Source organism: Molossus molossus, unplaced genomic scaffold (assembly GCF_014108415.1).
Source record: "Molossus molossus isolate mMolMol1 unplaced genomic scaffold, mMolMol1.p scaffold_m16_p_20, whole genome shotgun sequence".
Taxonomy (NCBI): Eukaryota; Metazoa; Chordata; class Mammalia; order Chiroptera; family Molossidae; genus Molossus; species Molossus molossus.
This window is the reverse complement of record NW_023425356.1, coordinates 52,996,386-53,277,206: the sequence shown is the minus strand read 5'-3', so window position 1 is coordinate 53,277,206 and position 280,821 is coordinate 52,996,386. Positions and strand designations below refer to the sequence as shown.

Here is a 280,821-nt window from a genome sequence, read left to right as displayed (position 1 = left end):
GACCACACGGCTACGACACACCACCACGTGACAACACAGCACGACGACACGGCTGCGACACACCACCACATGACAACACAGCACGACGACACAGCTACGACACACCACCACGTGACAACACAGCACGACGACACGGCTACGACACACCACCACGTGACAACACAGCACGACGACACGGCTGCGACACACCACCACGTGACGACACAGCACGACCACACGGCTACGACACACCACCACGTGACAACACAGCACGACGACACAGCTACGACACACCACCACGTGACAACACAGCACGACGACACGGCTGCGACACACCACCACGTGACGACACAGCACGACCACACGGCTACGACACACCACCACGTGACAACACAGCACGACGACACGGCTGCGACACACCACCACGTGACAACACAGCACGACGACACGGCTACGACACACCACCACATGACAACACAGCATGACGACACGGCTGCGACACACCACCACGTGACGACACAGCACGACGACACAGCAGACACACCACCACGTGACGATACAACATGACGACACAGCAGACACACCACCACATGACGACACAACATGACGACACAGCAGACACACCACCACGTGACGACACAACATGACGACACAGCAGACACACCACCACGTGACGACACAGCACGACGACACGGCTACAACACACCACCACATGACGACACAACATGACGACACAGCAGACACACCACCACGTGACGAGACAGCACGACGACACGGCTACAACACACCACCACATGACGACACAACATGACGACACAGCAGACACACCACCACGTGACGACACAGCACGACGACACAGCAGACACACCACCACGTGACGACACAACACAACGACACAGCAGACACACCACCACATGACGACACAACACGACGACACAGCAGACACACCACCACATGACGACACAACATGACGACACAGCAGACACACCACCACATGACGACACAACATGACGACACAGCAGACACACCACCACGTGACGACACAGCACGACGACACAGCAGACACACCACCACGTGACGAGACAGCACGACGACACGGCTACGACACACCACCACGTGACGACACAATAATGAAAACACAGTGATGCCAAAGACAACGTAACCACAACGTGACAACAACACGACACAATGGTGACAACACCATGGGAACTGGTGTCACCTCCAGCCACACCCATGACCAGTGCAGGTGCCACGGTGCGGCCGGGTGTCCCTGGCACAGGCAGGAGCCAGGCGCCCGCGGGGAACAGGCGGGGGCGGCACATGACCGAGAGCAGCTCTCCCTTTTGCAGAACACGCCCCTGGTCAGCGGGACCACCTCGCGGGGCTGACGTGGGAAGCCCGGCCGCTCCCCAACCTGCTCTCTCCCGTCCCCACCAGGCTGCACTGAGAGGTCACTCAGCTTTGCTCCTGACCCACCTCAGTCCCAGCTTTCTTTCCACGTCCCAGGAGGTGAGCCCCGGCACCTTCACCCCTTCGGGGCTCTTGCACACGTACATCCGGGTGTGCGCGACCATCCACTGCCAGACCCCACACACCCCTCACAGGACACCCGAGCCTGTTTGGTTCGCCACACGCAGAGCCGCCCAGCCGGCCACGCAGTGGTGCGCAGCAAAGCCACGCCGGCGGACGACAGGTCACCTGACACGCACCTCAGTGTCCTGCTCGGCACGGAGGCCTCCTTACTTCTGGTACAATTCACGGTTCCGGGAAAGCCTGAGGGGCCACTACCCAACAAACACGAGGTGCTCGTCCCCGTGTTCCTGTGTGACCTGTGCTGCACATTTTCCAGGTCACCGCGGAGACAGGAAGGCTCCCCATTTAAAACAATGGGCTTAACGGATTAAAAAGACAGACACTCGAATTGTACTGGAAAGAGCTGGAGACTGAGGAGAGCACTCGAGAGAGGAAGCTAGAGAGACAGACAGACAGGGACAGACAGATATCCTGGGATCTGCTTAAGTTCACCGGGTCTCCAGCTGAGCAGCAAGGTGTTCACGTCCAGGGAAAAACCCCACAACACGAGGAGGACCAGGCCACCAGACAGCGGCACGTTGGAAGTCTCGTGGCTCAGCGAGCCTGGGGGAGGGTCCCGTCTCGGAGGACCAGCAGACAGACTTCCCCGAGCGCCTGAAATCCTCAGAAGGGGTTCACGGGGGACCGAGCCCTGCTTTTCGGTCTAGATTCATTCTACGTACAGCCTGCTTCCCTGACCTACCTGGCGGAGGGCAAAAAAGCCTCCAACAGATAGGTCTGAGCGACAGGTAACTGAACTACCTGCAGCACAAAGTTAATGCTGTTTAAATGAAAACATCAAGCCCTAACCCTAACAATTACAATAGAAGAACAGCCAGAGTCCAATTTTTAAAAATTACTCAGTTGGCTAGAGCACCATCCCAGTGCACCAAGGTTGTGGGTTGGCTCTCCAGCCAGGGCAGGAATCAGCCAATGAATGCAAATAAGGGGAAAACGAATCAGTGTTTTTCTCTCTCCTCCCCCCACACCCACCTGCTTCCTCTCTTTCTAAAATCATTCAATAAATTAAAAATAAATAAAAGCCATTTAAAAAAAATTCTAGGCACACAAAGGAGCAGAAAATGTTCTATATGGAAGATTTATATCTTTTTAAAAATGTTTTTAATTGGTTTTTTAGAGAGAGGAAGGGAGAGAGAGAAAGAAACAGTGATGTGAGAGAGAAACAGCAACCGGCTGCTTCCTGCCCACGCCCCCTACTAGGGATGGAGCCCACAACCCAGGCATGTGCCCTGACTGGGAAGGGAACCCCGACCTCTCAGTCCTGGGACAACACTCAGTCCACTGAGCCACACCAGCCAGGCCCGGTCCTCCGGGGTCTGGTCCTCTGGGGGCCCGTCCTCCGGGGGCTGCGGCTCGCACACTGGCGGCGGCTGAGGGGTTCACCTTTGCTCCAGCATCATCACCTCCTTTCCAGCGAACGTGTCCTGAGCTGAGGAGGAACGGGGCCCTCATGCTGATGGCCCCATAAAAACTGAATTTCCCATGAAAATATCCCAGGGAGTGTGGAAATCAAGGCAGAATTGAGACTCGGGTGCGGCTGCACTCGGTGGTGTAAGGAGGAAGCAGAGCAAAGTCCAGACGACAGACAGAGGGCGCAGGGCCTGCCCTGGGCTCTGGCGCAGGCTGGCAGGTTCCGGACGCGCTGGGAGGTGCAGAAGGGGAAGGCTCCCTACTGAGACCCCCTCGGCCCCTCAGGCGCCGTCTGTCATTACGCTGTCTCTCTGAGTGCACCGGTGATTATTTCTTAATTATAATTCAGATCCATTTGGGGCATCTGGGCACCAGAATCAAGCACTGGAGAGTGTAATCCAACCTACTCCCTAATTTTAAAAACAAGCAGAGTTTCGAAGAAGATGAAGTTTTTACTAAACGGTGGAGGATCCCAGTTTTATTGGGGGAATGAAAAAGTCTCTTAAGGAAATCTTTCAGCCACGGGCTCGAATTACACACAGCCAGCTCTGTGCCTCGAGAAATCCCCGACTCAACATTTCTCCCTGCGAAAAAACAAAACAAAACACAACAAAGCAACTGAGCTGGAAATCTGAGGCCCGAGACGGCAGCCCTACAAGCTGTGGGCCCCGGACAGGGGTGCAGGGAGCTCCCTCCCTCCGCCTCCACCCCACCTGGCAGGTGCCCACCTGGCAGGTGCCCTGGGCGTCTCGGGCTCTTCCCAGGAGCGTGAGGTTCTCCGCCCACACTTCCGGGGCTGCGGACATCCACCAAACAGTGTGTGGTTCTGAGCGCCTGTAGCTCCTCTTGTTCCCATGTACCTACACATGAACCCCTCTGTCTCTCAGAATTCGGCCTTAAATTCACACTAAAAACCTCCCTCCCATTCTGCCTTGCTGGCTACAGTTCCCAGCCATCTCGGATTTGCATTTCAAGGGACAATGCTCCCACTCTTCTCTCCACCTCGCAGCTCATCCCCATCCCGCCCCCCAGTCTCTCTGCCCCCGGAAGTTTCCCTGGAGAGTCTGGGGCGTGTCCTCCACCTTCTCGGAAAAAAACTGCTTCCTGAGCACCTTCCCTTCCTCCGCTCCTGACCGGCTCCTCGACCGGGTGCTCAGATTATTGAGGTTGATGAGTATCTGACAGTCCAAGAGCAAAACAATTAAAAAATTAAAATATTAAACACGCTCTTTCGACCCTGTCTTGCTCTTCACGCCTCCAAACGCCAGGGCTTCGCGCAGCGAGCCGGCCTCCGCTCTCGGACCCTCGTGGCCGGCTGAGGCCGGGTCTCACCGGCGGGGCGTGGGCCCACCTCCCGTTCCCTGCCGCGGCTGGCGTGGGGACAGTCGCTTTGGAACGAGACTCAGAAGGTCCTGTCACGCTCACCCAACCAGCCCGGCCAATTAAAAAGCTAATATTATCGCCTCTACTTGGCTTCTCGTCTGTTCTTAATTGCTTAGAAGCCAAAACAGAGACTGGTGAGTGATTACCGTCCCCCAAACACCAACATTTCCTCTTGTTTCTCTATCTCTTTGCCTGTTGATCTTAATTAATTCTGCGCCGCGCAATATGTCCGGGCCTTTGTCTGCACGAAGCTGCTCAGAGCTAAATCACGGACATAATGAAGATTCGGAATAGCCCGTAATAACGGTGTTCTGACCATTTTTCTGTTAGCACGTGAGATAAATAGTGAGCATGGGGGTCTCGCGTGGCACCCAGCACACAGCGTGAACAAAATAATTACCTGTTGAAAGAACACCAGCTCCAGCAATATTTCGTAACAACACAGCCCGGGATGCAGAGGGCTCATGAGGTTACACACACATTTTCCACCCGACCGTGCCATGTTTCCTGTTTTAAAAAATAATGTTTAGATATTTTTAAGTATTGACCCTATGAGTTTTACTGTTGAATTTTTTAAATCTGTATTTTAACTGTTTGACCAGGGTCTTCTTGGTAATCAGCCCATCATGAACGTCACTGGACGCCAGATTGCGAATGTGGCATTGAGGGAGGGAGCGTGAATGCAAAGCTCCCTCCCCGTAGGCTCCCACAGGCCCCGGGGCGGTCAGACAAGCAAATGAACCCCTATAATATCACGCGACTATAATATCATGCGACAAATGTTATCGTGGAAGCTGGTAAAAGTCGCTACAGGTACAGAAAGAAACCCGTTCATTCTGCCGGAGGCTTTAGAAATGGACCACGTGATGGTTTCATGCTCTTGCCCCACAGATTTACGTTTTGTTTGGGTTCCTGTTCCAATGACATCTTCGCTTTCTGAGCAAGGAGCGACGGTCCTTCGACAGGTAGGTCGGGTACGGGAATTAGGCCATCAGACTTGCAAAGCAAGTCACAGACCGTTCGCCGGGGAGGACCCCCATACGCCGGCAACTCGGAGACGGGTGCACCCCGCCCGACAGTCCAGCTGAAGGCGCCCTCACGCAGACGGTCCCCGTGTCCCCTTCCAGGTGCACAGCCAGCGCACCACCTCCATGTGAAGAAGCAGGACACTGGGGAACGCGCTGTGTCCGGAGCCTGTCACCGCAGCACGCTCTCGCTGACCACGGGAAGGGCATGGCCCCCCTCGAGACATGTTTCATGGGGCCTGTCGGCAGTTTCTGAAGGACAAGGGGAAGGTCTCCCTCTTTTGTCCGGTCAGGTGCACAGAGAGACGCCAGCAATCAAGTTAAAGCTTTGGCGACGGCAGGGCCCTGTGCCTCATTGACCGAGAGGCCTACAGCGTGGCTCCGCAGTGAGTCTGGTCACCAGCACGCCCCTGCTCAGGCGTCCGCCACCGCGTCCGCGGGTCTGTGTGTGCCCACAGCCCCAGGCCTTCGCCTCCGTGCTTTCCCGCGTCACAACCTCTCGCGCACGTTCTGAACATCTGCATCGCATTAATACAAAGCACATACATGTAACGGAAGTTCTGCTTCCTTTGACAGTGTGAACAGAGTCGTAAATCAGGGGGCGGTGGGGATCGTTTTCGAAACAAGCTTTTATGTAATTCCAACTCGGCGTGTCTGGAACCACGGCTCATTTTCTCAGTAACGCTGTCGGTGACTCGAACGGGCCCCGCGGAATCGGAACGCACGACACAGCGCGGCTGTATCGACGCTCCACCCACACGCGTGGCAGGTCCATCACCGGCCTCCTGGTCTCCAGCCGGAGACACGGCCTTCGTGAGATGCCACTGGACCGCTCGAGTGCATGTGCTTCGGCCCATTATGTCCACCGTCGGATTTCCGATTACACTGAGCTGTGGTACGTCCGTTAAGACTCATCACATACCCGGCCGGTGTGGCTCAGCAGTTGAGCGTCAACCCATGCACCAAGAAGTCACCGGTTCGATTCCCGGGCACAGCACGTGCCCAGGTGGGGGGCATGCAGGAGGCAGCCAATCGATGTTCTCTCTCATCGACATTTCTCTCTCTCTCCCTCTCCCTTCCTCTCTCTCTAATATCAATAAAGCAAAAAAAAAAATTTTTAAAGACTCATCATGAATGTCACCTCCTACACGAGGCCAGTCACAACCCCTATTCACACAGACTCTCCTCCAACAACACCCTCGGTTATTTACCTCTACTTTGACATTTTAAACCACACCACCATGTCTTGGAGTGAAATACTGCCGACAGCCTCATGTGTGGGTTTCTTCTCTCCCCGGAAGAGGCCCGCGCCCCGAGCCCACGGCCATCGCCTCCTGTCCACCTGCCCTGGGCACCGCCCCCGCCGCCCATCACGCGGTCATTCCCGGGCATCCCGCGAGCAGCGAGCAGCCGGCAGACGCCAGAAGCTGTGCTGGGCACCGGATGACAGGTTCCGGTCCCCACCCTCAGCTGGACTGTGGGGGGCGTCCAGGGAGGGAAGGCAGGGGCCTCGTCAGGGGGGAGGAGGATCATGAACAGAAGCCAGGAGGAGGTTAGACAGCCCAGCCTCAGGGAGGCAGAGGCATCTGAAAATCATCTGTTACTCGAAACGAGACGAACAGACACGGGACTGGGGGGAGGGGGACACGAGGAAAAATAGAAACAAAAGAAATTTCAGGTTTTCCTATTTCCAACACAAAATATTAAGAAGTGTGTGCGATGTGAGTTCTTTTTTTTGGAAGCCTTCCGAGGAACAGGGCTCTATAAACAACACAAATAAACTAATTACCACATATTGGATTCACTTTTAAGAAGAGTGAACAGAAGTCTTATTGGAAAAAAAGACGTGTACTACCTGGGGCCACGTGCCTTCTCCGGGGAGCGGAGTGTCTGTTTCCGAGGACGAGTGTATTTTACTCATTAAGGTCCGACGTGATCGCGGCCTCCCTTTCTGGGCTCCCCGAGGCTGGCTGGTTCTGCGACGGTGGCATTCTGCTTGAGCTAAATCGCCTCGCGCGGAGTGGGGGGGACAGAACAGGTCCAGTAAGATTGCACGACTCTACCTAATTAAATCATTGCACTTATTGTGTTGGGCCAGAGATTCTCAGCAGGATTTGCTAAAATAAGAAGCCCACTGAATACATAGGAAACGATATTCCCTGGCTATAACTCAAATGTGTGAGGAGACAAGATCGACTAGTTATTCGAATTTGTTTTGTACCTGAAAATGTGCTCAAGACTGTATCTATTCCTTTATCCTAAAAGTTAGGCATTATCATTTGTATTAGAAAGTGCTCGGTAAATATTGGCTAAATGAGTGAATAAAAGCGCCCCCTAGCAAGTTACTCCAGAAGCAATCCAATTCACGCACCCAGCCATCAAAGTTGCGGCACGCCGTGTGTGGGTACCTCGCAAATCTCCGGTTTCCTGGGACTCTGAACCCCGCCATGCACACATAGTCACCCCTGGCACTTGGCACATTCCGGTATTTACTAATGAGTGCATTTACTAATGAGTGCATGGATGAATGAATGAGTGAGTGAGTGAATGAATATGTATAAGAAAGACAACAGTGACCCAATGCCAGTGTATTTTTTTTCCTTTATTGATTTTAGAGAGAGGAAGGGAGAGATAGAAACATCGATGAGAGAGAACATCGATCGGCTGCCTCCTGCATGGCCCCCACTTCAGACTGGGCCCACAACCGGGCATGTGCCCTGACCAGGAATTGAACTGGGGACCTCTTGGTGCAGGGGGCGACATTCAACCACTAAGCCACGTCGGCCGGGCCAAAGCCAGTGCATTGGGGAAGCTCTTAAAAGACCAAAGAGCTGGTTTGGCTCAGCAGTCAGAGTGCTGGCCCGAGGACCAAAGAATCATGGGTTCTATTCCGGTCAAGGGCACGTACTTGGGTTGCGATTCAATCCCCAGCCCTGGTCAGGGGTGTGCGGGAGGCAGCCAGTCGATGTGTCTCTCTCACATCAATGTTTCTCTCTCTCTCTCTGACCCTCCTCTTCTTCCTCCCGCTCTATCTGAAAAATCAATGGAAAAACATCCTCAGGTGAGGATTAAAAAAGAAAGAAGGACCAAAGAGAGAACCCACGTCGCTTTGTTCTGAAACGGAGCCGACAGAAACCTTCCGCCCTCCCACGCCCGCCCCCACACAGCTGCGCCCTGTCCTGGAGCCAAGCGGAGGAAGCAGGGGGCCCAGAGAGACTCCACGCCGCCCACCCTCGCCTTCGCGGTACCAGGGTTGGGACAAACCCGAAGGATTTGATCCATGGATCTAACAAAATAATCTGAGACTTTATGGCTTATTGATCAAGGCCCTGTGCCTGAGAGGTGCCCATCCATCACCTCTGAGGCCCGAGAACTCCCAGAGACCACTGTGCTCCCGCCGCAGATCACGGCCAGCCTCTGCGTCGGAGGCTCCGGCTCCGTCCCCCAGAAAGTCCTCACCGAAGCCCACCAAGCGCCACTCCCTCTGCAGGACAGGGCCTGACCGGTGAGCGCACAGCCCACCAGAACGGGGACACCGCCTGCAGTCCGAGGCCTGGAACCCTCTTCCACAGACGGAAAGTGAGGGTCGAAGCAGGTACGCAGCCCCGCAGAAAAACGCTAAGTGCTTTTGCACCGAATTTCTCGGGCTGTACCCCACCTTCTCTGGCCACGCCCTGCAGGGACCCGTTTCCTAGGGGACTTCTGAGTCACAGCGGCTCCACACCCGGGAATTAAAATGTCCAGATAAAAACAGTTTCGTTCAACCCTTAAAGACTACGTTCTTCAAGGAAAGAGATTGCTGAGCAGCTCCAAGGTACAACGGTCTCCTACACCCCGGGCTGGGACGGTGGACAGAGGTGGACAAGGACCGTGACCTCGTGGAGTCTACCTTCCGTGCAATGTGAGGCTGCAGGTTGGAACGGGTGCTTCAAGGTCACAGAAGTAGGGACACAGTGGAGTGGAGTTAACAAGCCTTCAGTCCACTCAAGGGGGAACCCCAAAGAAAGAGTATTCGGACTGTGGCTGAACTGTAAATCCTAACAAACACAGTAGCTTAAAAAACACCCTTTTGTCTGGCTGGTGCGACTCAGTGGCTGAGCATTGATCCTGCACCAAGAGGTCACCAGTTCAATTCCCGGTCAGGACACATGCCCAGGCTGTGGGCCCGATCCCCAGTGGGGGGCGTGCAGGAGGCGGCCAGTCGATGTTCTCTCTCACCGATGTTTCTCTCTCTCTCTCCCTCTCACTTCCTCTTTCTCTCAAAAAAAATGAATAAGGGAAAAAAAATTAAAAAGACAACACCCTTTTATAATATCTAGTGGTTTCTGTGGGTCCAGAACGCAGGAAGGGTGCGGCTGGGGGTTTGGGCTGCGGGCCCCGCAGTGGCCGCGGAGGGGGAGCTGGCAGGTGTAGCTCTGCGCCCGGGACTCTGCGGGACCCTCCGTGCGGTTGCTCAGCCCGGGGGTTGGGTTCCCTCAGAGCTGGCGGCCTCGGCAATGGGATCGCCGACACCAAGGCTGGGACTCCAGCCAGGCTGACCCGCCTCTCTGCTCCGTCACCGCGAGTCACGTCCCCCCGCATCCCCAGGGAAGGGACCCGGAGCCCCATCACCCAGAGGGAAGGGCCACGGTCACAAGGCAAGAGAGCGTTGAAATCAGAGGCGTCACTGCAGCCGACCTTGGGAAACACACCTGCCCGGGACGTGGGCTGGAAGGGGCACTTCAGGAGGGTTAGAGTGTCTGCGAAAGCGCAGAGATGAGGTGGAGAAAAAAATTAAAAAAACATTTTTTTTATCCTCACCAGAGAACATTTTTCCATTTTTTGTTCAGACAGAGTGGGACGGAGAGAGAGGAAGAGAGAGAGAGAAACATCGACGTGAAAGGGACACATTGAGTGGCTGCCACCTGCACGACCAACCAGGGCCGGGGACAAACTGCAACTGAGGCACGTGCCCTTAGCGGGAACCGAACCCGGGTCTCTCCGGACCACAGGCCGACGCTCTAACCGCTGAGCCAAACTGGCCAGGGTGAGAAAATTGTTTTTGACAGTCAGAAATATTTGTTGGTGAATCAAAACACTTAGGATCAAAAACTTATTTTGTGTAATGCTGGGGACAAAGGTCATATCTGCCCATATTAGATGCCTGCACACACACTCACACACACACACACTCACTCACATGCACACAAGTCACACTCACACTCACACACTCACATGCACTCACACCCCACACACACTCGCTCACACTCAGACACTCACTCACATGCACACTCACACATGCACACAAGTCACACTCATATGAACACACTCACACATGCACACAAGTCATACACACACTCACTCTCACACCCACACACCCCACACACACTCACACACACTCGCACACTCACACGCACACTCACACCCCACATACACTCACACACTCTCACTCACATGCACACACTCACACTCACACACACAACCACAGCCCCAGGACCCTAACCCCAAGCAGTGACGACTTCCACTCCGGTCAGGGCTTCTTATCCACAGCAGCTGGGGTCCGAGCTCCAACCCCTTCATCCGTCTGTGAGTCCTGGGACAGCTCCCGGGACCCACCGGAGAAGATTCCTGAGCACGTCCTCTGGCTCAGGGCGGCGATGTCTCCACACCCTGTGCAGCGTCCCCCACGGCACAGCCCGGGAAGTGCGGTCAGAGCAGGGCGTTGATGCCAGTGGTCTGGCCAGGCTCCAGCTCCTCACTCCCACAACCTCATTCTGCCATTTGAAGTTAAATATAGAACCGGAGGGGCCGGGAGGGCTCCAGAGCCCCGGACAGACTCTGGTTCTCCCCCCCTCCCCCACCGCCATCTGCTCGTCTCTCACTTCATGGTGCGTATCACTGGGCTTGGTTATTCTGCTACAAACCTCCCCACCTTGATGAGGGGACCTGCGCTTAGCACCACGGCCACCACGGATGCCGCTAAAACGTCAAGGGGCCGAGGGCAGCAGAAGGAAACAGACAGACGGGACCACATCAGACCAAAAGGTGTTGCACAGGGAAGGAAACCACCAATGAAACCAAAGCCAGCCTCCTGAACGGGAGAAGACACTTGCTGATGACACGCCCAATAAAGAGTTACTCTCCAAAAAATACAAGGAACTCAAAAAACTTAACACCAAAATAAACGAACAAATTTTAAAAATGGGCAGAGGACCTAAATAGACACATCTCCAAAGAGGACGTCAGATGGCCACAGAGGAATGAAAAGATGCTCAACATCACTAAGCATCAGAGAGAAACCACAGAGAGCTGCCACCCCTCACCTGTGAGGCCGGCCACCATCCGTGAGACCAGAAATGACAAGAGCTGGGAGAAGAGGGGACCCCCGTGCACTGCTGGTGGAGATGCCGACTGTGGGACGCAGTCAAAATGCTAAAAAAGTGAAAGTGGTGGAGCCCAGTGGCCCAGCCATTCCACGTGTGGGGATTCGTACTGGAAGAGAGCTGTCCGCGGTGTCCAGCTCCGGGTCCCCGCCCCTGCCCGGGACACTGGGCCACAGGTGCGGGCAGCAGGGAGGGGCCCTACCAGGCAGGTCTGCGCTCCTGGCTCCAAGCTGCACCAGGCAACCTGCACACTCGGGGGTCCCCCCCCTGCGCCCCCTGCACGAGGACCAGGACCCGTCCAGCCTCCAGCGAGGTCCTGGCCAGCCCGCTCCGGGGATGCAGCCGTCCGCTGTCACAGAGCCCTGACATCCCGGCCGTCCTGCCGTCACAGGAATGCGCGGTCACCGCCGCCAAGCCTTTGCAGTCAGGGCCCACTCCCACCTGCACAGAAACCACGAGGGGACGTGGGTCGTGCCCGCCGCTGTCCACACGCGTGTTCTCTCCCGTGCAGTCCGCTCCATGTGCTTCAAGGTGAGCGCGGCCGTGTGCAGGGTCCCGGCGTCCATCCCTCCCACGCGGGACCTGTCCTGCCGTACCTTCCCCTCCCCGCGCTCACGGGTGTTTGCACACAGGAGGGCGGTGCTGTTGCCACGGCCCGCGGCACTCGGCACCGTGACCTGCCGTGTGGGCTGCTGGCCCAGGAGCTGCGGCGTCCGGGCCGACAACTAACTCGGGACAGCTCGCTCCTCACCTGGGAGCTCACCTGGGCAGGGCACCTGTGCGGCCTCTTGGCCGGGTTCTCAGGGGCGTGAAGGAGATGGGGAGGACCCTGTCTGCCCCCCTGGAGCTCAGGAAAGGGGCTCGGTCCAGCGTGTCCGATCGACATGCCCATCTTTATGTGGCCACCACGCTGAGGGACCCCTTGCTTTTTGTCCTTGCAAAGGACACTCTAGGAAACGCACCTGGAACAAACCGCGAGCAGGTGAGAAACAGCCCGAGACGCCAGGCCCGATCTACCCTCGAGAGTGCGACCGATCCCTTCCCTTCCCTACTTGGCACCATACTAGACAAACTCCTCACTGTCTCCTTGGAAAGTCCCGCCCAGGGGCCGGGACACACCTTCCTTCTGTTTGCTGAGTCCTGGAGGTGGGACCCGGAGCTCTCGGTGGGGAGAGGGGGCGGCGGCAGCGCCAACGCGCCCGCCAAGCAGCTGGGACCACGAACGAGCACAGAAGGCGAAGGGTGGGATTCAGTGTGTAGGTCCCGCGTGGCAAACACAGCGACCCTCCGCGGACGAAGAAGTAAGTCCTCCAGAGCCGGTGGCCGAGGGCTGGGAGTTCTCAGCTGCTGCCTGAGAAGCGGATTTGCGAATGGACTGCAGACGGCGGAGGACCTCAGCCCGATGCGCCACGGCCTCGAAGGCGGGCACGAGGGTAGCAGCCGAGGGACGGGCAGAGCGCACTCGGCCCCGGAACGCAGACCGTGCGTTCCCTCGAGCACGGCCCCTCCAGGGCTGCACCTGCAGAGCCAGACGGAGGCCCTAGCACAAACCTGGAGTGAGGACCTGCTCACAGTTCAGCGCGGAGCGTGGTCCGTCGAAGGACAACCCGGAAAGCTTTGGACAAAGCAATTACCTGCCGCTCGTTCCCCACATCACGGCCAATACCAGCTCCTCACTTAGTTACACATATCTGAAGCCTCCGACTACAGGGACGTGTTATGTCAGAAAGAACGCCTCCTCCAGCCCTCACGTCTCGTGAGACGATCACGCCCGAACTCGTCACGTAGGCCTTCAGTTCGAATGGCGTTCTCATCAATAAGCCGCACCGTGAGCCAGCTCAGCAGTTTCACGGTGCCGGGGACGGCGCTGGAGATGCTCGGCTTTGGAGTCCACGGATGAGGGTGCCCCGGGGAACCGCGTCCCCACCCGCAAGCACCCATCCGCGTCGCGCGTGGACGCCCATCAGGTCGTGCACCCCATAGTTATCATCATGGGAATGATAACGCTACAATTCAGCCTCCGTTCTCCCCAAAACATAACCTTGTCCGCGCTGCGTTTCCTGGTTGTTTGCAGTGACACCAGACACTGGCGTGATCACAGCCCCGGAAATGGTGGCCGAGTGACTAACACCGTCTCCTCCTTTGACGTGAAGACTCTCGCCAGGTGATTTCAGTAGGCAGGGCGAACTAGCACCGATGGAAACGATTGGAGGATAATCCGTCTGCTTTCTAAAAATACCTTGGCGTTCAGGAAAGAGGAACGTGAGAGAGTATGACGTACTATGTGAGAGTCTAGAGTCAACGGGAAAGCCATTCCCTTGTCCCAAGAAATAGTTAAAGAGAGTCTGCCTGATGCCCTGGCCGGTTTGGCTCAGCAGTTAGAGCGTCAGCCCGCAGACCAGAGAGTCCCGGGTTCGGTTCCCGCTAAGGGCATGTACCTCGGTTGCAGCTTGTCCCCGGCCCCGGTCGGGGTCGTGTGGGTGGCAGCCACTCGAGGTGTCCCTTTCACGTCAATGTTTCTTTCTCTCTTCCTCCCTCTCTCCCTCCCGCTCTATCTGAAGGTAAATGCAAAATAAAAAATGTCCTTGGGTGAGAATTAAAAAAAAACAAATTTAAAGAGAGTTCGCCTTACATTCGTGCGCACGGGAGGTGTCAATTTTAAAATGATAATAAAGGCTGAAGTTTGGTTGTCCTTCATGTGTTGCTAGCTCGGGCTTTGATGGTTAAACGTTTGGGAAACCATTTACCGTGAGCTCGGGTGTTTACACGTGCAATTTCCTGAGAGAATTACAGTAGCATTCGTGTGAGGTTTCATTTTGTCTTACAGGCGGAAACCCAGGACCCAGAAAACTGGAAAAGCACTCGACGTCCATAATCACCAAGCACTGGAGTAGCGCTCGGACGGTGGTCTCTCTGAGGCTGAGATGTGCCCCCCCCCCCCCACGTCAGAAAGCTCCCAAATCAGGGCAGGGAGCTCGTAGGGTAAATGTTAAACACCGTCTCTGTCACTGCCTGTGCGTGGCCGCACCGTGCTCAGATTCAGGTGCAGCCTGAACGTGGACGGGACTCAAAGCAGGCGCAGCGGCTGTTCATCAGCAGTGAGTACGCACTGTTGGTGCAGCGAGTCCCTGTGAGCCCGTAACCAGTCCCCACGTGGGCGCCGTCGGGTGGACATGCACGTCCTGCATCCGAGACCAAGAAAAGGGACAGGTGGACCTTTGGCCCATCTCCACTGTTTCCACTGAAATGCTTCTGAAGGTGAGAGCCAATGTCACGCCCATAAATTTAATGAAAAAAATAAAACACCTGAAAGGTAAGCATTTTTTAAACATAAACACAATATTATTTTCACACCTAAAAAAAGCTAACAAGAATTTAAAAAATTTTTTTTCTTTATTGACTTTAGAGAGAGAGATAGAAACATCGATGACAGAAAACATCGATTGGCCTGCATGTGTCCTGACCAGGAATCGAACCGGCGACCTCTTGGTGCAGGGTTGACACTCAACCACGGAGCCACACCGGCCGGGCACAGCCAACCAGAATTTAGCTGTCAAACAGGCCATCCGTGTTAAGACCCCACATACGTCACGAGGTATTTCATCTTCTAAAAGTCCTGCTTCCCAACTGCATTTGGTCGATGTGTCCGGAGCCCCTTTTACGGAAGAACTTTCTTTTCCCAATTGTCTTCTTCCCTGTTGATTGGAGAAGGTGGTCGCTCCGCCGTTCCACGTCCTGGGTCCTGTCGATTGTATTTCTGTGATGCTGTCGAACAGGTTGCTCAGCCTGTGTTTGTTACAAAGCACGTTCTTAGAAATACAGATGTGCTCAGATTCAGGTTTGAGATATATATATATGTATATACACACACACATACATATATATATTTTTTGGTCTGGTTGCCTTTTTGTGATGGGAACACAGCGCAGGGCCCGGGCACCCGGCGGTCTCGCCACCCAGCCCCGGAGCCTCCGATGGCCGTTGCCTGCTTGGTTGTATCCTTAGAGGTCGCCACAAGGTGATCTGGACATGACTCAACTCCGACGTGTTTCTTACGTCAGAACCTGCCCTCCTCAGCCTGCAGAGCAGGTTGCAGCTCACAGTCGTACGTTCGCGACGAAAGTCCCGAGACATGGTTGGTCCCTCCCTTTATCGCCCGGTAGAATGACGAAGTCTCTCTCCAACCTCTTTCAAAGGCGGCCCGTGGTATTTTTGTTTTGTGATAGTATAAAGAAGTCACGGGTCTTAACCTAGTCTGTGCATTTCAAACCACTGTGGGTGTTTTCTTCAATGTCCAAAGACCCTGACTTGGGCCAGCGTGACATCTGAACCGTCCGTCACAGTCTTGCGGTGCCTTAGAAAACTGGCCACTGTCTGGTTCCACCACGTGGTCCAGGCCCCTCATCCGTTTCCTGCCTCAGACCTGGACCCAGCCGCTGCTGGAGGAGCCGGGGTTCCCTTCCCGGGGGGCAGGAGGACGCCCTGGGGCCAGAGGCGCCCCTGGTCCCTGAAGGTCCCTTTCCAGGCCTGCTCGGTGCATATGGTTAGAAAGTGAGCTGGTTTCTTTCTCTTAAATTCTTTGATTTCGCGTTTGATGTTTTTCGCTTACCATGAAAATCTTGGCTGTGTGCTCTAAATTTTTTCCCCTAATAACAGTGCCAGCATTATTACTAATAATGTGATTATTTATAGCGGAAGACTTGTTTATGGTTCTTTGTGCCCTGAAAATGTGTCCCGGTGGAGACAGATCGCGGGGCCCCCGCGGCGTCTCACGGGGAGCGGTCGCTGTGTGCGGGCTCCCTGCTGCACCGCACAACCGCGGTCAGTGGTGGGCAGTCCCCGGACATCAGTGCCTGAAGGTCCCCTTTCGGGAGACAGACCTCCACTCCGCTGTGGGGGCGCGCGGTAGAGGGAGGGGTGGGCCGGACCTCAGGCTCCCGGCGGTCTCCGTCTGGCAGCGGAGTGGACTCGGGGACCCCCGCCGGCCCTCTGTGTTCAGCCGGCACCGCCACCCTGCACTCCCGCCAACTCCACTGCCCCGAAGACCCGTCCGTGCTCCTCCGCCGCGTGCGACCCTGCTGTCCCGGGACAGGCAGGAGGACGCCCTCACCCTCTGGCTTCATGGGCAGGGCACCTGTGGGCCCGCTGCTCCGAGCAGGGACTTTCCGCCGAGCCCACCTACTTCAGTGCCCACACGCACCATGAGCGCCTGCGGGCTCGGGAGTCTGTCCAGCCGTGTGCACAGGGCAGACCCTGAGCGACAGCCCGTCCATCCGCTGAGACCGGTGACGCGTCTCCCCTCCCGCCTGCGGCCGGCGCCCCTTCTTTCCCGTCCTGGATGTCGATCACTCTTCTTCACTCCTGCACTGTTTTCCAGTAAAGCTTCACTTGTGTGTATATTTGCTGCGTTGATTTGGTTTGTGCAGCGCTCTGATTGATTCCAGCCGGCTTCGGATCCTTCTGCCGAAGAGTTCTGGTCCGCAGCCGAGGCCCACGCGCTCTAACATGGTATCGGCGGCCGCTAGACGAACAGACACAGAAAGAAAAAAGGAAGGAGGGGAAAAGGGGGACCTAGTTTAAATGTAAGGAAGGGCGTGATTTAGTGAGATGCTGTGACCCAGGCATGTAATGAACGAGATCTTGCCAAGTTATTACAATTTCTGGCGTTTCTACCAGAAAAAAAAAAAAAGAGACCACTCTGCCCGGCCCCCAAATACAACTCCTGGCAGGAAGCGTGAGAGTTGCCGGCCACTCTGTGCCCTCTGCCCAGCGTGTTCCTGGATGAAAGGACGAAGTTTGAGGGGAGCGGGGGGCACGGGGGAAGCGTCCAGCTCCCCCCCGTGCTCAGGGCATTAGCTATGCTTTCCAGCCGAATCCAGGACGTCACCCACCGAGACCCCCGCCCCACAGCGCTGCGCGGAGCACAGCGTTGGACCCGGTCCCTAGCGGCGACCTCCCGAGAGCCGTGGTCCCGCCGCCAGCAGACCCCGCCAGGCCGTCTGGAAGGAGCCGTGCTGGGTTTCCTAGGTTTTCGCAGACACACTTAAAGCAGGTTCTGTGTGGTTTGTGCTGAGATGGCCATAAATTAAAGGACAGCCCCAGACGAGTTAACGGCCACAGAATGGTAGATTGTCTCCCTCTCCGAAAAGCCGAGACTCGGGCCTTGCCCGGCTGCCTTTGATTTTCCAAGCGGTTGTCCTGGAAATGTTTAAAGAACACGTCCTGTGTTCATCTGAAAATCTGCCGCCTTGAGAATGTGGCAGTTCTGATCCTGGGAAATGTTTCTGCGCTGGGTGTGCCGTTCACTTTTCAATCGAAACGTCAGATGAAACGTCCCCCTTCGGAAGTACCTGCCGCTGTCATTTCCAGGGCCCCAGGACACACGGCGTCACACTAGCAGCCTCCGTCTGCCTGCCTGCCACTCTGACCTGCTCCTCCATCCACCTCGGGGCTGGGTCCGTCCGCCTTGGGGCTTCTCTGCCCTCTGCGCCCACTGCCGCCCCCGCCGTCCTGCCTGCCCCCCGCGAACAGACGCCGGGCCGTGTGCGTCCGTTCATTCTCTCACGAGCCCTCGCCAGTGTCACCGTCCCCACCATCCATCTGTGTCTATTTGTGTGCTTAGACCCTAATCCGTGTCTGGGACAATAGTAAGTGTTCAACTAATATTCACTAGAGAAAGGAGGCCACTGTGGATGTGAGGTGTGTGGTTTTCTCGGACAGCCGCAGCCCCGGGCGTCAGGGTGGCGGGGACAGGAATAGCGGGTGGTCAGTCTGTTAGAGCGGGTGGGGCCAGGGGAAGGAGCAAGGGGACCGCGGTGTTGGCTGGAGAGCGTGGATGAAATAACGCGTGTGTGACCTGGTGCCGATGGGAAGAGGAGGACACTTGAAGTGATGCAGAGATTTGAAGAACACGGAGCAGTTCGGGGGAGAGGCCGTGAAATCTGAAGGTGAGTGTCGTGGGGGCGGGATTACAAGCTGCGTCGTGGGAGCTCCGGGCCCCCAAGCCCGCAGGCACGTGCCGGTGCCTTGTGAAGCCGCCGGTGATGTCGCCAGATCACACAGAGAACTGACGGGCTTTCCTGAGAAGGGGCAGGAATCGGGATTTATCCCTTCACACGTGGGAACCCAAGCTGGGTGCCAGCGGCAGGGAGTGCACATGTGCTGGGACCAGAAACACAAAGAGCGACCGTGGAGATACATTGTTTCCACGCAGCCAGGAGCGCGGGAAAGCAGGTGCCATTTCCTGTCCCCGCTCCTGGAGTCAGGCGTCGGCGGCTCTGCACACACGTTGGGTTCTGGAGAACAGCCTTCCACGTCGGCCGACTTGAGGTGTGCCTCTGCCGCCTGCTGAGGGCCGTGGGGCGCTCTGTCTGTCTCTCGCCAGTCTGAAATGCCTCCAAGGGCTCAGCTGTGGATAAAGGGTGTCATAGGAAGGTAGTAACATCTGTGAAGACCGAGGACTATTGTCACCTGTCCCCTGGAGAGGATGCACAGTCGGGGAGAAGGCAGAAGGCTGAGGACGATGAGGTCACAGGACACCGGAGGGTTGGCTGAGGTTGGGGAAAGACTCCAGAACAGGCGGCGGACGATTGCAAAGGCAGCCCCCACCTGCCGCTCAGTGTCACTCAGGAGTGACACCGTCCTCTGCCCCCAAGGACTCAACGTCCCACTACTGATGGAAAACCATGCTTTTTACAGGGTGACTACATACCCTTGGACCCACAGCAGAAAAGTAAGCAGAAAACCCCAAACACACCAAGAATAAAAAGACTGAAGAAGGTCCGGAGGGTCTCACCGTCTGCGGAGCGTGTCTAGAACTCACCTTCAGAGGCTGGGTGGCGTCCACCGTCAGCGTCCGTTTGCTCAGGGCGCTCAGCTGGGAAAGACGGTGAGTGACATGTCTCCTCCCCCACCCCGTCTCATTCCTCGTCTCCGGAGTCTGCCTCTTTCCTTCTCCGTCTCTGACTCATCTTCTTCCCTTTCCTCCTCCTTCTTCCTGTATCTGCTTCTCTCATAAAGCATTTTTAAAAGCATTATTAAGGGATAATTTGCATACCAACAGACACCCATTTTAAGTATAGATTCTGATGAGCCTTGACAAATGGATACCCTGGTGTAACCACCGCCAGGATCAAGAAACACAGCACTGTGATCCCCAGAGAGTTCCCCCGTGTCCCCTCCCCCATCCCGGAGCCCCGGTCACCCGGAGATGGTGTCGCCACGGATTACATGAGCCTTGTCCAGACTTCGCAATAAGTAGACTCACTCAGCATGTCTCCACTGGTCCTGCCCGCCCACCTTCGCGAGGCACTTGGATCCCCACATGTCGCTGCACGTATCAGGTTCCATCCTGTTACTGAATAGCGTTTCATTGTAGCAGGACCTGGGTCACGTGGCCAGGGCGAGTCTCGCCTTGTAAGAAACACCCAAACTGTTCCAAAATGGTGACACCACTTTCTATCCCCACCAGCTGTGTCTGGAGTTCCTTAGTTTAAATCCCCGGCCCCTCACTTCAGTCCTCACCTGTGTGCTGCTTCTCAGGTCACCCCGCTTTTATTTCCTGGTGAGTGCAGACATCTCCGGGTGCTTATCGACCACTCGGCTTGCTTCTCTTGTGAAGTAACTATTTAAATAACTGGTCTATTGTTATTCAATTATCTGTCTTTTTATTATGTCTTGTATGTCTCATGGATACAAATCCTTTGTCAGATAAAAACATCAGTAGCCCTGGCCAGTTTGGCTCAGCGGTTAGAGCGTCGGCCTGCGGTCCGGAGAGACCCGGGTTCGGTTCCCGCTAAGGGCACGTACTTCGGTTGCAGTTTGTCCCCGGCCCTGGTTGGTCGTGCGGGTGGCAGCCACTCGATGTGTCCCTCTCATGTCGATGTTTCTCTCTCTCTCTCCCTCCCACTCTATCTGTATAAAAAATGGAAAAATATCCTCGGGTGAGGAAAAAAAAAAAAAACATCAGTAGTCAAACATTTGGTTTTAATCAGATTAGCAAACTTTGTGGATCGGAATAAGCCAATCAGAGAAAGACAAAGATCACACGATCTCACTTATTGGTGGAATATGATGAACAAAATAAACTGATGAACAAAATAGACCCGGAGACATGGAAGTAGGGGACAGACTGACAAACCTCAGAGGAAGGGGGGGAAGATAAACCAAAGAACTTATACGCATACGTGTACAGATCCAGAGGGGGGGTCCATGGGGGGAAAGGAGAAGCATCTGTAACAGAAAGTAATTAATTAGTCAATACAAAAGAAAAACACGGCATCACGGGTCATAGAATTCTGAAAACAGGAGCCAGGTCTCAGTCCACACTGGCTGTAAGGGACCTCCCAACGTTCGGCTTCCGGACAAAAACCCCGTATTTTTCTCTTACGCTCCTGTTTGGTAACCTATGAAACTTCATTTTAAATGTCAGTTTATTCTGTAGGCAGATTCCCTGCACGGCAGCCTTTGGTTTAAGTTCCCTGGAGCACCGGTTGGCAAACTTCGTGAAGGGCCTTGGACTTGGAGGGTCACCGGCCCTGCGGCAGGGGGGACATTGTCCAAGACAACAGGTAACCGAATGGACAACAGGTTCCCCGTGTTCCGAGGAAGCCAGGTGACACGAAAGCAGGAGGTAAGCTGGGTTTGGCTTCCCGACCCCTGCTGCAGAGCAGACACACATACACGCACATGCACACGCATGCACATGCACACACACGTGCACACGCACATGCACAAACACGTCACAAATAACGAAAATAAAGGAGACGTGTAGTTGTTTCTCAAACAGCGCCCCTGGTGGCCGTCCCTGCACCGCCGGGAACCGGTCCAGCTCCCGTGTGATGAGGCAGGCACCTCGTCAGGTTTGACCTCAGTGTCAGCTGTTAACTTTATAGAGAAAACGTTTCTGTCGTGAGGTCCTACTGCGGTCTCAACGCTGATCCACTCTCACATGACCTGTGCCCGTGTCACAGGGAAACTGGGCGGCGCCTTTCAGACCTGCCACGCCCACCAGGAAAGAGGTCCGGCTCCTGGGAGGTGGCAGCAGAAGCACCTGTAGCCCAGCCCACCCGCCGTGTGAACTGCCCCGCGACAGGAGGAGGGTACACGGTTTCGATGATCCTGGACGTTCACCAGCCGAGGACTCTAAAATGCCAGTGCCTTTAGGACGCAGTGACCTCCCTGTGATCCGTCTCTGTAGGTCGACACACCTGGAAGCTTTGGGTGGCTGCTCGGTACTCTGTTTGCATGTCTCTGTTCTCTAACAACTCCGGTCCGACCTCTCCGAGCCATGGCTCAACGCGCTCCGCGGGGGCAGAGTCCCTCATAGGAGACCCAAGGTCGTCGGAAACACTTCGTCCCTTGTGGTTTTGAACCTCTGTCTTAAACCCAACGCCTACTTTTCCTTCTTAGAACGACCATTATGACGTGCCAGGTGCGGTGTTCGTAGATTTTCTTTTTATCCTCACCTGGCAATATTTTTTCATTTATTTTCAGGTAGAGAGAGAGAGAAACATCGACAGGAGAGGGACACATGGACTGGTTGCCTCCTGCATGACCCCGCGAGCTGACTCTCTAACCGCTGAGCCAAACTTTCCAGGGATGTTGGTAGGTTTTTAAGCAAGACTTACCTCCTTGGATACTTACAACATAAAACTGTGAACTATTATTACTCCAACTTCAAGGGAGGACACCAGGGCCCCAGGAGGTTCTGCAGCCACATGGAGCCAAGGCGTTCATTCAGTAACAGCGTCCCAGGGCTGGAGGACCCACAGTCTCTTGCAAAGACAAGGCGCATAAAAAACCCAAGGTGACAAAAAGTCGCAGATGCCGAGGAGGGACAGGAGGCTGGGGAGCCATGGGGACGGTGACGCTAGACCACAGGGGGACTTTCCTCCTCATCTGCCTGTCCAGGAGCACTGCCCCAGGGCATCAGGGAGCTGGGGCGCCCGCCGCCCCAGGGGCTGCGCACTGAGCGCTCAAGGAGCTTAGCAGGAAGGGAAGTGAAAGGACTGGGGGAGGGGCAAAGGTGATGGGCAGCCGAGGTCACCGTGGAGGTGGGGCTCGTGCAGACCACGGTGCTCTTGAACCTGGGGATCTGCTCTGACAGTCCATGTGATCATCTCTCCTCTGAGCTCTACAGGTGCCCATTCTGCAGAAAGACTACAAGTTAAAATTGTGCGGGGAGGCCCACCTGTCCCACGAGGCTTCGTGTTGGGTCTCCACCGGTACCCGTGCCGGCCGGCTGGAGCAGGTGACCGAGGCTGGGGAGACCTTGGCTCCCGAAGACCAGGACCACGGGGCTCGTCCCCACCTTTTCCCTCCAGATCCTCTGAGCCGCTGCCGAAGCCTCGTCAGCCCCGTGGTGCCACCTCCTGTCAAGCGCTGCACATGTGTGTCACCAAAATGTTTTGGCACAGCATCATCCTCAGGTTTTGACGGAATCCCGGAGAGACACTTTTTCAATTATTACTAATGGAACATTACGCTCCGCGGTGGGAGCTCTGCATGAATAACAGGGTCATTAACGACGTCTCCGCGCATGCTCCGCACACCCTGTTTCTCCCGGAGCTCCTGGCGACTCCCCACCCCCCAGCCACCTGTCCGGCTCCAACAGCAGGTTACCAGGGTGGGGTCCTGATTCCCCGCAGGGGGAGGCTACTTGTTCTCCGCTGTTCTGTCCCCACCTCACGGGATAATGTCTCCCGTCCCTGAAGCATTTATGTTCTGAAGTGCTCTGCCCACCTGGTGAGACCTGCTGACACCCACTGGTAGGAACCATGTTTTCGGGTTAGCTCCTGGGTTCATGTCCCCTGGGAAGGACCGAGGGGGCTATGGAGACAGCGTCCCCGGAGGGTCCACCTGTCCAGGGCTAATGCAGGACAGTGGGTAAACAAACCCCGTACGGTCGGAAGGTCTGCTTTGACACCCAAGCCCAGTCAAGGGAGAGACGAGCTTTTCCCGGAGCTGCAGAAACTGCCCACCAGATGGTGCCCACCACTGCGCTAGCCCCACCACACATCTCTGAGGGTCAAACAGGGCTCTGTCTGTTGGCCATCATTTAGCTCACAAGGACAGCAATGGCTGGCCAGCCATTCTGAGTCTCTTTTCCCAAATTCCTTCAAATATGCAAGACAGATAAAAGGAGAAGTGGGTTAAGTGTTTCCCAATAACGATAAGGACCCTCTCCTTCCCTGCACATGGACACATTTGGGAACACAGACGAGCCGAATGACCGGAACAGGATGACCCAGGACTAATTTTTTTTTGTTGTTACAGATGTTTCTCCTTTTTTTCCCCATTGACACCCTCCTCCCCATCTCTCCCACCCCGTACCCGGCTTTGTTGTCCATGTCCATTGGTTATGCGTGCATGCATATAAGTTCTGTGGTTTAACTCTTCCCTCCCCCTACCGCTCCCTCTTATGAGAGTTGTCAATCTGTACCCTACTCCCACGTCTCTGGGTCTACCCAATTCCTCAGACTGTTATGTTCATTATATTCCACAAATAAGTGAGGTCATGTGGTATTTCTCTTTTTCTGCTTGGCTTGTTTCACTTAGGACAATACTTTCCAGGCCCCTCCATGTTGTCTCAAAGGATAAGAGATCGTTCTTTCTTACAGCTGCATAGTACTCCATTGTGTATGTGTACCACAGGTTTTTTGTTTTTGTTTTTGTTTTTATCTATTTGTCTACTGATGGACACTTGGGCTATTTTCAGATCTTAGTTATTGTAAATAATGCTGCTATGAACAAGGGGGTACACATATTCTCTCTGATTGGTGTTTCAGGTTTCTTAGGATATATTCCTAGAAGTGGAATCACTGGGTCAAATGGCAATTCAATTTTTAATTTTTTAAGATAACACCACAGTGTTTTCCATAGTGGCTGCACCAGTCTGCATTCCCACCAGCAGTGTGCTAGAGTCCCCTTTTCTCCACACCCTCGGCAACAATTGTTGTTTGATGATTTGTTGATGGCGGTCATTCTGACAGGTGTGAGGTGATACCTCACTGTTGTTTTAATTTGCATCTCTCTGATGATTAGTGATGTTGAGCATTTCTTCATATGTCTCTTAGCCATTTGTATGTCCTGTTTTGAGAGGTGTCTATTCAGCTCCTCTGCCCTTTTTTTTTTTTTTAATTTTTTTTTTTAATCCTCACCCGAGGACATTTTTCGATATTTGTTCTGCCCATTTTTAAATTGGGTTCTTTGTCTTCCTTTTGTGGAGTTATATGAGTACTCTATGTATTTTGGAAGTTAACCCCTTATCTGATGTATCATTGGCAATGATGCTCTCCCATACAGTGAGTTGCCTTTCCGTTTTGATAGTTGTTTCTTTTGCTGTGCAGAAGCTTTTTAGTTTGATGTAGTCCCATGTGTTCATTTTTTCCTTTGTTTCTGTTACCTTAGGTGATGTATCAGTAAAAAGTCTGCTGCATATGATGTCCAAAATTTTGTTGCCTACATTTTCTTCTAGGATTTCTATGGATTCACGGGTCACATTTAAGTCTTTTATTCATTTTGAGTTTATTTTTGTGTATGGTGTAAGTTGATGGTCTAGTTTCTTTTCTTTTCTTTTTCTTTTTTTTTTTTTTTTGCATGTAGCTGTCCAATTTTCCCAACACCATTTATTGAACAGGCCGTCTTTACTCCACTGTATGCTCTTGCCACCTTTGGCAAATATTAATTGAGCATAATGTCTTGGGTTCATTTCTGGGTTCTCTGTTCTGTTCCACTGGTCTATCTGCCTGTTCTTGTGCCAGTATCAGGCTGTTTTGATTACAGTAGCTTTGTAGTATAACCTGATATCTGGTATTTTAATCCCACCTACTTTGTCCTTCTTTTTCAAGATTGTTGTGGCTATTAGGGTCTTTTTTTGTTCCATATGAACTTCTGAAGTATTTGTTCTAGTTCTGTGAAATATGTTGTTGGCATTTTGATGGGGATTGCATTGAATCTATAGATTGCTTTGGGTGATATGGAAATTTTAATGATGTTAATTCTTCCAATTCATGAACAAGGTAAGTGCTTCCACTTTTTTATATCTTCCTCTATTTCTTTTTTCAATGTCCTGTAGTTTTCTGCAAATAGGTCCTTTACTTCTTTGGTTAAGTTTATTCCTAGGTATCTTAATTTTTTTTGCCGCGATGGTAAATGGGATTGTTTTTTCAGTTTCTCTTTCTGTGAGTTCATCATTGGTGTATAAGAATGCTGTAGATTTCTTGATGTTAATTTTGTACCCTGCTACTTTGCCAAATTCATTTATTAAGTCTAGTACATTTTTGATGGAGTCTTTAGGGTTTTCTATGTATAATATCATGTCATCTGCAAATAATGACAGTTTCAATTCCTCCTTTCCAAGTTGGATCCCTTTTATTTTTTCTTCATGTCTGATTGCTGAGGCTAAGACTTCCAAAACTATGTTAAATAAGAGTGGTGAAAGTGGGCATCCCTGTCTTGTTCCTGTTCTTAAGGGAAATGCTTTTAGTTTCTGCCCATTGAGTATGATTATTGGCTGTAGGTCTTTCATATATGGCCTTTATTATGTCGAGATATGATCCCTCTATTCCCACATTGCTGAGCATTTTTATCAGAAATGGATGCTGGTTTTTGTCGAATGCTTTTTTCAACATCTATTGATGAGATCATGTCATTTTATTCTTCATTTTATTTATGTGGTGTATCACATTTATTGATTTGCGCTTCTTGAATTTTTTGAAATAGTTTGAGGAGAATGAGTGTTAGTTCTTTCTTTGAATGTTCAGTAAAGCTCCCCTGTGAAGCCATGCGGGCCTGGGTTCTTCAATTTCCTTAGTTGTTATTGGTCTGTTCAAGTTTTCTATCTCTTCCTGGTTCAGTTTTGAGAGTCTATGTGTTTCTAGAAATTTGTCCATTTCGCTTAGATTGTCAAATTTGTTGCAGTATAATTGTTCATAGTAGTTGTTAGTGATCTTTTGTATTTCTGTGGTGTCAACTGTTACTTCTCCTCTTTCATTCGTGATTTTGTGTATTTGGGTTCTCTCTCTTTGTTTCTTGGTGAGTCTAGCTAAGGGTTCATCAATCTTGTTTATCTTTTTGAAAAAACAGCTCTTTGTTTCATTGATCCTTTGAATTTTTTTTTTTTTTGGTCTCTGTGTCATTTTTTTTTCTGCTCTGATCTTTACTATTTCCTTCCTTCTACTTGCTCTGAGGTTTTCTTTTTGTTTGCTTTCTCGTTCTTTAAGTTGTGAGGTTAGTCTATTAGAAATTTTTCTTGTTTCTTGAGGTAGGCCTGTAGTGCTATGAACTTCCCTCTCAGAACTGATATTGCTGCATCCCATAGATTTTGTGTTGTTGTGTGTTCATTTTCATTGGTTTCCAGGAAGTTTTTAATTTCTTCCTTGATCTCCTCCATAACCCATTCATTGTTTAATAACATGCTATTTAGCCTCCATGTGTTCAAATGTCTTTGCATATTCTTGTTGCAACTGATTTCTAGTTTCATAACATTGTGATCTGAGAAGATGCTTGATATGATTTCAATCTTCTTGACCTTGTAGATATGTTTGATATGATTTCAATCTTCTTGACCTTGTAAAGATTTAGTTTGTGTCCTAACATGTGGTCTATCTTTGAGTATGTCCCATGTGCACTTGAGAAGAATGTGAATTCTGTAGTTTTGGGGTGTAATTCTCTGTAGATATCTATTAAATCCATTTGGTCTAGTGCTTCATTTAGAGTCTCTCTTTCCTTGCTAATTTTTTGTCTAGAGGATCTATCTAGTGGTGTCAGCGGGGTGTTGAAGTTCCCTGCTATGATTGTATTGCTGTTGATTTCTCCTTTGAAGTCCTCCAGAACAATTTTAATATATTTTGGTGCTCCTATATTGGGTGCATATATGTTTATCAAGGTTATATCTTCCCGTTGGATACATCCTTTCAATATTATGTAGTGGCCTTCTTTGTCTCTAGTTGTGGCCTTCATTTTGAAATCTATTTGATCAGATATGATTATTGCTACCCCAGCTTTTTTTTCTTTCCATTTGCTTGAAAGATTTTTTTCCATCCCTTCACTTTCAACCTATGTGAGTCTTTTGTTGTGAGGTGGGTCTCTTTTAAACAACATATAGCCCTGGCCGGTTTGGCTCAGCGGTTAGAGCATCGGCCTGCGGTCCGGAGAGACCCGGGTTCGGTTCCCGCTAAGGGCACGTACTTCGGTTGCAGTTTGTCCCCGGCCCTGGTTGGTTGTGCGGGTGGCAGCCTCTCGATGTGTCCCTTCACGTCGATGTTTCTCTCTCTCTCCCTTCCTCTCTCTCTCCCTCCCACTCTATCTGTACAAAAAAATGGAAAATATCCTCGGGTGAGGATAAAAAACAAACAAACAAACAAAATAAACAACATATAGATGAGTCATGCTTTCTTATCCAATCAGCTACTCTGTGTCTTTTTATGGGAGCATTCAATCCATTTACATTTAAGGTGATTATTGATATGTACTTATTTATTGCCATTTTTGTTTAGTTTGCTTATATTTTTCTTTCTATTTCTTCTACTAATAACAGCAGTCCTTTTAACATTTCTTGCAGTGCTGGTTTGGTGCTAACATATTCCCTTAGCCTTTTTTTTGTCTGGGAATATCTTTATTTGACCTTCTATTTTGAATGACAGCTTTGCTGGATAGAGTAGTCTTGGATTCAAGCCTTGTTTTTCATGACCTTGATTACTTCGTGCCATTCCCTTCTGCCCTGTATTATTTCTTTTGAGAAGTCAGCTGATGGCCTTATGGGGGTTCCTTTGTAGGTAACTTGTTGCTTATCTCTAGCTGCCTTTAGGATTCTTTCTTTGTGTTTAATTTTTGGCATTTTAATTATGATGTGTCTTGGTGTGGGCCTGTTTTGATTCTTCTTACTTGGGGCTCTCTGTGCTTCTTGAACATGAATGCCTTCTTTCTTCACCAAATTAGGCAAGTTTTCTGTCACTGTTTCTTCAAATATATTCTCTAACCCTTTCTCATTTTCTTCTTTGGGGACTCCTATGATGTGAATATTATTATGTTTCCAGTTGACCCACAGTTCTCTTAAGCTGTCTTCCTGTTTTTTAATTGTTTTTTCCTTTTGGTTTTCTGATTGGTTGTTTTTTTCTACCCTGTCTTCTAATTCACTGATCTGGTCCTCAGCTTCCTCTACTCTGCTGTTTAGATCTTCCAATGTGTTCTTTATTTCTTATATGTCATTCTTTATTTCTTCTTGGTGGTTTTTAATTTCCAATTGGTTGATTTTCAACATTTCTATGTCTTTACTCATGGTATTGATGTCCTTACTCATGCTGTTGAGCTTCCTCAAGATCATGGCTCTGAATTCTAGCTCTGTTAACTTGCTTAACTGGTCCTCATTTATCTCATCTTTGGTAGCAGTCTCTTGTTCTTTCGTTTGGCATTTGTTTCTTTGTTTCACCATTTTGGCTATCACAGTGGGTTTTGGAGCCTGCCACATTTTCCCTGTGGATGTTGGTGTTCTGCTGTTTGTGGCTCCCTCTCCTGGGTTTGGATGAGTGTGGGAGGACCCATGTTAAACACCACTGTCAAGTCTTACTTTCCTGGTTAGAGTTGCTAGCCTAGGAATGGTTCAGTTATCCTCTAGCTTTTTCCTTGGAGGCTATCAGTAGCGGTTACTTGAAGAACCTTGGGTTCTCAGTTGAATGGAAAACTCCTTCAGGTGCTCTGCGTAAGGGGATTTCCTGAGGGTGGGGCAGATGCTGGTTGTTAATAGGCTCAATTTGCATTTCAGTGGCCACTGGTTGGAGTTGAATCTCCGAGGGAGGGGGCGCCGCCTCTCCCCAGAGCCCTGGGAAGAAGGAAGATGGCCACCGTTCTGCGTGGCTGCAACTCAGCAAAAGCTCTGAGCGCCCTCCAAAACCAGAGTGTCCCCACACAGTTCCAGTCTGCCCTCCCTCTGCTGGAGCCCAAGGTGAGTGGCTGTGGCTATTTTAGCGTCTGTCCCGGCTCTGCGCTGTGGAGCCACCCCAACGATTTGTCTTTATTTTGGTTGTAATTCCAGTTTGGTCCTGGAAGACGGTCTGTGTAGCTTCCATTCCCTCCGCCACCTTTTTGGAATTCTCCTGGACTCATTTTTATTAAAAGAAGTCACCACAGGCACGGGGCCTTGGCCAGTAGTGACAGCTCACATCTGATGTGCCTGACAACAACCCGATAACAAAGCATGTATTGATGATTGCAGGTTATATTGAACAGGGCGGGCATATTTTTCTCGGCTGGGACCTCTTCATAGATAGACACAGTGACAATTAGGGTGCCTCGCTGACCTGGGAACAACCCCTTCTGACATTCGACTCAGGACAAGCCCTCCTGGCCAGCCAGGTAGTGTGTGGACTTTCCTGTGTTTTGGGGGCCACTCCCAAGGCTGCTTTCTTCACTTTGGCCCCCCAAGAAGGAGATGCCTGAATGAGCTTAGAAGTGTGAGGGGTTGTTTATTGGGGGAAATGCCTGTGAAGGGTGGTTGGGGGCAGGGCACACAGATGGGCAAAAGGTCTGAGCTGGGGGGAGATCACATCCACAGCGCAAGCCCAGCGCAGAGCTCAGTAATTCTATTGCATGCATCTGGGTGCAGGCGGGCTGAGCCCGAAAAGGAGTCAGCCCTAAATAACAGTTGGGGTGCAGGTTCTATACTCTGCTTCTAGCTTCCCGCAGTTCTTGCTGACGTGCTCTGCCTGACCATTGTCCACTTTGCAGTGGGACTTGTCTGTATCACGTCCTGCACCTGCTGGGTGATTCACTGTTTCTGGGATAACCCGATCATCCTTATCCACTCCACAGGAGGCTGAGCAAAGGTCATGCAAGCAACGCATTTTTCAGTTTCCACCTTTTGCAAGCTTTGACCTTTACCCTTTGAAACGTTACTGACCTATTCATCAGGATGAAGGAGTTCATTTGTGAAAGGAGAGAAAGGATGGAGAGTTGGGCAAGAACTCGGAGACAGCGAAGTTCCCAGAGACACGTGGCCAGACCCCTGGGGCGTCCCTGACCAGCACCGTCCAGCCGAGAAATCCTGGTCTGGAAGGAATGGCCCCGTTCTAGTGACACGGCCATGCGCAGCCGTTGCCAGGAAGAGCCTGTGGGGAGTGTGGCTGCATAGTGTCACCGCTGTGGGGGAGGTCACTCAGCTGAGTTCCTGAGTCCTTCGCAGAGAGACCTGAGCAGGCATTTCCGCCTGGAAACCATACCTCTCTGCCTCGTTAGCCTCTGCTCCCCATTAAAATGCCCGCAGAACTGCCACCACGTCCTCTTACTTGGAAGACCATGGCATCAAACATGACACTGGCCCGTCACCCACGGAAGCTGAGCCCACTCGGCGCTGGACGAGCCTGCGCTGGGTTTTAAAGGAGGAGAAGAAAAGGCAGAGCAAGCGTCCGTCCACACTCCAGGCTCCTCTGCCAAGCCGGGTGGGGCCGTGCCGGGCCCGCTGCCAGGAGCCCGGCGCCACCGCCGCAGACGCCATCTCGCCCTGGGTCACAGGGGCCTGGCACAGGGTTGTTCGGCACCAACTTATCTCTTGATCACAGAGCTGTGAGCGCCGTGCCAGGGGCAGACGCGGGGTCTGCAAATGGCCCACAGTTTCCTTCTGCACACGCCACTTCTGAAACGCAAATCCACGCAGTCCTCAGCCACGCTCTCCTCGCCCCGCGGAGACCAACAGGCGGTGAGACCCAGAAGCCGCAGGGCCGTCGTCCTGCCTCACCGTCCACGCCCCACGTTCACGGGGTGCTGGCCTGCGTGCAGCAGGGACCCCGACTCCCAAAAGGAAGGAAAAAGTGTCCCTCACTCAGTGATGACACCAGACAGCCCTGGTGTGTCCGGAGCGTTGATGATCTCATTCGATCAGAGCCTCTCCCGGGAAGCTGGGCTGAAGTGGCCGGTCTGGCGCCCTCTCGCGGCGGAGCCCGCCGTGTGCCGGGGAGCGTGAGTGGGTGGCAGCCCCGCTTCCCGCACTCCCGGGGGTGCAGGGATGCTGGTACTGTCACCAGAGCCTCGCTCAGCTGCACGCCCCGGAGGAAGACCCCACACCTCTGGCTCGGGCACGGCTGCGTGGCACCCAGCAGGCCATGCTCACCCTCGCCTACCCCTCCATGCCGTCGTCCTCGTGTGCGCTTGAGTGGGATTTGGGGCCCGTTTCCCCCACCTGCCGGCGAAGGAGGCGTCTTCGTCCTTGGTGCTCAGCGTTCCAGAGGGGAACCTATGTCTCCTTCCCAGGAGTTTCAGCTCCGTCAGGACGGCCTCTGATAGGCTGGGCTCCGGCCACACACCTGACCTGAACCAACCAGGGTGGCCGGCACGTGGGGCACGTGGGAATCCTGGCCGGGCCGCACGCCCACTTCCTGGTGAGGTCGAAGCAGAAGAGGGAGTCCCCCTGCAGAGCCGCCACACCCAGAAGGAACCGGGGCGTTTCGCTAAGGGAAGGGTGCGCAGACGGGAGAAATGCCACCAGCCAGAGCGTCCCCGTCACAGCTCAGCCTCTCTGTCTGAAATGACCCCCGGGACGGGCAGACATGTGCTCCCCTCTCCAGAAATGCAATCTGACCATGTTTTCATCGTTAAAGATGCCATGACTTCATGTGCCCAGAGATGCAGACATGCACATGTAACCTGCATACGTGTGATATGTCAGGACACGCTGCACAGGACTTGCCAGAGCGCCCCCCTGACGCCCTCGAAGGGGCCTTTGCAGAGCGACCGTGGAATCCAGGGCGGCCCTTCTGTGGCAGCCTCGTCCCCGCCTCGCAATCTCATCTGAATCGAGGGCGAGCCACCTAAATTCCTTCCAGGAGCCGGTGTCCAGCAGCTACGGGGACAGGCGCACAGTGCTTCGCCCGGGTCTGACTCCAGAGGAGTGTCATCGTGGGGCAGGGAACGTCACGGCCCCCAGCAGGGCGTCACACTCCCCTTACCGACCTCCGCGCTCTGTCGAGGAGGGGATGACAGCCCAGAACCCTGAGCACCGAGGCCTCCAGGGCAGAAGGGCCCTTCCCCTGTCAGGGAGGGTGGCTTCACGGTCGGGCCTCGGGCCCTGGCGTCATCTGCCTTCCTTTGCTCCATTGGGCTCACCCCCCGCTTCCCCCGGGCTTATCCCGCAGACTCTGCGCAGAGACAGAGACGCCGCCACCCCGGCCAGCCCTGGGGCTTGTCCCTGCCCTCTGTCCCAGAGTCCCCAGACTCCGGGAGGCGGAACCCGAGGTCAGGAGAACATCAGGAATCTGCACCGTACCCCAGACCCACAGGTCTCAGCCATCGTGTCCCAGCGCTCGGGTGAGTCATGGCCAGTTAGGAAGTTCGCTGACTGCTGTCTGCTGCTAAAAATAAAGCAGGGCATGTCCACACGTTCCCTTCACAGACAACAGGCGGGTGCCACGCCCGGCCGGTGTGGCTCCGTGGTTGAGTTTTGACTCTGCACCAAGAAGTCGCCAGTTCAATTCCCAATCAGGGCACATGCCCAGGTTGTGGGCCGGATCCCCAGGGGGGGCCTGCAGGAGGCGGCCAGTGATGTTCTCTCTCATCGATGTTTCTATCTCTCTCTCCCTTCCTCTCTCTAAAATCAATAAAAGGAAAAACATTTTTTAAGTAAATACGTGGGTGCCAGCTCCTCCCCACAGGGGTGCGGCTCACACCCACGCTCGTCCTGAGATGCAGAGGAAGGAGCCGAGTCCAGGAGAGGCTCGGGGTAAACACCTCACCTGCGGCTGCGGCTGCGGCAGAGGCGACCCTGGCCGGTCACCATCACAGTCCTCAGGAAGAGGACCGGGGCAGAAGGTGCCCGGATGTGCTCGGACGTGGACGCCAGCTTCCACTGGGACCGTGTTCCAAAGGGTACTCGGCTCAGGCGTGTCCACGGTGGCTCATCGCCGACACCTGGGTTAAGCCCACACCAGGTTTTCATCCGATAACCGTGTCCCGTCCTGGGCCACAACGAGGCCCTGAGGGGGAGGGAAGACGGAGTCAGGGCGGGTTGCACCGACTCCCAGTCAAATGCACACGTGGTCCAAAGTCCACCTGAGCCGGGGACCACCTGTCACGGGTGCGAGGGAGCCAAGTTCACCCTCTGGAAACGGTGGGGGACCCTCGACAGGACACGTAGAATAAGAGAAACTGGGTGTTTCTTTCCCGAGTGAGGACAGCAACGCCTTTAGAGGGGGAGCTGCAGTCGGGGGGCCATGTCTTTGGGTTTGGGGGAGCAGTATGGTTCGTTTCCTGGAGGAGGTGGGTGGGGAGCCACCGGACAGCCAGAGACGGCAAGAAGGATGTGCAGGGACTGTCAGGAGGATAGAAATTTGGGGGAAGAAATAGCATCTAGAGAGACTTTCTGGAAACTTCCTGTCGGGTGCACCGCATAAGATCTTAGCTTAACCCGTCTCGAGAAATCTTCAGTGAAAACTGATGTCCTTCTTCAAGGCTCCTGGAGTTGGGGTGGTGCCTCCATGTCACCGACCCAGCTGAGTTTGGTCCCTGTGTCCCCTGTTCCCAAGGAGTCCCAACGGGGTCCAGACACAGGTCACATTCAGAGGGTGGAGGACACGCTCACTTTGGGGGGGACCCTCCTCTAAGGAAGCCTCACCTCCAGGCACTGCCGCCACGGGCTCCGTCTCCCGAGACCGGCCGAGGACCCGTCGGAGCTCGTTCCTAAGCAGAGGTGGCTGAGGCTCTAGGACCCCCGTGTGCGTGGAGCAGCCCCCCGAGCCCCCCGGCTGAGCTGCCCGGACGCCGCGCGTTCTGCACTGGCCTCGTCCGCCCCAGCTGTGGACGTCGCGATGTCGCTGGGCTCCCAGGAACCCGGGACGGAGGTCAGTCCTAGGAGATAAGACAGCTGACCCTCGGGGAGGTCTCCCTCGAGAAACAGTTCACGCAGCACCATTGACACGGGGAGGGGGTCGCAGCCTGTTGCTGCCCCTCTCAACCCTTCGGGCTTCCAGCGCCTGTTGGCCTGCACCCCTGAACCTCCCCAGGAGACAGGGAAGCCGCTTCCTCTCGGGACTGCCCCCCCCCCGGGGGAATAAGCTGAGCGTTTCCTTGAGTGACTGGGCCGATATTCAGGTGTCAACCTCTCTCGTTTTTATTCAACATTTTATTATAATTTTTTGTTTATTTTTACAGAGAGAGGAAGGGAGAGGGAGATAGAAACATTGATGAGCGAGACATCGATCGGCCGCCTCCTGCACGCCCCCCACTGGGCATCGGGCCCACACCCTGGGCCTGTGCCCTGACCGGGAATCGAACCGGCGACCTCCTGGTGCAGGGCTGCCGCTCCACCACTGAGCCGCGCCGGCCGGGCAGCTGCTCCTGGGTTTAAGAGGTCAGCGAATTGGACTCGGTCCTGAGGTTGGCGCAGGCTTCCAGAGGGTGTGTCTCAGTCCTGCGGAAGGAAAACGTCACAGAGCCGCCAAAGCCCCCGTGGGGGCCCGCCGACCTCGCTGCCTCTGCCGGTGGCCATCCCTCAGGGGCCACACCTGCTGGACGGAGGCTGGCTGTCCCCCCGGAGTCGCAGGAGACTCAGCGGCTCAGGAGAGAGGGGAGCCGGCCGACAGGCGGGAAGCTGAAGATGACGGAAACTCAGGAAGTGCTCCCCAGGGGGTACAAGGGGCGTAATGGAGCCTGACTTAGCTGCCTTTCCCGGGGGAGGGGCTGCAGTGCCCACACTCCCACTTCCCGCCACGGCCTCCGATTTCACGGCCGCCCTGGGGCCGGCTCCCCTGGAGGAGTCTGAGCAGGACGGACGGCCCGGCCCGCCTGCTGCGGGGGAGCCGGTGTCGGCGCCGGGACAGCCCAGGACACCCCCACACTGAGGGGAAGGAAAACAAAGCGGCTCCCGGGGACCTGGGGGCTGAGCCATCTCAGCGAGGGGCTCTGAGCGAGTTCACCTTCCACGGCGTTGTCAAGGCAACAGGATAAAGTAACAACCAAAGGACGCGTGCCGTCCGTCCCCCTGGGCGCCGTCACCTCCACCTGCCGACGCAGGTGCGCGGATGGAGTGCCCGCTCTGGCTGGCGCCGGCACCCCGACCTGCCCCGACACGCTCCCAGCGGGACACGGCGACGCCCGCGGACCCCTGCAGAACTGCAGCCCCGGGGCTCTCGACGGCCACACCGAGAAGCACCTGTCCTTTGGAACCAGTCTGGCAATTCGGGGCCCCAGGGGAGGGACGTGCTCTGGGTTGAAAACCAGCCGGCCAGGGAACCACGGAAGATGAAGCCAGTTCGTCCACGCGGCTTTCAGACCCGCTTGGTTCACACGCTCTGCTCACTGGGATCATGCAGCGCGAGGCGGGCATCCGGACGGCCACGGGCCCGCCAGCCCCCAGGGCACCGGACTGTGGACGGGGACACGCACGTGTTCACACTGGGGGGCTCTACGAGGCCACCCTGGGGTGAGGGGGCTCCCCCGGCGGGTCAGGGGCACCGGCTGTGTTTTCCTGGACGTGCTGACCAGAGCCATCCGTTTTTAAAAAACGCCAAGTACACGCCGCCATCCAGCGTGGAGTCAGGCTTTGCCCATCTGAACTCCTTGCTGGGCTGGCTGTAAGCTCGCGACAGGCAGGGACAAGGTCTAAGTCACTGTTCATTCGACAGACGTCTGCTCAGCACGTACGGGGCGGTCCGGATGGACACAGCGATGCACAAGGTCGTCTGCCTCTTCACACCGGTTTCCTTGTGAGGGGCCACAGTGAACTGGACAAATGACCTGAAACGTCAGTGAGGTCAGGACGGAAATGCAAACACACCGATGAGGGGTCACAGCTGACACTCAGCGGGTGTCCTCTGGGCCGCCAGGTCCCAGCTCTCGGAACCCCAAACCCTGGCCCTGCCTGTGTGACGCTCTCCCTGACGCCGCCGCTTCGAGCCTCCGCCTCTGGGTGGCCTCTGGTGACTAGCGAGGAAGGGAGCCGGAGAGCCACCCACGAGGGCGGCGGGGGCTCCGCGGGGTCAGGGCCTTTGGGCGTCACATGGTCTCCGGGAAGGGGGCCACCTTGGTTTCAGCTTCCACTCGGATCCGTGTCCTCGCTGTGCTGAGACCCACTTGGGAGCTTGGGGGCTATCCAGTAAGTAGCATCCGTCCTCCCCTCCGGGTTAGGAAGCGGTGAGAAGTAGCCCCAGACCGGCCGGTGAGGCTGGGTTGGTTGGAGTGTCGTCCAGTATGCCAGAAGGTAGCAGGTTCTATTCCCCATCGGGGCAAGTCCTGGAGGCAACTGATCTGTTTATCTTTCTCTCTCTCTCTCTCTCTCTCTCTCTCTCTCTCTCTCTCTCTGTCTTCCTCTCTCTAAAATCAATACATTTATTTTTGGGTGAGGATTTAAATAAAATAAAAAACACTCTCCACCTTTTGTTTCAACCGCTCCATTTGCTCATAGGAGATGCCAGTGCCTGGCCCACGTGGCCCGCCACGGTCTGCCTCTCGGACGCGGTGTGGGGCAGGAGGCCAAGGCCACCCTGACGGTGCCTCTCCACCGGGTCAACGGCAAAGGCTCCGTCGGCTTGTCTCCGGGGAGCAGAGGGAGTCAAACTGGCATGAGAGGGAGTAAAAGCCAAAGCCTGGTGACCGCTGAGCATCAGAAGTTAGAGGCTGTTTCAGTTCGTCCTCGTGGTTGCAGTGATGAGGAGGGGACAGTGGCCAGCAGCCAGTGGCTCGCCATCTCCCACGACGCTGCCGTGTGGATGCTTCTGTCCGGGTGCCGGAGCCTGTCCCAGCCGCTCACCCTGCTGAGCGAAGGAGCCAGTCAGAGGAAGACGAGGATCACGCACTCTCACGTGTGCGGCTTCGCCTCGATGAGCGTCCCGTGGCCAGGCGTGGATGAGCGTCCCGCGGCCAGGCGTGGATGAGCGCCCCGCGGCCAGGCGTGGATGAGCGTCCCGCGGCCAGGCGTGGATGAGCGCCCCGCGGCCAGGCGTGGATGAGCGCCCCGCGGCCAGGCGTGGATGAGCGTCCCGTGGCCAGGCGTGGATGAGCGTCCCGTGGCCAGGCGTGGACGAGCGTCCCGTGGCCAGGCGTGGATGAGCGTCACGTGGCCAGGCGTGGATGAGTGTCCTGTGGCCAGACATGGCCCCAGCAGTCCCCTCCTCTCCACAGGCTCCGTGTCAGGTCCGGACCCGGCCTCTCCTCCGCTCAGCTCTCCCGAAAGCGTCTCCGAGGGAGAACCCAGCCGTGTACTTACAGAACCGAGTGGAGGACATGCGTGGGGAGCAGAGACCCCGGCCGAGGAGGCTGTGGTCTGGGTTCTAACTGCCGTGTGGCCGCTGTTGCCCGACGAGGGAGCTGGCCGGGGTGAGGTGAGCACGCTGTGCATCTCAGAAAGCTTCCTATGGATTTTCCCCACATCATCTATTAATTACCTAATTACCTTGTCTAATTACGGGATTCTTCTTGTATTTGCAGAGATTACGTAACTGGGCGCAATTACGCTGATTGGGTTAATGACACAGGATAACAGACTACAAATTACTTTGAGGGACAGGGGAGGCCTGTGGACCTCACACCCTGTGGAGACAGGTTGGGACCGGGCTCGCGACAGCCCACAGGTGACCCCGGAGGTGACATCGTAAGGCCAGGGGGAGTCTGAACTCCAGGTGTCCTGCCCAAATTGCATGTAAACCGGTAGGTCTTGTCCTTAGCAGTTCAGCTTCAGGGCATCATCTGAGGGCCACCAAGCAGCCCCCCGGCCCCTACGAAAGACTAGCTTGTGTTGACGCCTCCTCGGGGACTCAGATCGGAGTCAGGAGATCGGCCTGTCAGGAACACAGACCCCCGGAGCTGTCTCGCCGGGTCACCTGCTCGGCACGGACACCATGACAGCGCTGGCGGGAAGATGGCACTTGGGATGGGGTGTCACCCAAGTCAGAAGGTGAGCACGGTCACACCACTCAGGGCTGTGTCCCTGGAAGGGCTCTCCGGACGCACTTAGGAAATGACGTTGGTAGAAACAACAAAGAGAGCCGGTCAGTTTCAGCTCCAGCCACCTTTGGTGGTGTCACCTAAATGCCAGGGGCACGGGACAGTGTCACCGAGCCGGAAGGGTGCCCCCGAGTTCTCCCTTCAGGAAATGAAGCCGAGGACAGCGAGAGGAAGCGGTTGAGACACAGAATGAGCAGCAGCCCGCACACAGCTCCGTCGCTGGACGCACCCTACGGTTTTCATTGTTAAGTTCAACCTCATTTTCTTCTGACCCACGGACTGCTGCCCCTGTGGGTGGAGCTGCGCCACGCGGACTGGGCAGTACCCGTGGACGCTGGGCCCACCGTGCTTGGCGAGTCTTCCTCGAACACACGGATCCAGGGACGGACGGGCGAGAGGCCGCACTGAGTCACCACAGGCTGAGCTGGAGTCTCGATACTCGACCTGGTTCCCAGATCCCAGGCGGGGCCTTTTCCTTACACTCCAGTGCCCACCTGCTTCCCAGGGGTCGCACCCCTCCCCACCTGCTTCCCAGGGGCCGCACCCCTCCCCACCTCCTTCCCAGGGGCCGCACCCCTCCCCACCTCCTTCCCAGGGGGCCACACCCCTCCCCACCTCCTTCCCAGGGGGCCTCACCCCTCCCCACCTGCTTCCCAGGGGCCGCACCCCTCCCCACCTCCTTCCCAGGGGCCGCACCCCTCCCCACCTCCTTCCCAGGGGCCGCACCCCTCCCCACCTGCTTCCCAGGGGGCCGCACCCCTCCCCACCTGCTTCCCAGGGGGCCGCACCCCTCCCCACCTGCTTCCCAGGGGGCCGCACCCCTCCCCACCTGCTTCCCAGGGGGCCGCACCCCTCCCCACCTGCTTCCCAGCGGACCCTCCCCCCAGGGGCCACCCGGCTTCCCCTCCCCCGCAGAGTGGCCCTTTGGGCAGCATCCCGGGCTTCCTCCCGGCCTCAGAGCCCAGATGAGGTGAATCGGTCTCCGTGGCTCTGTCACCCGTGCGTGACCAGGGGCCCCACACAGAGCACCGCCCACAGGCATCCATCTCCCGTTTCTGGCCGAGGGGAAACATTTCACTTTCCACGGGACGACTGTGGAGGGAAAAGGTTATAAAATGAGGCGGGGGGAACCCACGGAATTCTCCACGACAGAACCGAGGTCACCCTGCTCGGTAACGCGCCACACAGATGTGCCGTGGAAACAGGTGTTGGTGCAGACAGCTCGGCTGTTAACAAGACTGCCGCCTCCCCGAGGAGGTCTCGATTCGCAAGTGACTGTCTAGGTTTTAGGATTTTGGGGGGGGGGTTCTGGGTCCACATGAGACAAACATTTCCCTTCACCTTTCCAATCATGTATTCAGCGTTTGCGCAGACCTGGAGCCTGTGGACACACCAGTGTCCCCAACAGAGATGTGGGGACCACCCAGAGACACTGTGGCTGCAACTTCGAGGGTGAAACAATGACCCAGGCCACAGCTGTTCAGACTGTGTTCCTGGGGGTCGCCTTTGTGTGTGGGGGGAATAGAGAGGTAGCAGAGGTGGGGGCTCCTGGCCCCCCAACCATCTCCCACCCACCCGGCCACCATGATCGGTCGATTGCCTATGAATTGTAAGATTGCCTTCGAAAAGGAAAGGTTTTCTCTGCTTGGAAATGGTTTGGCTGTGGGTCCAGGCAGCATGGCGCACGCGATGAGGCCAGTCCCGTGCCCAGCTGGGTTAATGACCTTCGTCACTCATTGTCGAGGTGACTATGCCGAGTCCCCGTGGCCAGGACTGGCCCCCGTCTCTGCCACAAGGGCTTGGCCCCCGTCATGTCCTCTGCTGCCTCATCCAGGTTCCTTCTTGACAATCGTCTCATCACCGTGTGAACGACTGAAAGAAAGAAGGAAAGAGTTTCCTCTGGTCCCATACAGGGTGGGGCACGAGCGGTTTCAGTCGGTTGTATGGGAAATACGATGACTGATAACGAATAACACAAGAATAACTGTGTTCCGGTGCTCACACGGTGACCCGCCCCGGGCCACCTCCTGCCCCCTCCCCCTCTCCAGACCACACTTCAAAAGACTCCGCCCCAGTGTCTCCACATCCTCTCCCCCCGTCCAGGTCACTGGCCTCACACTCCAGTTCCCTCGGCCACACCTCACCTCACCGTGTCCCTCCCACCTGTCCGCAGACACGTGTTCCCAGGACACCACCTTCCTCTTCTCACCCACGGGCTGTCCAGCCTCCTTCCTCGCTCCTGCTCCTGTCCCGGGTCCCGTCCTGTCCCTGGTCCCGTCCTGTCCCGGGTCCCATCCTGTCCCGGGTCCTGTCCTGTCCCTGGTCCCGTCCTGTCCCTGGACCCATCCTGTCCCTGGTCCCCGTCCTGTCCCTGGTCCCCTTCCTGTCCCTGGTCCCCGTCCTGTCCCGGGTCCCGTCCTGTCCCGGGTCCCGTCCTGTCCCGGGTCCCACCTGTCCCTGGTCCCATCCTGTCCCTGGTCCCGTCCTGTCCCGGGTCCCGTCCTGTCCCGGGTCCCGTCCTGTCCCTGGTCCCATCCTGTCCCTGGTCCCCATCCTGTCCCGGGTCCCGTCCTGTCCCGGGTCCCGTCCTGTCCCGGGTCCCGTCCTGTCCCGGGTCCCATCCTGTCCCTGGTCCCCATCCTGTCCCGGGTCCCGTCCTGTCCCGGGTCCCGTCCTGTCCCGGGTCCCGTCCTGTCCCTGGAGCTCTGTGAAACCGGGGAGGAGAGTAAGACGAAAGTGAGGAGAGGATTTATAATCACTGCCCAGGAAAAGCCGCTTGTTCCGCCACCTCTGGGCCTCCAGCTGGGGGCGGGGCACGCGGCCACGGAGCCGTCCCATGTGCCTCCAGGACAGCTGGCCGTGGCCGGGGCATCTGCCTTCCCACCACGTCAGGGCCCCGAACAAGCCATCGCTGTGGTCGCCTGATGCGGAGCTCGCTGCTCAAGGGAGGTCGGCCCCCGGGCAGGTGAGCCTGTGGTGGTGGACACAGGCCTGTTCGCCGGCCTCACACTGCACAGCGCTGTCCACTCCCGGGACGAGGAGCGGCTCCAGCAACTCTGCGCTGCGTGGGAGCGGCCGGGTCCCACTGCGGCGGGAGGTGGTCACTCAGAACGCGTCAGGAACCGCGAGGGGCCGGAGAGCGGTTTCCTCCCACGCTGTCGGGTCGCGCGCCCAGCGACGGACGCAGCAGAGGAGTCACGAAGAGAAGGGAACGGGCTCCCAGGTCCTGGACCAGAGGCCGAGACCGTCAGGGCGTTTGTGCTGTCGGGTCACCAAAGACAGGGTCATCGCTGTTCTCTCTCCAGGACGCCCCCCAAACAAGACGACTCGCCGGACTGGATGCCGCTGTCGGTGACACGGTGACAGGTTAGGGGCAGAAGCTGGGGCCACGCAGACCGACTGGCTCATCGATCCGGGTTCTAATTCTCTTCAAGGGAAGAGGGAGCGGCTGGGAGCCATGACGTCATCGCAGCGGCCCCCCCTCGCCTGCGCCTGTGCGCGGCCTTCCTGCATCGATCCAGAGGTGGAAATTGGTATTGACGGCTGCCGCGCTGCGCTCCCGGCTTTTAAAGCGACAGCACGTTGGTGACTTCACCCTGCACATGGCAGAGCCCCGGAGAGCTCTCGGGAGCGCACTCAGTAACACAAATAGAAATCGGGGTTTGGCTCCCGCGCCCCACTAACCCGTATGGGAGCCCTGTGAGCTGTGGAACAGGTGGGGGCGGGAGTGGACGTGATGCCCCTCCGAAGGCGGGGGCGCGCTGGTGTGGTCGGTGTGCGTGCTGATCCCCCCCGACCTCCCGGGATGTCTCTGTGCCGCCCTGGCGTCGGCAAAGGCCTTGGGGGACCCGGACGCTTCATGGGCAGCGTGGTCAGCTGGGCGGACACACCGAGTTCCTTCTCTGCTGTCCTGAAACCCCACAAGCGGAGCAGCGTGAACACCACACACTCATCTCTCACAGTAGCGCAGGCGGCCAGGCGGGTCCCACGCTGACAGGGTGAGTGTCCCGTTCCCTCCTGGGCGCTCTCGGGAGCACCCACCTCCCGCTTCTCCGTGGGTCCTGGCGGCTGTGGGACTGAGGTCCCAGCTTTGAGAAGCACTTGCCTCCCTGGCTCAGGCCTCGGTCCCACCTTCGAAGTGCCACCTCTCTAGCCCACTTTCCCCGGCAAGGGACAGGGACGCGCTCGGGCTCTGCTCTGTGGGCACGGGTGTCGCAGGGTTTGCTTCCCTCTGTGTCTGTTTCAGGACAGGCACACAGAGCAGAGCGAGCGGAGAGGAAGCATGTGCTGGCCCACAGGACGGCAGAGTCCCCCTGCGCGTGCGTGGACCCTCCACCGCGCAGGTGCACTTGGGGACGCAGTAGTGCCTGTACCCCAAAGGCTCGGTGGCTGAAAACCAGGCCCCGTGCCGAGGCACACGCAGGCCGCTTGGCTCCAGGACCCAGGAGCACTACCTGGTCCAGGTTTTCTAGAGACTCGCCGTTCGGAGGAGGAACGAATGGGAGCCGGCGGTTTCAGACGCAGACGGGCACACCTGCCCGCCCACACCCCGAGGCAGACCCTTCCCGTCCTGTCCGCCGACTGCTCCGCAAGGAAGGTAAACCAGGTCACCTGTGGCTTAGCTTCATGGCGGCACATGGAGCATGGTCCGAGGTATCAGGAGCCCCGATTCCAGGCCTGCTCACTGGCTGAGAGCTGCTCCCCATGGGACCTGGTGCACCGGAGAGATTTTCCTTCCCGTGTTTACCTGGATAATCCTGAAACCTCCCTCTCTGTGCTCGTAGGGACGCTGATGGTGTCCACTTCGCTCACTCGAACCCAGCCCAGGGCAAGTCTTTTTGCAGACAAGCACGCCTGTTCCAGCCGGTGGCAGGGTAGGGGCCCCTTGGTGGGAGGCCCCAGCAGCCGCGGTGGCTAACGACCTCCGTGGGCCGAGCCGGTGCAGACGGCCACGCAGGCAACCCTGTTCGATGGGAGGAAGGCAGGCGTCGTGGAGACTAAGTTGGATCAAAGTACCTGTTAACGGAGCGCTTGTGTCTCTCAGTGGTCAAAGGACGCTCCCTGCTGGGGTCCGTGTTTATGTGTCAGCGGGACGGTCACACGCGTGCGCGCACACTGCACACTCTTCAGCTGCACCAGTGATTTGCAATTTGACGGCTTTGCCTGGGGCACCCCCGATGTTGCCTCAGCCTCCTGGTGTGTTCCCGAGGTTGAAAGCATGATCCGCCCCGCGGTGTAGCGGTTGCACGGTGGGGACTCCAATCACACGTGCGTCCTGTCGACTGATTCTGTGGCGCGTGCTACGTGTGCCGGGGAGGCAGGAAACCTCCACGTGAGCTCGTGCATGGTGATCACTTCATTCCACGTGAACTCGTCGGATTCCCCCAAACATGAGAGAATTCCAACTCTGCGGCTGTGAGGACCGCGCCGCCCACACCTTGGCCGTTTCCCGTTGGCGGCCTCGGCGTCTTCGGGTTCCCCTCCTCTCGTTCTCCTGTGAGTTCTCACCCGGCGCCGATGAGATCTCCCCTCTCATTGTCCCGATCGCGTCCGTGGCACGGCGTCTTTGCCTCCTGACGATTTTGGAAGTTTACTCAGTCCGAGCGGGAGCTCCGTGGACCTGTGTTGTCTGTTGCTCGCTCCCGTCCCCAGAGTGGAATTCACACCCTGATCTGAATCCTACAGCTTCGTGTCCTAGTCTGTGGTTTAGTGGCCGAATCCAGATACAGCTAGTCGTGCCAGGGTCCTGGGAGGGAGTCAGAGGGACCCCCAGGACCATGGATGCCCTTCCACACCCATGGGATCATCTCCTATGGCACTACCGGGGTGTCTCAGCATCTCTTACCCCCTGACCAGGCTGCTCCCCTGACCCGGTCCCCCCTCTGACCAGGTCCCCCCTTTGACCTGGGTCCCCCCTCTGACCCGGGTCCCCCCTCTGACCCGGGTCCCCCCTCTGACCCGGCTTCCCCCTCTGACCCAGGTCCCCCCTCTGACCCGGTCCCCCCTCTGACCCGGGTCCCCCTCTGACCCGGGTCCCCCCTCTGACACGGCTTCCCCCTCTGACCTGGTCACCCTCTCACCTGGTACCCCTCTAACCAGGTCCCCTCTCCATCGCTCCTAAAGGTTTTGTTCTTCCACCTAAAACGAACTCGCTGGTCTTCTGTTCATGACCAGTGACTTCCTGGCCTCCGAGCCCTCGTGTCCACCGCCCCACTGCTGCCCTGTGGCTGTGACCTGTCACCCTGCGTGGAGGCAAGAGGGGATCATGTGGGTGCCGAACCCTCCTTCTGGGGCAAATCTAGTCCATTTTAAGGCCAGTGTTGAATAAATCTTTTTCTCTGAATTCCACCATCGCATTTGCAGACGATCGCAATTTCACCTCAGTCGTAACATCCAAGTGTCACAGACACAGACACAGATGCGGACGGGGGCCTCCTGGGCCCTCTGAGCTGCTCCACAGACACTGCTGGGCCAGGGGAGGCTGACAGCCAGGTTGTCGTTCTGTGTTTCTGGAAGCTTCTATGGCCCTAGAAGCTTGGAAATAGGACATGCAAACATTTACCAACCTACTTTGCTTTATAGACAGAAGCCCCAGCTACTTATTTCTAAATACATTCTGTGTTCCCTGTCGAATCACATGCATTTCGGAAGCGGTCAGTCTCCAGTGCCGACCGGTCCCCGTGGGCAGCGTCCGACAGGCTGGTGCTTGTGACTGAGTTTCTCCCCGGATCCCGTCCTCGCTCAGCACCCACTGGGCGCCCCACCCTGCCGGGTGCTCTTCCGTCCAGCCGTGCCCCTGGCCGGGAGGGGAGATGGCTCTGGACGTCAGTTGTGGGAGGACAGCGGCTTGAGTAAATGACCGCTGCGTCCATCTTGCAGTAAAGGGGAAAGACACGGAGACCCCACAGGGCACAGTGACGCTGACTCTGGTCAGGTGTCGTCCCGGCCACCCGTCAGGTCTCCCTCAGGGCACAGGCCTGGGCGTGGGCTCCATCCCCAGTACGGGGTGTACAGGGAGCAGCCCATCCATGTTTCTCTCGCTCTCTCCCTCACTCCCTTCCTCTCTCTCTGAAAATCAGTAAAACCATGTTTTTAAAATAAAGACTGCAAAGGGCGTTGCCTGTATACGGGGTGGGCACGGAAGGTTTGCAGTTGTGAGTATGTGAAACACAGTTTACTCTTGTATTATTCTTATTTACTAATTATGATATTTTTTGTTATTATTATTAATCTACTTTTGCCCACCCCTGTTTTTATAATGTATATGTGAATGGCATCACACTTACACCTGTATCCTTCACACACATGCACGCACACATACACATGCACACGTACACACGCACACGCGAACACATGCACACACGCATGCACACACACACATACATACGCACACATGCACACGCACACATACACCTGTGCGCACACACACACACACATGCACACGCACACACACAGAAGGAGCTGGACTCAAATGTCTCAAGATGCATTTCCAAATTGCTTACTGGTCCAGGATATGGCTGATACAATTATGTAAGCAATAGAATGATTGAAAAATATATTCCACCCCAATGGACCATCCTACCAGACAACAGCATAATAGAGTCAACGCTTCCTCATGTTGAACAACGACGCCGCGTTGGAACGTGCGGAAGACGCAAGGCCGCGTTGTCGACTGCCCTCTCTCCTTCCAGAGACAGAAACAGGTGCACGGAAGTCATGTGACATCCCCAGCCGTGTCCATCCCCAGCTGTCTCATCGGATGTGCTGACGCGTGGTCCTGCGTCTGCCTCCCTCCCTGCTGCACCCCCTCCACCTTGGAAGACAGCGAGCAATGGCTTGGTTTCCTAATACCCTGACTCAAATCATCTGCTCAAATGATGTTACAGTTCACGGAATTGCCGGGCTAATTGGATTTTGACTCCACTTAAATTACTTTTAGGAGACCGGTCTCTTGGCCACAGAGGAAACCAGTCAGTGGCACCACTACCTCGCGATGTGTAAGTGACATCAGGACACAGGCTGCATGGATTATTTGAAGAGGACACATTGATAGTTATTCCTCAGTTTCTTGATACGCCCTTGAAACACACCCCAAACAGAAGGCAAACAAGGCAACAGGACCGCGATGGCCCTGTCTGCGTGACTCAGAAAAACACAGATCCCCAGGTGACAAGTCCTAGCGCACTGCTTCTCGGGGGGACTGACGGCCAGGTCTATTCCATCTGTGTGCGCGTGTACGGAAAACGGTCTTTCTGAAAATAAAAAAATAAAAAAGCTGACCCACAGGCAGTTCGGTTTCTGTAGCCTTCAGCCGCCCTGATGGAGAGCCAGGATTTGTGTGCTAAGTGCAGCGTTGAAGAGAAACGGGGTGGTGATGGTGTGTGTTAGCATGAGTAATAAATTTCACAAGAGTAGACATCAAACGCCGACATTAAAGAATAACCACGATGTGAAGAGGAGCTGTGTCCGGACAGAGCACGAGAATCTGAATTAAGAGCAGATGTGGCGAGTTTGCCTGGCGACGGACACAACACACGGAGGAAGAAAAGACGAGGAAGCCGGGCTCGGGGGCCCCCGGCTGGCCCTCAACCGGACGAGGCTGCCGAGAGACTCCAGCAGCAGGAGCCAGAACGTATCGGAGGTGGTCGAACGGGACGGAGAGAAGCCAGATCTGAGAGGCTGTGGATGCAAAATCGACAAGAACTGGAATCTAACTGGATCCCGGGGGTGAGGGGAAGGGAGGTATCAGAGGTGACCGAGAATTTTCTAATTTGAGAGAGGAGGTCATATCTATCGCTTGGGGACGGGGAAAACCCTCGGGGCTCTTCCAGAACGACCCAGTATTCCAAGGATGAAATTTAAGTTCCAGAGAGTCTGAGTCACCGGCTCAAGGTCACACAGCCGTCAGCACCTCCAACATCGGACTTTCAAGGTTCGCGTAACTTACCAAAGGGTGCAGAAGTTGTCAGGAGACATAAGCAGCCAAAGGGAGGGGACATTTCATGACAACGTAAGATGAAGAAAACACCCTGAGGAAGGATTCCAGTTAGTGCCGCCTGGTCTTTGATGTCAAAGAAGAAATACTTTGCCAGTGAACACAGACCACCTTCTTACTCTTCTGCTCACTCAGAGAGAATAGCCCCCCAAGGCCCCTGGGCAACAGGCTGAGTTGAGGACGAGCCCAGGGTAGTCAGGGTAGATGCTTCCTGAATCTGAACCAGAAACAGCGTGGACACTGCACAGACTTAGCCCCTGTACCCCCCGCCGGCCCGGAGTGGGTTATTCAGTCGACGAAGATTCGACAACCCAAGGGCCAAAAATGCCACTGAATTCCTGGGCCAAGGACGTGGTGGCAGAAGTGAGCAATGACCCCTGGCCCCCTGGACCACATCCAAATAACTGGAAATGCTCCTGACCCCTGTAAGCGGCCCAGAAACCGCTAGCTCCGGGTGGACGTCACAGGGAGAGCCCAGAAAATATCTTCCCTCCGTCCATTCAGACGCCTGCTCCTTATAGCCATGCCCCGGCATCATTCCGGAAGTGAAAACCCAGGGGGTTCTGAAGGATGTGACAGGCTTTCCGCTCCCTCGGCACCTGTGGGTGGGGCAGCACCCCTCCCCCGTCCACATCTCCCGAATTTTCTAGAATCCGACGTGCTGCCCGTCATGGTTGGGGATTGTGAATGCTGGAAGAAAGGATGCTAGTACTGACACAACAGTTGTAATAACCTCTACTGCGCGTGATTCAGACAGGACCCCTCAGGTCTCCTCCCCCCCGGGGGCGGAGTGGGGCCCGTCTCACAGGAGTCGGAAGGTCTGCTTTCCTCGTGCGTGTTAAGGCCAGTGGGCTGCCCTTGGAGCCGGCTCTCTCGGGCCAGAGTCTCTGTGTGTCTTGAAGAAAATGATGTGTATTCTGGTCGGTAGTTCTGCTAAACACTCAAAAGCATCAGACTCTTCCGAAGGTCACTGCCCTCGAGGTGCCTGGAGAGCAGAGGTGGGGGAGCAGGAGAGGATACAGGGTCCCGGGAGGGGGTCAGAGGGACCCCCAGGACCAACAGCGGCTCACAGAAGTCGCCCTTGTCCACAGAAGTCACCCGTGTCCACAGAAGTCACCCTTCTCCACAGAAGTCACCCGTGTCCACAGAAGATGCCCTTGTCCACAGAAGGCGCCCGTGTCCGCAGAAGATGCCCTTGTCCACAGAAGTCACCCTTGTCCACAGAAAACGCCCATGGGCACAGAAGATAACTGTGTCCACAGAAGACATCCTTGTCCACAGAAGATGCCCGTGTCCACAGAAGATGCCCATGGCCACACTAGTGTCTCATTAGGCAACCTTTGCTGAGTGGCCTTTGCAGGTTTGCTCTGATCGTAGCTGAGGAGTCTGGCTCAGGTGGACATTGCCTCGTCCCTGACTTCCTGCGTGGCCCATGTGGCGTGGGCACTCTGGGAGGCCTGCTAAGCAGTCTGCAGTCACATCCACGAGACACTGCCACGTTTCAGGACTGAGGCCGTGGCTTTGCAAACACATTAATGTTCAAAAACACAGTAAAGGAGCAGGTGTTCTCATCTTCTGACGTGGGTCGTGGACGTGACCCGCCCTGTGGATCAAGCCCAGTGGCTGAGACAGGCCTGCAGGTCACCACTGTTTCCAGAGTCACACTTCTTTCTGTCACACGTTCCTCCTCCTTTAAGCAAACCCCCCGCCCAGAAAGCCTGGCGCACCTGCTGGAGGGGAACAGCCCCCCAGAGCTGGCGTTTTCCAGAGGGAGATGGGGCCAGGGCCCGGTGCCTGGGCTCCCCTGATCCCTCCCCCTGCCGTGGGCTTTGTCGGGGCCTCTCTCTCTACACTGCTTCTCTTTCAGTTCCAAAAATAGATCATTCAATTTAGGAAGAACAATTAACTGGGATGAAAAACATCGCAAGTGCGGGAGGCAGTTCAGCTTCTCGATCAGGTGTGACGTCGCTGGCAGCGCGAGGCTGTGCTGTGCTGGGCACTGCGTCCTCCTCGCCCGGAGCCCCGAAGGCGCGGCCTCGGCCCCAGCGCCCATGCCCGCCGAGCAGCCCCGCGGGGGCCGGAGGGAGGACTGGACCACCGCCGTGGACCACCAGTGTGTGCCCCGCGTGTGCCCACGAGCAGCCGGGGTGCTTTCCCTGCCCCCCCCCCCAGCAGGGAACGCAGCCTTGAAAACACGGCCGGAGCCTTCTCATAGCTCCGGGGTTCATTCCAGACGCAGGGCGGTGCCCCTCATCATGCCGTCCTCGGGAACATGCCAGATCGCCCGGGGTCCTGAGCACACCCGCGACCCCAGTCCACCTCCCGGACGCCGTCCACGTTCTAAGGCACTGGTCTGAGACACGCTATCTGGGGGAGTCTCCCAGAGACCTGGCCCCGTTTGGAAGGGCCGTGGCCCCCGAGCTGTGGTTCTCAGCCGGGCGGTCCTGCCTTCGAGGTGTCACAGTGGGAGGAGGTGGTGGGCATTCCTGGGGTCCTGAGGTGGAGCCCAGGTGTGGTGCTCAGGACCCCCCTCCCCAGCGCAGAATTACCCAACGGGGCCATGGTGAGAAGCCCGCTTCCGAGGGGTGTTCATTCCGTACCCCAACTTGAAATTCCCTGTCGCTATACAGAGCTCCCAAGAGTTTCGTCATGGTTAGAATGAATGGTTTTCAAACTGAATCGTTAAATCAGTTTAGTGATTTGTGGCCAACATTTTTTTTCCATGGAATCTAAGGTGAAGTAGAAGAGAACGGAATGGGAGAGAGAACATCTCAGAGTGTTTAGTGAGGGTGAGTATTATTTCATGAACTTTTCACTTCAGTTGCACAGAGGAAATTCCTTATTGTACAATATATAAAAGAGGGGGCAAAATGTATCTCTCTTATACACCCCTTTCATTATTAAATAAATCACATATCCTTAAGAGTGCACGAACCCCAGATGGGTGACTTGATGAACTATTGATGTTATTATGATGTGAACACTGTGTAGCCATCACCCAGGACTAGACATAGAGCCCAGCAGCCCAGGGCCCCTGTGGACCCCTTCACCTCCCGTCCCCTTTCTCCCCACTAGGGATAACTACCCTAACTTTCACGCTCATCACAGCCCTATCATTTGGGGGGTACGTATCCCTAATGAGGTGGGTTGAATTCTGCACAGTTCGAACATATGTAAATGGCAGTGTCTTGTATCTGCCATTTCGTTCAACTTCACCTCTGAGGGTTTCTCATGCCGGCGTGTGTGGCAGCAGAGCGTTCATTCCTGTGCCCATGTGGTACGCGAGCACACGCGTATCCCGGTGTGCGTGCCCACCCCACAGCTCGGACATCCGGCGGCTTGCAGTGCGGCGCCGACGTCCGTGATGTGCGGTGAGCATCCTTCTACGGCCGCCGGCCCCCAAGGCAGCGCTGTGTGGACCACAAGCCTAAGAATGGAAACTGCTCGGTGCCCAGATAGGAGAGTGTTTGGCTTCAGTAAATGATGTTTTCCAGCGGACGGGAATTCACCAGGAGGGGGTGTGAGTCCAGACGTCTCCGCCTCCTCCCCGCGCGCAGCGTTTTGCCGGTGTTTCCGTTTCCGACATTCTGGAGTTGCAGAGAGTCACCATGTTGCCGTTTGGGTCTTCCGTTCCCTGACAGTCGATAAGACCGAGCATGGCTTCACCTGGCTCCTAACCACCAGGATGTCCTCGTAGGGGACAGGCCTGTCTATGTCTCGGCCATTTTTCTGTCGGGTAGTCCGTTCGTTTTTATTAGTTTGTAGGAATTGTATGAGATGCTTTTGTATCCAAGCTCTTTGCTGGCTTTTGTGTGTCTCCGTTACCTTTGCTCACGGAACAGCTGGCCCTTGTCATCTCTCACCTGCCCTCGGGTGACCTGCACGTCTTCATTTCGACGTCCAGTTGACCCGCCTCTTCCTTGATGACCGCAGCTTGGGTGTCCTCCCCGGCCCTAATCCAGGAAGAGGTCCCCCTGTGTTCTCTTCTAGAAGCTTCGTCATTTTGCTTTCCGTAAGAACAGTCCTGGGTCAGCTCGGGTTGGCCAACGACTAGCCTCTCACCGAGTCCTGGGGCGCCACCTCTGGCCTGGAGGAGACCGCATCCGGGCCAGGATCTGATTCTTGCCTGCTTTCTATTCGGGGTTGCTTGCAACAACACCCTAGTGTAAAAATCAGCTTGGCTGTAGGTCTCGATGCGAGATGCAAGCGGAAGCAGATCCTGCCTTTTCTTCCTCAAGAGTGCCTGTCTCCAGGCCGTTGTGTATCCATTAGAGAGGATCCGCTGGAGAAGTCCCTGAGACAATGCTGTTGGGATTGTATTGACTGCAGATCACTAGAATCAATACGAAAGAATTGACATCTTTCGCTGTTAGATCTTCTAAGCTAACAGCAGTGTCTGTCTCTCCTAAGGGCTTTCTAAATGAATTATGATTTAAAGTTTTCTGCAAAGGGGCCTCATACACATTTCGTTAGGGTTATTGATCTGTCTTTGATAGTTGTCGATGATACTGTGAAAATGCTAACTTAAAACTTTTTTTAGCTTCTGTGTCTAGTTGATTACAGAAATACTTTTGATTTCTGTTTACTGAGATTAAGTCCACCCAATTCACCTATCAGTAACAATGCTTTGTGAATCCTTTGGGAATTTCTATGTATAGGTGCACCTTATAAACAAGGACAGTTTATTTCTTACATTCCAGTATTTATTGTTCTATTTCTTTTCTTTCTTCATGCGCCTGGGTAGAACCCCCAGTAAGAGAATATTAGTCTGGTTATTAGACACCTTGCTCCTGGTCACGAAGGGAAAGTTTTCAGCACCTGACGATTCAGATTCGGGTTTTCGTACGTTTCTTCCGCACACTCGTCATCAGAGGAAGAAGCTTCCTTATGTTCCCAGTTTATAAACTTTCTTACTATGAATGAATGTTGGCTCTATTACATGCTTTTAGCACATATTCAACTAATACTATTATCTGTCTCTTTTATTCTGCTTACATGTCACATTCTATTGATATTTTAATTAACACCAAACCCCTATTAATGAAATAAAGTCAACTCAGTCACAATGTATACCCCTTCTACGTAATGAAGTGTTTGGTTTGTTGATAATTTATTTTATTGGGATTTCTGCATTGATGTGCGTAAGAGAGACAGCACTACCGTTGTTCTTTCCCACAAGGTCTTCGTAGACTCTCGACAGCAGTGTTATGGTGGCTGTAGAGTGTGCTTCTTCCCACGTCTCCGGAGAGTCCGGATGAGACTAGAGCCCCGTGGTCTCTGCGTGTCGTGGAGAAATACGGCAATGACGGCTTCCGGCGTGGCGCTCCTTCATGGCGAGGTTTCCGCTCCAGGTCACGTCCCCTCAGCGGTTAGAGGATGGGGCGTGTCCTCCGTTTCTCGTGGCCGTTTCAGTAAGTGCAGGTTAGTGGACACGTGTCCCCTCAAATAGTCACTGTGTCTTTCGTTGCCACGGAATCTAGGCCGATGGGCCTGTTATATTCCACCGTCTTCCTCTTCCTCATCGGTCTTGCTGGGAATTTGCCCATTTCACTCAGCTTTGGAAGTGCCGTGACTATCACTTGTGAAGCGGAACGTGTTCAAAATGCCTGCCTGAGACTGAGTTTGCTTATTTCTCCTTGTACTTTGTGAAACATTGTGCCTTATGTATTTTGAGACCGTTTCATTATCTATGCAAACTTGGGACAACTAAGTGTGTATTTGGACAGTATGGAGTTAGGTCCATGTCTCAAATACATATCAGGATAATGAACAGAAAACTGCTCTAAGAAATGATGAGAGCAATGCCCGATACTCTCCTCAGAAAGCCCTGTAGGTGTCCCCCAACCCTGGAAGTCCTCAAGTAAAACGTGGATAACTTTGACCCTGTGATACAAGCATTCTGTACGGCAGAAACACCACAAGTAAAACTAAAAGACAAAGGACAAAGCTGGCAAAAAATATTTGCAAATCGGAACACGAAGGATTAATCTCTCTAAAATATAGAGTCCTCCTATGAATCAATAGCAATCTGAAAGAAATGAACACAGTATTGATAAGCAGTTGGAAGAAAAAGACGTGCAAATGGCTCAAGTCCGTGCTCCAGTACCCCGTCCGTGCGCTAAGGTAAGAATTGTGGTGACACAGAGATGGTTTTCCACCCATCTGCTTGGGACAGCTCATAACGATTGATCTGCCATTGGTTTGGTGACCAGGAGGAAAACAGAGACTTGAATATTCCTGGGGAAATTTTAAATTGACACGGCCTCCTTGGAGGGCAATGGAATGTGGCAACATCTACCTAAATAAGAACTATCTCTGACCAAGGAAGTCCACACTTAGGAATGACCCTGCAAACGCTGGTGCACGCACGCGTGATGATGTGTGTGAAAACCATCCATTCCAACCACTGTTATAAAACATAAAACTAACACAACCCAAAATCTAGCAATAGGTGACTGATTAAACTAGTTACGGTTGATTGCTTCACCCTGACAAAGGAATATTATGTAGCCATAAAAAGTGAGGCAAGGGTGGCCGACCTCAAGGAACCTTAAGGAAACAGTGAGTAAAAGTGGCAAAGCGCAGAGGGCGTGTGCTTCAGCTCCTGTGCGTGAAGAGGTCCGAGGAGACGTGGACCTTTTCAGGATGTTCAAAGGAGCAGATCAGAACGTAGACACGAGAATCTCACACGACGGGTTTCTGCTCAGGGCAGGCGGCAGGAGGGTGGGGAGGAAGATTTTTAACTGCACACTGCTTTCTACCTTGAATTTTAGCCATGTCACCGATTTCCTGTTCGGTACAAAAAGAACAAGTCGGTCTGAGACCGCTGCTCTGGTCGTTCTGACCGCGCTCCGGACGCCGCCCGCTCTCATTCTTCCAGGACGCGAGGTCGGCGGACACAGCAGGACCTCTGAGGAACAGTGTGTCTGCATCTCCCTAACGGTGACGGCTGGATGATTTACGTTCGCATTCGCGACGTTCCACGTCCTCAAGTCCAATTAGTAAAAAACAAACAAACAGAAAAACACGCACCAGAAGTACTGTTGATACGAATACGAATCTTTATATTCTATAATGTTAGCGAAGCCAGGGACTTGAGGTTCTGAACGGGGCTGACAGTAAGAAGTACCTTCTGTATCCTGACCCACTATATCTATATACACACATACACACAAGTTTTGTTTAAAAAAGTTAAATGCTTTCTGGTGAATTGTATAATTTTCTTATTTCAAAAAAAACCGGTGTTTACAATCCACTTATGATTTTACAGCCCACTCGTGCATAAGTTGCATATAGCTCATTACTGGTAAACGGTCCTTAATTGTTTGCAGAAATGCACGTTTATGGAATTGCATTATTATTCACCTGTAGGAAATGCCCTGCCTTATAGTGTATAAGATGGGCTGCATGTACTACCCCTTAGCCAGCCAGCCAGACTTGGAGCCCAGTCTTGAGTCCTGATTCATAGTGTGAGAATGAGCCTCCCCCTAATTCTCTCAGATTTTTCAGGGATTCTAAGAACTCACCTGTGCACTCATTGAACAGGTATTGAAGTGTATTTCAAGGCAGACACTTTGCTGGATACTGAAAATAATGGAGACTGTCACCTAATGCTCTGGCCAGTCCGGGGAGTCCAGTGAACTCATTTCTCCGGGTGGTGCAGGTATCTGAGACATTTCCAAGTTGTGGGCAAAACTCTAATTTTGACATAGAAACCTGGGAGGGTTCAAGGTGTCCCACCCTAGGGGACTTAAAAAATATAGAGTTCTTCAGCAGAAGGGACCTATGGCTACCTCTCCATATCCATTCCCACCCTCATTTTTTCCTTGCTAAGAGAACCCTGGCTTCCTGATCACAGTACACCAGTGCTGGGAGTAGAATCCTAATTTGCTGAGTCAGTGTGACAATTCGGTTTCAGCCTCCCTTGCAGCTAAGGGTGGTCACATGACCAGTTCTGACCAATTGTATTAAGCTGAAGCCTGTTTGGGAGTTTCTGGGAAAGTTCTTGCCTTACTGATGAAAGAAGACAGACAGGATCAGGAACTGATGGTTCTCCTTACTTTGTGCCTTAACACGAGTGCAAGGACTTTCTTGTTGCCAAGACAGTAAGATAAAACGTGCAAGAGCTCGTTGAGCAGAAGTACATAGGGTCTCAGCGTCTAGGGCACCGGTGAGCATCCTTAGAGGCAGCACTGATTTAGTGCCGTCAGCACTCAGACCTGTTTCCACCCACTGGGCACCTCTGACACCCAATGTGCAAAGGTCCCCCCGCCAGCCAACTCCGCAGCACTGGTCGGGCATCCTGCGATTTAAATCGATTCTGACACTGTCTGCCTGGAGTCAGCCTGACCTCCCAAGTCCACGGCTCAGTCCCGCAAGACTGGCCCCCCTTCAGAGCCCCAGGCCTCCTCTACTTCTGACCGACTGCTTGTAAGTCCCGGGTTCCCACACCCCTCCTTAGGGTTTGATCATTGGCCAGAATGGCTCACAGAACTCATGGAGACACGTTACTTAACTATTGCTGGGTTATCACAGAGGGTACAACTCAGGAACCGTCAACGAAAGGGAAGCACAAGCCAAGGCGTTGGGAGAAGGCGCGCTCGGGGCGTCCTGCCCTCACCAGGTGCAGCCACAGGTGTTCACCAACCTGGGAGTTCTCCAAACCCCGCCTTGCAGGCCTCTAAGGAAGACTCCATCGTGTAGGTGGGGTTGATGGAATCATCGGCCTTGGCGATGAACTCCGTCTGCAGCCCCTCCAGCCTCCCCAGAGTTCCACAGGCCTTGATTTAGAGGGGGAAGTAAAAGAAGCAAACAAACTTCTGTTGCTCTGTGGATAAGTAAGCCTCCGCTGCGGCGTGTGAGCTCGCACAGGTGGGTCACCTCTGCACGGGAGGCAGGAGGCGAGATCCAGCCAGAATCGGGAATTAGGGCGCCCTCCCTTTGCTTTGCCCCCTTTGATAAGTCATCTCTTGTTTCAGTTGCCTTATGATTTGGGGAAGTGCCATCAAAACAATTGGTTAGTTCCAACTAATACAGGAAGTCACTATCGATACAAGAAGGATGGTTGCCATTAAGTTAGATATTTGATGTTCACTCCCTAACGTGATGCAATGAAGAGAAACAATGTTCCGTCACTTTATCATCGTGACTCGGTCTATTAAACTATTTCATGCTGCCTTGAAATTTGTTGAAATCCCAAGTGCTAATTCAGGAATGTAAAGTTCATTGATTTCAATTTGCTTTTTATCTACATATAAATACAAGTAAAGGGAAGAGTTCAGACAATCAGTTATAGAATTGATTTTTTTTTTTTTTAAGATAACTGCGTAGAATTTTGAAACTGGAAAGGATCTTAGGGGGTCTTTGTGGTCTGACTTCTTTTGGAAACACGAATCCCTTCCCCACAAGTAACTGTCTGGAAAAACTTCCCTTTGTCTATGAAGACATAGATTCAAATTCATGTTAATTAGAGAAGATAAGAAAACCATCTGCAATGTGAGCTCTCCAGCCTTCTTTCTGGGGTGCGCTGAGCGGTCCCCGGGTGCCGGCCATTCGGGTGGTGCTGCCGCACTCGGGTGCACAGTCCACTGGCAGAGTTATCAAGGTGTGCAGGGGCCCCCAAGAATGAATGCTTCATTTTGCCCGGGAAGTCGGAAAGGGATCTGAGATGGGTTTAGCCGGTGGGAGGAGACAGAAAGGCAGCCCTGCGGGCGCGCCCAGGGGTGAATAGAATTCCGAGTGCCTGGCACCCCCAGAGGCAGAGGGAACAGAGCTGGAGACACGCCCAGGGGAGACGTTGGCCATCCTGGTACGCCACGCAGAGGGGTCTGAACACTATCCAACCCCAAGCTCCTAACCCTCCGGAGCAAAAGCGCGTAGAAGAACCCCGTGTTGCGGAACGCAGCCTCACAGACCTGATGGATAGGAAGTTGATGGCTTGTCCAGGCGAGAGGTCATGTCCTGAGCAGGGACATATCATTATCTTTAGACACCTGGTCTCCTCATCCAGGTGATCAGAGGGTCTGAGTTCAGGAGCATTTGGGAGTCAAGGGGCTGTGGGCCTGAAGGACAGGAAACGTATTTTGGCTAAGGAGACTAGGTAGGTGGGGATGCCCGTCACCAAGGGAGACAATGGATAAGGAGAAAGTTCAAGAGGAGAATGAGGGTGAGTCAGTCAACCCCAGGTTGGCCTTCCGTGTAACATCTTGGAGGCTTCCAGGTGGCGGACATCTGTACACTCCGGGACTCCCTGTCTCCGGAGCTGCCTGTTCCCATCTGCGCAACGATGGCCAGACTTCCTGCTTTTGCGTGATTCCCAGACCTTGCCACCCCGATGTCCAACCAAGGCTGACCATCAGGGCAATGCAACCGACTCTTGATGAAGTCTCTTTCTTCAGGACAAAAAAACCCCAAAAAATGGCTTTTTTATTTCTCCTCTACATCACTTGCTGTTAGCATCAATGCATACTTTTGGGGTCAACCTCAGTAGTTATATTGGCTAAGATAGCGTTCCTGTAGCCATAATATTGTATCAGTACTAATGTATCAGTTATATTGTTTAGTTATATATAGTAATATTGTATCAGGAATAAGGTATTAATTACATTGTATAAGATAGGCTATAGGTATTAGTATGCCGATCACAATGACTTCAGCAAATACGGAATTATTTTATCTCACAGAACAAGAAATCCAGAGGCAGGCGATCAAGAACCGGTGTGGTTTCCAAGGGAATGGCTAAGGGTCTGGCCCACTCCTGGTTTTCTCTTGTACCATTCCCAGCGACAACTTTCCTTCTCGTGGTCCAAAAACAGTTACTTTACCTCCGGATACTGTGTCTCTGTCCCAGGCAATAAGTAAGACATGAAAGGGCAAAGGGCACAAGTATGCCAAGTGTGTCCATTTTTAGCACTAAAAATTAGTTTCCCAGGAGTTCAACCCGAGACATTTATTCTTATGTTGCAGTGCCCAGAATTACGACGCAGGCCATGCCCACCTGCACGGAGGGTGGGGAATTACGGTATCCAGCTGGGTACGTTGCTGTCAAAAGAAACCATGATTTGCAAGGAAGGAGGAAAACATTTGAGGCCTCCGACCAGCTGAGTGTGCCCGTCACTCTCCTTCTCAGTGTGAAGGTAGAAGGTTGTCCACAGGGCACGGGCGCTGCGGATCTTTGGGCTGCAGACAGAGGAGAGGCTGCCGGACCTAAGGGAGGAGCTCCCCGGAGAACGGGAGTCTACCCTGTCTCCTCCAGTAGCAGGTGACTTTCTGTGCTCACTTCGGCAGCACATATACTAAAATTGGAACGATACAGAGAAGATTAGCATGGCCCCTGCGCAGGTGACTTTCTAACATGCTTTCCCCCTCCCTCGAAGGCTCCCTTTCACAGGGAAAAGGGGCTCCGGGTTCCAAGAAGGCGCTGACCCAGAACGGCTAGACCTTGTCTTGGGCCCGCAGCACTACCATGTCAAGCCCTGCACTGGCCTGGGTGTGCCAGGGCCGAACCCCAGCCCTTCCTTCCCCTTTGCTCTCAAGGGCTGGGGCCTGCAGCTCCTCAGCCTGATGTTGATATGGGGTTGACTGTCCTTCAATAGCCCGTCCTAATGGCTGTGGACACCTGGCAGCTCGCTCTAGAGGAAACAGAGGTGTATGTCTCCTTGGAAATGTCATCGCAAGGGCCAGCTGGACTCGGCACGCCCTGGCAGGGTGACGTTGAGCCATGTGCTTTACTCGATAATCCATGGCTGGTAGGTGTTTCCTTCTTGGGTCTTGAAATCCCTCGAGATACGGATAAACGCAACGGACGCTGCTCTAAGGCTGATGCAAAGTCGTATGTACGGCTGGAGCGTGGACATAATTTCCAAGGGCTCACAGAAGCCTGGAGCTCACCGATGGAGCGGGGTAAGAGCCCTGCCCTGGCCCAGGACCTCAGGGCCCATCCGGGTGGTCCCCGCATTGCCGAGGGGCTGCCCATGAGGCCACACACAGGGCGGTGCTGGGAGGGGACAGAAGGGGCTGAAAAGGAAGAGTCAGCGCACTGGGTGGAGAATGTGGGGACGTTGAGGTAAAGCAAGAAGAAGGGGTCAGAGAAGAGCTGAAAGAGAGGTGAATCCTCGGACGGGGCCCAGATGCCACCACTGCCTCAGGTGGTCTTCATCTCCAAACCCTGGTCCTAACCTGCAGACAGAGAACTTCTCTCCCCACAAAAGGAGGAGCGTTCTAGAAGCCTGGAAGCCAATTCCAACATGATCATAAACACCCACAGCGGAAGGCGTGCCCAGCGGTTACCAGGCAGTGAACTGATCTCTGCACCGGGCCAGGGGACGCACCCGGCGACCTTGCGCTTTCGGGGGACACACACTCGCCCAGCTCTTCGGCCCTTTGTGAAGACGAGAATGTGTGCTCGTGAGCTCCTCGCGAAGCCGGGAAGAGAATCCTCAGTAAACTGCAGACTAACGTACAGGTGAACACGGCGCGACGACTGGTAGGCGTCGGACGGAGGTCAGACCCAGAGCCACTTGGATGGTCGGTCACATTTTTATACACTGCAGAATGTATAAAACATGATCCTTAAAACATGATCCGGTGACTTCCGTCATGGTCCTGAAGGAGTGTGGGCGATACCAGCACCGCTCACTCTTTCCACAGGTACGTGTCAGGTATCTGTTAGCACGGGTGCTCTCCAGACCGGAGGTACAAAGGAGCGGGCCCCCCACCATCACAACCACGTGGAAGTTTCTCCTCGGAGTTGCCTCTAGAACCCCTAAACGTAAGTGGAAGAAGAGTCTAATTTTAATTCGCTTTCACCTGCGTTAGCGTCTCCTCTCAACTTCCTCGGTTCTCTGCAGCGTATTAAAAATAAGAGTTTTTAACCCTGGCCGGGGTGCACAGTGGTTAGAGCATCGGCCCTTGGACGAAAGGGTCACGAGTTCGATTCCCAGTCAAGGACATGTACCTGGGTTGCAGGTGTGATCCCAGGCCCCAGTTGGGGTGATGCGGGAGGCAACCAATTGATGTGTCTCTCTCACATTGATGTTTCTCTCTCTCCCCCAACCCCGTCCTTCCCTTGCACGCTCTCTAAATATCAGTGGAAAAAATATTCTCGAGTGAGGATTAATCAAAAAAAGAAAGAAAAAGGAGGAAAAAGTAAACACCGACTTTGCTGTTCCTTGTCCTCGCGATCAGACAGTTGTGTCCCCTGTGCCTGGGGGACCTCCTGTCCTCACCCCACTCAGGTCTGCGCCTCGTCACTCTAACTGGGCCACGCCCTTCCATCCCCACAGGGTGCTGAAGGCACAGCATCCTCTCTGCAGCAGGTGTGAGATACGGAAACATGCTTTGGTAACACTGTAGGGTGAGCATTAAAGGCACAGGTATTGAGGCAGACAGTTTTTTATTAATTCATAAAGCACAGCGAAAATAACACATAATCATTGTGAAGCACCTGACACATCCCAACTTTCCTGAGTGGTATCGTTGTGTACGTTTCTTACTTCCCTGCTACAATGTTGCCAGATGACAAAGACCTTCTGGTGTGGGTGGTACCCTCTCCAACACTTTGCCTGGAGAACTTGGTTAGAGTTTCCCTTGGTTCCTTGCTCACAAATGGATTTCTTACTGGGTCTGCATTAACTTGTTTTCATGCTTTGGGATGTGAGAACTTCATCGCTATGTGAAATAAGCTAATTCACACCCACCGTGACTGAGGTGTGACTGAGGATATAGTTTTGTACTCAACTTTTTATTAGTGTTGATTAAAAAAAACACAGTTGACAAGTCAGGGTATGAATGTGAATAAAACAGTTGCTATGAAGTGCTATGACATCATAGTTGTAATTAATACCCCTGTCGCCTACCCTCACGCCAATAGGCTCCAAGTCGTTTGTTAAGAACTGTTTCAAAATCCTTTCATACTCCCTTTACCTCGCCCAACCTGTTTTTCATGATGATTGGAAGGGGGTTGGACTAATGAAAAGAATAACATTTTATTTGAAGATTTCAAAGCACCCGGTGTGTCTGCCTTCCATTTTGTGGATCGGGCTCCTCACACTCGCTGGTTCCCCCCTTCGGTTTGGTTGTCCTGCTCCCCAGGAAGAGCGCCGGCTACACGGCAGATACATTGTATCCCAGAATATTCTGTGGTTCCTCAACAGTTCATCTTGTGGCTATTGTCACCGGGCAGCCAGTCAGATTTCCCCTGTCACCTCGTCTGATGGAAAGATGGGGGGCATATTCGTGGTCTACCTGGTGCTGGACTTTAGCTATGGATTTATTCTTTTTTTTTTTTCTGATCCTATTTAATTTCTTTTTCATTCCTACCCATGTTCAATCTGAGACATGTTGTTTGCATAGGTATCATTTTAAATACCATTTCACACGAGGTGGGCATTACGTAAATAACTCATTTTTACACTATTCCCATGTTTCCCTGAGATCAAGGCAGGCTGTGCAGCTGAAACCGGGCTATCCGAGACAGCCGCACTCGGGTTTGAACTCCAGCTTCGACCCGTTGGGCCACTTCTCCAACCCGAGTCCCCGCTCCCTAAAATGGAAATAATAATCCATAACTCACAGAGACGCCCTGCGGATTAAATAAAATAACTTGTGTAAATTACTTGGTGCATAGTAGGCATTCAATAAATGTCAGTTCCCTTCTTATCCCAGTTAGTAATGCTTATTAGACTATATTAAAAACGAGAGCCAGACTGTGATAATGCATTTCTTTATTACGTATTTAAGCCAAATAACTAATTTCCCCCAGGGGAAGGGAGAGATATGTTGAATTAGTTTCATTTTGTGAACTTATTTATTAGTCTTTTTTTCCTTCTTCTTCAGCATTCTTTAGTTTCATACTCCATAATTTAGTTTTTATGCAACAAAAGTGTCACGGTTTCCTATTCCTTAACTCTAGGGCGATTAAAAAAGTCTATTATTACACTTGCTGCTGATTAGGGGTCATTATTAATGATACTAACAGTTCGACTGTGTTTCCTTAGGAGCCGGCGCTGCAAACTTTCGCTCTCAACAGCTCCCCGAGGTTGGAGGATGTAAGAGAATCGAGTTTTACATGCAACGTTGCAGCCAAGGGAGCCCAGGGGCGAGGGGCCGCACACCGTCTGGGCTCTACCGTGTTAATTTTACACGCTGGGATTTAAGTGGAGCCCCGTTTTCCAAGGACAGGACCTCGGAGAGGCAGGCGCAGGGGAGCGGACCAGGAGCTGGGCCGGGGCACCACGGCACCTTTAAGGGCCGGGGACTGGGTCTCGGCTCGGCCTCCTTCCCGGCCCACCTCTGAACCCTGATTGACAGGGCGCCGCGGAGGAGGAGCCCAAGGAGGCCCCGGAGGAGGCGCAGGCAGGAAAGCAGGGGAGGAGGGGCCGTCTTCCCTCCGGTGGCCAATCACAGAGGGGGGCGTGGCCCGCCTTCTCTCGGAGGGCCAATCAGCACCGGGGGCGGGGCGCGCGGCGTCTCCTCCTCCCCGCGGCCCCCGCCTCCCCCCGCGGCCTCCCCTCCCCTCCCCCTCCGCCCCCTCCCCCCTCGCAGGCTGTGGTTTTCTGTGTGTGTTTCTGGAGTCCGGAGCCCGAGCTAAACAAAAGCAGGAGCTGGCGGGGCTGCCGGAGTTTGCGGAGCCGGAGGAGGAGCGAGCCGGCGCGGTGCCCGCCGCGGCGGGGGGCTGGGGCGCTGCGGGCCCACCCCTCGGCGCTCGCTCGGCCGGCGCGGGTGGGGGCCGCGGGCGGGGGAAAGTTTGCCTCGCGAGCCCCGGCGCGGCGCCGCTTTCTCCGGATCCGAGGCTGTTCGCACGGGGATCGAGCCGCCGAGCCGCGCGCCGGAGCCCGGTCCTGCCTCGCGGGGAGCCGGGCGCACCCCCAGCCCGCGCCGCTCCCTCCGTCCGGCGGGAAGGTGGTCTGTGCTCCCCGCTTTGGGGGAGTCGACACCCTCCCCGCAGCCCTCCCCCCGCGCCCCGCAACCCCCCCGCGCCCCCGCCCCCTCGCCGCCCCCTCCCCCGCCGCCCTGCGAGGAGCGGCAGAGGGGTTCCTGCGGGCTCTCCCTGCCCTGCTCGCCCCGCGCGGGAGCCGGAGCCGCCGGCCGCATCGGAGCCCGGGGCTGCCCGGGGCCGCGCGCAGGAGCCGGGGCCGCGCCGGGCTGCGCTGCTCCGCGATGGACGAGCAGCCCAGGCTGATGCACGCCCACGCGGGGGTCGGCATGGCCGGGCACCCCGGCCTGTCCCAGCACTTGCCGGACGGGGCCGCGGGCCCCGAGGGGGAGGGCGGCAGGAAGCAGGACATCGGAGACATCCTGCAGCAGATCATGACCATCACGGACCAGAGTTTGGACGAGGCGCAGGCCAGGTGAGAGGCCGCCTTTTCTCCCCCTTTCCTGCGTGTTTCTGTTTTTCTCCCTCTCGCCGGGGGAGACAATGGGGCGCGGAGCCGCACGGCGCTTTCTTTCGAAATGTTTCTTTCCCCGTTGGGGCGAGCAACTCCATGGCGGAGGACGGCGGGGAAGGAGCCGCGGCGGCGGGGTCCCCCGCCGCCGGGGGCCTGTGCCGAGGGTGCGTGTGCGTGTGAGTGTGAGCACAGGCAGGCACCCACGTCCGCACGCCCGCGGGCACGCGGGGAGGCTGCCCACGGCCCCGGAGGCGGCCCGGCACTTTTTACTGCTTCACAAAAGTATCTCCGAGCGAGAAGAATTGTCCGGTTTTCGGCACGAGGAACCCCGTGACATGACGAAATAACATGTCCCAGGAATACTTGATCTGCAGCTGTAGTTGACTTCTTACCTAAATCAGGGACTTTGGATTTTTTTTTTTTGTATTCCCCCCTGGATGCACTCCTTCAAAATTATCATTTTTATTCTCCTTTCTCCCCCCTTAAAAAAAAAAAAAGGGTAATTCTTTGTCACTAGTTGTCAACTCTCCAGGAAATACTTTGTATTCATTTAATTCTTAAAAAAAAAAAGGCTTTTGGAAAGATAGAAGTAATTTTGCTTCCAGACCTATTTGTTGGTGTTAAGAGCCTGGGGTATGTAGTTCAACTTTCTCTCTCGATTTGAGTCGGTTTACAGACCTACCATGGCACAGACTGTTTAGGTCCTTTAAAAGGGGTGGGGGACAAAACCCAAGTGTGCTGTTGTCCTCTTGCCTCTTTGAGGACCACTTAGATGAAGGCACATGTGAATTTTATATATTCCAGTGCTAGAGGGCTTGACGATCTTTATTAATAAAACATAATAAATAAGCCGTGGAGCTTCTCAACTTAATCCACTGCCAGGGATATAGTTCTTCACTCCACGATTTACAGTAAATTCCTCTTCAGAATAAAACACAGACTCTGTGGCAACCCACTAACAGCTTGCCCAAGGCCCATTTCGAAAGGAAGAATTTAAAAAATCTAACAACCACATATGTGTTTATAGTTACTCCGCTTTGTTGAATCTCAGTAGTTTAAATAAACACACACACACCAACAACATATAGATACACTTTCTATACCTCGGATGACTCAGTCATACGGAAAAGACATCATGACATGTATTTTTGTCTGAGGGAGAGAGGGATTCGAGCTGAGAAGTGGGGAGAGCAGTTAGAAACCAGGCTGTGATGGGCCCCCTCCTAGCTGCTCCCACATGCAACACGTAAACTCCGGAGTGCTGAGGTTTACAGGGGGCTGAAACTTGGAGATGTTCAAAGGCCGGAACTGTTCTACATTTTTTTTTAAATAGGGGAAAGTTTTCCAAAATTAATCAGGTGTTGTTTTAGAATTTTATTTTCTGAAGGAAAACTAATAGGTGCGAAAAGTGGGAGGTTTCCCACGGGCACGCTCTTGTTGAACTAGAACAGAGCTCTCTATTGCATTGTTCCCGGAAAATAAACTCAGACAGACCACTCAGCTGCTTTAATTAACAAGTTTGTGAAGTGGAAGGGCCAGGGAGACGGCCGGTCACCACTTTCTGAGGTTTAGTCCCACTCCGTTTTGTAAAACTGAGGACAGCCATGGCTTGGCCGGTTCCCTCTTTTAATGGCCTAGATGCCGAGAGATCAGACAGAATTTGGGGTCAGGGAAATCTGTTCTCTCTCCAACCCCACTGATGTGCTGTGGAAAATATTTCTGTGAAGCCGTGTGGGCTTTCTTTTGTTTTTTCTTTCTTTGCATTTGGGCCTGGATATCTATGAATACAATTAATGAAAACTATTTTTAAAAGCCTCCCTAAGAGATCTTTGATACAGTAACGTCTTTTCCACCCTTTTTTCACCCCTGAGGACTATATCACCATTAGGCTTTCTCTCTGGTTTAACAATGTAACTCTACTCGGCAGATACTGGATCTGGTTTTCCTTTCTGTAGTTGCACCTTCGTAAGATACATTTGTTATCTACAAAGTAAACCATTAGTATTTTAGATACAATGTATGTGTTTGTTTTGATACTCTCGGGCCTATTTCTCCTCTGCTGTGGAGTAATAGACATGCTTCTGGTTTCTGTTCTTAAGGACTGGTGTGTGTGTGTGTTTCTTTCTTTCTTTTTCTTTTTTAAACTTTCAAAGGGATTAAAAAAGAATTGCATGCATTTTGAGTGCCAGGGGCTTCCATTTATCTTTACACATTAATTTTTGCTAGTACACAGAATTCCCTTAACTAATAGCTGATACAATCAGTATTTTGTTTCCAAAACAATATCCTTCTGTTAAGTGCTTTATAGTAAAATGAAGGGAAAGGTATTGTTTTGTTCCTCAAGTGCATTCTGAATGCAGACACGCACAAGAACCAGGTAAATCACTAATCTAAGAGGCAGAATTGTATTTATTTTTCCCCCAATGGGTGCAAGGTCCTAATTGTAAATAATTGAATTTCAACACCTGCAAATAAGCGCTGTGTGCACAAGAGGCATAATGTGAACACAGAGAAATGAATTTACTCCCCATATGGGTCTGTTTGCCCCCTGGCAATGCATTTCCATACTCTTTAACTCGGGGACTGAAATTTTATAAATTGACAGTTCTGCTCAGAAGACCTTTCAAGCATCTTGTGTCTATGAGAATATGGGGGAATCTGTGGAATGAATTCGAGCGCATGGATGAATTAAATTTGAAAACACACACACAGACCGAGAGGCAGACAGTCCCAGCCTGTGGTGGCGACATAGATTTTTTAAAACTGTTAACCCCATGCGCTGGGCTTTTTGTATTCATTGCCCTGGATAGCATTGTTGGTTTAAGAATTCCACTTTGATTAAACTACTTACACACACACACACACACACACACACACACACACCACTCTGCCTAAATGGGCATAATTTAGGTTAGTTCTGTTCTTTAGTTAAATCCCTGCTCTCCCTGCTAATTAACATTATTTATTTTTCTGTGGTGGGGCTCTATACATTAAGTCATAAACCATTGGAGCATGCCACAGAGTTATGCTTGGATATAATTTAGGCTAAATGCTCAGTCCCCCACCCCCTTCGTTGTCAGCAGTTTGATCCTGAAAGTGCACCTGAGCTGTGCTGTTTTGTGTTTGCAGAAAACATGCCTTGAACTGCCACCGCATGAAGCCGGCCCTGTTCAACGTGCTGTGTGAGATCAAGGAGAAAACAGGTAGGACCGAGATGTGGACCTTGGAGCATTTTCTTTGGCCGCCGGACCCCCTCGCGGCCACCAGGAACCCATTATGTAAATGCTAAGTGCTCTCAGGGCCGCCGTGCTCCCAGAGGGCATCCTGCTTGCTGCGAAGGGAGCTCCCAGTTTCCTGGGCAGCTGTGCTGAGCCCTGTTGGTTTCTTCTCCTAAACTCCTCTCCGGCCTCTGAACCGGGGCCGCCGCCGCCGCCGCCGCCGCGGTCCTGAAGGAAGTTTATAGAAACGTGTCTTTCGGGGGAAAAATATGAAAGTAAAAGTCCATTTCCTGGAGGAATATATTTTGGCCCATATTTAAAACACTCTCCTCGGGGGAGTTGTTTCCAGCTCCCTTCCTTTCCTCTGGAGGGTCCCACCCGCGCTTTCAGGCCCCGCGTGGGCGCCCCTCGACGCCAGGTCATCCTGCGTGAGCGCCCTGCGGTCCCAGAGCCGGGATGGCTGGGCTTGGAGAATATAGAGCCCCAGATCATGCTCCCTGTGTGTCTCCACTGGACCTCAGAGCATGGACACTCAGAACGCCTCCCAGGAGGACGTTTACATTTTAAAGCCACAATTAAAAAATTGCCATCATCCATCGGAGGTGTTCTTAAGGGGCAGCTGCTCTGGAAGGGACATTCCAAAACATCCTCTCATTTGTTTATTTTCATCCTTAATTCCCGAAAGTGGGTGGTTCTGCCGAGGGTGGTTGCGGAAGGTGAGCGGCTGCCGGCCTCGGGCTCGGCGGCTGGCTGACGGGCGGCGAGAAGTACCTGACAGCCTCGTTATTTATTTATTTTTTACAACAAGGAATGTAACAGTCAATAATTCATATCTAAACCATATAAGCAAGGGCATGACATGGATGAAAGTGACAATAAATATGATTGCATGCCCGGTTGATATACATTGATAGTTACACATAAAAAGGGGGGAGGGGCAGGGCACAGGGTGGCTTTTCTGGTTGAGAGCTCTCTGTGTTTCTCTTTTAAAAAATAAATAGTTTCAAGATGTGACCGTTTGATGGACTGTGCGAGTACTTGGGGCTTGAATTGTATGAAGAATTAGCGGCTCCTCTGTTGGGTGGTGTTCGCGCAGCACAGTGTGTTGGCGAAAGCGCCGAGCGGTGTTGCTCGGGCCGCCGGCCGCCGGCCTGACCTCACTGCAAAGCTGTTAATTGCCTCTTTTAGCTGTGAGACACCTTTTAAGAGATTTATGGGCTGTGCATGCGGATATCAAAGAGCTGCTCCAGTTTGTCATACTTTTTAGTTTTTCTTTCTCTGTCAGCCTAGAGCAGGAGACCTAAGTGCATATGTACATTTTTCTTGTCTTTTTATTCTTCTTCTCATCTTCCTTCTCTGTCTGTCTTGGTGTTTGTTTACTGTGAATATTTGATTTGGTGACGTTGGTTTCTAATCCAGAAGGCGTCCTGCTGATCTTGATTCATAAAATGTAGAATCAAGATATGAAGACAGATTCAGTAATCCAGGCTAAAGAGCCTATTTTTGAGAACACGTTATCAGATTTTTATTGAAAGGAAGCCCATCAGGGCACTTAACTGTGTTCTTGCCAAAGTGTTTAATTCCAGTCTCCTAATTAAAACCTACTGAGGTGGGGGTCGCGGGGGGTGGGTCTGGACAGAGTGCGGTTCTGGTGTGGGCCGGAGGGCTCGTCCCTGTCACGTTGCTGACCCGTGCGGGGACGGAGCAGCCGCATCGGTCAGAGAAGGCTCCAAAGCTGCACTTGATTGTTGGGACATGTATTTTGGTTTTTTAATTTTCTGTCATTTACTGACATTCATATTTGGAGATTTTTAAAAATCTAAATCCAGGGTTCGTGTGTTGCCTCCAGAATAATATATTTTAAAAAGTACGTTGTCAAGTGCTATAGGTTGAAAACGAGAAGGGTCACTACCCCTGCATTAAGGGGGAAATGCGTGCGCGCGCACACACACGTGAACATGCACACGCGTGTACACACATGCACAGACGTGAACATGCATACATGTGTGTACACACACACAGAGTTTTGGAATGAGAAGGTATCTGTGGGTGAAAGTTCAAGAAAAGAAAAAAAGGCCTATTTTCCTCCGTCTCCGGCACGTGTACTGGGGCGAGTGGGGGAGGGAGAAGCTGTCTGGAAAGCTGGGTTCCATGTCCGGGGGGGTCAGTGTGCTGAGTTGATCTCAGGCATGTTACCCCTCGCCCTGACCCCTGGTCTCCCTGCCTGCCTGTCCCCACACGCCCCGGGTCCCCGGCACAGTGTCAAGTTGCAGGAGTCTTTCTCTGGGTCCAGAGCTGGCGCGAAGGCCCCTGCGCCCCCCCTGCACCTGAGGACGGGGCTCTGCACCTCCCGGCGCTGGGTCCAGGGTGGGCTTCGTCTGTATGCTCCCTCGAGGGTCACGAGGTCCGTGATCTGGCTCACCTGGGCAGGTGGAGCCTGGGCATTGCATTCCTTAGCTGCTTTTGCTTTTGTTAATGATTTTAGTTGGAAAACTCGGAATAAAGTAGCAACACTAGTAAAGTGGTCTTTCCAGCCTCCGGAAGTGTGAGGAAGGCTGGCCCTCAGCGGCCGCAGCAGGCAGGGCGGCTGCGTTCCGGCTGGCGGGTGCATCCTGAAGTCAGAGACAACTGTGCGGGTATTAAAAAAATATATACCAAAAAAACAAACAAACAAAAAAAACAAAACAAAACAACCCGTGTGTTTTTTGCTTCAGAGTGTAAGTTTTTATTTTGATACCTTTTGCTTTTTAAATAAACGCTAAGAAGAAAGAATGCCTTCAAAGTGCTGGGCTGGCGGATCTCAGACCACAGCAGGAAGGACCCAGCTCGATCCCCAGCAATGTGGCTTTTCAGAAGTGGCTTTTGTTCGGCTCCTGGGACGGGGTTCTGGAGGGTGTGGGACCGTGTGCCACCGCACGGCTTTGTGCCTGGGGCCTCTCCTTGCCTGGCGCCTCGACAGCAGGCTGGTTTCACCTGTGCGCACGGTGCTGGGGTCCAGGTGGCGGAAGAGGAGAAAGTCAAAAGCGTCGCATCTCGTCAAAAGACCCTGATTATTTTTTTGAACACTTCTGGATTTTTCTTTTTTTCACTTGTGTGAAAAATCACACCGGTTTGGGTGTTAGGACGACAAGGAGAACCGCGTGCCGTTGACTGGGGACGGGAGCGGCGGCGGGAGGAGCCGGGAGCCGTTTCCGTCGGAGAGCATGGTGTCTACAGGGCGCTCCGCTCGGCGCCCGGTGGACTGGAGTCACGGAAGGAGATCAGAATGTTGTTTGCTTCCTTCGCCCCCTTTTGTTCTCGGTTCTTTTTCTCCGTGTGCGTTCGCACCCCGTCAGAGGAGTGTGAGTCTGCTCCCGCGCTCCCGACACCTCCCCTTCCAGCCTCGTGGCCGCTCGGCAGCTGCTCACGGGCGTCCAGCCCTCCGCACGGCCCGGGGGTCACTTGCGTGTGCTCGCGTGTGCGTGCTGTGCAGGTCGGGCGGGGGGAGGAGGCTGTGGTCGGAGGCTGTGAGCCCAGATCAGGGAGAAACTTGAGCCGGTCAGAGGCCTCGTGGGGCCGAAGTGGCCTGAGCGACTTTGGCGGAAGTTGGTCGGGAGCAGGTTCCAGTGTGTGTGCGCGTGTCCCCGGGGCCTGGGACTCGCATTCTGCTTCCCTGGACGCGATGTTGGGGGACCAGCCGTGTCAGGCAGGGGGGCGAGATCAGACCATACACCATTAACTGTAACCTGGACACAACCACGAGCTATGAGAAGCCTCCCTTCCCTCCGGTCACTTTCGTACTGTTGGTTCGGGCAGATGCTGGCGTCCGGGAGGCGGAGAGAGGGTGCCCGGAGCGCTCGGCCAGGCCCACCAGGACGGGACGGGGTTGTGTCTGTGCGGACTGAAGGAGATGGAGGACACTGGAGGATTGGGGGAGGGGGGCTTGTGACCTGGGAAGCATGGGGGTTGGGCTGGGAGGAGTGGGGGGCTCCCTGCAGGGGGCTGCTGGGGGAAGGGGGGGCCCTGCCGAGAGGGGCGCCCAGGGGGCACTGTGCTGTGTGCCTGTGCACACTGTTACCCCAGCCTCTGCTCACACACTCGAACTTCTGTTTGTTGTTGGCAAATGACAAAAAAGCAAAGGAACAAGCAAAGGAACTCAAACTTAGGTGTCGGACGTATTTAAGTGGAAGGCACTTTCATTTTAGTGGAAAGCACAACCCTGGCTGCTTCTGAGCTACAGGTGACCACGTAGGCTCTGGGGGGACTGCTGTAGCCGGGGGGGGGGGGGCTAGGTCCCCTCCTACAGGGGTGCTGGTAGCTTTCAACGCAGGGAAATGAATCTAAATATAGCTTTGTCCCTTTTCCTTTTTATAACATTGTTTTGCCCACAACGCCCCTGATAGAGACTGTGTCCCCGGTGAGCTCCCAGAGACAGTTGTAACTCATTTCCGTGGGACCCTGCAGCACCCCAAATGCAGTGAGCCAGGGCTCCGGGGGTGACGTCGTTCTGGCCCACCAGGATGTGAGGTGTCGGGCAGGCACAGACTGATAAATAAGTGGCAGATTAACGAGTTGTTTGAAAGTGCTCTGCAGTCTGTGCTGAGTAAATAAAAGATGCTGTCGGTTCCGGAATAGATTATCTCGGGACTCCGACCTGAGTCCACTGGGGTGGCTCTGAATCCAGGGCACACCTGTGGGCCCAGCACGGAGTCCCGGTGGCCTGTGGGTGTGGGGGGAGACCCCCTGGAACCTCCACCCTGGCTGCTGCCTGGGTGTCCCTTCTCAGAACTCGACAGAGTGACAGCCAGAAAAACAAGCCCAGCTATAGACTGTCATAAGCTTATGAGACCTGTCTCCGTTTATGGCCGAATAAGGTCGTGCGTGACGTCCCAGGGGAGCCCGGAGAACCCCACGTCAGTCTCTCAGTTACCCGTGGAGCTCAAGATGGCAGCGGGTGGAAAACCCACCCTTCTTGGCGTGGGTCACAGTTTCAACTCCCGTATCCCACTGACATTTTTGTCCTTAAGGGGGACTCCCGTGGGCACCTCACACCTGTACTGGTTTTAGACCCGCCGCTGAAGTCACGAGATGACAGGCCAGCTGCCTAAAGAATCTCAGGAGACCCTACACTTGTGTTGGTGAGGACTTTGCCTCCGAAGCCAGACGGCCTGGGCTTGGGGTGCTGATCTGCTTCTTCAGCTGTGTGACTTTATTCAAGTTCCTAGACCTCCCTGTGCCTCGTGCCGCGCCTCCGCGGTGGGGGCGACAGTGGTGTTTGCCGGGGAGGGCTGCTCGGGCTCAGTGAGGTAATCCATGTAAACCACAGCGCTCGGCACGGAGTAAACAGTCGATAACTGTTCGCTTTATTCTTTCTGGCCCCGTTTCCTCGTATGAAAAGAAGAGAGGCCTCTCCAGATGGTCCCCGAAGACCAAGCCAACTCCAAGGCTCTGTGAGTCGATGCTGAAAAGAGACCCAAACTGCTGAATTTAAGATTTGCTTTCTTTTGTTTCTCTTCCATTCTCTTCGAGCGAGGAGGAGCCGGGCTGGGGCTCGGTTCGAGGAAGGGAGGGAGACATGGGCAAGGGCGAAGACAAAGGTTTTCTATGCCCCGCAAACTGGACAGCCACCCCGGGCAAAGCCCTGGAATTGTGTACGTTAGCGATGGTGTTTTCTTAGCATCGGCAACTGGAGATATTACGTAATCACAGTGAAAAATATTTTTCCTCTGAAAACACGGGCCCATCCATGCAACTCACCAAGTTTCAAAGCCGGAAGCGCGAGGTTAGGGCGACCTGACCTCTTCCTGTCTTCTTAACACGTCCCTTACTTCGGGAAAATGCTGTCACCCTCGTCAGGACAGCCGTGCGGCAGGGCGGGGTTACTGTTTGCTCATGGCCTTCCTGCGATGTGCTTTGTAGACCGTGGAACTCGCCCCATGAAGCATAGTTTGCTGCTTTTAGTATATTCACATGGTTATTCAGCCAGCACCACGTTCTCGATGCAGAACACCCTCCCCCCCAAACCGGTACCCATTGCTGGTCAGTGCGTGCCTCTCCCTTTGCCTCGCCCTCGGGGACCACTACTCTGCGGGTCTCCCGTTCCGGACGTGTTCGCGTAAGTGAAATCAGACGTGTTGTTACCGGCTTTCACGCGCATGCCGACTCCAAGGCTCCTCGGGCTGCAGCCTGTATCCGCACGCCCTCCCTTTTCATGGCTGAGTCGTACTCCACGGTGTGGCCGGACCACACTTTGTGTATCTGTGAATCAGTTGACGGGCGTTTCGTCTGTCGGCATGGCTGCGGGCGCCTGCCCACTCTTTATTTTTAATTTTTGCGTGGACGTGCTTTTCTTGCTCCGGGTCTGTGCAGGGGGGTTGCTGGCCACGCTAACTCTCTGAGAGTTAACAGGGAGAACCTGCCAGGCCGTGTTCCAGAGTGGGTGACGTGGGTGTGTAAGTGACACTCGGCTCTGTCTTCCATCGGTGACCTCTTCTCCGTGTTCGGGGCTCCGCTGGCTCTTTGTCTTCCTCGAGCAGCACCTGCTCTACGAGGACAAGGATTCTGGTGACTTTATGTGATGTGACGTGTACACGCTCAGGACTGCCTGACGCTGCGCGGTTTGCACTCGGGAGAGGACGAGGCGAAGGCACGAGTCCCTTCCGTGGGATCGCAGGTGTGGGTGCCTCAGAGGAGGATGTCTGCCCCCAAGACTGGCAGGGGCTTGGGGAGCCAGCGTGGGTTCCCGTCCTAGCGTGTGTCACTGAGTGAGTCCCTGGATGTAACAGTCTCCGTTTCCTCCTCTGGACGGGAAAGACAGCAACACTGGGTTCTGAAGTTGTGAGACAAGACGGGAACACAGGGCACGTGGCTCGCCGGGTTGGGGCAGTAAATGGCCACGAGGATTATTTTTCTGAAGCTACAGAGGGGCAGAGTGTTGGCTTCTCCGCACCTCAGTGTGGCTCCGTCTGCTGAGGTGGGGTTTTCTCCAGCTCTGCCCGGGCCCCAGAGGCCACCCTGCCCCTGCCCTGCCCCTGCCTCTCTCAGGGCAGGTACCTGGGAGGAGCGAAGTCTGGGCCCCTCCCCCCTCCGTCCCCGGCTAGCGGAGAAGCCTTAGGCCAGCGGTGCTCAGTGAGCCTGCGATTTGAAATCCAACACCCCCGGTTTCCCAGTAGCCCACGTAAGGAAGGAAAGAGAGACAACTGAAATTCATTCTGATGATACATTGTATTTAAGTCCAAATACATCTAAACTGTTTCAGCGAGTGATCAACATAAACATGAACGAGATTGTTGACTCTTATTTTCTCGTACTAGGGGCCGAGGTCCTGCGTCATTTTCCATCCACAGCAGGTCCCCGCCGGGGAAGACCCCACTTCAGAGCCCAGGAGCCATGTGGCTGGGGTCCGCACGCCGGACGCTCGGCCAGGGAGGGTGGTCCTGGCACGGATCTCTGGTCGGTTCTTTTCGGGGCATAGTTTTTACAGTCTGAGGAACACACTGGTGGTTTCCCTCAGACGTGACCTGGCCGTCTGTGGCCGTCGCCGTTGGGTCCTGATGGATATGGCGTTTCCCGAAAGCGGCGCTGAGGGTCTCCTTCGGGACGGCGTGCTCACTGCTGGGACTTGGGGAGGTGGTTGCTCTCTGCCTCCCCTCCCCCATCGCCTTGCTTGTCTTTCTGTCCTTGTGCTTCACGACGTCTGCAGTGTCCCCGAGCAGCGTGAGTGGAAGGGTGGCGTCTCTCCGGCCGCAGACGGCGGGACAGGCATGGGGCCGCGGTGGGGCCAGGGCTCGCTGGGAGCACAGCCGCTTCCTCGTCTGGGTGTCGCTCAGAATGCCATGTCACCGCTCAGTCTCCAGTGTCCACATCCACGGAACGGGCCACTCCAGAAGCCCCTGATGTGACCCACATCCCGCGGACCGCGAGTCCCAGCGGGTCCCTGCCCAGGCGCGTAGGGTGGGAGACAGGTGAGCACCTGCAGGAGACAAGGCCTCTCCTCCCCCGGCTGTTCTGCGGCTCGTGGCCACGTCCCTCTTCCGGATGGTCCTGGGAAACGGGTTGTGGTGCCGTCGCCCCTCTGTCGACCGAGCCGGCTGGAGAAGGCGGACTGGGAAGGCGCAGAAGTTGTGATTTTTTTGTTTTTTAGTGAAAGCAGCCAGTCCAGCCCCTGCCGAGTCCGCCTCATTCCCTCTGTTGCTTTTGCAGTGTCCACGTGTAGCCGCTGGACCTGGCCTGGGACGGCCTTCGGGCGGTTGCAGGGCCAGACACTCTGCAGACTCACACCACGCAGCTGGAGCTGGGGCGTCCAGGGGGGCGCTTGGGCGGGGGCGCTCATGAGGGGTGCTCGGGCGGGGGGCGCTCGGGCGGGGGCACTGGGCTGGGCTTTCTCCTTGACATCGAGTTAGCTCGTCCACCAGCTGCAATTCTGAAAGAATGTCGGGGGCGTCTGGAAACCCAGGGCGGGTATTTAGAGAGAAGTGGGACTTTCCTTGAGACAGTGTCCCGGACTGTGGGGGGTGCGTGGAGGGTGCTCCTGCTCTGAGCCGCGGGTCTGCACTGGGGGAGGAGCGGATACCTGCGGGGCTTGTCGGAGGGTCTGCACTGGGGGAGGAGCGGATCCTGCGGGGCTTGTCGGAGGGTCTGCACTGGAGGAGGAGCCGATACCTGCAGGGCTTGTCGCACCAGAGCGGCAGCAGGTTTCCTGAGGGTCTCAGGTGATCGGAGGCCAGGTGTTGACACTGTAAGAGAATCTTCCCTATAATCACATCGTTAACTGAACGGAAAGTCTGCACTAATCTCTGTCTGTAACAGAAAGTCTCTCCAGGCCCCAGAGAGGCCTGGCCTGCACCTCTCCGGAGGACAGCCTGGGGGCGCAGGGTGGAGGGCGGCTCCGCGGGGCTCCAGGGCCCTGCACCCTGCTCACGTCGACAGCTAACTGAAGTGGGCACTGCTGTCCGTCAGGTGCTTCCTTACCAGGGGCCATAACCTAACCCTCCGGGGCGCTGGGGGTGCGCAGCGGCTGCACAGCGGCGATGTGTGCGATGTGTGCGCAGCACCAGCGTGGAGGCCCGGGGCAGCCACACGGAGGAGTGAATAGAGCCGCTCCATCCTGAGGCCGAGGGGGGAAAGGAAACAGCAGAAAGGAAGCCGGGGGGAGGGCAGGTCAGGCAGAAAGAGAACCAGCATCGCTGGGAGGAGTTTCAGGAGCATCAGAAAACTTGGGGAACTTGGAAAAATGCGGAGGAGCCCATGGCCGGTGCAGACCGGGGCCACCTTGGGCTCAGATGCCGATGCTGGGCCCTGGGGGTTGCATGGTCCTGCTGGAGACCCCGCAGTCAGCCTCCCAGAGGAGGGGCTGGGGTGGGCGCGGCCCACCGAGCTGGTCACATGGATGCTGGCCTGCTGCATGCAGATTGGGGTGCTCGGGGTGCCTGGGAGTGGGGCAGCCGGAGCCCCCAGGCCCTGAGCCCTTCCCATGAGGCCCAGTGTCCCGTGTCCTTCACCTTCTCATTGGCTCCCTGCCAGCCCCCTTCCTGTACTAAGCACCCGCAGCTCAGCGTGGGCCTCAGTCACGTGAGCCTGTGCAGGTCTGAGCATCTCCAGGGAGGGCGTCCTTGTGGGGCTCAGAAGTGAAGTCAGGAGGGCGCCCACAGCTGGGCGAGTGTGGGCAAGCGTGGGTGACTGAGGGCGGCCGTGGGCGACCGTGGGTGAGCGTGGGTGACTGTGGGCGGCCGTGGGTGGCTGTGGGCGAGCGTGGGCTGACACACGTGAATCGGAAGTTCTGGCTGGTGCAGTGCTGTTCCTCACTCAGTGGTTTTCAGCTCCTGCCTCATGGTGCTGGGGGGTCAGACCAGGCTCCTGCAGACACCCCAGTCCTCTGCTTTCCACCCTCCTTGCCGGGAGTGCCGCCCCTCCCCCAGGGAGAGTTTTAACCCAGAGACCTGATGTCCGTCAGCTCTGACTCCGATTTTCTCAGGCCTGTCCTGTTTGTGACCACTGAGAAGGTTCGGCCTTCGGACAGACCTTCTTTCCTCACGGGGCACATCGCTCTCAGAGGCGGGGGCCGCCTTCCTCTGCGGGGGTCTGTGGGGAGCAGAGCAGACCTGGCTCGGCCGCCTTCCCCCTCAGGGGTCTGTGGGGAGCAGAGTAGACCTGGCTCGGCCGCCTTCCCCCTCAGGGGTCTGTGGGGAGCAGAGCAGACCTGGCTCGGCCGCCTTCCTCTGCGGGGGTCTGTGGGGAGCAGAGCAGACCTGGCTCGGCCGCCTTCCTCTGCGGGGGTCTGTGGGGAGCAGAGCAGACCTGGCTCGGCCGCCTTCCTCCTCAGGGGTCTGTGGGGAGCAGAGCAGACCTGGCTCGGCCGCCTGCCCCCTCAGGGGTCTGTGGGGAGCAGAGTAGACCTGGCTCGGCCGCCTTCCCCCTCAGGGGTCTGTGGGGAGCAGAGCAGACCTGGCCGCCGCCCCTCCCGGATGGACACAGGCGCCCCCTCCCCCACAGCCGGCTGGAGCCGGGCAGGAAGTGGCTGTCATCGTGCTTGGCCACATCACTTTATTTTTCTTCTGCGAAAGGTCCGTCGGGAAGACGCTCGATGTCGATTGTTGTTCTTGCGTGGGGTCTCGCTGTAGCCACGCCAGGCCGACCCTCCAGAACGGTCCTTTGAGTGGACGGGGAGAGCGGGAGCTAGGCTGACCGGATCCCCTCCCTACCCCGTGACCCAGTTCTCCCCAGACGTGTGCACCGGCCCAGCCTCTCGTCCCTCTCACGGACGGTCCCGGGCTCCTGGGAGAGGAGGGCGGTGCAGGCCCTGGGCGGCCAGCATCCAGCGGTGGCGACGAGACCGGCCGTGAGGGCAGCAGTGAGAACAGGTGCTGCCCCTTCTGCGCTGGCTCCTTCCTGTCCAGGGTTGTGGGTCCGAGAGCCTTACCCTACGGACAGACGCACAGCCCGCCAAGATCAGAATCAACCTTGTCCTCACTTCAGGTGTCCCTCCCAGTGTCACCTCCCTAAGTGGTGGCGTTAGGTGCTCTGGATCGTTTATTTTAGCCCGACCTGTTCTGGAGACGCCGGGGGTAGACTGTCAGGCCCCACAGCTTGGATACATGGAAACGTTGGCCAGGCACCCCTGCCCTGCTGGCTCAGTCTTCCAGCACCCCTCAGACCGCCTCCTTCTAGACCTGCAGGGCGTGGAGACTCGAGCCCGGGGCTCCGTCGGCCGCTCTGCGCCGCAGCAAGCCCTTCGGAGCCGTCCTTGTGTGAGGCAGGGCGGAGGAGGTGGAGGGTCCCAGTGTGCCCTGTGGGCTGACCCGCAGGGAGCCTGTGGCCCGGGGGGCCTGCTCCTTGTGACAGGGCAGCGACTCCTCCCAGAGCCCAGTGTGCGCCTCGGCCAGGACCGTGGCCGTGAAGGTCACTCTGAGCAAAGTTCATTGAGCCCTGGCGAGCAGCTGGCTCTCGAGTGCAGCGCGCTGAGCGTCCTGCCAGCCTGGGCATCACCGTCTGGGTCCTTGTGCAGCAGGCTCCTGCCCCCCCTGAGCCCGGAGCCCGGATCTCGGTCCCTTCTGCCCCTGCTTCCCTTCTCTCTGTCCCCTTCCCCCTCCACCGGGGCTTCCCACCACCCCCAGTTTGCTATTTGCCCGACTTGGACCTGACAACACTTGGCATCCCCTGGGCCGGCGGGAATTTACCACCTGCTGAGTAGGCAGAGGCCACCTGGGCAGCCGAAGCTCCGGGTCCCGGCTGAGGGGCTCTGAGGACACGTGGACTTGTCCTTGCCCGCGGGGCGAGCAGCCGTGCTCCCTGGAGGGGTGGCTGGTTGTCAGCGCACGCGTCTAATTGTATGCACTCGCACACGCCTGTTACGTGCCCAGTACGTGCGTGTAGCTGGTGTGTGTGCCCGCGTCCCGCAGCCATCATGTTAACAAAGCCGGTGTCCACACTCAGCTTCCTCCTCCGGCTGCCAAGGTGCTGGGTCACCGAGTGCTCCCGGAGGCCCTGAGCTGTCACATCTGTCCCCCGGGTGTCTGCCACGCGGTGATGGTGTTCTGATGGGTCTGTCGGGCTGGGCTGCTGGTGAGGGAGGAGATGCTTGTCTCTTTGTAGCCAACTGGCCGAGGAGCTAGTTCAGCCCCGTTCCTGGGACAGGCCAGCCCTGGGGTGTCCCCGGCTCTTGGACCGCACAGACGCACAGTCTGGTGTCCTGTCAGTGGGCTGGCGAAGGGCGGCCACGGTGTGGTGGCTGAGGTTTACCTTATACTCGGTGCTGGGTCCAAGTCGCTGGAAGGGAAGAGTGTGGCCTGGAGGTGAGGAGGGCAGGGTTCTGCGCGGGTCACGCAGCCCGCAGGTCACGCAACCCACAGGTCACGCAACCCACAGGTCATGCAGCCCGCGGGTCACGCAGCCCGCGGGTCACGCAGTCCATGGGTCACGCAGCCCGCGGGTCACGCAGCCCAGAGGTCACACAGCCCACGGGTCACGCAGCCCACGGGTCATGCAGCCCAGAGGTCACACAGCCCGTGGGTCACGCAGCCCGCGGGTCACGCAGCCCGCGGGTCACGCAGTCCATGGGTCACGCAGTCCACGGGTCATGCATTCCGTGGCACAGGGCTTTCACCGTGGCCGAGCTGCTGGAGCCTCCCAGGTGTGATGAGGACACTGGGACACGGTTTCATGACTGTCCCTGAGGCCACACAACTAACAACAGGCGGACTTGGGATGGAGTCTACTCAGGAAGTTGAACTCACTGTAGATTTTCCTACGAAAATGTTCATTCTTACTGAGGGGCAGCCCTTCAGATGGTGCCTCTTCTGGGAAAGTTCTGTGGACTCGGACTCGATTGTCCAGAAACACATTGTTACCCTCATGTCCCCAGTCACAGACGTGGCCGTCCTGGCTGTGCTCGGCTGTGACGTCGGGAGGAGGCCGAGTCCTGGGCTTGTTTCCTGGTTCTCGTTACGCCTCCGCCGGCTGCCGGCTAAGACCCTGGCGGGTTTCTTCCAGGCACGAGCGCCTTGTGTCCATAGGCCTGAAGCTTGACCGCCCCGTGTGTGCATGTGCGTGTTTATCTGTTAGTGCAGGTGTGTGTGTATGTGATATGTTCACGTGTGCATATATGTGTACCCGTGCACACACGTGTATGTGTATGTGTGCATCTGTTTGTGTGTATGTGTTTAGTTGTCTCTGTGTTTGTATGTGTATTTGTGCATTTATATGTGCATGTGTGTGTATGCATGTATATAATCTGTGTTTATGTCTGTTTTCTATGTGTGTGTATGTTTGTGTGTAGGTGTGTTTGTGTGTGTTTATATGTATGTGTGTGAGAGTATCTGTTTATATGTGTGTAGGTGTGTATATGTGTTTATGTGTGTGAATGTGTGTAGGTATGTGTTTGTGTGTGAATGTGTGTAGGTGGGTGTGTGTTTTTGTGTGTGTCCATTTACAGGTGTGTGTGTGTGTGTTTACAACCTTTGCTCCCTCCTTCCCAGAAGCCTGGGCCCTTGCAGGGACCTACGGCAGGGCCTCGGCCTCGCACGCCCGTGCTGGTCTTGCAGTTTCTCCGTCACTGTGTGCGGCCGGGCGCGCGGGATGCCCAGGTGCACACAGAGCCGCTAGGGACCTGAAAGTGGTGTCTCCAGTACAGGGCGCTCCGGCCCGGGTGGCGGTCCAGCAGCGTCCTCTCTGGAGAGCGGGTGTTGCCAGTGGTGAGGAGGCGACATCTGTCTGGAAGGGGGTTTGGCAGAGAGCAGGCCCGTTCCCGGACCTGGGTGCAGACGCCGTCCGGGCGGCCGTGACACTCGCCAGGCCTGTTGTTGCCCCAGGTGCGGAGGGAAGGGGGTCCCCCGTGTTGAAAGGTGTGGTTTAGGAAGCAGTGTAACTCCAGGAAGACCTTCGTAGAAACAGTGTTGCACAGACATCGACGCACCTGCCCTGGCTCCGTTCTGTTCCCAGTGTCCCTGTGTTTGTGTCTCCCCCGCCGTTTTCCTGGGACTTCTTCCTGGGACACGGTTACATCAGGAATGGGATCCTCTCTGTTTCTCACCAGTACCTGCGACGGATCTGATTTATTATTTATTTATCGCTCATCACATTCCAGAGCGGAACTCAGACGGCTTCTCCAGAAGATACAAGCGGTGCAAAGGGAGGTGCTGACACAGTGGGAGACCAGGGAAGAAAAGTCAGGGAGGAAAGTAAAACGCCTGGGAGCACAGGCTGTGGACGTGCGTGTCGGCGTGTGGACGTGCGTGCCGGCGTGTGGACGTGCGCGCCGGCGTGTGGACGTGCGCGCATCGTCCTGTTTGCTGGGAGGAAGGGGCTGCGTGGCTCGGGGGTCCGACGGGTCCGGGATCCTGTTCAGTCCAGACCCTCGAGGCTGTGGATCTGACTGCTCCTCGTGGCACAAGCAAAAGGAGAAGCAGGGTTCGCTTTAGATTCCAGAGCGTTGAGAGTTGGAAACAAGTCTGTGGCTTAGGAGAAGCTGGTTTGTTCTAGGCTTGTGCATAACGTCCCGTCATTCTGGATGGGAAGATGCTACAGTGTAACATGCTCCACCTTTTCCTGTGCCCTTTGTACCCGACCCCCCACGGCACTCGGCGGGTGTTACTGTACCTGCTGGTTGACGATCTGATTCCCATTAAACTAAGGAATTTCTAGAAAACCAAGATCGGGATTTATGTGCCCAGCACACAGTAGATATTCAGTTAATATTTTTAAAATGGAAACACTCTTTTTATCTGTTCATCCAAAAAGTCCATTTATTAACCTTTACTGAGTACTTGCTATTAAAAAAAAAAGGGTCATTAAAAAATCCTCACCTTTGGGGCACTTGCGGTCTGTTGGGGACACACGCACTGTCACGGGTACACTGGACTCGGACTCCATACGTGCTGTGTGAGGCGTGAACATCTCCGGGGACACGAGGGCTCAGCGGCTTCCCCCGGGCTCGGCGATCTCTCTTCTGGCGTTTTCCTGACTTGACCTGGCCGCCTCCACGGGGAGACTCTTTGGTCCATTTTCTGGAGTTCGGCCACCACAACCTGTCCTGCGACTGGATCAGAGAAAACCCGGGTCCTAGGGCCAGGAAGAGTGCACCGTCCCGGGACATCCTTGTGATGAAAAGATGGAGAAGAGCAGGAGCCACCGCCCCCAGCTTCTACCTTTTCACGTGTGGGTGTTCACCCAGCCTCCTGTTTGTGTGTGGGTGTTCACCCAGCCTGTTCACGGTAGGTGTTCACCCAGCCTGTTCACGGTAGGTGTTCACCCAGCCTGTTCACGGTAGGTGTTCACCCAGCCTGTTAATGGTAGGTGTTCACCCAGCCTGTTCACTTGTAGGTGTTCACCCAGCCTGTTCACGGTAGGTGTTCACCCAGCCTGTTCACTTGTAGGTGTTCACCCAGCCTGTTAACAGTAGGTGTTCACCCAGCCTGTTCACTTGTAGGTGTTCACCCAGCCTGTTAACAGTAGGTGTTCACCCAGCCTGTTCACGGTAGGTGTTCACCCAGCCTGTTCACGGTAGGTGTTCACCCAGCCTGTTAACGGTAGGTGTTCACCCAGCCTGTTCACGGTAGGTGTTCACCCAGCCTGTTCACGGTAGGTGTTCACCCAGCCTGTTCACGGTAGGTGTTCACCCAGCCTGTTCACGGTAGGTGTTCACCCAGCCTGTTCACGTGTAGGAAGTTCACCCAGCCTGTTCACGGTAGGTGTTCACCCAGCCTGTTCACGGTAGGTGTTCACCCAGCCTGTTCACGGTAGGTGTTCACCCAGCCTGTTCACGGTAGGTGTTCACCCAGCCTGCGCTGATATCACAGGTTTTGCCTTGTTCCCTCTCACTCTCCGTTCTCCCTTCCTGCCATGTGAGATGTGCTCCCTGTGTGCTGACCTCTGTGCTGGGCGCGCTGAGAAACGCAGCTGGGACTCGTCCTCAACCCCTCAGGTCGGGAAGAAATAGAGGGCTCAGGGCTGCCACGAACCAGGGCCTTGGGTCTGGCTGGAGTGGCAGGCACCGGCCCACAGCAGGTCTCGAAGAGTTTCCAGAAAGACGCTCCAGGACCGAACTTCCCACCCAGGGGACTCCTGGGGGCCTGGTTCATCCGCACCTGGCCTGGTGCTCGTATAGGGTGCCGCTCAGTACACGTGAGCTGGAGGAAGGGGTCACAGTTGACTCGTCGACGTCAGGGGACCTACTCATGTTTCAGACGGAACTCTAAGAGTTCTGAGAGCCTGCTCTCAGCTGTGGGCAGCAGGGTGCGGGCCTCAGGTTGTGCTTCTGGGATGAGTAGGAGACGGGAGGGTGGACGGACTGGTTTTGGGTCTGTGGGCCACGCCAGCCTTGGCTCTGCACCCAGTGCCCAGAGACGGGCTTCGGGTTGGAATGAACCTGTCGAGGGGTGAGGACAGTCCCTGAGCGGCTGCTCTGAGTCTGCGTCTTCCAGTTACAGTGCTAGACATCGGGGGTGAAGGGCGAGCAGAGTGCGAGCCCTCGGGTGGGAGCCCCTCCTGTGGGGGCTCCTGTAGCTTATCTCCTTGGGGAGGAGGAAGGAAGAACGCCCCCCTCCCCAGCCCTCTCCTCCCCCGGGAAGACTCCAGGCTGGAGCCTGTCTCTCACCGGGCGTCCCTCCGCGGTCACCCCCGGGATGTCCTCCCTGGCTCCAGTGCGATACAGTGAACAGGAGGAGGAGGAGCTCAGCTCCCTCCGGGTCCCCCATCACCCCTCCCCACCGGGTCCTGCACTTGCTGTGGAACCGTCTCGGGTAGGCTCGGGAGCCCTAGACAAGGACCTGTGGGCTCGGGGGTCCTCGAGGGCCGTGTGTAAATAAAGACACCCTGGTGCTCCCTCAGCTCTGTCAGGAAGCCCAGGGCCCGTCCCTTTGTGTGATTCTTCCCTGTGGCTGGTAGAGAGGCCCCCAGACCAGGGTGCAGCGCACAGCCGGTCCAGGGGTGGAGGGGAGTGGACACCAGCTCCGTGGACACAGAGCGACACAGAGGGACACACTGGCTGCCGCGTCCCGATGACTCCCTGTGGGCCGGTGGTGGTCTTCGGAGACTGCAGGTGGGGGGGGCGAGCCACACCGGTGAGGGGACTGGCCAGCGGGGCGTGTGCCTGGCGGTTTGCTGAGACATCGTCTTCACTTTGGGTCTGCAGACGCTGTCCCTGTGAGCTGTCTCCCCCCCACCGGCGCCTTCTCCCTGCCCGTCTCTACAAGTCTGCTGTGGCTTTATTAGGAATTCCCTTTGCTTTAGGGAAAAAAACAGGGAGAAGGAGACCGGCTGGAGGGGAAGAGACAGGACTGGCTCCTGGCGGGCGGCCCGCAGCCCGGCCCAGCGGCTCCCTCAGCCGGGCCTTGTTTTCTTAAGACACCCCTGCCCCCACCCTGCCCGCTGTCTTCCGAGGGGCTGCTCTACCCTCCTACCCCCTTCTTCCTTTCTGTTGTTTGAAGAGACTCTCTCCGCCTTGCCGGAGAGCAGGGATCTCTCCTCGCTGCCCCCTCCTCCACCTCCCTGAGGAGAGTTCATCCAAAGTTCGCATCCAGGCTCCGAACAAAGTGGTGCAGACCTTTCCCTGACTCCTCGCCCTTTGTCCTCATCACTCAGTGACAGACAGGACTGGATGCTGAGGCCCAGCCGGGAGGGGCGGGAGGGGCCGGGGCAGTTCCCATTAACTGGCTGGGCCCCGAGTAACCCGGGAGGGGAGGGGAGGGGGGAGAAGGGGGGCGCGGACTGTGCTGCCCAGAGAGGGCTAGCGATGCGGGGCGCGGGCAGCCCTCCCATCCTTCGCAGAGGCTCCTCTGGTGTCTGCGGAGCCAGGAGGGGGGCTGAGCACAGAGGACGGGGCGGGCGGGCGGGCAGAGGAGACGGAGATGCTCTCTGGTGCTTCTCCCTGGAGCGGGAAACGCTAGGCCCGTCGGGAGCAGAGAACAGCTGCTCTGGCGGTCAGGGCTCCGCTCCGGAGAGGACTGGCCTTCTGGGCACCGGAGGGCCATCGAGCAGGTCGCCTCTTGCGGAGGCTAAGTGATCCCCGGTGCCTGCAAGAGCCTGTTTTCCTCCGGAAGGCGAGCTGTTTGCTCGAGAAGGTGCTGCGAGGCGCCGTCCATCCTCTGCCCTCCCTGCAGGCGTCCAGCTGCAGGATGCTCGCCACCCGTCTCCCGGGAGGGGCTGGCAAATGCCCGGTCCCCCGGCTGAAGTGCTGGGTGGGCGGGGAAGGGACCTTTCCAGGGTCTTGCCGTCAGAGCCATGGCCCAGGTCGAGGTAGGGTCCCTGGTTGCCGAGTGGATTTCTGAGAAGAACGGGCGTGTTAAGTCGGGGCGCCTCGCGGGGAAAGGCAGGGGGAAGAGCCTGTGTGGGCCCCTGACGGCTGCCCGCCTGCCCGCCGTGTCCTCGGGCTCAGGGCTGCTCACTTGACCCCTGCCCATGGCTCCCTGTGGCCACTGCCGCCCTGTGCCTCCGGTCAGTACGAAGGGGTCCAGGTGACCAGCTGCTGGCGGGGGGAACGGGGGCCTCAGCTGGTGAGAGGAAGTGAAAGGGCCAGTGCCGCTTTGGGGTGAGAACCGGGCGGCCTCGGTGGGGGACGGCCTCGGTGGGGGACGGCCTTGGTGGGCAGCGGCCAGAAGACCTCGTGCCTTTCCCTCCTGGAGCTGTGCGGGTGAGCTCCACATGGGTGAGCTGACTGGACAGCAGGACCCGCCTGTGGCCGCATAGGGGAGTCCGTGGGCCCTGTCGGGGAGTCTGGGTCCTGTCGGGGAGTCTGGGTCCTGTCGGGGAGTCCGTGGGCCCTGTTGGGGAGTCTGGGCCCTGTCGGGGAGTCCGTGGGCCTTTTGGGGGAGTCCCAGGCTCCTTTTTTTTTTTTTTATCAGATAAAGCGGGAGGGAGAGAGAGAGAGAGAGAGAAACATCGACGTGAAAGGGACACATCGAGTGGCTGCCACCCGCACAACCAACCAGGGCCAGGGACAAACTGCATCCGAGGTACATGCCCTTAGCGGGAACCGAACCCGGGTCTCTCTGGACCGCAGGCCGACGCTCCAACCGCTGAGCCAAACCGGCCAGGGCCCAGGCTCCTCTTTTCGCTGGGGGGGCTGATCTCAGGCGCCAGGACACGCGGTTCTGTCCCTCCTGACCGAGGGCTCTCCAGCTCAGCTGGGAGGCCGAGGCCGGGGCCCAGGCACGGACTCAGGGCGCAATCGCCCCTGGAGCCGCTTACGCGGCTTTTGTCCACCACCACGCAGAGCGTCGCATGTGTGATCACGCGTGTTCTCTCTCTGCACAGCCGCCCACACAGTGGACACGGTGATAACTCCGCAGGGCGGCTCCGAGGCGCAGGGCGTAGCAGCGCCTTGCCCCGTGGGTCGGGCAGCGTGTGGGTGCCTGAGCGTGGGCCCCGTCGAGCCCCGGACGGCCCTGTGCACACAGCTGTGCAGCCGAAGGCAGCCTCGCCCAGGAGGGTGTCGGAGCTGGGACGCGAGTCTCCGGCTGCCTTGCCCCGGGCCCGTCGGGGGGCTTTCGCCGGCCTCTGGCATGGAGCCCGTGGGGATGGTCCTGCTGAGGAGGAGACAGTCCCAGGGACCTAGCAGCGCATTTGCAGACAGTGTTCTGGTTACGAAATCCTCGCCCATCAAAACGCAGGGCTGTCCCGACGCCACTGTCCTGGCCCCACCCGCTGACAATGGGTTTGTGCACGTGTTTGAGCAGCTCGGCGACATTTCCGTGTCCCCACCCCAGGCTTCTGGTGGCGGGGCATCCTCTCAGCTACGGGGCAGGTTTCCTCGTCCGCCCCTGGACAGGTGGGGAGACCTGTGCGGCCCCGGGGCCTGAGAGCAGCCAGGTGACCGTTTCCACAGCCCCTCGGTCCCCCCGCCTCTCCTCCACACTTGTTTCTGGGGAGCAGTCCAGGCGGCTGCGGAGTCGGGGCCTCCGCGCGGGGCCCTGAGCTGCTCAGTCAGATGCCGTCTAGACTTCCCACCTCCCCTGTGGCACTTTGGCAAGTTGACAGGTGTAATTGATGAGTTATTCTAAGAATGTGATTCCTGAGTAACTCTAGAGTGGGGTGACCGTGTTTCTGGGTCGTTACCGCGGCCCCGAGGGGAGAGGGGAGGAAGGGCCGGGCTGGGAAGCTGCCAGGCCAGGGGGCCCTTTGTTCTAGCGAGTCCTGTTCTGAGCCTGGTTCCGAAGGGCAGCAGGACGTCCCCGGGAACGCGACCTCCGGGCTGCCGGTCTCGGTGCCAGCGTCCCAGGGGGCTCCCCAGGTCCCCAGCGTCCGGGAGGGCAGACCACCTCGTCGTCATGCGTGGATGTCCACACCACCTCTCAGCCGAGGTCAGAGGGAGCCACTCAGCCCCTTCCACGCGTCCATCTGGCCTTCTTGTCCAACTGTCCAAGGCTGGGGTCGTCCCTGCCGGGCCCTGAACTCTCAAAGGTCAGCAAGTTGAAGATCTGCTGGGACAGGAGAGGCGACCTTGAGGCCATGGCTGTTTCGGCCGTTTCTCACCGTCACCGCCGAGGGGCAGGGTCCGCGGTGCTGGACGGTGAATGGCGGTGACCTCGCTGGGGTTGGGGGCACCTCCCCCTGGGACGTGCAGCGTCGAGTGGCCGTCGGTGGCCAGTGGTCTCGGCACGCCCTCCTCCTGGGCCTCGACCTCGGGCCCTCGGGGATGCAGCCCAGCCCCACGCTCTGCGGACGAGGCAGCCGCCTCCTGGGCTTTCTGGGACTCCGCGGTCATGACAGGTTCCTCTCCCGGTCCCCGCACTGGGAACGGGCACTCCCCGAACGCAGACCCCGACACGCTCCTCCCGTCTCTCCCCGTGGTGGGGGACTGTGGGGGACGGCTGCTGTTCTCCACGTGCTCTCCAGAGCGTGTCCGGGACCCCTTGTGCAGAATCAAGCCCCGAACGGTGAGAACAACTAAATTTGCCCCGTCCCCGCCCCTGCTGAGCAGCTCTGGTCACGAAGGGAGACCCTGGTGTGGCCCAGCTAAGGACCCAGGGCCACACCAGGGTCTCACTTCCTGTTTGTTTTCCTCTAAATACCTGGTGCAGGCTCACCTCTAAAACTCAGTGGGAGGGCTAAGTACATGGAGCCGTCAGGCCGTAAAAGGGGTTGCTAATCTCTTCCCTCCTGTTTCGCTTTTATGAGCTCGAACACGCCCCGTCTCGTGTGACGTACACAGCAGCTTGCATTTTGGGGACCAAGGAGCTGTTCACACCCGAAACGGGTACTCGTCGGGCTTCTCCCAGCACGGCCTGGGCTCCGCCTGCTCTCCGGGGCCCCGCTCCCGACTCTCGGGGTTCCTTCTTGCCGGCAGACTTGGCGGCTTCAAGGTCCTCTTCCTGTGGGAGCAGCTAGGCCCTCCCCACGCTGCCTCCCTCCGCACCTGTCGCCCAGCGGCTGCTGCACGGGAGGTAGCAGCGTCCTGCGCTTCTCACAGCACCTCCATCTGCACAACGTGGTTGACTTCAAGTTACCTCCCCACTTCATCTTACATCCACGGTGGCATTATCCCCATTTTAGAGACCGGGACATTGAGTCTATAAGAAAAAACTTACATCCTACTCTGCCACTGTCTCGTCAGGGAAAGGTCCCTCAGAGGCGCAGACTGAAGCCAGGTTGAAGCTGAGAGCAAGGCTCAGCGATCACCTGTGCACCCCGCACCAGGGAAGACCGGCTGCAAATCGAAGCAGAGAAACTTCAATCTGCAATGACAACATTAAAAGGTTAAAAGACAGGTGAACTGAACTTTAAACTACTCCCATGCGCCCTGGCCGGTTTGGCTCAGCGGTTAGAGTGTCGGCCTGCGGTCCAGAGAGACCCGGTTCCTGCTAAGGGCGTGTACTCAGTTGCGGTTTGTCCCCGGCCCTGGTTGGGTCCTGCTGGTGGCAACCACTCGATGTGTCCCTTTCACGTCGATGTTTCTCTCCCTCCCACTCTGTCTGAACAAAAAATGGAAAAGTGTCCTCAGGTGAGGATAAAAAAACCCAAAAACTACTCCCATGTATGTAAACTATGTCAGCATGTGACCAATTTAAAAATTATTGAGATAATGAGCTATTTTACATTCTTTTTTGGTACCAAGTCTTCAAAGTCGCGTGTCAGTGCGCACACCACGCTTTCAGCCTGTCTCGGCTCAGGTGGTCACGTTCCAGGTGTTCCGTCCTCGGTAGGCACCCGATGGCGGCGCCCGGCCGGTCTCCCCGTTGAACCTGGCACATCAGGGCACCGCGGCCCAGGGTTGGGGCTCACTAACGAGAGGCAACGGTGAGACCTGCCCCCTTCCAGCCCTTCCCGCTGCAGGTCTGCGCTCAGCTCCTCAGTGTGAAGACGAGGGCACCTGCTTCTGCCGTTGGCTCCCTCTTGCGCCCCACAGCTTGGGTGTGGAGCGGGCGCCCACGGTCCACAGACAGCCCCCAAAGTCATACTGTCGCCTTTCCAACAGCAGGGCGCGGCTCCCTTGCACAACCCTGGGTGTGGGCGTGACTCTCCCTAGGAACCCCTAGAAACCGTGTGCAGCGGGTGGGCCGCGCAGGCAGGGCCGTCGAGCCTGTTCCGTGGAGGTCCCTCGGTGCCACGCTGGCCGCAGGCGTGGAGGACGACCTGCGCGACGTCTCCTGAAGCTGAGACTGGGCAGCCTTCCAGGAAGGCCAGGCCAGGCCCCCGCTGGGCAGCCACCATGGGCGGCTCCTTGCGGCTTGTCCTGTGTCATTCGCTCGGTGTCATCCGGTCGTTGTGCGTCACCGGCTCCCAGCCGCCAGTGGGAGGTCTTATTTATGGTGGGACGGTCATGGTTATGGTCATTGACAGCCGTGATTATCAACATTACTGTTATTTAGTGTTAATCGACGGCAGCGTGATAGGTGCTCTAAAGAACTCGGAATGAGACGCTGCCCTGGCCATGGGCTCCTGAGGGGAAGTGGCAGGAGCCGCCCGCCTGGGCTGAGCGGGGAAGCGCATCCGGGGACCCCGCTGACAGAGTCACTCCGGCGCGGTCCCCTGCGGGGGCCCCTGCGGCGCCCTGAGCGCCCATCGGAAAAACAAAGAATTTCCCAGTAAGAGAAAGCCTGTTGTTTGAGCCCCTCTTGCCGCTAGACTGAGCTGTCAACAGCACACGTTGGGTGTTGATATTGGTTTCCTTGGCATGCGGGCTCATCGGGTCTGTTTTTACTGTCTGCTGTTCACCTTTTTCAAATGGCTTTGAGTATCACCGGCATCATTGTAGACCTGCCCGCGACATGGGCCGCACTGACTCCGTTGGGAACCCCCTTGTTTGGGGGGCAGAGCTTCTGTTCTGTTCACCTTGATTTTGGGTAGCAGCCTTTAACCTCCCCAGCCCGGTTCTCTTCTCTGTGCAGCAGGGACAGTGGCAGCCACAGGACGGTGTCCTGAGAATCAGGGCGTTACTATTCCGATGACAATGACTTCACCTCACTTTCCACGGTAACCTCTGAGCTCTTTCTCTTACGAAGCTCAACTTCTCGAAAGGTGATGTCACCCAGGAGGGACCTGGGACTCTGAGAAGTTTCGGGTCTTGGTCGAGGCCACACAGCTGGGAGAGGGGCTGGTCTCTGCGCTTGGACCCGAGCCTGGTCCTCGGGGTCCTTGCGGCCCCGCGGTTCCTCGGGGCTTGTTCCAGGACCCCGGTTGAGACAGGAGTGCTCACTGGTTTCTGCTTTGCTTTGCTTAGCGATCTGCCCAGCGGCGCAGGCTGTCTTTGGGGAAATGGTCATTGCAGTTAATAAACTTTGAAAAGTCTGCCTAAACCGTGTCGCTCCCTCAGCTGGGGTGGGTTTCTGTGGCCCCCGCCGGCCCGCCAGGAGGAGCCCCCGCCCCGTGTCTTCTGGACGGGCCGGAGTTGTTTGGGAGGAAGGTCGGCTTCTCGGGAGGTAGATGCTGGCCTCGGGCGTGTGATCGGAAAAGACCACGTGGGTTTTGAAGAGGTGGCGCCATCTTGGCGTGTTCGTGGTGCGTCTGACAGCCTTGGGCGCACAGAGGTCGTTGGCCAGAGAGCAGGAATTTCCTTACCCCTCCTGTGGCCGGAAGAGGACCCCATGTCCAGGTGGACGTCCCCAGCTGGGAGACTCTGAGGTCCCTGCCTTGAAGCCAGCAGTTGGTGTGTTCCTCTCTCTCGGGCCTGCTTTGGGGTCTCCTGGTGACACCTCAGGAGAGTGTCAGCTTCTCGTTCTGGGCCCCTGAGAAGCCTTTTATGAAACCACAGGGTTCCCAATGCCTTGTCTCTAGTGTGCGTTGTTAGACCTGACTCCTAGGAGAATATTTCTTTTTTCTCCCCCTTCCCTTCCTTTCTGCGGGCGGTGGAGCCCAGAGCGGGGGCCTCAGACCACGGGGCACACTGGGGAGGCCCGGCATTGCCCCGTGACTGGGGCTCCTTTGGGCCTCTCTGCCCCCCCCCCATGCCGAGGCAGACGGGGCACCAAGTGGATGGAGGAAGCTCATTCCCAGAGTCCCCGACGAGCCCACGTTGCCCAGCGGCCTCCAGCTGGTGGCCATGTCCTCGGAGAAGCTGACCGCCTTCGGTTTGAGCCTGGGTTCTCCTCCTCCCCGGGGGTCGGGCGCCAGCCTTCCCAGCTTCGCCCTCTTTCCTTCCCGACTCTCCAGGGGCCACTGGGCAGCCACCTGTTCCGTGAGGAGCCTCCGACCTGAGCAGCTTGGCATTTGCGTCGGCCCTCAGTGTCCGGCGTTTCCGTGTGTGTTGTCAGGCCCCCGGAGGCAGGAGAGGGGTCCTCATCCCCTCAGGTGCAGGGACTCACCTGGGTCCAAGGTGCGGGGTGGAGCTCGGGCCCGAACCCAGGTCTGTCCTGACCTTGAGCCTCAGTGACAGACGCGCCGAGTCCTGCTGCCCCACCTGGCGCTGCTGGGCTTTCATTCGCTCAGCTGCTTGTGTGACCGTGTTCCCGTGTTCCCGTGTGGACGTCCGGCCAGCGGCCGCTTCCTGATTTCAGCCCTTTCTGGGGCAGGGTCGACGGCGAAACCCCCATTTTTCTCACGAGGGCTGAGGCTGGGCAGGCTGACCCACCGTGGGGCCGGGGCCAGGCCTGTGGTCAGGGATGGACTCCACGGAGAGGTGGTGGTGACCAGGACACGGGTCTCTTCTCGCCTGCAGTGGTGGAAATGCGTGGGGACGCTTGGGTCTCCCCAGGACTTGAATGGGTCGCCCCCTCTTCAAAGCCCGCAGCCCAAGGTAGAAATTCGGCCTGGCGGCCCCTCCCACCTCGTTTTCCCTCCTGGTCTGCTGCAGGGGAGCTGGCCTCCCACAGCCTCCTCCCCGCCTCCCCGGCCTCCCCACCCTCCCCGCCCCTCCCCACCCTTCCGGCCCCTCCTGGGCCCTCCCCAGCCCTCCCCACCCTCCCGGAAATCTCCAGGCCCTTTGAAACACACCAGCTAACGTGGAAGCCAGTGCGTGTGCAGCTCGGACCCGGAGCCGTTCTCTCCTGGCGTCCCTCCTGCCTGCGTCTCAGTCCGGGCTGCCGGCCCGACGCGGCGAGTCTAGTTACGGGGCAGCCTGCACGGAGCGTCGAGTCTGGACGGCCCTGAAAAAACCCCAGACGTGTCCTCACCGTCACGTTGGACTAAATGGTGAAAACATCAGGGGCCTGAAGGACGCCGCACTTCCCAGGGCTCCCCAGGGGCCCCCACCGACCCAGACAGCACCCTTCCTGGGGTCGGAGGTCACAGACCCCCCTGGATGAGCGTGAGTGGCACTCCAGGTCCACCCGAGACCGCAGAAACCCACGCGGACCTCTGCTGATGGGTCGGAGGGTGTGGCCTGCACACTGGCCGGCTCGCGGTGGGGACCGCAGAGCACAGAGGCCATTCGACCAGATTCCTCAGGAGCAGCCGCCTCGGGGCCAGACTGCGGCCAACGCGGAGGAGGCGGGGCCTGGCGATTCTTGGGGAGACCTTTGACTCGGGACTGAAGGCATTTCCCGGGGTGGCGCGTGCCTGCGGGGAGGTGACGCGATTGGACCGCGTCTGGCGGGAACCAGAAAACACCTCCGTGGTGGGGTCTGTGTGTCACCCGTGGCAGAAGCGTCAAGTCCTTTTCCGTGGGAGGTGGGAACACGGGCGGCGTGGCTTCCGTTGAAGTGTCGGAGGGGGGGGCTGGCATCCGGGAACAGGGCGAGGTGTCCTCCACCTGCCCCAGGTAGGGGACAGGCCTTCTCTCCATCCCTGCCACCTGCCGCCTCTGAGCCTCCGCGTATTTCCCTGCCCGACAGAGGGACACTGTGTGGGGGGAATTGTCACAGCCGTTTGGCGGCCTGGAGAGGACACCTTAGAGAGAAGCGGGGACAAGACCTGACCTTGCTGCTGCCCGGTCCCCGCCGAGGGCGGTGCCAGCGTCCAGGCCTGTGCCTGTCGGTCTCACCCCCTTCGGTGAAGCTGTTAGTAAGCGGCCCTCGGTCAGCTGCCCCTTTTCAGTGTCCTGAGAAGGAGCCAGGGCGCATGTCCTCACGGGGGCGCATATCTTCACGGGGCCGCCCGCCTCGGGGGCTCACTGTGGCCCCAGGAGGAAGCCGCCCAGCCAGCTCCCAGGCAGTGAAACCTTCCTGTTCTCAGCCTGCAGGCCACAGCCAGGGCAGGGCCAGGAAGGCCTCCTGGGGTGCTGGGGCCCCGCCCTCCGCCTGGGGGACCTTCAGGGTCCTGGCCCTTCTCTCCCTGCTTCCCTGTCCAGGACCCGCCAGGCGAGGTCTGCACTAGTGGGTTTTTATTAATATTTTGTGATGCTCTTGTTTACTCAGCTTCACGGACAAGGGTCTGGCAGTATGGGGAGAGTGTCGGCCTCCAGCTGTGTTCGGAGCCACAGACCTGGCCCCCCGAACACAGCCCGGCCCCCTCCCGCTTCCCACGCCGGACTGACGTCCTTCCCACCCTCCCCCGCCCCCCCAGAACGTGCTCGGTCCTCTCGCACGGAAGGGCTCTGCCTTTGAGGGGGCTCCCCGGGCACAGTGTTTCTCAGGTTCTTTGTGTCCTCAGAGGTCCCCAGAGGTGCTTGTGGAAGGGCTTCTGCTAGAGGGCGTGAGGCAGGAGAGCCGTCGCCCACCGGCTGGACCTGAGCCCTCGGTGGTCCTCGGCCTGGCTCGGGGGTCAGGATTCTGCCCTCCTCTCCGGCTCCTCTCTGCACAGTGGGTCTCCTGTTCCTTCTCCGTCTCCCCTTCCTTCTTCCAGAGCCTTGCGCCCAGCTCTGGGCCCCCGAGAGTGACCACCACGAGCGATCGTGGGCGCAGATGGGCCCCCGAGAGTGACCACCACGAGCGATCATGGGCGCAGACGGCGCTGTCCTCCGGGGCCTGAAGCAGCCAGGAGGCCCTTGGGTTCCGCCCACTTGGCTCCCTCTGTCCGCTTTCTCTTGGGTTTGGTGCGGGAAAGGGACTTGGCATGACGGCCGAAGTGACCCGGCGGGGCTCAGCGCTGGCCGGTGTTACCTGAAAACCCAGGAGAGGCTGTTGTCCTGGGGCACGGCCATCGCCGTGTGGCCGGTCTGTGTCTGGGGGAGGGGTGTCTGCACCCCGAGCAGCCCCACTCTGAGAACTCAGGGGGTCGGGACCGCGCATGAAGACATTGCCGTGTTTCCGAGCCTCTGCGTGTGTTTTAAGCTGTGGCGTGTGAGTCAGGCAACGTCATGGGTTCTTTCTGCTCCACACACCCTGAGTTTGTGGAAGGGGTGACTGACTGGACCCCGGGAACGTCTCCTCTCGAGTGGGGTGCTGAGGACAGTGTGCGGAGGGCGCTCCCGTCGTCCCGCCTGGTGTTCAGAGCCTGCCCGGTGGCACCGACGTCCCGCACGGGGTTCTCGCCGCCCGACGTGCGTTTCAGTCCGGTGACAGCCCTGCCGGGGGGACCGAGACGCGGCGGCCGTCCGTCCCACGCTTCCCGGCGGGCGGAGTGCAGACGCTCCCTGTGCTGTCCTTAGTCTTGTTCTTCCCACCTCGGCAGTGAGGACGCCCAGGGTCCGGGCGTCTGTGACCGTCCAGGCGTGTTCGCCGGCCGGTCTGCCTGCGTCCCATCGTCCCGCCGTCCCCGCGCCGGGCTGGGGCCGAGCTCCCACGACTGCCGTGTGACTCCGGACGCTCCCCCTCCCGGCCGGGTGCCGGGTGCCTGTCCTTCGGCCCAGCTGCCTGTCGCAGGAGCGAGTGATTCAGCCCGAACGCGGCAGGCGGACGTGCCCTGAGCGTCTGCTTAGCACAGAGGCGCCCTCCCGCCACGGAGAGCTCGTCGGAATGGCCGTGAGGCCGGCAGACCAGTGGGCTCTTCGAGAAGCCTGCACTGTGTTTTCATGGCGAGACTTCGCTGAGGAGCTGCAGATGCATCTCGGTGAGGGGCTGAGCCCTTCCCCCAGGGCTGTCCCGAGACCCCTCCTGCCGGGGCTGAGCCTTCTTAACGAACCGCGTCTGAGGCGTCTGTGTCCTGAGTCAGTGAGTTGACAGAGGTGAGGACAGGCGAGGGGGGGAGCCTGTCCCGTTACTCGGAGGCCCCGCCCCGGACCCTGGTCCCAGGGGGGCACCTGCGTCCTGCAGGAAACAAGATGCTCTGGTCGGGGTGGGGCGCAGGGCTACAGGTCGATCGGAGGCACCTCTCCCCGCGGGGTGGTCAGGCCACGGGAGTCCCCCGCGGAGCTGGCGGGTGAGCGGGATCTGAGACGAAGGGCAGTGTGCCGGGTGGGCTGGGCGTAGGGGCGCAGAGGAGCAGAGAGGCAGGGGTCAGTTTGGTCTGGAGGAAGGTGACTTTTGTCCTGTGAGATCCCATAGCAGCCCTTCCAGGACTTTCACGGGGTGCGTGGCCCGCACAGCGCACGGACGGAACCTTGGGGATGTGGTTCCAGCCTGTGGGGTACGTGGGGGAGCGAGGGGACCCGAGTCTCACTCCCGAGCTCGGCTTCACAGCGTATTAGCAGGTTCGGGACGTGTGAGCCTTCCCATGGAGAGCAGGTGGCCAAGCACTAAATAATGTGGCTGTTGACACGTACGTATCGAGCGTTAACGTGTGCAGGCGCCGGGTTTGTGCACTCAGGCTGCCCGGGACCCGTAGCCCGATCAAAGAAACACTTTGAGGAGACTTCGCAGCTGAACGGGGTCCGCTAGCCAGCCAGCTCCCACGTAGGCTGAGTCCACGGCTGTGGGTCTGGTGGGCCTTTGTGGGCACAGGTGTTTGCAGTGAGAGCTCGTGTCCCGTGAAGTCTTCAGATTTTATTTCTCACCCCGGTGTGGCTCCGGATTGAGCATTGTGCGTGTACTGACAGGTCGCTGGCTCGATTCCCGTCAGGGCACATGCCCAGGTTGTGGGCTCGATCCCCAGTCGGGGTTGTGTAGGAGGCAACCGATCAGTGTTTCTCTCTCTCTCTCCCTTCCTCTCTCTTTAAAAAAAAATATTTTATTTTTCACTAAAATTCTGCAAATCCAGGTATTTTGGGGAACACATGCCTTCCCCCCAGTTTCCCTAGATTGGTCGGCTTTTCCTGTAACGATACTTGTTTTCTTACCACAGCCGTAACCAAACAGTTTTTCGTGGCCATGACACGGGGCACGGTGAGCGTAATTCCTTCCCACTTTAAGGGAGTTATACATTTATCTTATTTTTCAAAAGTTACCATGTGGGTGCGTATTTAAAGCAGCTCCCCTCTCCCGTGCCACCCCGAGTTCTGCAGTGAACAAGGGGTGTCTGGTCATCCGACGTCCTGTCTGCTTGCAGCCCGTCATCCCCAAGGAGATGTCAGCTGGGTTGGCCGGGCCTTGTCTCAGGTCTGCGGTGGCGCGGGGCACCCCTCCCCAAGGACTCCCCTCCCCTCAGGGACAGGGCGGAGCCTCATCGGTCTAGAGACGGACTCACACCAGGTTCTGTGTGAACTGGGCTGCGGGGACCCTTGTGCTACCGCATCGTAACCCGATTGTTTGGGGCGAGGGGGCGGGTTTCAGAGTCTGGTGAGACCATTTCCTTACCGAGGAGGCGGGGACGTGTCCCAGGGTTTCTGGCCTGAGGGACACAGAGGGTCTCTGAGGACAGGGTCCGAGCTGTGTGTCTGGCTGAGGGCCGGCGGGGGCCGAGTCCCCGGACCCGACGCGGAGGCCGGGGCGCCGCGGGCCAGGTTACCGCCGAGATCAGAACTTGACGTTAGCAAGTGTCGTGAACGGAGCTGGGGGGCTCGGAGCGCAGGGGACGAGTGGGTTGTCGGCAGCCCGGGGACATTCAAGGGCGCTGTCTGGACGGCAGCTGGACATCCGCGTCTGGCACTCAGGGAGGCCCGGCGAGGGCCCGGGTGTGTTGCCGCCAGTGTCCGTGGAGGTCGTGAGACGCTGTGACGGCCACGCCACGGGGAGGGGAGGAGAGGAGGGGCCGGGCCCCGAGAACCGGACCTGATGGGTGAGGAGGGACGAGGGGGGTGTCCCAGAGCGAAGGCAGGTTTGCGAACTCTGGACTCTGCCCTCCAGCAGGGTCAGGCACGTCTGTCTGCCTGCCGTCTGTCCGTCACCCGTGAGCTCCCCGAGAGCAGGGTTGGGGTGCCCGGTCTCTGCCTCAGTCAGAGGAGGTGTCTCAGGTGCCACGTCCGGGCACCGCGCACATCTGCCGGTCAGTGGCCCTGACGTGGGCTCGGGGCAGCGGCAGCCTGGCCCCTCGTCTCTGCACTCGGACTCGTTCCCATTCGGCAGGTGCGTCTGAGCGCCCAGCGTGGGGCGAGCTCGGTGCCGCCAGGTGCGCGTGGGCGTTCACGGAGCGAAGGCGAGTATGTGTGCCGCGGGGCGGGCAGACGGAGCCCCGCCGAGCTCAGCCTCGCTCAGCCTCGCTCAGCCGGCCACGTCTGGAAGGGCGTCAGCCCAGCGTCCTGTAGACACACGGCAGCTGTCGGTGACTCCGGTGCGAACCCCTCGCTTGGTAAGCACTCGACGAAAGAACCCACTTGCCTTCACTTGGTCTTTGCACGACTCCAGCGAGAGCGACAGGTCACATGTCATTGTCCTCCTGCAGAAGAGGAGACGTCACCTGAGGGGTGAGCCGGGGCCGAGCCGGGCGGGACGCGGGGCTCACGCCACCTCCAGCCCCTGACACCCTGGCCCGCGCTTGGCTTCTGATCATGGAGACATGCTGGCCGGCCCTGCGCCTCATTTTTCAGAGGGGCTTTTCCGTGAACCCGGAGGGTGACAGGCAGCCTTTGGGGTGATGGGAGGTTGGGGAAAGGGGCGAAATGACTGGCCCCAGAGGTTTCAGTGGGCTCCCCACTCATGATTCATGATTCTTTCTCTGTAGCTAATTTCTGTTAATGTAAGAATTCCAGGAATCTCTCGGGAATTGGGGAGCCTGCTCTCTCCTGAAACAAAACATCTGCTCTCGGTCTCTTTGGAGCCCCAGTGTCTGGGGGAAAATGGGGGGAAGAGTTGATATGAAACAGACATTGTTTCAGACAATAAATCCCCCTTTTCTCATTAATGAGAAAATAAATTTAGGGGCAGAGGTGTCAGGCTTTTCAGGAGGCTTCTCTGAACACCGGGTTGTGTCCCCGGAAAAGTGAGGGTTTCAAGCAGGGGACCAAGTCTGCCAGCCCAGTGAACCCAGTGGGCCCCGCCTTCCCTGTGACCACCCCCCGCCCCCCCTTCCCTGTGACCACCCTCCCCCGCCTCCCCTGTGACCAGCCCCCCCCCCGCCTTCCCTGAAACCCCCCACCCCCGCCTCCCCTGTGACCACCCCCCACCTCCCCTGTGACCACCCCCCCGCCTTCCCTGTGACCACCCCCCCGCCTTCCCTGTGACCACCCCCCCCCGCCTTCCCTGTGACCACCCCCCCCCCGCCTTCCCTGTGACCACGCCCCCCCGCCTTCCCTGAAACCCCCCACCCCCGCCTCACCTGTGACCACCCCCCACCCCCACCTCCCCTGTGACCACCCCCCCCCCCGCCTTCCCTGTGACCACCCCCCCCACCTTCCCTGCGACCCCCCACCTTCCCTGTGCCACCCCCCCAGACTTCCCTGTGAACTCTGGGCTACTTCTTTCTTCCTGAGAATCAGACCTGACACCAGAGGGACAGAGGGGACAGGGCCTGTGTAACCTTCTCGGGGGCGAAAACGTGGGTGAGCTTCTTGAAAGCACTTGCTGGCTCTCCCTGCCCCTCTCTGTCCCTCCCCACCCCGTCCCTCTCTCCTGGGGCTCCTTGAGGCCTTCGCTGTCCCACTCCTGGGCATCTGAGCCTGGGATCGCTCCCCTGCAATTCACAGAGCCAGGGACTCCCTGAGGTCACCTCCAGCCTTTCTCTCGAGTGTGGAAATGGCCCCGGGAAGGGAAGGAGGCGGGAGGGCAGGCAGGCCGGGCGGCAGGGGCGACCGGGCGCATTTGATCTCTGCGTCCCCAGCACCAGTGACCCCCCTGGGGCCGTGGAGGAAGGACAGGGCCAGGCCACCTCCGCAGAGAAGGCGGCCCGTGGGGGGGGAGGGGCACAGCGACTCCAGGACTGGAACCTGTCACACCCAGGGTCCTGCGGGGTCCTGCGCGCCCTCTGTCACGGGCCAGCTTCTGCGCTGCGCCTCCCGGGGCCCAGGGCCGCCACCTCGGCTGCTCCGTCCACGTCCCCGTCCCCGCCTGCCTCGGCCGCAGGCCTAATGCAGCACTGACGCCAGCCCCAGTCTGCCCGCTGACAGAGGCTGGGGGACGGCCTGGGAGGGAAATGTCAGCACTGAGCTTGGAGGGTGGTCCCGGCCCCTCCTGCCCCTTCTTTGAACCAAGGAGGGCTGGTCCGGGGCTCTGTGGGAAGCGCCTTTGAAGGGCACTTACTGGGCCACGGGCACCACTGCACGTCTGAGGGGTCCCTGGGGAACAGGGGCCAGGGCCGCCGGGGCGGGGGCGCAGGGCCTGCGGGCCTCGCTGCTGAGGGAGTAAGCCAGGACGCTCTGGGGTGGGCCAGCTCTGGACATGGTGACAGTCCTGGTGGTGCCGGTGGGACTGGCAACAACTTGGGGGGCAGGAGGAAAATGCCGCTGGTCTGCTCTGCAGGGTCCGCCGGGTTCCCGTGGGTCCGTGTGCTCCGGTCCCCAGCCTGCTGTCCCAGGCGGTCACTGTCCTCGGTGACCGGGGCTGGCTGCACCCTGGTGGGGGGCAACAGGGCCCTCCCACCAGGCTGGGCTGGGGAATGGGGGAGAAAGGAAAGAGAAAATCAGATTAAATGTTTGACCAACAGAATGAGTCCTGTCTCCAGTCAGGCTGGCTCACATCTGTCTGCCTTTTCTTTTCTGAACTTTCTCTCACCATAAATCCTCGTCCTCCCCTTTCATCGTGAAGATGCTGCTGGTCCCGATGCCAGCCCTCTGTCCCACTCCGGGTCCCCCCCCGGAACCGCAGCCCTAACTTTGAAGCAGCTTTTGTGGGTGGTTTTCCTTTTCTCCTGCAGATCTCGGGGTGGCTTGCTTGCGGTTGGGTGTTCCCTTGACCCTCCTGGGGTCTGTTTATTTCCCCAGCTTGGGCCGCATTCAGATTTCTGTCTTTCAAGTGACATTGTTGCCCTCTCTGGGGCTCGGCGCACTTTTCGGGGTCTGTGTAGGACAAATCTGAAGGTTGGCCCCTGGCCTCGCCACCCTCGCCCCCGGCCCGGGAACAGAGACGGCCCGGCTCCCGCAAGCTGCCCAGAGAACAAAGGAAGGTGGCGGCCGCCCCGGAGCCGGGACGGGGCTCAGGGCCTCCCCTCCCGTCACCCAGCCCGAGAGAGAGCTGACAGCCGCCACAATGGCCCCCTTTCTTCCCCAGGACCCCTGTTTTGATAGCGTCAGGTTACACCCCAGCCTCCCCGGCCCATTTATAACCCTGACACGGGCTGCGTGATGTAATGTTATTTTTCAGGATCTCAATGAGGGAATGTGCTGCCCCGGGTCAGAAGAACGCAGTTGGTTTTTGGTGAAATGAGCCACGGCGGGGCGAGCGCATGGGCTCGCGGCTCAGGAGGGCGGAGGGGAGGCCCTGAGGACCCGCCTGGCCCCTTGGGCCTTCCACTGGCCCCGAGCCCACCGTCCCTGCAGGGAGAGCCGGTGCGCGGCCTGGCAGCTGCCCCAGGGCTCCCCCTGCAGGGCGGCGGCGTCTCCCTTTCCCTGCCGGTCCCCCAGGGCTGCCTGGCTGAGATGAGGCAGGAGGTGACGACAGGAAGGAAGGGGAACATGGGGGGACTTCCGTTGCAGCCCAGGCCCCCCTCTTCTCCTGGAGCCTGGGGGTGACTCCCCTGACCCCGTAGCTCCAGCTCCCAGAGTGACCATCTCGGGGTGTTCCTGTGGGGTGTCCGATGGACAGAGACTTACAAGCCGCCGAGAACACTCAGGAAGCGGCGTGGATCTGTCCCGTGTGGGGACCTTCCGGGACGGCCTGCCCATGTGTGAGCACAGGACAGCAGAGGACAAGCCCACTTAGGGGGCCTGTACTTCAGGGACCCTCCATCCGGCCCCTCTCCCTGATCAACGAGGAGACTCAGGCAGGACGCCTCAGAGCGGAGCCGCAGGCCCAGACCTGTTCTGTGACGAAGGCTTGCCGCTGGACCTGGGACAGTGGCTCCATCAGGGCTGAGCCAGGCTGCCTGCTGGACACCAGCTGGACACTGTCCGGTCAGCCCGTCAGCCCGCGGGCACCCCCCTTTCTCTGGTTGGCTCCTTCTTTCTAGCTCTCTGGCACCCACCCCACCTCCTCCGTGTTCTCTCGGTTACTGTAGACATGACTGTGGTGCCCTCCGCACCCTCAGCACCCCCAGCACCCACAGAGCCCTCAGCACCCACAGCACCCTCAGAACCCCAGCACCCTCAGAACCCTCAGCACCCACAGCACCCTCAGAACCCACAGCACCCACAGCACCCTCAGAACCCTCAGCACCCACAGCACCCTCAGAACCCCAGCACCCTCAGAACCCTCAGCACCCACAGCACCCTCAGAACCCACAGCACCCACAGCACCCTCAGAACCCTCAGCACCCACAGCACCCTCAGAACCCACAGCACCCTCAGCACCCTCAGAACCCTCAGCACCCACAGCACCCTCAGCACCCTCAGAACCCTCAGCACCCACAGCACCCTCAGCACCCTCAGAACCCTCAGCACCCTCAGAACCCACAGCACCCTCAGAACCCTCAGCACCCACAGCACCCACAGCACCCTCAGAACCCTCAGCACCCTCAGCACCCACAGCACCCTCAGAACCCACAGCACCCTCAGCACCCTCAGAACCCTCAGCACCCACAGCACCCTCAGAACCCTCAGCACCCACAGCACCCTCAGAACCCACAGCACCCACAGCACCCTCAGCACCCGCAGAACCCTCAGAACCCACAGCACCCGCAGAACCCTCAGAACCCGCAGCACCCGCAGAACCCGCAGCACCCACAGCACCCCCAGCACCCTCAGCACCCACAGCACCCTCAGAACCCTCAGCACCCACAGCACCCTCAGAACCCTCAGCACCCACAGCACCCTCAGCACCCACAGCACCCTCAGAACCCACAGCACCCTCAGCACCCTCAGAACCCACAGCACCCCCAGCACCCCCAGCACCCTCAGCACCCACAGCACCCTCAGAACCCTCAGCACCCACAGCACCCTCAGAACCCTCAGCACCCACAGCACCCTCAGCACCCCCAGCACCCTCAGAACCCTCAGCACCCCAGCACCCTCAGCACCCACAGCACCCTCAGAACCCTCAGCACCCACAGCACCCTCAGAACCCTCAGCACCCACAGCACCCACAGCACCCGCAGAACCCTCAGCACCCCCAGCACCCTCAGAACCCTCAGCACCCACAGCACCCTCAGAACCCTCAGCACCCACAGCACCCTCAGCACCCACAGCACCCTCAGCACCCCCAGCACCCTCAGCACCCTCAGCACCCACAGCACCCTCAGAACCCTCAGCACCCACAGCACCCTCAGAACCCGCAGCACCCACAGCACCCCCAGCACCCTGAGCACCCTCAGCACCCACAGCACCCTCAGAACCCTCAGCACCCACAGCACCCTCAGCACCCACAGCACCCTCAGAACCCTCAGCACCCACAGCACCCTCAGCACCCACAGCACCCTCAGAACCCTCAGCACCCTCAGCACCCTCAGAACCCACAGCACCCGCCTGGCTCACTGACTTGCCATCTGCCTCCATTTTCCCGTCCAAAATGCAAACTTGGCTCGTGAACGGCCCGTCCCCGGACCTGCAGGTGTCCTGCTAATGAGGCCAGGCTCAGCCGGTGTGGCCACGTCGGCACCTCTGAGCAGGTCCAGCGTCTCCCTCCGGAACGATCCTCGGGTCGTCACAGGAAGTTGCAGACACTTGCTCCACCCGGTAACCGACGGGTGAACTGGCCGAGAGACGTGGAGTTGGAACTCATTTGTTTTCCTCGATTAACCACCCTGGTCGTGTGGACCACTCTGTTCCCACTTCTACTTGTGGCCGAAATAATCGTTCAGAGAACGAGAAGGAATCTTTAAAAAACGAATTTATTATTTCCCCCCTCCGTATCTAATTTCCGCTGCACTGGTGGATATCAAAATAACGGGCCAGGGCATTATTTTTCGGGGGTAATTTCTGCTTCCAGGCGAATGGCTCTTTAACGGTGGAACCTTCCGGTGGTATGTGGGGGCGATGCCCCACCCGTGACGGGTGCCGGCGCCGGCCTTCTCAACCTTAGGTGCCAACTTGACCTTTTGTGCTCAGTGTGGTTCTGTCCAGCTGTGCTAACAGCCGGGGCGCACCACTGAGGGGTGACGTGCGGGGTCCCGAGCTGGCTTCTGCCAGGCTTGTTTTCCACACGAGGACCCAGAGCATCGTGTACTTGTGTCCATCACAACTAAGTAAGCCAGGAGACAGTGCAGCGCCGCTCACAGAGACGGGAGGGACGAGGACGAGAATTGGAGGGACGGCCACAGGCCTGCGAGTGACCGGGACACCGTGCACGTCGAGGTTTGGCTTTCCCTGGCCAGACAGGCCTGCAAAGCTCTCAGAGGTGAAGAACCAGGAGCTCGAGGAGGTGACGGGCTTTGTGCTTGGTGATGAGCTGCCGTCCAGGTGGTCACCATGGTAATCCTCCCCTCTGGGTGCTCCTTGAGATGACAGATGGCTGTGTCCCTATAGAACCTGGTCCTTCGATAACTGGCTGTGGAGCTGCGTGTCGGGGACCCAGGTAAACTTTCCAGCGGACGTTATCCAAGCCCAGGGCTGACCCAGTGTGTGGACAGGCCTGGGCCAGTTCTGGGCGTGGCCGTGATGTTTGCCGCTGCTGCTGTGTCCCAAGTCCGCAGGCCAGGCCCCACCGCTCCCTACCCCCGCCCCACCCGTCCTTCCTCCTGCTGGGCCTCGGAGGGAACGGGCTCACCCCCGTACGGGCTGGGGGAACCGAGGCCCCGGTCATCCCTGCAGTTACGCAGCACTGGATTGGGAGTGTCTCCCTTGAGAAGGACATTCCTGGGAGTAGACCCGTAACAGGGGTCTCGGTGAGCAGAGTCACGTTTTACACTGAAGTTATTAATTTAGGAGTCTGTTCTCAAGGACAAAAACCTGGCCAAGGTCATCTCCGCCACACACTGACATTTTCAGTGAAGGTTTAAGAGGCACGTTTTCTGATAAATTGCAAGGTAAAAGCACTTTATGTAACGGGGAGAAACATCCCACGTTGCCTTTCCGTGGTGCCAACTGGAGAGGGGGCTGCTCCTTCGGTCCTCCTCCGTGTAGCAATAATGACTGATATTTATGGTCTTTATCACGTGCTGGGCTAAATCCATGCACATAGATCATTTCCCAGAACCCTCATAATAACCCTTTGAGGAATGGAATGTATTTATCCTAATTTACAGATTTTGAGCCCAAGGTCCAACTAAGTTAAGTAATTTGCTCGAGGTCACCAGCTGTTAAATGTAGACCTGGGATTTGAACCCACCTGGAGTCCAGTCCAGAGGTCATATCGGATTACCACAGGCCGCTGCCTCCGGCGAGGGTCAGGGGGCGAGGGGCCAGGGGCCAGGGGCGAGGGGCGGGCAAGCATCCCTTCATCTCCATGTTGCTTTAAAAGACCCTACATTGCCCTGGCCGGTTTGGCTCAGCGGTTAGAGCATTGGCCTGCGGTCCGGAGGGACCCGGGTTCGGTTCCCGCTAAGGGCACGTACCTCGGTTGCGGTTTGTCCCCGGCCCTGGTTGGTTGTGCGGGTGGCGACCACTCGATGTGTCCCTTTCACGTCGATGTTTCTCTCTCTCTCTCTTCCTCTCTCTCCCTCCCGCTCTATCTGAACAAAAAATGGAAAAATGTCCGCGGGTGAGGATGATTAAAAAAAAAAAAAAAAAAAGACCCTACATTTATGCGCTAGAATCATGGCCATGAGCTGACGCCTTTACATTTTATTTCCCGTGGAGATTGTAACTCAGGCTAATGTGTGGGGCTCGTGGGCTCAGTTGGTGAGAGCTAATGGGGCCGAGGTGACCAGGTTCAGCCCCCAGATGAGTCTGTGTGAGGCTGGGCGTCAGGGCCGCAGAATTAGCTTTTCACCCCGGCTGCGCAGCGGTGCACTGAGGCCCTGAGGCGGGGCGGGGCTTGTGCAGAAAATCCCAGAGGGTGGTGCCTTGCAGGTCCTCCTTGGGGTTTGGGACTGGACGGCTTGGCCGCTTTCATCCCTTAGAACAGCACTGAGCCCCCGGGATCCCGTTGGCCCCAGTGTGCGGGCAGGACAGGTGGTCTCACACTGTGCAGTCTGGACGTGGCTGGTGGCTCGGGGAGCTCCCTCCACCGGGTCCCCGGTGTGACGTGCCTGGTGACTCCCAGAGGCCCGTGGGGCGGCCACAGCGTCTTCAGAATTCCTTCAGCACCAGGACCTGCCCCGGACAAGCGTTCTCGGGACCCGCGTCAGAGAGCCCAGTTCCAGAGTGTTCTCCCGTTTCTACTTTGTCCCTGCACAGGGTGTCTTCACCCCTGAGGTCCTCCCATCGCCGCACCCACTTCCTTTTCCTGCCTTCACTTTGTGAGTGGGATTCTGTGGCCTGCCACAGCCCACGCCCAGGGCCGGGCCACCACGGAGACCAGAACCCAGATCTCCGGGTCTGGACCATGGGTCTTCCAAATGCCTGCACTGCCTCCCAGTGGACAGAGCACACGCACCGAGGAGATGAGAACACGTGTCTGGAAGGCGCGGCCCGGCTATGGCCAGCCCCCCCCCACCAGTCTCACCTCTCTGGGCAAGACTGAGCCTCCCCTCCCCACCCCAGAGCAGCTGCATCACCAGTAGACACGCGAGAGCATCACTTAAGGGATCTAACGGCTGGAGACGGTCACTTGGAGGGACGGGCCTTGGGCACCAGCCTCCCCGGACGCCTGGCCCCTGAATCTGGCGGTCACCTCTCCTCTCCGGGCTCACCCTCTGCTGCTGCTCAGCTCCCTGCAAGTGCTGGCGCCCGGACCATGTGGAAAACAGCTGAAAAAGGGCAGCACACACTTTTTTTCACTTAAAAGAATTAAACTCGAGCAAGTGATCTTGAGGCTTCATCCCTCAGACACTTAGACACAACTTCTGAAGGACGGTCGGGCTGTGCCGTGCGGACGGCTTTGCGCACAGCTGCGCCTGAGGGCCCCGGCACTGGCCTGGAGAATTCATTCCGCCGAAGTATTAGGAGCCTGTCTGTGCATCTTGAGCATCTGTAAGGAGCGGGACTCCCAGCCAGCCAGCAAGGAACAGGTTGAGCCCCAGCCATTGGTGAAGAAGCCCTTGGTGGACTGGACTGCGGAGGTCAGGTGCCCTGGCCCGTGCCCGCGTGCCCTGTGCCCGCGGAGTTCAGGTGCCCTGGCCCGTGCCCGCGTGCCCTGTGCCCGCGGAGTACAGGTGCCCTGGCCCGTGCCCGCGTGCCCTGTGCCTGCGGAGGTCAGGTGCCCTGGCCCGTGCCCGCGTGCCCTGTGCCTGCGGAGTACAGGTGCCCTGGCCCGTGCCCGCGTGCCCTGTGCCTGCGGAGTACAGGTGCCCTGGCCCGTGCCCGCGTGCCCTGTGCCTGCGGAGTACAGGTGCCCTGGCCCGTGCCCGCGTGCCCTGTGCCTGCGGAGTTCAGGTGCCCTGGCCCGTGCCCGCGTGCCCTGTGCCTGCGGAGTTCAGGTGCCCTGGCCCGTGCCCGCGTGCCCTGTGCCTGCGGAGTTCAGGTGCCCTGGCCCGTGCCCGCGTGCCCTGTGCCTGCGGAGGTCAGGTGCCCTGGCGCGTGCCCGCGTGCCCCGTGCCTGCGGAGGTCAGGTGCCCTGGCTCGTGCCCGCGTGCCCTGGCCCGTGCCTGCGTGCCCTGTGCCCGCGGAGGTCAGGTGCCCTGGCCCGTGCCCGCGTGCCCCGTGCCTGCGGAGGTCAGGTGCCCTGGCCCGTGCCCGCGTGCCCTGTGCCTGCGGAGTACAGGTGCCCTGGCCCGTGCCCGCGTGCCCTGTGCCTGCGGAGGTCAGGTGCCCTGGCCCGTGCCCGCGTGCCCTGTGCCTGCGGAGTACAGGTGCCCTGGCCCGTGCCCGCGTGCCCTGTGCCCGCGGAGGTCAGGTGCCCTGGCCCGTGCCCGCGTGCCCCGTGCCTGCGGAGGTCAGGTGCCCTGGCCCGTGCCCGCGTGCCCTGTGCCTGCAGAAGCCGCCTCATCGCGAGTGTCAGGTAGACTGCGCTGTCCCCTCCCGCGAGGTGCTTCCCCCTCAGTTGGGCTTTGTTTCGCTCCGGTGTCTCCACTGGACGCAGGTGGAATGGGAGATGACCGGGTGGTGAGCAGAGAGAAGGTCAGACCTGGAGGTGCCCGCAGGAAGTTAGGGTCCGGCAGAGGGAGCGACTCGGAAGGAACCCCGGCCTCTGCTGCCAGGCTGCCCGCTCACCCCAGGTGATCTGCCACCTCCAGGTGGGACCTGGGACCCGGGGACAGCGGGATCACCGCCGCCTCCTCCCTGCCCCCGACTCTGAGCCCCAGGAGGCGGTGTACGGGTCCCTGTGCAGACCCGGCCTGGCAGGAGCCCGTGAGCGCTCGGATCGGAAGCTGTCCAGGCTCCTGACAGTGTCCCCAGCAGAAGCTTCCCGGGTCCTTCGGGGAGCGGCCGGGGTGATGGGGGGAGGAAGTGACCAGCAGGGCCCGCCGATGTGGACACGGCCGTGCGGCGTTCCACTGTTGAAATGCAGCTCCTGCCCGAGGCCAGTCCGTGGTCCAGCCTTAGCCTCTTCCGGTCGCCGTGCCTCTGTCTCCTGATGAAAGCTGTGGCTTCGTCCCCAGCGTGGACCTAGAGACACGTATTTTCCCGGGTAACTGCGGGGGCCGAGGACCCTGGGGAGACTGTGGGTGTTTTGCGTGTGTCCGGCTACCATTCCTGCCCCAGATGCAGAGGGGGCCAGGGTGTCCTCCGGACTCGAGAGAAACGGCACTGCCGGCCGGCAGGACCTCAGGGAGAGCGAGGTGCTGGCCCTCGGAGCCGTGGCCGCTGTTCTCCCCCGCGGCGACAACGGGAGGTTCCGCTCCCCGCGGCCCTGCAAGGTGGACTGTGCTGTTATTTCCATCACTAAATGCTCTCGGAGCCAGAGCCCAGTGCCCCGGAGATGTCGTCCCTGACCGCCCAGTGACCGGAGCGCAGGGGTGGGTGCGTGGGGGCAGCCGGGCCAAGGGCAGGCTCGGCTGGAGGGTCCCTTTGCCTCGAGAGGCCTCCTCTGTACCCACTCCTGGGGTGGACAAGAAAGGGCAGAGGACCGTGGTGTGGGGTTCGCGCTCAGATGTGTTCAGGTCTGACTGTCCTGACTGTGAACCTGGACAGTACTTCCAGGATGTGGCCTGAGTTCCCTTCGCTGCCCTGGCGAGGCCGACCCATGAAATAAACACCGTCGGGGTCTTGGCAGATGTGCTGGAGCAACACTGTATCCAGGTCTTCCCAGCGCCCACTGGTCACAGCGCAGGAAACTACTTTATGTTGTTTCATGTTTTGTCAAAGCAGGTCGGCTAAGGCTCTGTTTTGTTTGTGCGATTCTAGGCGATCCTGATTGTCGTGTGTATCAAACAGAGTGTGTGTGTGTATGTTTTGTGGTAGGTGTCCCTAGCGGAAACCGAACCCAGGACTCTCTGGTCCGCAGGCTGACGCTCAGCCGCTGAGCCAAACTGGCCAGGGCTAAAGTGTTTATATTTTTAAAAATAATCTTTATCGTTTTAGGCTCTTTACCAACTCAAATGCTGTCGTGTGCGCACATGTTTGTGTGTGCACACGTGTGTGTGGTGGTCCATTTCCCCCTGCCCCCACCTGCCACCCCCGACGTGCAGGAGAGCCCGTCCACAGCCCCTCCGCCGAGAACCGGGCCTGGGCCGAGCACACTGGCATCCCCGGAAGGTTCTAGAACGATCGACTTCAGGTTTGGGGAGGAAAGCCGAAGACGCTTGTTGTTTTCCAATTTCTAAGCTCCTCCCACTCCTGCTCTGCCCTTCTGTTTGCCCCCCACTTTGGTTCATGCCCAGAGGGAGAGTGAGGCTCCGGACCTTACAGGGGACGTTTGCCCGACCGCTAAGGGCCGGCGGGGGCGGGGAGGAGCACGCAGAGGGCCCGGTGCGGCCTCGCTGACGGGGTGGGCCGTCCCGCCAGCCCCGCGGACTTGGGAGGGAACACCGCGAGTGTGGCTGCCTCCCGCTTGGGCACAGTCCCTGGATCAGGACGGGTCCGTGGTTCTGGGAAAGCACTCCCTGGGCGTCCCCGAGGACCGCGCCGGGGTCTGCCATGAAGGTGCGAGAGGGTTCGGGTGGGCTCTGCGGCCATCTGCCTGCATCTCCTGCAGAACGGCACTGTCGGGGGTCCCGGGCTGTCTGCTGACTTTGATTCGAGCTCCCTGCCCTGAGCCCTGGTTGTGTAGACGCGTCAGGTCCCAGGCTCGTGGACCCACCGCCAGGGCGGCTCATTGGGTCACGTGGGTGCGTCAGCGGCACCAGCTGTCCTGCGGGCACCGGCTGTAACACCTGCAGTGCGTCCTGGGCGTGCTCCGTGGGTCCCGGCGGCTGGCTGCACTGTATCCCCTGGGACAGGCGTCTCACTGGGAGGCTCTGGTGTAGAACAGGGGGTGACGGGCATCCGCGCGTCTCTGCTGAAGCCATTTTGGGAGGCGCCGTGCCACCTGTCTGTGCTGCGTGTCACCCGTACGACACGCAGAACCACACAGGCCAGCCCAGGACGTGCCCAGTGCTGACAGGCGGGGAGGCCTTTGGGCTCTGGGTCCCTGAGTGATCTCTGTGTGGAGTGAGAGAGCAGGGTCTCTTGGTTGCTCCTCAGGCTGCTGGCCTGTGCCCTCAGCCTGGGAGCACGGCACGGCTCCCGTGGGCTGAGCTCAGGAACTGGGACTGGGCTTGCTTGTGTCCACACCTCATCTCTCCAGGTACCTCATGTTCTCCACTCTGCTGCCTGCCACTTCCCGAAACCACACTCTTCCCTTGTCCTGGGGATCCTCCAGCCTCATGTCGAAACATCTCCACGAAGTAGGAAAGGCAGGTCGCCTGGCCGTCGGGTCTCAGGCCACCTTCACCACGGCTGGTGCGGCTCACACGTGCGCCGACGTGCCACAGACACCCAGGTGCCATAGTTTTTAGTGACGCCCACCTTCTCTGCACAGAGCATGTCTGTCGTGCCGGGGGTAAGACCTGCCCGTCGCGCACAGGTGATCGTCACTACACGGTGGGACAGACAGACTGGAGCCGCGTGGACAGAGGAGCCCACTGAGCACGGGAGAACGTCCCCCCATAGTTCCAATGCGCTGTCTACAGTCCCTGCCTCCAGGACCGCGAGGCGGTGGGGCAGCAGCGGGCACGGGTGCCCCGTGTGTGCCCAGGTGCGAGGGCAGGGGAGGGGGAGGTTTCTGGGCTGCGTTTCTCGTAGTCTGGGAAACTGGAAAGCCGTCTGCTCGTCGCGAGCCGCGCCAGGTCTCAGCGCCTGCGGCAGCAGGATGTTAGTCTCACCTGCACGCCAACAGTCCCCGTGCCAAAGGGCTGGCGTCTCCTCCCGCACCCACTGTCCGTCTTGCCTTCGCCCGTCTGCCCCTCCGTCCCTCCGTCCCTGTCCGCGGGGCTCGGGCGGCGCAGACTCCCACCTCTGTGTCTCGGTTCCCGCCCAGCCAGCCTGCGCCTTCCATTAGCACATTAACAAACTTGAGTCGTTTCTAACGGGGACGCCTCATACGTTATGCTAATGACCAAGAGACATGTTAATGATATTTTAGAAGCCTAATTAGTGGAATATATAACTATATGCGATTTGGTAATGGGCTGTGACAACAAGTTGTTAAAGGGGGCTGACAAATTCAGTTGCATGTGGTCTCAGACAAACAGGAGCAGGGTGGGTGCGTGGAGATCAGACGGGAGGAGGGCGGAGGTGCGTGCGGGGGCGTGCACGGCGCGGGGGCGTCTCTGGGGGTCTCCTTCCGGTGGGCAGCTTTCCTGCCCCCCTCCCACTGCCCTGAACCACCTGAGGAACCGTATCCGAGAATTATTTACTAATGTTTCTCAAGCAATCGCTACTGTTGCCATCGATCACACGCGGACATCTTTGTTCGAAATGTGGTTTTGATTGTGTTATTCTCCACGATGTCCTTTCTTGCAACGTGTAGCAGGAGATGTATACACAGAAGATGGGAAAAGATGGGCTCGGGTGTTATAAACCAACAGCCAAGCCACGCAGACGGGGAAGTTACCTGTACCGTGTCTGCCGGCGTCCTGCCAGCGTGCACGGGGGCGGAGGGTGTGCGCGGGGGCGGAGGGTGTGCACGGGGGCGGAGGGTGTGCGTGGGGGCAGAGGGTGTGCACAGGGGCGGAGGGTGTGCACGGGGGCGGAGGGTGTGCGTGGGGGCAGAGGGTGTGCGCGGGGGCGGAGGGTGTGCGCGGACCCTTCCCGGTCAATGTCGTTTTCTCTCAGCGGAGACTCGGTTAGAGGCCCAGATGTCTGGGGTGAGAGTCCCAGTGCGTGGGCCGGGGACCTGGCTGGGGGAACCTTGAACTTGTTGGGAAGGTGGGCGAGTCCACGTGCAGAGGGAGCGGGACGATGTCACGCACACACCCGCAGACACGGCGGACACACCGCGAGGGGGAGCTGCTGTGGGCGTCCGTGCAACGCGCGTGCACTCAGCAAGGTGCTGTCTGCTCCTGTTGGCTTTGTGTGCGGTGACCCTCCCAGCACTGCAGAAGCTGAAGCTAGACGGTCCGTTGGTGGCGGCGCTTGTACTTTGTCACCTTAAAAAGGAGACTGTGCGTTCATGGAGGTTGGGATCCGCCACCTGGCCTTTGTCATCAGGGCCGCTTACCAGACTGCAAGCAAGTAGCTCTCCCTTCTGACTACCATTTAATTCTAGAAACTGTACTTGTGAAGATTTCGTGGGAGTGTTGTCTGTTTCTCCAGTGACTGTCGCGAGTTTGGACGTATGCGTCCGTAGGGTAGAAACAGCCCTCAGTCCGAGGAGCGGGTTTCATGGGAACGCGTCCGCCCGCCCCGTGGTGCCTGGGCCAGCGTCCTACCGCAGAGCGCAACCCGGGACAGTCAGGTTCCAAGTCCGCGGTGCCGCTCCCGGGCACAGCGCTCTCGCTCCATCGTAAGGTCAAAACTTGTAGGTCGAACGTCCGTAGGTCGGGGCCACCTGTGTTCAGGTGACTTGTACGTTTGCGGTGTCTTGATGGGCAGAGACAGTGGTGAGCTGGGGCTCGCACAGCGTGGGGCCAGGGTATTGCGGGGAGGGTCTGCTCCTGTTTGCCCAGCAGCCCCCCACGCTCGGTGTAAGCGCCACCCCTTTCCGAGCGGCCAAGCCTCAGCAGGGGGTCTGCTCTGGTCTGGTGCTGGGACCTGGGCTTGGGGACCCAGTGGCTTCCCTCTGGGACTCCAGTGAGCGCTCCAGGTTGCCTTCCTTTGCCCTGCTCTGTGTCACCTGCAGGACCGACTTTAAAAAGGATGAAGGGAAAATGGGCATCACCCCACTTGTTAAATTGTGCCCCCCTGATACCCAGGACGCTTGGTCTTCTGCTTGTAGACCTGCCCAGGGTCCAGCTGGTGACCTGCTCGCCAGCGAGGGGACTCGTCCAGCAGGGTGGCGGTGGTTGTACCAGAAGCCCCCCGGAAGCTCCTTTCAGGGCGCAGGTCACAGGCGGCATGGTTGTGGGGCTCGGAGGGACCTGTGTGCTTTTCTCTCGTGTCCTGGCCCCTCCTGGGCTCTCCCCTTTGAGACTCGAGAGACTGGGCCCCTGCTCTAGGGCCCGGTCAGTGCCTGTGGGGTTCTGCTCCCTGAGCCACGCACACCCCTCTCCTGGTGCGGCACGGCCCCTCTCTGCCCCTCCTCCTTCCGTCCCCCACCTCGGTACCGACAAAGCCCCGGGGAGTGTGCGTGAGCCCAGGACCCGGTCACGTGGGACACTGTCCAGTCGGGGCGAGCTGGCCTGGGAGGGGGCGGAAGGGAACAGGGTCTGAGCGCCGCTCATTACCCGGGCCTTTCTCGCGACTCTTTGAAGCCGGGAAAATTAGCAGCCGCTTTGAAGCCGGGTCTTTCATCTTTCTGTGTGTGTGAGCGTGTTTCAGCTGAGATGCCTTTTCTTGCCACTTATTTGGTTTTTCTGCTAATAATTAAATTATAATGAGATCCCTGATGGGATTTTTTTTAAAAAGGGAAAAAACACCTCCCATGAATTATCCCCGCGCCCCTCACCCGGCTGCCTTTTGTACAATTTATTCCGAATAATAGGCCTTTGTCTCTGGGTTTGAGGCAGAATCGAGGAGGCCAGGAGTCGGAAATGCCCCATTGGGTTCAGGGGTGCAGGACACCATGTGTGTCGGCAGGAATTTCCCTTACCTGCACCTCCCCGTCCTGCCCTGCCCCCCCCTCCAAGGAGGTGGAGATAAAGGCAGGTGTTTGCAGCCTAAATGCTCCGTGTATTCGAGGGGCACACGCTCCGTCCCCCCTTTTAACTTCCACGTGTGGTCTGGGTGAGGACCGCACACCTGTCCTCCTGAGCAGCGGGTGTGTGGAAAGGTCGGGACAGCCCTGCTCAGGGGTTTCCACCCCCTGGTTCCTGCGCCCTTGACCTTGATCTGTGGGGCGCTGGCAAACATCTCTGACTACGGGGCGGCGTGCAGGCCCAGACTTCCGCATGTGGGCCGAGCGAGCCCGTGGTAGAAAGGATCCGTGTAGAGAATGTTCCAGAAAGACACACGCTACCCCAGTTTCAGAATTGCCCGCTGCAGCGAAGGCAGTGCCGGGTCCGTCCCACCGAGCAGTTCAGGCCTCGGCTTCCTTCAGCCTCGGAGATCCTTCCGTCGTCAACCTCCATGTTTTCCGCCTCGGCGCTTTGTCTTAACTCAGGGATAGGCAGCTGCCTGGCCGGTCCTAATCCTGGAGAACAGGGAGGTGTGGGGGATGGGCGACGTGGCCAGGCCCCCACCCCCACCGCCCGTGTCCCCTGTCTAGGTTTTTCTGACCAACGCTAATGACCGGTTCAGGGCCCACCTCCCACTCGAGTCTGCAGACCCCCCCCCCCCGCCACTCGCCGTCCCTTTAACAGGTGCGGTCAGGCCCAGGGTCTTTACAGGCGGTGATTTCACACCGCGGGTCAGAGGTCACAGCAGAGGAATACACAGCAACTGTAAAATTAACTGCTTTCCGATTTTACGATGCTTTCTGCGGTAGAGGATCTTATAAATTTAATATTAATTAAACACTTAGCTTTTCCCCTCCTCTGCCTGGGCTGGGGCTGGGGCTGGGGCTGGGGCTGGGAGGAATTAATTGGGCATCTTAAATCTCATTACCCTCGCCCTGACGGGGGCGGGGCGGGGGGCGAGAAAGCACTTAAGACATCAGCAGGCGCACTTGGAGACTTTGCCCTTCCCCTCACCCACTTGAAAATGCCCTTGTTCCTGACGGAAGAAGGAGCCGTTGGCTGGGTTTTCATGGGGGTCTGTCTCCCCGGACCCTGCTCCTAGCCTGAGCTCGTGCAGCCGCTTCCACTTGAACCCTACAAGATGGGAGCCAGGAACCTCCGTCATTGTGAGTGTGTCCTGTGGATTTGGGGATGCGTTGGTCCCCACATGTGGCCGGCAGTGGCTGGGCCTGGTCACTCCACCGGCAGGCTCCACGTGTCCCCCCAGCAGGAGTGGCGCCCTGCCTCAGTGAGCGGGGCGGGGCGGTGCACTGGGGCGTGGGCCCTCAGTGTGGTGATCGGGAGAGTCTGAGGGCAGGGAAGGAAACCGCAGTCCACTTGCAGGGAGTTCCAGCAGCCAGGCAGCCGAGGGCGGACGAGGTGTCTGTGGGATGGACCCCCTCTTCCACGGCCAGGCACCTGTCTGCTCAGTAGAGACAGTGATGGCAGTACACCGCGACGACCGTAGACCGTGACGACCGTACACCACACCGCGACGGCCGTGCACCGCGACGGCCGTAGACTGTGACGACCGTACACCACACCACGACGGCCGTACACTGCGATGGCCGTACACCGCGACGGCCGTACACCGTGACGACCGTACACCGTGACGACCGTACACCGTGACGGCCGTATACCACGACGGCAGTGCACCGCGACGGCCGTACACCGCGTGTCTGCCTCACGTGGGCTCCAGAGAGCAGGGAGTCCTTCCGTCCACATCGGCTCATCTTCTCACGGGTCACTGTGAGGTGCTGACAGGTGGCAGGATCAGGCCACTGCGTGTCCCCAAGCTGACTTCATGCTGGCATCCTGCTGGGACTGGTTTGAAAGTGGCAACTGGGACAGAGCTCGGCCCACCAAGGCATCTCCCTGTGCCTGCCTGAGAGTCAGGACCAGGGCAGGGGTGCACGGCTCGCTTTTGGGGACATCTGCTCAGTGCTCAGAGCTCAGTGGCATTGCCTGGGTTACACGTCCCTCATTTGAGAAAACCCGTCAGAAACCAAATTGGGGGGGGGTGGGAGGTGAAAGAAGTCGTCATTCGTCTTCCGAAAGCTGTTCAGAGTGTGCCCTGAAATGGTTTCCCACGGGTTTGCTGTGACTCCCGGTCTTCTGGTCCCACAGTCTCCTGATGAGACTGGACGCCAGATCGCAGCCAACCTTGGAGCGTGTTCTGGGTAAGGTAGGACCAGGGACAAAGGCCACAACGTCCCGGCTCGTGCTGGGCTCAGTAGTCCTCGCTCTTCATGTCCTTGAAGGTCACCTTGAAGGGAGCATTTAAGGGAGCTTTAATGCCACCGTGAAGTCACACAGAAGCTGTGGCATCGCCGGGAACCTGAGTCCCTGCCGGGCACCCGGCCGGTCCCTCAGGGCAGCGAGCCTCCTGGGCCTCCCTGAGCTGAGGGACGGGGTGTGGGATTCGATCTCCGATCCGTGAGGGCGGTGGGTGTCTGAGCGGCTCCGTGAGAAGACGGTGCTTCAGACGCGCGGCGGCGGCCCGTGCGCACGGAGGGCGCTGCGGGATCTTCACCTGTGCCTCGCGCAGTCTGAACCGGTGATATGTGGGACGCTGTAAATGTTTTAGTGCCTGAGTTTGGGTTGACCGCCTTATGGCTCACGAGTGAGCCATCCAGGTCTTCCTTAACAAGTGGCCATAAAGGGTTTATGGTGCCCGCGCGCCCACACAGTTTTGTGTCGGCCACACACTGTCTTCCCATTGTTAGGTCTCCCTCTGCTCAGGTCCCCTTCAAGCCCCTTTGTTGCCATGGCAACGGCTCCATCCTGGCTCCGGGTGGAGGAATGACATCGTCCTGCCGGATTCCCGGAGTCGCTGCGTGTTGGGGCCACCGCACACCCCGCGCCTCGCCCTGCTCCTTGGCGGCTCTTAGACCCTCTTTCTGCCCGAAGCTCGCGAGTTGGACTGTGGGGCCATCCTTGCTCTCGCTCTTTGGGTCCCCTGAGGAATGAGGAGCGGCTGACACTCACGATCTAAAAGTTGAAAGAAAAAAAAATAAAGAAGAAAACCGTGTTAAGCAGTTTGAGCTGAATCTGGGGCCCTGTATGTGGTTGGCCACATCGTGGCTGCTGGGACCAGACAGGCGCTGTGATGAGTCCCTGGCACAGCAGAGCCCTTTCTGGAAGGAGTTCCCTCGGGGACGTGCTCTCTGCAGGTCACCCAGGTTGTCCCTCCCAGCACACGCCCTCTCCCTGACGCGGGCACTGTGCGCCTTGGGACAGAGCAGAGAAGGGAGTCCCACCCTCTCGCGGTATGATAGGGACACGGAGGTCGCCCGCCTTGGTGGGCAGCTTGGACGCAAACCCAAGTCTCCCACCCCGAGCTGCGCTGCGTTCAGCTTTGCCACGATTGGTTGATTCTTCAAACAGAAATTCTTCAAAAGGCATGACTGTTGGGTCAATTTCCCATCAAGCCACCTCAGCACTTTTGCAAAATGTGAGGCAGCTGTAGTGGAGAAATCATTTGGCCAAAGTAGGCAGGTGGTGAGGCCGCGGGCCCCCAGGTCCCCCAGGTCCCTCAGCTCTTCCCCCAGCAGGCAGGGTGGCTTGCCCTCCTCGACGGAGGTAGGAGCTTACTGTTCTCCCAGCCACGTCGGGGATGCTCGCATATATGACTACATATATTTATATATTTTATAAGGGCAATATTTTGACTGCTTCTTTCTTGAAAGACAGTGTGAATGAGTTTGCCAAAAATCACAGATGATATGAGAAATGCTATCAATAAAAGACACTTTTTCAGGAAGGTGAATAAAACAATGTAAAAATTTTTTCCTGTCATTTTGCAAAGTCATTAGAAATGCGAATGCGTGTGATCCGTGGGGGATGGTTGGGGAACACCACGTGGCTGGCTCCAGCGACTTTGATTAGGGAAAGCAGTTGGGATCCGAGAGCCGTGGCGTGGGCATGGGGAGATCATGTAACCCGTTCTTGGGTGGCAGGAGAGAGAATCCTGGATATATTTCTCTTTCCTGAGCGTCTTCGGTCTGAGCGAGGGATTTCACATGCCTGGGTGATGTGGTCTTGTCAGGGATGGGTTCATTCTAGATCCTCTCGCTGGGCTTTCTGCCTGGGGGCTGGCAAGTCTCGCCTCACGATCCAGGTGCCTTTGTCGTCCCCTTGGGTTTCAGGTAGCAGGACGTCACTGGGGGTGGATTACAAAGTAGCACGTGGGCAGTGGGAGGGAGATCCTGGGGTGCTCGCCAGTGGGGGTGGGGCTGAGAGAGGAAGGGCTCACAAACACTCAGGTTGCTTATTTTTCTTGCAGGAGAATGTACATAACTGTTGTTTCTCCATTTATTTTTTAAAGCCCCCTTTAAAAGCCCCCATCTGGCGTAGGTGCCCCATAAAACGTTCCAGTGAAAATAACACAAATAATTTCATAAACCCAGCGGGAGAGACAGTTTTCTTTCCCTCCGCTGTTCAAAGTGCTTTTTGAACGAACTTGCATGTCTTTGGATGTAACCCACATAGAGAAGCAGGAACAACTGCTCTCAGATTCAAGACCGCGTCGGGGTGGGGCCGGAGGAGGTGGGAGCAGAATGAACTGGAGGAGGAAGGTGGAAGCCACCTCTGCGCGGTGACCCTTTTACCGGGATACGGTGCAAGACATAAATAATCCGTAAAGAGAGAGACAAGTGCACGGACTTAATTCATTATTTATTTATCTTACTACTGAAGAGGCTGCGGGCCCTGGCCATCCTCACCAGCCTGGGAGAGCAGAGACAGCCGCCATCGTGGTCCCAACTCGCCACAGTGTAGAGACAATGTATCCTTTTCACAGCGAGGCTCTTACAGCAGATACATTTGAAACATACAAGAGGAACGCAGTTAATATGCACGTGAAATCCCGCAGGTAAATCAGCTTTGGTCGCAAGTGAAGGGAGATGATGCCACCCAGGAGCTGCAGACAGCTTGGTCCCACAGTGGACCGCTCTCGTCTGCGAGGACACCGTGCTGGACCCGTGGGGCCGCGGCAGAGTGGGAGCTGGGCGGGCGGCGTGGTGACCTGCGGGTCCCACAAGCCAGCCTGGACCACACTCACCTTCGTGGGCCGTCGCCGGGATGCTGACGAGAGCCGGGGCAGGAGCCACAGGTCACACGCTGTTGTGAGGTTCAGCCTGACCCTCAGCAGCGATTTCCCCAGGAGCCCTCGGAGGTCGTGGGCCCTGCTCACCGCCCCCTCCGGACAGCACCGAGGCTGTTCTTGTTGTCATGGTTGCTCGGGGCCGACCTAACACCCTCTGCCTGAAACCCGAGGACCCCGAGGGCGCCTCTTGGACATGGCTGGCCTAGGGTTCCGTTGCCCCTCTGTCTTCATTACGCTTTATTTCTTCCCCGGGGTCCGAGGGGGTGGGGAGCGCTGGGCGCGGAGTGCGCGCAGGGCGAGGCTCTCCCACGGGCCGGCTGGGGGCAGCACATCGTCTCGACCTTGCGTGTGTAGGCGCCACAGTGTGTGGACAATTTCGGGAACCCTAGGTGACCTGTTAGTGTGGAACAGGCAGAAATGCCCCCTGTGGGCTCCGCCGGGCTCAGACCCTGTGTTTGGGTTATTTCTCCATCTGCGGCTTTAGCGGCCACCCCAGCGCACCTCCTCCCACCCCTTCTCCCGTGAACAGATGCGGCAGAACCAGTGGTGTGGACACGCTGGCGCTCGTGGACGTGGGACGTGCGCTCAGTGCCCTCCACCCGCGGTGGTGGTGGGAGGTGCAGATGGAGGCACACAAGGAGGCCATTAGGGCGATTCTGGGAAAAACCTCAAAAGTGGCAAATTCATTTTTGGGCACATGGACCCCAAACCTGCTTATGTAGGGTGAGGGACTGGACGAGACCTTGGAAATCCCCAGCCAGTTGTTTTCAGGAGAAGAAAACCCAGAGTGGGGTTAACTCGCTCGGCCACTGCGTAGCTGGAACTCGGGCCCCGCTTCCCGGCCCAGGTCCGCTGCCCTGCGCTCTCCCGCAGACTGCGCTCCGGGAACGGTCTCCGGTTCTGTTAATAACCCCCGTCTGTGGCTGGTGTTCCCATCACCAGGCCCACTTCACAATTACTTTGAGGTCTCGGTCTGGGCTGTTTCCTGGGGCCGTGGGGGTCTGAGGGCAGCACCTCCTCAAGGCTGCGGTCAGAACCACGGGCTCTGGCCCCGGCTGGGGGTTTGAGGCCCACGTGCCGTCCATGCACAGGTGTGGGCCTGTGCACCTCTCTGCTTTGGTGCCCTGACTTCGGGACGGGGACGCCCTGGCGTCCTTGTGTAGTTCTGTTGTTTAGTTTCTTCCCTCTGGCCATAGCCTGGGGCCTCCTACGGGGTGAGAGATGGACCCGCCCACTTAGCGCAGGGGGGGTCCCACCTGTGGGTGTCCTGTCCTTGGTGAGGGCTCTCCTGGTCCCCGGCATGCTCGCCCGCACCCACTCGGTCCTCTGCACCTCCCGAACAGTCAGCCCACTCTTGGCCAGGACGTGGCTTCTGAGCCGCTCCCAAGTGCGTCTGCCTTCTGGCTTCTAGGGCCTAGAACTGGGTTGTGGGGCGTCTCACCAGAGGCTCCTCAGAAATGTGGCGACAAAGTGACCCTGCTGGCCGAGGTCACTGCCACTGGCCCTCTGCAGAACCCTCCCCCTTCCGCACCTGCTGGGGCTCACCTGCACTGACAGGACGGCTACGCAAAGCCGGGGTGCAGGGAGCGTGGGCACCAGCTCCCGGTCCTCTCCCCTGTCCCCTCGAGCTGGGTGGGTATCATTTCATGAAGGCCTCGCACAGGGCGAGCTCTTTGAACTTGGCTGTTGGTAGGTCGGGACAGACTGCCCGGGCGCACGAGCATCCACTTTCCTTCCCCCGCTATGCTAACGGCGCCTTCTGGGTGCGCAGCGCCTTCTGGGTGCCCGGCTGAAGTGCAGCGACCACGCGTCTGGCTCAGACTTTGCTCCTGGAGCGTGACAGTGGGCTCACAGCGCCGGATGGGTTTCGGGCTTTGTGTCCAGCCCAGTCTTCTTCGGTTGGACTTATCCTCGCCTGTGGGGACCCAGAAGGGCCCAAATGTTGGGGCCGGGCCTGAGCTCTCAGGGTCTCTGTTCCCTCCACTTTGGGAAACAGTTTCGTGGGGACTGCCCACTGGCCCCACAGCCCCTGCCAGCTTACAGCTGACGGGGCCGTGCCGACCGCCCTTAGATGGCAGCTGCGGGCTGGAGCTCCAGGCTGCAAACAGGCCCAGTTCTTTCTTTCTCCTCACAGGGGCCAGACGTGGGCTCCAGGAACATTGCAGTGTGTGTGGGGAGGGGGCGGCGGCAGGTGGGGGAGGGGAGGAAGGAGGAACAACTGTAAAAAATGTTAATTTATTAATCACTGAATATATAGCAGTTCATCTGAAATGCTGTTGCCATGCCAACACCCTGGGAGTTTATTTTCTTAATCCAAGAGAGGCCTCTCAGCCCCTGCTCCCCCGCTGTGTCATTGGAAATTGCTGCTGCCGCCGCAGTATCTGTTTTAGAAGGTGGGGGTCGCAGGGGTGGGGGTGGGCCGACCCAGCCACCACGGCAGTCATATGCAAAGCAGCGAGAGGCCTTTCTCCCCGCGACTTAGTAAAAATGACACAAATTAATATACTCTACTTAAACCAGACCAAGATTAATGGTTCCCTTTCAGTGCGGCTTAGCGCAACTGTCACTCGGCAGGCGTTTGTCGGACAAAATCAACACTAATCAACATTTATTCCTCTCTTGCCCTTGGGTCCGAGGAGCGGGAGCGGCTGCGCCATGCCTGGGCTCTGCTCGCCACGCTTTTCACCCTCCATCCAGCCGCGCCATACATCACCCTCCTCCGGTGCCTCTCCGCGGCCGGATCCGCGCACCCGGCTATCAGGAACATTAGGGCCATGATAGATTTTCTGTTTTAATTTACATCTATTATGTTACAATGTAGCGATTTTGATTCAGTGGGGACCGGCCTCCTGGAGCCGGCTCCTTGGGAGGGTTACTGCAGTAACTGATGAGGTTTCTCAGGCCAGAGCACAGAGCACCCCCGCCCTCGCTCCCCCCGCCGGCCCCTCTGGCCACCCAGGAAGGCATGTCGTCTCCGGGGGTGCCTTACTCACTGGCCCAGCTGGGTCTCTTTGGCCTCGGCCTCCCGGCTGGGTCACATGAGGCTGGCCAGTTCCGCCCGCACTTTCTGATTGGACTCTGGTCAGCCAACAGCGGGAGCGGGGGCCTGGAGTCCCGGGTGTCCCTCCCAGGCCTCCGTCCTAGCTCCCTGAGTCGGTGTTTCCCTCTCCCAGCCCCCTTTCCCTCTTTGATCTGTTACAGTTAGGGTTTATTTTTGCTGAAACACAGGTTGTAGACTCGGGGAAAAGGGGGAGAAAACAAAGTTGGTTGGCGAGCCAGGGAGAAAGGAATTGATTTGAGGGGGGCCCGAAGGCCTGAGTCTGAGCAAGACCGGTGCCTTCTGCGTGACCTGGAAGGCACCTCGTTCCAGCTGGGAGCCGGTGGGGGGCCAGGGGAGGGGCCCAGCTTGCTTCCAGCCGTGGTCACGTCATGTGCCGTGCCGTGCGGGCTGCTCCATGCAGTTGGCGTTAAACTGTCATCCTTTCCTCCCTCTCCCCGCGGGTGTCGTTAGGTGTTTATTTGATGACAGTATTTCTGTGCCTTTCGGTGGCTCTGGCGTGTCCTGTGACTGCTGAGGCCACATTGATACCGCGTCACCCGTGAGCCGGCTGCAGAGCTGACCCGTGAGGGCACAGAGGTCCTCCTCTCTGCTCAGGGCCTTCTGCCCTGTGTTACTTCCCGCGTGGACCCCGTGGCTCTGTCACACGCTGGGGAGACTGTCCTCCAATCAGCTGTAACGCCAGATCCCTGGTCGCTCAGAAGGCCTGGGTCCCCCTGCAAAGCTGTCGATTCTAAACCACCGTAGGTTCCTGTCGTGGCCGGGGCGCAGGGAGCCACGCAAGGTGGGCGGGCTGCGTGGCCGCCATGTGCAGCCGTGTGGGGGGGCTCCAGTCGGCTCCTTGGCGCCCAGCAGTGGAGGAAGTGATGCTCAGATCATTTCGTGTGTCGCGCTGGAGCTCGGTCCGGAAACCCACCCCACCAGAGGAGAGCCCGTTCCGAGCTTGGGAAACCGACCTAGTTCGTCGTGACGAGGGGAGAGGTTCTCCCGCCGGGGCGGACAGGAACATGAAACACCAGCAAGGTGATGGCTTCGGGGGCTCTGGTTCAGAGTAGAAGCCGGGCCAGGCGTGGAGGGGTTTCTGAAGTGAAGAGAGTGCCCGGCTCGTGATGTGTGACGAGGCCGCTCCCCGAGGGGGCAGAGCAGACGCTCCAGGTCCCCACCGCGGGGCCGTCAGGGACGAGCCCACGGGAAGGAGCTGGGCTCAGTGAGCCCGAAGGGAACGAACACACGATTGTCACATGGGCCCGCCCGGAAGAAGGACGCTGGGCCCACGGTGGCCGGGATGGTGGAGGAGAAGTCACGGCGTCTGAGTGGCAAGCCCGCTGGGGTGCCTCCTTCCCCGGGACCTTTGGGCACCTGCTCTTTGCCTCCTGAAGGGGCAGGAGGGCTGAGGAGTCCTGTTGTAGCCTCGGCAGCTGTCGATTTGAACTGTGAGTCGAACTGACCGAGTGACCCGTGGCGGTAGGGTGACTGGTGGACAGTTCTGCCCTCAGTGAGGAGAAGCATCACCAGGTAGGGTGTGTGACCCTCCTACGGGATCCTTGCCCCCTCCACAGCTGGAACCAGGCAAAAGGTCGGTCTGCCGGTGACCCTCCGGGGTGTGGGGCCCACAGTACAGCCTTCCCCCCTGAAGCCCGAGCTACGGCCGCTGCCCAGGACAGGGTCTGCGCCCTCCCGGGGTCCCAGCGCAGTGTGGTCACAGGGAGGCTTTCCGGTGACGCGGCCGCGGTGCACATGGTGCCAGGTCGGGCGTCCCGGGACCCTCACTGTGCCCCTGGCTCCCACCCTGCTCTCCGAAAGCGTGGGGACCACATTCAGGCCACCGCTGTGGCTGCGAGTGTGTGTGACTGAACATGCTGGTTGCCAAGCAGCGGGAAGGGACATAATCCTGCTGCCTAGCAACAGCCGCAGCGTGGTCACTGCGCCCATTTCTGGGTCTCTTCCTGTTGGGTCTGCTGGAAACACAGGCTTCCTGGGGTCGCTGTCTGCCCGAGCCCGGGACCTGCAGGGACCCAGGGAGGCCACCCAAGGAGCGTGAGCTGGATTCCATGGTCCTCACCGCGAAGGGCCCCACCTGCTTCGCTCAGGCGGCCTCAGTTCCCCCGGACGCCGCTGCCCGGGCCCTCGGTTCCCCCGGACGCCGCTGCCCGGGGCCCTCGGTTCCCCCGGACGCCGCTGCCCGGGCCCTCGGTTCCCCTGGACGCCGCTGTGCCCGGGGCCCTCAGGTCACTGCTAAGCCAACGAGACGTCGACAAGTGCCAGACTTCCTGGGTCTGCCTCGCGCAGGCGAGCGTGTGGAACGGCCGAGTCCCTGATAAACACTCGGGTGGACACCTGTGGACAAGGCCAGGGGAGCCTGCAGGACCCAGACTGTTCTCTGGTCTGAGGAGCGGCGTGGGAGGGACCCAGGCCTGGTCTCAGCTCTGACACCTGCGCACATGGCGCTCATGGCGCACGCGGTGAGGCCCCTGCTCACTGCAGACGGAGGGCTCCAGCCTTGGCTCCCGGGGGCCCGAAAGGCCTTGGGCTGGTGCTTTAGGACAGTACTTTCCGGCAGGGGGACAGGGAGCCCTGTGCTCCCCCCGCCCCCCGCTGTGCTGCTGGGTGCCTGCCCTCCTTGCTGGAGTCCAGTGGTGGCCAAGTGGGCGTCCAAGACCCGAGGTCCCCCGGCGCCCCACAGAGTGGCGGTGGGCTCTGTGCCGGCAGCTCCCCAGGGCCTGGTCTCGGGGCGAGCACGTGGCCTCGCAGGCTGGGCACACGCGGGAGCACCTGTGGTGTGAGCCAGCCAGGAGGTGCTGTGAGCCTCCGCCCAGCCCTCAAGGCCGGACGCCTGAAGGAGAAGACAGGCCAGCTCTGTCCCCCGGCCCTGACCCCCGGCCCTGACCCCCGGCCCTGTCCCCCGGCTCTGTCCCCCGGCCCTGTCCCCCGGCCCTGACCCCCGGCCCTGTCCCCCGGCCCTGTCCCCCGGCCCTGTCCCCGGGCCCTGTCCCTCGGCCCTGTCCCTCGGCCCTGTCCCTCGGCCCTGTCCCTTGGCTGTCGTCCTCTCAGCAGCTGCCGCCTCGTCCCACACGGAGGCTGGAGACCGCAGCCTGTGCCTGCGCTGAGCTTGGTCACAGCGAGCCGGACGCCTCCGTTGTTTTCAGCCGTGTCGTGGGCGGTCCTTCCAGAAGCTCTGAGGGTGCTCACCCCCTTCCCAGACGACGGCGTGTCTCTGCGGACAGCGAGACTCCTAGGGGTCTGGAGGCCACTGGTCCCAAGAAGGATCGAAACCCTGGGGCCTGGCGGGGCCCGGGAAGCCCCTGCCAGAGGGGGGGGGGAGGGGCGGGCAGGCACCGTGCAGCCAGGAGCTTAGCCCTCAGTGGGGCAGGTGGCTGAGGCCAGTTCTCTCCAGATCTTCAGGTCAGTCGTCTGCCGATGGCAAAGGTGCCCGCAGGAGGCGCCCGACTCTCGCCTCGCTGTCCGTGGCGTCCTGCTGAGCGCTCCTCCTTCGGGAGGTCGACCTGTTTGCCCGAGAACGGCAGGTCTGCGCCGGGAGTGGTCAGCTTTGCCCCCAGTGACTGCTCCTGGCCCAACACAGACACGTGGGAACACGGGGGACCCTCCGCGAAGGGCAGTGTGTTCTCTTTAAAATCTATTTTTATAGAGAGAAGAAGGGGGAGAGACATGGATGTGAGAGTGAACGTCCATTGGCTGCCTCCTGCGCGCCCCACCTGGGATCGCCCAGAACCCTGGGCCTGTGCCCTGCCGGGGAAGGACCCTCGCGGTGCGTGGGACGCGCCCTCACCACGGCGCCGCGCTGGCCCGGGCGTCTGTTCTCGCTCTCCTCCGTCCCCTGTGTCTGGGAGCAAACATACGCGCAGCCTCCCGGACACGCGGCTGCCGAGAGCCCGGCTTCTGTGCGTCACAGGAGGGAGCTGCTCTCTCAGAACCTTCTAGAATCTAGATCGAGGGCCTGCTAGCGCTCATTGAGGACCTGTCCGGAGTACCGCCACCCTCCCCCTGTCGGCCGTGCTCCCAAGCTGACAGTCGCGTTCCGTGCCCGCGCTGACGCCTGACGCCCCTCCTGGCCTTCTGCTTGGGGTCGGGGGCAGGGCGGAGGAGAGGAGGGACGCGGCGGGGTCCGTTCACCCCCCAGCCCTTCGTGAAGGGGCCCTGTGCTCCCGCTGAGCATCCCAGAGACCAGTGGCGGCCTCCCCTTCGCCAGAGGGCCTCCCCGGCCCCTTGGCCACGCGGCCTGCCTTCCGGTGCCCAGGCTCAGGCGCGTCCCTCTCCGTGGCTCCTGCAGAAGCCTCGTTGCCACCAGACGCGCTCGGGGTGCAGCCAGAGCCGCCCCGGGTCCCTCGGCTGGTCTCTGTGGGCAGCCGGTCGAGGGGAGCGGGCAGCAGGCCTGGGCACAGCTCCCGCCTGTGTCTTCCATCGGGGTCAAGCCTCTCAGCTGTGCTCTCAGTGGCTCTGTGTCGGACGTCTGCGGGTCAGCCCTGCCCACGGTGCGAGCCGGGCAGGGACAGTCTGTCGGTGGCAGATGCCAGGCCCCTGCTCGGTGGCGCCCGGCCCGTGACTTGGTATTCAGCTCACACCCTTCCTGTCGGGGTTCAGCGCTTGGTACACCTGCAGTCCTCACAGACACCCCTGGAAAACAGGTCCCGGAGCTGAAGTACCCTGACCCGTTGCACGTCACACACACTGCTGCCTGGGGAGGTCCCTCCCCCCACCTTGTGAGAAGCCGTTCGAAGGGACCGGTGGGCGCAGAGCCTTGTTCCCGTGACGCGCCCTCTCCAGGGCCGTGGATGGCGGTGAGGCCCCTTCCCAGGCGACTCTTCGTCACCAGGTCTCTGGTTGTCACCGTGTCTCAGGTCCCATGAGAAGCGAGCAGGACCCTCAGGACCCGGGAGCCACCTCGCGGAGATGGGCCGGTGAGAGAGCTCTGTGCGCCCAGGACGGGACTGGACAGGAAATGCTCCAGGCAGATGCGACACCCCCGGCTCTCGGTCCTCGGTGCCTCAGGCCAGGACTCTGAGGACCGTCCACTTCACACAGAGAGCTGCCCAGTGCCGGCTCGGCAGGAGAGGGAGCCGCCCGGAGCCATGGGCACCGCGAGCCCGGCGGCGCGGACGGGTGCAGCACCGCGAAGGGTGTGACGAGGTGTTTCCGTCACGGCTCCTCCTGCACCGCGGGGTGGCGGCGAGCCCGTGCCACGGCCTGAGAACTGTGGACCTGGCGAGGTGGAGAAGGAGGGATGACAAGACCGCCCGCCTTCACGGAGCTCCAGCGGTCACGGGCAGGACGCGGCCCACCTCCGAGCTCCGCCGAGACTGGTGTCGCTCAGGGGCAGCCGCCTCGCCCTGCCCAGCCCGTGTGCCCAGGCTCCGGGCGCGGGGGTGCGCCGTGTGTTAGGGTGAAGCCGGGAGGAGCTGATTGACGGGCCGTAAACGGGGCAGTCCAGGAGGGGGCTTCGTTCAGGGCCGTCCGTATATTTCAGGGGAGCCTCCTGGGCATTAATTCTGCCGTTAATTTTGTTATTAGAGGCCCAGCCAAACGCAGGAGGTGGCGACGCTCGAGGCTGGTTTAACCTTGATGAGACAGTGATTTCACCGAGGGTGACGTTCCCCCATCCATCTTCATCCATCAAGGCCCCGGAGTGTGCGGTGCGGCCAGAGATGGGAGCTGAGCGGGGAAATGGGGCGTGGCCGACGCTCCGGCGATGCCACTCTGCCCGGAGTCGGTGCAGGGCGCGGAGCGTGGCTGCCGTGGCGTCGGGCGAGGTCCCGCCTCGCAGAAACGGAGGGGACCCTCAGGGGGTGCCCTCCAGGACGGGGTGCGAAAGCTCGGTTTGGGGAGAAGGGCTTGGTCTCCTCTGTCCCCTGCGACTCACCTTGGGGTCCGGCACAGGCGGGGCAGGGGCAGGGGCAGGGCGTGGTGTGCTCGGTCTGCGAGTCCCCGAGTGTGACCCGCTCGGAGCTCCGCTTACCTGTCGCGTGTCCACTCGTCCCTGTTTGTCTCCAGTGGTTCGATGAGCTGCTGCCCTTTCGTGAAGCAGTAATTTATTGGGCACGTAGTGCGCGTATGACATCCCTGTATTCTTGGGCACACTTCCCAGTTATTTCAGATGCCTGGACCTAATTACGTTCTTGCAAACATCCTGTGAAGAAGTGAAATCGTAGCATGTATTCTACAGATGGGGTCTGGGAGGTCACATTCATGCCCGGGATCACGTAGCCAGTGAGGGGCGTGGCTGGGGTTCAGACGCGTCCACCCAGGTCTGCAGCCCTCGTGGGCAGCGCCCACAGCTGCTGCTGTCCCGTGTGTGTGCAGGAGCCCCCCCAATGCGGGGTCGCGTGGCCACTGACACGTTCTTTCACTTCAGGGTTCCTGGCATGACCCCGTCTGTCCTAAATGGAGCATAACCTCCCTGAGGCCAGCACCCCGACACCGTGCTTTGATCGACAGCCCACAGATCTGTCCCCGGCGTCTCTGAGTGTCCCGTGGGCTGTGCGTTTGGCCGGTGTTCCTGGCCAGCGCGCTGTGGGGTTCGCACGTTAGGAGAGCCACGCAGGGCTATGTCTTTACAAGTCAGTCCTGCGGGATCAGTGACATTTCAGTTTCTGGGGGGCCCACCTCTGTCTGGCGAGCTCACTGGCTCCCTCCTGCCCAGCCCGGGCAAGACCGCGCAGAGGAGGACGGGACGCAGATGGGCGAAACGCATCGTCACTTGGAAAGAGCACCTTTGGCCCGTCCCTCGGAGGAGGTGTGTGCAGAACGCGCTGGTCCCAGGCGCCGAGGGCGCCTGCTCCCCGGGTCGACCCTGAGCCACCCAGTCCGAAGTGATCGCCAGCTCCTCGCCCCCGTTGATGGAGATGGAGGAAAGCAGGAGCTCAAGAGAAGAAATGAAGATGTGTTTGTTTTAAAGTAGGATCTAAGGAACACGGGTTCCCCGAGATCAACGGGGCTGGAATCAGATCTCCCTCTCGGCCCCGTGTCTGGTCCGCCGTGTGGGAGCTGGTTTCGAACTTTGGGGACTCCGGGCCTTGTTGAGGAGTCCAGGGTGCCGGTGGGGCGCTGGGCGCTGCTGGCCCGAGGGGCAGGGCTGGCCCTCAGCGGCCCCTCCGCGTGGACTCCACGTGCAGCAAATCCTCCCCTAGTAGAGCTGTTGTCGGCTCTGACTTTGGACTGGGGGCTGCTTCTCTCCCGAGCGCAGCAGCTGTTAAACATGGTGCACCGGGCACGGCGAGCATCTCTTTGTTTAGTTTCGGGTTTTTAATAAGAACAGAGACATGCAAGGTGGAGGCCTCGCTCGATCTCCTTCAGGCCTCCGTCCTCCAGAGGCCTTGGGGCTCCCCGGCCACTGGAGCAGGAAGCCCGTTGTCCCCCAACGACCAGCACAGGGCCCCCTCCTCTGGCAGCAGAGAATTGTGGGGCTCAGGGTGTCAGCCGCAGAGGCCGGCCTCCTGGCCCTGTGAGCTGGTCACCGGGAGAGCGTGTCGCCCGGTGCTCCGTCACTCTGTCCCTGGTGCGCGGGGAGCATTGCGTCCCCACAGGGGAAAAAGTTCACAAAAGAAATGAATTATGCATACGGAATTCATTTCCTTGATGAATAGGGAATCTGCAAACTCCCGGCTGCTTGATTTTAAGGCAGAGGGGAGGGGGGAGGACCAAGTCGTGTGGGGGCGGGGTGATCAGAAAGAATTGGGCGCAGGAGGTGGCGAACCAGGACCGTGGGGGGGGGGCTTGGGTGGGAGACGGCAGGGGCAGAGTGCTCCCCGCACCTCCACTCAGACGGGGCGGGTCTGCACCCAGCTGGGGCGCACAGCCTGTGACCCTGGGCGTCAGGGAACTTCCTCGGCCTCGGGGTGTCTCCGGCGAATGGGGAGTGTGGCATCGCTCTGTGGAGTGACAGAGTGCACCCCCTGAGCCAAGAGGGTCCCGAGAAGTTGCCAGGGCAGTTTGGAGGTTTCCCAGCCTCGAAGAGCTATTCTCTCGTCTGCGCCTCCTCCCCGGCGGCCGCTCCGTGTGCGGACCTGGGCTGTCCAGCCAGGCTCCCTGGAGCAGGACGGAGGGAAGGCGCCCGGAGCCCAGGGCAGGTGACCCAGTGAGCAAAGACACAGAAGGTCCTGCCATGCTCTCCTCGTCTGTTTTGTTCGAATCATACAGTAATCGACCTGGTGTTTTTGGCAAAGTCAGCAGGGGTGCGCGGTTGCCGCTGACTGACGTGTCCGGTGAGCAGTAGGAAAGCTGACCACCGACGGCCACACCCTGAGGCCGACCCGCCCGTGTCCAGTCTCCGGTGCGGCTGCCTCCCGGGAAGGGCCCCTCTGTCCTGGCTGCCGAGCACCCTGGATGCGTCCAGGCGGGACCTGTGCCCCCGCTGAGTCCTCCAGACAAGCACCTCCTGCCTGAGGTGGGAGGCAGGCCTGGGACCCTGGTCTTCAGAGATGACAAACAGCATCACCCGTGCAGAAGTTGGGGCGTCCCTGCCTGCTGGGAGGACTGGGTTTCTTGATAGTCTTGGGGACTCAGTCCCATCTCAGGAACGACAGCTCCGAGCAGGTCCGACCCCGCCTCGTTTACTTCTCACAGGGTCACACTCGTTTTAAAGAAGTCCCCTGCCTCCCTTGCCTTGTTCTGGGGGATGGAGTGTAACATCCCTGCAGGGCGCTGTCGGCCTCCTCGCGCGGAGACCAGGGTTTGCGTCCTCAGGCCAGGAAGGGTGCGGGTGCCCACGCTGTCCCCTGGCGGAGGGGAGGCTGAGCCCAGCCCAGCTTCAGCCCGCCCCCCTTCTGTTTCTCGGGTTTTACTGGTTCGACTTTATGGGTAAGAGTCCGTGGAGCACACACCAGACACTCGTGTGAATTATTTATTTGTTTACGAAGACTTCACAGCGTCTTCCTCTCCTCCCTGGGCACTTCGAGCCGGTGGCATTTTGGCACCAAGACTGAAAACGGGCCAGCAGGGGGGTTGATGGCGGGAGGTGATGGGCAGGGGGGAGGAGGGAGGGGAACTTGGCCTCGTGACCCCAGGGCCAGAGGAAGCAGCTCGGGAGCCCCGTGTTGTGGGGGGGACCCGATCTGCTGTGTTAGGGAAGTCACTGCACCTTCCAGCCTGCACCCCACGGAGGTGACCAGGGTGCCCCCAGGCCCCCCACTCTCATGGAGCCCAGAAGCTGCCCCGCCAGCATCTTCTCCCGTGTGCGCACAGACCTCCCCGCCGGCAGCTCGGTGCCCAGTGGTCCTCCACCCCCACTGCACACCGGTGCCGGCTCCTTCCTAGACCAGGGCCCGGGGGACCTCGGCGGCGGCTGCCCGTCGCTCAGTGGGCCATGCTCCCCTGAAAGGCCGACCCTCAGGACCTGGAGGGAGAGGAGCGGCCAGGGGCCCAGGGGAAGCAAGGGTTATTTTTGGGGTGATCAAAAGTGCGGCCCCCCGGGAGTCCGGACCCTGCGGTGACGCTGTCCGGCCGGGGCTCCTCCTGGCGGTGAGTGGTTCCTTCAGCTCGTGGGCGCCCTCCTCACCTCCTTCCAGGACGGGCAGCTTCGGAACCACAGACTCCTCAGGGCACCTCTCGGCCCCCGGCTCTGGGGACGTGTGCATCCCGTGCCCAGCGGAGATGTTTGAGTCGTTCGTGGCAGAGGTTCTGGTCCCCGTCTTAAAGAGGGGAAACTGAGGCCCAGCAAGGCTGAATACCCTGCCCACATCCCAACACCTGTGCACAGTGGGGTCGCGCCCCCTCACTCTGCAGCCCCCCACTGTCGCGGCCTCTCAGGATGCGCAGGGCTGCACAGTGGTCGACTGCCCCCTCTTGGTTGGGAAGCTTTGGGAGAATCAGCCTCGACGGGGCCCTTCGAGGCTGAGAAGGCGAGTGTGTTGGGGTGACGTGCAGAGGAGCGGGGGCCTCCGGCTTCACGTGGGCCAAGCTGGACATCAGAATGAGGCTGGAGGAATTGCGACTGTGGGGCGGCCCGTGCGCGGCCGGACGGGGACCGTGCCTCAGGTCCTGACCCGGAGCTCTCTGCTCTGCCGTCGGAACGTGGCAGGCCTGGGGGGTCGCCTCTGCGGGCTCCCTGGACGCCCGGACTTCCCCCAGGTGGCCCGACCTGCAGCACGTGAGGCTGGCCAGACCCGGGCGTCCTGGCCCGGAGCCCCCCGTGTCCCCCACCACCCCCAGACCCGTGGACTGTGCCTGCCTCCTTCCCGCAGTAGAATGTCCTGTAGTCGTATCTTCTCGCTTCGAACAAAATGAGCCTCTTACGATGAGACAGTCCTCAGCCCGTTCATCAGTGGGTTCCCGTCCTCGGCGTCCTGGCCACCTCGGGTTCTCACGCCGTCGGGGGAGGGAGGCGCCACTTGCTCTGAGGGGCACTGAGGCGTGTGGGCGGCTCTGTCGTGGTCCCATGTGCGGCACCCAAACTGTTCCCGTGTGAGAAGCAGGCGGCAGCTTTCTGATCTCGGGTTCGTCCTGGCTGGAGCCACGGCCACTTGGCTTCCTCCCTCGCAACCCCAGGGTCAGGGGTCAGGGGTCAGGTCCCACACCCTTCGCATCCCTGTGGCCGACCCCCCCCCCCCCCCCGCCAGGGCTGCTCGGGCAAACCTAAGTCACACACGCAGCACGACTGCACCGTGGCCGGTTCCAGGTTCGAGTGTGGTCATTGACCAGCCTGCCCAAACTTCCCACACGGGTTAGGGCGCCTGTGATGGCCCTCTCTCCCCTCCTCACCCCAATCTTGCCAGTGTTGGGGGTTCTCAGAAGACCTTGCCCGAGAGTCCACGGCCAGAGGAAACACTATTTGGCCTGAAGGTGTCGGCCCCCAGCGTGCTCTCCAAGGGGGCCGAGCCCAGCAGGAGTCTGGGAGGAGCGTGCGCTCTGGACCGGGCCCCCGGCCGCCAGCCCTGTGGAGCCGGCTCACTTGGAGATGGGGGCCTGCAGGGGAGGGCGGCACCCCCTTGCTCCTGCAGAGAGAGGAGCATTTCCCATCGGAGAGAGACCCCCGACTCGGTCTGACTCAGTTCACGCTGTGTGCAGAGGAGATGGCGTCCTGGTGCCCGAGACCCTGGGCAGTGAGCCCTCCTGACGGCTGGGGGTGGACAGGCCCCTAGGCAGGGCTTCGCTGCAGGTCCAGTCGGGCTGCCCCAGCCCCCTCTCAGCCTCCTCCCTCCCCCGCGCCTTGGAGAAGACCTCAGGGCCAGCACCCTCCCTTCCGTCCCTCCCGGGGCTCCCAGAGGAGCTCAGGTTGGCAGGTGGGTGGGTGACGCTGCCCAGGGAGAACGTCAGCCCAGGGAGCTGAGGCCAGAGGCGGCAGGAAGCCTGCGCCGCCCGCCCCCCGCGCCGCCTCCTGGAAGGAGGGCGAGGAGTTTGGTCTGTGCCAGCACTAAACCGATAAATGAAATTTGTATGTTAAAACCGGTCATTTAATTGTGTTTTCTGCTCCTTCCCCATGCTCACCTTCTCACGCTCACCTCTCACTCTGCCGCGCGGGGGGGTCGGGGGGGGGCCGCAAGCTGTCGGTTTGCATTGTGGGGATGGGAAGGTCTCTACCTGGCTCGTTTTGTCCCCTTTGCTTAGGCTGTCACCACTGACAGTCCTCATGTTTATTTCATCTCGCGTGGTGGCTGTCTCGTTTCCCCGGCCCCGATGTCATTAACGCGCAGGGTGCGGCCGCCGTGTGGAGCCCTAATGAATTCCGCCGTGGCTGCTCTGCTCCCCACCTCGTTACCAAAGCCCAATGTGTCAAATTAAACCCAGCCTGAGAGAGAGACAGTGCTGGGAGACGCAGGGCCGTGCAGAGGGGGGCTGCGGGGCACAGCCCTCCAGAGGGGCCAGAGGACTGCCGCAGAGGGGCGCCTTCCTGTGACCTGCTTCACCTTGACCCTCACGGGACCTGGTGGCCTCTCCGCCTTGTGAGGGGCTCTGCGCCTCGGCCTTGGTGAGGTTTCTTGGCTTTCTCTCATTTCTGGTTGATTTACCTGCATGCTTTATGCAGATCAGACGCCTAGCAGAGCAGCCGGCGCTTAGGAAGGAGCGTGTGTGGGGTGTGTGTGCGTGCATGGTGTGTGTGCGTGCATACATGATGTGTGTGCGTGCATGTGTATATGGTGTGTGTATGTGTGGTGTGTGTGCATGTGCGTGGCATGCGTGCATGCATGGTGTGCATGTGTATGTGTGTGCACGTGTGGCATGTGTGTGGTGTGTGTGCATGCATAGTGTGCGTGCATGCATAGTGTGCAGGTGTATGGTGTGTGCAGGTGTGGTGTACATGCGTGCATGCATGATATGTATGCATGCATGGTGTGCATGTGTATGTGGTGTGTGTATGCATGGTGTGTATGCAGTATGTGGTGTGTGTGCATGCATGGTGTGTATGTGTGCATGGTGCGTGCGTGTGTGCATGCATGCGTGGTGTGCACATGTATGTGGTGTGTATGCATGTGTGTGGTGTGCATGTGTAGTATGTGTGCATGCACACATGATGTGTGTTTGTGTGTGTGCATGTGTGAAGGAAAAGTGGAGGCCAAGTGTGAGCTCCTCGGGCAGGCTCTGACCAGCTGCAGACACCATGCTCCAAATGGGGGAGAGAAAATCATCTCACATTAAAACAACCCCAGGGCGGCTTCCCCACCCACCCCAGTGGGGAATAACGATTCCTTAGTCTCTGTGTGTATAACATTCCACCACAACAGAGCACTTTTCTGTGGTATCGGCATTTATCTTTGGCGTGTTTTGTTCCGAGCACCCACTTTAAGGTGGAGGCAGGGGCGAGCAGAGACCTTGACTCGCTTGTGCAAGGTCGCAGAGCTGGAAGGTGAGGACAGGGTTACATCGCAGGGCTCGTCGTCCAGAACTGAACGTCCTTCATCCCGCTGAACGCCCTGGGTTCACCCAGAGGTGGCAGGAGGCTGGCGACGAAGAGGCTTGTGAACTCCGAGGTGGAGGTGACCTGCAGGCAGTGAGCTCGGGCCTCCCGCGCCCCGTGCCGCTCTCTGACGAGCGGATCCGCTGTTCAGCCAGCACCCCGTGAGGATACAGGATTCTCCCGTCACCCAGACAGTGTCCTTCTGTCCTTTCTGCTCCAGTGACCCTCCTGCCCCCAGACCCCGCCATTCTGTGCTTGTCGTCACGGAAGAGTTTGGCCAGCTCCACACCTTGTGGGCATGGACGCGCCGTGTGCACACGTTGGTGCCTGCCCACTGCTGCCCACCACGAGTCTGAGAGTTTTACACGGCGCTGGCTCGGACCAGGGGCTCCTTGCTGCTGGGGGCTGTCCGTTGTAGGAGGGGACAACAGTGTATCCACTCACTTGAGGTTTTTCTTCAAGAAAAGCAATCTTTTGAGATCAATTTGATATTTACGACAGTTCAAGCAGTTTCGGAGCAGTGGGCGGTCCGCTTGCCTGACGCCCTGGGTCCGTGGCAGGGCCCAGACGTCGGAACTGAAGTGCTTGGCGCCTGCTGTGGTTCTGGGTCCCAGCAGCACGATCTCCTTCTCGGGGGTTTCGTCGCTCTGTTGGTCATTCGATTTTAGAGTCATGCTCCCCCTTCTTTCAACACTGAAGCGGAACTTTATTTCTTTCCGCGTAGAGCCAACTGGAAGATGCCGCAAATTGCAACTGGGCATCGCGGGCAGATGTCCTGCAAGCACAGAGGATGGGGACTGTCTGGCGGTGAAGTCCCTGCTCCGTAGGTGCGGACGACCTGGAAAGGTCAGGGTGTGCGGCAAACTCAGAAAAGCAAGAAGATGCAGGTTTCCTGACAGAGAGCCTGGTGCCTTCACTTCGACCTTGGCAGACAAGCTGTGTGTTCATGCGTGTGCACACATGTTTCGTGTCTGTGTGCATGAGTGTTCACATGTGCCCATGTGTGTCGGTGTGTGCACACATGCCTCTGTGTATTCTTTTTTCTTTTTTTTTTTATCCTCACCCGAGGACATTTTTTGATATTTTGTTCAGGTAGAGTGGGAAGGAGGGAGAGAGAAACATCGATGTGAAAGGGACACATCGAGTGGCTGCCACCCGCACGACCCAACCAGGGCCGGGGATAAACTGCAACCGAGGTACGTGCCCTTAGCGGTAACCGAACCTGGGTCTCTGGGGACCGCAGGCCGACGCTCTAACCGCTGAGCCAAACTGGCCAGGGCCCTCTGTGTATTCATGTGTATGTGTGTCCATGTGTTTGTTTTTGCATGTGTGCACCTGTGTTTGTGTGTCTTTGCGTGTGCACGTGTGTTCATGTGTGTTCAGGGATTGCCACTTGCATTGCGCGAATGTCTTCGTCCCTTGGGTGAGTTGACGGCACCGCAGGACCTCAGTTCCCAGGCTCTGTGGACTGGACTTGTCCTGTGCTTGTCCCTCCCCGATGGTCCTCTCCACAGGGCGCAGGGCCCAGCCACGCCGGCCGGGTGGCGCAGGAGCAGGGTGGGTGTGCAGACGGGCTGCGGAACCGGGGGAGCTGGCACTGGAGTTCCCGCCTTCTTGAAGTGTTCCCTGGTGGCGCGTGGACTTGCTGAAGGCCGGTGTGGGGAGAGTGGTCTGCGGGTAAGGTCTGGGGCAGCCCACCATCCAACCCTGGGAAGAATTCAGTGACTCAGAGCCCCGCCCAGGGAGGACACCGTGGAGGACACCGTGGCCGACACTCGGCAGAAGAGTCGAGGCCGGTGGCCTCATCCTCTGTGTGTGTGTCCATCACTGAGCTGGGGTAAGAAGCAGATCAGGTCGGCCCCTGCCGTCAGGGGGTCACAGCTGGGCAACGGTGTGCAACCCTCATCATCACAGGGGTGGCGCCAGTGTGCCGGGAGGGGAAGGTGGCCCTGCTCGGACCTGGTGGGTCAGCAGCCCCTGGGGAAGGTGGCCCTGCTCGGTCCTGGTGGGTCAGCAGCCCCTGGGGAAGGTGGCCCTGCTCGGACCTGGTGGGTCAGCAGCCCCTGGGGAAGGTGGCCCCTGGGAAGAACACTCTGTGGAGATGAGCTGGAAGGAATTTCTGTTCATGAGCTGTCTCCTCCCCAGCCTGACATCTTCCTTGGGCGGGGCGGGGCTCCTGGGGTAGAAAGGTCCCCTCCTGAGTAAGTGGGGCCTGGGGACGGGACCTCCTGTAACCTCCAAGGGGTGTGCTGCTTCTGGGGTGGTACCCAGGCCGCGGGAGTGTTTCTGGTCATGATCTGTGGCTTTTCTGCTCGCGACCGACCTGGGTTCTGCCTTCGCGGTTCTGCTGCTCCGGGTCCCCCGTGGTCACCCGTGTGGCTGTGTTCACGTATTTGCACTGGGCTTTGGATTTTAAAACCGTTGCCTACAGTCACCGATGTGGTCACCCTGAGCCTCGGCGAAGGGCCCTAACCCGGTGTGGGTGGGTGGGTTTGCTCGTGAGACCACCCCGGTGTGGTGAGGACGTGAGTGGGAGAAGGACTTGCCGAAGACTCTGTGACGGACGGGGCGGTGGCTGCCTCTGGGCCACGGACATGCGGAACACGACGGTGATGTCCCCGCTCGGCACCACGGTCCGCCCGCTCGGACTGCCAAGGATCCGTAGACGGGGAGCCTTCACCTGCCGGCAGAGCAGAGGGGACATGTGTTCCTCAGTGTGTTAGAAGTGATGTTTTTAAAAGAGTCAAAAGGAAACACTTTTATTCTCTGACTAATTGACCAAAGAGGGAACTTAACGTGACGAAGGACTCTGAGGTCCTCGTGCTGAGAATGACACGGATCTATCGGCCTCACGCGTTAGTGGCGATGTCGCTGTGGCCGGAACCTGGGGGTGTGGCGGCCTGACGCCGTCTGTGGGTGGTCAGCAGCAGAACCAGGACCTTTTTCAAGGAACTGGCAGCTCAGAAGGCACATGCCTCTTCCGTGCCCTGCAGACGTCTGTCCCCGCGGTATTCACCTGGAGACTCGGTTCCCTCCTAATGAATCTCACCCGGATTTTGCAGAGTCAGAAAATCTAATAATAGAATTCATCTCATCGGAGCTGCTGGAGGTCAAACTGGTAATGGGACCATTTTCACTCCCCACGAACTAAATTATGAGAAATACTTCCCTGTAGCATTTCAAGACTAAGTAGGCCCCCGAATCCATCCCGGGGCACACGGCACCCATCCCCTTCATCTCAGACGCACGACAAGGAGAAAGCTGTCCGGCCGAGACGTGCACCGAGGACGTCACCGGAGGGTTTGCCGCGTCAGTTCAACATTGAGTGATGGGCGCCGAGGACGCGGAGGGAACCCTCCCCGAGCGAAGTGTCAGTGCGCAGGGAAGACGGCGCTGGGCGCACAGGCGTCCTCGTTCTGGGCCAGGTCCGCGAGGTCTGTGCGGGTCGGGTTTGCGGCCGGCGCCCGAACGTGGGCAAAGGGATCCTATCGCGATTCGATTCCACCATCTCTTGGGTGTGGCAGATGCTACATTATACTTTCACACACTCGACCGAGCGTCGGTGGATCTCTCTTACCCGCTGGTGACCCAAGTGTGAGTCAGTCTGGATTGTACGTGCGAATCCAAGCCTGTGTTGAAAATGAAAAAGACAAGTCCTGCGCGGGAATTCGACTACAGCAGTGATGTTGGGATGCTTTCTGGTCTGAATAAGATGCTCCGCCGTAGGATGAACGGAAGGAAGTGAGGGCGTGTGCCGGCCGTGTGTCCGCGGGTGTGTGCCGGGTGTTGTCCGCGGCGTGTGCCGGCCGTGTGTCCGCGGGTGTGTGCCGGGTGTTGTCCGCGGCGTGTGCCGGCCGTGTGTCCGCGGGTGTGTGCCGGGTGTGTGTCCGAGGACGTGTGCCGGCCGTGTGTCTGAGGACGTGTGCCGGGTGTGTGTCCGAGGACGTGTGCCGGCCGTGTGTCCGCGGCTGTGTGCCGGGTGTGTGTCCGAGGACGTGTGCCGGCCGTGTGTCCGCAGGCGTGTGCCGGGTGTGTGTCCGAGGACGTGTGCCGGCCGTGTGTCCGCAGGCGTGTGCCGGCCGTGTGTCCGAGGACGTGTGCCGGCCATGTGTCCGCGGGTGTGTGCCGGCCGTGTGTCCACGGGTGTGTGCCGGGTGTGTGTCCGAGGACGTGTGCCGGCCGTGTGTCCGTGGGGAGTGCCGGCCGTGTGTCCGAGGACGTGTGCCGGCCGTGTGTCCGAGGACGTGTGCCGGCCGTGTGTCCGCGGCGTGTGCCGGCCGTGTGTCCGAGGACGTGTGCCGGCCGTGTGTCCGCGGGCGTGTGCCGGCCGTGTGTCCGAGGGCGTGTGCCGGCCGTGTGTCCGAGGGCGTGTGCCGGCCGTGTGTCCGAGGGCGTGTGCCGGCCGTGTGTCCGCGGGCGTGTGCCGGCCGTGTGTCCGAGGGCGTGTGCCGGCCGTGTGTCCGCGGGCGTGTGCCGGCCGTGTGTCCGAGGACGTGTGCCAGCGGTGTGTCCGCGGGTGTGTGCCGGGTGTGTGTCCGAGGACGTGTGCCGGCCGTGTGTCCGAGGACGTGTGCCAGCGGTGTGTCCGCAGGTGTGTGCCGGGTGTTGTCCGCGGCGTGTGCCGGCCGTGTGTCCGCGGCTGTGTGCCGGGTGTGTGTCCGAGGACGTGTGCCGGCCGTGTGTCCGCGGGTGTGTGCCGGGTGTGTGTCCGAGGACGTGTGCCGGCCGTGTGTCCGAGGACGTGTGCCGGCCGTGTGTCCGCGGGCGGAAGGGGCCGAGAATGAGTTGAGACGAGACACGGGTTTTGGCCCCGAGGCGACTTCTGACGCGTGGCAGGTGAGCGCCGTCAGGGCGGACACTCACCCCAGTGACCCGGCTGGAGCTGCCTGCTCGGGTCCCGCAGGCAGGGGCTTGGCAGCTGTCTCGAGTTGGCATCTTCGTGGAAGGCGGGGGCGGCACTGTCCGCCGCGCGATGGGCAGAGGCTCGTGTCACCAGTGGGCAGTAAAAATATGGGCGACCGAACCTCCTGTGATCGTGACGTATTAAAACTGGATTAGGAAGCAATCACATCAAAGTAACAGCACACGCTTATGCAACGTGTTAAGTAACATTTACTTTAATAGTAGAAATAAAACAGTCATTTCACACTTGGGGCGTATTTCACGAGATCTGTTTCGCGAGGCGGGAGCGAGACAGGAGCCCTGCGAGGGGCTGACTGCGCTGCCAGCCCCGAGCCAGCCCCGACGTGGCGGGGAGCACCCCGGCTCACCTCCTGCCCGCCAGGTGCCCGGGCGCCCTGTGGTGGCAGGGAGCCTGCTCCGCCCGGACAGTGGGTGGGAGAGAGGTCCCTTCACTCACGGTCGCTGACTCGCTGCTTCCGTTGGCTTCGCCCTGACCGCGCGCGGGGGACGGACAGTCAGTCCCGGAGCTGGACAGGCCGCTGGCGGCCCTGCACTGTGTGACCTGCCACCTGGCACTGCGGCGGCTTTGGGGTGACCTCCTGCAGGGACGGCCGCGGCCTCTGTCCCTGTGTCGGGGTGCTGGGGGGAAGCGTGGTGGGTGGCAGGTGGGCCGCGGCCGGGGGACCTGAAATTCAGAGGTTGGCCCCCCCCCCTGGAGTTGTGGTTACTTGTAAAACAACAAATCAGAGAGAAAAAAGGATCCAAAACACGGAGAACGGGGGAAACGAAAGAAAACACAAAAGCATTCGACCTTTAACCCAGCCGGTCCTGCAGCTGGAGTCGCAGTCACACTGGGTTCAGAGCCCCCAGCGCGCGAGGGTTGGCCAGTAGGGCGTGGGTGTGACCTGTGGTCATCGGCTTCCGGGGTGAAGTGCTGGGGAGCAGTTAGCAACGGTGACTGCCGAGTCCGCGCTCAGCCGCGCAGCCCCGGGACAAGCCGCGTCCCCGACAGCGCCGGCTGTGGAGACGTCCAGGCAGCCAGGGGTCGGGTCGTGGGAGCCCCCGGGCTTCGGGGTCCAGCTCCATATCCGCATTCACGGTCGGCCCTGCGACCTCAGGCCTGCGCCCTCTCCAGCCGCGGACTGGTCAGAGCGGTGGGGGTCTAGCGGGGCCTGAGACCGATGGGAGCTGCTGCTCACGGAGCGCCTTCCTGCCGGGGTTAGAGCCGCGCCGTGTGTGGTCCTAAGGCCCAGAGACCCCCCGGGCGGAGACAGTTCGTGTTCACTTTCTCGCGGAGGGAACACACAAGGGGCCTGAGGATGTGCCACGTGCACCGCTGGTACGTGGCGGAGCCAGGATTTCGTCCGAGCCGAGTTCCAGACCCTCGGCCTGGCCCCCACGTCACCCTGCCTCCCGCCACGAGGGCCCTGGCTCTGTCACTCATGTCCCAGCATGTGTGGGGGGCACTGGGGCCTGGGTCCCCGCCGTCCCCCCCCAGGAACAGCGCGATGGGGCAGAGAGGAAATGCTTCCTCCCCGAACGCTTGGGAGTGGGGTTTGCTGTCTCTGGCCCCAGACGCCGCCTCCTGGGCGGTGCCCCGACGTGCCCACCTGTCGCCTCCTCTCAGCTGAAGGCGAAGGTCCAGCAGGAAGACCCCTTGGACTGTGCTCCCGACACCCGAGGGGTGTGCCGGGCACCCCCTCCCTCGGGGGAAGTGCCGAGCTCTGTGAGGACAGCAGCTGCCCCGGAGTCTCTGCCCCCGAAGCCCCCCGCCCGGCAGCGGTGTGGGGTCCGCGCCTGCGTGAAGGGAGGTTGGGATGTGGTCCTGGAAGAATGTCGGCCTGTCGTGGGGTGACGCACCCCCTTGTCCCCTGTCCTGGCTCAGGACCCGGGGCACCTGTCTGGTTGGAAACATGGGCTCAGCCCTGAACTTCGGGGGAGACCAGCAGAGCACAGAGGACAGTGGCCGCGGCCGGGACGCGTCCCCGAGGCCAGCAGCGCGGCGCCCGTCTCGGACGAGCTCGTGTCCCGGCGGCCCCGCTGTGCGACGCTCCCTGCCCCGCGGGGGAGCTGCAGCCAGGCCTGGTGGCCTCAGCGACCGGCTGGGGCGGGTCCGGTGCTGTCTCAGGAACTGGCTGCCCCAGAAACCAGCCGTGGGGGAAGGACCCGTTCCCGGCCGTCCCGGTAGAAAGTGAGGGTTAAGCAAACAGGAGGGACCGCGCCCGGCTGGGGTCCCAGGGTCCCTGCGAAGCCTGAAATACTGGTTTGGGCGCTGAGCTGACCTTGCCAGCTGGGACGTGCTGGGGCCTGTAGCTTTGGGGCACGAACCCCGAACCCCGGAATCCTAGGTTTGGAAAGCAGCTCCCGGAGGCGGAGGCTCCTGAACTTAGCTGCAGGTCAGAGAGGAGCCCAGCCCTGCGTGGAGGGTGCGTAGGTCCAGGCCCCTGGGGAGCGCCCCCTGGACAGGAGGGGCCTCTGCGGGGACAGGGTCCCTCTCTGCAGCGCGGAGCGTCATGGGCAGCGGAGCAGAGGAAGGAAGTGGTGTTGGCGGAGGCCACGCGGCGGTCTCGTCTGCCGGCCACCACCGCCGCGGGTGGCTCACAAAGCTGGCCGCTTTCCGGACCTGCTCTCCGCACCCTCGAGCGATCGGCTGGCCGTTCGGCTCCGAGGACCCGCCGGGGATGCTTCTCTCGGGTGCAGCGTCTGACTTCGGTTCTAACCACGATGCGGATTGCGGTCTGTGGTTAACTGGACGCATCAGCCGTCCGTCCGTAGGACTGGTGCTCCCTCCAGGACCAGTTTCCTCCCCACACACTCGGGCTCCCCGCCTCCCCGCAGAGTCCAGCCCTGGGTTCTCGGCTCTGTGCCTTCGCCAGGGGGGCCCAGGTCTCTGCCACAGGCCCTGAGAGTGAACGTGCTTCGTTCCCGTCGACGCGCTGTGTGTTCCTAAAGGTGCAGCGATGTCACCGCTAATGAGATGATCGCGCCCGCCTGTCACTGCAATTAGAACGCTCACGATCCCTGATCCATCCCAGCCTCTCGCGGAAAGTTACCTTAGCGAAGGCTGCGGCGCGTCGGCATCTGCCAGGTGAGCTTGGGGTGAGCCCCAAGTGCTGCGATGACTCATCCGAGGTGAGAGGGAGCCGCTCTTCCCGCAAGCCGGGCGAAGTCGGAGACGCAGGTCCTGCCCGCGGGGCCCGGCGCCTGCCGGTGTTCTCGGGGCTCCTCTCCCCCTTTGGGCCAGGCGTCCAGAAGGAGCAGGAGGCTTTGCCGTGGGTCAGGGACCAGCAGCCTCTTTGCGTCTGGTGATTTGTCGACTTAACACAGACACATGTGACCAAGGGAGGGGCCGCGTGGCCGCGTGGCGGGGAGAGGGACGCAGGTGTCCCCCCTGAAGGGATGATGGAGGTCTGGGGTTTGGTGAGCGGTTTCCCTCCTCCTCTCTCAGGATGACGGTGACCAGCGGGGGACCTGATCCCGGTGTCCTGAGCCCCTGAGGCTCCGTGTCCTCCTCTGTAAGAAAGGGGCTCAGCTGGGCGGGGTCCACCCTCCCGCCACACGACGGAGGCCGGTGCCAAGACCCCGGCAGCACAGCACCTGCAGGCTTGAGCTGAGCCCCCCGGCGGCCCTGACGCCCTCCGGCGCCGGGTGCTGTGGGCGCCCACATGGACTCTGTGTCGTGATGGGTGGGCCCAGGACCGGGGGGCTGTCTCCTGCGGCTCCACCCACATGGGACCCTGGTCCAGAGGCAGCAGGACCCACCGACGCTGTCCTTCGTGCCCCAAAGCTCTCGAAACTTCCAGTTGCATTGAAAGTAACGCACACTCCCTGGCAGGGGCTCAGGTGGTTGGAGCATCACCTCGAACATCAGGCGGTCGTGCGTTCGACTCCCAGCAGGGCACATACCTACGTTGCGGGTTTGATCCCCATTTCGGTGTAGATGGGACCCGTCGATGCTTCTCTCTCACATCAATGTGTGTCTCTCTCTCTCTCCCTTCTTCTTTCCAAAATCAATAAAAAACGTGCCCGGGTGAGAATGAAAAAATAAACAAACTCCACACTGTGTCACCTTCGAGCAGAATTACACGTTTACGGAAAGATCTCGGGTTCGTAGAAGCAGAAGTGACAAAATACCTGGACCCCGGTAGCTCCCAGCTTGTCTGCAGGGCCCGACGGCCTGTGTCCCCAGCTCTCGGTGGCTCCAGGGGGCTCACGCGTCGAAACACCCCTTCCTGGGCTGCTGGTGGTCGGGGCGCTCGGGACCTGGCCCTGCTGTCCCAGCTGCACGCCCCAGCCTGGCGGCCAAGCCCTGAACTCGGGGCCCTTCCCACCCAGGTCCGCACACCGTGTGAGGCGGGAACCCATTTTCCCACCTGCCCCCCGTGGCCAGGGTTCGGGTTTCTGCTGAGGGACAGGATTCCCAGCTTGGGCAGGTCCCCGGGGTGGGGGCGCTGCCCTGCCCAAGACCACAGGGAGTTGAGGCTGTGGGACGGGACCCCTGGTGCTGCTCACTGTCCCCCGGGGCGCGCCGGGCTCCCCTGTGGCAGCTCCGCCCGCGTTCCCAGCAGCTTCAGCGGCCGGAGAGAAGGAAGGAGGAGGGGGTGCTGGTGTCCGCGAGCCGTGGACACACTGTGAATGCTGAGAGCAGGCTCAGGTCCATCATCATTATTCTCGTCCGGTGCTTCTGTGTATGAAGATGCCCAGGGTTTCAGAGGTTCGGCGATGTGTTCCGCTAATGCTGATGTTGTTATAATGGACTCATGTGTCCGCTCCTCAGATTAGTCTGGGAAAGAAAAATGAGATACTGACAGCTGTTCGGAGACACCCGAGCGCGGACGCTGGCTGGTGGAGCGGGGTCTGGGGGCGCGGTCCACGCGGGAAACCTGGGCCTCGTCACTGCCCTCCCGGCGCTGACGTGGCCCTGGACGGGCTTGACGGGACCAGTAAGTGATGCCTGGGGGGCTGGGCCAGGTGGAGGAAGCAGGGTGGGACTGGAAGATCCCTGGGGGGCGTTTGGACACGACGTTCCGGAGATTCGTCCTCACCTCCACAGTCACAATCACGAGTCAGTCACTGGCGACCACGTTTGCCGAGTCCGGGTGCCGAGGTCTGGAGTGGACCATCTATCTCCACCCTCCGCAGAGCCCATTCCGGAGCCCTTGGGCCCGCATCTCAGGTGAATAAACGCAGTGGAGACCTTTGGGACCGTCTCTGCCACAGTCAGGAGCGTGGGCGGAGCTCCGGCTGGAACCTGGTTGCGTCTCAGCACGTAGCTCCGCCTTTCCGGGGACCTCAGATCCGGTGCGCGCCCCGGTTCTGCCCGCTGAAGGCCGACTCAGGAGGAGGGCTGCGTCCACGTGAACCCGAGAGCTCGAGCCCGTCCCTTCGTACCGACCTCTTTGTGGTCCCCCGTGTGTGTGTGCTGAGGGCCGTGTGGACGTGGTCATGCACTGAGTGCAAGGCGAGTATTTCACGAAGGTGTTCGCCTTGCAGAGGGTCACCCTCTGGATAAGGAAACGTTGGCACAGCAGTAACTGCAGCTTTGCTGGGACAACAGGGTACTGAGAAGTGGAAGCCACTTGGCCACGCCAGGAGCCTCGGGCCGTGGCCTCGAGCGGCGTCTCAGACCCTGCGGGTGGCGGCTTCAGCCTGAGGACAGCATGTGGATGAGCTGTGGTCTCAATTTGATAAGTAGTTTTCCGTGGGGCACGGGAGACCAAGGCATTCAAGGATCTCAGCGTCTAGGTTGTGACTGTTGAAGCAATAACCTGTGGTCTGCTGTCATTTTGCCACGGCCCCTCTGAATGACTTGTGCAGGGGGGAGTCATTCTGCGTGAGAGTTCCCCGGACGAGCGGGACCCTGCAGGCGGGCTCCCGAGGGCTCAGGACCCCACTGCTGAGCCTGGCCTGGCCCCCGGTGGTCCACTGCGGGGCCATGAGGCCCACTGTCCTTGCGCTGGAAGGTGGCCGCTGCTGTGGGTGCCTGATGGACAGAGCTTGTCGTGACTGTGTGAGTGATGCCGTGTGATCCTCGGTGAACCCTCCGTGTCGGAGCTGTGTGGTCACGGTGGTCATGGTGCCCTCCGTCCCCTGTCCTCAGCCAGCCCTTGGCTCTGTGGTCCTGGGCTTGTCTCTTCAGGTCCCTGTGAGCACGGAGCCCCACCCGAGAGGCCTGTGTCCTGGGGAGTCCTTTGTGGGTGACGGAGCTTTGTGGGGGCTGGCGCACCGTGTCTGTCGTCATTCCCCCACCAGACCTGGCTGCGTCTTGATCTGGGGAGATGGTCGACCTTGGGGCACAGAAAGACTTCAGTTGTAGAGATTGGACCAGTGTGTACACACCCTCCCCCTCCTGGCCCAGTGACCCCCACACGGCCTCCTGGCCAGGGCCCAGCAGGGAGAGTCCCGGGGTAGCCTCAGCCCGCCAGGACCACTGGGCCACCGTCCCAAGATCACCTCCGAAGTCCCCGTGCAGGTGGTGTCCGGGCGGGACGCTCCGCCCTTCCTGCCCCCGGCCCGGGCTCCGCAGCCCTTGACAGCTCTCCGTCAGCCGAGCTGGCACAGCCCGCGGCCCCTCGCGCCAACGTGCGGCAGCCACAGCCCCTCAGCTTGTTAGACTGAAAGAATGTGCCGTTTTAATTAATGATATGTAAATATCCTTGAATGGGCCGCATTTGCATATTAAGAGAGATTTGCGGAATCTGCGGAGTAATATATTTTAATTAAGGATTAATTAAAAATAATGGGAATTTCATTTCGCCTGGCAGAATCCGCTTAGATTTTAGCACACGTCTGCCGGGGAGTCTGCTAGGAAGGCTCCGTGTGCCACCCCACGATGGCGCGGCACCCCGGTGTTGATGGTCCTGGAGCCCCGTTCCGGAGCGGGCACCCGAGGGGTAGTGTCCCTGCCGCCGCCCCTCCCCCCCTCCCCGCCCCTCCCCTCTGTGATTTTAGGGCTGTTTTGGCATTCTTTATGGTAAAGTAAGTAAATGTCTCTGAGACACGGAACACTAGCCCTGTTGGCAATTACGTTAATGGATGCTATTAGGCTATGATTCTATATGAGCAATTGGGGAGAAGGCTGCCTCGCGGAGCCGCGGCACCACAGACGTCTGTCACGCCGAGCCGCTCCCTGGGCCGCTTCCCCAGAATCACACTCGGCCACGTGCTCGCGGTGGGGGAGGCGCCGCTGCGGGGAGTCGGAGCACGGGCCGGACTGGGGTCGGGGTGCCCAGGGGCCACGGGCCACGCGGAGTGTGTGCTGGCGTCTGGCCCCCTGGCCGTGTCTGAGGGTGGACTGAGTTCACGCCCCAGTGGTCCTTCCAGAAGCCGAGTTCCGGGAACACGCGTGGCCTTTCCGGCCGTCGGTCTGTCTGTCTGTCAGCCCAGCTGCCCTGAGTCCACCCAGGGGTCCTGCCTCGCAGGGAGCCGTCCCGCCCCCCACCTGCAACGCGGCAGCGCCATGGAGGCTGGACTCCTACCGGCCCTCTTCCAGGGCTGAGGGCGATCCCTCGGGAGCCCCGGGGCGCGGGGCGGTGGGCAGTCAGTGACCAGGGTCCCTGCGGGGCTCCGAGAGCTGCCGCCACAGGAAAGCTGGCTGGGTTCTTGCTGTGGCTACACACCCTCGGGGTGCGGGGACGTAGCCTCGGGCCTGCATGGAGCTGACAGCCGGGGCGTGCGTCTTGAGTGCATTCCAGATTGTTCCGCGGACCGACTGCCTCGCTGCCGAGCGGTGGTGGGAACGGGGGCAGCAGCGAGACCCCCACCCGGCAGCCCCCCGAGAAGCCCCGCTGGGGAGCTTCAGCATCTTCACTGGAAGCCGCACCCTGGTGCCCTGGCTCGTAACACAATGCGCATGACGGGCCCCCACCCCGCACCTGGGCTCCTGTGACCCACGGGCCAGGAGAGATCCGCCCGCACGCTTGCCCGTGGCCTCTCCTGGCGGCACCCGGGCAGCTCGGTGGCGGCCAGCTGCAGGCGGGTGCGCGGGGCCTGAGAGGAGGGTGGGAGCCTGGACACAGGTCCTCCAGAGCCACCGAGCGCGGCTGGGGCAGAACAGAGCGGGGGACCAGCGAGGGGCCGGGCGGGGCGGCCTGGAAACGGGGCCTGTGGACACGGTGGCAGAGCCCGGGAGGCTGCGGCGGAGGGGGCGCCCTCTGCCCGCGAGGGCTTGGCCGAGGCGGCCACGCTGTCTGATGCAAGCGAAGGGAAGGCAGCCTCGGGTAAGGGCTCCCCAGTGAGTGACGCTGAGTCTTCTTCCCTGGCGGCCGCGCCGCATCCCCTTCCTCTGCACCAGCCCCTGCTCCCTGCGGGGCGTGAGGTCCGCGCCACCTCCACGCGGGCAGGGCTCACCGGAAACGCAGGCGACCCGGGTGCACACTGTTCTCGCCCAGAAGTGGGGGCCGGTCTGGTGCTGCTCCCGCCCCTCGTGTGGGAGCCCTCAGGGCCTTAGTGGAGGGAAGACAAATCCCCGACGCTCCAGGGTGGGTGGTGGCGGCCTCTCCAGCCCTCTGACCAGCCGGCACAAGGGGTCTTTTTTCTAAATGACAACACGTTGACGCTGAACATAGGAAACTTGGGGGTGCGTGTGCCTGGCTGCAGCCCCGGGGCCTGCTTCCTGCTGCCCTGGCCCCCCACCACCCAGCTCCTGTCAGGCTCCCTGGGACGGTCCGGCCGAGCCCTGGTTCGTAAGTGGTGGGGGAGGGGAGAGCTCAGTCTGCACTGGGTCCAGAGGAAGCCGCTGGCCGAGGGCCGTGTCTGCGTGGGCACCTGAGTGCCCGTGTCCTGTGTCCTGGGACCTGCCACCCGCCGGGGCCTCCTCTGCACCAGCCTGCCAGGCCCCTGGCCCTCCCGGCAGGACTGGATCACACCGAAGCCAGTCCGCAGTGTCTCCGTTATTGATCTGTTTCTTTGTATCTGTTTTCCATGTGTTGTCCTTGCTCTGCCTGTTTTGTCTTCTCTGTTCGCTCTGCGCTCTTGTCCCTGGTTAACTGACCGCCCCGCCCCCGCCCCCGCACGTGGTCAGGCTTTCTCGGCAGCCTGTGGATGGACCCACGCACACGGACCCTCGCACACGGACCCACGCACACGGACCCTCGTACACGGGCCCTCGCACACGGACCCACGCACACGGACCCTCGCACACGGGGACCCTCGCACACGGACCCACGCACACGGTACCCTCGCACACGGACCTCGCACACGGACCCACGCACACGGACCCTCGCACACGGACTCACGCACACGGACCCTCGCACACGGACCCACGCACACGGACCCTCGTACACGGGCCCTCGCACACGGACCCACGCACACGGACCCTCGCACACGGACCCTCGCACACGGACCCACGCACACGGACCCTCGCACACGGACCCACGCACACGGACCCACGCACACGGACCCTCGCACACGGACCCTCGCACACGGACCCACGCACACGGACCCTCGCACACGGACCCACGCACACGGACCCACCCACACGGACCCTCGCACACGGACCCACGCACACGGATCCTCACACGGGCTGTGCCTGTGGGCACTTCCCCCTTCGATATGCTGTCGTCTGTGGGCATGGCTGAGGTTTGACCTCAGTGACCCCTCGACCCCGTGGAGGACACTGCACACACCCCACAGACCCCTCTGCCTGTCTGCGGGCCTTTCACTCCCTTTAATGAGAATTCCTCCTAATTATTTCAGCGGCTGCCGCACGGACCGCAGTGTACTTAGATCTCGATCCTGGGACGTGACTGTGGTGCTGATCGAGGCGAGATCAATAATTCAGGCCCCGGCTCTAATGGCAGTGCTGAGGGCCGCGTGTCTGCATTCAGGTGCGGCCTCCAGCTCCGGAGCCGGAGTGATTTCCACCCCACCCCCGCGGCCGCCTTACCCTGCCCACGGGCTTTACGGAGAGACGTTTCCTCGTCTCCGAGGGCGTGTGTGGGTGTCCCACAGGCGTGCCAGGTGAGTGTGCGACAGCTGACGAGCCGCAGAGGCACGGACACAGGCGCACTGGCCGGTCCTGCCTCCGTCCTCGCGGGGGCCTGTGCTCAGCCTGGGGCCAGCCCTCGTCTGTCCTTCCCGAACTGCTAGCTGCAGCGCCTCGAGGCTGGGGTGGAACACGGGCCTTTCTCTGCTCTCTGCTCCCCTCTGTGCGGAAGCCTCGGCCGTGCTCCCTGTGGGGTGCTCCCTGTGGGGTGGCGGCCGAGCCCCTCGCCCAGCGGTGGGTGTATCACGGGGAATCACCAGCGGTTGCCCAGTGTCGTGTGAGGAATCCAGCGAACCCGCGTGGGCCTCTGCAAATCCGTGCGGTGCCCACACGCCCAGCGGCCGGTCAGTGCTGTGAGGATCTCAGGGTAGGACGTGGTCCGTTAGGTGGACGAGGCCGAAGCACAATGAGAAGGAAACTTCTGGAAGATGATCCATGGAATGTTCCCCACCTGCAGTTCTCTGAGGCTGCGGATCCATGACGGGTGCTGTTCCCAAAGGCTGAGGGGCTTGGGGAGCCCCAAAAAGGGGAGCACACTGCCCTCCATGGAGGCCACGCCAGAGCCTCCATGCCTCACACGCGGCTGGGCTACCAGGGGCAGACCTGAGTTCCCAAATCGGGAGGCGACCCCTTGTCTGCCCTGTGGAGGCAGAACTGTGGGGACTTGGGGACGCGCCAGGAAGGCACAGGGCGCTCGAATGACTGTCCTGTTCACGCATCGGAGACTGAGGCACAGAGGTGAAGGGACTGAGCGGGAACATGTCCCTGCCGCCAACAGAGTGGGGGCCTCCTCCCCCTTGGTGAACCTCCTGTCAGCTGCCAGGTTTTGTTTACTAAGGCCTCCATCCCCGCTCCCCGAGTTCGCTAAGGGGGGCCCCTTATTTCACGTGACGTGGCATTGCTCGTGTGCCCCTACAGCGCTTGCTTCTGGAAGCAGATTCTTCCTCGTGTCAAGTCCGGTGACCCTGGGACCACAGCTGCACACGTGCAGGGGGAGGGGGAGGGGCTCTTTGGACCCAGGAGCCTTGGCGTCCTCGAGTTCTGGGCCGAAGTCTGCAAGTGGCCGGTGTCCTCCCGTGTCCTTGACGTGGCTCGGCGCCGCGCATCGTTGCTTTGCTCCGTGGCGGTGCGTGAGATGTTTGGGGTGACGGCAGCCGGAACCCCTCCTCCAGCTCGGAGGGTGGCCGGGGGCTCGGAGTAGAAGCCAGGAGTCCAGGAGCCCCAAGAAGACCCTCGAGAGGCATGGAGGGTTCTGGGTAATTCTGTGGTAGAGGCTTACTTCCGAACCACGCAGTACCACTGAGAACCCGACCCCGACCACCCAGGCAGAGACGTTCACGGAGCTGCCGGCACGTGGGAGCCGCGCGGGGCAACTCCAGGGAGCAGGCTGCTGAGGGCACCGCAGGAGGGAACGGAGAGGCACCCCAAGTCTGACTCCAGTGCATCCTGGAGCCATGGGCCCGGCTGAGGAGACCAGAGGCCACAGGGGTGGCTGGGCAGAGAGGGAAGTCGGGCTCGCCTGGCGGAAGGGCCTGAAACTGGGTGGAGTGACGTCATGACTTCCTGGGACCCCTGAAATGAGCCCCCCTCTTTTTAGTTCACTAAATGTCTTCACACCGTCTCTTCCTGGGGTCAGCAAGGGGAACACATGGCCTCTCTCTCCGGATGCTCATGGGAGGCCACCAGCTGGCCCGCGGCAGAGCCAGGACCGCCCCCGTGTCAGGTCCCGGTCCCGGGCTGGTGGGGACCTTGCCCCCAGCAGTTTTGGTGGAAAGATTGCGAAAGCATTTCATCCGCTTCCCTTCAGGTCGTCTTTCTCTCTGCCTCTGGCGTCAGGAGAATGAGGCTGTTGTCCTTTGTCATCACTTAAGGGGTAACCACAGTTGTCACCCCTCCTTGCTAGCCTCTCCCCGGTGGAGACAGCAGCCTCTGCCTGGTCCCACGCCACCGCTGCCCAGCTGCTCAGAGCGAGCCGGCCAGAAGCAGAGCTGGCCAGCGGGCAGGGCGCCTCTGGTCAGGAAGGGCATCAGGGCTAGTCCGGTGGGCGCCACGTATCAGGCTGCCCGCCGCCGCGAGGGTCCGGACATCGGCTGTCTTTCATGCTCGTGGCCATGAACGGACTGGACCCAGGACTCCGGCCCGACAACACTGAGGTCGACGGCCGTGTTTCCGCGTGAGATCCCACTGGACACACTTGGGTGAAAAGGTTGAAGCAGATCCTGGTGGACCCTGGACTTGAACTCCCTGTGTCTCATCCGACGGGACGCGTTCCCCAGCGCGGCGGCCTGGACCCAGTACGTGAGGGAGGCGCTCGGAGCGGCAGGCTCTCCTCACGGTTCTGGAGGCTGGGAAGCCGAGGTCGGGGTGCGAGCAGCGTCAGTCCTTGAGGAAAACCCCTCCTGGGGACATGGCCACCTTCCCACGTCCTCACCGTGTGTCTGCCTCTTCCTTCAAGGGGCCCCACACTCATGACCTCATCTACCCCGAGTCACGTCCCGACGGCCCCGCCTCCACAGACCGTCCCCCGAGATCGCGCGTTGTTACCGCCGTGGGCACATGTAGTTCTGTTTTCACGAGAACGGCTCTCATGGCTCATGCACATCACATCGCAGCGGAAAGGGGTCGTCTCACCTGCACACGTGGGCACCTGCAGCTTCCGGGGGTGACAGGACGGAGAGCCGACCCTCGCCCCGTGGACGTCCAGCCCCAAGCTCTGCCCCGTTTCCCCTGCACAGGGCGGGGTCTGTACAAGGAACAGTCAGGGCCCCGTTGTCGCAACAGTTCCAGCAGGCCCCTTCTCCGTCGTCAGTCGGGGACACTGGGACCTGAGTGACTTTTCCCAGAGTTGCCCAGGCGGTGAGATGATGCCTGGCTGGCAGCTCACACCTGCGTGACGCCCAGACCACCGCGGACCGTGGCCTTCCTGCAGCCTTCTGGGAGCAGGCACTGGGTGCCGTGGCCTGTGGGTCGGAGTGAGAGCCACATGGCAGGAACAGTTTGAATCCCGATCAGCCTGTTGCTTCACCTCCCCAGGCCCCACGCACTCCCCACAAGGCGAGGACCCAAGGGCGGGACACCTGCCGAGCCCCGACCCGGGAGGCAGGTGGCCGCTGATGGCCTCCCTGTCGTGGTTTCCGTTGTGCTTTCTGTGGACGGAGCCTCGGCACCTGGAACACGGGGTCCTGACCCACACGGGCCCTTTGATCGGGGGAGGGTGCCAGCCCAGGCTCTCTGCTCTGCCGAGGACCCGGCTCTACCCCCTCGTGCTTTGCCCAACCTGTCTGGTCCGGCTGAGTCGGGGGGAGACAAGGGTTCCACCTATGTCCCCGGACCCCGGGCACAGGTCAGGACATCCTCAGCCTGGGGTGCGTGGGACGGGCCGCAGTGTTCGGACTGTTGGACAGCAGTGGACGGCAGGGGCCTCAGCCGGGGGAGTGGCCAGGCCGCGGGACTGGACAGGAAGCAGCTGTGCGCTGGAGCCGTGGGACCTACCCAGGGTGGCCCTCGGAGGCAGAGAGGCCGGCGGACACCCCCGCGGGTCACCGGTCAGCTCGCTTCGGGACGAGCGGTGGCCGTGGGCTGAGGCGGCTGCGTGACCGCGGCTTTCAGTGCGAACCTCAGGCAGCCGCTGACAGGTGCGGCCCCAAGGGCGTCCCCTCCGGACGTCTGCCCATCACCTTGGCAGGAGGTGGCCCAGCCCCCCGTCTCCACAACAGCACCGGCTACTGGCACCGGTTCTGGGTTCTTTGTGAAAATGTCTGTGTGGAGAGAGTGACCGTGGCCCCCACTTTCGGACGAAGCCGCTTTGCTAAAAGCCAGGTGGGTTTCTCTTCCCGCCGTCGGTTCCGTTTCCATCTTACTCACCTTCCCCGGCCGTGCCCCCAACGTGGGCCCTGGGCTCTTCCCTTGGGGACCCCAGGGTACTCCCCCACGCTGGCATCTGTGGCCAAGCCTGTGGGGACGCCTGCCCCTCCCAGGGCCTGGCGAGACCGGCCATGTTCCCTTCGCCCTCAACGTCAGCCCGGTGGTGTCTGCCGCAGTGTCTGCCTGAATGTTGTTTACCACCCGCTGGAAGGCCGTGGACACGCGGCCGGGACACGGGGCCGGGGCATGGGCCCGCCGCTGGGACACGGGGCCGGGCCGTGGACACGCGGCCGGGACACGGGGCCGGGGCGTGGGCCCGCCGCTGGCAAGGGCTCCTGCGCTTGGTGAGGTGTGCCCCGCGGCCCTGTAGGGGGGGGTCTCTCTGTGACCGAGTGTGCACAGGCCAGGAGCACCCGACGGGGAGGCTCACACTGCAGAACCCGCAGCCCAGGCTGCACGTGGCATCAGAGACCGAGGTGCAGCCGAAGAAAATCACAGACACCTGCTTCGTCCTCGCAATTTGCAAAACCGTCCACACGTCTTCCCGCGCCACGTGCAAGCCTGGTCTGACCCTGGGCAGTGTGGAGACCTGCACACCCGTTTCCGATGGCGGTGCCCGTTTCAGGGTGTTGGGCAGCAGCCCCTGAAGCCCCTCCGCACCATGCCTGGGGTCTCGTCAGTGACGCCCCGCCCTGTCCCCCTCCCCTCCCCCTTCCCCCGCCCCCGCCCCTCCCCCTCCCAGCACCTCCCTGTCTGGGTGGCTCTGCTCTCCTCGGGGAAATGGTCGGCCTCCTCAGATTTAGGCCGAGAACAAACAGGCTCAGCCTCCTTCCCGAAGCCGCGTGGGCACAGCTCTTCTGGAGACCGCAGCGGCCTGTCCTTGCGCGGTCGCCCTCCATCCCGCTGTCCCCGTCGCGAAGGCTGTGTTGCTGGAGGGAGGAGCCAGGGGCCGTCCCGGGGGCTCCTGGGATGGAGCTGGGAATGAGTAATTGGGACTCGCCAAAGTGTTTAAACACCAGAATTGAAATTAATGTCCCCTCGTTGCTGGCTCGGCTGACAATACATTACAGCAAGCACCTTCCCAAAGTGAAACGGATTTTGTTTATCCTCATGAAATATACATCCAAACAGGCTGGGGGAGAAGCGTTAATGAGGGACCGGCCAGTTTCCCGTTCACCCCCGAGACCCAGCCAGGGGGAGGCTGCTTTCCCTTTCTGTCTTGTCTTTCTTTCTTTCTTTTTCTTTTCCTGTTTTTTTTTTGGAATAACCTGTCCACAGCTGTGTATCTGGGACATTAATATGGCTTTAATGAAAACTCCAGTTGATCTGTCCAAAGATATTGATGAGCGTGGCCCAGCGTATTAATCATCTGCTCGAGGGAGGAAGTGAGGCGGTGGGTGAGCCGGCCTCCGTCACATGCCAGCCCAGAGGAAGGGGACACACAGCATTTGCCAGCTCCCCAGCGGCACCCCTTTCCTGGGGCGCGGGCCGGGCCGGCGGGCACTGGGAGGGCCCCCCGTGACCGCGCAGGACATTCGGGGACCCTTTCTCGTTCGATTATTAAGCTCGTGCCAATCAGCCCATTACTGTTAATTATATCGAGAGGGCCAGAGCCACCGACAGTACTCTCCATCGATTTCCATTCCCGGGATCGATGCCTGGGCTGTAATCCCTCTCGCTCCTCCCCCTCCCCAGCCTGCCCCGCCCCGCCCCCCAGCCTCTGCAGCGAGACAGCTCTTCTCTCCCCGAGTGCCAAATGTTTCTGGATAGGAACGGCTCCATTTCTTTATGGCTTATGGCAAACTGCCTTGATTACTTCTACCGCTGTACCCATTATGTGAATTAAATATGTATTCAGCTGCATGCTGCTTGCGATGTTATTGCAGGGTGACATATGGTACTGACTCAATTAGAATGGAACTAGCATTAGATAACCCTTCTGATTACACGCATCCTGGCCGGGCCCTGCCCGGCCTCCCCTCTGCGCCCCGCACGCTCCGGCGTGAGCAGGCCGCGGTCTCCATTACAGGTGATCATCGGCCACCCTGGGTGCAGGCGGGCGGCGGGGAGGGGCCGGGGCCCCTGCAGAGGAAGCTGTCAGAGGGACAGACAGACAGGGCTGGGGAGGAGGGTGGAGGGCCGACTCCAAGCTCCCCTTTGGAACAAGCTGTCAACGTTGTGTTTTGGGAGGGGCTGTCAGGACTCCCGTGAAGGAGGCCAGAGGGTCTTGGACGTGGGTGTGTGTGTGTGTGAGGAACGGGAAGAGAACGTCTGTGACGCGGTGGCTGTGTGTGTGGAGAGTCGGACGTCACCCTGAAAGTCAGGCATTTAAAAGTAGCCCCTTTCCCCTCGCGGAGCGCTAATGCGCCAACACCAGTCATACGCGTTGTTCTCAGCACACCTGTCCTCGGATGTTAACCCATGTGAGGCACCTGGGGACACAGGGGGAGCAGGAGTGCCCCCCCCCACCCACCCACCCCCGCCGGCCGTGAAGCTCAGGAGCCGCACAGAGGCCGTGTCTCGTTAGAGTTCAAGGTCAAACCCACCGCAGCCCAGGTCCTCTGGGGAGGGATCAAGAGCTGTCGAATCGTTAACACGCCGGCCACGGGGAGGGTGCTGGGTGCTCCCATCTGGGACTTTCTCAGGGCTGCTGGAGGCTTCTGGGCCCCAGGTGACCTGCCGACTGTCCCGCCCTGTGCCGGGGCCTTCTCGGGCATCATCCGTTGTCCGTGGTATGTGGTCGCCGGCCAGAGGCGGGTCATCCCCTGGCTTCCCCCGTCACCTGAACCCTTCTGGGTCACAAGTACCTCCACCTGGACCCCCCAAGGGCCGGACTGTATCTCACTTGCCACCTTCCACCTCCCCAGTGAGCAGCACACGCTTGAACCACAGCAAAGAGCCGGGAAGTACCGATGGAGCACATGGCGGTGAAGCCCAGTGTCTCCAGCCAGATCGATTCTGCGAGTTCCGGGGACGCACGGAGGACTGTCCGGCAGGCGCCCACACTCCCGCCCACCCACACGCACCGCGCCTACCACGCCCCAGACCGCCTGGCCCCGCCCACACCAAGTCCGCCCTGTGTCCTGCTGTGTCCTGTGCACAGTCCAGAAGCCCGTGTGGCTCAGACCCCGGACGTCTGCTAGACACGCCCTGCTCACCACTCCGTCCCCCTCCGCCAGCCCCAGCCAGGGCCTTCCATGGGTCACCGGGTGGCTGCGTCGACCTCCTCCCAGATATCTCTGCCCCGATACCTCCCAGCGTCCGTCCTCTCTGAGGCCCCCCGGACCCTCAGTGTGCAGACCTGCTCGCCGTACCCCGAGAATTCAGTGGCAGCCCCGTCTCAACCACTGCAGGCCCGAATCGCAGAACCATGGTGCCACCACCAGCCCTGAAGCAGGTCCAAGTCACGCTGATGCTCCTGATAGTCCAAGACCTGACGTTTGCAAATTATCTCTGTTTTTTCCTTTATTGACTTTAGAGAGACAGTGAGAGACAGACAGAAACATCGATGAGAGAGAACATCGACTGGCCGCCTCCTGCACGCCCCCCACTGGGGATCAGGCCCACAACCTGGGCATGTGCCCTGACCGGGAATTGAACCGGCGACCTCTTGGTGCAGGTCGACGCTCAACCACTGAGTCACACCAGCTGGACACACGTTATTTAGAATTTTAAATGCATTCAGAGGGTCCCCGTACGATGTCAGCTTCAGTCCCTCAGAGTCCCATGCGCTTGCCCGAGAGGAGGGCAGCTTGGCCGCCGGCCGGGCTTGTGCCTTCCTGTGGGCACGCCCTCCGGGGGCTTAGATCTGACCCTCACCCAGCATATGAGTGATGGACAGAACGCTGAGGGCCACGGGGGGAGCCCCGAAGTCCTTGGCAGGATGCCGTGAACCCCGTGATCTAGCTGTGCCCACCTCACCAGGGCCATTTCCTGACATTCCTCTCTCGGTGCCACCGATACATTGCGTCTCCGCAGCCTGAAGCCTCCACTTTTCACACTGTAGAAGGTTCTCTGCTGGACCAGGGACCCCGGTACCTGCCGTGCCGGCCGTGAACTGCTGCTCGTCCAGACCCCACGGCCCGCTGCCCGGTCCCGAGACGCCCCCCCCCTCCCTGTATTCACTTCGCTCCGTGACCTGGTCTGGCCGTGCCATTCCTACACATTCCTTTCCCCATCGACGTGCGAACCCCCTTTGTGTTTAAGGACAGGCTGGGGTGTCCGTGGTCATTCACCGTGGGACCACCTCATCCGGTGGTCCCAGCGTCCCCAGACGCAGGACCTGAGGGCCCGAGATGGAGCCTGGGCGGCCAGTCCTCGCTCAGCCGGGAGGGTCATACACCCGAGACGGAGCCATGGGGCCTCCTGCGGAGCGGCTGTTAGACCGGGTGGCAGGTTGTACACCGGGAAGTAAGGGAAAGGACGTCATAGTACAGGCAGGCCCGGGGGTGTGGTGTTGAAAGTCTGGCAGAGTCCGGCCGGTGTGGCTCAGTGGTTGAGCGTCGACCCTGCACCAGGAGGTCAACAGTTAGATTCCCGGTCAGGACACATGCCCAGGTTGCGGGCCTGATCCCCAGTGGGGGGCATGCGGGAGGCAGCCAGTCGATGTTCTCTCTCATCTATGTTTCCATCCCCCCTCCCTCTCCCTTCCTCTCTCTCTCTAAAGTCAATAAAGAAAAAAATTTAAAGTAAAAACGAAGGAAGTCGGGCAGAAGACAGGCATGTGGTGAGCAGTGGACACCCCGTGGTTACCGGGCACCAGGGCTCTGGACTGGGGAACAGGAGACGCGTTCGGAGGAGACGAGGGCCCTGGGCTCCGGGCACGAGAACGGTGTCTGGGGAGGGAAAGGGTCCGGCTGGCCCTGGCCGGTTTGGCTCAGCGGTTAGAGCGTCGGCCTGCGGTCCAGAGAGTCCCGGGTCCGGTTCCCGCTAAGGGCACGTACCTCGGTTGCAGTTTGTCCCCGGCCCTGGCTGGTCGTGCGGGTGGCAGCCACTCGATGTGTCCCTTTCACGTCGATGTTTCTCTCTCTCCCTCCCTTCCTCTCTCTCTCTCTTCCTCTCTCTCCCTCCCACTCTATCTGAAAAAAAATGGAAAAATATCCTTGGGTGAGGATAAAAAGAGAAAAAAAAGAAGGGTCCAGCTGCTTTGTAAGGAGGACGGATGGAGCCCCGCAGCATCTAGATGTGGGGGTGCAGGGAAGGGTGAGTCATGGGTGACTGAGCGTTTAATTCAGTTGTGAGTTTGGAGTCCACCAAAGTCTGAGCTGAGAGCTGACTCAGTCCCGTGAGACACCGTCTAACAGCTCAGGTCCCCGAGCAGCTCCGGGTGCGGTCTCGGGTGCCTGTCCTGTCACGTAACTGTCAGGGACGAGGCCGGCCAGGCCCGCAGAGGCGTTGGCTGCGTCCCGTGCAAGTTGGAACCGGACCCCAAGGTCTTCGCGCTCCCTGCGTCTGTTTGTGGGCTGTCTGATCGGTTACCTGGGAGATGGGCTTGGTCATCAGAGAACCGGGACCTGGGGGAAAGGGGTGGGGATGCCAGGTGGAGTTGGGTTCTCGTCGGGCTGGTAGATCCTCCAGTTTCTTCGGCTGCTGGGTTCACTGTGTCGTCGCTGGTTTTCCTCTTGGCCGCGTCTCTGGCGCTCGTCCGACTGGGTCTCGGACAGCGTGGTGGGCCAGGACCACGCTCCCATTACAGGTTCCTGAAGCTGGGCCTCCAGTTCCCGGGACGTCCTGCCGGGCCTTGTTGGGGACCCGAATGGCTGCACCGGGGACCTGCTTGGCCTCTGTCACCGGGGTCCTCCCTCCACTCTGACACTGGGCGGTCACCTGATTTCTCTCGAGTGACCACAGTACCACCTGCTTCCGGGGCCTGGGGAAGGACTGTAACAGTCACGGACACTGATGCAGGGTCAGGTCCTGGGCACTGTTACCGCAGTATTTCCTTACGTCCACGGGCTTCAGCCGTCTCGGGCACGTGGACCGGTCAGGGGAGCCTGGACGGTTGAATAACTGGCCCTGAGCTGCCGGGGGGACGGGCCTCGGTGGGGAGGGAGCCTGGGCCGCCTGGCTGGCCGCTGGGCCCTTGTCACCCAGGCCCGGCTGCCTCTCACGTGCCTCGTCTCTGGCCGTCTGAGGGCTCACGCCGGACCCTGTCCGGTTGGCCACGCTCCTCCCTGTCCTCCAACGAAGTGCCTGCAGCGTTAACGAGGACGCGTTGTGTCCTTTCCTGCCCTGTAACCCACAGTCAGTTTTAGCCGTTTGTGCGAATAGACCCCCCTGCACTGAACCACGGGCTCCCGGGCGGCGCTGTGCCCACCTGCATATCCCCGGAAGCCGCCTTCCTCACTGGAGGTCGCGTGTCAATTCAGGGGGGCTTACATGGAAGGCCTGCTCATTCCCTGGGGGACACATTCGCTGCTGTGGGGTCACCATTGCCTCTGTCACCAAAACAGAAACATTAAAGTGTCAGGAGCCCTGTGAGCTGCACTGGGAAGTGGGGTCCTCAAGATGGTGGCACCGCGTCCCTCAGTCTGATCACGGCCCTCACCCCCCCAGTGTCACGGGCAGGACGACCTTTGCCCCGGTCGGGTGGCTTGGGGACTGACCAGGCAGACAGGAAGGGCCAGGACGCCCGCCCTCCTCGCCTGTGACCGCGGCGTCCCCTCTCCAGGGACACGATGGCCACCCCGCAGCCTCGCCGTGAGTGGGGAGCGGGTCTGGAGCGGATGTGAAGAGTGTGGGGCCCCCAGCCTGTCCCTTCCTCCATCCGGCCCCAGCCGAGGTGGGTGTGAAACCCCAGCCCCTTGGGCAGCAGGCAGGGAGAAAGACCCCGTCCGAGGGCCTCGCGGGTTAGAAGTCCTGTGACAGCCCTTGGCTCGAAGTTGAGCCCCACAGTGAGTTCTGACCCGCAGCAGCAGCCGCCGGGGCAAGGGGGGCGGGGGCCCTGGGCTGTGGCCAGGGGCGCCCAGAGCGTGCAGCACGCGGCAGGCGGAGCCCCCCGCAGCGGGCACTCGGGCGGTGGCGATGTGGGGCTTGGAAAGGAAGGCCAGCATGTGGCGGATCATCCACCATCTCCATCTGAGTGTCTTTAAAGAAGCTGGACGGAACCAGAACATGCCTTTAGATGACTTGCATCCAAGATGATGCAAACAAACACCATTTTGGTCGGCCCCCACGTTCTGGGGGGCCGAGGTGCGTGGCTTCCGGGGCGACTTCTCAGTCATTAGCTCTCCCTGCCTCCTGGCCTGCTCCCGGGTCCCAGAGTGTCTGCCCCAGACACAGGCCCCCACTGAGCGCCGGCTCCGGCGGAATTGATCCGGCGCCCCGCGTGGCACGGACGCCCAGCCCCGCTCCGTCCTGTGCCTGTGTGGCGGCGGGGAGGAGACGGTGTGTGGGCACCAGCCCTGCCTGTCGTGACGCCGTGGCTGGGCAGGGGACCTGAGGGGACAGGGCGTCCCTTTGTCTGCAGGGAAGAGCCCGGCTGCCCCTCGGGTCTGCGGGGTGTCTCCATGCTCCCACCTGAGCCCGTCCTGCCCTCCCTGTGCACGAGGACGCCCGGCGCAGGAGGCTGAGCGGCCGCCGCCCTGCGTCGATGTTATTTATTTTCCTCAGTTGCTGCTCGGGAAGCCGGAGTTGACAGAGCGGTTTTGTAGAATAGAAACATTATAGACTGTTACTGTCAGAGTGTTAAATGTGATGGATAGAGAAACAGAGGCGAAGGAGGGGACCTCGTCCTGAGGCCAGGGTGCTCATGGGAAGAGAAGGCAGCCACGCAGAGAAATGAATGAGGTAATGGGTCTCGCAGCCCGCGGGGCAGGGATGTTCCTCGCGCCTTAACCCTCGGCGCGCCGCCCCCCGCACCCTCCGTGAGCGGCCGGGGTGGCCTCCAGGGGCCGGGGGCCCGTGGCTGCCGGGACCGTGCACACGGAGGCTGGGTCAGGGGCACGGAGGGCTGCCTGGTGCTGGAGGCTCTGTTTATTTCTCCACTGACCATTGGTAGGAGAGTTTGGTCTTATGGGCGAGGACGGTCAGGTGACTGGTCTCCCTGAGCGGCACCCGAGATTTCTGGCCACTGGGCTCACGTGTCTGTGCTGTGAGGGGTGGGGCAGGGGCGGATAGTGGACATCGGTGTCACCTTTCGTCAGCGCATGCATGCTGCCCGGTGAGGGAGGCGAGCACGTCAGGGCACGCGGGGGACGGGAGGGCCCGGCAGCCTGGGTGAGGTGAGTTCATGTGTCAGGTTCTCGGAACAAGGTGCGTTCCCTTTGTCTCGGGCTCCTGGGCCTGTCTGAGCAGGACAAAGGAGAACATCCTCATGGGGCCCTGAGCGTCACGGAGGGGTCGGTGTGGAGAACACGGGGTGTCCTGAGCTCAGCCTGCAGGATCGCTGAGATGCGCCTGCATTTACTCACCTTGGTCTGCACCCCACGCCGGGGAGTTCCTGTGTTTACAGACCTTGCCTTGCCCCGCCCCCCCCCCCCCCATGGAGCTTGCACCCTTGGTGCACCGTCCTGCTCCTGGGCCGAGCTGTGTCTAAAGCGAGCACACATGGACACACGTGGTGTATGTTTATGCATGTGTGTGCCTGGTGCCCGTGGGCAAGACTGCCTGCTCCAACACGCACACAGCGCTCTGGGCGGTCAATGACGTCCAGCCACAGAATGTGTGCTGGCTGCTACCGCCCACTGCATGCGATGTCTGCTCTGTCCCCGCCTGACCTTCCCCAGGGCTATGCTACGCTGGGGGAGGCGGAGGGCCTTCAGGTGGCAGGTGTGGGCGGGCGAGACAGCAGCTTCATGTGTCCTGGGCCAGGGGTGTAGATCCCTGTGCCTGTTGTCGAGCTGGGGGAGGGAGAGAGTGGCATGTACACACACACGCACACACACAGGCTCACACACACATGCACACAAACACAGGCTCTTGTACACACACTCAGGCTCACACACATGCACACAGGCTCACACATGCACACACACACACACAGGACCACACATGCACACACACATGCACACACGCTCACACACATGCACACAGGCTCACACATGCGCACACACAGCCTCACACACGCGCACACACAGCCTCACACATGCACACACGCTCACACACATGCACACAGGCTCACACATGCGCACACACAGCCTCACACACATGCACACAGCCTCACACACATGCACACACACATGCACACACGCTCTCACACATGCGCACACACAGCCTCACACACATGCACACACACATGCACACACAGCCTCACACACATGCACACAGCCTCACACACGCACACACACATGCACACACAGCCTCACACACATGCACACACACACACAGGCTCATACACACATGCACACATACACAGGCTCACGTACACACACTCAGGCTCACACACGCACACACACATGCACACAGGCTCACACACATGCACACAGCCTCACACACATGCACACAGGCTCACACACATGCACACAGCCTCACACACATGCTCACACACATGCACACACAGCCTCACACACGCACACAGCCTCACACACATGCACACACACATGCACACACAGCCTCACACACGCACACAGCCTCACACACATGCACACACACATGCACACACAGCCTCACACACGCACACAGGCTCACACACATGCACACGCCCTTTGCTGGTCATCACGAGCCTGCACTCATTTCAGCAGAGGTGGCCTGTTACCAGGGGCCCAGCCACGTGGCAGCTGTGTCTGTCCCTGCGGGTCATGACCACAGCTCCCCCCCAGCTGTTAATCAGAGGCTGGGGAACCCTGGTCACTTCTGCCCGTGGACTCGGCTCCCCTCTGAGTTGAGGACAGGTGCTTCCAGACTGAGACAGGTCGGGGGGGGGCGGGGCTGCTTCCCCCGCCCCCTCCCCAGCCTCATCCCCACGCCGCCCAACGGCGCCCGCGAGGACCGGCCGGCGCTCCGATGGTCTCTGGCACTCAGAGCAGCTTCCCCACAAATCTCGTTTTATTGGCATTTCCTCCGATGTCACCGTCCCTGAATTGCATCCGAATCAGTCGAAGGGAAGAGAGGGGCCGAGGGAAGAGCCCCCCTCGCTCAGGAAAGCCGCGCGAACCAGCTTTATTTGGTAAAACGCTGCAATAGATGGATGTCAGAAATAATTTATTCCTGTTAGCTGTAATCTGAAGGAAAACAGATACAAGTCCTAGAGTTGGGGAAAAAAAGGAAACTGCTCTTGCTGACAGTACAAAGGTGTCACATCGAGGAAGGATTGACACAGACCAAGGGGTCTTGTGGGAAATATGATAATAACTATAAAGAAGACAGATTATTCCCCAGTCGCCAACATTCAAACCTTTTTACAGTCAGTTCAAACATATAAAACTTTATTGCTCTAGCAGAAAGGGGAACAATTTCTGGCTGCATAGCTTTCCCAGGGCTGGGTTTATACTGTCTGTGTTATTGCTCTGTGGTGGCATTTTAAAGTTTATTGAACAAGACTTTTACAATTGAAGGAAGTATATAAAACTGTAAATTTATTAGATTTTTCAGGATAAGTGCCCTTTCGAGGAGTGCCGCAGAATTCGGAGCTCGAGAGCCTGCTAGTTACAGGACTTATTAATATTAAAGGCTGAGGGTACGCGACTTCGCCCCGTGGCCGGTCTCAGGAAGGAGGCGGCGGCTGGCTGTCGAGGCTCTGACGCTGCAGAACCCAACGGGCGCACGCGTGTCAGACACGTACCAGACGTGTGTGCTTCCCGCGGGCGAGATCAGCCCTTGCTGACCTGACCTGATGCGACCGAGCGGTGGGCCAGGGCACGCCTCGGCCCCAGAAGGCTGTTGCAGGGGGTGCTGTTCTCAGATCCCCCCGCGACCCTCCAGCCCCTCGGGGCTCTGACCCCCACGCCCGTGGGAGATCTTAAAGAGCGTGTTTTAGGCAACAGACCGGATTCCAGAATCCTCAGAAGCAGCTGTACTTCTGCCATCTAAACGCCGCAAAAGGAAGGCGTCCTTCAGGTCCCCCAGCTTCTCATTCTTTCTTGAAGGTCTTTTAGGGACCTGATTTGAGGACTCTTATAACGTCTGTGGCAGTCTGTCAGGCTGCTTGCGCCCTGCGGGGTGTTCAGAGGCACCCCCGGTCCCCTGCCGTGATGGCCAAAAATTTCTCCAAATGTTGCCAGACGTCTCCCGGGGCACCCTGGTCCCTGTTGAGAAGCACCCACTTAGACAAGACCTTACTATGTCCTTGAGAATCATGAATTTCATGACAGAGAAGTCATAGGGGTGGAGTCTGGTCATTTAAAAAACCCTCCAGTTACTAAATACAATGAAATGTGGGATCGCTCACTTTGAGAAATGGGTCTGACTGTGGGCTGACCGTAGACGGCGTGTTCCTCAGAGAGCATCACGCAGCTCGTCCCTGGTCGTGTCCCAGGGCCACGCGGAGGCAGGAAGGGCCCTGTGCTGGCCCGCGGCCCCCGGCCCGCGTGTACGGACACCCACGCACGGCGCCGGGTCGCGTTTCCTTCCGTCTCCCCTCACGGTTAACCTCGTCTGTGTGTTGGCCTCTGAGTGTCCGTCTGCACCGCAGAAACTTACGTGTGTAGACGTACGTGTGTTTCTGTTCCGTGGCCACACCCGAGGGTTTGAGAAGCACACAGACGATTCGGATACGTTCTCACCTGAGGTGCCATCCGCGTGCCTGTAATTTTCGGGGTGTGTCCTGAGGTTGGCCGAGCTTCTCTGGCAGGTTCAAAGCGCGGATCTGTTAGAAGCGTCCAGGGGGTGTTCCGGCACCTGCTCCCCTCCCCCGTTCATGCCACGGAGGCCTCTGTGTGGATGGCACTGTGGCCTAGGGCTTTGTGCTCACCTGCCTCATGGCCGCAGCGTCCATGGGCGTAAAGTAATGAGGTTCAAGGGAGATGGAATGATCACAGCCCCGTTTCTGGCTGCCCGGGGTCTGCACTTCTGTGTCTGCTCCCTTCCTTTGAACAGTTCTGGATTCTCGGGTCTCGCGAAGGGGATTCTTGAAAGTGTCCCAACTCTGCTCTTCTGTGGAGCCCTGGTCTCGGATGGCCGGATGGGGTCAGCCGGGCGACACGGCGTCTGCCCTCCCCCAGCCTTCTGGGTGCCCCTGGTCCTGCCCTGTAGCTGCACCAGGGACTCTGGGGGGGACCGTGTGGCATCCTTAAGAAGTGTGGCCTAGCCCAGCCGGTGTGGCTCAGTGGTTGAGCGTCGACCCTGCACCAAGAGGTCGCTGGTTCGATTCCAGTCAGGGCACATGCCCGGGTTGTGAGCCTGAACCCGCAGGAGGTGGCCAGTCCATGTTCTCTCTCATCGATGTCTCTGCCTCTCTCTCCCTCTCCCTTCCTCTCTCTGCAAAATCAATACAGAAAAAAATTTAAAAAGTGTGTGGCCTATGTCACTTCAGTCACTACATGTCTCTGACGTGCTGGGTGTGAACTGTGCCTGGAGGCCAGTCTTGTAGGGACGCCGGCGGGTCTGGCTGGACGCCCAGGGGACCCTCATCGTCACTCTTCACTGACACCTGGTTTCCGAAGCCACAGGGCACCTTGCTTGGATTTTAACCTGTGTGCACCCCAGCCTGGCATTCGCTGTGCCTGGTCGCTGTGGAGTCTCACACGCGGACACTCAGCCAGGGTCATGCGCCTGCCTTTGGGCTTGGCCGTCGGAGAAGGCGTGGGGCCCTGCGTGGGGGTGGGCGGCCCGCAGAGCCGGCCTGAGCCGTTTGCAGGTCAGTGACACACAGTCCGTGACCGAAATCATCACGAGAACTGGGCGGGGCCAACGCGGAGGCCAGCACCCGGGTGCAGGGGGGTCTTCGTTGTCTCCTTGACCTCCCGGCGCTGGGGTCCGATTTCCAGGGCCCCGGGTGGACTGGAGAGCAGGCAGCAGCGAGGCCATCTCAGAAGCCCCTGTGACCACACAGGAAGCCACCCGCAGAAACCAGAGCCCGACCCCACGTGGCTCAGTTCCCGGGATGGTAGAGACCCTGAGCTGCCCCAGAGAGCCGGGCTCCCCTGGCAGGTTGGCCGCGGGGAGTTGAAAGGGACCGAGCAGGAAATAGGAGATGTCGGGGTCAGTGAGCCCTGAACCCGTTAGGGGCCTCGGCCGTCCGGTCACCTCTCCGCCAGGTTGGAATGAGGATTGGGGGAGGGCGCGCCCGGGACTCAGGCTCAGGCCCAGACCGTCCCAGGCTGGAAGGGGCCTCACCTTGCGCCTGTTCTGTTGTTGTGCTTGGTGTTCCCACAGGAGGCCAGGCAGGAGCCGCGCGGAGCCAGGGCCGGGGTGGGTCTCGGGATGGGCGAGGAGATGGAGCTGTGACGGGTAGGCTGACGGCATTGTGTGTGTGTGTGTGGGTGCCCTGTGCCCTGGCGCACGCGTGGCCTGGTGTGAACCGTTGGTGCTGCTGTGAATCCCCGAGTCCTCGCGGTGAGAGGGGGGAAGAGGAGACCACGCTGGGACAGTGAATTTGCGCTTAAGAACTTGTCCTGGGAACCTAACGGCTGTATAGATCTCTGAACTAAGACACCCTCTTTGGGGGGAGGGGGGACCCCCATCACTCTGGAGACGAGGGGCTGTGGGAGGACGTGAAAGGAGAAGCGGCTGATCCTGGGTGTGCTGCGGACGGGACAGTGAGTGGAGGCTGTCTGGGGTCGGCCGGAGCTGGTCTGCTCTGCAGCAGCGGCCCTCACGTTGGGCCCGGAGATGGGTGTGGGGTGTTGTGGGCCACGGCGCCAGGTGTGGACTTGCCTCGTGTCCGCGTCTGGTGGCCCTGCTGTCTCGTGGCCGCCCTGCCAGTCGGGCAGTGGAGGCAGAGTGACCACACCGGCCACAGAAGCCACAGAGAGAGGCCGAGTGACCACGTGGCCGTAGGTCCTGGGGCAGCCGGATTGGAGCCTGGCAGGCAGGTGGACTAGACAGCAGCTCTGTGACGGGGGATGGGCACCAGCGAGGGGGAGTCCCCGGGAGGCTGCTGGGCCAGGGGCTTTGAACACACGCGGCCTCACAGCGCCTCAGGGCCCAGGGCCGATAGCTCCCAGTCTAGGGACGCCCAAGGCCAAGGCCCCAGGCAAAGCCCAGGAGAAGGCCCAGGAGTGAGTCTAGGCCCCTTGGAAGCACTTGGCGGCGGACACCCCCGGGCAGGTGCGGGCTGGATACCCCTCCACCTCAGCCCCGTGCTCACAGCCTGACGGGCTCCGTGCCGGCGGACAGCCTGGAGGAGGAGGACAGCGCCCCGGTCCTGTGGGCGCTCGGCCATGGGGTGCGCAAGCTCACCCGCGACGGCTGCGTGTCAGAGGCGCTCAGGGGCCGCCAGCCCACACGGCCGACTGGATGGCTGCAGCCCGCCGGGCGCTGCACCCCATTGTCACCACCCGCTGCCGAAGCCTCCGCCCGCGCCCAGGGCATGACGCAGACACACCGCCTCCTCCCCGGGCCCGCGGGAGCCTCTCCGAGCAGGGGTCACGGGCCACTGAGAAGCAGACCCCTAAGAGACAGCTCTTGCTGCAGGAAACCCCCGAGCCCCGCCGCCCGGACCGGCCGGAACGACGCTGGGCCGAGGAAGCAGCATCGGGCACAGCAGGAGGGGGAGAGGCTCCCGTTGAACGGCCCCAGGGACCTGCCTGAGCCCAGAGGGGCCCCGTTTCCGGGAAAGGCCGCTGCGACCTCGACGCTGTCTGGGGACACAACTGGAGACACGGGGTGCCGCCCGAGGACCACCAGGGCAGCTCTGCCCGGCCTGCTGTCCCGGGGTGCTGCCCATCCCGGCCGCGCGCTGGGGGAGCAGAGAGCCAGGCAGGTGTTGAAAAGCCATGAAAAAGGAATTAAAAATGTGCCTGAGGCTCAGACTCAGAGGCAGCGGGACCCCTCCCCCTCCTCTCTCGGTGTGATGTTGTTACAGGAACTCGACAGTGAGACAGACACGGGAGTCGACGGGCCGGGAGTGCGCTGTGGGTCCTGTGGGGCGGCCTCCTGTGGGCCCCCATGTGAGGGGGACCCTCAGCCCCGCCTGGCCCTGGGACAGACACGGGAGACGCTGGGATAGCCCAGGGGCAGCCAGAGGTCACACAGGTGTGACTCACGAGTTCACTGTTGAGGGTGGTCAGCGGGTGCATGGAGCCTGTGAGAGGGTTGCCCCGCGCATACACAGCGCCCCGCAAACATCAGCCTTTGCGCGCTCTGTCCCGGGCCGGCGGCCGCGTCTTTCTCGGCAGAAGTGCAAACTCGCACTGAGAAAAGGCGCCTGCACCTTGGAGACAGGGCTTCCTTCCCCCTCACTCGCCTCTTCCCCGGCTCCCTCTGCTCCGTCCCTGCCTCCTTATTAGGAAGCTGCCCAGTGGAATTTAAACCGGGCGCCTCCCCGGCTGAGCTGGGGCCCGGGAGGCACGACTTTCTATGGTAAAAGGGAGACACGCCGAGGCTTGGAGAAGGGGGGCCGGGAAGCAAGGCTGTTTAATTACTTGAAATACTGAGAAACAAGGGAGGAAGAGGAAGAGGGAGCAGGGACGGTGGAGTCGGGGTGGCCAGTCCCTTTGCCATCCCAGCTGCTCGCGGTGACCCACCCGGCCAGCCAGGTGGCAGCCAGCGTGACCTCAGGGAGCTGGTGCCCGCACAGGCGGTGCCGCTGGTGCAGGGGTGCCCTGTCCTGTGCCCTTTCTCCCGTCCTCACTGTGCTCGGTGACGCAGGAGGGCAGGTGGCTGCTGGCCGGGTGCCCACAGCAGTGACCCAGGGCCGAGCTGTCCGCGCCCGAGACGCCGGCCGCCTGGAGGCAGGGAAGCCCTCTGCCCCACAGCCTTCCTCTTAGGCTCCGGCTGCCCTCCCGTCCCACGGCGAGGTGACTTTCTGTGACACGCCACAGCGAGGCTGCCCCGCAGAGCATGGGGTCACCTCCGCTCTGGGGGCTCGCTTTCCACACCCGGAGCCCAGCCCACGGGCTCGCCCCCACGAGTGTGCTCAGGTTGGCACGTCCCTCTGTGTGCGGAGGGCTGGAGGATGTAAATGCTCCTTTGTAACTCTCAGCCGGCACGTCCAGGGCCTGCGGTCTGCGGGCCTGGGCCAGGGTGGTCATGCTGCGGGGTTCCGGAGAAGCTGCGCCTCCTCGGGGGGTCGGGGTCGGGGTGGTGATGGGACATCTCATCGGAATGGAATTGGGAGCTGCAGTGGGTATGGCCCCCCCCTTGCTGTTTTGTTTGCATAAGAGAATCAGAAGGGCCCCCTGCCCGAGCGGGAGGGTCATGCAGGAGACGGGCGACGTCTGGGGCGGGGTTCAGCGCATCGTGCCGCCCCGAGTGCCCGCGGTGCCGCCCCGAGTGCCCGCGGTGCCGCGTTGGAGCCGGGCGAAGGACGAGGGGCTGGGAGCCGAGGCTGCTGCCAGGCGGCTCCGTGCCGGCCGCGGCGACCCGCTCGTTACCATGAAAATGAAGTGCCCGTCAGCGGCTATCTCTCTGTGTGGCCCATATGTTTCCGAGCTGATACTGTCCGGATTATTCTGTTCGGGGAGACGATAACGGCTGTTTATAACCTTGGCAAAGACTGAGGCCTAATCAGGTTGGAGCACATTTCCACCGACTGGCTGATAACAGGCTGTTAGCAGCCTTTATCGCTGGGGAGAGAGGCCCAGGCAAGAGGGTCTGTGCACACAGGGGCCCGATCCAGTGGCCCACACTCTGCCCCGGATTTATTTTTAGATCCCCCTGCACGGCTGCTATCAGAGGAAGGAGGTGGGGTGGGTGGTAATGTGCCCCCCTGGGGGTCAGAAGGGGGCGAGGGGATGTTTAATCAACGCCCGCGGCAGAGGGTCACCCTTCAAATGAGGGGGAACACGAGCAGGTCTAGGGAGACAAAGGCAGGGAAGGGCCTGTGATCCTCCTGGTGTGTGGGCCCCGCACGGGCTGCTGGCGCCTGCGCCTGGGCCTGGGCCTGCGTGCGGGCTCCTTCCACGCTGGCCCCGCTGCTGGGCTTCCTGTCTCCGCCGAGGGGCCGGTTCTCTCCTGTCGGGTGTGCTCAGGGCCAGAGCCAGGCAGGGACAGGGTGAGAAGGACCCCAAGGCCCCTGACGTCCTGGGTTGATAACATGCCCAGACCCTGAGAGAAGCCTGTCTGCTCAGAAGCCCCCGTTTCTGCCTCTTGGGGAGCCTTCAAGGCCCTTTGAACGTGCCCCTGGATCCTGATGCATGACAGGCAAACCCACACAGCCTGTGCTGCTAGACCAGATCCTCCCAAACGCCCAGTGCCACTGGGCCTTGACCTGTGTGCTCGCAGCAGGTGTGAACGTGGGAGGGGAGGTACCAAGATGACGCCAAGGATGCGACCCAGGAAACGTGGGGGGCAGGTCGAGGGGGTCTGCAGCCAGAGCAGGACTCGTGTTTCCCCTGCAGGTGCCCGGGCCTTGGACTCTGCTCGTCTGCCGTGTCCTCCTCTGGCCCCCGGCCGCCCTGTGCCGCCTGACCCGGGGTCAGGGCAGGCTCAGCAGGGCTGGGTGGGGGGCTTTCGGAGGTGCCCAGACGGAAGGAGGCCCAGAAGGCAGAGGCCGCAGAAAGCCTCCTGCCCACTACCAGGCTCGCCTGTCCACCAGGCCCCTCCGTTCATTAGTCTTTGAATAGAACCCACCACACAGCCTGAACTGACCACCACCTGTGCCCCTGGGACCAGCCCTGAGTGTGGACAGACCTGTGGAAGCAGGAAGGGAGGGGCTGACCGTGAACAGAAGGGCCCACACCCGTCCTTCTGTCCTTACATTTTCCACCTGTGATTTCACAGCCCGGTGCTGCAAGAGGCCCGCTGATTGGCGGGTCAGGAGCCGGCCCGCTGATTGGCGGGTCAGGAGCCGGCCCGCTGATTGGCGGGTCAGGAGCCGGCCCGCTGATTGGCGGGTCAGGAGCCGGCCCGCTGATTGGCGGGTCAGGAGCCGGCCCGCTGATTGGCGGGTCAGGAGCCGGCCCGCTGATTGGCGGGTCAGGAGCCGGCCCGCTGATTGGCGGGTTAGGAGCCGGCCGCTGATTGGCGGCTCAGGAGCCGGCCTCCAAGTTCAGAGAAAATCTCCAGGGCAGGTCAACATAAAATGAGATTTTGTCTGTTTTTAAAAAAACCAAACAAGACATTTTTTTCTTCTTTTTATTGAATTTATTGGGGTGACATTCATGAATAAAATTATATAGGTTTCAGGTGTGCGGTTCTGTGACACATCATCTGTACATTGTATTGTGTGTTCACCACCCCAAGTCAAGTCTCCTTCCCACCATTTATCCCCCTTCTCCCTCTCCCACCCCTACCCCTTTCCTCTGATCACCATGCTGTTCTGTGTTCATGAGGGTTTTGTCCTTAATCTCTTCACTTTTTTCACCCAGCCCTCCAGCCACTCTCCCCGACAGCTGTCAGCCTGGTCTCTGTGTCTACAAGTCTCTTTCTATTTTGTTTGTTAGTTTAGGTTGTTTATTAGGTGCCACATATGAGTGAAATCATGGGGTACTCGTCTTTCTCCGACTGACTCATTTCACTTAGCAGAATGCTCTCCAGGTCCATCCATGCTGCTGCAAAAGGAAGATGGCCTTCTTTTTCAGGGCCAAGTAGTATTCCCCTGTGTAAATATGCCACAGCTTGTTTATCTGATCACCTGCTGAGGGACACTCGGGCTGCCTCCCACATCTTGGCTCTTGTAAGTAACGCTGCAATGAACATAGGGGTGCGCGTGTTCTTTCGGGTCAGTGTTTTGGGTTTCTTTAGAAGTGGGACCACTGGGCATTACTGTTTCTTTTTAAGTTTTTGAGGAAACTCCACGCTGTTTTCTGTGGTGGCTGCACCAGTCTGCATTCCCGCCAGTTCACGAGGGTTCTCTTCTCTCCCTGCGGTCGCCAACACTTGCTGTTTGACGATTTATTGACGACAGCCATTCTGACAGGTGTGAGGTGGGCTTCATTGCGTGGAGGTGTGATCCCCCTGTTCCCACTTTGCTGAGGGTTTTTATCATAAGTGGGTGCTGGGTGTTACCAGGTGCTGTTTCTGCACCTATTGATATGATCACGTGATTTTTATCCTTCATTTTGTGTGCGTGGTGTATCACAGTGATTGATTCGCGGATGTTGTACCAGCCTGGCACGCCCGGAATGAATCCCACTTGGCCGTGGTGTGTGACCTTTTTAATGCATTGCCGGATGAGGTTTGCTGATGTTTTGTTGAGGATTTTAGCATCTATGCTCATCAGGGATGTTGGTCTGTGATTTCCTTTCTTCGTAGTGTCTCTGTCTGGTTTTGGAATTAGGGTGATGCTGGCCCCGTGAAATGAGCTCGGGCGTCTTCCCTCCTCCTACAAGCTTTGGAATAGTTTGAGGGCAGGTGTCGGCTCTTCTTTGAAAGTTTGGTCAGATTCACCCTGCTCCATCCGGTGCAGGACAGACAGAGGTTTCTCGGTACTCAGTGCCGTCCTTCTTGGAGGTCAGTGCCCAACGTGGAAGATGAACAATTCAGGTTGATGCTTTCGATCCACCGGTTGAGTCCACACAGGAATCATTCCGTTCTCGGCACTAAATTCACAGTCACGTGATGTCGGAGGCGAACGCGGGAAGGGCCCTCCCCGTCGATGTAGCCAGGTCCGACCCCGTTCGCCACACGCTCGACAGGTGCTGCCGGCCGAGCGACAGCTGTGCTCGCAGCGAGCCCGCCGCTCTGCAGACGCCTGTGACCCTGCCCTGTGGACGTTCGCTGAGGGCAGGGGCGGGAGGTGGCTGCGGATTTCTTTGCCGTTGTTGCTACGGTGGCAGAGATGCCCGTTAGAAAGTCCCCAGAAGGGGACACACCCACTCAGGAAACAGTAGAAGGGCAGGAGCGGCCTCCGGTTCCTCTGGGGACTTAGGGTGACTCAGCAGCAGTTCTTCCGAGGTGTCCCCTTCATCCGGACACTGGATCCTTCGTCCTCACCTCCGGACCTCACGGTGACAGGTGGTTGATTCACAGACCCCTGGAGCTGGAGGGACCCTCCACAGAGCCGCCTCCTGTAGGTGAGGCACCGGAGCGGGGGCTGGAGCGGGTGCCCACCCCCCGGCTCATGCTTCCCATCTCCCTGCTGACTTTATATTGGGATGTAGTTACGGGAAGAGCATGTGAAATGAGTCCTTAACTGTCCGTCCGCTGTCCACTCATCTGTAAAACGAGGGCTGTGACTTCCCAGTTGATCCTGAGGGTCCGAGAGCTGGGACTGTGGCGCCCGGCGCGCTGTGCCCGGGGCACCTGCTCGGGCAGTGCTCTGCTGGCAGCAGCTTGAGGGGCTTTGCCGGCTGAACAGCTGGATGGGCGAGTGGACACGACTCTTCCTTGGACTTGTCCAGCAGGGCTGGCTCACTAAGCGAGGTCCCTGGGGCGTGTTCTCCTCCGTTTCTTCCCCAGGGCCCTCGCGCGGTCTCTCCGCCGCGACGCCTGCCAGCCTGCGGGCCCCGGGAGGGCCCCGGGGTTTGTGGTTGGGTTCCACTGTGCTGTGGGTCGTTCACGAAGCCTGCGGGAGGCCTGGGGTGCTCAGGGTCCCTGACTTGGAGGGCCGTTCTCCAGTGCGGGGTCTTCTCGTCGGTCCTGAGGCTGGAAGGAGAAACCACGTGGCTCATAGGTGGGGACCTCACCTGACTTGTCCCCAGTGCCCACGTGGCACCCGGACCATGGTGGGAACTTGATCATGTACACAGTCTGCTTTTGAAAGCATTTTTTTAAAATATGTTTTTATTGATTTTTTTATTTTTATTTTTAAGAGAGGGAGGGAGATAGAAACATCGATGTGAGAGAGACGCCAATCGGCTGCCTCCGGCTCGCCCCCTGCCGGGGATCAGACCCGCATCCCGGGCACCTGCCCTGACCAGGAATGAAACCGGGACGTCTCAGTCCACGGACGACGCTCAGTCCACCGAGCCACGCCGGCCGGGCCACGGTCCGCTTTGGAACGAGCAGCCCAGGCCTCCGCGGTGGGGAGCTGGGTGGCGCTGTGCTCGGGTCCCTCTCCAAGTGTGTGAATTGCCCGCGTCTGTGCCGCTCCCTCGGGGACCCCGCCAGGATAAACTTCTCAGCATAAATTCCGCCAGTCCTTCACAAAGCTGTGTCCTTGGGCCAGAACTCACCCGCCAGGCCCTTCGCAGCCCGAGCCTGCTCCCGCTGCCACCGTGAGGTGCCCGCCCACGAGGCCGCTGTCCACTTGGGCTCTGAAAACTCCAGTTTCACCGGCTGTCGGTCGCCTGCTTCTCGAGACGTGCGGCTGGCATAGTTGGGTCGTTAACGATAGAGACGTTCTGCCCGTGAATCATGCCAGCGAGATGTTTCGGATCGCGTGTGGCGAGTGCCAAGCGCTGTTCTCTGGGTGACCCCGCACCCGCCCACGGCTGTCTGTAGGCAGCATCGCTGATTCGGGGCCCAGCCGTACCCTAACACCATCGCTCAAGGCTCCGGCGAGGTAGACAATGACACCCTCACCCCTGGAACAGAATACGAAGCCCAAATGCTGAGGGTTGGGCCGTCGAGCCGAAGGCAGAGGCGCAGAGGGATCGCGAGCCGGCGACCAACCCGAGCGCCCGCAGGGGGACCCTCCCGGAAACGGGTTTGGACCAGCGTCGGGGGCGCTGCGCAGCCCTCGGCCTCGTCTGAGCGCCCGGTGTGCACCTGGCACCGGGGAGAGCCCGTTAAAGAAACAAACAGGACAGAACGTACGTAATTCCCTTCTCCGGAGACCTCGGCTGCCTTTCTTCACGAGAGCTCGCGCCTGGCGAGACGGCTCGCTCTGGACGGACAGGGAGCCGCCTGCTGCAGTCACCCAGCAGACCCACGCGGGAGAGCGGTCGGTCCCGGGCAGGTGTGGGGTGACGGCGGGGGAAAGCTGGAGGGCTGAAAGTGTGTGCGGTTGGCCCTGGCAGGAGGGGGAACGGGACTACATCGAGAAGAGCCAAGCAAAGGCAGAAAGGTTGGAAGAGGGTACCATGGGCACAGCGGTCCTCGTACCCCCGTTTCCTACAGGGAAAGGAAAAGAAAGGATGTGGGGTCCTGTGCCGACACAGGGAGCATAGCTGGGGGTGACAACCCCGCGAGTAGCTGCCAGGGTGAGACGCCCTGGTTCTGACTGCTTCGGCGAGGGGCTGTGGCCCCCTCTGCGCCCAGAGCCAGACCCGGGGAGAGGGGGGCCCTTCCGGGCCACCAGTGAGTGCAGACTAGCCGACCGTGTTGGGAGGGAATCCGTGAGTCCCAGCCCCACCCCTCCAAGACTGGGCTCTGTCTAGGATCGTCAGGCAGGTGTTCAAATAAATAATGCAGCTAAAAATACCTTCCCGGCAGCTGAGACTGTGTCTGAGCAGCTCCGGGATGGAGGGAGCCTAACACCCAGCCACCTGGACAAGTGTGCGTCTGCTGCAGAAAGCTAGACCCAACACCCTGTGGACACCTCTCCGGCAGGGACCAAGACCCGGGTTCCCAGGCAGGGACAAAGCGTCTCTCGTCCGGCCCTGCCTGGGAACAGGTGCACCTGGGCTGGACCCATCAGACACGCAAAGACCAAGCAGACTGAGAGGCCTCCACTAGGGGGAGACGGCGGCCCCGAGCAGGCGTCGGAAGCCATTCTCTGCTCCTAGCCCACCAGGAACGTAACCTCCGGGAGCAGGTTCCTCTGTGTTCGTGATCATGACGATGACTGCTCGGGGGTCAGAGGTCTGTCACTCAGCACCTACTGTGCGCCAGACACCCTGCTGGTGGTTCTCTTCAACCCTCCAAGGAATTGCCCGGAGGCAGAGACTGAGCGGCTGCGGACCATCCCAGGGCCACACGTGGGCTGGGATTTCGGCCCACGTCGGACCCCCGGGCCACCGATACTGAGGTAAAATTGCCACTTGGACTTCGGCGTGAACTTGTCGGGAACAGCACGTCTTACGTGTTTCAGTCTAAGTGTACACACAGGAATCGATGTATAATAACACGTTGTGGTTTGGGCATCGGAGCAAGTTCAGACTGATTGCGGAGACTCCGGATTCTTGTTTACAGAAGGCTCTGTCACCTCATCCTCCGTCAAGACGGCCGTGCGCGGGGGAAAGCCGGGTGCTGCCCCCCGGGTCGCATTCGGGAACTCGGGGTCCTGACCCGGAAGGCCTGTGATGTGGGGTGTTCCTCATTGAGGACGCTGCCGGTGGGACCCGAGGAGCATGTAGGACGTGGGTGAGGAATGCGTCTTGGCGTCTTGAAAGCACTTACTACGGGCTCGCTGTGCTCAGTGTCATCACAGAGCATCCGTGTGGTGTGGACTGAGCCCACCTTGGCCACTCGGTGACATCGAAGCTGATGGGGGTGGCCTGGCCGCCGGAGACTCGGGGCACAGCTGCCTCCGACCGTCCAGACGCTGCATAAAGATGCTGAGTCGTGGGCAGACTCCTCCCTTTGCGGCTGGGACTCCTTTGAAAGAGAAGTCTGTTTCAGAACGTCCAATTTTAGGACGTGAACCTGCGGCTGTCAAGGAAGCGTACTTGAGGTCTTTTGAAACGTGGTCCAGTTTCTCTGTCTCTGTGACCAGTCCCCTCTCCCACTGAGTCACACTTGGATTTACGGAAAGAGGCGGGGCTGACCCTGGGGAACTGGACAGATGACTACTTTCAGCTGATAAGAAAGCGGCTCAGAACTCTGCTCAGCCTCGCTCCCGGCCAGTGACCCTGTCAGATCTGATCAACGGAGCAGGCTGGGCCAGGAGCGGCAGGGGTGGCACGCAGGACGGGGTCCGGGGTGGACAGCCCGGCGGTGTCCCGGGAGCCGTGAGTCCCTGACGAGCCTTCTTTCCCTCGGCTCTCGTTCAGGTGCCACCCCGAGGCGGGTCAGGAGAAAAGCTTGTCTGTCTCGTCCCGCGAGAGGGACGCCAGGTCACAGGTGGTCTCATGGCCCAGGCAGAGGTGGACCGTGAGCCCAGGTGCACCTGGGCCTCCCAAAGGGCCAGCCCGTCCTTGGCCGGGGTGTTTGCGCGCTTCCGGCTGCTGATTGGAGTTGTAGACGGTGCTTACGGGGGGCAGGGAGCTACCTGGACCCTGCTCCGTCCCTGCTGAACTGAAGCCCTTGCGGGGGGTCTTCCGTCTGTGCCGTCGCTTTTGTTTCTGTCCTGCTCAGCGGGCACGCCGGTGGTGGCCCAGTCCTCCGGCACTGACTCGGGGTGCATGGATGCATGTGTGTCCGTAGGTGTGTGTGTGCACACACGTGTGTTTTCTGAAGCGCAGGGCCTGCTGTAGGCCCCGTGGCTGCAGTCAGAGCGAGGTGGATGGACAGGCTCCGTGTCCCCGGCTGCCGGCGGAGCGCACATCCTCACATCCTGCAGGTGGGGCTCAGAAACCCACGCCGACCTTTTCACGAAGCATTACAGTCAAGGGGAACACTTCCAGTTTCTCCGCCACCGCGTGCCCCTGGGGACACTTCCCTGCGTTACAGGACAATTGGTTCTGACCCCGAGGCCCTCGTTTGTATGGCGCGCACGGTGTCCGGCCGCACGGAATCCAGAAAGCCCGTGTCCGGGCAGGCCCAGCGCCGCGTTCTGGCCGCGGAGACAGGGGAGACGATGAAAGATGGGGTTTTCGGTTTCAGGAAACCTTCCTTCATTGTTCTGTACATTTTTTTCAGGCCTGTGGGTCTAAGATCAGCAGGCATTTCTGCAGATGTCTGGGCTCAGGAGAGTCTAAGCTCCTGGCCGCAGAAGCCCGGGCATGACTGTGTGGGAACCCGCGGCGTGCTGAGGACCCAGCTGCGCAGTGGACCCACGGAGAGCCTCTGGGGACGGCCGACATTGCACTCAGGGTCCTAGGCAGGCTGTGCCCTTCGCCTGGTAGTGATGCCCCAGGACACCAGGACATGCCCATGGGCCCCGGAGGAAGTCGCAGGAGCCCAGACTGGGGCTCACAGGGAGAAAGCCTGTCCCAGGACCTGAGCACCCCAGGCCCGGCGGTGTCTTCTGCGGCAGGACCGGTGGAGTCGGGCGGGAAGGTGGGGGACCTGAGCACCCCAGGCCCGGCGGTGTCTTCTGCGGCAGGACCAGTGGAGTCGGGCGGGAAGGTGGGGGACCTGAGCACCCCCAGGCCCGGCGGTGTCTTCTGCGGCAGGACCAGTGGAGTCGGGCGGGAAGGTGGGGGACCTGAGCACCCCAGGCCCGGCGGTGTCTTCTGCGGCAGGACCAGTGGAGTCGGGCGGGAAGGTGGGGGACCTGAGCACCCCAGGCCCGGCGGTGTCTTCTGCGGCAGGACCGGTGGAGTCGGGCGGGAAGGTGGGGGACCTGAGCACCCCAGGCCCGGTGGTGTCTTCTGCAGCAGGACCAGTGGAGTCGGGCGGGAAGGTGGGGGACCTGAGCACCCCAGGCCCGGTGGTGTCTTCTGCAGCAGGACCAGTGGAGTCGGGCGGGAAGGTGGGGGGCCTGAGCACCCCAGGCCCGGTGGTGTCTTCTGCAGCAGGACCAGTGGAGTCGGGCGGGAAGGTGGGGGGCCTGAGCACCCCCAGGCCCGGCGGTGTCTTCTGCAGCAGGACCAGTGGAGTCGGGCGGGAAGGTGGGGGACCTGAGCACCCCCAGGCCCGGCGGTGTCTTCTGCAGCAGGACCAGTGGAGTCGGGCGGGAAGGTGGGGGGCCTGAGCACCCCAGGCCCGGCGGTGTCTTCTGCGGCAGGACCAGTGGAGTCGGGCGGGAAGGTGGGGGGCCTGAGCACCCCCAGGCCCGGCGGTGTCTTCTGCGGCAGGACCAGTGGAGTCGGGCGGGAAGGTGGGGGGCCTGAGCACCCCCAGGCCCGGCGGTGTCTTCTGCGGCAGGACCAGTGGAGTCGGGCGGGGAGGTGCAGGGCGGCCCTTCACCGTGAGCACCCCAGGCCCGGCGGTGTCTTCTGCGGCAGGACCAGTGGAGTCGGGCGGGGAGGTGGGGGGCGGCCCTTCACCGTGAGCACCGCGGCTGGGACTGCGGTGTCTGCTCCAGGCAGCAGCTCTCCTAGTCCTGGAGCCCAGGCCGGCTCAGCTCCTGTGATGTGTCTTGGGGTGTATTCTTCCCTAGAAGCAGCACCTCCATTGCAGCAAAAGACAAATCCGAGGAGCGTCCTCTTGGGCAGGGAGCATCTCCCGGGTATCTCTGGTGGCGTCTGCTGTGGGGCCAGTGCGCAGGTGGCCGTGTGCACAAGGGCAGCGTGGGTTCTGCCAAGGTTTCTTCTAACCCTGAGGTCGGTGAGCGTCTCCGGTTCACGTTCACGGCAGGCATCTCGTCCTGTCTCCGGCCTTTGTGCCTTGGAATTGCCCCTCGGGGGGCGGGTTTGGCTTGTGTTCTGCGGTGGGAAGGTCAGCGGGGCACGGGGAGGGGCCTCCTGCTCCCCCTCCGGCCCAGCAGTGCGCCTGTGACTGGGTTGCCTGTGAATTGGGGAGCTGGAGGGTCTGAGACTTTCTGTCTGCCCCTCTGTGTGGCCAGATTCTCTGGGGGGCACTGCTCCGGATCTCAGATCTCAGCGGCTCAGTGTACAATTAGGTGGGTGGAGTTTTTGTTCTTTGTTTTCTCGGTAGGAGAGCAGGGGAGAAGGGAGCAGAAGGAAACAATGTATCCTTGGAGCTCCCGCGGGGCTTTCTCCCGGCTCCCGGGGACTCTCTCCCACTGGCCGCATCAGCTTGGAACACGGGGCGTCCGTTCAGTTTCTCGTGAAGAGCTCCCCCGCGTCCCCCTGCCCTCCCGGGCGCTGGCGGGCCCCGGGGCCTGCGCACCTTCCGTCACGGCGCTGCCTTCACCGGGTTCGTCTTTAACACAGTCTGTGGAGCATCATCCTTGCGACAGGCTGCGTTTCAGGCACGGGGGGCGGGGGTACGACATGAGAACTGCGGGATCCCTGCCCCTCACAGAGTTTTCGTCTTGGTGACGGAAACAGACAGCGACCGTGATGTGGCACAAAGTAAAACGCCTCCCCATCCTGGAAAACACTGACAGCCTTGAACCCCGATTTTGCTTTGGAGCCCTGGACGGACTGAGCGCCAGGCTCCCTGGCACGTGGCCCCTGGGTGGCCACGCGTGGCGGTCACTGATGATGGATGCCTGGGCACGTGCTCTGTGACCGTTCCCCGGTACAGGGCTGCTCGCCGAGGCCGCCTTCGTCTCTCACGCCGAGACAGCGGGTGCGCCTTCCCGCTCGGGTGCTCGCCTTTTCATCCTGCCTTCCTCAGTGACACCCGCCCCGTTCTTCATGGACTTGCAGGTGCCTGAATCCCATTGATTCGAGTCCCACAGGGTCCGAGGCCCTTCGATTCCCGAAGCAGTAAACGGAACGTCTACGTTCCGACCTTTTCCTTCTGCAAATTGTTTGGCCACGAAGTGCCTGGGAGGGAGGGCTGCGGCTTTGTCTGTCTGAGGAGCGGCTGATGATGAGGTCAGCGTGCGGAGTAGACTCAGGAGACGGGCACTTGGCCTTCGCCTCGTCCCGTCTCCTTTCTTGCCCGCCCCCCTCAGGACCCAGGTCCGCAGTCTCTTCTCTTTGCCCCCCTTGTCACTTTCAGGGGTACTGCTGGTCGAGCCGGGACCTGGTCTTTCGCCCAGTGATTTATTGAATTCCGTGAAGAAGAATGTGACCGTCCACCCAGGACTTCTTTTCTTTATTTTTTATTGATGTTTAGAGAGGAAGGGAGAGGGAGAGAGAGAAACGTCAATGTGAGAGGGAAACATCCTTCAGCCAGCTCCCACAGACCCGCCCTGGGGACTGAGCCCTGACGGGAATTGAACCAGCCACCCCGCGGTACACGGGATGATGCCCACCCGCCTCAGCCACGCCAGCCAGGGTCCGGGATTTCTTTTCAAAGGGGAGCTGCCTGGGGTGTCTTCCAGAAACACATGGCTGATACCCAGGGCCGTGTCGATTGACGGGCGGATGGTTTTCTAACACCCTGGAGAGGAGGCAGGCAGCCCAGGGACGAATTCTTCAGTCCTGCTCGGCACGGACACGCGGGTTCAGCCCTCGGAGGGACCTGGGAGATTGTGAACTCGGTTCCCTCGTTGCAGAAATGCAAACACGGGCAGGGTGTTTGCCCGAGCGAGCCCCCTGTGCCAGGCCCTCAGCTGGCACTGGGCCTATGCGGTCTCCCGTGGAGAACCATCGGGCAGGTTGCCAGCTGCAGCTGAACCCCAGTTTGTTCCTGTGACCGAACGGCCTCCTCCTAAACCAAAGAAGCTCCTAGGACTATCCTCAGAGCCCGGCCCCACTCTGCCCGCCCGGTTAGCTGCCGCTGTGGCCCATCCTCGGGTGCTGGCCAGCCGGTCGTGCCCGGAGCCTGGCAGTGACCAGAGTTAATGTGGGGTGAGTGTGGCTGGTGGCGAAGGGAGAGGCTGGAGGGAGAGGGACAAGCAGCCCCCTCTGACGCTGCGAGTGGCGGCAGGGGCAGGGCGTGGGAAGGCCTTCTGAGAAGGGGGGGCCTTGCCGAAGGGCTTCTGCCTGGCCGGCTGCGGACTGTTGCTATGCGCCAGAAGCTTAATTTTATTATTGCTCTCCCCCACTTAATGTCTGTCTCCCAGGCAGCTGGTGATGTTTTAACGAAGCTGGAATTGTAGAGTCTGTAGCGCTGGAGGATCGTGCGCTGCCGAGTCAGGATCAAATTAATAATTCATGAAATTAAAGTGTATAATTAATTTGAACCATGCAGATGAGAGGAGGGCCCCAGCCCGCAGCTGGGAGAGGTGCGTGTGGGCGTTTGCGGCTCAGTCTGTCCAGCTCGGCGGAGCAGGTCCGTGCGCCTGGCCACCAGCACAGGTGTGTGCCTGGAACCCGGTCCCGGTGGCTGGGACAGGGCTCCCGCTCAGGATCTCTGGAGCCTTGGCCCGTGTTTGGTCACCTTCCCTGGAGCTGGGGCTCTGGTGCAGTTGTCTGGAGGTTTGGGCCTTGGGGTCCCGCAGAAGCGCCGTCAGCCCCTCACGCTTCCACAGTTTGCAGGGACCTGAGTCGGAATCCCCAAATTCAGAGGTTCTGTGAGCTCCTGGGCCCCTCGGCTTCTCTGTGGCACACGCAGACCTCGGCGCCCGGCAGAGGAGAAGGACCCCCGCACAGCGCAGTGGTGGGCGGCTCCCCCAGGGCCCCAGGGTCCTCACCGGTGGGTGCCCTGGGCAGTGGCCGAAGAAAGGAGCTGGTGCCTCCGCAGCCGCAGGGCGGGGAGCAGCCGCGATCTGCCTGCCTTCCTCGGACGCCACGTTGGGCACCTCTGGACTGCGCCTCGGCCCGGGGAGAGCAGGGCTCTGCTGTAGCGGGAGGTGCCGGCTGCGGGCCGTGCGGGCGCTGCCTGCCACGTGGGCGGACACCCCCCCCCCCCCCCCGCGGAGACGCGCAAAGCGAGGACGAGCGCCAGGCCCTCTGTTGGTCCGGTTTCTCGGCCCGGAGAGTCGTTGCTGTAAAGGGACAGACACTTGACAGGAGGTCATGGTGCCGACTACAGCGCATCCATCCCGAAGGCTCAGGCCCCACGGAGGCTCCGCCGGCCTCCCCTTCTCGGGTCCTCAGCGTGTGTGTCCGTCCCTCGCGGAAAGGCTTGCTCTGTCTGCATTCACACCCTGAGCCAGAAACACCAATGGAAACCTGCTTGTGGTCCCGGGGCCGCACCGTCGCACATCTACACCCCCGTTCTCTTCACTCCCCCTGCGACCCCCGAGCGTCCCCGGACCTGCCTCTGCTCCCGTGGCCCCTTCCCGCTGCCACAGACCGGCCGCCGGCTCAGAAACACGTCTCGAGGCCCGTCTTGCTCCTGCGACCCTCAGACCATCGCCTGTCTGACACCCTCGGACTGATGCACAGACCAGGGACAGCGGGTGCCCCGCCCGTCGCTTTGCAGGACAAAAACCGTGGTCCCGGCCCACGGCTGGCCTCCTCTCTTCAAAGTGCGTGACCCACACCAAGTCACCCTTCCCGCGAAGGGGACCCATCGGGATTCAGCACAAAAGCCAGGTCACAGAACTAAAGTGACGTGTTCAAGAGTCACCTGGAGTGACTGTCCCCCGACGGAGTTCGCTCTGTCTCCCTTCTCCGGGCGGCCGGAACTGAGATTTGACCACCCCAGAGCTGCTGGAATTTCCCCCTCTCCTGTGCAGTTGACATTGTGGCCGCCCCGAGTGGTTGGGTGTCGGTGATTCTCCGTGGTCCCCGTGTGGCCCTGCTGTGGGCTCAGTGTAGAGACAGGCTGCTGAAGGGACGGATTCTGACGCACCCGCCGGTCACCAGAACAGCCGACAGCTGTTTCCACCGGCAGACAGTGAGCAGTCGGGTTGCTGTCGGGTCAGTGTGATCGACCAGGCGGCGTTCGGCCGTAACTGCGGCCGGAACCAGTGCGTTCACCAATAGAAGTCCTGATCACATACACGGGAGTCCCGTCAGGGGACACACACGGGCCAGTCACCTGTCACTGATCCAGGCCCCGCTGGAAGCCTACCGAGTGTGAAGGGGACAGTGTGCGGCATGTAAAACGGCCTCTAGGGAGTCTCGGCGGGAGGGGTCCTCCTTCAGACCTGTGACAAAACACTTCTTCACGAGGCAGAGCAGCCTGACCACCCGCGAGGCACCTGGCTCAGCAAGGTCCCCGCTCACCTCTGCAGCACCCGCGTGTGGCCTCGGGGGAAACTGAGGCATGTCCTAGGGAGTGATGCCCTCAGAGCCCCCTCGGAGAGAGGCAGAGCTGGGGCTAGCAGCCGCCTTGCTCCCCGCTTCCCCAGTGCAGCGAGAAGCCTTCCCTTCGGTTCGGGGTTCCCTCTGGCGACTGCGTCTGGCCCACTTGGATCGGACACCCGGGCCGTGCCACGTGCTGTTCCGTTGTCTGAAGCTCCATGCTGGGCTTGGGCCCTGTCAGGTGGCAGACGCCCTGGCAGGGACGGGCCCTTCGCTCCTGAGTGAGTCACCCCCTCACCACTGGGCAGGCGCGTGACGGACAGGCGCTAACATTCAGTAATTCACGTATGTAACCCATGCAGTGGTTCAGTGTGCGCCCTCCGTGTGGTCTTGGAAAATGTCTGCAACCGCGTGGGTTTGGATCGAGAGATCCTGGGAGTCGAGGGGACTCGGATGGTCCCCGTCATGTTGGTAAAGCCACACTGGGTTATGAGTCAAAGGAATCCGCTTCCTACCTAGGGCCTTTTAATCAAGCACACTTTATAAGGACTTGACACGGTTTCAAAAGTGAGTACAGGACATGCCCTTCCTTTGTGGGGTCTGCGCAGGGCAGTCTCTCGGGCAGGACGCTGCCACGGCCGCTCACACTGGCTGGATTTGTTTCTGAGTCCAGTTTGATTCGGACTGTCGCACACACCAGTGGTGGCGAGGGGCCTTGTGTTGGTTCGGATCAAACCTCAGCAGCTTGCTCCCACACGTCGAGGTGACTTGTGGCCACTGTCCTTTGGCCACACAAGCCACGAGGCTCTCTCTGCCTTTGTCAGCGGCTAGACTCAGATGCAGGTCCCAGGACACAGGCTTTCATCTGGGGGGCTATTGCCCCAAATCCCACGTTGGCGGTGAGCACCCCTCCCCCAGCCTGTAGGGGGCGTGGCAGACTTGTCACCCCCACTCAGACAGGGGCGCTTGTCCCGTGAGTTCTTGTGGGTGAATCTATCAGCATTTGGGTCCCCCCTCCCTCATCTGCTGAGGACCCAGGGAAATCAGCGAACGGTCAGAAAGTGGTGGCCACTCGTTCCGGTCCGTTCTGGTCAGAACCAGTGAGCCCGTTGGGGAGGTGAACCACGGACGCAGTATGCGTGGGTGCGGAGTACAGGTGCGCTCTGAGGGATTCCCCAGGCCAAGTGGGTCAGCTCCCAGGAAACCACGGGGCCACCGCGGGGTGCTGGTGGGAGGTGCCTCAGCCCGTCGGGCGTGTGCACCCTCTGGGCTCGCCCAGGAATGGCGTGTCTCTCTCCGTGAGTTTCACAGGACACCCGAACGCAGGAGGCAGACGTGCCCTGCAAAGCAGACGTGTGGACACGGCAGCAGGAACATTGGGGACCTGACCTTAGAGGTGTACGAGTGAGAATAAAACGTGTGACTGAATCCTTGCAGTAAGTAGGAAATAAATCTCGGGCAGCCGCCTTCACATCATGGGCGCACCTTTGTGGATAACCAGTGAATTTCCCCTGAATGACGTCCTGCTGATGGATGGGTTTGCGATGAAGTGGTCAGGTCTGACCCACGGAATTTTCTTCTGCCATTTATCCACGTGCCGATAGGTGAGCCTCCATCTGTTTCTTCCTCCTTTCCCTCGTGTTTATCATCAACAAGTATTCATTGAGAATCCATCTGTGAAGGGCGTGTAGGTGGGCTTGCTTTCTAGGGACCCACAAGGTAATATAAATGCTTTTTATATGAATATGGAGATTTAAAAAGTACTGCATAAAAATAATATATATATATATATATATCGTTACATGTAATGCACATTATTTATAATATATAGTAGGCAGCATTGCTATAGCACGTATCATATGCCTGGTACTACACTCAGCATTTTTTAGGCAATTTGTTTCAAAGGAGCAGATGAAGTAGGTGTGAGTGTTACCCCTCTTTTACAGTGAACGAACATGAGGCCCAGAGAGGTTAACTAATTTACCCAAGGTCACACAGCTCATAAGGGGCGTATTTAGTTAACATAGGTGGGCAGTCTGGCTCAAGAGTCTATGGTTAAAAGCATGGACTGTTGTACATTGTTGCCCTGGTCAGTTTGGCTCAGCCGTTAGAGCGTCGGCCCTCGGACCAAAGGGTCACAGGTTTGATTCCCAGTCAAGGGCATGTACCTGGGTTGCAGGTTCAATCCTCGGCCCTGGTTGAGGTCGTGTGGGAGGCAGCCACACGTGTCTCTCTCATATCAATGTTGCTCTCTCCCTCCCTCCTGCCCTTCCTTCCTCTCTGTCTAAAAATCAATGGAAAAATATCCTCCGGTGAGGATTTTAAAACAAACAAACAGTACATTGTTAAAATTTAGTCAATTCGTTCAGCTGGTGTGGTTTTGTGGTTGAGCATCGACCCCGCACCAAGAGGTCGCTGGTTCGATTCCCGGTCAGGGCCCAGGCCCAGGTTGTGGGCCCATCCCCAGTGGGGGGCACGCAGGAGGCGGCCAGTGGATGTTCTCTCTCGTCGATGTTTCTGTCTCTTCCTCTCCCTTCCTCTCTCTCTAAAATCAGTAAAGAAAAAAAATTTACTCAGATTAAGGGCAGTAAGCAAAGGGCAGATGACAATGACGACGGCAGTAGCAGTGACATAATTAAACCGAGTATTTCCCCTCAGGACATGGCCCCCTCTACCCTCCCAGTAAGTCGGCAACGAGGAGTCCTTAGCCACCCTCACGATGCACATTTCGAGACAGACGTAGCTCCTCACCTTGCCTCTTCTCTACCTCTCGCGAGCCCCGAGCCACCGCCTGTGGCTGGGATGTTGGGGGGGCTGGGGACCTCTCGAGGCCATGACACCGCGTGAGGGAAGCCAGAGGCAGCGTGGGTGCTGGAGGAGGTCGACCAGCTGGCCAGAGCGAGGCCAGTGAGTTGCTGGTGTTCTGTCCACAGACGGAGCTTCTGACTCTGTCGGGGGGTTGCTGGCGTTGATGGAGGAAGCCCGCGTGCGTGGCACAGGACCACCCACAGCCGGGTTGCTCCCCCAGCGTGCGCCGTCGCTGGCCGTGACCCAGAGAGGCTGGCTGTGGCCCAGTCAGGCTCCTGGCTCCGGCCTCTGCGGTGCGTGCCGCGTGCCGCGTGCTGCGTGCCGTGGGCGCGGGCGGTGCTGGTCCCGGCAGCTCCTTCCCGGGTGTGAGGAGAGTGTCGCTCAGTCAGCCCGGGTCTGAGGGCTGAGTGAGGTGTCGGGTTCGAGGGGGTGATTCTGTGCTCCCGCCTTTTCCCCAAGCCCTCCCTTGTCCCCGAAATGTTTCACTGAATCCAAGGCCTCTGTGGTCCCCTTTCTCCCCACCCGAGTGACCACAGCTCAGCTGGGGTCTGACCACCTGTCAGGGTCACTGCCGTGTGTAAGCTGGGTCCGGGCCAGCGCAGCAACAGAAGTCGGGTCGAGTGACCTCGACCGGCTCAGGCCTGTGTGGCTGGTGCGCTTGGAGCGCTTCCCTACGTGAGAGCGAGCAGCCTGGGGCGCACACGGCGCTCGTCCCCGAGTCCGCCACGTCGCCGCGGTCTCCCCGAGCCCGGCCTCCATCTCTGTGGCCCCCAAGGACTCGGACCCGCCTGACCCGTCGGCACCCGTCGCGCCGTCTCTGCTCTCGGCCTCCCTCCCCCACCAGACATGCTAATGGCTCATATCATCTTTCCTTTCCATCAGCCCAAGAAAAAAACCCCGCCTGGCTTCTCTGATACCAGCCTGTCACTTGATGAGGTCCCTGCTATTTATATTTTTGTTGATGAGGAGGGAGACATAAATAGAGCCCGGCAGAGCGCGCCGCGCCGGTGTTTGGGGCTGCTAACGGGTGGTTGAGCCCGGCCAGGTCCGCGCGGGCTGCGTGCAAAGGGTTACTGGGAGAGGCAAACAAAAACAACATGCAAATGAGGCCGCAACAGGTAGACTTAATCAGATGCTGTCACAGGGCTTCAGCGTCTCCCGGTTGTCTCCTCTCCTCACCTCCCGTTCGGAAGCCCTCATCTGCTCCAGATGTGGTTTAATTTACTGCGACTTGGCTAATTACTGTAATTAAGGATTAATTACTGTTAATTACTTTCACATAAACTCAACGCCAGTCAAAGAGCGGAGCCTTATGAAGTCTGCCACAGAAGTGAGCGGCTCGGCGGCCTGCCTGCGCTCTGCGGGCCTCTGCGTGAGGCCGGCCCCGCGGCCACGGACCTGGGCAGCCCTCCCGACCCGCCAGCTTCGCCGGGGGACGGGCGGGCCAGAGGGCAGCGGGGGTCAGCGCGCAGGCCCTCCCAGGGCGTCGACTGCCAGGCGTGTCCCTCCACTGCCGGACGGGCCTGCACAGCCGCCACGGCTCCGTCTCTGTGATGACACGGTCGGGTCTGGGAGCTAGCGGGAGGCCGGAGTTCCGTCCCGGCGCTGGGCGTGGCGATGTCCACCTCAGGTAACTCGAGCGGACATGAAGCAGGAGGCTGGAGTCAGCACCAGGCCGGCCATACCCTTCCAGGTGCTGCCTTCCCTAGAGCACGTGTTGTCCTTGGAGTAGGGGACGGCGGAGGTCTGGCTAACCTGCTGCACTCGACCTCTCGGACACATGGGGCAGGGCCACCCCATACCTGCCCCGAGTCACCTGGCCCCCAGCCCCACCTGCTCGTGACTTCACTTGGAGAGAAGCTGGTGCCCCAGTGACTCAGCACCGTCCCCTCTCCAGGTCCTGACCTGCCTTCATGGGATGCTGAAGTCCCCCCGTGCCCCCCGCCGTGTCTCCGCCTGTGTCTGTGCCCTGACCGCCTCTTCTGCTTTCTCAGCGAGATGCCCGGAGAGTCTGCTCCCTGTGCCCTCGGCCCGGCGTCTGCTCCGCCGTCAGTGCGTCTCCGGACTCACCGCCGTCTCCCGCCCAGGGGTCTGCCCCCTTGCAGCCCCGGAAACCTGCCCCTGGTTTCTGTACCTTCTGGCTTTCCCTGGCGCCCTCAGCGTCGGGCACATTCCCCGAGTGTCGCCGCGGCCCGCAGCTGCTGAACGCAGGTGTCCTTCCAGCCTCGCCGTACGGCCCCTCTTCCCCGGCGATGCTGACCCTTGTCTTCCCGGGTCCTCCTCAGACGTTCCGCTGCGGGGCCTCTCCCAACGACTCTGTCCACGGTGCTTGTCCTTCTCTGCCAGGCCCTCGACCCGGTGCTCCCCTGGCTGACCTCTGACCCGCATGGGTGGGGCTCATTCTACAGGCTTGTTGGGTGACCCCGTCAACCTCAGGGTGCTGAGGATCACCCCCTGGACCATGAGCTCCCTGCGGCCCAGCTGTGTTCTCATCCATCGTGCCCCACGGGGTGTTAGTGCCGCCAAGGATGCTAACGTGGACGCTCTGGCCTGCCGGCCGGACGCTGGGCCCGTGCCTGAGGCCCCCAGGCCAGCCTTCAGGCCCTGCGGGTTTCCGCGCCTCCTCCCCCAGGAGGGTTCCTCTTGGGATGGGGCTGGTCTCCACGTCTTCTAAGAAACTCCTAGGTTGTTTCAAAGTGGGGTCCAAAGAAGTGAGCTGAACCCCGTGGGTGCAGAGAAAGCAGCCTGCCGGCCCGAGTGAGGTCTTCTGCAGGCGGACGGGGGCGTCTGCTCCGTGTCCGGGAACCTCACCCCAACGCCGAAGAAGCGATGGACGTCTCACTACGTCCAGTTAGGCTTTTCGGTAGATTCAGGAATAAAATACTAAACGGCTTAATCTTTGAGTCAGTTATGAGTGAGATTTTAACTTTTATTAAATATTTTTAAATCTTACGCTAAACTTGCCAATCACTTAAAGGAAAATAACTTACAATCGAACCAAGTTTCTAAAAACAGGCCCTTTTTCGTGTTTGTTTCGTGCCGTGTCCACAGAAAAGCTCTGTTAGTCTTTACTTACGTTGCAGACGTGCTCCTACGTTCTGTGCGTCGCTGTTCCGTGTGGGTTCGCTGTGTGTGTGCCGGTGGTTTTCACCGCGTGTGCGGCCTGTGGTTTTAAGGGACCCCCAGGTGTGTGTGGCTGCGCCCTGCGAACACATCACACCTGCCGCTTTGTGCTTTGAGGTTCTCTGCTTCCTGGGTCTTCTCCTGGACTGTCCTTGGAAGGGCAGGTGCTGCGGGTCCCGGCCCACGCGGGTGGAGGAGCATTTTACACAAAGGGAACCAGCATCCACGTCATTGGACGACTCGTGTGCACATTTAAAATACACCGCATGCCCCGGCCGGTTGGGCTCAGCGGTTAGAGCGTCGGCCCGCGGACCAATGAGTCTCGGGTTCGATTCCGGCCAATGGCACGTACCTCGGTGGTGGTTCGACCCCGGCCCTGGTTGGGGTCTGGCAGGAAGCAACCACTCAATGTGTCTCTTTCACGTCAATCTTTCTCTCTGTCTTTCTCTCTTACTCCCGCTCCATCTGAACTAAAACGGAAGGATGTCCTCGGGTGAGGATAAAAAAAAATAATACATCACCGATGGAAACCACGATGCGCAAGGACTTAGCCACGTCCCATCAGCTCTTGTCTGAATAATTAGCTCCTCGGGTCCATTCTCCTGTCGAGTCACCCGAGTCTCGCAAGCTGGTCCCGTGAGCCGCGCGGTCGCGGGACTCGCGTGTCCTGACGCTCCCGTTGGAGGCTGGCCTTTCCCCGCCGTCTGCGAAGCGGCTCTTGGGTGTCACGCTCCGTGCCGGGCCCCAGGACAGCGCGGCGCTGAGTTAAGTGTCCGTGGTGATGAATCGCAGTGCCGTGAGGTGACCGCTGTACCGGTCCCATGAGTGACGAGCCCCATTTGGCCCGTGGAATATCCTCCCCTCTGGTGGCGGGATTTACTCCAAGTGCCCGGGACCACGGGCGAGTCAGGGACGGGAAGAGGACCTGGGGTCCGTCGGCCCTGTGGCCTGGGGAGGGAATATTCACGGAGGCTACTTCTCCGCCGGGAAGCAGGGACTTTCACAGCAGCTGTGCGGGGGCGGGGCGAGCAGAGAGCGTCCGACGTGGTTTCCCGGGTTGCGTGGAGAGCGCGCCGGCGAGGCCGAGGCCCTTCCGCGGCTCCCGCGGCCACGGACGCTCGGAAATCGGAAATACGCATCTCCAGTTACAGTGTAACACAGACGCTTAATTTGTCTGATTGCATGTATTATGCGATTATTTACACTGTACTGAATAAGCTCTATACGCACTATAATAGCTCGAACTCGTCTGTTACGACGACAGGATACACGGATCCCGTATTTGCAACGCCACTGTCATTTGAGAAATTATGTATCGTTCTGTCCATCGAGGTGTTTTAGATGCAAGCCTCATGCGATGCTCAGCATTCAGGGGAGGCCCAGAGCACAGGGGCTCAGCCCGCTGGGGTGACTTGTCCACGGGAGTGTGTGTTCGCGCCGCAGGACCTGGTGTGAGGGCTGTGGGTGGGGGTGTGCCTGTGCGCGTGCTTCACGAGCGTGGCGGCCTGTGGACTGTGGGGACCGAGCCGCAGGGGAGCCGCGATCGGCCCCTCGCAGCCGCTCACCGTGGTTCCCGCACTTGAAGATGAGACAAGTTCATTTAGCCTCCAGGACGAATGGTTTTAATAAGGGCAGAGCAGAGGTGGGGCAGCCGATGGCTGCAAGACCCATGGAAGCTCCCCCAAGGCCATTCCGTCGGCGCCCGGGACGTGCACTGGCGGGCGCACCAGCCTTCGGCGAGGCAGGGATCATTCGATGCCTCTGGTGGCAGGGTCACTTGGAGTCGAGGGAAGACGGATCTCGGCCATAATTGGATTTGGCCAAGGCTCTGAGGACGGATCAGCTGTGGCGAGGCCCTGGGAGGGGCTGGGCAGAGCGGAGGGTGGGACCCCGCCTCGCGATCAGTCACCACCACGGCCCGGCTGCGCGATCCCGCACCCAGAGCCCGCGCTTGCCCAGGTGGGCGGCCTGTGTGGTGGGTGTGACCCTCCTTCCCCAGCAGAAGGAGGCTGCCCTGCGGGACACACTCGGGGCGCAAAGGGTGAGGCTGCCGCCTGGCGCTGGCTGGACCGGCTCTGGTAGGCCCGGCAGTGCCCCGCCCACCCCGTTCCCCCTGCCCCCCACTTCTCGGCAGTCAGCCTCCGGGCCGCAGTGGCCCAGCTTCAGCCTCACGTCATTGTAATTACCATTATTAGAGATGGCTGCGGGGGAGGCGGCGGACGCCACGTAACCTGTGCGCGCGTGTCCTCCGCCCTGGAGCCGCCGCTTTGAGCTCGGGCACCACAAGGCACGGGGCCGCCAAGGCCAGCTAATGGGACAGCTGCCAGCTTCACTCACCCCACCTGTCACGAGGGGGAAGCGGCGGGGCTCATTTTTTTAATTGACACCTTCCTCTCTCATTCCACGCTCTGCCGTCTCAACCTAATTCCCCCTTTCATCTTCCTCCGGGGACAATCCGATCCCCTGCCCCCTCAGGAAGAAGGGGGGAAAGCCACCGGGAACAACGCCACCCTCATTGTCCTGCGGAAAACACAGCTTTTAACAAAGGCACAAGCCACCAAGTGCACTGTGAGTCAGAAGAGTGGTTGTCGACCACTGTGAGGCAGAGACGGGCCCAGATGGGGGAAGAGACAGAAAGCATGTCCCCAAAGCAGGGTGGACAGAAAGAGAAAAGGGAGAAAGACCAGCCTAGGAAGTGGGAGGAGGATGAGCTGGGGGAGCGGTGATGAGGACACAGTGTCCGCCCCTCCCTCTGGAGTGCTGCCCCCGTGGGAACGGGGCGCCCCGACCGCCGGTTCTCAGACGTCCTTTGCGGATCTCAGGTTGTGAGGTGAAGGGGACACAGTGCTGCCGACCCATCGAGGCGACAAGGAAGAGGGGTGTGTCCAGGTGGCCTCTGCCCACAGGTGCACCTCGCTCCCCTCCTCGGCTCTGGGCAGCCCCTCTGGCAGCTCCTGACACACGTCCCGGGTGACGCTCCCAGTGTTTAAAGGTGGACAGGATCCGTCTCCTACGTCAGGAGTACATTGGGATAAAGTTAGGGAGACAGGGTTTTTACTACAATATTGATATCTCTTGTTTCGTCTTTTTTTAGTTTTTGTTTGTAATTAATCAGTGTAATTCACACAGATCAGTGCACCTCTTTGTGTACAGTGGCATGAGCTGGGTCGAGCGTGTGTATCTCCCCAAACCACCACCACCATCAAGACAGGACGTTTCCGTCACCCCAGAAGTTCCCAGCGCCCCAGCTGTCTCCCCCGCCACCGGCCCTGTCATCCTGCCCCACCCTTCTCATTGCAGCTGAGTTTACCTCGTCTCGAATTTTCTGTAAGTGAAGTTACACCGAATGCAGTCCTTGGAGTCAGACTTCTTACTAGAACACCCCCCAGATGATGCCTCCTCACCCACTCGCATCCGTGCTCCACTCCATGATGTGCTGCTTTCGGAGGCCGAGTGGTTCTCTCCCGTGGGGAATGCCACGGTTTGCTTATTTGACCATCCGCTGGTGGACACGTGGGTATTTCCAGTCCCAGGGTCTTGTGAACAAGGCTACAGCGAACATTTGTGTCAAATCTTTGCACAACATAGCATCTCCTCTGTTACGTGAATACCTGGGACTCACAGTTCCAAGTCCTTTGGTAATCGTATGTTCCATTTCATTTCTGAAAACTTCCCCCAAATTGTTTTTGAGGTGATTAGACCTCTCGCTCTTCTTGAGTGAGATCAAACCATCTTTTCCACAAAGAAAAAAGCGAGATAACTGCGTGTGGCGGCAGAAATAGGCGCGGCCAGGCGACGTGACTTCTGTCTCCAGAGCTGTCTTCGCGCTCGGTGAAGAGTTCCTATCGCTCTGTTTTTGAAATGAAACATTAGGAGAAATCTTCTCCTAACCCTGCAGGTCTGGCTATCAGTTGAGTTGCGCAGTCGCTTGAAGGAAACGGGAACAGGGCTCTGCTCCCCGGGGTCCAGTGTCTCACTTCTCCAAGAAACCCTCCAACAACTGCCCCCTGAGCCCCTGGTCCCCATTCCTCCCTCTGTGGTCTGCACGTGAGGCTGTGGGTGTGACGGTCGGTCTGCCAGTGACACCGATCCCAGTGCAGGTCCACTTCGCGGTCGCCTTGCGGGACCCCCCCACTCTGAGATCACAGGCCGGGCCCCCTACGAGCCCGTCAGAGACACACACACATGCGTGTGCTCTGTCTCTGCTTTGAGTAAATAATTGTGCAACAAAACTCAAGAAACACTTGGTTGTGGGTTTTATGGGCACCTTGGCCGCGGTGAGCTACGCCGTGGACCCGTCCCCGGGCGCTGGGCTCCCCCCCCCCCCCGGCGTGGTGAGTGGGTTAGTCCAGGACTAGGAGTGTCTGCTACAGGCTCCCAGCACGGCCCAACGGGCTTTGTGAGGGTTATTGAGAGCGTCGTGCAGCCATTGACCTGCTCAGTTTCACTTCAAAAGAAATGAGCATTTTTCTTCCCCTTTCATTTCTAAAAGCAGATATGGCAATTTGCTTAAATTGCCGTCTTTAAAAGTTTCGATGATTAGACTTTTTCCCTCTTGCCTTTTTCTTCCTTTTCATTTAAGCAGCACAGTGGCATCTGTTTTCCTGGGACTGGACAGTTCCTGCTGCAGCGTTTCTGAAGTGGCTGTGTGTGTGTGTGTGCATGTCTGTGTGCACGCATTTGTGTGTGCATGTGTCTGCAAGTGTGTGCCTGTGTGCATGCAATTGTGTGTACATGCATTTGCGTGTGCATGTATCTGCATGTGTGTGTCTGTGCATGTGTGTATCTGTGTGGATGCGTTTGTGTGAGGGGTGTCCGTGTGTCTGTGCATGTGTGTGTGTGTCTGCATGTGTGTCTCTGTGAGTGCATGCATTGTGTGTATGTGAGTGGTGTCTGCGTGTGTGTGCATGCATTTGTGTGCGCGTATCTGCAAGTGTGTGTGCGTGTGTGTGTATGTATCTGTGAATGCGTTTGTGTGAGGGGTGTCCGTATGCATGTGTGTCTGTATAAATTAGCATTAATTTACCCAAGATCTCAGAGATAAAATTAGATTATATTGAAATATTTGCTTAATATTTTACATTTTAATTCTGGGGTCCATAATTTTTGAGGGACAAATACTAGAGATTTATAGCCAACACAAAAACAAAAAAACCAAACCAAACCCAACACCCAATGGAAAGTCTCTATTTCTCCGTGGAGACAGAAGTGGCCTCCGACTTCAGAGCAGCCAGACTGGTCACATTGTGGAGGAGAGGCGAGGGCAGAAGCGTGGGCGAGGCGTGAAGGTCAGTGAGGGTCGCGGCGGACAGTGGGCCTGTGGTGCTGACGGAACGCCATGGCCGGTCGGCACCAGCCTGAGCATCCTAGTCCTGGTCCCGTTGCCGTGGGTCACGGCTATCCTTCCTGTGATCTGTGACCATGGCAACAGAGCATCCCGAGCTGTTCCTTCCTGCCACATGCCTTCTGTGCGGGGTCATGTGATGAAGAAAATGCATTTTGAATCCTAGATGGGAAGGACGAGAAATGTGAGAAGACTCGGTTCTGTCTTCAGGGAACACGCAGTCTAGTGGCTGCCACTTCGCCGGGAGCAGCCCACAGTCCTGCACACGGGACCTTGCCAGAGGGAGGACCGTGGCCAGAAGAAAGTGTGTGCCCGGTCCCCGTCACCAGGGTCTGTGCAGCGTGGGTCAGTGTGCGTGCGGAGTGCCGGGTGCGCGCCGGCACCTGGGGGAGCTGCTTGGGGTCCAGGACGGATTTGCGACGGATCTGTGATGCCCCGAGCGTGTGTGTGTTGCCAGGCCCGAACGCGACATCTCTGCTCTCGGAACTCGAGTCAGTGTGGGCGACAGGCACACCCCCTGCGCTTTCAGTACATAATAACAGTGTTCTGTGATCCGGTGTGCGCAGGATTCTGTGGAGAGACAGGAGGGGGAGGGCAGTCTGCCTGCGGATTGGTGCTCGGCCTGTTCCCGGGTGCAGGATAAAGGTGGGGAGGCTGTGGGCTGGGGGCACTGGGCTTGTGGCCGCCGACGCAGAGATACAGACAGGGGCTCTGAGGGGCCCGTAGTTACCCACGCGAGTGTTTGCAGTTGCGCGAATGACGGGCTGTCTCTCCCTCTTCTTCTCGCTCACTGTGGGGATGGGTCGCGTTGCCCGTCCAGCTGAGGTGTAGCTGGGGAAGAAGCAGAGAAGTCAGCGGAGTCATCTTCGTGGCTGTGTGTGGCTCATGGTGAGAAGCCAGCATCCACGGGCCACGAGGGAGAGTTCTGCACCTGCTGGGCCAGGAAGACCTTTGGGTCAACTTCTTAGTGACCCGGAATTCCTGTGACCCACTGTGGGCCTTCGCTGTTCCAGAGATTGCTGGAGGGGTTTCTGAGGTTATCAATGGCAGCTCTTGTTAACAAGCAGCTAGAAAAGGTGCTGTTAGTAAACCGTATCTCAGACCCCAGAGAGGGGGAGGACGGCCCCCTGGGGGTACAGGCTTTGGTGCTCGAAGTTTAAATGCAGTGTATGTAGGGGTGACCGTGGACACAGCTTGTTTCCCTGTGGGCTCTGCAGGCGGGAGGGAAGCCAACATCTCTTTTCCTTCTTTTTCACTACGCTGCTCTAATAAATGGGCAGAGTGTTTTAATAAGTCCCTTGGTCACCGTCGTCGTTATATCTCTCGATGAAGACAGCTCTTTGAGGTTGGAGTCAGCGTGTGTGTGTTTGTGTGTGTGTGTGTGTGTCTGATTTATAAGCCACCAAAGCCACAGTGAAATTCGAGGTGAGAATCACCTCTGTTAACAACAAAGAAATGTCACCATGCGTTCCAAGAGGGACTTGTAAACCCAGAGCTAACATCCAGAGGTTTAATTCTGTTAAGATAGAAATTTCTTGAACCTTTCTAACTGGGGAAAAAAAATTGTGAGCAAGAAAAAAAGCCAAGAGTCGTAGTTTTATCCAAGAGCCAAGTGACAAACCACCGTTCGAAGGTGGTCTTTCAGGGTTCTTGGAGCAAAGGGCACCTTCCCACTCGGGGGGCGGTGCATCTTAGGGAACTCCCGAGTGGGGAACCGAGCAAATATGTTGTTCTGTCTGCGGTAAGGGAAGTAGTCTTCAACCTTCTAGGGCAGGGCATCTGTGTTACTTCTGGATGGGGGGACCTGTCCCAAATTCAACACGAAACCTCTCAATCCCAAATGTCCAGGCCAGGAGAAGACTTACTGTAGACAATAAGCAAGTGAGTGAAGGAATGAGTGGGTGAGTGAGTGAATGAGCCAGCGAGTGAATGAAGGAATGAGCGAGCGAGCGAGTGAAAGAATGAGCTAGTGAGTGAGAGTGAAGGAATGAGCGAGTGAGTGAGAGTGAAGGAATGAGCGAGTGAGCGAGCGAGTGAAGGAATGAGCGAGTGAGTGAGAGTGAAGGAATGAGCGAGTGAGTGAGAGTGAAGGAGTGAGCGAGTGAAGGAATGAGCGCGTGAGCGAGAGTGAAGGAATGAGCGCGTGAGCGAGAGTGAAGGAATGAGCGAGTGAGTGAGAGTGAAGGAATGAGCGAGTGAGCGAGAGTGAAGGAATGAGCGAGTGAGCGAGAGTGAAGGAATGAGCGCGTGAGTGAGAGTGAAGGAATGAGCGAGTGAGCGAGCGAGTGAAGGAATGAGCGAGTGAGTGAGAGTGAAGGAATGAGCGAGTGAGTGAGAGTGAAGGAATGAGCGAGTGAGCTAGTGAAGGAATGAGCGAGTGAGTGAGAGTGAAGGAATGAGCGAGTGAGTGAGAGTGAAGGAATGAGCGCGTGAGCGAGAGTGAAGGAATGAGCGCGTGAGCGAGAGTGAAGGAATGAGCGAGTGAGCGAGAGTGAAGGAATGAGCGAGTGAGTGAGAGTGAAGGAATGAGCGAGTGAGTGAGAGTGAAGGAATGAGCGAGTGAGTGAGAGTGAAGGAATGAGCGAGTGAAGGAATGAGTGAGCGAGCGAGTGAAGGAATGAATGATACATGGAGGCCGGTATCTACATGAGAACTCCAGTATCTGTTTCAGGAAACCGCTATACAAAACCAGTTGATTTCGGCAGCTGCTTGGGTGCTGGAGGCAGGACTGAGGTGGCTGTGGAGCCACCTGCAGGGAGGAAGGGAGACGGCGTGAGCACCTTCCTAGCCGGGCAGACGCTGTGGCCTCACGCCCTTGGTGCTGGGCGGTAAGAGTGGCCCCGAGCTGTCGCTCACATCACAGGATCACCGTCTCGCTGCGGGGTCAGTTCCTGGCCAACAGCGGGGTCAGCTGGGAAGGTTCCTGGGGGCGAGAGCAGGGACAGGCAGAGGCAGGGTGCTGGCTGGAGTTGGCCGTGACACCCCCTCCTCACCAATGTCCAAGCAGTGGACACGGTAGAATGGCCACAGTGACAATGCGGATCGCCATCACAACAAGATCGAGGACGGTCTGTCCACCTCTTGTTCATTTCCTTCCTCTTCGCAGAGTCGGAATCTTGGTTGACCCAAAGTGCTAAACTGCTCCTCCCCTCCTCCCTCCCCACCCCCCAGGGCTCAAGGATCCAACACTCCTAGCCTTTGTCCTCAGGTTTCGGTCTTGCCCTGGGCATATTCTCTGAGCGAACTGGATTTCTGTTCCCAAGGAAGGAAGGCAGACTGGACGGCGGCTGGTAACTGGCATCCGATGGGATCGGGACACCTGTGTTCATCTTGATAACGTCAGTTCGCACTTGCAAGTTAATACTTGTGTTCTCATTTTAAAGACCGGCAAACTGAGTCTGAGAGGTCAGGGAAGTGGCTCAAGGTCCCACATCTCGTGAGTGGCGAAGCTGACATTGAAATCCATACTTTCCCTCCTGCCGTATTGCGTCTCCAAGGAGAAGCTCAGAGTAGGAAACATACACGTCGCAGTGAAAACCAGGAGGCAGCATGGACGCAGACTGAGCCCTGGAACTCGGAAGTCCTGAGTCCCGCCTCCCGGGCCCCGCCCTGGGACTGTCCCCACGAGCTGGTGTCCACGTGCTTGGTGAAGGGCTGAGTCCTCACTCAAAGCCGTTTCGCCTTAACAGTAGCAGTTACGCCTTTACCTGCGTTTCTGCCTTCACGACACTGGGCTAATAATACCATTTCTTCGTCGAACTGCTGTAATCATATGTCAGAAGGCTCAGAGCTGCAGATGAGATGCCTTTTATTTTATTTTATTCTCTTATTTTTTAAAAAATGTATCTCTGTTGTTGAAAGTATTACCGATGCCCCCGCCCCCTTTTATAAAGCAACTTTGGGATCTTCTCGCCGATGCACCTCGTCTCCACAGCAAGCCCCCCACGACGGAAGTGGGGTCGGGAACAACATCAGTTCGATAGCTCCTGGTAGTCGCAGTGACCAGCTCCAGGCCAGGCCGTCGTGTTTTCTGCCGGAGGGTTTGCCCCGGCACGTCGCACGGTCGTCAGCAGGGTGGGAGCCTGAGATCAGACCTTCCCGGAGCCTTCAGAAGGTCCCAGTGAGTCCCCCGTGGGCCTCACATGTGACGAGAAGTGACGGACGTCACTGTCCTGGGTTCCACCCTCCTCCAAATACTTCCATTCCCCACCCAACCGGCATTGACATCACTGAGTCACGTGTTCATGAGGCCCCGCCCCCCACCTTCGCGCATCAGCCACCTCGGGACCCAGCCGTCACTCATGGGTCTGTGGTTCCGCGTGGTTCTAGGCATCACCCGGGAAGACTCTGAGGTTTGATGCTAGAACCTCATGCGTGTGTATGTTCTTAAGTGGCCACCCTGAGTGCTTTGAAATAAGGTGTTAAATACAATCTTCCTCCAGCCAAAGAAAAGCCAGGGGCGTCAGCTGTAAGTTCCATGACTATTCAGAAGTGTTTTCCTACGTTTGGCATCTTGGTTGTACAAGAGGACCAGAGCACACAGTGTGTGTGTGTGCATGTGTGTCTGCCTGTGTGCGTGTCTGTGTGTGTGTGTGTGCATGTGTGTGTCTGGGTCTGTGTGTGTGTGTCTGTGTGCATATCTGTGTGTGTGCGTGTCTGGGTCTCTGTGTGTGTGTGTGCCTGTGTGTGCACGTGTGTGTGCATGTGTGTGTGCATGTGTGTGTCTCTGTGTGTGTCTGGGTCTGTGTGCGTGTCTGTGTCTGTCTGTGTGTGTGCGTGTCTGTGTCTGTGAGTGCATGTGTGTGTCTGTGTGTGTCTGTGTCTGTGTGTGTGTCTGTGTCTGTGTGCGTGTCTGTGTGTGTGTCTGTGTGTGTGCGTGTCTGTGTCTGTGTGTGCATGTGTGTGTCTTTGTGTGTGTGGGTTTGTCTGTGTGTGTGTCTGTGTGTGCCTGTGTGTGTGCATGTGTGTGTGCATGTGTGTGTCTGTGTGTGTGTCTGGGTCTGTGTGTGTCTTGGTCTGTGTGTCTATGTGTGTGTGTCTGTGTGTGCGTGTCGGGATATGTGTGTGTGTGTCTGGGTCTGTGTGTCTGTGCGTGTGTGTCTGGGTCTGTGTGTCTATGTGTGTGTGTCTGTGTGTGCGTGTCGGGATGTGTGTGTGTGTGTCTGGGTCTGTGTGTGTGTGTGTGCACGTGCCTGTGTGTCCCCGGGGGCTGGAGGAAGAGCCGTTCGCTGGGGTCTGACCGGCTTCCGCGGCCCCATCCCCTGCCAGCTTTTAGAAGCAGTGATGTGTGTCCGAGGACAGGCCAAGAGATAATTAAGTGGAAATAAGAACTCTCCGTGCGGCTTGTTCAGATAGACGCAGCAAACGTCCCCGTCAGCCCGACTCCTCTGCTCTGTTGCCTAAGGTCAGCTCAGCAGTCGTTAGAAGGGGTCAGGCCAGCGCTGTGCTCTCCATCATCTGAGGTTAGATGATACGTCATCAAAAGTCTGTCAGGAAAAGGCAGGTTCTTTCCCTGTGATTCGCATATTTCACGGAGCCCCTGGTTCTTGGAATCCCCGTCAGAACCCCAGGCCCCCGCTGACGCTGGCTCGCGGCAGTGGCCGAGCTCAGAGGCTCTGGACCTCTGAGGGCAGCGGGATGTGGTCACGGCGCCGACATTGTCCTTCACTCTGCACAGAGCGGGGAGACAGGGCGCCAGGTCCCCAGTGGGGACTGGGGAACAGCACCCACGCCCTGCGGATGGAGTAGGCGACAGAGACGATGGGGAAACCTTCCTCCACTTCATATGGGGCCAGAAAATCAAGGCAGAACCGGGAAGAGAGCTCACCACGCTGTCGTAGGTTCGATGTGATCTTTTCACCGTGACATGGCCCAGCAGGCTCGCTCCCCCGGGAAACTCCCCAGACCTCAGAGGGAGGGAAGACCAAGCACAGCTGAAGCCTCTTAAGGGGCCCCTCCTTCTCTTGTTGGGTTTCAGGACCAAAAGCAACACAGAAAGTCTGGGAAACGGGGGCACCAACAGTCCCGTCCCCAAAGTATAGCGGCTCGTCATGGCTTCATGTCACCTCCAGTTTACATTCATTTGCAGACTGATAGGCGGGCAGGTAGGTAGATAGAGACAGAGACAGAGATAGACAGAGAGATAGAGACTGAGACAGAGAGAGACTGAGACAGAGATACAGAGAGACTGAGACAGAGAGACTGAGACAGAGAGACGGAGATTCGTTGGAGATATTGACACCAATATACAGGTAGAGACAGTGACTGGCAGACAGATGTGAAAATTGGAACACACACAAGTATCTTGCTTACTAACCTCACAACGTAGAACAGGAATTTGTCATGTTGCTCTATTGTTTTCAAATAATTATTTTGAACAACTGTTCGTATTCTGTTCCTTACACAGAGTTTTAAGGGGCGCTACCCAAGAAACAGGTGAAAGTGGCAATGAATAGCATCTGTTACTGTTGTCAGTGCTGGGCAGACACCAGGAGATAACGAGCTATGTGACTTTCTCCTCCTCTGATTCTGACGAAAACTACTTGTGAGCCACCGAAGTGGGGCGAGGTCCATGTCCATGTGGTCGGTTTTGAGTTGCTGAATGTTATGGGTAGATTGTGTTCTTCACATGAATTTACTGGGATTAGTAAGGCTTGGACCCTTTACAATACCAAACACTTTGTAGAAGAACAGTAGCTAGGAGATGATTGGATGGATGGATGGATGGATGGATGGATGGATGGATGGATGAGTGGATGGATGGATGAGTGGATGGATGAGTGGATGGATGGATGAGTGGATGGATGGGTAGGTGGGTGGGTGGATGGATGGGTATATGGGTGGATGGATGGATGGATAGATGGGTGGGTGGGTGGGTGGGTAGGTGGATGGATGGATGGATGGATGGATGAGTGGATGGATGGGTGGATGGATGGATGGATGAGTGGATGGATGGATGGATGGATGGATGAGTGGATGGATGGGTAGGTGGGTGGGTGGATGGATGGGTATATGGGTGGATGGATGGATGGATAGATGGGTGGGTGGGTGGGTGGGTGGGTAGGTGGATGGGTGGATGGATAGATGGGTGGGTGGGTGGGTGGGTAGGTGGATGGATGGATGGATGGATGGATGGATGGATGGATAGGTGGGTGGGTGGTTGGATGGATGGATGGATGGATAGATGGGTGGATGGATGGGTAGGTGGGTGGGTGGATGGATGGGTATATGGATGGATGGATGGATGGATGGATGGATGGATGGATAGATGGGTGGGTGGGTGGATGGGTAGGTGGGTGGGTGGGTGGGTGGATGGATGGATGGATAGGTGGGTGGGTGGGTGGGTGGATGGATGGATGGATGGATAGATGGGTGGATGGATGGGTAGGTGGGTGGGTGGATGGATGGGTATATGGATGGATGGATGGATGGATGGATGGATAGATGGTTGGGTGGGTGGGTGGGTGGGTGGGTGGATGGATGGATGGATGGGTAGGTGGGTGGGTGGGTGGGTGGATGGATGGATGGATAGGTGGGTGGGTGGGTGGGTGGGTGGATGGATGGATGGATGGATGGATGGATAGATGGGTGGATGGATGGGTAGGTGGGTGGGTGGATGGATGGATAGGTGGGTGGGTTGGTTGGTGGATGGGTGGATAGATGGCAGGGTGGGAGGAAGGGAGGCTTTGAAGCTGCCATTGATTAAAGCCACAGTACGTGGGTCAGGAGAACTGTGGACCAAGCAGGCCAACATGGAAGGTCTTCCCTGTCTGACGGCAGTTACCACCACCCAGTGCCTCACGAAGCAGTGTCTAGGAACACTCGTTGGAATGAATGCGGACACACAGAAGCCTTTGTGCTTTGCATAAAGAGTTAGGATTCAAACAAAACCATTACTGCACAGGAAAAACTATATCACCCTTTTAGAAGAGATATTTAATGTCTTTTGTAAAAGTACTTCGAATGCAGTGAGCACTGCACGGAAGCAGCACATCGGAGTTTCATGTGAAAGGAGCTTTCAAACGGGCTGGGCAGGGTGTGCGCGTGTGTTCCCTGGGGTTGTGCGTGCGCGTGTGTTCCCTGGGGGGATGCGTGCATGTGTGTTCCCTGGGGGGGGTGCATGCGTGTGTTCCCTGGGGGGTGTGCATGTGTGTGTTCCCTGGGGGGCATGCGTGCGTGTGTGTTCCCTGGGGGGTGTGCATGTGTGTGTTCCCTGGGGGGTATGCGTGCATGTGTGTTCCCTGGGGGGGGTGCATGCGTGTGTTCCCTGGGGGGTGTGCATGTGTGTGTTCCCTGGGGGGCATGCGTGCGTGTGTGTTCCCTGGGGGGTGTGCATGTGTGTGTTCCCTGGGGGGTGTGCATGTGTGTGTTCCCTGGGGGGTATGCGTGCATGTGTGTTCCCTGGGGTGTGTGCACCCGTGTGTGTTCCCTGGATGCTTGTTGCAAAGTGTGTGCTGGCCCTTCCTACTAAAAAGCATGGGTGTGTGTCTTTGTGTGTGCATGAAATCTCTGAGAATACAGTGTTTAGACCCCATTAGTAAGGGTAAAAATGTACAGATAAACTGTATCATTTATGCTTATGATGTGGCTACTGTCAAAATAACATGCTATTTTGACAGTTGCTTTATCTGTACTCTGATTGAGTCTACAATAAGAAACTTGTTTCTTAGCAACTAAAATACATCCTCAAACAAGAGCATTAGAAAGAAGGAGGGAAAACGCCCACCAGAGAACACGGGTACAGACCCTTGGTCTGGGCAAGCTCTCCCTGTCGGGTGGGGACGCAGGTGACCGGACCCGCCACCCGCAGGGCCTGGCCCTGTTTCCTCCGGCCGCACCGCGGCCCAGAGCTTCTCCCAGTCTGGATGCCGGAGGGCTGGCTGGCCGGAGGCTGGGGGAGGCTCTCATTGTTCTTGTTCCTCTCAATGTGCTGCTCTGTTTCAGCCCTTCCTTACCTTGTACGCGGGGCAGGAAAGTTCAGGAAGAAGGGGCTCGTCGGGATTTGCAGCGAGTGGCTCCCGTGTGGATCCGCGGGACAGAGAGGGACTGACCTGCTTCTGCCCTGTGGTGCTGTGTCCGTAAAATACTGTGAAATTCCCTGGAGTGACAGTTCTCAGAGCATGGCCTGGGGTCCCCACATCCTTGCAGGGGACCTGAACTGTCTTGATGACATTCCTGACATCACTTCCTTCTCGCTGTGTCCTTCCCGAGTGTGCGCCGGGTCTTCTAGGGGCTGCGTGAGCCGCCGCAGCACCACAGACGGTCCACGTAGGCGTCACGGTCCGCCTGGCCCTGTGCTCAGACACGGAAGAGGTTTGCAAAAAGTAAAACACACCCACTTGTTATTGTGTCCAAAATAGTATAATTCATAAAACCGTGTCTTCTGCATTCGTGGGGGACGGGCTTATTGTCTGAGCGAATTCACAGACGTCCGGAAGGTCTTAGCGTCACATCCCGAACACGGTGCAGAGCGAGTCCCTGCAGACGCCCTCTGGAGTCCTCGGTGGGCTGAAGAGGGTCAGAGGGTCAGTCGCGAGCCCCCGATGTTCGAGAATCACTTCTTCCGAGTCCTGGCTGTGCCTGCGTGTGACTCGTGGGTTTGGGGGCACCACCAGTACTTCAGAAGGGCCCGAAGGTGCAAGTTCGTGTGTTCACTTCGCTCCCCTTCCTTTCCTTCTTTCTTCCTTTCTTTCCTTTCTTTCCTTTCTTTCCTTTCTTTCTTTCTTTCTTTCTTTCTTTCTTTCTTTCTTTCTTTCTTTCTTCCTTTCTTCCTTTCTTCCTTTCTTCCTTTCTCCCTTTCTTCCCTTTCTTCCCTTTCTTTCCTTTCTTCCTTTCTTCCTTTCTTCCTTTCTTCCTTTCTTCCCTTTCTTTCCTTTCTTTCTTTCTTTTCTTTTCTTTCTTTTCTTTTCTTTCTTTCTTTCTTTCTTTTCTTTTCTTTTCTTTTCTTTTCTTTTCTTTCTTTCTTTCTTTCTTTTCTTTTCTTTTCTTTCTTTCCCTCCCTTCCTTCCTTCCTTCCTTCCTTCCTTCCTTCCTTCCTTCCTTCCTTCCTTCCTTCCTTCCTTCCTTCCTTCCTTCCTTCCTTCCTTCCTTTTCCCTGGCTATTCGAGTAGATAAATCAGCTCTTCAAAAAGACCCACCTCGCCCTGGCTGGTTTGGCTCAGGGGTTAGAGCGTCGACCCACAGACCCAAGAGTCATGGGTTCGATCCTGGTCAAGGGCACGAACCTCATTGCGGTTCTGCCCCGGCCCTGGTCAGGGTCATGCAGGAGGCACCCAGGCGATGTGTCTCTCTCACGTCGACGTTTCTCTCTCTCCCTCCCACTCTGTCTGAAGGTAAATGGACAAATGTCCTCGGGTGAGGATTAAAGAAAAAGGAAAGGCCCGTCATTTTCTTCCTTTGAAGCCATGTTCCAGGGACAGTGGACACAGGTGAACAGGTGACCCGGACCAGTGCCGTGAGCCCAGTGCCCGCCGAGAACGGATCTGAGCGACCCGGTGGAGGGAGGGCGCTGAGGGGAAGGAGAGGGGGCTGTTCATTAAGGTCTATTAAATATTAATTAAAATATAAATTCAAAACCTCGCCGACTCCTGACAGTTACAGAATCTAATTAAGCTGCGGGGCCCGAGGCCCCACGGTCGTCGGTGTTTGGGGGACTCAAGTCCTCTTTGCTTATAACAGAGGGCTCTGGCCGCAGGCTGTGGCCGGGAAGGGACAAAGGCTGTGGTGACGGCTGTGTGGGCCCTGACGAGCGGAAGAGGCAGTTCTCATCTGGGGGGTGCAGGGAACCTGTTGAGGGGCTCCGGGCAGGGTCCCACCTGTCCTTGAGGGAAGGAGGTGAGGTCCCTGTGCGCCGTTCTACATGTATGTAAGTGTCTTTGCATCCAGAAAGGTCTGTTCATCCTTGGGACTAACCTCAATTCAGTAAACTCCCTGGGGGGAAAGTGTGTGTGTGTGTGTGTGTGTGTGTGCGTACGCGTGCCTGAGCTTGTGTGTGTGTGCGCGTGCTTGTGTGTATGTCTGTGTGTGTGCCTGCATGTGTGTGTGTGCATGTGTCTGTGTGTGTGCGTGTGTGTATGTGTGTATGTGTGCACTGGCATCAAAGTGTCAACAATATCATTGGGAGGGTTTGGGGATGAATCTGATTTCCTAACAGCAGCCGTGGGTGAGTGTGTTTTGAGGACTTTTGGGGAGAGGATGAAGCCTGCCCCGGGAAGCCGCCCCCCCACCCTCTCAGCTCCCCGAGAGTCAGAGACGCGGACTCTGTCCATGTGGTTTTCGTTCTTCGTGTTATTTATACCTTTAGGTAAGTGCACACAGCGGGGTTGGGAGTTTTCAGGTGATACGATTCGTTATGAAAATAAAAGTCCATTGCACGGGAAGGTCCGAGCGGGTGTTTTTAAACAGCCTCCAGGCCGGTTCGCGCGGTCTCTGTCCGCGGGGGGCTACTTGTACTTCTTCTGGTTTGTTCCTGTTGTTTGTGTTCGTCTCGTGTTGCTTCGTAGCGGAACTTCTTCTGAGGAGCAGTGAGCAGCTGCCCTGAGAGGTGCTGCAGGGCTGAGGAGGGCACGGGGGCTCGGGGGTCGAGGTGCCCCTGCTGGGTGCGTGCTGGGGGGTGGGGTGGGCGTTCTGACTCCTCCCGAGTCACTGTGACTGGGACACCCGCCCAAGTCGGCGGGGTGACGTTCAGTTCAGGAGCAGGGCTTCCCTGGGGTTAAAGGTGCTTCCTCCTGGGCCGGGCTCTGCCACCCCTGGGAGAGCCCGGCCTGTGCGCGGCCGCGACCCTCCGGTGCTCGGCGAACGGGGCGCTGTCCCCGGGTTGCCTTGGCGGCTGTCTGGGCTGGAGGACTCACAGAATTGTCACTCCCTGTGTTCGCCATTGTCCTGGGGTCTCTTCCATCCCTTCTCAATGTGGGTCTGAGCACCTTCCCGAAAGGAGGTGGGTGCAGGCTCTCCGGTTGGGGCGAAGAAGGCAGAGGCAGCTGTGCCCCCCCCCCCAGTGCAGGGGCCCGAGGGGCGTCTGCCTGGGTGGCCTGGAGGGTCGGTGCGCCCGGCTCCCCTCACTGTGCACCAGCAGGAAGCATCGGCCCTGGCGTGGAGGTGGGCAGGCCTCTCCGGGCGGACAGGTGACAGTGAGCTCGTTCTCCTGCCCCCTGCGTGCCCGGCCTCCAGGTGACAGTGAGCTCGCTCTCCTGCCCCGTGCGTGCCCGGCTCACTTTGGGACGGGACACAGCAGAGGCCGGCAGTGCCCCTGCCCCGCGGCGGAGGGTGCCCCGTGGAGCCGGCGCTGGGTCGAGGGCCTGGGCTGCTGACGCTTCAGAACACGCGGGCGGATGGCAGGAGCCAAGGATCTGCCAGGCTGTGTCGGGAGCGCCTTTATCATCCCTGTCAGTTACATCACAGCGCGCTTGTCTCGCCATACATCTTCCGAAACGTGACAGAATCTCAGCTGTTATTAATTGAATGCTCTCTAATTTAACTGCTTAGCAGGAGGAGAGAGGCTGGTTTGTTTCAACACGTGGATCGGGCATCGGCCTGCGCGTGGCTTCGGTGCCGTGCGTTTCGGGGCCTGGAAAGGGTCGTTCGTGAAGGGGAACGGCTGCCCCACCTTCCGCAGGGGACCGAGCTCAGTGCACGTTCTAGAACCGCGGGCGGGGCCGCACGGGGTCTGTGGGCTGGCACAGCCTCGTGGTCGTGATGGGTGGGGTGCCTGGGCCGGCTCCTGATGGGGCCCATCGCCCACAGCCCCGCGCACCGTCTCATCCGGCAGCTCGGAAGGATGGAGTTCATTGTTCTGCCTTGATCTCTGCAACCCACAACGTGAGCACAGCGAGCCCCACACATTTCTGTCTGCTGTTGACTGTGAAGATGAGAGAGAAAGGCCACCTTGATGAGAGAAATTGAGAGAGAAATTTAAGACGCCAAGGGTGAATTTAAGAAACTAGAAGCAGCACCCCCACTTCCTCGGACCCCTGGAGGAAGACCCAGGGCCCGTCGACGGTCCGCTTCTGCAGCTGCCCTGGGAAACAGCAGAAGGCGCCCGGCACTGCTCTGGGGAGAAGCCGCGGCGGGACGGAGACACCTGCCACGGGGTGCACCTTCACGTGGTTGTGCACACACCACTGGGGCTTTGCAGAGAGGATGGGACCGTGGCCTGGGAGCCAGAGCGCCCCCAGGCACACCCGCAGCGTGCCCCGCCCTTGAATAAAAGAATGCGGAGCCCGACCGCGCGTGGAAGCCAGACTTGGCTTGTGTGGAACACCCCCGGCGGGTGGTACCCAAAACAAAGGACAGTGTCCCCAGGTTCGCCACGGGGTCGGCGGTGTGACCGTGCACTCTGCAGAGACGGGGGAGGGGCGCAGGCTGGGACCGGGGAGAGCGTACCTGCGGTCTTTGCAGTCCCCCGTCGTGGGACTATCAGCCCGCGCGTTCTGGAAAATATTATTACCCCCAGGGCGCCATGTAACTCCCCAGCTGCTGACAGGCTGCCAGCCGGGTCTCCCAGGGCCGCGAGTTGGAGCGCTCCTGGCAGCCGGCCAGGGTTTTAAGAAGACTCTGGGGCCCAAGGTAGCCTCCTGGTACCAGTCAACATTCATTGCAAAACCCGCCTCCGAAACCACCCCCCTCCCCCCCGCAGAGCTGGCTGGCACATGGGAAGATCCCTGCTGCTGGCACACGGCCCCTGGCTTTAGGGCTGGCGTTGGCTTCGGGACGGCATGGAGAAGGGGATTATCTGCGCCGTGGCTTTTGATGTGAGCCACCATTGTCCTCTCTGGGAATAGCGCTGTGCAGGGACCACTGAGCAGAGACAAGCCCAGGTTCATGTGCAGTGCGGCCTGCGGCTTCCTCCGACCCACACGCGGAGTCTTACGGAAAATAGTGGCCTCCGCTGGAAGCCTCGATGTTTAAAAAGACCCCTTTAATTTGGGCATTGCGGAACATGTTAAAAATTAGAAGAGTGTTTTCTTTTCCCCCCAGAGAGAGAATTTACACATTTTTTTACATTGAAATGTTGTGCCCACGTGTTCACAATCATATTTATAATTACTTTTTCTTGGCTACAGTGGAAACATGCATTTGGCTACAAGGTCTCAAGGTCCCCTAACATTGCGTACATAGTCCAGGGGGAAGAGCGTAAGTTTTGGTAATTCAGAATAGTGAAAATCCCAGAGCATGGAATCTACTCACTTGAAGAAAACGGATGTGAGAATTCCCGGTATGTGTTTTAGCTCCTCTGAGTCCGTGTTTACGCGACAACGGGAGGAAGTTAATGTATTTAGTACAAACTCCAGGTGTCTGGATGCTTAACGTATAACTAGGTGCGCGGACTTGTCATGGATACTTATGTATAAATGTAAGTGTCATGACACGAATGGGTGTGCACAGAGGAGGGGTGTAGATCGAAATCCAGACAATTCCTTACCTGATAATGTAGCAAAGATCCTAACTCAAATAGTTGTCAAACATAAGGGCTGGATGGAGAGAAACATTGTATGTTTATGCGCAGCTCACTTCTGACGGATACACTGGGAGTGATGGGGGGGAGGGGTGCAGTCCAGGAGGAGAGGGGTCCTTTGCCATTCTTCTGAAACTAACTAAACTGTGGATTTTTTGTTGGTCGTGAGAAAGATGCACCTCTCGCACCAAGAATAGCACATAGCAACGAAGAAGCCAGAGGACCTCACCGTCCTCCCGGGGAGCCCAAGTTTGTGTAGAGGGGACCTTTCTAAATGATGACGGGTTCAGGGGCCTAACCCGATGCGGTACAGTGATGCTTTTGATGGGTTGACCATGACTTTGAAGGTTCAAGTTCAAGGGGTACAAATGCAAAAATGTGTGTGTGTGTGTGTGTGTGTGTATTTTTAATTCACGTGGCTCTTGGAAAGGTCAATAAAAATGTATTATAATCGAACAATAATTTGTCCTAACGAAGGATTCTTAGCTGTTCAGCTCACTGAAGATTCATATTTTCTGTTATTGCCTGAAGTCGGGGGAAATCAGGGCTACTCAGGTGCTGGTCAGAAGAGCATGGGTCCCAGCCCCACAGGGACGCTTTGACTTTTAAGTGCCTGAAAGGTTTAGGGACTGGAGAGGTGCCACCCAGCCGTCTAACCAGGTGAACTGTGTCACCAGGAACATATGCACGGGCAGTGTGTCCCCCAGTCACCTGGGTGTCGCCAGAGAACAAAGACAAGTGCGACCAGGCGTGCCCGGCCTCTCCCTCGCCCGCGCCCTCGGAGCCGCGCCAGCGCCTTGGTGCCACCTGCTTTCGCTGGTGCCGCTCAGGTTGTCAGCCGGGAGCACTTCCTGGGCTCGCTAAGCGCCAGGCCCCGGGCCGCCACGGTGCAGCCCTGGGTCCGTTTGCACTGTCCCCCGACTAGCACGCCTGTCCTTAGCGCTCTCTCCAGCTCTTGTAGTTCATGCTGTGGGCTGGTGTTTCATGGCCTCGGTGTTGGGGCAGCCGTCCTGTCGGTCACGCGGACCCTCACCCCCACCCTGCCTGTCCATAGGGCACTTTTGTCATCACACGATGTGTCCTCTGGCCGGCGCTCGTCCCCAGACCTGTGTCGTGTCACCCCTGGCGGGATCTCAGATCTGCCTCTGGGCCGCTGCGTCACCACCACCGTCTTCCACGTTGTTGCCTGATAGACCCGTGGCCGGGGTCACGGTCACGGCCAGCCGCTCCCCCTCGGGCCACTGCAGGCCGCCGGGCGGGAGGTGAGTGCGAGTGGCGGCTGATTCGGGTGGTGCCAGGGGTGGTCTCGGGTCACAGGGAGGACAGTGGGAGCCTGGGCTCGTGGTGCCCCCGCCTGGGAGCATGTGGCTGCCCGGACCCGAGCTCAGGTGGGACAGCCTCCCGCCTCCTTCTTTTGTCCCCGTCGGAATCCGGGCTGCAGCCTGGCTGTCCCCCCCCTCCCCACCCCAGCACCACGTGTGGGACAAGGGTGCGAACTCGACGCCAGCCCCTTGCCGCCTGGAAGCAGCTCTGTCTCCGCGGCCCGGGGACGAACGTCGGCTGCTGAGTCTTTCCGTTCAGCCCGCCCACCTGCCGGCCTCCTGCCTCTCCTGCCCCTCCAGCCGCAGGCCTGGCGTGCGCCCGGGGCCCGGACACCAGCCCAACCGCCGAGGAGTGACGAGGACAGAGGGCAGGGGCGTTCGAAAGCCGCCAGACAGACTCAAAGGGACACTGCTGAGCCGGGCTGTGGTTACGTCCAGTGGCCTGGGGCGGACCAGCATTTCGGTGCCGCTAAGAGTATTCTCCTTCCGATGCCAGCGGTGGGCTCGGCCGCGGGCACTCTGCAAGTCCACCGAGCCGAGCAGCGGTGATGGGCGCGAGTTTATTTACGGTAGTGCCTCCAGCAGCGAGAGAAACGTGAAGGACAGTGTGTCTGTGCTCCTGACAAAGCGGTGTGCTGGGAGGTGGAGGCCATGGATTATCAGCTTAGCCGGCTGGACCCGAGTGCCCGCCATCGCTGGGGCCGCGGGCAGCCCCGGTCTCTGTGCCCTGCCCGTAGGGGTGGCATCTGCACGGGTTTCAGGGTGTGTGCCCCTCCGAGGCCCTCCCGCACACGGGAGTCCCCGTCTGCCTCCCGATGGCTCACAGGCCCGGTGGCTGCTTCGGCTTTGTCTGCTGGCTTCCATTTGTGGGTTGTTTTTTTTTTTCCTTTTGTAAAGAAAGAAACATAAGGAAAACATTTGCTTTCACGTTGAATGCACCCCCACATGTAACAGTAATTGCAGGGCCTTCAGGAAGAAAGTATCGCTCCAATTTGGGGCCGACCAGCCTTGACAACATCGTTAAACCTTCTGAGAACGACGCCTGGCTGCCTGGCACAGGTGGGCAGGCGGGGGCCGGGGGCCGGCGCGGGAGGAACTTCCCGAACCAGACACGTCGGCCGGCCGAGCAGCCTCTGTGGGCGTCCTCAGGAAAGACGGGGCCTCCAGGCCTGGCCCTCGGTGGGGCTGTGGCCGACCCCTTGGGCTTCTGGTGGCCAGCTGGGCAGCGGCCCCTCCACCTGAGACCCGGCCACGCGTCTGCCCGGAGCCTGGCCACCCGAGGCCCACGCGCTCCCGCCCCCGCCGCCGTGTGTCTCCAAGTTCAAACTCCAAGTCAAGTTTATTGTTTCTCTCTCGTTTATTTTAAGTATAGTTTTACACTTTATTATGTGCGGTGACATCTTAAATGGATCCTGTCACTCCTGCCAGGGCTCGAGCGTTTACCATGTCACGCGTTCCAGCAGCCCTGATTAGGGGTATCAGAACGAGCAGCCCTGCTCCGCCCGCCCCCCAAATAGGGCCCCTGTTTGCAGGAAGGAAGAGTCTGGAACAACGGTCCTGGGTGTGAGGGGAGGGGATCGAAGTGGATGGAGTCCGGAGCCTTCTCTCCCCCTGCCTCCCTCCCTCCTTTTCCTTGGCTGTTGCGAGAGAAATAGAGAAATGGAAAGGTCTCTCTTTTCTCCCGAGAACATGTGTTGGCACAGTTCTCTCTTTGAGAATAGTATTTTGTTAGGTCGGTTCATGCCTCCAAAACAACACCCAAAACCAACAAAACAAAGAGCAACTTTCTTCCCGGGTCCGCAGCGGCAGAGTCTGCGCCCTGTCATTAGGCGGAGCCCGGGGTGATTTGAATATTTCATTCTCCCGGCTGGTGCGCCTCGCAGATGGCCCGGCTCCGTCCTTCTGGACCGGGTTCAATTATAGATGGAGGCAGGGCTGAGACGTGTCTTTTTGTCTCTGCTTAGATGGAACAGCACAATGAGGCGTGTGGGGGGCATTTCTGGGGCTGCCTCTGTCCCCTCGGGTCCCAGTGCGCGCCCTCTGACCACACGGGCTGCTCTCCCACCGGAAGCCGAGGGTGTGACCGCTGGGAAGTATTTTCTGTCCTCTCTCTTGCACCCAGGCCGCGTCCCAAGTGCGCACGTGGACTCTGCCCCGCCCACTGCTGCTCGCTCTTCTTTGGTTCAATTCCTCGCCGATCCCTGAGCTCTGGCTTCGTGGTGTGTGCAAGAACCTTGAGCGCAACCACTGCCCTCCTCTGTCACCCCGCTTAGGGACACGTTGGCCAGGGATAGGACTGTTCTCCACGTGAAAACATGTAAACCCCACTGTGCCAAGCAACTTAAGAGCATGGAGATGGGAGAGTGTGTACAGGGGATTATGCAAGTTCCTGACCATCATCGCATTGGCACACGTCTACTAGGCGTGCGTAGTGTTTGTGTGAGTGTGTGCACTTGTGTTTGTATGGGTGTGTACGTGTTTGTGTGTGTGCTCGTGTGTGCATGTGTTTGTGCCTGTGTGTACATGCTTGTGTGTGTGCACATGTATACCTGTTTGTGCTTCTATGCGTGTTTGTGTGTGCATGTGTGTGTGTGTGCATGTGTGTACATGTGTGTGCATGCTGAATTACTTGGGTTTGGTGTGTTTTGGGAAGTCAGAAAAATAAGCATGGAATGTGTTCCGTTATTGGGCATTATTATTATATTTATTTTGGTAACCGGGAGAGCATGCTGCTGACCTCTGACTGTGTGTCCGGGACCCGTGTAAAGAGTTTCTCCTTGGGCCCCCGTCCGGGAGGACTGAGTGTGGGGCAGGCGCAGGGCCCTCGGTGAGGGTCACGGAAGGAATGTGCCTCACCCGGCTCAGGGACCTCGAAGGAGGTTGCTTTGTTTCTTCCCGATGGATTGATGATCACCGTTGCATCAGACATGTGGATGCCCCGGGCAGACCTTTGTAAAGTCGCTGTGCTCCTCCTCGCGTACCTGTGCTCCTCCTCGCGTACCTGTGCTCCTCCTCGCATACCTGTGCTCCTCCTCGCGTACCTGTGCTCCTCCTCGTGTACCTGTGCTCCTCCTCGCCTACCTGTGCTCCTCCTCGCGTACCTGTGCTCCTCCTCGCGTACCGTCAGAAAACAGCTTACACTTTCACACTCAGCCTGTCACAGTTCCCACGCTCACCGTGACGATCAAGCCTGTCACCTTGAATAGGGTGTCAGTTTCTAGGAGCTCCTAACCACCTCCATTCCCAGGGGCCCGAGGCATCGGGGGAGGAGCAAGAGGCCGGCAGAGAAGTGGCCAGTGTGCGAGCGACGGGGGTGGGGATGCGGCAGAAGGAGCAGGGCGCCCGGGTCAGCACGGGGCTCAGCAGGGGCTGTTCCAGGAGCTCGGTTCCTACGCAGCCGAGACCGTCCTCAGCTCAGCATCTGACTTCTCCTCCCCCGGGTAAATGCCAGCCGACCGACTAGAAATAACAGTGAAAGCCACCCCGAGACAGAGGACCACGTTTTTCAGAAACACGACCTGCTTTGATCGAGAAATGTGCCTCCTTTTCTTGCTGGCGTGTGAGGACACCTCTTGGAGGTGACCTTGCAGTTGAGACCTGGTTCTGGAGCGTGGAGGGAAGATTCCTTCGTGTGCCCCACGCACCTGGGCTCTTGGCCTGGCCTTCGTGATCCAAAGGACTTTGGGTGAACACAGGTACATCCTGGGGCTCAGTGCACTTAGAAATGCCATGTCCCCTACGTTTAGCTACAGTAACTTCTTGGCAGCCAATTTTTTAGGAACACAACAGTTAGAAATGTTTAATAACCTGTGGTCATTTTTACCCATCTTGGACTCACTTTCTGCTAATAAAAAAAATTCTTGCCAGGCCCTGGCCGGTAGCGCACTTGGTCGGAGCGCTGTCCCATACACCAAGAAGCTGCAGGTTCAGTTCCCGGTTAGGGCACATACCTAGGTTGCAGGTTTGATCCCTGATCAGAGCATTGGTGTTTTTCTCCCTCATTCTCTTCCTTTCTCTCTCTTTCAAATCAGTGAAAACATTCTTGGTTGAGGATTAAAACAAAATCTTGCCAAAAAAATGAAATTGGAGTCCCTGCTTTTAGCTTTTTAAAAATTTGTCAATCATTGACCTACTTTTCTGTGGAAATTTGAAATAAACTGAAATATTTTCAATAGTACCAATATCGGCGTCATAATTTTCAATGTACAAATAACTTCATATATATATATATATATATATATATATATATATATATATATATATAATCTCAGTTTTAACCCTCACAATAACTCTGAAGAGGTTAGTTTTATTATTATTTTTTAGTTGCAGATTGGATTAAAAACAAAGAACGTATAGAGGTTAAACCATTTAACAAAAATCACAATTCAAACCCAGTGTGAATGTATTAGGATTACGTGCAACTGTAACAGAAACCACACCCACCCGATTTCAAAAACAAAACAGAGCAGGTACAGTCCTTTGGCATTCTCATGGTCCGAGATGGCTGCTAGAGCCCCAGCCATCTCGCCTGCGTTCCAGGCCTGAGAATGGAGGAAGGGTGAGGCAGAAGGGTGGGGTTACTGCCTTTTCAGAGGACGTTCCAGAATGCTACCCTAGTCTGCTTGTATCCCCTGGATGAGGGCTGGCTGAAACAGCCATACGCCGTTGCAAGAGAGTCTGGGAAACGGAGCTGGGTAGAAATGGCTCAGCTGTCTCTTAGAGACAGATAGGTTCCTGAAATGGCACTGCACCTGGGTCTACAAGAAAGGTGAGACCCTTCGCTCCAGATTTCCCCCGACCAGGCGGGATAGACCTGCACCCATTTTTACTGCTCGGCCCTGGTCCGGATCCGGGTACCCTATCACAGCGAGAACCTGGGTGCAGAAGACAGGCTGGTCTTGATTTGTTAAGGGACATTTGCTAAGTCGCGCGTGGCCTTGTTCGCCATGGGGGGGGCACTCCGGGGAGCACGGCCACCGGCCGGCTCTGGCCCCATCCTGCCGCGGGGGCCAACCCACGGAGACAGGCGCGCCCTTCAGGCTCTGGCGTGCACTCTCAGGGATGACCGGGTTTGCTCCCAGCAGAGGTGTTGTAAACGTAGCTGCTGAATCCACAGCCTTGATGCGACTTACACTTAAACCGCGAAGGAAGGGTTTACGGGCTGTGGAGATTTATGGGATCGTCTCCTTCGTTACTCTCTTGCCAGCGGTCAAGGAACCCAGACGCCTCCTGTGGCCTCTGATTGCTGCCTTTACATCTGGAGGAAAACATCCACCCACGCCTCCAAGTTCGTGGGCAGGTACTGCTTGCTGTGGAGCCTAAATTCCACTCCAGCCCTGGTGCGTGAGCTGAGCGGGCAGGGCGTCGTCCCTCGCTGCCCCCAGGGCTGGGGGTCACCGGGTGCCCATGTCACAGGGCACGGGTGGCTCTGCTGTCTGTTCCTATCTGCTAAGCGGGAGAGGGAAGGGGGCATCTCCGTGTCCGAGGTGTGCGTGTGTCTCCGCGTCGTCTCCTGCACTGCTCGTCCCTTCAGACTCTTGGGTGACTTTCCTTCGGTCACAGATCCATGTAGAACACTGATGGCAGGGTCGCTCTCACGGTTGTGTCACAGTGACGCGGGTCGACCACGGCCGTGGCGAGTGCGCTGCATCTCGGGGACGTCAGCAGGGACCGCCGGCCCCGCCGTGAATTTTGTTCAGGCCCCAGATGTTCCGACCCATAATTTAGTTGTCTTATTTTGTTACATTTTCGACTGCATTGTTTTGCCTTCAGCTCCTCCCTGTCACTCTGTTGGAATGTGTGTGAGCTCTGTCGTCCAGCCGCGTGGAGAAAGACGTCCCGTGGCGGCGTTGGTGCCCAGGTCTCCGCCGTGTAAAAGCGCAACGTTAGATAGGAGCCTTTGAGCCGTCTAGGGCTGTCTCCTTCCTCACCGTTACTGAAGCTGCTGCGTGGATTACGTCTAAGGACATTCTTCTTCGAATTGAAGGCTTTTGTTTCGTTTTTGTAAGTCCACTGGTCATCAACAGCATATGGGCATTGCTTTAACCTCAGTTTCGGGAACGCACGGGGAGGATGTTGGACAGGACGTGACAGGCAGTGTACACATGAGTACACAACTCCCTGCTCTTCACGCCTCCGTGATTTTGCCTCTGCCCAGCGAGCTCAGAGAGTGTCTTAAAAAAATGTGTCCTGGATGTGTAATGTGTGTATCCATGTGTGTGTGCATGTTTATGTGTGTTGTATGCCTGTGCATGGGTGTGTATTAGTGTGTGCACAGGTGTGTGTGCGTGTTTGTGTGTGTTGTATGCCTGCACATGTGTGTGCGCCTCTGTATGCCGGTGCATGTGTGGGAGCATGTACGCGAATGGGTGTGCATGTGTGTACAAGTGTGTGTGCGTGGGTGTGCATGTGTGTGCACATGTGTGCAGTGAAGTGGGCGCTGAAGTGTCTTTCCTGACTGGAGGAAACAGTGCGTTTGCTCTGCTTTGCTTTGGGAACGAGGGCCAGGTGCGGGAGCTGGGCCTTATCCGTGAAGAGTGGCTCTGATAGGGCTGCCCGCATGACGAGGGCCCGTGAGCTGTCCCCCAGAGAGGGCGCGAGAAGCGGGGGACACGCAGTCTGCAGGGCTGACCTGTGTCCAGCGCAGGGTGAGGACAGGACTCAGGGGCCGCGGGGCGGTGACCGTGGGAACGTAGAAGCCTGTGTCGGTGTGCGGAGGTGTCCGAGCGTCCGCATGCCCTCGTCCCCTGTGTCCTCACTTCAGCATCGCCATCACCCCTTCCCAGACCAGGGACACCCCGACAGAATGGCGGCCGCCCGTCCGTGCTGGGGTCACGCCGATGGCGAGGGGCAGGCCTGGCCGCGCCCCGTCCCGCCTGGGCTGCCCTGGACGAGGGCTCTGTCTCGCCTGACAGTCGCGTCTGAGGCTCCAGCCCGAGTGGTTGTCCCCAGACGCTTCCTTTCCCTTGTCCTTCGTCCGTGTTTTCATTGTTTCTCTTGTGACCTCCCAGAGCACATGTCCGGAAGCGTCACGAAGCTGCCTGCCTGGGCCCACAGACATGCTGGCTGGAGCAGGCTCGTGCCTTCTTCTGACCGGTCACATCAGGTCACATTTCCAAAGCTGTTTTTAGGAAGAAACTGCGTTCTGAGGCAGGACTGGCTGTATCACGTGTGGGGCCCTGGGCAGTGTGGGAAGGCGAACCCCATGTTAAAAAACAGAATTTCGAGGTGCGGTGTCCGTGCATTGAACCGGAGGCAGGCCCTCGGAGGCCCGTGCGCCCAGGTCTCCCATGCACAGGGCAGGAGGCCCGGGACCCAAGCGCCCAGGTCTCCCATGCACAGGGCAGGAGGCCCGGGACCCGTGGCGCCCAGGTCTCCCATGCACAGGGCAGGAGGCCCGGGACCCGTGGCGCTCAGGTCTCCCATGCACAGGGCAGGAGGCCCGGGACCCGTGCGCCCAGGTCTCCTGCACAGGGCAGGGGGTTCGGCTGGGAATCCAGGAAGATCCTGAACCCTGGGCGCTTCCTCGGGGGGCGGGGGCGCCCCCTCATCGGCGAGGGCGGAGGCACTTGCCTGTGGGCTGGAGGGGGCAGGGCGCAGGCTGGCTTCTCACACCTCCCGGCTGCGGAGGGCCAGGAACAGGTCAACGCCCCGCGCGAGGACAGCAGCCCTTCAGGGCTCAGCCCGCGGGCTCCGAGCTGGCGCCGTGCGGACATCGGGCGGGGGGCAGCCCGACCCTCAGACACGGGCCTGTCCCCACTGCTGCCCGGCCCTGGTCCGTTCCCAGGTCTGAGTCCACTCTTCTAGGTGTGGACGGAGCGCCCTGCACGCACACCCCAGCCGGAAGCAGCTGGGGTGGGGTCACAGCCGCTGCTCGGGCACCTCAGCCAGACGGGCCATTTCAGCGGGAAGCACGGGGCGTTCGAACAGAACGAGGTTTCAAACGAGGGACCCAGCTGTCGACCCGGGATATGTGGGTTTAATCCCAACCTCCTGCGCAGGGCCGGTTTCGGGGTCTTTCTCCATATGCGCATGGAGACATATATACATATTTTTCACATACGTGGATGTGACCACTTAGCAAAAGCAGTCCGCTGTCACTCAGAGGAGGTTGACGGAAACGTCGTCTTCTGAGTCATCTTTGGAAGGGACGTGAAATGGGGGGAGCAGACGTGTGTCCCTCTCGCCCAGCCAGGGGCTCCGGGCCACCAGCTCATGTGGCTGAAGACACAGCCGTGAGGTGTCACCCGACTGCCTTGCTGGTCGACAACCAAGACAGGGGCTTCGGGCTGAGGCCCCAGCTCCCCACATGCCGGAGAGCCTCCGATTCTGAGTGGACTCCAGCCCCGGCCAAGGCAGGGAGGAGAGCGACCCTGGCCTGCAGGGCGACCGCCTCTCACCCCCCGTGGGCCTGCGGACTCTGAGTTAACCCTCGATGGGTCCCGGGGCGGGGGGAGGCTGAGGTTACCGTGCGTCATTACTTTGCTTTGGCCCCTCAGATGCTTCTGAATGTGACTTGGATTTGTAGCTTACGTCACCCTGTCGTTGGGGGAAACCCCGTGGCCCCTGATTGACTCCCTTTTCTAACGGTGTCTCCCTCTGTCACCCCTGGATGGCCCTCGTCCTGCCCTGCGACCAGGCAGGATGGGAGGCGCGTTGCGTGTGCACTGCAGATGCTGAGTGTCCCCAAGCCGGAAGCTGGGTGCACTGCATTCTGCAGAAGATGTGCTAGTGTTGACCTTGAGCCGACCTTCATTACCGTGGCCCGAATGGAGCAGTTGTGAAGAACCGGGTGAGGGATGAGCTGCTTCCTTACCGAGGGGGTTCAGGTCCTGCCGCTGCCGTCAGCCCCCTTCCTTCCGCCCATGCCCGTCACTGTCCCCGCTCGCCAGCCCCCTCCTGGCAGCTCAGGCTGGTGCCAGGAGCGTGACCCCGGATGACCGGGCATGAGTCATCGGTGGACGCCGGGGCTGATGTAACCCCCTCCAAGCCAATTCGTTTTTTAAAAAGACTATCCAAGGTCTACTCCAGAAGACTGACGTCAGGGCCAGGGGATGAGGAGGTTCTCGGGGTGCGTGGAGCAGTCCTAGAGCAGAAAGGGGGTCTGTGTCTGTTCATAGGCGTCCGATCCGCTCTCCCTGTCACAAGTGGACTTCAGGACCCTCTGCGCACCCCCCACATCACTCTGTGTCGGTAACGAGACCTGCCCGGTTGCAGAGATCACAAGTGGCTGACCACGGACGTTCACCTCACTGGGAACCCAGCTTGTCCCCAGTAGCCCCCTGGACCACTCCCTCAGCCTGACTGGTGGGCCTTTTGTCCACCAGTGACCACAGTGTGCTGGGGCCCTGCCTGGCCGCATTGCCCGGTGTCCTGCAGGGCCGCACTGTGCCGAGCTGCCCGGTGGGCCCACCATGTTCCGGGCATGTCTGCATGTGTGAACCTGTGTGCATGCGTGCATGTGTGTGTGTGTGCGCAAGTCTGTATATGTGTGCATGGGTGTGAGTGTGCATGTGTATGTATGCATGTGTGAACCTGTGTGCATGAGTGTGTGTGTGTGCAAGTCTGTATATGTGTGCATGAGTGTGTGCGCGAGTGTACATGTGTGTGCATGAGTGTGTGCATGCATGTGAGTGTACATGAGTGTGCATGTGTGTGCACGAATGCGTGTGTGTGTGTGTGCATGTCGGGGGAGTGGCAGTGTCCAGCCTCCACCTCTGTCTCCTGGCAGCCAAGCCTGAACCACAGCAGGAGGCCCGGCGGCGGCTCCCCAGAGACAGACTCTCAGCTCCGAGCTCTCCCGTGTCCCTGCCCATGTCCCTGTGCCCTGGCCCTCGTCTGTCCGTCGTCTGCACAGGCATTTGTCCAGAACACACGCCCTCTGCACGCGGCAACTTCTAGTCTTTCTGCCTTTTCTCTTAAACAGCTTTTTTAAAGCCCCAGGAGACCCTTAAAAAGAGAAAGAGAGGCCGTAGACGGAGACTGTGCTGGGAGCCCACGCGAGCACGGCTGAGTCGGGACCCGGGCCCGTGGGGACACACTGTTTTTATTTTGGGTCATATTTCTTCGGTATTTATCGCTTCTGTTAAACACGGTGCACGTGACAGCGTGTCGCTCCCTGACAGGCAGAGCAGAAGCCGAAAGTGGAGCCGTCTGGGGCCAGGGCGAGGCGTCTTCCTAGCGGCCTTCACGCTGAAGGGGAGAACCGCCCGTGCCCCTGCGCCCCTGCGCCCCTGCGCCCCTGCGCCCCTGCGCAGGCCCAGGCTGGGCGGACGGGAGGGCGTGGGCTGCGGAAGCCCAGGTTCCAGCAAGGGAGCAGAGCTGAGTTCGTGTGTGGGCCCAGGCACAGGAGCCCCACTGGTCCCGAGAGCTCAGGGAGCCCCTGGGTCGCCTCCTCCGTCCCGTGATTGCTTCTACCCAAAGGTCAGCCACGAGGCCCCTTCGGGACGGACGGCCGCTTGGCGGGAAGGTGGCGTGGACCAGCACCTCGGCTCTGCGGTGCTCCCCAGCAGGGACGCCACGCCTCACGGCTCTGCCCGCCCAGGGCTCTGCCGGCAGACCTCGTGCTTGGAGCCAGGCCTTCATTTTAAGAGCCTGCAGTTTCAGATCCCAGCTCGGCCGGCGGCACCGTGGGCGCGTCCGACGAGCCCCTGTCCAGTGTGCCTGTCGGGGGGCCTAGCAGAGTCGGTGCGGGAGGTGAATGTGAGGGGCTGTGGGTGTGTTCATGAAACCCCCAGCAGGTTCGGGCGAAGGCAGTGGCCCACTTTGCAGGTGGTACCAACTCGCTGGGGTGCGGAGACTGATGCTGTCAGTTAGCAGGGTCCGTGTCGATTTGGAACATTCCAGAAGAAACTGGACCTGTGTTTGGACGGTGGCCCTGAGCAACGCTGCCCACCCCCGCCTGCCCACCTTACACTCAGGGGGGCCACCTGCACACTGAGGAGGGGACGCTAGAATGACTGGGACACTGGTGAAGTTGGGGAGGCCCTGGCCGGCCCCCGCGGTGACCTGGCAGAACTTGGCATTCGGGCAGTCTGAGCGTACCCCGGCCAGGCAGAGGGCGAGGACCTGCCCACTCCCACCAGGCGGGGTTGTGCCCAGTGCCTGACTTCCCAGGTGTGACACATCCAGTGTGACTGCCCCTTGTGGACCAAAACGAGGTCCGTTCGGGTCGGCTGACCCACGCCGAGGCGGCCGCCCTCATGCGGCCGGTGGCTTCGTTCCCGAGCGCGTCGGGGCGCAGCCCTTTGCTCGGCCGCCAAGTGCTGGGATTGTGTCGGTTGCATTTTGGCTTGAACGCTGAGCTCCCTCCGAGGGCCTCCGGCCCGCGCGGCTCCTGAGCAGAGCGCCTTGCTCCCCTGACCCCGCCCACTGTTACCTCCGACTCCGGCACGCGGACGGGGACACAGAACGGGCGCCCCGCTCGCCCCCATCCCCTCGTGCACACGGGCACCTGTGTGTCTCTCACGTGTCTACCATCACCCTGCAGTCTGTTCCCTTGTTGTGGAAATTAGTTCTCACTCGGTTGTTCACGAACTTGGCAGTTTGGTCTCGAGTTTCCTGTCGAGACCGTGCAGGTGACAGTCCCCACTGTGGGTCCCCACATGCCGTGTTTGATGTGGGGAGTGCTTGGGGGAGGGGGCCTTGAGGACGAAGATGGTGAGGGTCGGCTGGGACTGGGGACAGGGGTCCAGGCCACCATCTCAGAGCCCTGACCCACGCCCCATGCCCACCCTTTTTCACACCAGTCACCTGCAGAGGGGACTCCTGGTGTCACCCCGAGACACCACTAAATGTGCTGGGGGGATGGGGCATTGGAAAGGCAGGTACTAGAGACTCCTGAGAGGGGGTTTACTGAAGAGAAGTGTCGGGGGGGCCTGGGAGTATTAGGGGGGCTGGGAGCGGTGCGGGGGTATGGGGGGGGGCAGGAGTGGCGAGCAGGTGAGCCGAGTTCGTGCAGGGCCCTGGCCTCCAGAGGGGCCGGAAGTGCTTCCCAGGTCCCCACGATCATGCAAGCTGCTTCCTCAGATGCTCTGTCCACTTTGGGACCCTGGACAGGAGGGCGGGAGAGAGGCGAGGTGGACGAGGAATTTCAAAGGGGCCTGTTATTTCTTCTTGACAAGAGGAGGCGGGTGGGCCCCAAACTGTAGAGGGGCCGTGGCGATGATGCCAAGTCAGCCCAGCAGAGCACAGTATGAACCTAAAACCTCCTCCTTCGGGAAGAAGTGGGCAGGGTCCTCGGGGCGGGTGGGGGACGTTCAGAGGCTGAGTCGTCTCCTCTCCTGGGATTTGCCGGACCCCAGGAGGGATGACACGTCCCGCCCAGAGACGGGAACGCGGCTGCTCCGTGGGGAGGGTGGGCGCAGCCACGTCGAGGGGCGGGGGGGCCTCCTAGTTTCTGGACTTGGGTTCCCGAGGCCAGCACACGTTCCTTAGCGGTTTCCAGGCCCTGTGCGGTGCACCCAGCAGGTCGAGGCCGCCGCCGTGGGGAGAGGCCGTGGGCTCTGTGCCACAGACGCCGCTGAGGTCGCTGCTGTGGCCAGTTGAGGAGGATGTCGCCCTTGGTTACGATTTGGGGCTGTTATGTTTTTGATGGACCCGGAACACGTGTTCTGATGCAGGGACTTAAAGACTTTCTCCAAGGCCCAGAAGGAGTAGATTTTCTTCCCCTGAAACCAGACCCTGTGTCGCCACGGCCACCGCCCAGGGTGATCACAGCCTCGTTCCTGTGCCTCCCTGTGGGGGCCCACGTGTGCCGGGGACCACAGGCCGCAGGAGCGTCCCTCAGGCTGTGGCTGAAGCTAATCCCCCCGAGAGGGCAGAGGCCTGTTCTGTTTGATGCTGATTACGGTCGGGCGTGTGCTGCACGGCCAACCGGACCGGTTCACGGCACCGAGGACGCCGGCCCCGGGGTCCGGCCCGTGGGGCTGCAGCTCGGACCAGGAGGCGAGAAGTGGGGTCTTGATCTCAGCTGTGCCCCCGGCCTCTGCGCAGCCGCCAGCTGTTCCCTCCCCCGTTAGTGGAAGGAGCCGTCGGGACGCCAGGAGCCCGAGACTTGCCCGGACCCCTGCGGGGGTCACCGAGGGCAGGCCCGGCCCCAGACTGCACGTTCTGCCTGAGGAGGGCTTTCTTGCCCTCTCCCCACCCCGCACCCCGAACGCTCCGTCCTTCCACCTTCCAAAGGAGACCAGGTCTCCCGAGCTCAGCAATCTCGGGATTGATGAATTGTCCCCCAGGGAAATCTCTTTTCCTTCCGAACTTAATTCATGCTGCTGAGAACAATCCGGGGGCCACGCAGAGGGTGTCGCCCCGAGACGGCTGTGGATGGACTGCGCAGCCGCGAGCCTGGTTCGAGCGACAAGCCTTCTGCGATGTGCGAGGGGCCTTCTCGTCCTCGGGGGGAAGGGGTGTGAACCCAGGAGGTCCGCGTGCCGCCGTAGTGCGGCCTGAGCTTCCGGACTCACAGCTGGACCCCAGGGGCACACATCGTGGGTTCTGTGTGTGTGTGTGTGAGTCTGTATGAGAGTGTGTGTGAGTGTTGTGAGCATGTGTGTGTGTGTGAATGTGAGAGCGTGTGAGAGTGTGTGACTGTGTGAGTGTGAGTGTGTGTCTGGGTGTGTGTGTGAGCATGTGAGCGTGTGTGTGACTGTGTGTGACTGTGTGTGTGTGTGAATGTGAGAGCGTGTGAGAGTGTGTGTGTGATTGTGTGTGTGGAGGGTGTGAATGTGAGAGTGTGTGAGAGAGTGTGTGTCTGGGTGTGTGACTGTGTGTATGGGGGGGTGTGAACGTGTGAGCGTGTATGACTGTGTGTGAGTGTGTGTGAGTGTGTGTGAGTGTGTGTGACTGTGTATGTGACTGTGTGACTGTGTGTGTGGGTGTGTCTGGGTGTGTGTGTGAGCATGTGTGTGTGTGACTGTGTGTGAGCGTGTGTGACTGTGAGTGTGTGTGAGCGTGTGTGACTGTGTGAGTGTGTGAGTGTGTGTGTGTGACTGTGTGTGAGCGTGTGTGACTGTGTGAGTGTGTGTGAGTGTGTGTGTGCTGGCCTGTGGGGGTGGAGGAGCAAACGGGCAGGGCCCCTTCTCTCTTCTACACGTGGACTCGGGGAGCGCTCGGCTCTGCGAGAACGCTGTCCGGGGACCCACAGCCCGAAGTTCCCCTGAGCGTCGGAAGTGCTCTCAGAGCTTTTGGAGTCAGAAGTGACCAGTGGTGCCGCCTCCCCGACTCCGACCCGGAGCTGAGCTCGGCGTTTTCTCTCAGGACGTGAGCGCGGACTGACCGTCGTCCTTTGAGAGTCCAGGGTCCTCCGAGCGCAGAGCCACACGGACAGCAACAAGCGGAGGGGAGTAAGAAAACCTGCTTCGCCCTGGCTGGTCTTGCTCAGCGGTCAGAGCGTCGGCCCGTGGACCAAAGAGTCGCGGGTTCGATTCTGGCCAAGGGCACGAACCTCGGTTGCGGTTTGTCCCCCGCCCTGGTCGGGTCGTGCGGGAGGCAACCAGTCGATGTGGCTCGATCACATCGATGTTTCTCTCTCCCTCCCTCCCACTTTATCTGAAGATAAATAGAAAAATATCCTCGTGTGAGGATAAAACGAAAAACCCTGCTTCTTGTTCCTGTCATAATTCTTTCCACCCATCACCGACGAAAGGGTCACGGTCTCCCCTCTGCTGCGTTGCTGCCCTGAGCTCGGGGACCCGCAGCCGTGTGCACCTGTCTGAGTAGAACCTCCGGGTCTACAGATCAGCGGGTCCTGGTCCGGTTAAATCTCTAGGTCTACACTGGGCTCAGGTCCCAGGTGTCTCCTACGGAGGGAAGACATGTGCCTACACTGGTTAGCGTGGGTGCATAGAACTCTGAGGTTAATTTCCTGTCCCGCCGTGGTGCACACCGGTTCACGTGGGTGCACACCGGTTTGCGTGGGTGCACAGAACTCCGAGGGTTATTTCCCGTCCCGCCGTGGTGCACACCAGTTAACGTGGGTGCACAGAACTCTGAGGGTTTATTTCCTGTCCCGCCGTGGTGCACACCGGCTCGTGTGGGTGCACAGAACTCAGGGTTATTTCCCGTCCCGCCGTGGTGCACACCGGTACGCGTGGGTGCACAGAACTCAGGGTTATTTCCCATCCCACCATGGTGCCGTCACATATCTGGGGTCCTGTGAGGAGGAGGCGAGGCCCACTGACTCTGTGACCTGTTCAGTGTTTTGTAGGCAGAGGGTACATGGTGGGGACAGGAAGGCCCTTCTGTCACTGGGAAACTTCAAATACCTTCTCCCCTTCCCGTGAGCCCCGATGTCATTTGGGGAGCACACGAAGGCAGAGAGGTGGCCCCAGAGTCCTGGTTTTAGAACAGGGGGCAGAACCTGGGCTCAGCGAGGCTCCCGTGTGAGGCTGAACCTAAACCAAGGCTGGGCCCCGGCCGGTGGCTCTGTGGGCCGAGCATCGCCTGATGCTCCCCGGTTTCGGCTCCTCCCCCATCAGGGCCGTAAACGAGCACAACAGCTCCTCTCAGTCAGTCAACCATCAGTCAGTCGGTCGGTGGAGATGAAACCGGGGGATTACGCCAGCAACCCGACGCCATTCGTCACCAAACAGCCGCGACACAGCGACAGGACCTTCGCCAGAAGTCAGGACCAGTCCGCTCTTCAGTGTCTCCGCAGCGGCACCTCCAGACAGCTCGGTGTGCGGGCGATTCTGCGACTCGGGGTTCGCTCTGAGACAGGGTGGGGCAGAGGGTTGAAGCGGAGAAGCCGCCTTGTGTGGTCAGTAGTTTTGGGGGGCTGGTTCCGGAGAGAGCAGGAAGTTCTGCGGAAGGAAGCGGCCTCTGCGCTCACCTCGGCCTCCAGCGGTGGGGTTTGCCAGGTGGGGTTTGCCAGCTGCCGCTGCAGCCCCGTGACCTGGCTCAGCCCCGTGCCCTCCCAGGGGCGCGTCCCCCCGGCTCCCAGCCTGCGAGCCGGAGGCGCTGAGACGGGAGAGCCCGAGTGGGGGTCTGCTGCACGGCCAACGGGGTGCCCCCGGCCCTGCTCCCCGGTGCCTGGAGCCCGCGTCTGAAGGAAGGTGCATACACCACAGTCTCCACCCGAGAATCAGAGCAAATGAGCTCATTTTTGACCAATTTCACATAAAGTTTAATTTCCACACAAGAAAACAGCGTCGCCCCGCAGTCCCGACCCCTGTCGGGTTTACTTGGCGTCATGAGCCCGTGACCCCCGCCCCCGTGGTTCTCCAAACAAACCTGCCTCATTTCTGGTCCCGTCTCCCCAGTGGGCGTGTGGGACCCAGCAGAGAGACTGCGTGTTTGCTGCGTGAACGTGACCGGGACACGGCCGGGGAGGGCGTGCCCGGCCCCGGAGAGGTCTGTTCTCGCCGCGCCGAAGGGAAGGCTGTCGCTGAGCAGTGGGCAGACCGGCCAGCCGAGCCAGGCGGGGCGCAGCAGCAGCGTGGCACAGAGGGAACGCGAGTGGGCACTAAGGTGACCTCCAGCCACCTGTTCCTGCTGTGGCCTCCTCCATCCTGCAGGACCAAGTGGCCTCCAGAAGACCGCGTGGGCTGGGAGACGCCGCTCCTCAGTGGAGGAGGGGACAGGACACGTCCCGATAAGCCCAGTAAGAACCCCAGTAAGTAAGGCCCAGCCTCAGGGGCAGGTCTTCAGAGGAAAATGAAGGCGACCTGTCCCCTCTCTCTGTCGACTTGATGTGTTCAGCCAGCACCCCTGGGGGTGACTGCCTCCTGATGGTGGTGGTCATGGTGCCCACCAAGTCCCCACGGGGGCGCCCCCTGCGGGAGAGTCTTGCGGGGGCCCCAGTGCTGCCGCCAGGAGCCCTTCCTTCTGATCCTGCCAGGAGGGGGTCCCGTGACCCCACGCCTGCGGCTGGCACCCCGAGAGCATGTTCTGTTCACTCAGCTTGGTCGTCCACTGGAAGCCGGCTCTCTCCGAGCATCCCCTGGAAACTAGATGGGGTTTGGGGAGCCTGCTCCGGATGGAATTGGAACAAGTTGGAGAAAACATGAGCCCGCCCGATGGGCAGGTGTCTCTGCATTCGGGCTCCAGCCCGTGGGCGGCGCCGGGCTCCAGGGAGGACACCCAGGAGCTCGGGGCAGCCGCTTCTCCGTTCCCAGGAAGACCGGAAACAGCGGCCTGCGGATCCTTCCCGGAGCAGAAAGACCCACCCCCACTCAGCGCCCTGGAGCGGAGGCTGGGAGGGACCACAGGGGGCTGGGGCTGCGGGGCTCTCACACCGGCGCCCCCTGCACGCCCCCCACGCACCGGGCTGTCGCCTGGGGTGCCGGTCTAGACACGCTCACCCGGTTCCGCACCCCACCTTCCCCAGCTGTCAAAGGCTGGGTGCTTGCAGAGGCGCTCGGACACCCTGGAAGCACTGAGGCCTCCAGGCTCTGCTGCCCCAGCTCCTGCCGCTCCCGCCTGAGGACGCGCCGCGACGCACAGAGGCAAGGTGCGGGCTCTGTGGCTTCTGTCCCGCGCGGCGATGGAGCGTCAGCAGGCTGCCCCCGAAGGGCCCCGGTGACCTCGTGGGAGGCGACTGGCTGGGTCACAGGTGTTGTTTGTGGTCATGGAAGAGAGCGAGCTCATTGGCGCGAATTGTGAAATGGACCTGGGTGCCCAGAAATAGACCTGGTGCCCTTGAGCTGGAGTCTCCACACCGGGGAGAAGGGACAGGTGGCGTCTTCTCGGCGGTGTGTGGGGACCTCTCCCCCCCCCCCCCCCCCCGTGTCCCTCTCCCAAGCCTCAGAACCGGACAGACTACGCGGGCTGGTGAGCATCCAAACATTACCTCACCGGAGCGAGCGGACGTGTCCCAGCAAAGCTGAGTGCCCGGGACGGGCTCCCCGCCTGCAGCTCTTGGCTGGAAGGGAGCTCACACGTCCGCTTCTGTCTGCCCGGGTCCCTGGTCAGTCCACCTCGGCGCCTGCAGGTCCCCACAGAGTCCTCTCCCGGCCGGGTTCGTGCAGCCGCCCCAGCCTGGCTTCCCCTCGAGGCTTCACTGGCCGCCCAACACCCCGCCTCTCCCCAGCCCTCAAGGCTCCTCCTGTCTCTCCCAAACCCTCTCTGTTTTCAGGAAGAAATTCTTCCTGTGCTGCTCGGGATTCTGTGTGACATGCCTCCTACTAACTTCTTCCGTAGCCAGCCAGCACCCAGTCACTCTGCCTTCTAGCTTCCTCCCCCATTCCCCCTCCCTCTCTCCCTCCCTCCCTCTCCCCTTCCTCTCCCCTCCCCCCTCCCTCCCTCCCTCCCCCTCCCCCTCCCTCCCTCCCTCTCCCCTCCCCACCTCTCTCTCCCTCTCCCCTCTCTCCCCCCTTTCTCCCCCCTCCCTCCCTCTCCTTCTCTCCCCCTCCCTCCCCTTTCCTTCCTATAGCTTGCATCAGCTCGGATTGGTTAAGCTAACCCAAAACAAGACAAAAACCCTCCCCAAACCCCCAAAGAACTTAGCTTAAACAAACACGAGTCCGTTCCTCTCAGTTTCATATAGTGCAGAGGCAGCCATGTGGCTGGGCTCTAGGGTCTGAGAACTTCTGTCGGGTTTTTCTCCCTCGGTGGCCTCCGTTCCCCAGGCCAACTCATGGTCCAGAGTGGTTGCTAGAGCCCCGGCCATTGTATTCACCTTCCAGTTGGCAGAAGATTAGGAGACAGGGGTAAGAAAGGTAATCTTTCATTTGGACTTTGCTAGGAGCTTTATGTCTAACTTCCATTCATTGATCTCTGACCAGAATTTTGTCACAAGAGTTCTGACCACATCTAGCTGCAAGGGAAGCATGACAGTGTCTCTCCTCCCAATGGCCACGGCCAAAAACCAGGGCTCTGTTAGTCTACAGACAGGGATGTGTTGGAAAAAAACCAACAGATCAACCTTTTTCTTCGTCTTTGTGCTGACCCCCCCCCCCCCCACGTCCCAGGCAGGAGAGGAGACACAGTCTCCACCCCGCAGCTCAGCGTAAATATTAGCGAGTGAAATAACCGTGTCACCGTCAACATGGGGTTCGGTGCGTCCTTCTTGCCTTGTTCGTGGAAAGCAATGCTCGTCCTTTTTCTCCCACCTTTGACTTTCCACCCCTTCCTCACCGCTAGGTCTGAGCAGAGGCTCGCCTCTCCTCCGGTTATAATTTATTTATTTTCTAATGGAGACTTGAAAGCAGCTATTAGAGATGACTTGCAGGCCAGCTTGTCTGACACAAGGTGAGATGGTTTCCACGCTAAGTGGTTCCCAGCAGGGCCCCTCGGCTTCCAGGACGCGTGGTCCCAGGCGATCTCCGCCAGGTCGGAGGGGTGGGCGCTCCGGCTGGGGGGACTGGCCTGGAGCCCTGCTGGGCAGGAGGTGCCCCAGGCCGGAGGCCGTGCGCTCTGGGGAAGGGGAGCCGGGAGGGCCCGGAGGAGAGGAGATGGGGAAGAAGCCGTTGGAAATGTCCTCCGTCAGCCCGGGCTCCCAGCCTCCATAGGAGGACCGGGCCTGGGATCCCAGACCCCCGCACAGACATAGAACTCAACTCGGCACCTCTCTTGCGTCCCGGGGCTTCCCGCGGGGACCTTTACCAATGGGGTCGACTTAGGTTTAACCAACAGTCGAAAACCTACCGGCTACCAAGCACCGACATGTGCTTTTATGAACATAACCCGATTTAATCCTTACTGAGATTTACGATGTGGGTATGCTGTCGACTGGAACCGAGCCAAAGGGAGGCGAGGAGACGAGGCGTCTGCCCCTTGGGACACCTCTGGTGGCCAGCACCACCCCGGGCAGCCGCGGGGCGAAGTGGGAGGGGCCTGGGCGGGGAAACCTGCGGCGTCCAGAAGCCCACGCTGACCCCTCCCTGAAACCTGAGCATCCACGTCTGTCCTGCACCTGTGGCCCCAGTGACGGGTCTGTGAACCGGCTGCCTCGGGGCCTTCCTCGCGTTCACGGGGATTTAAGGAAATTCAGAGTCAGTGCAGACTGCCCCTTCCTGTCCTCCTTTCTGCTTGTCTTCTCCCTCCAGGACCGTCAGGACCTGACAGCAGGACTGAGTGTGTGTGTGTGTGCGTGTCAGTGTGTGTTTCTGTGGGGGGTGTAGGTGTCAGTGTGTGTGTGTCTGTCTCTGTGTGTGTGTCTGTGTGTGTGTGTGTCTGTGTCTCTCTGTGTGTGTCTCTGTGTATGTGTGGGTGTTAGTGTGTGTGTCTGTGTGTGTCTGTCTCTGTGAGTGTGTCTATGTCTATGTGTGTGGGTGTCAGTGTGTGTGTGTGTCTGTGTGTCTCTGTGTGTGTCTCTGTGTATGTGTGGGTGTTAGTGTGTGTGTCTGTGTGTGTCTGTCTGTCTCTGTGAGTGTGTCTATGTGTGTGGGTGTCAGTGTGTGTGTGTCTGTGTGTCTGTGTGGGTCTGTCTGTCTCTGTGAGTGTGTCTGTGTCTCTGTATGTGTGTGGGTGTCAGTGTGTGTGTGTGTGTCTGTGTCTCTGTGGGTGGGTGTAGGTGTCAGTGTGTGTGTGTCTCTGTTGGGGGGTGTCTCTGTGGGGGGTGTAGGTGTCAGTGTGTGTGTGTCTCTGTATGTGTGGGTGTTAGTGTGTGTGTGTCTCTGTGTGTCTGTCTGTCTCTGTGAGTGTGTCTGTGTCTCTGTATGTGTGTGGGTGTCAGTGTGTGTGTGTCTCTGTGTGGGGTGTAGGTGTCTGTGTGTGTGTCTGCACACACACAGCCCTAATTGCACACCCACTGAACTACCACTGAGAGAGCCGAGCCCTCGTGCTGCGTGGTCCAGGCGGAGTTTGCGGCCCAGGTTCTGGTCCGGTCCTGCCTGTGGGCTCAGTCTCTGCTCTGACCTTGGAAAACCCTCCCGCCTTTACGTGATGCGGCTCAGGGTCGAGTCCTGCACGAACACCTGAAGGGGTGCCTGGCATTTCAGGAGGCAAGCGTGCTGCACTTCCTGTAAAAGCGCAAGGACGCGCATGTCCATCGGACTCCTGCCCAGAGTCTGACCGCTGGGGGCTGGCGGGGCTGCACCCTCCCAGCTCCTCCCGGCCGTGGGTCCGGGAGCCTGGCGGGGGGACAGTGGGACACCCTGCGGGGAGGGGAGCCTGTGCCTTCACATCAAGCGGAGGGCTCGGCCAGAGAGCGTGCGGGCTCCCACCTAAGCGGCTGCCTCCCCCCACCTGGCCGCTCTCCGGGTCTCGGCCCAGGTTGGAGTCCCTGCAGTGCTGTCCACATGCAAAGACGACCTGCCTGTAGCCCGGCCTCCTGCCCACCTGGGGCTGTGGATCCGGCCGGGCACACCTGGTGCTCCCTGCCCACCTGTCCTCAGTGCAGACACAGTGCCCTCTAGTGGGCCTGCCGGGAGCTGCTCCGGCCCCCGCAGGGCTCAGGTTGGGACAGACGGCCTGTGCCAGCCCTCCCGCCCCAGATCCCGAATGTGCCTCTGCGGCTGGTGTGTTTTCTGCTTGCGAGGAGAGAAGCAAAGTGGGAACAGTGGGGATCTGAGCTGTGATGATTCTCTTACCTCGGGAGTTTCTGCAGAGTTAACCCCAGGGCCGGTGACGGTGGAAGATGCTTTGTAAAGGGCGTGACCCTTTCTGTAGAAACCCCTTACCTGCCTTGACCGGTCTTTTCCGTGAGGGGGTGGATTTTGGAGCAGGAAACTCCTCTAAGAATTATGACCCAGAGGGTGAAGTCTCCTGTTGGGGACCCCCTCCCCCGGGATAGAATCCAGGGCAATGGGTAACATTTCAGCAGCAGGCGTGCACAGACCAGACTATTCAGCCCCCAAGTGCACTGGCATAAATGGGGGGTTTGCCCTTTAAAACCTGCGTCGGGAAGAGCCGCTGGGCTCCTGGGCAGGGACACGGGGCGGGCGGATGCCGTCAGGGCCCAGGGAGCTGATGGGATGTGATGGCTGCTGGATTAGGTAGCAGCTCCGGGCGGAACTGGGTCGTGGAGGGTGTGTTAGCGTCGCCGGTGCCCTGGAGAAAGCTCGCTTCAGTCTTCGTGGTGTCCAGAGATAAAAAGACCTTTTAAATAATCATTTTGTCTCCACCTCAGCAGAGTGCCAGCCTCGAGTCGTAAATAGGGAGCACCGGCTCTGGTTAGACAGGTCCCCTTCTCGTTATGCATTTAACATGTGGGTGTTGTAGCTGGCTCCTTTCCCGTCAGTCCCACGCCCGGGTGTAGTGGGTCACAATGTGTGTGCTGGCTCCCCTGTGCCCCCCTCGCCTGCCTGTGCCCCCCTCGTCCCCCATGCCCCCTCACCCACCCGTGTCCCCCCTCACCCGCCTGTGCCCCCCTCGCCCCCCATGCCCCCTCACCCACCCATGTCCCCCCTTGCCTGTCTGTGCCCCCCTCGCCCCCCCGTGCCCCCCTTGCTCACCCGTGTCCCCCCTCACCCCCCTGTGCCCCCTAGCCCCCCCATGCCCCCTCACCCACTCGTGTCCCCCCTTGCCTGCCTGTGCCCCCCTCATCTTCCCATACCCCCCTCACCCCCATGCCCCTCTCGCCTGCCCGTGCCCCCTCACCCACCCGTGCCCAGCCCAGGGCCACTGGGTTCGGGTGCAGACCCTGCCAGGGCACAGAGGGGAGGGAACCTCTCTCTTCTCCCTGTTCCCATTCGCAGTTCACTCTGAATTTTTTACCCGAGCTGAGAACATCTGCGGTGTGGCGCCTTGTATAGCGATCCTACCAGTTTCTTACTGTCCACATGTGGAAACCAATCCTATTACATTGTAGTGGATCCTAATTTCTTTTTAAAAAGTATTTTCACAGGGCTCAGAAAGGATGAAATCTAAGTGAAATGCTAACACTTTTTTGTTGTTGTTTTAATCGTCCCTCCCTCCCCCATTAAACGGACCCTTCACACTTGAGGGTGAAGAGTCCGTGTGGACCAAGGCTTCGCACCCTGCGCCGTCCTCACCCTCCGTGGCGGGCGGGGCTCCTCCCGTGCCCCCGTCCAGCCCTAGTCATTCCCTCCCTGGTGTCATTTAAAACCCGTGCTGTGTCCAGACCAAGGAAAACGTGAATTAGATCAGTGGGCGTTTGTGTGCGTAGCTGTGCTGCCCACTGATGGTTCAGGGGAGGGAGTGTGCTGGGCCGGGCGGCTCGGGGTGGAGCGTCCCGTGCACCCGAGTGTGGGTTCGATTCCCAGCCAGGGCCCTGCCCAGCTTGTGAGTTCAAGCCCCGGTCAGGGCGCTTGTGGGAGGCAACCGATCCATGTTTCTCTCTCACCTTTTATCCTCTGCCCCGATGACCACCACTGGCCCTGGCTGGACACTGCCCCAGGCCATCCAGGGGTTTGTGCGGGCGACCCTGCAGGAATGGGGGTTTCCTTGGGCACCGCGTTGCCGGCGGGCTCTAGTCTGCCTGTTCGAAGCCCGGAGGTGAGCGTGGCTGTGTTGTCCTTCCCGTCCCGGGCAAAGCCCGTGGGCTCGCCAGATGTGCCCCCAAATCAGCGCTTGCACCCCGCCAGTCCGCGGTCACGCTTCCCTGGTTCCCGGGGAGTGGGAACCAGCCCGGCCTTCGTCACTGCCCTACCCACGTGGTTTTCACATTCCAGTGGTTTTCATTGGAAATGATTTGCAGGGCCCCCCTCAACAAAGACCTGGCTGCTGCCCCCTCGCTGGGTGTGGACGGAGGTTTATTTTGTGACCGGGTGTGCGACGTAGGAAGGGACCACCAGCTCCTTGCTGAGTGACCAGATCACTCCATCCCCTCCGGTCCAGACCCCACTCCCCGGGCGGTCGTGAGTTTCCCTAAAAGGCATCCGTCTCCTTGACCGGAGCTCCCCCATCCCTCCAGAACCCCGGCTTCTCTGAGTCCCCGACACAGTCTGCTCGAAGGGCCCACCGCTGTCGCCAACAGGGCAGCGTCCCAATCTCCGGGGACACACGCCTGCCCCAGGGCCAGCTGTCTGCTGGGTCAGCCCCCTCCGCGCGGCTCGTCCAGTGGGGCGGCCTCAGGTTTCAGACGAACTGGACCCCCGACGAGGTCACTCTGGGAATGAAACTCCAGGCTCGTCAACTGTTAGAGTCAGAGCGTGAAGCCACAAACTCTCAGAAATCTAAAATTAGACTAGAAGAAGGAAATGCTTCGCCTTCCATTAAAATTTGGCGGTTGGGGGGCGAAAGAGGAAATTATGTTGTTATAATAGATTTCTTGCAGCCTTGGAATTTCTTTAGTTGCGATAAAGTTTACATGACACACCATGTGCCGTTCTAACTGTTTTCAGAGCCGGGCTTAGTGACATCCAGGACCCTGTCATTCAGCCGTCACCACCAGCCCAGAGCTCTGTCCCCCGGAATGAGCCTCTGTCCCCATGAAACGCTCCCTGCCCACCGTCCCCCGGTCCACTCCTGCCCCGCGCACCGGCGGCCCTCGGGCCCTCGCAGGCGGAGGAGTCTCAGAACCAAGCACGCGCCCCGCACGGTCCTCCCTTCGCCAGCCCCCGGACCCCACTGCACGGCGCTCGGGAGCTCTGTGCCCAGCAACACGGCTGACGCTCCAGGCTTTATGATCTCTGCGGGTCGCCATTAACACCCCTCCTCTGTCTTCCTGCAGTTCTGAGTATCCGGGGGGCCCAGGAAGAGGAGCCCACCGACCCCCAGCTGATGCGACTGGACAACATGCTGTTGGCGGAGGGGGTGGCAGGTCCCGAGAAGGGGGGCGGCTCTGCGGCGGCGGCGGCGGCGGCGGCGGCCTCCGGAGGGGCGGGTTCGGACAACTCGGTGGAGCATTCGGACTACAGGGCCAAACTGTCGCAGATCAGACAGATCTACCACACGGAGCTGGAGAAGTACGAGCAGGTAACTGCGGGCCTCGCGGTGGGGGCGTGGGGCGCCGCGGGGTCCCGGCTCTGCCCAGAGCGGCTTTGCTGTCACACGACGTACCACGTGCCCTCTGCGCGTAGGTCTCTGGGGCCCCTGGAGTCTGGCAAACGTGGGTTCCCGTCCTGACGTTCCGCCAGCAGTCTGTGGGCCCCAGTGTCCCCCACACGCCACGTCGGAGCTGGTGCTTCGTGGCCGAGAGCTGTGGGCTTGGAGTCAGGGATGTTAGGGCCACGGAGAGAGTCAGGGATGTTAGGGCCACGGAGAGCATGGAAGGAAAGGCTGTCGGCGACGTGGCGGGTGTCGGGGTGAGCTGTTCCCTTGAGCGGGACTCCCCTCGTCTGAGACCTCCCTCCACACACTCCCACACTCACTGTGACAACCACACACTCAGTCACACACACACTGTCAATCACACTCACAGTCATAGCCATTCACACACAGTCACTATCACACACTCAGTCACAGACATTCATACACTCACACAGTCACACTCACACCCTTAATCACAGTCACACACTCACACAGCCACACGCACACCCTCATACTCAGTCACAATCACACTCATTCACACTCACACCCACTCACTCAGTCACAACCACACACTCACTCAGTCACAACCACACGCTCACACAGTCGCAATCACACACTCACACCCTCACAATCACACTCGTTCACATACTCACATAGTCACAACCACACACTCATGCACACACACTCAGTCACTACACTCACACAATCACACACATTAAAACACAGTCGCAATCACACACTCTCACAGTCACAATCATACTCATTCTCACACACTCACAAATGCACACAGTCACGCACACACTGACATACATTGGCTCAAACACACACTCATACTCACACACATATACAGTATACTTTCACACACACACAAAATACACTCACGTTGACACACACTCCACTCATCTATCTGAGCGCCCCTGTGCTGGCCCAGCGATACCACCTCTGCAGGACCCCCACCAGCCTTCCCCCACCTACTTAAGTATTTCGTGTCCGCCTCTTGGGGCGACCCGGTCCTGGTCCCACAGGTCACGTCTGTCACTGACTTGTCAGGTTCCCTTCTTTCTGGAGCCCCGAGAAGAGGGAGAGAGCAGAGGTGGACGGCCCGCCCTGCCGCCCACCTGGGACTGTCTAGGCAGAGGGCAAATGCAAACTTAACAGACAATTTCAATTTAAAATGGAAACGGGCATTTGAAAACTTAAAGCGAAGAAAGTTTCATTATTGTACTTCTGTCCACCTTTGAAATGGCTTTCTGCCAACTCCCTCTGTGATGAGATAAGGTTGCTGGGAGCCTGAGGCCACACCTGGGCCAGCAGACAGGTGGGGGCGGGGAGGGGTGTCGGAACCTCACCCCTTCCCTGCTGGGAGCCCGCGAGTTGTCACCCTCGCCCGCCTGGGCTCATGTGGGCGTGTGCAGGGCCCAGGAGATGCTGACTGGTGAGCTGGCTGACCAGGAGGGCCCGCAGCTGGACCATCACGCTGAGTCCAGTCTGCCCCCAGGACGGGACAAGTGGGAGCCGCGAGGACCTCCCCTCAGAGGTCCCCAGCGGCCTCTGGCTTCTTCCTCCTTCCCCTTCACCACCGAGCCCGCCTCTGGCACAACTACCTGGCCTGCCTGTTACCCGGGTGACTCGCGCCAAACCGCAGGGCACGAGAAGAGGCCAGAGTGCGCCCCACCCCCGCCCCGGGAAACCCACGAGGGAACGGATGCTAAGCAGGAGGAGTGAGAAGCTGGCTTTGTCCTGGGCGGAGGTGCCAGCACAGAACGGACTGTCCCCTGGATTTAACCCGTCACCCTCTGCCCTCCCCCGAAGCACGGCACAATCACATTTGTTCCCCAAGGTGGTTCTGGGGCAGGGTCCAGGACAGGTACTGTCCTCGTCTCCATTTGATCCAGGTGAGGATGGGGAGGTCAGAGGTTAGGTGATGCGTCTGGGTCACACGTCCAGTGGGGGGCTGGGTCTCCCGGGGTCCAGATTGGGACGCTCACCGGGGCGAGGCTGACTCCTCACTCAGTGTGCAGTGTGAGCCCCTCCGCAGACGCGAGGGCCGGCCTGTCCCGTCCCTTCTGGGGCCGGAGGACACGTTCCCCTCAGCATCCGCACAGGGACCGCACCTGCCATGAAGAAGGGGGGTGTCGGGAGCTGGGGCTTCAGGAAACACCCCGTCACCCCGGAGCAGATGACCCGAGTGTGGTGGGAAGGTCTGTAGGTACCATTCTCTTTTTATTCTTTATTGATTTTAGAGAGAGAGGAAGAGAGAGAGAGAGAACATCGATGAGAGAGAACATCGACTGGCCGCCTCCTGCACGCCCCCCACTGGGGGTCGGGCCCACACCCTGGGCTCGTCGCTGCGCATTGTGTTGTAGTTACAGTAGATGCAGACCGTAGGGGACGATGCCGTCCTCGCTGGTCTGAGACACGTCGCATTCGCTTCCTGGGCCCCTCCTCAGGGCGCCTTGCCGAGGACAGGGAAGGGCTGTCCTCACAGTGCCCCGTGCGTGCCCGGAGGAGAGGCCAGCGGACCCGACGGCCGCCTCTGTCCCGCGCGTGCTCTGCTCCAGGGGCAGATAACCAGGCCGTCGGTTCGCTTCCCACCTCCTCACCCCACTCGCCCCCAAAAACCTATGTCAGTCAGCCATGCGTCACCCCGAGGTCAGTAAGCAAAGCCGGCTTCGAGGGCCTTTCACAGGCGAGGAGGGAAGTCTCATGAAACGGGGTTCACACGTTTTCGGGGGTCCTCGGTCGTTGAGCGCTGACAGACAAGCCCATGGCGGCGGGAGTGGGCTCAGCCGTGTGCCGTGTTTCAGCAGACGGGGCTTGGTGGCCGCGCGGGGCCCCAGCCTTGGTAAACAGCGCTGCCGGGACGGGACGGCCGAGTCTCCGAGGCGGATCTGGGCTGCGGGGGGGAGGATTGGGGGGGGCCAGGCCCAGCAGGATGGAAGCGCGACCCCAAGTCTCGAGCGAGACTTTCCCAGAGGCCCCCGCCCCTTGCAGCTCCCAGAGGGCTTTGCGCTGACACCTGCCCTCGGCCCCCGGAAGGCGCCGTCTCCACTGTCCTGTCCCAGAAGCCGCCAGCCTGTAGGGTCCACTGACGGGCAGTCGTAACCTGGTATCCAGGGGGCGAGGGAGGCAGCCCGGCGCCAGGGCCCAGGCTGGGGCGCGGAGGGGGTGGGCCTGCGTCCGCAGAGCTCGGGCCCTGACGCTCCGTCCGGACTGGGAACCTGTGCGCTGGTGGCCGTGTCCCAGCAGCCGGCTCACCGCCGCCCCGCTGCCCCGGCCGAGCGGGAGGGGCCTGGGTACGGGGCCCTGGAAAACATCAGACTGTGTGAGTGTCTTTATTCTCCGCAGTGAAGAGCATTGATTTCAGCCGAGCCCCGGGGCTGTGCAGCGGGAGCCACTTGGCAGGGCCCCTGGAGCTGGGGCCGAGCCACTCGCTGCGCCCCAACTGCTCCCCCACCCCGAGCTCCTGGAATCCCAGCCAGCTCACGGCCCGGGTCTGCCCCCCTTTCTTCGTACAGTTGGCGTGGGGGTGGTTCGGGGAGAGTGAACTTATTATACAGTGTGTGTTTCTATGGTAACTTAGTGGAGAGCAGGCTCCAGGGACCTGATGTCCATCACTTGTCTGCAGAGGACCAGGGACCCCTTTGCTTCCACCGAGAGAGACGCTGAGGCCTGGAGACGTCTACCCGTCATATGTCGGGACCCTAAGTTACCCGTCTTTTTAAAAATGGTTTTTTTCTTTACTGATTTTAGAGAGAGAGGAAGGGAGAGGGAGAGAGAGACAGAAACATCGATGAGAGAGATCGACTGGCCGCCTCCTGCATGCCCCCCACTGGGGATCAGGCCCACACCTGGGCATGTGCCCTGACCGGGAATCGAACCGGTGACCTCTTGGTGCAGGTCGACGCCCACCCACTGAGCCACACCGGCCGGGCTAAGTTACCCACCTTTTGAAGAGATGGTGCCTGTTTGTGTGGACAGACAGACACAGTAGCTCGATTCATGCTCCCCACAGCCTTCGAGGGGGACATTGTCACCCCTTGTCACAAATAAGGGTGAAGAGGGGCAGAGGCGTAAGGGAACTTTCGAGGTCCCACCGCTGAGCGGGTCGCAGAGGTGGCCGGTGCCTCTCCTGGGCCCCAGACGCCGTGTTCCCAGGAGGGGCTTGCTCCCCCCGGGGCAGCCCTGAGCCTGGGGACTCTCCTGCTCACTGGAGGTTAGGAATGGCCACACCCACCCAGGCGAACAGGGGGCACTGAGCAGGGAAGGATCCCCCGGACTCTGCGCAGAGGCAGGTCAGAGCCAGCCTCCCGGGCCCGGGGTGGACACAGCTAAGCGGGCGCATCCCTGTGTCTCTGGCCCAGCGCACCCAAGGATCGCTCAGAGGGCGACGGTAACTGTCACGGGGACTGTGCCACTGACCGGAGGGCTCCGTGCTGCCGGAACCCACCACGTGGCGTCAACGAACGCGTCCGGTCCTTAAGATCAGGCTGGCCTCGGAGTCCAGTCCTTGGCTTCCCAGAGTGGCCTGTTGCCTTTCCCGTCGCAAACCCAATCCACTGCGGCAGCCTTGCCCGGGTTCCCCGGGACAGGGGTTCCCCGGGACAGGGGTTCCCCGGGACAGATGCGTCTTGGATGCTGAGCTGGGGAGCGGGCTCCAGGCGCTGGGGACTGTCCTTAGAAGAGAGGGCGGGTGCGCAGAGGGGTGGGTTCGGGCTCGGGGGCGGCCGAGCCCCTGGCTGGAGGAGGCAGGAAGCGAGCAGGTCCTGCTTCATGGCCGCTCTTGGCTGTGCGGCTTTGGAAAGGGTCCCGCCTCTCCGGGCCAGTCTCCTCGCCTGTGAAGTGAGGAGCTAAGCGGCGTCCCGCTCACCCCGGAGCTGATCTTGGTCGTCCTGCGAGGTTCCTGTCCGCAGGGCGGCCCCTGGGTCCTCTGGGTCGCGAGGCCTCTAGGCAGAGGGGAGGCCAGCACAGGTTCTGATAACGAACGAGTAGAAGTGGGTCCCGGGAGGCTCAGGCGCCCAGGCCCTGCTCCCGCAGACGTAACGGCCGGGGCGGGCCCTGCGCCTGGGGGTGAAGGCGTGTGACCTGTCATGTCCGGTCTTTTACAGGAGCAAAGTCATGAAAAAAAAAAAGATTCAGAATTTCCCTCCCTCTCCCAACCCACACGTGGCCGGAGGGTAGCGTCCAAGGCCCAGAGAGGCCGTGACGCCGTCCGTGCCCCCGACCTGACGCCACGCCCCGCCGGCCGCTCTGTCCCCCAGGCCTGCAACGAGTTCACCACCCACGTGATGAACCTGCTCCGCGAGCAGAGCCGCACCCGGCCCATCTCCCCGAAGGAGATCGAGCGGATGGTGAGCATCATCCACCGCAAGTTCAGCTCCATCCAGATGCAGCTGAAGCAGAGCACCTGCGAGGCCGTCATGATCCTGCGCTCCCGCTTCCTGGACGCCAGGTGAGTCGCCGCGGCCCCGAGGGAGGGCCAGGGCTCGGGGCAGGGCTGCGGAACGTGGGCTGGGGTGATGCCTATGCCCGGAGCATCAGAGGCGGGACTTGTTTTCCTGCCCGGGGGGCTCCTCTCTTCTTCTGAGAGTATTTCACCGAGGGAGAAAACATCCAAGTGTTGTTCCACTTCTTACGCATTCACCGGTTGATTCCTGCGTGTGCCCTGACTGGGGTTGGAGCCCACAGCCTTTGGGGACAATGCTCCCACCAGCTGAGCTCCCGGCCAGGCAGAGACCCCCTTATTGCCCCGTCATGGCCGCACCCCACAGGCCATGACTCAGGTCCTCTGGGTCCTTCCCCACCGCACACGGGTGATGGCCACGTGCCACGCTCCCAGCGGGTTTTAGGAGAGACGAGTCGTGGTCCCTGGTGCGTACGGGAGCAAGGGGCTGCCCGACGGGCCGAGCTTCCCTCCAGGCTCGACGTCGCCACCCCGCACTGCCGCCAGGACCCCGCTGCGAGTTCAGGGAGTCCCATGGAACCCCGATGCCAAGGTCCTTACGGCAGAAACCAAGCAGAGGACGGGCCATTCGTCCTCAGCCCCCCGCCCAAAGGATTCGCCCAAATCCTTGACCTCTTGGGGGTCTCTTCTCCGGCCTGCAGGCAGGGCTGCTACGTCCTTTCTGACCGACACTCGGTCCTCGGGTAGCATCGTCCACAAAGGCAGTTCTCCACCCACTTGTCTGACGGTGATCCCCGAAACCCACAGTGCGTGTTATTACAACCTCCGGCATGTCCGGAGGTGCGCCGTGTCACGACCACGGTTTTATCAGACGCAGAGGGGCTCCCTCAGAATGGTTCACCCCTGGAATCGTGTCTTCTCTCTGCCCCCCATTGTGGTCTTCACAGTCCACAGGCCTGGCATCTCCTCGGCGCCCTCACGCAGCACGTCTGGGCCCGTGGAACCACATGGACAGCGCCAGCCAGCGTGTGTCCCCGGAGACGGGGAACAAGGTGGCTTTTCCTGCCTGGGTGTGGGACAGGCGGGGGCCGGACCCTGTGCCTCTCCCCCTGCCGGCCTGGCTTCTCTGCGGCAGGGGGGCAGCTCCGTGCAGTGACTGGTGGCCTCTGTCTGGGTCCCTCCCAGAGATGGCAGCAGCCTCTCTGCCATCCCCATGGCAACGCCCCTCGTTAAAATGCTGGAGTCGGTATTTATGTCGGCAGATCCAGGAAAAAAGAAAAGTTGGGCCCAGACCGAGTTCTTTTCAAGAAAGGAATCGGGGAGAAGGGGGAACAGAGTCCCCGTGTCACGGGCTCCTTCCTGCCCTGCCCGGGCAGCTCCGCCTCGAGGTTGGTGCCACAGCCTCCGCCTCGCCCCAGGCCCCAGGTGCCCCCGGAAGGGCAGTCCCTCCAGGGCGGCCTCTGTCCGCTGAGCCAGGTCCCCAGCGAGAACAGCCCGCCCGCAGTCCCTGTTCTGAGCGCTCACTCTGAGGGTTGGCTCGGTGTCCGTGACTGTGACCCGAAGGCCCTCCCGAGGCCGAGCAGAGAGACACGTGCGTGTTGCAGCCTCCAACTCGGGGCGGTCCCGGCGCTGCCTCCTGGCCTGCTGGGCGGGCGGACTTCAGGGAGCGGGCACCAGGTCCACGGAAGTGCAGGGACCTGGCCTAGCAACAGGACGGGCCTTTGTTAGCAGCCAGACCTGCAGATGCGAATGTCACAGCACAGGTGTTGTCTCGCCGTGTCTGTCGTCGGGAGTCGCGGAGCAGCGACTGAGACCCAATCGCACCTGAGGCCCAGCCTCCTCTCCCAGGCTGGTTCCTGTGGGCGGACGCACTTCCTGTGGCCGTAGGACTGAGGTCCCAGCTCCGCGGAGCTGCCCTCTCCCTAGACGCCGCAGCCCGGCCCGCGAGAGAATCTTGCCATTTTCACTTCGCCCGGTTCTTCGTTCCCATGGACTCAAACCAGCTGATTGTAGCCTAGTCGGAGGAGTGATGGCCGGTCGTTTCCATAGTCCCACCCACCCTCAGGGAGCGTGGGCGCTGGGGGGGAGCCTTCCGTTCTCCCAGCTGAGCCCTCACTGTCGGCCGGGGCTGTGTCACCACGGGAACAGCAGAGATGGACAGGAGCATGCATCGGTCCAGCCTCCAGGGACAGGCCTCAGATCTCCATGCCGGATGGGGTCTGGGTTAAGGGTAGGGCCAGGGTGAGGGGTCAGGCTGGGGGGCGGCATGAAGGTAGTCGGCAGCGTCTGTCTACAGGCCTGGGTGTCCTGCTCCCCTGCCGTCCCTAGGAAGCTGCAGCTATTCAGTGATGTTCGGTCCACTGCGGTGATTCTTTTAATGTTGTTTTTATTGATTTGTTTAGAGAGAGAGGAAGGGAGAGAGACATCCATCAGCTGCCTCCTGCACACCCCCTCCTGGGGATCAAACCCGCAACCTGGGCATGTGCCCTGGCCGGGAATCGAACCAGAGACCTCTCTGCCCACTGGACGACGGCTCCGTCCACTGAGCCACACCCGCTGGGCCACTTCCGTGTTTCTTCAACTCAAAACCGAGTAACCGCCTTTCTGAGCTTTTATCCGCTTGGGCTCCCTGAGCTGAGACCACTTGAAGCCAGAGGGGGAAACCAGATAGATGTCTGAGCTCCGGTACCCTAACCCTCGGAAGTGTGTTCTTTTCCCTGAGTTTCTTGAAATTCTGCAAAATCCTGATCCGGGGTTTTCCGGCCCTGGGCTGAGACAGCCACAGGAGGGTGGCGAGGGGCCTCCCACGTAGATTTGCCCGCCCGGGGAAGCCGGCCCGGCACAGGGAGAGGCGAGCTGGAACAGCGGTCTGTCCGCACGCCCAGACCCGCGTGTCCCCGGGAGGCCGCCTTGGAGCTCCGATGGGAGTCGCAAAGCGCAGGCTGTAACTGTGGTGCAAACGGCTGAGTGATGTGTGAGGCCCCCCATCAGGGCCGCCTCCGGGGTTCCGGTCCCCAGGCCCCCGACAGCTGTCCCCTGTAGGCAAAGACCAAGCCAGGGTTCTGCCAGGACCGGCCTGGGCAACAGTGCCGTTGCTCCCCCAGACCCTCATCACGCAGCAGCTCTGAACACACCCCTGCTTCTTCATCGGGGCTTTTAGTCCGATCGGCCCAGTTTCTGGTGCCCGGTGGCCCAGAAGGGCAGCGGGATTTGGGAGAGCAGCTTCGTCTTGGCATCATCTGGACAGATGTGGTTCACACCTGTGGACAGATGGTGTTCGCCCGGTAAAATCAGGCACTTTATTGTGTTAATTAATCCAAGAGGGACCCTGAAAATACAATATTAGCTGAATTTCCTGTCTAGCAAGGTGAGCTGTGCTTTTTGTGGGCTAAATTGGGAAATTCTAAACCCTGGCATAACCAGGGACGTCCTGGGCGTCTCGTCCGCAAGGGGAAACTTCGATGGAAGCGAGCGAGGTGAAGAGCTAATAGAACTGGATCCAAGAAGGAGGCCCCGCCTCCCGGGGGAGGGGCAGCTGGGTCTGCAGGGAGCCAGGGGCCTCGGCAGGGCCTTGGGGGGGGGGGGGAATGAAGGAATCCTCATTTCGAATTAGTTCAATTAGCACCTGTTTTTCTTTTTTTTTTCTTTTTTTTTCTTTATTGGTTTTAGAGAGAGAGGAAGGGAGAGGGAGAGAGAGATAGAAACATCGATGAGAGAGAACATCGACCGGCCACCTCCTGCACGCCCCCCACTGGGGATCTGGCCCACAACCTGGACTGTGCCCTGACCGGGAATCGAACTGGCGACCTCTTGGTGCAGGGTCGATGCTCAGCCCAAGCCGCACCGGCGGGCAGCACTGGTTTTTAAAGGCAGAAGAATGTTTTCATTCAAAAAGTGACCTTCCTTCCAGCCTCCTGTCGATGACAGATGTCGGCGGGCTTCTGGTTGACCACCCAGCGGCTTCCTGCCCAGGAAATACCGCTTCTCTCCTGAGCGGGGCGCCGCGCAGCCTGGCCCCTCGGTCCGCGGTGGGCCTCTTGGAAACATCGCCTGCTTGTCCGTGGGGGCAGGACGGAGACACAGCCGTGACTTGTTTTGCGTTTGGGACCGAGAGTCCCTGTGCGGTTGCCAAAGGGGATTTGTCCAGAGGGTCTGCCCCAGGCCGACCCGAATCAGCCTGTTGGCTCCGTCACAGACCTGCGGCGTGACCCTCTCTACCTCCCCGTGGACAGCCGGTCACTTGCAGTGACGGTCTGAGTGATCGGCCAGCCTTCACCCTCGCCCCTGAGGGTCACGCGCCTCACCTCACTTCCAGCAGGGCCGGGGCCTAGAGAGACCCCCAGGCCACGGGGGTTCAGTGAGTCCCATTCAGAGCCAAGGTGGTCGGAAGCCTCCCGCTCCTCCCGCGTGTCAATCAATCAGCACGTGTGTCAATCAGCACGTGTGTCAATCAGCACGTGTGACCCCTCCCCTGGGCCCCGTGCGGATCAGCAGATGCTCGTTGGTCTCGGCGTCCGGCCCCTTCTCGCCATCTCCCGAAGGCCGGGTCTTCTCCCAGCGGACCCCTCCCCGTGGGTGTGAACTCGGTGTGAACGCGTGTGTGTTGTCTCCTGTCTCCTGTCTCCCGTGCAGGCGGAAGAGGCGGAATTTCAACAAGCAGGCGACGGAAATCCTGAACGAGTATTTCTACTCCCACCTCAGCAACCCTTACCCCAGCGAGGAGGCCAAAGAGGAGTTAGCCAAGAAGTGCGGCATCACCGTGTCCCAGGTGAGGCCCCGCAGGCCGGCCCGCGCCGGCGGGGGCGCCGTGCCCCGGCCCGAGCCCTCGGTCGGCGCTGCTGGCGCGTGAGGTGCTCGTAGGAGAGCGTCCGGTAAGAGCCCAGACGCGAGCCGCCAGCCGAAACCGCGGACCCAGGGCAGGGCCTGTGGAGCGAGCTCGGTGCCCCCCACCGCCCGCCCTGTCTCGCGGGGAAGGTTCCTCCGTGGACCTGGAGAGTGAGCCCAGTTCTGATTTTTCTCAAACACAGTCAGTTCCTTGGCCCATTTTTGCCCAGCCCAGGACTCGGTGAGTCAGGGAATGGACCTATTAACGGCAGGGTCTGAACTGCCTCCTGGTCTGCACCCCCTGTGACGGCGGGGGGCGCTGGAGGGGGTGCACATGGGGTCCCGAGCACCCCTCCCTGACAGCTGCAGTCGTAACCGGTTGACATGGAAGATGCTGTAACATGTTTGTGGACCCGAGTCTTTGGCATTAACCTGGAGTAGGGAGGAGGCAGTATTCACACGTATGTGTGTTCGTTCTGCTCAGAGGGTCCGTCCAAACCCCTCACTCCGTCGGGACCTCCGGTTCCACCACCGGCTCCAGCTGGGACCAGGCGGAAGTCCCAGGGTTCTCCTGAGCCCAGCTCTACCGCTGTTTCCAAAGGAGGGGTGCAGGGGGGCGGGCCTGCCGCAGTGAGAAATTCCCCTGAATGTTTTCCCATCGCTTTGTAGCAGCCGAGCGTCTGTCCTCCCCGGCCGCGTCCTGGCTTCTGTCGCCCCGCAGGGCGCGATCCCATCAGCCTGCAGAGTTAGGCCTGGCCGGGAGACAGACTCCACATGGGTCTGCACGGAGGAGCGTGCCAGGGGCGCCCCAGCAGACTGTGATTCTGTGCAGCGACAGCGACACCCTTGCAGAAAGACGGGGTGTGCAGAACCAGTCCCTTTTCAGCTCAGACCTCCCTTCGGGCCGTGTGCAGCCCCGGCGACCCCGGAAAAGCACAGTCCCCGGACCACGGGCAGGTGCCCTCTGACCTCTCCTGTCCGGATCTCGACCCCTGTCCACAAGGGGAGCGGATCGACACTGGGTGTTTGCTGCCTGTGTGAGGAATGGCCCCCGCTGGGCGTCACGCCCCGACTCCGTCGGTGGATGTCAGCATGGGGTTCGGAATTCCAGGCCCCTGTGGGAGGCGGCCTGAGCTCTCCCGGGGCCAGTCCGTGTCCTGTCTGGACAGCAGACGGACCCCTGGCCTGTTCGGCCACCCTCACGCCCTTCACACGGAGACACACAGTGCAAACAGTTTCTCCATTAACATGACTGTTTACATAGGTGTCGCCCGTTCCCCCACCCCAAGACCATGCCCTCCTCCTTCCCGGGCACCCGGTCCTCCCACAGCTCCCCAGCTGTTCAGCACCCCATTGCCAGACTAGTCCAGGGGCAGGGGTGTGAGCTCAGGGCCAAGCGTCCACACTGAGACCTCGGGGAGCTCACGCTCTCTTTCCAGGTCTTGGTTGCCCCATCGACCAACCGTCGTTACTGGGACCACATAATGTACTAAAGCTCCATCTAGTTCCCAAATCTGGGGGTGCCTTTGGAACTTTCTCCCTTCTCCCCTCCCGCCTTCCCTTCCTTCTCGAGTAACAGCCACGCTCCCCTGGGGATCCTCATCTCTTGCTGTCCGTGGCGGGGTCCTCTGTAGGCGCCTGCCTCTTGGGCCCTCCTGCCCAGTGTTTGAGGGTGCCCTCCCTCTGCCGACCCTGAAATACCGCTTTCTTTAGTGTCCCTCTCCTCGTGCCCTCGCCTTGGCCCTGAACCATTTTATTTCAGTCACCAGTTCTTCTAAACTCTGTGCTAAGGGGCCTCCCTTGGTCCACAGCAAAACAGGCTCACTCAGCGAAGTCCACCTGAAGTCCTTCCCTGCGCCCCGCCCCGGCCCCCAAACCGCCCTTCCTGAACCCCAGGACCTACGGAAGGCAGCGTCGGCAACGCCGGGGGACTTGCAGCAATGTCCGTTCTGCGGTCTCACCCGATCCTGAATCAAAGTCTCGGGGCGGGGGAGGCTGGAACGAGCTCTAACCTCTCGGTGCCCTCGGCGTTGGGGTCTGTCCCTCGCACGCTGAGTGACCTGGTCCATGCCCACAGCCACACCTCCGTTCTCACGTCCGATGGGACTTCTCTCCTGGGACACAGACCCACAGCCCTGCCTCCCACTGACTGCCAGGGCTCCGTCCGCGGGCTCCTCACCCCTAGCACGTGCCTCCACGTCTCCCCGGAGAACCCAGGGCCCACCCGTCTCAGACTGATCTGTCGCCCAGGTCCCGGCAGGCCCCTCTGTCCGCAGTGCTGACCAGGGAGTTCACTAATGAGGACCCTGGTTCTACACGCCGCCCGGGGTGTGTGACACCACCAGGTGGGCCACCAGGAATGCCCAACGGACCTGGCCTTCCCTCCCGGGTGCTGTTCCCGCCCAGAAGGGACCTGTCCCCGACACGTCCCTCCGCCACACTCTTCCTTCTCCTGTTGCCTCGCTCGAACCCGATTTCATCATCCCTCGGGCCCGTCCCTTCCTCCAAAGTCCCCCAAACGACCTTCATGTCCCCGTTTCCCAGCTCACCCGGGTCCCTCCAAAGAACCCAGCCTCCTCCTCTGTGTTCTCGATGTCAGGAGGCAGCCACGGTGACCAGCGGTGTGAGTGGACAGGACTTTGGGGTGAAATTAGACGGCGTGGTCCTTGAAGGGACCCAGACGTGCCCTCCGTCTCTGGTTTAACTGTTTTCCGGTCGCACAAGATTTACAGGGACAGAGCGATGTCTCACTGACGGTCTCTCGTTGGACGAATGCAATGGCAATAGTTTGCATTCACAGCAAAGCCCTGGCGTCCTGTACCCCGCGGGGGACCACGAGGGTTAGCGTGCACGTGCCCCTCGCGTGTTCAGAAGTCAGTGAGCTCTGCAAGAATTTCCTTTGTCTGTCGCTGCCGCCCCTCAGCAGATTCACAGCTGGTTCTGCGATTATGTAAACCCCCAGCACTTCGTGCTCAGCCACATCTGGGACGCGGCGCCTCAACTCTCCTGCCCAGGCAGGAGACGGAGGGAGCCCCCCTTCACGGTGTCCACGGGGCCCGGCAGAGGGCTGGGGGCGAGGGCCCCGGGCGCAGGCAGCTGCCGTCCGCCTCGCCAAGGAGCTGAACGAACATGGGAACAGGGATGAGCTTCGTCCGTGTCGGCTTCAACCTGGAAGCCTGAAGTTCCCGCGGGGAGGTGGGCAGGCGGCTTTGCTCACACACAGCGAAGTCCGCAGGACACTGATGAGGTCTGTGCCGCGCAGCTGGACGAGCATCTGGTCCACGTGGCGGCTTCTTCCCCCGAAACGCGAATGTAGCCCCTGACGTCGATGGAGATGTACAGGGGCGTTGGGTTGCCCAGAGTCAGCATTAGCCCTGATGCGGAGACCAAGAAAATTCTTGCAGAGACTACGCTGGTTATTTTTTAATGCCTTTGATTTTAGTGACCTTAAGAGGTCAGCAGACTTCCGGCGCCTGCCCTCGACGCCGAGGGTCCCGGTTGAAACGAGCGGCTCCCCCCGCAGGGACATTCCGCCCCCTGGTCGTGCTGAACTGCGCCCTGTTCAGCTCAAGTCTCATTCCACACCGCTGCTGCTCTTGGGGCGCGACTCCCACCTTTCCACAGAGCCCGTGGGACCGTAACTGGAGCAGACCGGCGCCCGGTGTCCCCCCCAGGACGACATGCTAACGCTCTCTCTTCTCTCGCCCCGCCCAGGTATCAAACTGGTTTGGGAATAAGCGCATCCGGTACAAGAAGAACATAGGTAAATTTCAAGAGGAAGCCAATATCTATGCTGCTAAAACGGCCGTCACTGCTACCAATGTGTCGGCCCACGGAAGCCAAGCTAACTCGCCCTCAACTCCCAACTCGGCTGGTTAGTTTCCTCTTCGATTCGGGGGGACTGGGCCCCATTTTTACACTTGCTTTTTCTGCATCGGGGTTTCCTTGGAACCCCCGGGTTTCTCGATGGACGTATCTGTGAGTCCTTTGGGTTGTGGACGCCCCAGGGGTTCGCCTTTCATTTCCGAAGAGCGAGGCGTGGCTCGGGTACGAGAGGCGCGCCTGCAGGGGAGCGGCGGGGTGTCCGTCGGCTGGTGTTGACAGGTGACCTCTCCGTTCCCCCTTCAGGGATGCGGCTAGACCGGGCACTTGGACGTAGTTCCCCCCGGGGGTCCTAGCATTTGGTCTGTTTCACGGGAATTTTACCCTCGTTGGCTTTGCTACCCCATCCGCACTGTCCGGCTCACCCATCAGTGTGGGTTCTGGGCACCAGTGTCCCCTTGTCTGGCAACTGTCTCGTGCGGACGTTTGGCTCCACAAAGCCTGACTGTGACTCCCCTGTACTTCTCACAGTTGTTACTCCTCACGATTTTACTCTGCGGACTCCCGTGTGTAGACCACAGAAGGGAAGCGCCCGGCACGCGTTCGGTCACTCCGGTTGCCGTCGTCACGTCACAGTGTCGGGCGTGTGCTGTGTTCCTGGTTTCATGGTAGCCACTGTCCCACCAGTTCCAGGGTGTAGGCTCCCTCAGCAGAGTGTGGGGTGTGCTTCATATCACTGATTCTGAATGTCCCTCGGTGGGAAAACAATAGTCAAAAATGCATCAACTGTAACCTTCGTGTTTGTATGCTCTGGAAGACATGTTGGTGTTTTGTGTTTTAAGGGGAAAACCAGAAACACTTCCTTATAAAGTAAGTTTGACCTCCGATTATGGCAGCCTGCCCCTGCCTGGGCATGCACACCTAGGAAAATTGATGCCTCCAGTTTTATTTTATTTTATTTTATGCTCACCCGAGGACATTTTTGCGTTTATCTTCAGATAGAGTGGAAGGAAGAGAGAGAGAGAAACATCGATGTGAAAGGGACACATCGAGTGGCTGCCACCCACACGACCCAACCAGGGCCGGGGACAAACTGCAACCGAGGTACATGCCCTTAGCGGGAACCGAACCCGGGTCTCTCTGGTCCAGGGGCTGATGCTCTAACCGCTGAGCCACACCGGCCAGGCGCTGCCTCCAATTTTAAAGGGTCACACATTTAAATATGTCAGCTAAAATCTAATCTCCAGCCTGTCCAGGGGTAGGTGGTGTCTGTGACCCCAAAGCTTGTTCGTCCAGGTCCCTCCCGCCCCGTGGCGGGCTGTTCTCAGAGACACACGCGGTTCCACGTCTCCTGTGGGCTCCTAGACACACATATTCGCCACGATGTTCCCCAGGTCCCGGGCTGTGCCGTCGCGGCCTCCTCGGATGTGAGCGGCTCCCGCGTGCCGAGGGGCCGGGCTCTGGAAGCGAGGGCGCAGTGAGACACACGGCATCCTTCCGGCTGCGGGACGCGCGGGGCGTACGTGCCATTGGAGGTTCCGTGCGTGTCCCCTTCCTCCGCCATCACGGGGTAGCTGACCAGGGATCTAGGCTCATGGCTAAGAACCAGTCCCTTCTCCCCATGTGGTCGGTGACCACCCACGTCAGACCAGCAGCCCCCGGGGCGTTGCGCCGGACGGAGGCTGACGTTTCGCTGTCCCTTTGGAAGGAGTGCCGTTCTGTGCGTTCGCAGAACACACTCGACACTCCGCAGAGGTTGTGATGATGCAAAGCCCATGTGGACATTGCTTTCCCGTCTCCAGGCGCCCACAGACCTGCCCCAGACCAGACCCACACCCGGCGGGCGGCTGGGTGCCATCTACGACCCGTCTTCGGACGGGGCCCTGCGGACTCCCCTCATCACCACGTCCAGAACTTTGCTCCTTCCCTAAAGCACGTGAAAGGAGAGCGGGAAGCACGCTGGCCCTGGTCCGTGTCTAGAGCTCGTTGGCCCCCTTGGAATGTCACCCTGTGACTGGTTTTCCGGGACAGTGTCCTGGGGGCTCACGCGTCCCAACTGTTCTGAGCACCAGTAAGTCATTGCAGAGAATTCGGGCCAAACCGTTCAGTGAGCGGCCCCTCGGCCGGGACAGGAGGTGCAGCAGAGCCCCCACGTGCTGCGCGTGCGGCAGCGGGCCGCTCTAAGGGGTGAGCGTTTGGCCGGCACCCACGAGTGGGCCGCCTGAGTTCCTTTCTCTGCACGCCCCGGACCGCTGCCCAGACGCGGGGAGAACCGGAACGCGTGCGAACCCCTCCAGCGGGGTGTCCAGGGTCGTGTCTGCTCTCCGACGATGCTGAGGGAGACACGGTCGTGGAAGGACATGGCGAGTCTCCGTGGAAAGGGAACCGGGTGGAAATGTAGTCTGGCCGAGCTTGAAGTCTCGTGTCGGGGACGCTCTGTGTCCACCGCCGGAGGCTGCTCAGGCTCACTGGGCACAGACACTCGTCTCTCCTGAGGGAGGGGCTGTCGAGCAGGTGTTCCCTCCCGGGCTCCCGTGTCGAGCCTCGTTATCAAGACACGTCTAAATATCCTATTTGTCGATCCACGCTGGGTCTGTTTCCTTCAGCATAATTCGTAGAAGTCACTTGAAACCAGGGCCTGTGGCGGATGAGCAAGCACCCAGAGATGCTCGGCACACGTCACATTTTACATCCGCAGAGTTGGGCAAAATGCATGGAGGAGAGGAAGAAAGAAAGAAAACACACACACACACAGAACACAAAAACGGGGGCCCATTGAAACAATAATTATAACCCCGGGCCCAACGTTTTTCCGGGGTGACCTTGAGTGATGAGGTCTCCATTTCTCATTGACGACGAGAGTGTAGAAGCAGGACTGAGATCCCAGGTAGACGGGCTGTGGTGGAAGGAGGGAGGATGGGGGGCGTTGTAGCGTCTGAGAAGGAGGAGTGTGGCTGGGGTGTGGCTGGGGTCTGCCGTGGCTGGGGTCTGCCGTGGCTGGGGTCTGCCGTGGCATCAGCGTTTGTCCCGATCGGGATCTGGGGTGCCCTGGGGCTCGCACGCCCAGGTTGGAGAGTTTGCTCAGCTGCATGTCCGTGTCGGGGACACCTGCCCTGTTAGGTTAGTGGGGTTCACATTCTCACTCCACCCCTACCTAGGACACCTGGTGCTTTCCGGGGTTGGTGGAGGAGTCGTGTTCAGAGAGGTGGTCCCAGGCCAGAGAAGGTGACCGACATGTCCAGGACCCCCCAGGAACCCTCCTAACGTTGTGTCTTAACACCAAGTGGAACAGTGTGTCCCCCTGACGTTTCCTGTTGCATCTCTTCTGTTTCTCACCTTAACGTCCACGTGGGAAATGAATCGCAGCCTCAGGCACCACGGGATTTCCCGTCGGCCCGGGAAACCTGTCCCTTCTGTACTTTGCCCCAAGCAGAAAGCAATGACTTTGAGTTGGGGAGGCCTGAGGGACAGAGAGGCCAGCCTGAGACCTGGGTAGGCTTCCGCCGAGCGAGGGGCTCAGTCCTGTGAGCCTGCAGAGGGCGTGGGGCCCACTCTGACCAGGGCGCCTGCTCTGCCTGCGTTTCTGTTTACCCTGCAAGCAGTCGGGCCGCGTGTGCACAGCTGCCCCGCGAGGGTATGCAGCAGCGGGGAGCGGACACCGGCCAGCGCTGAGCTCCTGCGGAGGGGCCCGCCGCCCGGTCCTGCTCCAGGTCTTCGGCGCCCCAGGCTGGCGCCCGAGGGACGTTCTGGACGGGCTCACCGTTCGGGAGGGTGGGTGCTCCTGGCGCCAGGTGGATGAGGCCGGGGAGGTGGCTGGTCACTCCACAGTACAGCACCTACGACGTCCCCACCCCAGCGGTCTCGGGCCCAAACGGCCAGGGGTGCTGTGTAGATGTGACTGTTCACGTTCTCCCTCTGGGTGACGACAGTTCCTGGTTCTCTTTCTCCTGCACAGATGTAAGTGCCCTGAAGACTCTGAGAAATTCAGTCTTTAGGACGTGGGTGTTCTCACATCGTCACGTCTGCCTGAGCGCACGTGTGGGGCCCACGGTGACCCGCGCCCCCAGTCTGGTCGAGTGGGGTGTAGCTCCACACCTGCCCCCCCCTCCCCGAGCACGGGCCCTCATCCCAGAGCGCTTTACGAATTGACTTTACGGCCACCCACGGGTGAGGTCCCCGAGGACCTCGGCAGGCAGGCGGAGCTGCCCGAGGTCATCCCGAGGCCACCACGCCTGCCCGAGAGCCCGTCCTCTCCGCCCCGGAGTCTCGTCTTTCTGGCTCTTTCCGAGACGGGCGCTCCCCACGCCCAGAGCAGGAGGGAGCACCTGCCTTCGTTTAGATGTCCCTGTGGACTCCGGTCCCTGAACACAGCCACCGCCTCCAGATACGAACCAGAGTCAGGATCCAGTTGTACACGCGCAGGAGACAGGAAATGCTGACGAGGCGCCGCCCGCCCGGGCCGCCTGCAGTTACGGCTCGAGAGCCGGCTGGCGCGAAGGTCACTGCCATGCGCGTTATCTCCGTCCTGGGGGCACCGTCACCGCTCATCTGTGCACATATATGTTTGAAATCACCTGTGTTGATGGCAGTGTGTATCTTGTAAGAGGCACATTTGGGCCTTCATGGTCCGTGGATGCCATGTTACCTGGGTAACCCTTTGGGGGTTTCTCCCGTCTGTCAGTGTGTGTGCCGATTCCCACCACGCCATCCGCCGGCGTCTGTAGTGTGTGTTTATTCCTCTTTGGGAATAACCGAACCCTCATACCGCACACCGCACGCTCCCCGGGAAAATGATCCGATGTCATAGACGCAACTACTGTTTGGGGCCTTGGAGCTCACCGTCCTCGGTCCTGATCTCTCGGAAACGCACGTGTGTATTGTCACGCTTGTAGAAAAGTGGTTTATCGTCTCGGTTATGTTCTGGGGTCAACAGGGAGATTTACGAGGGACATGAGTAGGGCCCAGAGGCCTGGGAATTCGCACAGCGGAGGGGCCGGCGTTCCAGGCCAGGCCGGACCCGCTCAGACCTCGTGCCGGTTTTCCCGAGACCCAGCTTTTCTGATCCTTCTGGGTGAGCTGCACGGAGACACATGTCGGACGAGACAGGTGTTTGCAGAGCCTTGCGATGTCACAGCCCTTCAGGGGGTGCTCGGGTCATCCCCTACCCCCAAAGATGGCAGCGGGGGTGAGCTCAGCTTATGCAGCAAAGCAGCCGGGTCCCTGCGTGGAGATGAACACCCCGAGAGCCCAGATAAACAGTGTTTCCTAACGCGAGGTGTCCCCAGGCGAACCGTCCTCGGGTGAATCCTTTGGTTCCTCTCAGTGGCTCTGGCCTTTGAAGGCTGAGGGGACGGCGGCTCGCTGAGCGCAGGGGCGTTGCTAGGGACGTGGTCCTTCCGTGGGGAGAATCGGCGCCTTCCTTCCGTCCGTCCTGCGTAGCTGAACTGGGCCCGGGAGGCAGGGCGGCTCCCTGAGAGAGGAGAGGTCAGAGCTGGGCACGAACCCTTGGTGGGCAAGTCCACGCGGACGATGGCTGTCTCAGGACAGGGCGAGAGGGCACTTGGCGTGCCCTGGGGTTGGGAGCAGCGGCGTGGAACTGACCTGGGTCCCTACGGTCTCCTCTTCCAGGCTAACGCCATCCTTTAACCCACCTTGCACGCAAGCTCTCTCTGCTCCGCGCTGAGCTGCATGATGACGCAGGATAACATTCGGCTTCTCCACACCCTGGTTTCGGTTGCGTGGGGGGCTGGGTGTGCCCGGGCACGGGGGGCCAGGATGGGCCTCGAGGCTAACACTGGGAGAAGGCTCCCTCTCTGGGAGGGAAGGCCCAGGGCTGACTGCTCGTCCTGGGACTCGCTTGTTGCTGTTACTGCTGTTGTTGTTATTGTTGCTTTTATCACTTCTCAGCACTTCACACCTCGTGCATGCTGGCGCCTTGGGGCCCGTCCCCTCTTCCTCTCCCCCCACGATGGCAGCAGCAGGGAGGGTCACCTGTGCTCACACGCTCTCGCAACCCTGGACGCCCTCTCGGTCTGTTTGCCACCCAGCGAGGCCCTTCCGCCTTCCTGCAGAGTCGGGCACGCCACGGGGCCAGCCCGCTGGGGCGCCGCCTTGCGCACCTGTCCCGGTGCCGCCCCCGGGCGACGGGATGGGCAGACTGCGCCGCACTTCGCAGGCCGCTGCCCAGCGTGTGTGCCCGTGGCGGAGGTGGAAGGGTCACGGCCAGCCCACGCTCCCCAGCTCGGTCCCCTGGCCACCCCGGACTCTCAAGCCGGGAAGGAGATCTTGGGTCTGGAGTCTGTCTCCAGTTCCGCTGGACGAAGTGGCAAAGGACAGACGTCCCCTTTCTCAGCTTGGCGTTGTCGAGGGACCAGTCCTGGGGCACCTGCAGAGACGTGGCTTCACGTGGCTTCAGTAACAGGGACCCACGCACCCTTGTCGCTTGCTCTGCTCTCCACGCTACTAACCAGGCCCTGCGGAGGCCCTGCTGGCGGTGCGGCCGGGTCGCTGTGCATGCCGCTGTCCTCGGCTGCCGCGGGACGGAGCCTGCTCCTTTCTGATCCAGGTGCCTCGCCCTTTCCTTTCCAGGTTCTTCCAGCTCTTTTAACATGTCAAACTCTGGAGATTTGTTCATGAGCGTGCAGTCCCTCAATGGGGATTCTTACCAAGGGGCCCAGGTTGGAGCCAACGTGCAGTCGCAGGTAGGGACCCGCGTGTGCCGCCAGGTGGAGGGGTCGGCGTCCAGGCGCCCGGTCGGATCGGCACTGCCCGCTCCGGTCCGGAGAGGGGGAGACATAGGCACGGACCTTAGCAACCGCCAAACCAAACCGCAGCAAAGACAACCATTGTCGAGGGACCTCGTCCACGCTGGTGAATGCCTTTGGCTCTGGCCTGTCCGTCACACTGGGAAGGCGGGACCGGAGCGAGAGGCCCAGGGCGAGGGGCCAGGCTGCCCGGGCGAGGGGACCAGGCTGCCCGGCGTGTGTTCTCAGCACGTCCTGTGTTCCCGGAGGGGAAGGAGGGCCTGTTCGCGGGGTGTCTGCTCTGCAGGTCTCCTCTGGCTCTGGGGTCCCACTCGGTGTCTGCCCGAGTGGAGCTGAGCCCGAGAAGGCAGGCACTTTGGGGCTCACGCCTCCATGTGCAGCTGGGAGCCCAGCCGGGTCAACCTGACAGGTCTGCTCAGTCTCTGAAGGTCCAGGGGCTTCTGTTCTGGTGCCGAGTCTCGGGCCACAGAGGGGAGCAAAGCTGAGGCCGTGTGGTGTGACCGGGGTGCCCCTGGGAGCAGCTTGTCCTCACACCCGGCGGGCGAGGGACCGTGGGGCACTCGGGGTCCAGCGGTGCACCCCTCACGCAGGTGACTGCCTGGGTGCACCTGAGGAGCCACGGTCAGACTTTGGTCAAGTGACCAAACAGCTGGCCGTCGCTTGTCCTCGGACCCTGTGCTCTCGGTGAGTGGCTGGCCAAGTCCCCTGTAAACAGCCTGTCTTTCACGGGGCACCCAGCAAAAAGCTGCCCAGGTGTGGGGGGGCCGGCCCTCCCCCCTGTGCCCCTCCAGCACCCCAACCCTTGCCGTCTTGCGCAGCTTCATGGAAGTATTTCGGGGGGGGGTCCCTGCTTGCTGCTGCCACGTTCCTGTCCACCTCGCTGGGCTCAGAGAGGACACGGGTTGGCTTAGGGAGGGGCCGGCTTCCTCCGGTGGCCCCCAGGAACAGGGCTCCGAGGGCGGCCCCTGTGACGCGCTGTCCCTGCGTCCCCCTGACTGACCTCCTCTCTGTTCGTCTCCAGGTGGATACTCTTCGCCATGTTATCAGCCAGACAGGAGGATACAGTGACGGACTCGCGGCCACTCAGATGTACAGTCCGCAGGGCATCAGTGTAAGAAACAAGCCCCCCCATCCCCTCCCCGCCAATTATTTCACAGCCACGGGGACCTCGTAGGCCAGGCCTCGGCGGCACGGTCCCCTGGCTTCTCGCGTCTGTCTCGGCCACGCCGCCGGCAGCATCCTCCCCGCGGAAACCGTGGGCTCCGCGCAGGCCGCCGGCGCGGGGCTGTCAGACACCATCCGTGTTTGCAAGGCACTTGTGGCCACATGGCCTGAGCCTCGAGGAGCGGCCGGACAGGCGCCGCCCAGTCCAGCTGTGGTCGCGGTGTCGCCATGAGCGGGGCCTGGGGACCGGGCGGGAAGGCGGTAGCCGGTGGGCATGGCGTCCAGGTCCGCGGTCTAAGAGGACACTTGCTTCGACCCGAAGGACGGCCAGAGAAATGATGAGCGGAGAGGCCGGTGTGCAGAAGGGGTGGGGAGGGTGCGGGCCAGCCTGCCCTGGCGGCTCCCGGCTTAGCATGAAAATTCATAGCGACAAGCCGCGTCTCGCCGAGCGAAATCGATCAGACAGACACGAGGAGAGCCGAGTGTAGATTTGGGACAGCAATCCAACTCGATTTCTCAGATCAATCGTCCGCTGTCGCAGCAGCGGTGACAGCGAGCCGGGACCAGGGCAGCCTGCGGAGGGAGGCTGTTCTTCAGACGGTGGCGTCCTGGGCTCCGGGGGCGTGGGCGGCGCCCATGGGACTGTGGGCGGAGACTGTGGAGAACGCGCGTCCACGGGAGGGTTTTCTTTTGTTGTTTCGGATTTAGCTAAATTGGGGTTGGAAGGAGGGGAAGTCGGCGTGTACACTCGTCATCCTCGTCTGTGCCGAGTGGGGTGTTGTGTCCGCTAGGAAGGTGGTGATGACCTGTCAGCTGCCAGTGGTCCGACACGTGACTGTGGCCAGACCAGAGGGCCCAGGGCACCAGGCCCCGCGGCCCAGCAGACGAGGGTGCGGGGATGAGACCGGAGAGGAGGTGGGTGGTCCATGCTGGTTTTAGACACTGTCGCCCGGGAGAGTCTGGGTTCACCATGAAGAACCTGCCTGAAGGGGGGACCCCCGAGGAGCAGATTCAAAGAAAATCATCTCACACCAACATTTGCGGGGCCTTCCGCCGGCCCGGGTTCCCCAGAGAGGGGCCGGCCGCCCAGACGTCTCGAGACCTCACCACGGGCTCCCGGCTTCCGCGATGGGGCGTTGGCGTCAACGCCAGGCTGTGCGGGTCTCGGCGGCGACTCCGGCCTGTCCCAGTGGGAGTTCTTCTTTCTCCACCTTCCTCAGGCAGAGCCCCGCCGAGCGTAGGGAGCACTGACCGGTCCTCCCGGGAGCACAGCGCAGCCTCGGAGCTGGTCCGGCCCCTGTGCTCTGGGCCGTCGGGGGGTTTCCGGAGCTGAGCTGAGGGACCTTGTGTGCTAGGTACTCACGGCTGAGCTGCGGAGCCTGCCGGGGACGGCCCGCGTGATGGAGAAGCGTGTTCTCCACAGTGGGTCCCAGACGGGTGCCGTGGCCATGGGGGGTGGGGGAGTGGGGGGTCCCCGGCCCACAGGCCTTTCGTACTTCCTGACAGAACCAGACAGGGCTTTCCAGAGAGCCGCGGTCTGCGTGAGCGTGCGGAGGGGATGTGGGCTCTCAGAGGAGCTGACGGAGGTGCGTGATGGGGCAGGAAGCGGCTACGGTTCCCTGCGCTGGCATCTCTCCCACCGGGTGCACGCCCTCGGGCTCGGGGGTCGGCGCAGCCCCCTGGTGGCGTCCTGGGCTGGGAGTCGTTGCTGGAGCGTTGTAACCAAACATGTGCTGACGGTGTGTCTGAGGACGTAAGCCTGCCCAGACCAGCTGCACAGTGCCGCCGGGAGCCCTCGTCCTCCCGTGGACGGTGTTGGTTTGTTCTGGGTCTTTAATGTGCCAGGCAGAGGGTACACGGCCAGTGGGCTCAGGGTGTGTTTCTTCGGTAGCGATTTCAAATCGTGCCACCTGCCGGAGACCCAGCTGCTCAGAGGGAGGTGTGCTGTCAGGTAGTGGGATGAGCTGCTGGGGCGTGTGTGTGTGTCCGTGTGTGTGTTGTGTATGTGCTTGTGTATGTATGTGTTTGTGCATATCTCTGTGTATGTCCATGTGTGTGTGTGTCCGTGTGTGTGTGAACTTGTGTGTATGTCTGTATGTGAATGTGTGAAGGTCTCTGTGTGTTTGTGTGTTCATGTGTGTGTGAGTTGTATATTTGTGTGTGTGTCCAAATGTGTATATATCTGTGTGTGTGTCCTTGTGTGTGTGCCTGTGCGCGAATGTGCGTATGTCTGTGTGTGTGCACACGTGTGCACTTGGAATGGGCCGTGGCTGTCAGGAGAAGGGGGGCAGAGCAGGGAGACCAGAAGAGACAGGACAGAAACGAAAGGTTCCAGCCAAGAAAGGAAAACACCCCCCGCCCGGGGCAGCTGAGCCTCCCATCTGGGCTCTGGGTCGTGTCTCACCCCCGGGAGGGTGTTTCTGGGCAGCTCCCCTCACCCCCGGCTGGGGGTGCACAGACCCGCGTGTGCCCCTGCAGCACCCACTGAACCTGGGAGCCCGGCCCTGCCTGCAGAGAGCGTGGGGAGGCGGGGCTGGGAGTCGCCCCACACGCGTGTCCCGGCCGGCGTGGAGCCTCTTCTGGAGAGCGGGCCGTGCACCCACCCTTCCGGCCGCAGGGGCTGCTCAGGGGAGGCCTGGCAGGCGCCGCCCGGTGCCGGGTGACATGCGGTGGTGAGAGCCCACGGCGTCGGCCCCTTGCTCCTGGGTGAGCAGTTTTCCCGGGAGGTGGTTCCCACGGAGGGCGGTGAGGACATGGATCTGGCGGGGGCTTTGCTTCGAGGGGGACGGAGAGCCACCTGCGGCCCGTCCTTCCCAGCATGCTCTGTGGTCTCGGGTGACAGCGGCGACCTCGCGGGCTTGAGGGTGGCGGTGAGCCCAGGAGAGAGTGTCCAGGTGTGTCGGTCAGACACGAGACCACCTCGCTGGCCGGCCCTTCCTTCCCGTCTGCTGTCACCGCTCCGGTCCGCAGAGAGTCCGGGCTTCCCTCACACCCTCGTTTCAGTGTCCCTGCCCGCGTCCCTTTTCGCCTGATGACAGAATGGTGTTTAACGTGGGGCGTTTGGGGACCGCAGGGAAGTCACGCGGGAGAAAATCGCCGTGAACTTGCTGCTCAGCAGCCTCCTGGCGTTTGTGTGTGTGAGTGTGTTTGTGTCGGTGCGGAAAAGTGCTGATCGTAGCAAACATGTCGTTTCGTAGCCCACTTAGTTCCCTAAAAATATATCGCGAGTGGTTCGCATGTTTCCTCAAACATCCTTCTGTAATTGCGTCAGGAGCCTGTCGCGGGGAAGGTCCGTGATTTGACTCCGTCTCTACCTGGCGACAGGGAAGTTGTTTTCCTTATTTTTTACTATTATCAATGATACTGTGGTGAACATCATCGCTGAGGGAATTAGGTGCAGAGAGCCACAGGTTTTCTGTTATTTCCTTGAAGACATTCCCGAAAGTGGATTTGACGGATCAAAGGATATAACGAGTCTGACCCTCTGTCACGGAGGGTAAAGTCTCCTGGTCGGTCCAGCAGTGTGTTCCGCCCACGATCGAACCCGTTCCCTTGCAAGCTCAGTGACAATGACTCCGCAGGTCCCCAGATGTGCCCCCCCCCCCCAAGTCTCACTCGTATTTGATTTCAGTTCGTTTCTGTCTGGTTACTAGTGAGATGTTTTCCGTGTGCCCGTTGGTCTTGTAAATGCATTCCGGGCTCTCACAGTAGGACATCATCCCCTCTGTACTTAGAAACCCTTGGAAAATAGTAAAAGCCCCCCGCCCTCCACCCCCGTCTCATTCTGTTTATTTCTGTGGACAGTTCAGGTGGGAAAGCGAGTTGTCACCCTCGGGAAACTGAAGGCAGGTGTGCGAGGGAAGCTAGGGTTGATCTTAGGAAGAGAATCAGGCTGCAGCTGACTCGAGAAGGTGTCCTCGAGGTACCTGGTCCCTGAAAAACCCGGGGTACAAAACAGAACCTACGCATTCTCTGCAGGTCATTGCGCCCAACGTGTCCTGAGGGTTACCTCGTGCCTAGTACAACCCTCCACGCCACGCGTTGTCGGTAAACCTGTGCAAGCTCAGCCGGGTTGAACAGACAGAGCCGGTGTATTTGAAAAGGTTTCTCGGGACTTAGCCAGACGAGACGTTTTCGTCTTTGGAGGCCACGTCAGTGCCCTGAGTCTTCTTCGCGACCTGTGAGCGTTGATGCGTCCTGGACGGGTCCCTGCCCTTCCCCTTCTGCCGACGCCCGAGCCCACCGTGAGGCTGTGAGGGCTCCACCGCACACGTGTCTGGGACCGCTTTCCACGTGGACGAGGACCCCAGCAGGACGAGGCTGCCCCCCGCACCCCTGGCGTGCCATGGGACGTGCCAGGTGTGTGCACGGTCCCGAGGTGGTTCCCAAGCCTTTGCTCTCATTGTGTCTGTAAACAGAGTTCTCAGGCAAGAAGACCCGCCCTGAATCAACGAGGCACAATGGAGGCCGCACCCCACTGCACCCCCAGCGCCCCACCAGGCTCCCCGGCCTGCCGGCGGTAACGACCCTGCAAACACTAAATGCCATCTGAGTGCATTAAGCAGCAAACTCTCTGGTGACATAGCAATTAGGGCCCTGAAATAGATTCGGTGCGTCACCGGAGATAAGGGCTTTGAGAGGTTCTGTTGTGATTGCAGTCTGTTCCTCCCACAAATAATAGGCTTCAAAATAAGAGGCTGCCAGCGCAGCCTTTGTGGCTCCGTCTCAGTGATGGCACGTAAATTGCCATTAATGTCCTCCGTGTGCTCGAAGCTGCCAGTCTCCGGGACGAGGAGTTGGCTCCGCGGCGTCACGGTGGGCCTGGAAATCCGGGCTAATTGCCTCTCCCGGACCGTCAGACCGGGGGCCTTCAGCTCCCGGCGTGGCGGTCGGCGGCCTCGGGGCGTCCACCACGAGCGGTGTGCGCGGCTCGTAGACCCGGCCGCTGAGCTCTGCGCCGTGTCCGCGTGCTCCTGCGTGAAGGGCGCCTGGACGGCAAAGCAAAGCCGAACGTCGGGGAATAGAGTGAAGGGCTGAGGGCTGTAGAGGGTCAGCCAGGAGGTCGTTACACTGCGAGGGCCGAGTCCTTGGCGCCGACTGTCCAGATGTGGCAGACGAGCAATGTAGTTGTCGGGTACGGCGCCTCTTCCCGCAGCATGAGTGTGAGCATGCATGTGTGTGAGTGTGTGTGAGCATGCCTGTGTGTGTGTGAGCATGTGTGCATGCACGTGTGTTAGCATGTGTGTGGGTGGATGTGTGTCTGAGCATGTGTGCATATGTGTCTGTGAGTGTGTGTGCATGTATGTGTGTGAGCGTGTTTGTGGGGGCATATGTGCGAGCGTGTATGTGTGAGCGTGTGCAGGTGTGTGAGCGTGTGTGCAGGTGTGTGAGCATTTGTGGGTGCGTGCATGTGTGATTGTGAGCATGTGTGGGTGGGTGTGTGATTGTGTGCATGTGTAAGTGCATTGTGTGAATGTGAGAGCGGATGAGCGGGTGTGTGTGTGGGTGGGTGGGTGTGATTGCATATGAGTGTGTGTGAAAGTGTGCACACACACCCACTCATTTCTTAGGTGCTGTGCTTTCTGAACCTGGGTTCGCTGAATGAGAACACAATAAATTGTGTTTTTGCACACCATGTGTGAAGTGCATAAGGAGATGTGTTTTGGTTTTGCAGGTCTGTGTGCAGAGGTTTGTCCAGACATAAAGTTCTCTGCACCAAGACGCCTCCATTTAGCCAAAGCAGGCGAGCTGAGTTTTCTTTGCCTCTGAAAAGTGAAATCGAACAAATCTTACGTTTTAACTTCCTAAGTGTCCCTGCAGCCCTCAGAGTCCCCGAGTCCGCGGGGTGTGGGGTGTTATGTGTGACCGTCGTGTTTACACTGTTAGCAGAAACAAGAGAGCCCCGCCTGCCGCTGGAAACCTAGCGTGCACACAAGGGCGGCCTGGACCAGACCACGTCCACCGCAGAGCCGGCCCCGCGGTCCTTCGGTCCGCTGCCAGGTGCTGGCAGGAGGCTGCTGGGTGGGTGTCGGCAGGGACAGTGCCGCGTCTGGACCGCGCCTGGGCGCCCATAGGTGGCACTGGCTGGAGAGAGTGAGTCCAGGTGCTGCCAGTGGACACGGACGAGGTCAGCCGTCTGGCTGTCCGGTCAGCCCGGGCTCTGCAGCGCGGTGTGGCCCCCGGGGGTGTGGGAAGTTAGGCCGACAAGGGACGAGGAGCCTGGTCCCGCCCAAACCCAGCTTGGCGAGGTGGACGGAGACACAGGAGGTGAGGTGTGCGTGCCCCGAGAGGCCTGCTGAGGCCGGGCCGGGGTCCCGCGTCTCTGCCAGCGGTGCCCACAGTCTCGCAGCCGAGCGGTTGAAACTCGAAATGGCCACAAACCGTGGCGGGTAGAGGGGCCACATTCGGAAAATTCACCTCCGAGCTCCTGTCTTCTAGCCTGAGGAGTGGGGTCAAGTGTCCCCGCTGGGTCCTTGTCCAGCAGCCAAAGTAAGAGGGTTGCTAGTAGGGTCGCACCCCAATCACAGGCATGACGGGCATCGGCGGACAGCCTGCCTGGGCACCGGGGCCTTCCAGAGCGCTCAGCTCTCCACGGTGCAGCTCCGGGACCTGACTGACCGGCTGCTCTGCAGACAGGTCTTTGTTCCCTAGATCGGAGCCCTTCGCAGCCCACAGGCCTGGCAGGACAGAGCCGGTCCATGTCCAGCCCGGTCTTGCTGAGTGTCTCGCTCTGCCCCAGGCCCTGCGGTCTGTCCCCGAGCCTCCCGACCGGTTTCTCCTGCCCCTCGCCTCACTTGTCCGTTTTCTGTCCGTCTTCAGGCTGACCTCCCAGGAGGTCAGGGCTCGCTCTCGGCTGGTTCCCGCGTGTGCACAGCTCAGTCCAGGCGGTCAGTCTGGGTTGTGGAGGCCACCAGCCTGAGACCACGTGTCTCCACAGCCGATGCGACTGAGATTTCCTGACATCTTTGCTGGTCCCCCAGACATTGATTAGCATCTGTGATTATTGACTAGCCAGGCTGTGCTCACGGGCTGGCAGGTGACCCCGAGGTGGGCGAGGACACGCCCGGGGCCACGCGGGTGCCTGGGTGAGGCCGGCAGAGGACGGGCTGCCGCAGAGGCGGCCTTGCGGGGGGCACGGTGGACCAGGATGCTTGGACCCAGGTTGAACACAGCCAGGTGTGAGGGGCGTGGAATTGGGGAGCAGGGTACTCGGGATGGATGGGGCAGGAAGTGGCCCCTCTGGTGTGGGAACCCCAGAGGAGCCGGGGGGGTCGAAGCATTAACCACAAGTGTTGAGTGGCCAGGCAGCGAGGTCAAGGACATCAAGGACATCGTGGGCCTGACGAGGACACGGGCCCTCCTCTCAAAGCCACTGAAGGTTCAAGCCGTCTGAGGACGTGGTCAGAATCATTTTTTGAAAGATCACAGCTGGAGAAGGGATGGCATGGGCCTGTTTCCATGGAAACTCCCCAGGGACTCATTCAGTCTTGTCCCTGAGGGGACTCTCACCCTTCACCGTGGAGCTCTCTTGTGAAGGCTCACTGCACAGTGCTGGGGACACATAGCAGGGACCTCGGTGCCCCCGGACCTCCAGGGGAAAGGGCTCTGGGATGTGACTGCCTAGGTGTGCGCGTGGGCGTGTGCACGTGGGTGTGCCTGTGTGTGCATGTGGGTGTGTGCACATGCGTGGGTGTGCCTGTGTGTGCATGTGGGTGTGCGCACATGCGTGGGTGTGCCTGTGTGTGCATGTGGGTGTGTGCACATGCGTGGGTGTGCCTGTGTGTGCATGTGGGTGTGCGCACATGCGTGGGTGTGCCTGTGTGTGCATGTGGGTGTGCGCACATGCGTGGGTGTGCCTGTGTGTGCATGTGGGTGTGTGCACATGCGTGGGTGTGCCTGTGTGTGCATGTGGGTGTGTGCACATGTGTGGGTGTGCATGTGGGCGTGTGCACGTGGGTGTGCCTGTGTGTGCCTGTGGGTGTGCGCACATGCGTGGGTGTGCATGTGGGCGTGTGCACGTGGGTGTGCCTGTGTGTGCATGTGGGTGTGCGCACATGTGTGGGTGTGCACACATGCGTGGGTGTGCCTGTGTGTGCATGTGGGTGTGCGCACATGCGTGGGTGTGCCTGTGTGTGCATGTGGGCGTGTGCACATGTGTGTGCCTGTGTGTGTGTGTGGGTGTGCGCACATGTGTGGGTGTGCCTGTGTGTGCGTGCACATGCGTGGGTGTGCCTGTGGGTGTGTGCCTGTGGGTGTGTGCACATGTGTGGGTGTGTGCACATGCATGGGTGTGTGCATGTGGGTGTGCACATGTTCATGTGCGTGCACACATGTGTGCACGCAGAGGGAGAGGGGCGATGCCTCTGCATTTCTTTGTCTTCCCAGCCGGCCCAGCAGTGCCGGGGGACTGAGCCCAGAGCACATCCTCCCCAGCCCTGCCGAGGTCTGTGATGCTGGCATCTGGCCGCGCAGACCGAGCTCCTCGCGGTGCTGACATCAGCCGCTTTGTGGCACCTCAGCGCATTTCTGGGCTGCAGATGAGTTTCTCAGTGCCAGGCTCGCTCGGGCTGTCACGTCCAGTGATGAATTCTGTGCATCAGCGGGTGCTGCCCAGGGGAGCTCCGAGGAGAGAGCGGAGGATGGGCCGGGCCTCCGCCCAGCACCGCTGCTCTGGGCTCGAGCCGGGCAGGTGGCCAGGAAGAGGACGCCGGGCTCGGTGCACCTCTGCTCGGTGCTTGGCCAGGAGGAACCGTACATGTCCCGTCAGCCAGGGCTCCGTCCTAGGCTTCCTGCCCCTCCTCCCGCAGGCCGGTGCTTGTCAGTGTGGTGGGCTCTGCCTGTCGGTCTGCAGTCTTGGGCCCAGTTCCTGGGGTGGGTTAGAGTCAGTAGTGAGCTACGGTGCTGACACCATTGGTTCCCAGTTACCCTGAATCTGTGTTTGGAAAGCCCAGGTGTTCGGATGCGAGATTGTGTCCCAACCTTGGGTCCGGTCACCATCCTGCCCCCGAGGGCCACGCTGAGCCACGCTGGAGCTAAATGTCGGGCTTCCCAGCCCAGTGTCGGGTCTCCCCTCGGGGATGTTTTACGGGTCCTGCGGGCACATTTGGTTTCAGACTCCCCTGCCCACCTGGGCCCTCGGTGTGGTTCCGACGGCAGCACCTTGACAGGGACGGTGTCCTTTGTAAAGGGAGTTTGCCTCAGAGCGTGGACAGGGATGTTGGGAGCAAAAGGAAAATCAGACGCTGATTAAGGGGACAACTCGAAGCTGAGTTCCCCGCTGAACGTCACCACAAGGCAGGAGGCAGCGGGAGAGTCGCTCCCCTGGGAGGTGGCAGCACGCGGGTCGCTGTTCCCATGAAGTTGCTGCCCTAGGGGCGCCCGGGCGGTTCGCGGGGGCTGCAGGTGGAGGGGTGCACAGCGGTTCGCGGGGGCGGCAGGTGGAGGGGCGCCCGGCGGTTCGCGGGGGCGGCAGGTGGAGGGGTGCCCGGCGGTTCGCGGGGGCGGCAGGTGGAGGGGTGCCCGGCGGTTCGCGGGGGCGGCAGGTGGAGGGGTGCCCGGCGGTTCGCGGGGGCGGCAGGTGGAGGGGCGCCGGGTGGTTCGCGGGGGCGGCAGGTGGAGGGGCGCCCGGGCGGTTCGCGGGGGCGGCAGGTGGAGGGGCGCCCGGGCGGTTCGCGGGGGCGGCAGGTGGAGGGGCGCCCGGGCGGTTCGCGGGGGCGGCAGGTGGAGGGGCGCCCGGGCGGTTCGCGGGGGCGGCAGGTGGAGGGGCGCCCGGGCGGTTCGCGGGGGCGGCAGGTGGAGGGGCGCCGGGTGGTTCGCGGGGGCGGCAGGTTAGGTGCGCCCGGGCGGTTCGCGGGGGGCGCAGTGGCGGGGCGGCCCGGTCGGTTCGCGGTGGGGCGGCAGGGTGGAGGGCGGTGGTTTCCGTGTGGCGTCATGTGGAGGGGCCGCCGAGTGGTTCGCGGGGGGCGGCAGGTGGAGGGTGCGCCGGTGTTCGCGGGGGAGGCAGGTGAGGGGCGCCCGGCGGTCTTCGCGGGGCGCAGGTGAAGGGTCTCCCATGGCGGTTCGCGGGGCGTCAGGGTAGGGGCGCCCGTGCGTTTTCTCCGGGGGCGGCAGGTGGAGGGCGCCCCGATCGGAGGTTCGCCGGGGCGGCAGGTGGAGGGCGCCGGCGTTTCGCTGGGGCGGCAGGTGGAGGGGCGCCCCGGGCGGTTCGCGGGCGGCAGGTGGAGGGGCGCCCGGGCGGTTCGCGGGGGCGGAAGGTGGAGGGGCGCCCGGGCGGTTCGCGGGGGCGGCAGGTGGAGGGGCGCCCCGGGGGTTCGCGGGGGCGGCAGGTGGAGGGGCGCCGGGCGGTTTGCGGGGGCGGCAGGTGGAGGGGTGCCCAGCGGTTCGCGGGAGGGCTGGGGGAGGGGCGCCCGGTTGACTCACGGAGGCAGCAGGTTTGAGCAGCTCCGTGGCCAGGACTACTTGGCACAGGCCGCCCGGCAGACCAAGGCTGGGGAAGTCTGCACATGGAGACCGAAGCCCAGCTCCTCGCTGTGCCCCCGCCAAAGGTCTCCTCACAGGCCAGGCCTAGGGTCCCAGCACGATTTACCTCTTCTCCTGGGTCCCCCTCTGTACTTCCCAGGGGTCTCCTCCAAGGGCGCCTCCTCCAGGAAGCCTTCCCTAATGCTCCTTGGACTCGAACTCACCGCTGTGCGACCGTCCTCTGCTGAGGACAGACAGCGTCCCACCCTCTTGTGCCAGGAGCACCTGGAGCCGAGCCTGGCACAGAGCGGGGACCTGGAACTCGCCCAGGGATTACCGAGCTGGGAAGGACCCTAGGAGGCAGCTGGTCAACCTTGTTCTCAAGGGGAACCTGGCCACAGAGGGCGGAAGTGCCCTGGCCAGAGTCAGCCAGGACTTGGGCCCCTCGGCCTGGGGACTCCGTCATCCCACCACAGCGCGAACATCCTTGTCGGGCGGAGGGGTGGCGCGGAAGCTGTCCGGAGGCACACGGGAGGCCCCAAGGTCATCTGGGGGTGGGGGATCCACCACCAGAACAGCCAGCGGAGGGATGTGCCCGCCGCAGGGACTGTGCCAGGCCCTCCTCGCCCTCCTCGTAGGCATCGCTGTGCTCAAAGAGCCCAGGCGCCGAGGCCTGACTGCTCTCCTTCTTCCCTTCCAGGCTAATGGAGGTTGGCAGGATGCCACTACCCCCTCATCCGTGACGTCCCCTACAGAAGGCCCTGGCAGTGTTCACTCTGACACCTCCAACTGACCTCCCAGCCCTCGCATCCCGGCTGACCCCGCGCCCAGCCGGGCGGGGCCGGAGGGAGGGCGTCTCCCACGCTGACGCGGTCAGACTGGAGGTCGAAGCAATCAGCAGACACATGCGTCTCCTTCCCTTCTCTTCCGTGGGAGCTACTTCAGCCACTCTGGACACTTCTTTATACTCTGTCCCCCTGTTTCTGGGTAGAAGCCACCCTTCCCTGCCGCCAGCGGCCAGCCTGGTGCCCGCCTCCAGCCCCACCCTCACCCTCAGCCCTTCACCCCGGCCCCGCCCTCCACCCAGCACTGGAAGATATTTTCGACAATTAGAGGAATTTACAGAGGAAAAGAACGCAGAGAATAATAAACGTGTTTGTATGTTTTCACGCTGGTGGTTTGAGGGGCCAGGCTCACCTCACCGAGCCCCTGGCACAGAGCCCCGCCTCATGCTCACCGCTCTCGCAGGGACCACCACATCCCCCCCCCCCCCCCCCCGTCCGCACGCTCCCCTCCCTCCCAGCCCCGCTGGGCCTGGGCACTGCCGTCGCCGGGCTCCTGAAGGTGCCATTTCCCGGGCTCAGCTCCACCGACCGATTCCAGGCAGGAGAGGCGGGGACAGGGTGCAGGGGGAGGAAGGCCGCTCCCCCGTCTCCTCGTCGTCCTGGGAACAGTTCCGGCTCCAGAGGCACAGACTTCGGGGCCAGAACCACCGCGGGACAGGTGTCCGTCAGGTGTGGTGGTGAATACCTCGCGGAGGAGGAGACGGTTCTCATCCTGAGCCTCAGCTAGACCTGTGCACACGCGCACACACGCACCTGTAGGCGATGCGGTCTCACACGGGCTCTGACCAACTTGGTCACCTGCCTCAGATACCTGCGTCAGTGACTGGCGTTGCGCCTCGTGAGCCCGAAAGAGAATTAGCAGCTCCGAGTGAAGGTCACGGACACAGAAGCGACACGCACCTGTGGCCACGCACACGCCAGAACAACCCCCAGGGACAGGCCGGTTCCCGGTGTCATCTTTCCTCACGCTCCAGGCAGCCGGGCACAGCACGGCGTCTGCTGTGGAGCGCTTGTGTTCTGTCCGTCCGCGCACTGGGCATGAATTGTCCAGGGTCTAGGGCACCGCGTGGGTTCTGGAGGACACAGGTGAATGAGACTTGGCTCGGGCAGTCTATCCCCCAGCTTTTTTGAGAACCTTCGCGTGTGGGGACGGGGGTGATGTTCCCAGGGAACCAGGGCAGTGACCGTCTTGCTCTGGGGGCATCGGAAGGAGGCGAGTGTGGCGTGTGTCCCGGAAAGCGATTCCCTTGTGTCCCTGAGCCGACGCCCCCCCTAGCCAACCCTGCCAGGGAGGAAGCCGGCAGCTCTGGCTGGTTGACGGCGGTGGTCAGATCTCGCGGTGCCTCATTTCTCCATCCGTACGATGGGGGTTGTTCTGCCGGGCTCCCCCAGGGCTTGTGAGAGACTGGAGGTGTCCTTCCCGCCAACCTGTAAACGTGAAGTCGGGGAGCAGGGGTCGGAGACGAGCTGGTCCAGGTGAGGCGGGGCGGCGGCTTCCCCGTGCTGACTCCCGGTCCCCGCCGGTGCCCCGCCGTGGTCGATGGCAGAGCCAGGGTCCTTGTTGCTTTTCTGGTGGCTTTGGTCTGTTGGTTGCTTAGAATAGAGGTCAGCTCCCTCACTAGCAGAGGTTGAGCCTGGTTCTCAGGCCGTGACCTCGGAAGTCCTCAGAGGCTGCGGGAAGGGGGCACCTGAGGGGCACCGGGAACCTGCCCCTGCGCTTTGCGGGGTGTGTGCCTGAGGCGTGTCTGGCCTTGGCTGTCACCTGGCGGGCTCCAGGCAGAGGTCGCGGAGGGCGCTGCGTGGCAGCCGCCAGCAATCAGACCCCGGGGCCTGTCTCCGCGCGCAGGCGTGGGATAGGGCCCCGCAGCCTGAGTGGGCCCCCCGCAGGGGCCCGGAGCTGGGAGGAAGGATCAGGTTTGGGTTGGATGGCGGCCAGGCCAGGTCAGAGAGAACAGAGACCAGCCCGTGGGTCCTGCCCGCACTGGTCACGGTCACACGCGGCGCTCTGTGCCTCCCACCTCCCCCCACACCACATACCCAGTGTGGCGCCACCGGGTCTCGGTTCAGCGGAACGCAAGGGGACAGCGCGCTGGGGTTCCCCGGTCAGCCCCCGCCCGGCCCTGCCCAGGACCTGGTCTCCAGTGGGCGTGGGCGCGGCGGTGTCCCTGGTGGCGAGGTGCCCTTGGTTCACCCACAGTAACTCCTCATGGCTCCCCCTCCCTAACTCCCCAGCGTGGGCGGCGCCCCAAGTGCTTGGCCCTGGCACCTCCAGGCTCTGCTGGCGGGTCTTCCTTGCTGGTCGCCTTTCCCCTCCCCTCCCCCCCCAAGTTGTACTTTTCTGCCCAGAAAAACCTGACTTCGATACCAAAAAAAAAAAAAGATAAAACTACAGAAACTCAAATTTAAGAAAAAACTTAAAAAAAAAAAAAAAAAACACTCCGCGACCCTCTCAGCTTTATCCGCATTTTCCATTGTTTCTTGCGACGTCTCGTTCTCCGTGGCGCTGATGCGAACATTTGATAAGGAATGTTCTTGTATATTCAGATAAAGGAAAAAAACCAAAAAAGCGGTCTGAATTGAATCGTGTTTATAAGGAAATTTCCGCAGGACCCTGGAGCACGCAGACAGGACGGGGTGCCCTCCGCCACAGCGCCCCCGTGCGGCGCCCCCGCCGCGCCCGCATTGCCATGGCCCACGCTCTTTTATTTTCCTGCATTTGTGAATTAGTTTAAGAATGCTAGACGAGTGTCCAGTTGTGCACACCCATTTCCTGTTCCACCGTGTTTAAAAGTGACTGTAATTCATTTTGTAAACTAAAAAAAGAAAAACGGGAAAAAAAAACACAAAAAAAAGTGGGGCTAGTGAGCATCATAGAGAAACAACCTAACGCGTTGTTATTATGTTTCTTAACTTTGAGACCCAGAACTGAGTTCTTTTCTTTCCTTTATTCCTGCTCTTGAAAATAGAACAACGACAAAAAAAAAATGATGTTTTTGTTTTGTGTTATTTTTGGTTTGTTTATGGGGGTGGGGGCTATTTTTTTTAATGGTCAGGATTGTGATCTTGTGTTTTTATTCCTTACTGATGTGTACAAGGTGATGTGAACAGCTTCTCTGAGTGGATGTCCCAGGGCTCACCTGCATTTGGGGTGAGTGACACTCCCAACGGGGTCTCCTGAGGCCGTTTACAAAGTCAAGGCGCAGGCCGGGGTCCTGTTCCCCTGTGGGCAGAGGCGTGCGCCTCGTGGGTGGTGAGTGTCCCCACACGGTGCTGCTTCTCTCTCATCCCGACTGATAGCGGCACCCTGGTGCCGGGCACGGGCACCGGGATGGGCTGGGAGTCCTGGTTTGGGGCGACGCCTTGGTGCAAAGCCGGGCCCGCTGGGTGTTTGAGCAGCTGTGCAAAGCAAATTCGTGGGGCGGGCCTCCCCCGGAATGGTTTCGTTAGTTCCAGGAGGAAAGAGGGCAGCGTGGGCAGGAAGACACGCTCTTCTAAATACCTTCCATTTAGCAGAGGACTGAGTGTCCCACAGGCAGCCGGCAGCTCGGGAGAAACAGAATCGAGGGCCGGGCAGCCCCCCTTGCCGGACGGCTGCCGCCCAAATGGCCTTTGCGTCACAGCCCGATGACAAGCTTTTCACATCACCTTTATGGCTTCGATCCCTAGCTCAAAGCTTTCTGGAACCTTATTTTTTGTAACCTTTTATTTTTCTTTCTTTTTGTTAAAATAAATGAAACCTTCACTGTTTCTCCCCTCTTCTCGCTTATTCCTCCTTCCCTCTCCCTGGGCGTCCTCAGTTATTTTGAAGTGTTTTCCTCTGGTTGTTGGTCCCCCCCCCCCCCGCGCCCGCCCCGTCCTCATTACTCGGAGTGTGACCCCGCCACGCTCTGCCCCGTTTCGGTTCGGACGGTTCCGCTTTTCCGCTTCTGTGAGAACACCGGCTCCTTCCTTTTGATTCCCACTGAGGTTTTGTGTTCTCTGACGATACTAACACGGTGTAGATTTCACAGTCTCCTAATTTGTACTGGTAATGCATATTCCAAATAAATAGTTTCTTTTGTTGCAAAAAAGTATACTTGTATGTTGCGTACATTTTGTCTCTTACATGCTGGCCTCCTCTTCCCCCGAACGAGGGCCGGGTCCCTGTGGGTTGTGGGTCTAAACTGTCACCCTAACCATTTTAAAGTCTGGGTGCAGTGCGGTGGGGTGAATGAGCTCACCCGGGAAGGAAGGAGGGAGGGAGGGAGGGAGGGAGGGAGGGAGGGAGGGAGGGAGGGAGGGGAGGGAGGGAGGGAGGGAGGGAGGGGAGGGAGGAAGGAAGGAAGGAAGGAAGGAAGGAAGGAAGGAAGGAAGGAAGGAAGGAAGGTCTTTTACGGGGAATATTAGGAGTGCTGCAGGAGGGCAGAGCACCCCATCCTCTGCTGGTCTGTCAGGCCGCCCCCACAAGCACCAGCTGGCAGTCGGGGAGCTCTCCACAACCAGTCCTAAGCCTGTGCGTCGGCTCTTGGCCGTGGTTCTGTTCCTCTTAGTCTGTGATTGGGTCACAGGAAAACTGTGGGACCCAAGAGATGTTTCCAGAGAAGGGACCCAGGTTAGAAGCACCCAGCTCCGAGGTAGGCGGGTGTTCGGGCACCAGGCCTGCACACCTCCCTGTGCGAACACACCTCCCGCAGTGCCTGCACTCGCTGAGCTGCCGGGGTCGGGGTCAGGGTCTGTAAGGATGTCGCTGTTTCTGACTGAACAGCTCAGCCCTCAGCGCCACGATCCCACCCAGGCAGTGGGGTGGAGCTTCCCGGGGCGTCACCTGCATTGTTCCCTCATTTTCCTGTGGGGCCCAGTGAGGCAGGTGTGTACGGAGTGCACTGGTCACTCAACCTCTCGGTGACCATTGATTCTAAGCCACAGAAAACATCATGGAGAGTCGATGGGGAGCAAGTTAGCGTTTTTATTAAGGGCCAGGCCGAGGGCTCCACGGCCTCGAAGGTCAAAGTTTATCTGCGAATGTTGGTGTGGAGAACATCGCCAGGGTCAGAGCAGAGGCCTTGCGTCCCCCCTTCAAGTTGAAGCATTGGGGCACCTGGGCTGGGGGTTGCAGGGGAGGGGTCCTGTGTGCAGGCGGCTTTAGGCCGCTTTCTTCCTCCGCTGCCGGGACATCTGGGTCCTAACTCACCACCAAGCTTATTACTTAGAGTGATACTAAAAGTGTTACAGCAAATAGACCAAAAGGTACAATGTATCAAATGCAGATCAAGCCTCAAGTAATAGCCTGAGACAAACAGTGCGGGTCACCGAGCCTCGTCTCCATGTGGTGATTCAGGAATCCAGCTCCTTCCACGCTGTGGTTCCCTGCCCCCAGGAAGGTGCCATCCTCCCCATAGAACCCATAGGAGGGAACAGGTGTGAAGGCTAACCTCCGTGGAGGCCTGGACCGAGACCTCCCTTCCTCTCATGTTTCTGAATGCCCGGGGCAGGGGGCATCTCTAGCTAGGCAGCCCCTTCTGGGCACTAACCCCACACAATATAATTTTGGAAAGTTGTCCATCTGTTACCCTGAGTGACCAAAAGAATAAGCAAGAGCAAAAGACCAGCCCTTGAGGCTGTTTCGCTGCAGCGGACATACTCCCAGGAAGACACATCTAGTCGACCTCCCAGGCTGGGCTCCGTCACTCAGCACGGAAGGTCCAGAAAGGGTTCAACTGCGGGGGCCAGGACTGTCGGCCCCATCCTGCCCCTCCAGGGAGAGAAACACCCCTTTCGCTCCCAACATGCTCCAAATGTGGGTGCTGTCTAAACTCAGGACTCAGCACCCAGCTGTGGTCACCGGGAGGGGAGAGCCGTGTCCATGGAGGCAGCCCAGCCCCACCTTTGGGTGGCCACTCACCAGGACAGACCATAGGAGGCTGAAGTAGCTGCTACAGGGACATGAGGTTTCGGGCAGAGATGGGCAGAGCCAGGTGGGACTCCTAACACCACCAGCAGGGAAGATGCTGACCTAGTCTTCCCACACCTGGCCCTTGGCTCCTCCCCTCCCCCGCCCCAGGACTGGCTCCATCCAATCCAACCGATACCTCGATACCTTGGGCAGCTGAGTGCTGGGAACACAAGGGAAGCGGGTTCTGGGCGGTCAGTTAGCTGCTGCTTTCTTACCAGACCTGCATGCAAATCGGTTGCCCTGTAGAGAGAGAGACGATGTTAGAACGATAGAAGATAAATGCTTTGAATTCAGGTGAACCCTCTAATCTGTCCTTGTTCCCATGGGCTCAAATAAAGCAGCTGGTTTAGCCCATGGCCTTCTCATGGCGCCCCAGAAACTCCAGGCATATTCCTCTTTCCTTCTTGTCTGCACCTCACATGGGAGCCGTGATGCGAGCCCCCAGGAGGACGGCCCACCCACAGACCCTCACACACGCCCAAAGCAGGTGCGCGCCTGCTCCGGACGCCTGTTCCTCCCACGCCTCAGCGTGCTTGGCCCAGCTCGAGTGGTTACTGAGCATCTCGTCTCCCCAGGAAACTGTTCGCCAAGGGGCCGGGCTCCCCAGGGGAAGCACCCTGTCACCTGCACAGCGACAGCAGGGGCTCAAACCACAGGGAGGGAGACAGACAAGGAGAGGGGGGCCCTCGAGAGCGGATAGGAGGGACAGAAGGAGGAAAATGAAAAGGAATACAGGAGGGTGGAAGGAGAAATATTGGGGGGAGCGAGGCGATTTGGGTAAGATATTAGGGTCACGTCACCTCTTTCCCCTGAAAGTGAGGTCTCTAGCACCTGGGTAGGAAGAAATCATGGGGGGGGTAGAAGTCAGAAGAGGGGGTAGGAGAGAGAAAGGTCCCGATGCAGTGACAAGCAGTCACAAGAGGGGTAGGAGAGAGGAAGGTCCTGATGCAGTGACAAGCAGTCACAAGAGGGGTAGGAGAGAGGAAGGTCCCGATGCAGTGACAAGCAGTCACAAGAGGGGTAGGAGAGAGAGAGGTCCCGATGCAGTGACAAGCAGCACAAGATGGGGTTAGAGAGAGAGAGGGTCCCGATACAGTGACAAGCAGTTCAGAGAGGGGTAGTAGAGATAGAGGTCCCGATACAGTGACAAGGCAGTCAGAAGAGGGGTAGGAGAGAGAGATGTCCCGATAGCAGTGACAAGGAGCAGTCAGAAGGAGGGGGTAGGAGAGAGAGAGGTCCCGATGCAGTGACAAGCAGTCACAAGAGGGGTAGGAGAGAGAAAGGTCCCGATGCAGTGACAAGCAGTCAGAAGAGGGGTAGGAGAGAGAGGTCCCGATGCAGTGACAAGCAGTCACAAGAGGGGTAGGAGAGAGAGGTCCCGATGCAGTGACAAGCAGTCACAAGAGGGGTAGGAGAGAGGAAGGTCCCGATGCAGTGACAAGCAGTCACAAGAGGGGTAGGAGAGAGAAAGGCCCCGATGCAGTGACAAGCAGTCAGAAGAGGGGTAGGAGAGAGAGAGGTCCCGATGCAGTGACAAGCAGTCAGAAGAGGGGGTAGGAGAGAGAGAGGTCCCGATGCAGTGACAAGCAGTCAGAAGAGGGGTAGGAGAGAGAGAGGTCCCGATGCAGTGACAAGCAGTCAGAAGAGGGGTAGGAGAGAGAGAGGTCCCGATACAGTGACAAGCAGTCACAAGAGGGGTAGGAGAGAGAGAGGTCCCGATACAGTGACAAGCAGTCAGAAGAGGGGTAGGAGAGAGAGGTCCCGATGCAGTGACAAGCAGTCAGAAGAGGGGTAGGAGAGAGAGAGGTCCCGATGCAGTGACAAGCAGTCAGAAGAGGGGTAGGAGAGAGAGGTCCCGATGCAGTGACAAGCAGTCACAAGAGGGGTTAGGAGAGAGAGAGTCCCGATGCAGTGACAAGCAGTCAGAAGAGGGGTAGGAGAGAGAGAGGTCCCGCTGCAGTGACAAGCAGTCAGAAGAGGGGTAGGAGAGAGAGAGGTCCCGATGCAGTGACAAGCAGTCAGAAGAGGGGGTAGGAGAGAGGAAGGTCCCGATGCAGTGACAAGCAGTCACAAGAGGGGTAGGAGAGAGAGAGGTCCCGATGCAGTGACAAGCAGTCAGAAGAGGGGTAGGAGAGAGAGGTCCCGATGCAGTGACAAGCAGTCAGAAGAGGGGTAGGAGAGAGAGAGGTCCCGATGCAGTGACAAGCAGTCAGAAGAGGGGTAGGAGAGAGAGGTCCCGATGCAGTGACAAGCAGTCAGAAGAGGGGTAGGAGAGAGAGAGGTCCCGATGCAGTGACAAGCAGTCACAAGAGGGGTAGGAGAGAGAGAGGTCCCGATGCAGTGACAAGCAGTCAGAAGAGGGGGTAGGAGAGAGAGAGGTCCCGATGCAGTGACAAGCAGTCACAAGAGGGGTAGGAGAGAGAGAGGTCCCGATGCAGTGACAAGCAGTCACAAGAGGGGTAGGAGAGAGAGGTCCCGATGCAGTGACAAGCAGTCAGAAGAGGGGTAGGAGAGAGGAAGGTCCCGATGCAGTGACAAGCAGTCACAAGAGGGGTAGGAGAGAGAGAGGTCCCGATGCAGTGACAAGCAGTCACAAGAGGGGTAGGAGAGAGAGAGGTCCCGATGCAGTGACAAGCTGTCAGAAGAGGGGTAGGAGAGAGAGAGGTCCCGATGCAGTGACAAGGAGTCAGAAGAGGGGTAGGAGAGAGAGAGGTCCCGGATGCAGTGACAAGCAGAATCAGAGAAGAGGGTAGGAGAGAGAGATGGTCCCGATGCTAGTGACAAGGAGTCAACAAGAGGGCGTAGGGAGAGAGAGAGGTCCCGATGCAGTGACAAGCAGTACAAGAGGGTAGGAGAGAGAGAGGGTCCCGATGCAGTGACAAGCAGTCACATGAGGGGTAGGAGAGAGAGAGGTCCCGATGCAGTGACAAGCTGTCACAAGAGGGTAGGGATAGAGACGAGTCCCGTGCAGTGACAAGCAGTCACAAGAGGGGTAGGAGAGAGAGAGGTCCCGATGCAGTGACAAGCAGACACAAGAGGGGTAGGAGAGAGAGAGGGCCCGATGCAGTGACAAGCAGTCAGAAGAGGGGTAGGAGAGAGAGAGGTCCCGATACAGTGACAAGCAGTCAGAAGAGGGGGTAGGAGGAGAGAGGCTCCCGATGCAGTGACAAGCAGTCAGAAGAGGGGGTAGGAGAGAGAGAGGCCCCGATGCATTGACAAGCAGTCACAGGGGGTAGGAGATAAACGGGCCCCGATGCAGTGACAGCAGTCACAAGAGGGGTAGGAGAGAGAGGTGCCCGATGCAGTGACAGACAGTCAGAAGAGGGGTAGGAGAGAGAGGTCCCGATACAGTGACAAGCAGTCAGAAGAGGGGTAGGAGAGAGAGAGGTCCCGATACAGTGACAAGCAGTCAGAAGAGGGGTAGGAGAGAGAGAGGTCCCGATGCAGTGACAAGCAGTCAGAAGAGGGGTAGGAGAGAGAGGTCCCGAGGCAGTGACAAGCAGTCACAAGAGGGGTAGGAGAGAGAGAGGTCCCGATGCAGTGACAAGCAGTCACAAGAGGGGTAGGAGAGAGAGAGGTCCCGATGCAGTGACAAGCAGTCACAAGAGGGGTAGGAGAGAGAGAGGTCCCGATGCAGTGACAAGCAGTCAGAAGAGGGGTAGGAGAGAGAGAGTTCCCGAGCAGTGACAAGCAGTCAGAGAGGGGTAGGAGAGAGGAAGGTCCCGATGCAGTGCCAAGCAGTCAAAGAGGGGTAGGAGAGAGAGGTCCCGATGCAGTGACAAGCAGTCAGAAGAGGGGTAGGAGAGAGGAAGGTCCCGATGCAGTGACAAGCAGTCACAAGAGGGGTAGGAGAGAGAGGTCCCGATGCAGTGACAAGCAGTCAGAAGAGGGGGTAGGAGAGGAAGGTCCCGATGCAGTGACAAGCAGTCACAAGAGGGGTAGGAGAGAGAGTCCCGATGCGAGTGACAAGCAGTCAGAAGAGGGGTAGGATAGAGAGACGGTCCCGATTGCAGTGCCAAGCAGTCAGAAGAGGGGTAGGAGAGAGAGAGGTCCCGATTCAGTGACAAGCAGTCAGAAGAGGGGTAGGAGAGAGAGAGGTCCCGATGCAGTGACAAGGAGTCACAAGAGGGGTAGGAGAGAGAGAGGTCCCGATGCAGTGACAAGCAGTCACACAGAGGGGTCGGAGAGAGAGGTCCGATGGCCGTGACAAGCAGTCACAAGAGGGGTAGGAGAGAGAGGAAGTCCCGATGCAGTGACAAGCAGTCAGAAGAGGGGTTAGGAGAGAGAGAGGTCCCGATGCAGTGACAAGCAGTCAGAAGAGGGGAGGAGAGAGAGAGTGGAGAGGTCCCGATCAGTGACAAGGAGCACAAGAGGGGTAGGAGGAGGCAGGTCCGATGCAGTGACAAGCAGTCAGAAGAGGGGTAGGAGAGAGAGGTCCCGATGCAGTGACAAGCAGTCAGAAGAGGGGTAGGAGAGAGAGAGGTCCCGATGCAGTGACAAGCAGTCAGAAGAGGGGTAGGAGAGAGAGAGGTCCCGATGCAGTGACAAGCAGTCACAAGAGGGGTAGGAGAGAGAGAGGTCCCGATGCAGTGACAAGCAGTCACAAGAGGGGTAGGAGAGAGAAAGGCCCCGATGCAGTGACAAGCAGTCAGAAGAGGGGGTAGGAGAGAGAGGTCCCGATGCAGTGACAAGCAGTCACAAGAGGGGTAGGAGAGAGAGAGGTCCCGATGCAGTGACAAGCAGTCACAAGAGGGGTAGGAGAGAGAGGTCCCGATGCAGTGACAAGCAGTCAGAAGAGGGGTAGGAGAGAGAGAGGTCCCGATGCAGTGACAAGCAGTCACAAGAGGGGGTAGGAGAGAGGAAGGTCCCGGATGCAGTGACAAGCAGTCAGAAGAGGGGGTAGGAGAGAGAGAGGTCCCGATGCAGTGACCAACAGTCACAAGAGGGGGTAGGAGAGAGAGAGGTCCCGATGCAGTGACAAGCAGTCACAAGAGGGGTAGGAGAGAGAGAGGTCCGGTTGCAGTGACAAGCAGTCACAAGAGGGGTAGGAGAGAGGAGCCCGATGCTGTGACAAGCAGTCACAAGAGGGGTAGGAGAGAGAGGTCCCGATGCAGTGACAAGCAGTCACACGAGGGGTCGGAGAGAGAGGTCCCGATGCAGTGACAAGCAGTCAGAAGAGGGGTAGGAGAGAGAGAGGTCCCGATGCAGTGACAAGCAGTCAGAAGAGGGGTAGGAGAGAGAGGTCCCGATGCAGTGACAAGCAGTCACAAGAGGGGTAGGAGAGAGAGGTCCCGATGCAGTGACAAGCAGTCAGAAGAGGGGGTAGGAGAGAGAGAGGTCCCGATGCAGTGACAAGCAGTCACAAGAGGGGG

The 280,821-nt window shown here is 59.4% G+C and overlaps 1 protein-coding gene and 1 pseudogene across 2 annotated transcripts; both read left to right on the top strand.

Moving 5' to 3' along the window:
- The first annotated feature begins 58,942 nt into the window (after nt 1–58,942).
- Nucleotides 58,943–59,042, top strand: LOC118638112 (annotated as a pseudogene).
- Nucleotides 59,043–63,810: 4,768 nt separating this feature from the next.
- On the top strand, nt 63,811–269,894 carry PBX1 (PBX homeobox 1). 2 transcript variants are annotated; one of them, XM_036273128.1, is made up of 9 exons: nt 63,811–64,021; nt 67,190–67,263; nt 235,938–236,182; nt 241,498–241,688; nt 246,273–246,408; nt 250,179–250,338; nt 256,875–256,987; nt 258,072–258,161; nt 269,373–269,894. In XM_036273128.1, the coding sequence occupies exons 1-9, from the start codon at nt 63,831–63,833 to the stop codon at nt 269,463–269,465; spliced, it is 1,293 nt and encodes a 430-aa protein (XP_036129021.1). In that variant the 5' UTR covers nt 63,811–63,830; the 3' UTR covers nt 269,466–269,894. The 2 variants fall into 2 exon arrangements, with proteins under 2 accessions (XP_036129021.1, XP_036129022.1); XM_036273129.1 differs by lacking the exon at nt 256,875–256,987 and having other exon boundaries at nt 269,373–269,893.
- The last annotated feature ends 10,927 nt before the right edge of the window (nt 269,895–280,821 follow it).

Coding starts and splice junctions, on each gene's coding strand:
- PBX1 (XM_036273128.1), top strand. CDS start 63,831: ATGGACGAGCAGCCCAGGCTGATGCACGCCCACGCGGGGGTCGGCATG. Junction 64,022..67,189: donor TTGGACGAGGCGCAGGCCAG/GTGAGAGGCCGC, acceptor TTGTGTTTGCAG/AAAACATGCCTTGAACTGCC. Junction 67,264..235,937: donor TGAGATCAAGGAGAAAACAG/GTAGGACCGAGA, acceptor GTCTTCCTGCAG/TTCTGAGTATCCGGGGGGCC.